This window comes from Aythya marila (assembly GCF_965140915.1).
Source record: "Aythya marila genome assembly, chromosome: 7".
Classification (NCBI taxonomy): Eukaryota; Metazoa; Chordata; class Aves; order Anseriformes; family Anatidae; genus Aythya; species Aythya marila.
The window spans coordinates 5,489,816-5,778,173 of record NC_139048.1 but is presented as its reverse complement, the minus strand read 5'-3'; the positions used below and the strand labels follow the sequence as shown (position 1 = coordinate 5,778,173).

The window sequence follows — 288,358 nt, the reverse complement described above, 5'->3', positions numbered from 1 at the left end:
TAAAGCTTGTGTGTATTTGTGTGTGTGCATCTGTGGACATACAGAGCATGTAGAAGCATTTCAGTAGCTACACATTGGTTGCCTGAGATTCTGAAACTTCTCCTCTGCAATATAAATATCTGTCTTAATGGCTTATTATTGAGGAAGAGAAAAAAGAGTGTGTATGTTAGGATTGTAACTGAGCATGGCTTGTGTGTCACAGTCCAGCCTGATCCTGAGAGCGTGGTCCTGAGCACTGACGGGGGACGCTATGACGTGTACCTGTATGACAGAATGAGGAAAGCTGTCTACTGGGACGAAGAGCCTTCTGAAGTGAGACGGTGCATGTGGTTTTACAAGGGAGACAAGGACAGCCGCTTTATTCCTTACACTGAGGATTTTAGTGATAAGCTAGAGGTTAGTATGACTTTTACATAAACTTCAAGAAGAACTTGGAAGTACTTTTTGTGTTTGTGACCTTAGAATTACCTCCTTTTGTTTCATTACAATGATTTCCCAAATGTGCTTTCTGGAACATAAGTAAGCAAATTTCAGAAAGTGGAGTGGCTAAAAAAATGCATTTCTCATGCGCAGGTCTTGCAGTGCTCTTGCTGAAAATCAACTTACGTAGTGCTTCACCTGTGACACTTTTGAATAAATAAACCGATGTAAATTATGACCTTAATGTTACAGATAATACACAGGGCCAAAAAATAATCTGTCTGAGAAGGCATGCTGATTTCATGTCACTTGTTTTCTGTTGCAGGCAGAATATAAAAGGGCTGTAACTACAAATCAATGGCACCGTCGACTTGAATTTCCAAATGGGGAGACAATTGTTATGCATAATCCCAAGGTAATAGGTTCTGGCAATTGGTTCTCACAGGATTCATCAGGGGTGAATGCACACATGGATGAGAGCGTAAAGTGAATGCGGTGTTAGTCTTGCTTGGAATTTACTTATTTATTGTTTTGGATTATGCGTGTATTAAAGATGATAATGCTTATAGAAACTGAACTCCTGCTTGCTTCAGTTTTCTGTCACATGATTAAAATAAAGTGCTTGCTGAAATCTAGAAAGAAAAAGGGTGTAGATTAGTTGAAATACTTACTAAGCATAACTGGCAGCAAACAGGAGGCAATTTAAATTACTTTAACCTCAAACAGTCTGTACCAAATGGAAAGTAATTAAAACAAAGAGTTTTCATGTGGAGAAGGGCATTAATCTAACTGTAAGGAAACTAGTTTGCATATCTAAGTCATGAGGAGTCTTCCACTGCAGCTATTTTTAGGCCATGAGAAAGTAGAATAGGAGTTAGACTTGATGATCCTTGTGGGTCCCTTCCAACTCGGGATATTCTGTAATTCTAGAATAACTTTAAAACTTTTTTTTTTTAATACTATAAATGCTCTGCTGATAGTCTCTTGTGATTAAACTGCGGACTTCAGCCTTATTTACTAGTGTTGTTAACTGTTGCCTTATCACAGATGCAGTAATAAATGAAACTGAATATAATAAAAAATCAGGGGTGCTCCTACATTAACCACGTGTTAATGTAGGTTTAGAAATTTCATCCAGTAATAACCCTGGAGAATAAGCATTTAAACCACATAGTGTCAGACTGTACAGGGTCAGCATAAGTCTTATGAACAGTGATGCTACTGAATTCATCATTTTGTAGTGTTCCCAGGTTATTTCAAGTGTTTTCCTTCCCTGAAAAGCACTGCTCACTTTTTCACCTTGAGATAGAATAACTGTAAATAGTGGTCAGCGTCTTCACAAAAAAATAGTCATCTGCTAAGGAGAAGTGGACACTGGAGTCCAGGAAAGAGGAGCTTGAATGCTGCTTGCCTGAGGAATTAAAATTGTTCAGAATCACTGAGCAGGCCAGCATCTTCAGGTAGTGGTTACTTTAAGTCATATGGTTGCTTTTCAAAATAATGAAAATTATCTGCTTTATTTTGGAGTCTAGTTTAGAGGAAGCTGTATGGAATAGTCCATAGGGTTTTGTAAGACTTCTTTTCATGTGTGCTAACTGAAGAAATCATTTGAGCTTCATATGCAAGCTAAGCAATCAAACAGAAATCATGTTAAACCACACAACACTTTTAGACTACCAACCCAAATCACATGTGTTTTTTGTATTTATAATTGGAAAATGTGTTCTTTTTCAGGTCATAGTTCAGTTCCAGCCTTCTGCCACGCCAGATGAATGGGGCACCTCTCAAGATGGTCAGGCGAGACCAAGGGTAGTAAAACGGGGAACTGATGATGACCACGATGACATTCCTGATGGTATGTGCTTAGTGTGGGGGGGGTCAGCAGCTTCAGCTGTTGGTTCAGTTCAGAAGCTGGACAGGAGTGGGTGGAGCAGCAATGCACTGTTTGTGCCTGGAGCCTAGAAGTTAAGGTTGCTCCTTCATCTGAGCTGCTTGCATGAGGTTATTTGGTGGTGTTTTTTTGATCAAAGCAGTCTTGTGGGCTGCATGGTTTCCTGACCCTATGCTGTGCAATAGGTGTTATGGAGCAAGTGAGGTAGCTTGATTCTAAACTTCACTGCTGCAGTAAATATTGGCATTCTGAATTTTTCCTTTTCTCTTTCTCCAGGAGAAATGGCCCAGATTGACCATCTAGTATTTATGGTTCATGGCATAGGTCCTGTATGTGATTTGAGATTTAGAAGCATTGTTGAATGTGGTAAGTTTTTCCTTGTTTAATTGGCAATTTTATTCTTAACTGTTGAAAAGTAGATCTCTTACACATATAAACAGGTCTTCAAAAATATAAATATGACGAGTTTTTTACTGTTAAGTTCAATTTCTGGTAATTTTTTTCCCCAGTTATTTTCCAAAAGTAGAATTTGTTTTGTCAGACTTACAGCTTTAATTGTTGCTATGAGTTCTTCAGTGTTAGACTTGCAGAGTGGTGTTTCTTTGTTGTTGTTTTTTTTTTTTTTTTTTTTTTTTCCAATATACTCCAGGATGGTTGAATGAATTAAGATGGCTACGTCTGGTCATGAAGTAAAAATGTGTTTTTTGTGATGTTAAATAGAAGCTTACTAAAAGACAAAAAACCTATATTTCTTATAGCTATAGAAGTAATATTTGCAAAAACTTTTCCGCTTTGTAATTTCCTTCATTTGTATTTTGATTGTTTGTTGAAACTGAGGAGGGGGGGGAGAAGAGAATACCTGTAATTGTGTGTTACTTGAGTGCTGCTACCACTGGATTTTCATGACTTTGCTTCTCTACAGTTGATGATTTTAGGACTGTTTCTCTGAAGTTGTTACAGACTCACTTCAAGAAATCTTTAGAGGAACGTAAAGTGAGCAGGGTGGAATTCCTCCCAGTTCACTGGCATAGCTCTCTGCATGGAGATGCAACGGGTGTAGACAGGTGAGTACGTTGTTTATTGTCTCAGAGAAGTTAATACACTTATTAGGCTAGATGAATAAGTGTATGACTGGGTCACAAAAAGAATCACAAATTGTTTTGTAATTGACACTTTGATGTGGAGTATAGGGAAAGCCGGGAAGATGTGGAGTATTTCTAATTCAATATAAACATGAATTCCAACTTGGAAATCATCATGCCTTTCACCCCATTAAGGCCTCTCTTCCCATCTCATGCTTACTTTCCTCTTTAATTTTTGAGTTCTTTTCCACTTCTCTTACCAATCTTTTCCCAAAACTTCCTTGTGACAGCAACATTTGAAGAGAGATTATTTCAGGCATCCATTCAGCCTGGAGGGTGGGGGAGAAAAAGGGAGCCACATCTTTCTCAAATACGTCCTATCAGCAGAGTGCACTGATGTATGAATATGCAATCAGGCCAGAAAGCTATATGCTTTTAAAGATGTCTGTAAAGAACATATCTGTGGTATTTTGGCTGCAGCTTTAGAAATTGTTGTTTCAAAAGCTAGCAAAGTACTTACCTGCATTTCTTTAAATGTGTTCATCCTTCTAACGCTTCTGTGTTACTACCAGGAACATTAAGAAAATCACTTTGCCGAGCATTGGGCGGCTGCGCCACTTTACCAACGAGACACTCCTCGACATCCTGTTTTACAACAGCCCCACCTACTGTCAGACGATTGTGGATAAAGTAGGGATGGAAATGAACCGTTTGTATGCACTTTTCATGAGTCGCAACCCAGACTTCAAAGGGGGAGTCTCTGTGGCTGGACACAGCTTAGGTAATTATTTAGAAAACTCTTTTAGGATAAAAGCAGCATTCCTACAGTAAGGAAAATGGAACCTTTGTTAAGCTGTGACTGTCTTCCAGAATACTGCTAACTAAAAATTAAGCACCACTCAATAGCTATGTTTATAAAGCTTTGTGAGAAGTTCATACTTCCTGGATACAAGTACATTGGTCCCTGCATTAGTTCACTTCATGAAGACTTAATGTCTAATTTGTGTTTAAAAATTGATGGGTTATCTGGTGTCGTGTTAGGTGGGTAACCTCCTTAGTAAAGTAAAGCTATTTATAAGGGTTTGGGCTGGGACTTTTCTTCCAGTTTGGTAATCTAGGATGGTTAAGGAAAGGTAGTTTATACTGCATAAAACTATTACACATGAGCAGATTGTTTGCTTTTTGCTGAGAATGGTCATGTTCCTGTGTGCGTGGATTGATACTGCATTGATCTCTTGTGATCAGTCTATGCATTGCTGTTACCGCTGCATATAAACCCTGCTTTGTACTTAGGGACAGAAAAATCTGTAATTTTTCTTAAAGGAACTTTAATTCCTGTTTCCAGGTTCCTTGATTTTATTTGACATATTGTCTAACCAGAAGGACTTGGCTTCATCAGTAAATACTGGGGCTTTCTCTGGTGTTAATGGGACTGTGAAGGATGTGGCTATTCATGATAAGCAGGTAACTTGCATGCTAGTCTTTCAAGTCAAATAGATCTGATACTTTCTTACGTTGTTAGGCTTTATTAGCTGGAATACTGTTGCAGGTTCTGATAGTGCATTTTGACATGTTAACACTAACGTGCCATTTTGTAAACGTTGTCAAGTATCACTACAAGCTGTTTGCATCTCTCTGAAGTTCCAAGTAGAGCAGTCATGGGATTTGGTCATGAGCATCAGCTTTGACCCTTATGGACATGTAACTGGGTTTTCGCAGTATGAGAACAGTAGGGGAGGCTTGTAAGAAGGAAATTTTATCTGTTGTCAAGCCTGATGCAGTAACCAGTTGTTTGATCATTAAAAATAAATAAATATGTTTGAGCGTTGGAAAGCTCAAGAAACCTTTTGCCTCTCTTAGTAATTTTTAAATATATATTTTGGTGGTCTATTAGTAGTAGAAAATCTGTACCCTTCTCTACTAAAAATGAGCGTAAGTAACAAAGCTTATTTTATAATAACCTTTTTAAGATAAAGTAATTAAATTTGCATTTGTTTGCTGCATATTGGCTTTTCACTGTCCAGTGATGTGACTCTCTTTCTGTGTTGTCCCTTTAAGATGGCTGAAGATACCAGTTCCTTGGGCTCCTCAATTACTACTTCTGGTGATGACCTCTGTGAGCCTGAAATAGATGACGATGTTCCTACTTTGCAGAAGACTCTGGAAATGCTTAGTTTATCAGACTATGCAAGCACATTTGAAAAGGAGCGAATTGACATGGAGTCTCTGGTACAGTACTGTTCGGTTGACTTCTGGGGATTGACAGGGTGCAGATGTAGTGGTATTTGGTGTTTTTGTTTGCTTTTTTGTTTAGTGTACCATCAGGAATGAAAATAGCTGCAAAGGAAAGATAATTAGTGCCTGACATGAAAACTAAATGTTACGTGACTTGGGTTTGTTTGTTTTTCAGTTATTTTATGTCACTGTGTATCGTGGGGTTTTATTTTTTTGTAATTTCTGTAGCTTTATAAAATAAATTTGTTTGATAATGAGGAATATATATTACTAGAAAAGTTATAAAGTATACCTTGTGTGTGTGTATATGTGTGTATATATGTAATTTTTTTTTTTTAAGCTGATGTGCACAATTGATGACCTGAAGGAAATGGGGATACCTCTTGGACCAAGAAAGAAAATAGCCAATTTTGTAAAAGACAGAGCAGCCAAGCAGGTAAATATATTTTTCATGAGTGAAATAAGGAGTTGTTAAGCAAAGGTAACTGACTTTCTCGCTGTGGAGTAGCTTCTCTTCTTTAACACGCTTTTTAGCATCATGAAAATATGAGAAGGCTTTTGATAACTGTGGGGGAAAAAGTGTTTTTTTTTTTTTTTCTCCTGACTGTAAAACCTGTCTCAAAAGGAACAAAAGAAAGCAGCAGCAGAAAAGAAAGCAGTACTGGCTGCCACCCTCCAAACTCAGGAAGCTTCCCAGAAGGCAAAAGAGACAGTTACTTCTATTTCCCCTTCGGAGTCGGGTCAGCAGCACTCAAAGAGGAGGCTCCCATTTGGTGCATCTGTTTCTTCTGTGAACATTGACTATGAGTATTTTGAAGTTGGAACTGGCCAGGTGAGACTACATAAATTGAAATGATTAATCTGAAACAATCTTATTTATTTATCATATATTCTTCTTATTCATTTAAACATGTTGATGACTTTGTGCTACTTAACTCTTGTACAATGATCAAGGGATGTTTATGTAGAACCTTACCCCCTGGTGGGAGGGAGAGCTGGGACCATTGGTTAGATTACTGAAAAACAAAACTACAACAAGAATGTCAGTACAATTGTTATTATTTTTTTTAAAAAAACTTTCAGCAACAAATGAGCTATAAAAAGAATTCTGTTCCAAAATCAAAAGTCTGTGAATGCCATGACACTGAAGGGCTCTGTGGCTGTATATTTAACATAGTAGCCTAAATCGGTCTATATGTGATGTTATATTTGTTTTACCTCAAAGTTAACTCAGCTATCAAGCCTCGAATGCTTCCTGTTCAAATAAACTTAAAAAAAAAATTCTTAATGTTTATATATTTTGTAGTTAAAGATTTAAAAGAAAAGCATTGTGATACTATAGCGTACTATTGTATTAGTATGGGAGTGCAGCTGAAACCTCTTGGAGGTACTGTGAGCATGTGGTTGATTTAATACACATTTTGTTTTTCCTTCTTAGCTAAGCATGATATTAACTAGCTCACAGTGCTGAGAAATTATTTGTCTAACTTCTGTCTGGCAGGTTTCGGTAGTTTACAATGCGTTGGACTTCGAACCGGATATTTTCTTTGCTCTTGGTTCTCCTATTGGCGTGTTCCTTACTGTGCGAGGACTGGAAAAGATTGATGAAAACTACAGGCTTCCGACCTGCAAGGGTTTCTTCAATATTTATCATCCAGTGAGTAAGAGATTTGACTTTAGCTGATGCAGACAACAATACAGAATACTAAGTTAAAACAGCATTATACCTCCTTTCCCCCACGTACATTTCTCAAAAGACTTATCTGGAACATACATTCCAGATATTTGTGATCTTTACAGCAAAAGTGAAATAGTGTTGGCTTATAAGTTCCATACCTGTATATATCCTGATGATATTTGTCCTGTTCATTTTGGAGTTTAAACAATATTTTTTTCATTAACTTACAAAATCTTCAAGAAGAGATTGAAACTGTTTGTGTTTGAGCCATTTACAGGACTTTTCTTAATTTCTAGATTGATTCTGGGATATGTTTAAAAAAAAATAAACCTGTAAATGCATTACATTTGTCCTCTTCTGTCCTGTCCTGTTTAGGAATTAAACAGTGGTAGAATAAGTTGGTTAGAATAAATTCTAAGGTAACTAAATGTCAATCTGTTTCTTAACAGCTGGATCCAGTAGCTTACAGGTTAGAACCAATGATCATTGAAGACTTGGATTTAAAACCAGTTCTTATTCCACATCATAAAGGCAGAAAAAGGCTTCATCTAGGTAAAAAGAAAACTTAATATGACTCTCACTGCTAACTTACTCATTTGATGCATTAGAATATTGCGAAATTTCAAGAGACTGGTGGGTGTTCCTCGATACGTGTCTCCATGATCACTTGTTCTGTTCCCCTTAATTTCTGAGAAAATGAGAATCAGAAACTAAATTTACTATGGTTTTTACCTTGTTCCAAGTATTGGAAATGTTGATGAAAAAGGCAGTTCCATAGCTTGGTGGGCAGAGATTGGGTTTTTGTTGCTTGTGAGTACGCGTCAGATCAAGGTGATTTAAATTTTGCATACTTACATAAGGAGAGTCAATTTTGGTGTTTATTTGGCTGTCACTGCTGCAGAAGTTCAGAGCCATTGTGAGTGCCACCAGTACTGAATGGCACCTAAGCTGCTGCTGACACGTTTACTGAGCTGTAACAGAATTACAAGCTAGACTTGCTTGGGAGTGTTTCTCAAAATTCACAACTACAGCAAGAGTCATTGGCATCACTTCTGTTCTGCTCTGCTGGAGCTTGGGACTGGTTCCTCCGTACTTCAGTGCAGGATGTCAGCAGGGATTGTGGGTGGTTGCGTTGAGGGATTGGCTGGGGTAGGTAGTGTTACAGACCCTTCAGAACCTGCCTATGGACTGTTGCCTGTGACGGTGTTAACTCAGTGACCCATACAGTGAGAAATTAATTATGCATTAATTATATTTCATCTAATCTTTTTCAATGGAGTAGAGATGCAAGAAACTCACGTTCACAACGCAGCATGCGTGTTTCTCCTAATAATTGGGAAGTTTGTAGAATGGAGTTTAATCATTCTGGTTTTAGTTTAAGACTTTAAATCCTTCTACTGTGGTGTTTTTTTCAGAGTTGAAAGACTCTCTGTCTCGTATGGGATCTGATCTGAAACAGGGTTTTATCAGTTCTTTGAAGAGTGCCTGGCAGACCCTTAATGAATTTGCACGTGCTCATACATCTTCGACTCAGCTACAAGCAGAACTGGAGAAAGTAGCTAACCAAATTAAAGAGGAAGAAGAAAAGCAGGTGGTAGAAGGTATGTGGGCACATCTCTGGTTTTATAATTTATTGTTCTCAAATTAATAGAAACTTTTGTATCTTAGCTCTTGTTTGATACTGATTTTCCTGACTCCATTAAGGAAGCCTATGTGTTTTTGGAGTATTAATATTAAATGTAAGATCCTTTTCCTTTTTCCCTTTTAAAAAAGGAAATATTGCCAGCTTTTATTGAAGAGCTTCAGTTTGTTTAACCTTTCAACTTTCCAGTAAAAAAGTTTTGATGTGGCAGTTTTCTAGATTAATTGTTTTCTTTCCTCCCAGGGCAATTTAATACAAATAAATATTTGTTTCTGGGATTTATTCTCTTTAGTAATCTTCTGCTGAGTTGTGGGATGAGTTGAGAAGCATTAAGTACATTCTCTAACAAGAGAAAAAATGGCATTGAGGAAAATCTGCATGGGTCAGATATAAATGCTGTCCCTGGTTATAACAAAAGCAGGCTTCCTGGTTGTGAATTATCCATCAATGTTTAATAATGCTGGCTTTGTCTGTACTTACAAAGGAAAACCTTCTGGTTGAAGTTGAGGATAGTGATTGACTCTGTGCTAGTGGGTTGTAAATATATATATTTATATAAAATTTCAAAATATTTGTTTGTGGAGTGACTGGATCAGTCTGTGTACAAATAGTGACGTTTATTTTTTAAATGGTTTAGCTATTCCTTTATGTGGTTCCTTTATGTGGGTTTTCTTCAAACAAATGCTTTAAACTGTCATGAAAGAAATAAGCTTATTGTTCCAGTAGATTTCTGAATTATGGAGTGACGTGCTAGTCAGTTAAATTTGTCCTATTGCAAGCACTTGGAAACTATAATAGGGAAAATGAGTGATATTTCTTGATTATAATGAAGCAGGCTGTGGTTGAAAATAGTTGAAATCTTAAAATCTGTAATTGTAGCTGAAAAGATCACTGAAAGTCCAGAACCTCCAAAAGATGAGGATTTTTCAGTGAAGGTTGGAATGCTGAATGGAGGACGTCGCATTGACTATGTTCTGCAAGAAAAACCAATAGAAAGCTTCAATGAATACCTTTTCGCTTTACAGAGTCATTTGTGCTACTGGTAAGAGGAAATGTGTGATTCTATAAATACTGCTTCTCTGATGTAATTGTCTGTGTTTAAATGTCAGAAATTATGCCCTAATGCTTTGAGTACATTTTGACAAAAATAGCTGTGTTTTTATACCAGATACGTTTTCAGACTTGTTCCAGGTGTGAGTGTATGCACGTGATTTAGGAAAGCTGACTTTTCTGCGTCTTTCTAGTATTTGAAATGTTTGAAAAGATGGCTGTCCAGTTGGACATGAGGTCCTCATTATATGATTGAGACATTCAAGTAAGAAGGCAAACTGGCTGTCCAGGAACCTTGGTGTCAAGATGTCCCACCTAGATGTCACCAGATTAGCTAGTTTCATTTCAAATAAAATCACGTGTTAGCACAAAGAAAAAAATCTGTAGTTCTGTTTGCAATCAAGACGTTTGCATACAGGTCTGTTGAACTTTAAACTTCAAAATATATAGCTTTAGCGACAATCATTTTCAAAACAAGGAGAGCTTGGTGAACATTTTGCCAACTGAAAGTGTGGTTGGGTGCAGGGACAGGCTCCTCAGGACACTGGTCGTGGCACTGATCCTGTTGGAGTTCAAGGAGTCTTTGGACAATGTGCTCAGATACAGGGCCTGATTTTTGGGGGGTCCTGTGTGGAGCCAGGAGTTGGACTCAATCACAGAATCACAGAATTTCTAGGTTGGAAGAGACCTCAAGATCATCGAGTCCAACCTCTGACCTAACGCTAACAGTCCCCACTAAACCATATCCCTAAGCTCTACATCTAAATGTCTTTTGAAGACTTCCAGGGATGGTGACTCCACCACTTCCCTGGGCAGCCTGTTCCAATGCCTCACAACCCTTTCAGTAAAGAAGTTCTTCCTAACATCTAACCTCAATGATCCTTGGAGATCCATTCCAGCTCAGGATATTCTGTGATTCTATGAACTCTAGTTTTTCAAAGAAAACTATTTGTGAAGGAATTGTATTAGGCTACAATGCTTTACAAAACTTTACCTCTTCATGTTGAAGTGTAATTGATGCTCTGCTATCAGAGATTAACAAAAGAAAGGAAGAAAAAGGCATGGTGGATCTTCCTGCAAATTTGGATGGTTATCATTTGACTCTTGTATACAGTACTCACTCATACACAGAACAACTTATGGAATAAGAAGCAGATTCTGGTGTCATGTAATACACTGCAATACATCATTGCCTTATCTGGATTTGGATTTACTTATTTTTAAGTGAATAAATTTCAAATGGAGAAAGTTGTAATTCCTTTTATAGGAATAGCAGTTACTATTGACCTGCTGTGTTTGCCATTGGGCAGTCAGTTGTCTTTTTTTTTTTTTTTTTTTTAATTGGTATGTTGTCTTACGTATTCTATTACTGCCATAAAATTAAGCACGCGTGAACATACACAAGATGGGGAACGGTAGAACAAAGGGTATGCAAGCAGTATTTGGCAATGTGACAACGCACCTTTACACATAATAAGCTTGGATATCAGTTGCTGACCTACGCAAAATGATACTGGTGAAGGGGGACTGACTTTTTTTTGTCTTTAAGTAAACAAAACACTTCTATCTTTCAGTCTTTCTGAGTTGAGCAGGTGCTGTACAAGCGGTGCTCTTAATTTTTATTTATTATTATTACTTTAAGGTATTTATTTCCAATAGCTAATAATTTTTAGAGGTAGGCATTATTTCAGAGGGTAAAATACAGAATTTGAAGGCATTACCTGCAGGGGCTTATTAAGGTCAGTATCAAGGCTGCAGTGCTGTTGAGCACTGTGCAGAGCTCCCCGAGCAGTCGGTGACCCAGTGGTGGCAGTGCTGTCTCACAGGTGGAGTTGAAGGAATTGGAGCTTTATTCCACCAGGTGGCAGACAATCAATTCCAGGTTTTAAAAACTGGCTCCCCATTTTCTTGTTTTCCCCTTTAACTCATGACCCAAATTTGTGATTTTTTTTTTTATTTTGTTTTGAGGAGGGTGATGCTGATTTGCTCACTTGTTTTCATGCTTGTTTCATGCTCACTTGTTTTCATGGTTGTTTAATAGCAGAGACAATCAAGAAATGTGGCTGCCATATCCAGATTCATCTATGGAAAATGTCTGTAGACCCCTAGCTTGCATGTTGAATTCTGTATTTTTTCTCTGTGAATGATGTTCTTCACATTTGGAGGATCGCAGTTACGACGATCTAAATTTTCTTTGCTGTCTCCCTACATAATTGCTTTTAAAAGCAATGAGATGTTATTCATAGAATCATAGAATGGCTTGGGTTGGAAGTGACCCTGAAGATCATCTAGTTCTAAGCCCCTCTGCCATTTTTGATGCCAAAATTTATTATTTGATATTTTTATTATTTGATGATAATGTTGTTATTATCTAACAACTCCTGCAGCTTTGGAACTTTCTTTCTTAAATGGGGAAGTTTTAACAGAAGTAAAACAACTTGGAAATATGGCACTTGAATTACATTAATCTTTAAATGAATTGAGAATTTATTTTTTTTTATGGTACTAGGGAGGAGAAGATGGCTGTGGATATTTACTACAGCCTTGGTTATGTTTATTTAATATATCTTATTTACAAGAAGGTGTCAGCCAGTTAGGAGAGAAATAGTAGGATTTTGCTGATAGAAAGCTACATTTTGACACTGGAGTGATAGATGCAGTGGAGTAAGAAAAATAGGGAAGTTTTGACAAGCTGATGGAATATATTCAGGAGCCCATGGCAGACAAACAGTGATATGATATTTGAGACAAGTGAGTGTATAGAGAGGGGAATTTCAAGTTCCAGCCTAATAAGTGTTAGGGAGGATAAGGTGGGGGAAAATGTTTTGATAAAAGGTAAACACATAGACTAGGGATAACAGCAGAGATGATATAAAACAGAGGAAGAATTGTGGTTCAAAAAGGGAGTTGGTAGAGCTAAGGCCATGTCCCAAAAGAGAGGGTCAAGGGCGATAGTTAATTCAGTTTAGAGAGCTGGGGAGCTGGGGTGGGATGAAGTATGCTTTACAAGACAGAATATGGGCTGTACCAAATTAACCTTTTTTTTTTTTTTTTTTTTTTTTTTTTTTTAATATTTCATAGGGCATCTGAAGACACTGCCTTGCTGTTCCTCAAAGAAATATACAGGACTATGAATATCAATCCTGAGCAGCCACAACATTGATGTATGGGTACGTGAATTCGTAAGTTTGTTCTGATATGACTTAAATTCTTACATCAAAGTCAACGGCAGCTAAGATCTGTTTACTTTCCCCTTTTCCTCTGAAATTTAAATTATGAAGCAGGTAACTGCAAAGTGTGTGATTTTGATTTGGAAAAAAAAACAATTTCTATTTTTAAACTCAGGGGAAGTCTTAGAGTACTCCCTTCCCTTCCCAAAAGGTATTTGATACAGTTCTTGGTATGATGTGATAGTTGCCAGTACAACTCTAAAATGTGGTCTGTTTCTTCCTTAGTCTAGTTGTTCAGTAAATGATTGAGAATAGGAAAACTTGGTGATAGTGGATATGATGAAATTTCACTTACAGTGCAGTAGATTGAAGAGCACTAAGAGTGTTCCAGTGTTGCAATATGCAATTGTAATATCGGTTGACCAACTGCTAACATGTATGCCAGGGAAAAAGTCACTTCTCACCTAAGAAGCTGTTAAAATTGATACTGATAAACTAATGAATGAGACCTTTACTGATATCCTTTTATGCTTATATAGCTAAGAATTTCAGCAGAACAAATGAAATGTGGTAGCGTGGAATTTGCTTCACTTTGAAATAAAATTAAATGCACCGTATAATTGAGCATCTTAAATGTGAAATATACTTGCAGGTAATTTTATTTTAAGCTGCATGTTTCCTAGCTAAGGATCTGTGCTGTACCACTTTGCATCACTGGATGTGGTAGAGAAGACTGTATTCTCTTTTGAAAGGCAAGGGGCAAGAAATATGCACTGTGATGCCTTTTTGGAATTGTACAACAAGATAGTTTCTGATGTATTTCTCCATTTTTCAGAAGAATTGATGGTGTCAAGGTACATAAATACCTGACGTGAAGAGAAATACTTTTCAGAGGAATAACTAGATAACTTTACTATGTCGTGTTAGTAGTCTTCTAGTCTTCAGAATGCTTCTGATAGTCAGGTGATGGCATCTTTTTTTTAATGAAGTGTTGTAGCTGATCAAGTGCATTATTTTTATTTAGTGTGCCTAAATAGTAGGAAGAAGATGCTAGCAGCACACTTTTGACAATAGTGCATCAGTTATCATAATGGCTTTTGCAGAATCTCAAGTCATAGCTGTGCAATTCTTCTTTGCTTTTGTTTCTTTATGACAGCTTAGGGTGAAATTATACGGAACTCGCTGATACAGAAATAATGTTCTATCTCAATTGGGGGGCATGGGACGTAGTAATTCATCACTACAAAACCAGAAGTGGATTTGTTGCTTAGCTTCAGCAGACACTGGGATAATTGTATTTTCGAGAACTCCACAGTTTAGCAGGATGTCACGCGACAAAGCACAGTCAAGGATGTCTGTGCAGCTGTAATACCATTAGGAATCACTCGGAACATTTCTTAGCCCTTGGTTGAATGCTAGCCTCAAATGTTGTACAATCAGATCCCAGACATTTAAATGGGAGGGCATCTAGGGCCCCTGGGATGCATGTAATGAAAAATAGTATCTTGGGAAGGCTGTGTGCTACAAGACGCCTGTTTGTGAGGCATCTCACAAAAGGCCTTGTGAGCCTTTTTTACAGAAGGAGAAACGTCTCCGCATCCATTGTATAAAATATTCCTGTGTAAGTATTCTGCAGTAGGAAAAAAGGAAAATTGCAATCAGGAAAATTGCAACCTGTGCAATCAGGTGGGGGTTGGCCTCCTTCACGTGAAGGATGAATTTTGTAAGCAAAAAGAGGAGGTAGGGGACCAGATCTCATGTACAGCATCTGTCGCACAGTATATTTGTGTAGTCTTCTGTCCTGGGATGTTTTTTTTTCTTGAAATCAGTTGGTATCTCTTGACTCTTAATTAAGTCAAGTCAGTAGTGTTTTCTATCTCAGCTAAAATTATGTATGAGAAGAAGCAGTTGCACTGGCAGTTGGTGAGTAGTCACCAGTATTTATTTGCTTCTACTCACTGATAAAATAGTCCTAGAGGTATTTTACCTGTTTGTGGGGTGAGGTGGGGTGGAATACAGCAGCATATTAAAGCTTTGAAGTATAAACTAAGTACTTTTATCTCTGAATACAGCAGGATAACTTAGAACCATAAGTTAAAGAATCTAGTAGCTTATTGAAATGAACAGTGAGTGATATTCTATGAGCAGCTGTAAGCTCTTTCTCTTTATAATTTTAATTGCCTGTTTGCGTACACAAAAAGACAACTTCAGGAAATTTTTGTGTTTAAAAACTGATCAAAAAGGATGATGGATTTTTTGATCTTCTAAACTTCTCTTGAAATTGAATGTTGGCATATTTTATTTTATTAGTACTACTACAGAAATTCAAAATTTGGTATTTTCACATTCCTCTTATGTACATGTTCTATTTTCTCTGCACAGCCATACCTGTTGGTCTGACAGATCTGCTGAAAAACATTTCGAAGAATGTCTAGTATTTTCATAGTCAGAGGTGACAGGATAAGCACCAGACTCTTTTCCTGGAGTCCAGAAGTCGCTCGGATTCTGCCTTCCCGTGTCACTTCAAGCAAACTTCTGAAAAGATCAGCGCCGTCATAGGAGAGACGGATGAAATGACACGATTTTGATCTTATCAGTTTAATTGTACAGTTGCCAAATATAAAGTGATCATTGAAGAGGTTCTTTGGCATGCAAATCATTACTTCTCTCCTTCCTTCTATCTCAGCTGGCTGTCAAACGTGCTTTGTCTATCAAGGCAGCATGTCCTTATTAAAAAGGACTAGTTGAGAAACAGCAATAATCTGCTTTTCTTGACACGTTTGTTGGTCCACCTTTTAATAATGAAATGTGAACTGTAGTTATAACCATCTTTAACACAGATGACACAAAGCTGTTCCTATTTACTGAAAACTAGCAACCAGAATCATTTTCTTACTATTGTAAGTGTTACGGAGATTTTATAAAGACCTTTTTAAGCCTCTGTTTTGAGTTTTATTATTTTTAAAGTAGAAATGAATCTTTGATTTTGAAAATGTTAGAAGTTTGTTACAGGTAGTTCAGTGTTCACACTTCCTGAAATGAACAATTTAAAATAACATTTTGGTCTAGCAATTAATGTAATTTTAGTGAAACTAGGCTGCAGCTGTGAGAAATAAAATACTTACCTTGACCTTGCGGAGTTTAATATCTCAAAATAGTAAATGTAAATACAGGAATCTGAAGCTTGCAGGTGCTAGATAACAATCTAGGTTGAGAGCATCAGTCCAGGCTTATTTGTCATGTAATGAAGTTGAGATGAGTTGGGTAGCGTGAAATCCTTTGAATTTGTGTCTCTGAATACTGAGCTTCTGTAGCTTTCTTCTAGCTTCAACTTACGTGCAAATTGTGGCTTTTCATAATATTAATGACTTAACCTTACTACTGACTACTTGCTTCTGTTATTGCAGTAAATGCATTTTGAAATGCAGTATTTTTTTCATAGTATATGTAAAATACACATTCTTGTGTATATATTTTGGTTATTATAATTAAAAATACCTTACCTCCCATGGCTCTTTACAGCAAAGTTTTGTATTTCATCACAGAGTAGGCTGGAAGGGACCTGTGGAGAGGTTCCTTAGACCAACTCCCCTGCTCAAAGCAGGGTCAGCTTAAATCAAGGCTAGGGGCCTTGTTCAAAGATTGCGATTCATCACCTCTCTGGGCCCTATTCTTATGTTTACTGCTATTGCTGTTTTTTTTCTAATATATAATTGTGATTTTCCAGGTGGAGCTTGTGTGTTGCCTTTTGTGTTTTCATTGTGCATCTCTAAGAAGTCTGTCTGTCTTCTATCTATCCTCACATGAGATAGTTGAGGACGAAAATGTGATTTTCCTGTTTGGCTTCTCAAGCCTTTCCTTGACATCTCCTTTCATGCAGTGTGCTGTGGCCCTATAGTCATCTTGGTGTTCTCACTGGACTTGCTTTAGTTTGTCAAAGTCTGTCTTGCTCTGTGAAGCAAGTTTGTCAAAGAAAGCTTTTTTTTTTTTTTTATTTAATAACATGTTTGTGTCTTTGTAGACCTTTAAAGACCAAGTTTTGTGAGCCTCACAATTTGCTTTGTTGGATAGAATTGAAATAATATATTAAAAAAAATGCAACAAACCCTCCAGTAAACAAAACAGTGGCCTCATTTTCATCTTAGGTATCATGAGGATGGATTTTTCAACTCTGTGTAACACTAAACAATCTGATGAATTACATAACTCTGAAATATGGGCTTACATAGCTCTGAAAGTGCCTTACTCACTCCCTTATATTACTCTGAAGCTGATGGGCTGTGATACAGTAAAATTTTAATAAATGTGTGAGAACTGTTCCAAAGGACCCTGGCTGGTGAGGAGCATGCTTTGCAATGGAAGAACGCACAGGGGCAAGTTGCAAGTGAGTGAGGAGCAGCTAGAGCAGAGAAACATTTTTGGGAAGGTAGCATTAGAATTGGTTCTAGTTTTGTAAATAGAAATTTGACTGCAACTGCAGGAGCTAGCAGTTCTTGAATCTAAAAGCAGATGCCTATGTAACCAATGATAATGTAAAACAATGAAAAACATTTCCAATTTCTTTTTTCTTTTTCGAAAGGGTGATTTTAAATCTACTACAGATGCATCTATTCCTTCATCAGCAGAAGTCCTGTGAGTGTGCTGTACCAACTTACTAGGCAGACCCTACACAGCACATATTTTTCTAAATACAAGTTGTAGGTCTTGTAATCCATAACTGTGTAGGCACCACTAATTAAGCTTATTAGCTATGTAATCTATCTACAAAAAATTCAAAGTTTCTTTGCTACACTTTAATCAGTTCTGAGGTGATCCCAGGGCTAATATTTTTTTTTTTCTTAAACAATTAATTCTCATAACATTATAACAGAGAATGCATGCGGAACAAAAGGTTATGGATGACTTGCCCAAAGCCACGGAAGTGAAGGGCACACTATACAGTGTAAAGAATAAATTGGGGTGAAAAAAGATATAAAGGGAAAGCTATTCAGTTTCCAGTGAAAGGTCCCATCTTGTTGGTCCTCCGTGCATATGCTTGTGCAGGCTCTGATACAGTCAAGTTCTCCATTGAGGTCTTACATGGAGAATTAATTTTCACGGGAAAATGTTTATAAATGAATGCTAAGGTAAAAATGGGAGCCTCTCCAAGAAATCCAACACAACTCCAAAAAACTCCAAAACATTCCCAGTTGAATGAAACAAGATCTTTCACTGAAAACAAGTTCCTTAGGAAAAGCCTTGTGGCCAGCTCAAGCAAAGAGCTCGCTCCTGCCCCTCAGCACCTCTTGCCTCTGCTGGCACTGAACGTTTCTTTCCTTTGGAAACCTCTCCTAGCACATCTCTGTAAAAGAACGACAGGCAAATAACTTCTGCTTGTGCCATGTGACGTTTTGCGTGGTGTTGAAGTTTCTCAGTAGCTGCTGCTAGTGTTGTCCTGATCCTTTTTTCCCGTGAATGTTATATTAATATTTATAACTGTGTCTGCAGTATGACAAACGTGTTACAAATTCTGTCTAAAATGATGCTTTCATAATAATGTTCTCTTTGATTCCTCCCCATATGTTACTTTTTTTTTTTTCTTGTTACGAATAATAAAATCTAGCCTTTTGTTTTTCCTTACTAACAATCAGCAGTTAGTGCCAGTGACAAGGTGTTAGTCTGGGGAGACTGGGTGTTCAAATGTAACAGGAATGAGCATTCAAGAGCAGTCCTCTGCAGTGCTGCATTTCTCAGACCAAGCAAATTAACCTCAGACTTTATTTATTTTTTATCATCACTTTGAATTAGGATAAGCTTACCAAATGCTAAATAAAGAATAAGAATATCAAATGAATTCATTTTTAATACTGAGAAATACTGTTTCAAATGTCTTCCAATTTCAATACTCAAAAGACTGCTTGCCATATTTACATTTAAGTGAAAATGTGTAAGTCATTTACAGAATACTTTGACTGAATGAGAGGAGTCTGGTGGTTGTCTTCAGGCTTTTGTAACAGCAACTGCTGGCTTAAAACATGAGCTTGGCTCTAGATTTGTACCTGATTTTTCTAACTGTAAATGAGGATTAGCTTCCTAATGGCTAATGGATCTACTACAGTGTACATAAGATTGCAAGGAGACCTGTTGGGGCTCTACACTTCCATAGTTTGTGATTTTTTTATTTGCCTCAGACTCCAATTACTAGCACTCTCTTCTAAGGTACCAACAAAGAAGGACTAGCACTTTCCTGTGGTGATGGGGAGGAGGAGAGGGAAAGCAGTGGGTACCACAGAGCTCACAGAATCACAGAATTGTCTAGGTTGGAAGAGAACTCAAGATCACCCAGTCCAGCCTCTGCCCTAATACTAACCAGTCCTCCACTAAACCATATCACTGAGCTCTACATCTAAATGTCTTTTAACGCACCTAACTTGGTGTCATCTGCAAACTTACTGAGGGTGCACTCGATCCCCTGGTTGTTGTGATCGCTGCTGGTTTTTGTGATCTGGTGGATCAAAACTGGGAGCTGTCTTCAACCCTTCCCACAGTGTTATGTCCAGCACGTCTGAAGTTACTCCTTTTACTCCAGTACTCCCAGTCTTGCATCTTACGTACTCCTTTCAGAGTTTGTTCTGAACTTTAAAGCAGCCTCGGTTCAGAAAAGCATGACCTGGGTTCAGAAATGCATGACCATTTCCTTGGTTGCAAATCCCAAAGAACAAATATTTGTTTTATTTCTGAAAAATTTCAATGAGCGGAGCAGAGCTGATCACTAGCACAATCCTTGCTTGCGGCATCGCTTTTTGTCGAAGCTGCCTGGAGTGCGTGAGAGCCCCGTAAAACGCACCTTGAAGATAAAGAGCTGCTCTCACCACCGTGCATGAGGAATGGTGCTTTTAGCTTGATGACTTTCAAAATCGAGGACTCTCGAAGCTTCCTTTATGTATGAAGGCTATAAAAGAAGAAGGATCTTTTATACGTCAATAAACCAGCTTCAGATCCATACAAATTCAGGTGATCAGAAGTGAAGTGTGTCTATTTAAGGCATGGTAATGGAGAACAAAGGTCTGAGAAGAGAAAAAGCAGTTGACCTTGTACGTCTCTTCCTGCCACAGAAATCTTCAGATAACTTTTAATGTAAGCTTGTTAAAATGGCCTCATAAAAGCAACCAAACCATAATTATGCTCCAGACTGCTCTGAGTGTGTGAGTAGGGAAAGGGTTGATTCAGAAACTGCTCCTGAGCTTATCCAGAAGGAGCTTGCTTGACCGTAGGCAGAAGTCACATTTTCCTATGCCAAGGCTCGTTCTGGGTACTGTGAAGCATTTAGTTATTCATCTGTTTGTAGCTCCTGGGCTTCATGATTTTCTCTGCCCACATTCGGGTATGATCGTCCTTTCCCCAGTTTTTCCATCTGTACAAAGGGCAAAGAAAATACAGTGATGAATTTCTGAGCAGTAAGCCTGAGCCCTAGCGGCCTTCGGGGAGGCTCTCTCAGGCAAAGTGGGATGGAAGCTGTGGAAGGGAACTGAGGGAGAAGCAGCTCGCTCGTTTCTGCCAATACAATGTAGGCAGCCTCAGGGAAAGGGGAGCGCAGCCATTTCACGACAAACACTTTCTTTCTTTTTTCCCCCTCAGCTTCTCTGCGGAAGCTCCATGTGGAGAAAATAACGACGGTGCTGCCGAGTGAAAAATTAGAGTTGCAGCCATAGAGTAGAAGCAAATAACCTAAAAAGATCCTTCATGGAGGTGGCACTATTTCTGCAGAACGTTTTGGCTAAGTGATTTGTTAAAAGACCATTTTTTCAGTATTGGGCCCTGTCAATAAACAAGATTAGATTTGTTTTTCAGACCGTCCTTTATACAAATTTATGTGCTTTGAGGCACTGGAAGATCCTTTGCTAATGGGATCATGGCACAAGTTTCACTATTGATTGAAATGTAATGACATCTCCTGCTGAATGATTTGTGAAATTCCCTAAAGAGATAACCCACTTAGAAAACGGCGATGCCTGACAAAACCAAAAACCAGAGCTCCGAACAGAAACTACTAACTAAACTGAGACAGCGACTCTATAAACTAACAGATATAAATGCATATATACATATATAAATCTTCATTACATACACATGTGTGTGCATGTGTGACCTCTATATAATACTATTATATGAGAAAATTATATATATATATTTTTTACCAAGCTACAACCTTAAAACCTCCTTAGCCCACGGTCCACAAGTTTGGTACTGAGAATGAAGGACAGAGCAGCACTAGGTCCTGCAGACATCAAGCAATCACAGAATGTTTTTTCTTTCTTCTTGTCTTCCTAATAAATATGTCAAGATGTGGAAAAAAAGATTAAATTAAATTACTTTGAACCACGTATTTAATGAGCTTTGGTATGTTGGAAGATTATATGCACAAAAGACCTAGTCCGGTGGGACTTCATGGTGCTTAGATGATAAGCACAGATGCACAGGTAAACCACTCATGAAAAATATATGAATCTAACGTCCACAGTAAAATTCTAAGACATATTTTATCTACATCATTACAGCTGACCTAATTACCTATATATGTATATATATATATATATTTGTTGTTGTTGTTGTTATTAAACTCTTCCAGGATAGTGTCTCATTGCTTCTCCTCTCGCTTCATCCAATGAAGGAGGATTAGAAAGGAAGCAGTGAACCTGCTGCTCTCACACAGCCTCAGTAAACAGGGATATTTTATTCCTGACTGAAAATATGGCTTCCTGGAGCAACCATTACCTTATGTAGGGAAACTGAACTGCTCCAGTTATCAGACCTGTCCCCTCTCCCCTTAGGTGCTCCCATGCCTCTTCTCCTGAGAACCCAGGTCAGGGACACAGGGGCTTTCAGAGCCACGTGTGCTTATTTCAGTTTTGCAACAGCACTTTTATTTTTTTATTTTTTTGAAAGTTTGTTTCTCTTCAATTCAAATTTAAACAATTAAAAAACAGTTGTATGTAAGAGTTGAAGTCAGTGAATAGCTATGGACAAAACCAGAGGACATCCTACCAAAAGCAAACTCTTACTCCTCTTTTGATGAAGACGCAACAGGGCAGATCTGGTGCAAGAGTTTAAAAACAAAACAAAACAAAACAAAAACAACTGATGCAAGAGTTTAAAAAAAATCAAACCAAACAAAACAACCAACACTTCCAACACAATATCTAACAACATCTAGTCAAGTATTTGACCAGTAATTGTGCCAAATGGACTGCTTATCAAATATCACTTCCATAGTTTAATCAGGTTTACTGAAATATCTGGGAGGTTTGAGCTAGACAGTATCCCGTTATGTATCTGTTATATATGCCAGCATATGTCCTTAGCAAAACAACAGGTATCATCAGCACACCATTAAAATCCTTCAGACTGCATTCAGACTGCATACGCACATGTGTGCTGAACACACATTGTGCCTAATTTGCTAATAAATCTATCTCTTTAGGTACTTTTATATATATATATATATATATATGCATTGACCTTTCCTTGGTTTTCAGCAGGAGGTTTATAGTTAAAGTACAAGATAATTAATGGCAGAGCTAATCATATCAGATGTTGGACTGGAAGCACTGAGGATAAGCAATTACAGCTCAGCTAACTACAAGTTAAAATAATTTGTAGGCTAACACCACTGCAGGAATTGTGCTTGGTCAACAGTGAAGCTCCAAAAGTAGTTAGTAAGGACAAATGTGTTTCACAAAGGCATTTAATGAGCCTATATAAATATATATTTAATGAACCTATATTCAGTTCAATAAGTCTATATATACATATGAAAAATGAATTATATATATACGATATAATAACAGAATACTGTTATCGTATATGTATATAGAATATCAGCCAGAGCCCCAAGAAGAACCTTGAAAGATCCTATACTTTCACCTGCCAGGATGTCAGAATTATAAGGTTCACCCAATTCATTTAAAATTGAAGCTGACTGGAAAAACAAACAAACAAACAAACAAATAAATAAAAGGAAAGTTCATACAACTTTAACCTCTGAAAATTGTTAAGAAAATAAATACATAGAATAGATTTGGGGGTAAAAATTCCAAACCCTTTACAGAAAACCAGTCCCTGTATGAACCAGGACCATCCTCCTGTGGTTGAGAAGCTCTTGGATGGATGGATGTTGGTGGATGGACCTTTGGGCCTCACTTTGAGGACACTTATGGTGGAAAAGCTGGGGTGCCAGCTCACAGCACTATGTTGTCCCCATACCCACAGCGCCCTGAAAGGTGACAACAGCTTCAGAAGGGTTCCTCTGTGATGATCCCATCCCCACAGATATTTCTGCCATCACTAAATGCAGTATCTCCTCAGGCTGCCAAAAGCAAAAGCCTGAGATTATATGCTTTGCTCTCTGCCCCGCTTTCTGCTGAGGGCCCAACAATTCCTTATGCTCTGGGCTTCTTATGCTTTTAACCTACCAATGCAAAATTCAAGAAGCCTGTCCTGCCTGGAGCAGAACTGCAGCATCTTGTCTGAATTCATTTCTTCTTGGTTGCAGAGTCAGGCATTTTGACTGCAATATGGACTCAGCTCTGCCCACACACAGTGTGCCTGCAGAAAAATTAAATAATATTTTCTTTTTATTGCTATTCATTCCTGGTGTCTGCCTATATAGCACAGACTCTCCAGTGCATTCTTGCAGCACTTTGCTAATTGAAGCAATGTTTTGCAACATTTTGTTTACACTGCCCACATTTATCTCATTTATTATAATAGAAATTTCCCTGGGAGAGAGGCCTATGCAGCAGAATGTCTACTGTAAGTGATCAAGGATCTGGATGGAAAAAACAGGAGTCCAGAGATGAGAGTTGGTGGCAATAAAATATACCATACTAAATTCAAATTCTGGGGCAGCAACATGCAAGTCATTAATCATATGAGGAAAGATTTCCTGTCAGCAAACAGTGAAGGAAAAAGCTTCACTGTCTGGCTTAAACTAGATTTGATCTTTACAAATCTACAATTTACAGACCAAATTAGGCCTTTGAATTGAAAACATTATTTATAACTTAACATATGGATGTGGAAACAGAAAAAACACCAGAAGCAGAGACAGATGGCTTGCCATCTTTGAGAGCAGTTCCCTTAGGAGTATAGCAGGTTTCAGATGCAATGAATATACACCAATCACTGAGATTTGTTAGGGAGCTCCCCAACACCTTGCCTCCAGAGCTATGCAGACAAGGTAGATGTGTTTGAGGTCTGTGTGAAGCACACAGCTCTCTGGATCAATGTATTTTGAGGCACCTAAGGGAGTGATTGAAAAAAACCATTGGAATACAGAGGGGAAAAAATGTCTGGTCTAAATGTCTTTTAAACCATATCAGTCATTCATGCAGCTTTTAGGGCAAACAAGAACAGTACAGTCTCTTTCATCCCTCATGCAACATTTGATGGTACACAACCACATTTGGCTCAAAAATATGCTTCCAGTATTTTGACAAGGGCTTTCTGGTGGAAAAGAGTGTTCCCATCCAAGTTTCCCCATTACCTGGTGATAAACTCCAGGTGCCAGTGGCAACCTGGAACACAAAGATAATAAATTTCTCATTTCTTAACCTTGTGTGCACTTTCAAACAATGAAATCCAGACCCAATCTTTGACTTTTCCATGCTGAGTCTCAAAAAGAAAGCTCCTTCAGAAGGAAAAGAGCAGAAGAATTTCTTAAAATTGTCTCTAGTAAGAGAATTTCAATGCAGATTATGTCAGCCTTCGCCTCCAGCACAGCAAGGAATTAAAGACTTGAGGCTAAGCTTTCTGCTGAACTCCAGCTGTAACGGTGGAGCTCGAACAATGCCTGCCAGCAATAAAAGCAAACCTCGTGTTTTTCTTGGCAAGGCCCTCGCTTGCATTTTACCCAAAGCTGTAACATGCTAATATTAACCCTGAATCCATTACCTCTAAGCAACGAGTTTCCAGATTCAATTAGTGTGTCATTATTAATGTACACAAGAGACTGATTCTAAATAGCATTCTTAATAAAAGATAATGACAATGCTTTTCTCTCAAGCAGGGATTGTGTTCATGAGATACCCTTCCCTTCAAAAAAAGAGACCTTGATGCCTCGAGTGCTGTGAGTGCAGAATATGGTGCAGAATGCAAAAATATGAAATAGCTTAAACATAGCTGTGCGTTGAGCTATGCCCTCAAGCACAGACAGGGCACTGCCTTTCCCTCCTTCTTGGCAGAAAAGCAGTACTTGCTGCCTAGTTAGTAGTGGAGGAGATGGGCGTGCAGTGGGCACCAACATGATGTGAAGGTGGCGTGGGTAGGCCTGTGAGGAAGTGACTTGTGTAACCAGCATTATTTGGGGTGCTTGTTGCTCTGTTTGATCTCTACTGTTGGCTTCTGACGATTTCAGATCACTCACAAAACTCCAGGTGTATAGCCAGTGTTTTTTGGTGGCCATTTCCCTCACTCTGTGGAGCTGTTGGCAGGCTCTGGGGCTGGTCACAGCCTGCTGTAGCTCGCAGGCAGGCGCATACCTTGCGGAGGCACCCAGGGCCCTGGCCTGCTGGCTCACAGTGCTGTGGGCTGGAGTTGTGGGAAAACACAGCACAGAGAGAAATAAAATGGCTTTAAAGAATCTCTTTTCCTTCATGACCTTGAGCCCTTACCCCTGCAGAACCCCATGCTTAGGAGACAGTTTAAATTACAGTGGCCTTCTGCAGCCTGGTGGCTGTGTGGTTCCAGCCCCACCTGCTGCCTCCACAGCCCTGCCCGCATGTCTCCAACCTCCACATGGCTAGGAAGGCATCCATGCCTGCAAGACTGGGCAGAGGGTGGTTTGATGCCTCTGGTGCTCCCCTCCACAAGGGCTGAGCAGGTTTTGAGGCTTCTGATGACCCTGTAATATAATGTACTGGGATATTGACCATAAATACGCAGCGCAGAATCTGGCTTAATTCTGTCTTCCCACAACACTGACAACGCCGTTGAGGAGTTCATCCTGCTTTGGCAGGACTTCAGGTCTGACCTGCCATGCTTTGTAGAGCAAGTTCTGCTTAAAACTTCCTGCCCCTCTGTCCATGTCCATCCCCTCTTGGAACAGAAGTTTTGGATGTCCAAAAGTTCTGCCTGTATGTGAGAATAACTGTGCAAGACCAGTCCCTCCTTATAGGACCCAAGACATAAAGATGAACTGCTGTGTTTATTAATATTAAATAATCTAAAAAAGAAATAAAGGAGGTGAAATAAAATAATAACGCCTGTAACAAATGCTCTTGTTTTAGGAAGAGAGCTAAAGAATGATAGAAAATTTCCCAATGGGGCTATCCTGCTCTCATCATACCCATTTTCACTGACAGCAATTTTTTTTTTTCTTTGTGTGTGTGTGTGTGTTCCTGTCGAGGAGCACAGAAATAAGAGAAGCAAAGACAAGAGCCATGCAGAAATTCAATCCATACATCCTTCTTGTCATCCATTTGCAATCAAGCTCTGTCATACTTCTTGAGGAGATGTGAGGGCCATTTAATCCCTTGGAAGGGAAAGGTGATGAGCCAGAAAATGAATGAATTATCAGCAAGTGCAGGCAATCCATGGGAGAACATTGCACGCAGTGTTGACCTTGTAGTAAAATCATTAATTTGTGTGTGAGACGTGAAACCAAAAACTGACATTTTTTCTCTTTTAGCTTTAACTCTATAAAGAAGGAACTATAAGAAGAAAGTCAAGTAGCGTACCTGAAAACAACTCACTGCAGTCCCTCCTCTGAGCACACAGAATAATATTGCCCATGATTTATAGTCGATTCATATTTTCTGTCACTGAAATGTTCACAGGGTTGGATCTTAAAGCTCTTTCCCTTGAGCCAGGTTGCAGCCTCTAGAAGGGAGGTGACTACTGTCCTCCTGCACTTAGAATCAAAGAATCACAGAATAGCCTGAGCTGGAAAAGACCAACTCCTGGCTCCAAACTGGACCACCTAAAATACAATCATATTTCTTGAACTCTGTCAGGCTTGGTGCTGTGACCATTTCCTTAGTGAGCCTGTTCCAGCACCCACCACTGACAGCTTGGTCTGGTGACTACTTGAGGGATGTGAAAGATGAGAAAAAAGGACATGATAAAGTTGTCTTAGACCATTTGCAGGTATCCCGCAGATATCTTGTTGTTCAGAGGCCTACTGGGAGTTTACACAGCCTTGGGCTTGGACTTAGGTTGAATTTCCATGTCCTTTCACAGGCTTGTGCTGGCTGCTAGAATATTATGCTTGGAAGGACTGTGTTAGTTATTCTGTTATATCTGCCACTAAAACCTAATTTCAAAGGTTTTCCCTCTTCAACACTTCAGTTGCCTCTATTAATGTTGTCAGATAATTTAGTTTTTTTTTTTGGAGGGGAAGGTAGAACACATTTTTACAGGCTCAAATATTGATTAAAGTCTTTTACTGTTTTTTTTTTTTTTTTTTTTTTTTTTTTTTCCATTTTGTTGAAATGAAATGAATTAAACATTTGCCTACAAACCTCTTTCAGCACTTCACGTTACAAAACCCCGTTAAAACATGACATCTCAGAAAATGAAGTGACTACAGACATTTTTGACATTTTTATTGCCCAAGACATCTATTGTATGCACGGTAAATTACTGAAAAATAAATGAGATTTAAAAAATTCTCTCAGATTTAATAACATGTAGTATTTTCAGCAGCACAGGCAGGATTTTGTTTTAATGAGATTTTTGTTTTGTCAATTTAAAAAATAAATAAATCAATAAATATAGGCAGGACAGCTGCCACAAAATAAGATGCCAAGAAAAACAAAACTGTTTGAAATGAGAGCCGTTATCCTTTTTCTTAATTCCTACACTTAACAGCATTTAATTCCTAGAACTATACTGGTCGTGATTACAATTTACATCTAATCATAAAATCATTCCCTTTGGTAACTCTGTCTTTTGGCATGCTGTGTAACTAACATTATTCATGGAAATCCTCACTCAGTTATGTGCCCATCAATCACTACATTTTTTTTTGTATGTGTGTGTGTGTGTTTTTTTTGACAGAAATCTAATATTGCATGACAGCTCCATTTATATCTGATGCAGAACATGAAATTGTGACTTTTCTATTATCTCATAAGACTTAGATGTAGTAGTTACAATGTATTCTTGCAGAAAGTATAAAATTAAATCTAAAACATTTATATGAAATAAATGCAATTAGTCTAATTAAGATAGCAAGCTCAATGTGCACTATAATTGAACTTCATTCAAAATACCTCATTAAAACATATCTAAAGAATTAGAATAAAATCCTCAAATCATCTTGAAAAAATTGTTACCCAAATACATTTACACTGATGAGTAACGTACAGCTTCTACTATTACTAGTCAGCTCAGCATCATATTTTCTCTCCAGCACAGCTGAATCATAAAACTATAAACTCTTCTATACAAAGTGGTTGTGACAGAACTGACAATCTAAACCATTTAAACCCAATCTATGTATACAAGGAAGAATTAAGTAATTTTACACTGCCATCAAGTTCCTTTATAAATGAAGCTCTGAAAAGAAATTTAGCCAAAATATATTTTTCAGTCATTATGGTTAAAAAGGAGCAAGAATTCCACTTTCAGACAAGAACTTAGTGCATCAGGGACACTATTTAAGCTCAGATGGGGCACATCACCTCCTGCCTGGACAATCCTACAAGAGTGCTGCTCTTCAGCTCGGCCACAACCCCTGTTGGGCCATGGAGCTCCTTGATCCAGTCATGGATCCCACTCATGGGCTTGCTGTCTATTTTGGCCCCTGCCCTGTCTTGTCTTGATGGACTTTCCTAGCAAGCACTAGACATGATCCTGACCTGATCCCTGCTGCACCTGGGATGTGCCTTATCACCATGATACTGCCTAGTAGGACCTCTAGGTTGGACCATCGCTGGGTCTGCTTTGCTTAGGTTCTGTGGGTAGGCAATGGCCAGTGATGCCTTTGCCCTGCCAACCCTGGGATCCCCCTGGCTCCCTGTCCTTTAGGGAACAGCCAGCCCTCACCATGCACTGACAGTACCCTGGTGTGGTGCTACATTCACAGGCCTGCTTTGCTTCTGATGGATGTGTAGAACGCTTTGGATACGTCATGGAATCATAGAATCATCGAATGGCTTGGGATGGAAGGGATCTTAAAGATCATCTAGTTCCAACCCTGTGAAATGACTCTAATACGACATCTTAAAACTGAAGGGGAGATGAGAATGCTGTCACCTGCTAAAGAGCATTAGGCCAGTTGGAGTCAAAGCCAGATTGAAGTAAGAGGTACAGTGTTAACAAGTTATATTTGAACACTGGAATGATATTTTAAGTATTGGTGGAGATTTTCCTCTGAGGGCAACCTAAAAGTCAATGTCAGGTGTCATTTGTGAAGGAAAGGCTTAGTTAAAACCAGAGGAATCCTACAGCCTACACCAAAGTGATGATAATCCTTCTGGCTTTACAGCCCATGGCTCTATGAATCCCAAGGACAATCTGAACTCAAATATCCATCATGCACTTCCATCAATCACCATATGCCAGGCTGCTTTCACTGGTCATAAGAATTGCATTTATTCCACTAACAGCCATCCTGATTTCAGTGGTCTCTTTGTAGTAAAATGGATCAATCCACATGGGGAGTGCTTTGCCTGGCGGCTGCCCAGATGGCAATTCCAATCTGTCCCAGAAATGTCTCTTTGGTTCCCCAAAGTCAGCTGTGTTTCATTCTCTTCCTTGCAAGAAAACACACACACAAAAACTCCCTACTCCAGTGCATAATCCATGCTTGGTTTGGGCGTTGTAATAATTTCTGCTTCCAACATGTTACTACTCAAGGTCTTAAATTTGTCACAGAATGTGCAGATGTTTTGAAGCTCTGTTTTTAGTCTGAATAATTTTTGTTGTTGGTGGTGGTCTTTTTGGTTTAGGTGTCTGTTACATGGTTGACTGCAAGGTTGTACACTGGCTGTATGCCAACTGCTTCTTTATGCTACCACAGCCTATACCTGGGGAAGTCAGTGGCAAGATTATCAATGAGATTAGTGTGAATAAAATGTAAGGTTTCCTCATTCAGGAACAATTTTAGGCAGCTCAGTTATCCCGCTGCAGTTATTCTGAGGTGTTAAGAATTTAGGTTAATTTTTCAGTATTAAGAAGGCATTATTTAGTCCCAGAACATGAAAAAATATGAAGCTGCCCCCAAACTGAGACAATATGATATAAGAAGAGATTAAGATGAAATGGTTATAGCAAAATATCCTGGATAATTATGCTGATGTACATTTGTGTCATTAAAATTTGGGGGGGAGGTATTTGGGGAGCTAGTGAATTGCTATAATGAATGTTTGTCACACTCACAGCAATCACATGCCACCCACGATGGCTCATTTTAGTTTACTCTCTGAAATTCTCTCTAAACTCATCATATACTACATGTTCTGCTGCTGACATTTAAACCAGAGCAGCATACTAATGAATCCAGGAGTGGGGAGAAGTTTTCAGTAGTGGATTTGCAGCTGCAGTGGACTTTGCAAGGGAAGCAAGACTGAATTAATAGCCTGCTGCTTTGCCAGTCTGGATTCATAGGTGACTTTGGCAATTTGCATAGTGGCATCAAGAGTTTGGGATTCAGCTTGAAAATTACGGAGTAATGGCTCACTCCCAAAATAATTTTGATTTGTTTACTTCTACTGCTCACTTTACTGCAATTGCATGGGTTATTCATAGAATCATAAAATATCCTGAGTTGGAAAGGAATCACAAAGATCACTGAGGTCTCCTGGGTCCCCAAAGAACCACCCAAAAATCAGACCCTGTGTCTGAGAGAGTTTTACAAATGTTTCTTGAACTCTGGCAGGCTCAGTGCAGTGACCACTGCCCTGGGGAGCCTGTCCCAGTGCCCGACCACCCTCTAGGTGAAAAACCTTTTCCTGATATTCAGCCTGAACCGTCCCTATCACCACTTCAAGCCATTTCCTCGGGTCCTAATTATACAAATAACATAATTAAAACCGATAGGGATGACTTCTCATCTGGAATCGGTCTTTAGCTTATGGCTCTGAAGTCAATACAGCACCATTACTATGTGCCAGCTTCTTAGTCCTCAGTTAGCTCCATCTTCAAGTCACTGTGATTTATTTATAGGCAATTTGTGTGCAAGTCCATAAACTGTCCCACATGTACATGTATGTGCTGATTTGGTTCTGCATTTTCTTCTTACACTGTCACAAAGGCAGCGTTTGTTGTTTGCAGTACCTACCAAAAGCAGATACAGTATATGAAGCATTTGCTCCTTTAGAAAGACTACATTTAAGAACAAAAGGAAAATAAAGGCAAGAGTCTGTCTCATGATTCTTCTGCAGTCAGTTTGCTGTTCAGTTCTGTCAGCAAGTGATACCACTTGATACAAGTGTCAAATGGCAAAACGCTTTCCCATTACTGTTTAGCCCAAAGAGTGTTTCATTCAGAGTAAAAAAATCTGTCCTGGATGGCTAGTTACATTTGCATTTTTGGGTCTAGGCTTCAAGTTGTGATGGAGTACTTCAAAGGGACCCAGTGTCTTTTGTTAGCATCACTAAAATTCCTTTCAGGCTGATTTTAGTATCGATGTGCTAAATACTTATGGGTTTATTGTATGTCTTTGGTCTCAGCCTGGTGTAACTCAGTGGGAATCGCTGCATTCCTCTTGAATTATGCTGGAATGAATGAAGGGAGTCACACTCTCTTTTTGTTCTAAATAGATAACAAATAAATACAATTTTAGCAAACCTTCAGCTATGTATTCTATCCTCTGAATGTACTTCTTCAGGAAAAGAAAATTGATGGAGAGTTACTGTGAGGCTTTGTTTAAACTAAGAACTATGCCATGTACAGAGATTAGAGACCCATCAGTTGCTATTTTTAAAAAAAAATTATTTGAACATTGTTTTCCTTCTACTAGCTAATGATAACAGATAGGCTGCCACTAGCAATCCTACCACCTATTGAGCTTCATTTCTCATACTCTGCCACCGACAGCACGAACAGATCTAAACAACTACAGCAAGCAATTGAAGAAAGAAAAAAGGAAACAAGAAAGCCTGTGTCCAGCCCCGCTGTGACCAAAACAAGGACAGACACTGCTCAGGAACACTGGGGAGCTCTCTGCCTAGTTTAACCATGGAGCAGGCATACTCAGACAATAAATGACCTTGGAATACAACAGCAAATCTGAATGTTTCTAAGCAGAATACAGGGTATATGCTTCAATGTTCAGCTGCTTGATGACGTCTCTTCATTTTAAACATCATTATTTGAAAACTAGATATTATAAAATCAGAAAGTACACTTCATTAAATCATCAGCTTTTACTAGGCACTGAACTTGGCTTAGCATGGTACCTGTAATAGGCTCTATCCTGAGACTGGAAATGCCCATCTGCCCTTGTATATTTAGCTATTAAAAGGAGTAATTATGAATACCAGAAGGCAGCTAATACAATTGTCTTATCTTTAAAAGCAAAGCACATAGCTGTCCACAGAAAATCCTGGTCAGTGTTTTAATAAGAAAATGATTAAAAGCCAAGGATATAAATACATATAAATCTCTTTCCTGCATCCATATATAAAATATGTCTCTTAAGTGTTGCAATCTACACAGCTTACAGAAAAAGGACAAAAATCGATACAAGGAGCAAACAAACATCGATATGTATCACTATAGCAAAAGTGTTTAGACGTTCAATTTCTAAATGCTGACTGTAATGAATTTATCTTGAAAAAGATAGTATTTTCTGCTCTGTTTCCCCTCTAAAGTTTTATTTACTTATTTATTTAAAAACAAAACAAAACATTTTTTTTGTACAGTTATATCAGTGCATAGTTCCAAAGCAAATCACAGTTATATTTCCAAGTAATTAGGATTTTTTTTTTTTCCCCCCAGGGAAATCGGTCAAAAGTCCAACCTCTATTGTTATTCAAATCACACACAAAGAACTGCTTAAAAGAACTTTAGTTTTGCTTGCTGTCACTGCTATGGTATGATGTGTTTTCTCTACCAAGACAACTGACCAATAAAAATAAAGGCCATGCATTTCTTTGCAATTTGGAAATAATGACATTTATAATTCCTAATTCGACTCTTAAATCTCCCAGTGAGATATCGTGATGGTGTTCCCCACAGATTTTGGTCTTTCATCCTATTCATTTACCTTTTTCTATCACGCTGCTTCTACTGCCAGCTTAGGGCTCAGGTGGCCCTTAGCTCAGGAGAAGGAATCTCCAGAGGGCTGTGGAGGAGTAGGGGAATAAGAGTAATTCCCACAACTAAAAGAAGCATCCCCCACATCTCTGAACATACCGCTTTGTCTTCCCTCAAATCTGCCCATGGGAACATCTTTTCCAGAGCTGCTCTTTCCGTGCTTTCATTAATAGTGACTTGGGACATCAAGGCCATGACTGCGAGGAATGTGTGTACATTGTGCACCTCACTTCAAAGGGTAAGCATGCACAAATTGTGCAATTTGCAGACATAAATGAATCATAGGATAAAAATCTAACAATGGTAAGGAGAAAGGTACTCTTCAGCATTTGCTGTGAGATTTTTGATTCTTGGTCTTTGAATCTTTTCAGTGTCAGGCCACATTCAGTTCACACTAGTATGGAGAAAAGTAATTTGGTACTGAGGAGAACTTCTTTAAGATCTGTAGGATACTGACAGAAAAAGGGAGGCTGTTATTAGGTACTACTTAATTTAGAATTTAAAAAAATAAATCAGCCAAGGGAACACAAATAGTGATTAAACTTAATCAGAACTTGCCTGCTAAATTATTAGATAATACAAGGATTAAACCTACAGGATCATTAATAGAGTTTACCAATATATATATAACTAATAGGAGAATTGGTGCAACTGCTCAATTTGAAGAAAGGTATTGAACCAGTTGTTTCTTCTGAGGTTTCTTGAGTGACACGGATGAAGCATAGAAGACATTAAAGGATCCTTTCCACTGATGTAAGTGAAGATAGATTAAGCACATCCCTGATGTGAAGTAGGGCATGGGCTAAATGGCATCTTGAGTCCTCTTATTGACTTTTTGTTTGTTTTGTATGATTTAGAAGATACCACCCTTCCTTGCCTACACTGGTTTTTATTGCATTCTTCTATTATGGGAAACATCACTATCATCTCACTTTTTCCTGGCTACTAGACTAACGAAACAAGAAAAGAGAAACTTGCATACTGGTGACAGAAGAGTAGAAGACCCTGCAAGTTTCAGCCTTCTTCAGTTATTGGCCTTTCATGGTTGATGATGGCACAGAATTAGGTGCAGCCTGTGTAAAGTCTTCTTGATTACAGTTTCTTCTTTTACCATGGTTGTTTTTTCATGATGTCCCATCCTCCTCCCCCTTAGTGGGAGACTGTGAATACTGCTTTATGATTTTATGGCATAAGGCTCCCTTTACAGCAATAGCAGCTTTAAATTGCCTGGTTGGGTAAGATAGAAAAATGGTAGTGCCAATTCTTGGTTTTGTGTAACAGCAATTTCTTTGAATTCAAATAGTTTCTAAAAGCTGATGTTATCTTCTTCAGCATCCTTAGAGCTTGAAAGGTCACTACTACTATCAAAAGCATTTTCTTCGACTCACTTTATCTTCCACTGAGCTAGGGTTGGCCTCTTCTGCTGGGTTAGAAAATCCACACTAGAAGTTGCTTGGTATTTACTGGATGGATAAACTTAAAATATTAAAGCTTATTCCTCTGTCTAACTTTGAAAAGGCTCTTCCATATTCTTATGATATTTTTCTTCATAAATAACTAGGAGTGAGTATTTCTAGCTCTCCAGAAATTATTTGACACTTACTGTCAAACTCCACTAACTCTGTGTCAGGTTCTTACTTAGAAGCCATTCAGTTCTATCATACCAGCTTCAAATTCACTTTTGTGACCTTCTGAACATGAAAGGCAGTCAGACATTTCTCTCAACTACTCAAGACTTCAAGGTTTTAATTGCTTTTGTGCTGTGCCTGTCGCTAAACTCAGCTGGCATTAGCTCCATTATGATTGTTCTTAAGACTTTTGGGTTCACAGAAATGTGTAAGTAAGAAATCTTTTTGATAGAAAAGGAATAAAAAAGCACAATTTAAAGTTATAAAACACAGGGCTTTCAAGGGACCATTTTTACCCTGTTAAAGTCAATGACAATGCATCCTGTGGGCTTGATGAATGCCAGACCAGGTTGTTGGCTCCTAGGCACTCTCTAAGCTAGCTAGCCATGGTAAGCAAAAGCTAATCAGCTATAAATAAAATTATATTGTTTCACATTTATTACTTGGCAGACATACTTCCAAGATAAGTACGGTTGTGTTCTGAAAAGTCACTCTAGGAGTGGCAATATGAAATGGTGTATTTATTTATCACTTTACTCTCTTCACAGATGAATCTGTTCAGTTCATAAACAAAAAATAATGTCTTGTGCCTTAGTACTTTGGATGCAAATGGCATACTTGCAATGAAAGTTAAGCCATGTTCTTTACTGCTTATGATTCATCACCACTGAACATGATCAAGCCCAGACAGATCATAGTTGAGGCAAAAACCACAAATGAAAGGTACTTGTTGTAACCCTGATTTAAAGGTATACATGTAGCAGAGGTTTGGAATGCAGAAACTAAGTTGGAGGGGAGAGGAGGAATAGTCCTTTTAATTCTGACATTGCATGCATTTCACATTTAAGGTGGTTACCCAGCTGACATCTCCTAATCACACATGCTGGCTGCAGAACACAAATGCTGCCAAAGCAGCCATGCAGTGTGGCTCACTGTACCTCACCTGCTGGTCTCCTAACGAAGACCGAGAGCTTCTGGCCATGATCCTGAAGCTGCTGCATGCACAGACAGCCTCACAGCCTGACTCATTCAGCTTGTGACCTGAAGCAGCATGCTAAAGCGTGGGTAACAGGTCACAAAACGTAACCAGACACAAGGCATTGTCACCAAGCAAATGTATCCGTAGTACATCCTGCAGCGATTAGTTGTTATGTCAATAACATTTTATTTAATCAATAATTTTTATTTAATCAATCAAAACAAAAAATTATCAGTGATTGATCTGTAGGTTGGACAGGAGTCGGTGTTTATACAACAGATGTTTCAGTAGCTCTGCTCTCTTGACTGGCTGGGACAGTTAACAAAGCGATGTCAATGACACAAACAAACAAATCACTCACCCAAACAAACAAAACAAATAAAATAAAAATTAATGGTTAATTTCAACCAGACTGTGTAGCCAGAATCCACAAAAAGTTTATAGAAGTACTCTAAATGCTGAATGCCCATTCTGTAACCTGTACCTGTGTTGCTCCCCCATGCTCCTGTGATCACCCTGCTTTTGCGGTAGCATGCAAATGCACCAAAAAATGGGGAACACAGTGAAAAGTGAAAAAAAAAACAGATTAATTACTGTGAAGTAAGTTGCATTTAAATACACTGTTGCATTTCTTTGGATCCAAGAAAGTTCTTTAAAAAAATTAGGCCAAATTTGAGGTTGTTCACCCTCCATTTTTATGAACTTAACAGCTGGAAAAGTGTTGTAATATAGACAAAAACACAACAAATATTTGAAATTACTGTAATTATTCATCACCCATAAACACATCTGAGGTCTTTAAAACACTTTTTTTTTTTTTTTTTTTTTTTCTTACTAGCATCTGTCCTTGCCTTTTCCCTAAGCGAAACAGTTCCCATGTTACTACAGCTTTCAGAGTCACTTCAGGGCTGCTGTAATTACATAATGAAATAATTCATTTAGAAAATTTAAGGGCCCTGTCCTTTGCCATCTCTACATAGTGATGTGGTAAATTCAAGGGTAGAACCCATTATCTGAATTTACAAATAAATACACATTGGGCACATCTCCCCAAGCACTGCAGGAAGCCCCATCCTGCCCAGTGGATCCAAACACCCTCAAAGACTGATAGATGCTCAATAACCATGTGTGTTGGAACTCCCTTTATTGCTCCTGTGTGCAAAATATTCCTCCAAATTCTTCCTTAAAGACTCTGCTGAATTGATGTTTGCTGCTCAGGTGATGTTTGTTAGCACTCAGCTGTGTTCTGTGGAGCAAGATTTAAGTTAAAGCAGTTATAACACTCACAGGGCTTACAGCCCAGCTGTGCATGCTAAAATTAATGAATAGCATTTAGAGTACTTTGCAAAAGGAGGTCTAAATTATATTTTATGTATACATCTGGGCAAATAAGAAAAACAAGCCAGGTGAAGAAAGCCCCTAAACTCTTATGAAAGATGAATTAGAAGGTGACAGCATCCGTAATAGCTGCCCAGGAACATAGCCCTAACAAATATGACATGATTTGAAATCAATTTCTTTTATTGATGGCTAACACATGCTAACTCAAATCATCTGCTGTTTGCCTTAGGGTAATTGCACGTACTCCACATTAACACCAATTAGCTGACCAAAGGGCTGGATGCAGCTCAATTTGCTGATCACCTTGGGAGACAGAACTGGGAGTCAAATGAGATGCCACTCAGGACATGGAGTGTCCCATCCATGTGCAATGTGTCTGGTGATCCTATGCAGAACACTAGGGACTTTTCTCCATGTCCTGGATGTGTGCATGCTGCTCTGCTTCAACATCCTGCAAAGCAATAGGTGTAGGGAGGGCAGGAGCTGGGAATGAGGAAGCAAATGGCTGGTTTATGAGAAACTGGGCAAGGTTACTGAGAGACTGGTTACAACTGCCTATGTGTCCATTTTGCAAATGAATGCTACACAGCATAAATCAGATCACATGAAACCTCTAGTTGGCTGCAGAAGCATGATAGCTCTGGCATGCATCTATTTTTGGGCACAAATCTGATTTTTTCTTCAAGTTCTGTCATATCCCAATCTTAGTCACACCGTGAAATATTACACTCTCAATCGGCTCTCATTTTGCTCTAAGCAGATATACTTTGTAATTTACTTTTTTCTTCTTCGAGAAAAGAGAAAGGAGAGCAAGGCAAGGGTACTGAACAGGAGCAGAGTGCTCAGGGGGAGCAGAGGAGTACTGAGAGGCATCATCTGCTCACTGGCAGCACTGCAATGAAAGAGTGTGTGAGGAAAACCAACTCTTCAGTCATATTTCCTAATCTGGAGGGACAGGTGGGTGTGGAAAGTAATGACAGTCTGTAATAGCCTTGGCTAGCCATCTGGTAGGATTTTTATTTGCTCTGTAAAATATAGGGAGTTTAATATTGAGTTTAGAAAAAAATAAAATAGTGCTGTCTGAAAATTCAGTCAGGAAAATAGACTTCCAGGAGGACAGAGAATTTATTCCTTCCCAGAAGCACCTGATGCATTATATGTGTGTACTTATATATATGTGCGTATATACATACACATTATGTATCTAATTTTGCTTAGAAAATTAAAAAAAATCCCAACAATAAGTTTATTAGTTGTGTTGGGTTTTAATGGGCTAATGAGAGTCACAGAATAATAGGAAATTTTTGAAATGTATCATTTTTACACACTGAATAATTTAAAAGACATATGGGGAGGAATTTAAATGCTGTCTTTAATCAACAGCTTTAGAAGAACCCTTGAGAAGTTGCAAAGCCAAACATTTGAGGTTTCAGCAATGGTTTGGTAGCACAAGGATGGCAGCTCTCAGCCAGACAAAGTTGACCCTCGCAAAACTCCAAGCATCATCATTGTACTTTGAAAGTGAAACTGCAGAAGGGCTCATCCTGTCAGCACTGCTTATCCATTCAGGTTATATCCATTATTAACCTGCAGCTTATGTCTTTTTAGCTCAAAGCTAGAATTAACATGTCCAAGGAGTCTTCGTGGAATTGCTTTCATTTGGAACTAAACCACCCAGCACATTATGATCCTCCAGTTTGTTGTGCTGAACAACACACCATGCCTCGCCAGCTCTCTCATATTTCATGATGCAATTTTAGCTTTCAGCCAGGATTTAAAAACCATTTCTGATGCATCAGAGTGAGGATAGATCAGCAAGAAATACAATTGCTCTGGTTAGAGTAGCTATAGGTGATTTCTGCTTGTCAGGAAGTGTTGGGACAAGGATGCTCAGTGGGGTCAGTGCACCCCACAGAGTGGGGCCAGGTTCCTCAGCTCTGGAGTGGCTCCTGAGAAGTTGGCCATTGCCAGTCAGCAGCAATGGACATCTGAAATGGAGAGCTTCACTAAAACTGGCTCTGAGATACCTGGGACTGTGTACACGGTTGTACTCACCTCTTTCAAGTCAGTTCCAGATTAGGAACAATGTCTTCTGGAGATCATTAGACACAGACTGAGGTGTTACCAGGATGTAGCAACACTTAGAGGATGTGTCTTGGTTTGAAATGGCCAATGTAGGGACAAACAGACATCCTGTAGGCTGCGTTACTTCTGATGCTGTTATAAAGTGATGGGCAGCTGCATGATGATTGAGTAAACTTCTGCTGTTTCAGCTTTGCTGAGATGTCTATGGCTCAAAATATATATATATATATGTTTATTATTATTATTATTTCTTTCCTGGTGGTAGTTGTCACTTAATTGCTTTTTCTTACTAATAAGAAGAGTCTTGCCACCTGATATTTTAACTGCTGCCTAATAGCATAGAAAGCTGCTGGCATATTTCTTGATTTCTCTTGATTTCTTGTTATGGAAACTATTCTATCTTCAGTAGTGCTGGCAGCTTTAATAACAGAAGTTCGGGAGAAGTTATTTCTATACTTGGTTCAAGTTAATAGCATAATTGGTCCTGTAATTGCAGACAGTACTAAGACTGGTTTTATTTTTATAGAATTACAGCTGGAAGTTTAAGGATAGCTTTTGCTTCCAAAAAAGTTTTTATTTTCATTATACAAATGATATAAAACAAATGATAAAACTGAAAATTAAATTTTTAGAGAGTAATGCCTTGGAAGGAAGATGCTACATATAGCAAACTTTAGCCACATAAACCAGTCTTAATTTAAAACTTGAGCAAAACCTCTCTGATAGCATTTACATCCCCAAAGATTGTGTGCTTAGGTTTCATAGCTATTTAGTATTTACAGGACTGTGAATAAACACTGCGAAGCTAGCATCAAACTGTAGAAATTTTATTCTTTGAAGGAACAAATCCTCATCTGAAGGACAGGCATATCACACTTTCCACATGCACTGCAGAACTTTTTGACGTAATGGCTAAAGTAAAATATGAACTTAAGCTCAACAAGAATCCCGGATCTTGACTACATTAGAGTCAAGCTACTTGCTTGAGGTACAGACTGCTTCAAGAAATATGAGGTACTTGTGTTAAATGACTTATTTTTTTTTTAAGCATGGGGAAAAAGTTTGAGGCTGATATCAAGCAGAATGAGAAAGGATTGAGCATCCTACCATAATTTCTACTTTTCAGGTACTTCTCACATATTAAACACACCAATTTCAATTGCAGCTTTAAGCTATTCAAAACACAGAAATAATTTCCCCAAGGCTAGAAAGTACATTGCCAACATATATTACATGAAAAAGTCTCTGAACCAATGAAGAGTAAAATGCACCAGTGGAGAGAAGAGAGGAGAGAAAAAAAATAATGAAAAAAAGGTGTCTTTAGTAGCTTATTTATTTATTACAAGCTTCTCTGCTCTGACTACTTGGACAATTCCTTTGCATAATTGTTCCACAAAGATTTCAGCAGGTGGAGTCATAGGTAAGCTTGGAGCACTAATTGCAAATTCATGCACAAGGGTTTTTGTCCGTTCTGTCAATTCAGATATCTTTTATGACTGTCCCCTGGAAGGCTGTTACACCACAAAGATTACCTAACAGACCGACACAACTCCTGGTTGCCATATGCCGTACTGCTCGTGGAGGTCAGTGCGTGCAGTCCTGTTGGGAGCAGAGGTGCAGCCAGAGCTGCTGCCAGCCTGGCCCTCGCTGGCAGTGCTGCTTGTGGATGCCAAACCTCCCTGCAGGAAGCACCTGTACTGCTTAATTCAAGGCTCTCGCAGCTCAATGTAAATATTTGTCAATGTATTTTCTGATGATATATGGAGATTTTAAGCATAAATTTGCAAGTCATTTCAGAAACTCAAGCAATATTTTGTTTCCAGTTGTAATATTTTGAAAACATCCCATGCTGCCTACAATTTTCCTTTATCCACCAAGGAACCTGTTGGACCCTCTTTGAGTAAATGTCAGCAGCTGACTGTTCTAAACACTGAATAATCACTCATGAATTCAATATTTATATTAAAGCATTTCTCAGTGTGTTCAGACCACAATAAGCACCCAGTTCCTTAATCAGAGACTATTTTCAAGACATTTATTGATCATTTAAAAGATGAATACTGATGCTGGTCCTTATTCTTTGTTCTAGTAACTACACTAGAGTTCAACTGTTTGCTCATTAACATGTCAATAACAGGAAGACATTAAATAAAAACCTATTTCCTTTATTGATGTGTTCTTTTAGGTTATGATATTTACGGCACAGGACATAATAAACTTTAAGGTACCTTGTTGGTGTTAGACATTATATAGAAATTTAGTTTTTATTTGTTCATTTCACAGTCTATCATTTGCATGTTAGCTTGCTATTGTATTATCTCTCTCCCTCCTGAAAAATTACAGATATGTTTGGTGATACTTTTCAGTAATAATTTGCAGAACTCTCCTCTCCCCACAATTTGTTACAGAAAATGGGCTTGTTTTTATCGAATTCTCAGTACATTTCGTTTCTTTTTAAAAACATTTCCTTATGTACTCAACTGATGTTCCTTTATGTCTGCATGCTGGGAACATCTATATTTCAGCTCACTTTGATGATCCTCCCTATATTTAATTCCTGTGCTTTTCATATTCAGTGCACTAATTGGCTTTTCACAGTCTGACTTTTCAACTCTGCATGATAGATCTTATTGCATTAATACCATTTTTACCCTTGTTTCCTTTCCCACAGTTCAGCTTAGTATTTTTTCCTTTCTATTAGTTCTCTGCTGTCTTCTTCCTGTCAGCAATGTGTATACGTATAGATCAAACTGCTTCAAATTAATGTCTCACCCAACACTTTTTCCAGTCTTTGAAGGCTTATTTAAAGACTAATTGGCCAAACCTTTTAGCTTCTTTAAGTTTTCTACCTAGGCTCCTCTGCAGCTGTGCAGATTTACAACACTGCTCTGAACGAAGCTGTGGGCTAAAATGGGAATTTGGACAGCAGGCGTGGAGTCATCCATCACTTGTCCTGTGACAATTGTTGGTACTTGCTTGCATAGATCACCTGTCACAAGAGAAATGGTCTGCATCTGAAATAAGTCAGCTGCTGGACTACAAGTAGGTTACTTAGAGTTTTGGACATGGTCCTCCATCAGGAAGAGATTTTGTCCCTTCAGTGGTGTTGGCTTTTCAGTGTGGGCATCTGAGCTCTAGGTCTCGTTGAGCCTGCTCTGTGCAAGGAAGACCCCTCATCTGGGTATTCACTGGCTAATGACCGTCTTCTGACCCATATTTACTGAGCAAATTCTCCTGAAGTCCAAAGAAAACATTTAACAGCAGGTAACTGGTGCTAAAAAGATAAAATAAATACTATTGATGTATGTATATATAAACAAGAGCCTATCCTCTCATAACAATAGGAAAAAAAAAAAAGCAAAAGCAGCTATATTTCACGCAATATTTACTTCTCCCATCTTGTCTCTTACTATCTTCTTGCTCTTAGACCTCTTCTTTATTGAAAAATATTTCCCAAAGCCTTTATCAAGGAAGTAATACCTCTTATACCTCTAGTAATACTCTAAAGGGATGAGTAAAAACTCTTCTATCCTTTGTACATCTGAGTCTCATATAGGTAGTTCTCACTTGGCAAACAGGCAGATACAGTAGGTAAAAGAGGACATGCATGTCAAATGAAATTCTTCTGGGATAGCTAGCTGCAGTCTTAACTATAAAATTGTTCCCAGTCAATGGTTACTGATGGCATAAGCCATGCAGAACATCTGTCACCAGCTCAGCAGGGAAACTTGCTTCTCGGTTGCTTCTTGACACAGCTGAAGGGGCAGCCTGGTCATGAGGAGCCTCTTGCTGCAGAAAGCATCCTTCCTGTTGTCCCACCATGACCCTGTAGGACTGTGCTGTGCAGACTGCCTAAACCTCAAAGCTCACATTTCATTTCTAAACAAATGTTTAAGAGCCTAACGCTGGTTTTATTTCTTCCTCTTTATTTTGAACCAATGTTCAAAAAACAATCAGGATAAACTTTTAGGAAAGAAAATCTGTAAACACAGTGAAGAATAAATTCAGTAAAGCAAAGACTCAGAGTTTGTCTCAGAAGATAAACAGAAGAAAAGAAAGAAATAAAAAAAGAAAGAAAGAAACAAGATTTATTAACATTACTTTAACAGGCTAAAAAAGCTGTAAAGAGTCTGTAAGTTATCAGAGCTAGACCACATTTATCCAAGCCTTTTATCAGAATTAAGGTAGATATCTACTAAAGAACAATGCAATATATAAGTTCAGGGAGGCCAGAAGAGACTGTGGAAAATGGAAACAAACAGGTTCATCCAGGGGAGTCTTAGAATATTAAAACCTAGGAAGTTGCAATGTTTTCCCTCACATCTTGAAATTGCTCCGACATTTGGTGATGGCTGACAGCAAAGTAGGGAATCATTAGAGATGGTGAAGGGGAAAGAAAAGAGGGATAGGAAATCTGCTTGTACACAGGTCAATGTTTCTTACCTGGCAATTTAGAGAAGATAATTCTGTTGCAGTACAGCCATGAAATCACTTTAGTCATGCACTATGGCAAAACAATCTATGTGCTCATAGAATAAAAGAGCAGCGAAAGTGACAAATAAGTCCAAAATCTTACAGCTAAACTGTTACATATTTCATCTCTTGATATAAATACCTACTTCAGCAGATTTTCTTTTTCCTCAGTGTGCTGAAACAATTTCAAATACAAGTGATAGAGCCTGGATTTTACCAGGGAAGGAGGGGCAGCATGTATCTGTTTCCTTATAAATACATGTAAGTTGGTTAAATACACAGACTGACTTAATTAGGAGATAAAATAGAGAAATTGAAAGCTTCGCTGCCTATTATGTATATTGAGTAAACTCATCAGTAGTGCTAGATATAGAATTGGGATTGGTAGATCCAGTTCTACTCCGTGTTGGTGCAGCCTCACCTCCAGTACTGTGTGCAGTTTTGGGCACCACAATATAAGAAAGACAGAAAACTATTGGAGAGTGTCCAAAGGAGGGCTGTGAAGATGGTGAAGGGCCTAGAGTCCAAGATGTGTGAGTATCAGCTGAGGTCCCTGGGTTTGTCCAGCCCAGAGCAGAGCAGGCTGAGGGGAGACCTCATGGTGGCCTGCAGCTCCCTCACGAGGGGAGGGAGGGAGCTGAGCTCTGCTCTCTGGGGACAGCAACAGGACCCGAGGGAACAGCATGAAGCTGGGACAGGGGAGGGTCAGGCTGGGGGTGAGGAAAAGGTTCTGCACCCAGAGGTGGTCAGGTACTGGGACAGGCTCCCCAGGGCAGTGGTCACAGCAACGCCCTCAGCATAGGATCTGATTTTTGGGTGGGCCTGTGTAGAGCCAGGAGATGGACTTGATGATCCTTGGGGTTCCCTTCTAACTCAGGATATGCTAAGGTTCTAGTGACTAGTGGCCAATTGAGCTGAAAACTGATTGGGAAAAAATAAAGCAACAGGCACCTAAATCACCCTAAGAAACAAAATAGCACAAGTTCTGGCCATGGCATGGTAGATCAGCCCTTTCTCTACACTGCTGATCTTTCTCATTCAGTACCATCTTGGGGGGGTTTCTCCCCACTTGCAGTTCAGAAGACAAAAATGGACAAGACAGGAGGAAGAAAAATAATTCTGGAAACCAGAGTGGGTTGTTTTTATACCTCATTTGAAAATCTTAGAAATGTGAAGAAAGAGTAAAAAGCATTTTGCTTTTGCTGTTCTTTGAAGCATCTTGCTTAACATGCTGTCACACCTTCTCTAAAACTATCCACAGATCTTCCTCTCCAAAACCTGCATTGTCTCCACTCCCCAGCTCCAAGTACCACTCAGGGCAATCCTGTTGGTCACAGGCACCCACACCAGCTAGGGGCTTATGGTCCCAATAGAGTCAGGCATGGATTTACAGGTGGATTTGCTGGGGTTTGCAGCTTGGACTCAGCATGCAGCAAGTCCTGGTTCATGCTGTCTGTGCCAGGCACAGAAAATGCCTTCAGTGGGGAAGTTTTTTTATTCTAGCTGCCAGTCCTAGAAACAGGGCTTGCAGATGATGGGGGGGAAGGTAGAAACCACTTGTGTTGTCCCTCCTTTCTTTCTGTGTGAGTAATTAAAGATCAACATTGCTTAAATTGCACAGCAGCACGTCCAAAGGTCTGCACAACTGAGCAGCGCAGTGGAGCTGCTCATTTAACTCTGGCTGGCTCCAGATGGTGCAGGCTCCAGCCTGTGATTTCGCCAGGGCTAATGGGATTAAAGAGCAAAAAACTTTCTTCACTGAAGTAAACAGAAATGACAGGCTGAATAATACATAGCTTTAAGGTTCCATTTTAGATGGTTGAGCTGACAGAAATTGTATCCTCTTTGTCTGAAGTCAGAGTCTTTCCCTTTAAATTAAAATGACTTCTGATTAATGCAATCAAAGCAAAAGCAAAAAATGATTTGTGGTCACATAATCACTTAAAAATGTCTAACATAAGTGTAACTGTTTGCATAAAATAGGCAAAATATAATATGTTCACTAAAAGAATTTTCTTGTAATATAACCATCAGTATGCGAGTACATCAGTATGCGAGTACAAAAAGTTGCATTTTCCACAGCAACTTCTATTAGTTTAAATGCAATATGACATATGAAACAATTTCAGGAATGTTTTTCCCCTACATTTATTTGGTTTGCCTTTATGTATTCATGACAGCGCTGTACACAATTGTTATTGTAGTTTGTTGGAAACCTTTACACCTTGCATTCGTTGGTACTTTATCCAGCACTGAAAGCAAAATGGTCTGAATGACAAATCTAGGCATCTAGAAAGTGTTGGGAAACTTTCTTTAATTCTTCTCAGCACTCTGCCATTGCCAAGAAAATGCTCTACTCAACCGTTCTTTGTCTGAAAGCATTACAGTTTTACAAAGGTAAATCATGGAAATGTCTATGTGTCAAATCAAATAATTGAAACCAGAACTGTGGACATAAGCTGTTTGAATTTTCTTTTCAATAACAAGAAAAAAAAAAAAGAGGGCATTTTTAAAAGATGAAGTCTAGAAAATGCCTGTGTTTTCCTTTTGCAGTCCCTTTCTGCCCCCAGCCCACTGTTAGCTCTGGACTTTCCATCTGAACCTGAACCCTTGCCCCACATTATGCCTTATGGCCAGGCACTTCTGTCTTTCCCCAGGCTAAAAAATGGCCAGGGAAGAAGTCCTTTTGCAGACCTTAGTTTCCTTTCTAATTTTTACCCAATAAATCTTAATTACACGACTGAAGACTTCTAACTTCATAAAATTCTAAAAAAAATGCACTTTATCAAGTCCTTTGCTAGGGAGAGAGAACATTTAGGGGAAAGAGACTAAAGTGTGAAACCATTTGGCAAATCTTTTTGTAGTGATGTAATTTTTGCTTCTAACCTGAAGGGGACTAGATCCATCTCAGAATACATAGATTTTCTAATCATAATAAAACCATTTTTTTTTTTTTTTTTTTTTTTTTTAAATCTTGAGATCATTTGCATCATTCTCTGTTTGACTTGTGTGGGGAGAGGACACTCAAATTGTGTTCCACCAGCTCAAAATACCCAATAGGAAATGTCTAGATGTCTCAAATGAGACTAGACCTGCTCAGCCCCTGCTGAACTGGGGCTGAGAGGTCCCCAGCCTCGTGCCCGTTCACCCTGATGTGCCCGTTCACCTTGATGTGCCCGTTCACCCTGGAGAGCACTGGGTGGACATGGCTGAAGTCCTTTTTTGAGCTCCTAAATCAGGGTCAGCAAAGATCCCAGCTATCGCAGGTTTACAGTTAGAGGTGAAGGCAGAGCAAAAATCCATGACAGTAATTTCCCACAGTAACCACACACATTCTACTGCTGAGATCTGATTTTTTTTAAAGCCAATGACCTACCTTTCTTGGTCACTAAAACTGTGGCTTTAAAAAATCTGTGGGGAAAACAGCCAAGGGTAAAGTTTGGCAGAAGCTGTATGAAGATGGTGGTGGTTTAGTTGTGACATGAGGGTACATGAACATTGTCTCCAAAAGTTGCTCTGTTCATAAATAAAAATGACAAGTGGCAAGCAAGATGACAAAGCAGAGTAGCAGATGTATGGCACACGTGAAGGATCCAATACTCAGCCAGGTTTTATCTACACCTATGCTTAGCCTAGGAAAAAAGCTTAACCTTAGAGGTATGGGTGGGAAGTCAGAAGTTGATATATTTTTCCCTTCCTATGTATTTAATTTCATTTAACTCCTAGTATTTGTTGATCTGCATTTATACACTTGGAATAACATTTTATAACTTATAAAACGTTTTCTTCTAATGGTAGGTTAATGAATGTCAGATCCACTGATATGTGCAGAGATCACAATATTGCAGTGTTGCAGCGGTGATAGTATCAGTGCATCTTTCAAACTCACATACACAGAAAGTTCTTACAAACTTCTGAATGGCAAAGCTGCTATGTTGATTTGTTTTTAATGTGTTTCTCTAAATAATTTTGTGCAGAAAAAAATAATATCTGAGAATATCACATGTAGCTATTTAAAAATTTGTCTTCTGTTGAACAAACTTGCCAGAAGTTGTTATTTAAAGCTTTTCATTGAAAAGTTTGGCTTAAAAAGAAATTTTCTATTTCAAGAAGTACAAGATGGGACCCACTTAGATTCTGTGAAATGAAAAGGCAAAGCCCACTGTAACACTTCAGCTTTTTTCTTCCTTTTACTGTTATTTTTTTTGGTAACTGTAGAAGTGCTTAAAAAGTTATAATGACTGTTGTTGTAACTCCAAATGTCATTTGCTGCAGGGTAGACTCTGCCCTCGCTTACATCTTGGTAAGTGTGCTGTAGGCTTTCAGTGAAATTGTTTCTAATGATTTCGATTCCTAGAGATTGACACTTTGAAAGGCTAACTGCTGATAGCATGACAAAAGAAATTGAAACCCAAATACTACCTTTGTCATGTGTTTTTATTCATGAAAGCATTGTGTCATTGTATACCTGTTTTATTTTCTAACAGACCAGTTTGTGTGCATGTCAAAACCAAATTAAAGTAGCAGTGTGTCTGCCATACCAAATACATTAATTCTTTTGAAACTGCTTTTCCCATGATTATTTTTTTTTGAGGAAATGGGTACTTTTGAAGGCAACAGCATGTGTTAGCAACAGCATTATAAATATTTGTTACTTTAAGCAAGAGTTGCTCCTATTTGCTGGTAAAAATAGAGAACAGCTTTAGAATTTCATGAAGTTACTGCTATTGCTGCCTCAATGTAGTGTAGCCACCCTTCAATTTGTGGTATCGGGGTCTAGCAGTTTCTTTCCCAGTCTAAAAAGTAGTATTTTTTGAGAGAGAACATAAAAGATATAGTAAATTTAATAAAATTATTTCAAGCATAGGTATTCAGTAAATATAAAGGAGAAGGCATCCAACATAAAAAGACCTTTTAATTCAGAAAGCAAAAGCCAAATTACAATAATACAAATAATAAGCAAATTAATAGACAGAAGGCATTCCCTTTCCAAGTTGAGAATATGGTTTAGTTCATATGCCTCAGTGGCATAATTGGGTCTTTGAGGACCTGAGAGGGGAGCAGCTAAATTGCTGGCAAGGTGAAAACTAGAAATCAGTAATTGTCCCTGATTTCCAGCAGCTGACTGAAAGGTCTTTTAGGAAGCCACAGAGATATCTGGCTGCCTGGAGGGGGGCAGGAAGGTCTTGGTGCCTGGTTTGAAAGAGGTTAGTGTTATTATTATTATTATTATTTTTTATATCTATCTATATATTTAAGGGGGGAACAAATCAATATTTTAAGTATGGCTTGGAAGTGGGGGTGGTGTTTGCTCCCTGCCTGCATGGATGTGACCAGGCTGCAGACATCTGTGCCCATGTTCTTGGCTGGGCTGCTCATTGCGTGTTTGGCTGCTGTTGGCCAGGCTCAGGAACCTGCTGCAGCCATGTGGCTTGGTAGTGCAGGGATTGGGCTGGGTAGCTCTAGTTCAGCTTCAGGGAAAGTAAATTCCACCTCAGCCAGACATGGTACGACTGCGCAATATGTTCTGTATGGCTATTTTGCAGTTGAATTCCCTACTGTCTTAGGGAAAAGGGACAAAACTGTGCAATTGCAAGCATTGGACTGCTGCTGGATTCTTCCTGCAGGGCAAGGAGAGGTGGGGAGGAATCTGCATTTGCAATATGAATAGTTCAACCCTCTGCAGGTCTTTCTCTTTCACTTTATCCACTGTCTCTGCTCCTCTCTCTCGCCCACTGAATAGATTTGTTCTAGAAAATGTCAGTTCCCCATTAGGTTCCCTTTGTGAGGGCTATGAGAAGTAACACATAAAAATATAGGTAAAAAAAGTAATTGTCTGTCTATGGTTAGGGTGTATGAACCAGGACGAGTGGCTGGTTCCCAGTTCAGCCCGCTGACTGGTACAGCACTGCGTGCCCTGATGCCATGGTGTCACAGCAAAGGTGGGGGTTGCTCTGTGAGGACAACTGCTGCAGGGATCTGGTGCACCAATTGTGTGCTTCCCACAAAGCCATCAGCCCTTCCTTCATTGCCACTTGTCCTGTGAAGCTGTGAAATCCTCGGGAGGAGAGCCTGGGTTCCTGCCTCTGAGGAAGGTGTGCAGGTGTCCCATGGTGGGTTCCTGCAGTGGGCTAATGGGTGCCACCTGCCTGGCTCCTGTCAGCAGTGCAAACGTGCTGAGGGCTGCTATCTCTTTTCCCTGCCATCTCTGTGCCCTCCCACCTGGGTCACAAGTTGGCGGATGAAATATTTATTGGGTGTCTGGGGAGCAGTGCTGTCTGTGAGAAATATTACCTGCGTCCCTGCGGCTGGCGGGGCTTGAAAGAAAATATTTATCTGAACTGCTCCTTGTTTTCTGTCCTTTTCTTGGTCTTCATTATGCATTATATTAGAACAAATAAGCATGGAGTGGAGCAGTGATGAATTTCCTTAATTGTGAGGCTCTCTTTATGCTGAGACCTCTCATCTTTAGCTCTGCTAGCGCTTTGCATGCATTACGTTTGACAACAATCAATGTTATCGCTGTCTTTTATCTACTTATAAATTGTAAAAAGGGAAAACAAGGCACAGAGATGTAAGGGTGAGATGCTGCTGTCACAAGGAGGTGTGTTACCTGGGTTAGGTAGTGCGTGCCTGCCACACGGGTAAGGATTATTTCATTCTTGGCTCTTGGTCTAGCAAACACCACTGCCTTTTAGTGAGCTGTTCATGCTCAGACTTGGCTTCTTGATTTGCTGTGCTAATAGTTTTAAAGCACATTGCTTAGCTCAGTGCAGCTTTCTATAATACTCAGCACTGCTGGGCAGAGAGAAAATACAGATGTTATCTGCACGTAGTGTATAAAAATAAGATAGCTTTATAATATCTGATGGCAGGGAGGGAGAAGAGGGGAGTAATACAACTCCCTTGCAGAGGAGGTCTCTTCTGTAAAAGCTTTAGAATAGCTGTTTGCTCTGTTTTCTGCTAGGTGCAGCTGGATGTGGTTGGGTAAAAGGCAGGGAGGTTGTGCTCCAGACATTCACGTACAACAAACAGTCAGATCAATATCAATCTCTGCAGCCTGGTGCTGTTAAAAAGGATCACAAGTGCATGTTGTTCCACTGCATTTGTGCCCACAGTAGAAATTAAAGTGAGTTGAACGATGCTGTAGCTCCTGGGATGCTGCGATAGAGAAACAGAGGGCAGCTGAGACAGCAGGCTAGGGAAGGTGCAAATGGGAATGATTTGGCTCTGTTGTTGGCCACAATGAGCTAACTCAATTCAGGATGAAAAAAGGATAAAGAGGGAGAAGTGTCTTTAATGCTGATGACACTAATACAGTGCTAATATCATTGGGGTGTGCATTGTCTGCTCTCTAATGATATACTCCTGATTGTGGTAGAAGTGAGGCAGATTTCAGAGCTGTACATCAGCAGTTGGGAAGGAAGGCTCTTGTGGTCTCAGTGGGAGGCCTTAGCAAAATGGCACTGCATCTGTGCCGTGGAGAACAAGTAGGTTTGGTTAGCAGTGCTGGTACAACTGGAGTAATACCTAGAAAAGGTGTCTTTTTTTTTTTTTTTTTTTTTAATTAGATTTTCAATTGAAGAGATGTTTGCATCTCTTCTTATACTAATCATAAAACAGTTTGGGTTGGAAAGGACCCTAAAGACTACCTCCTTCCACCCCCCTGCCATGGCAGGGACACCTCCCACCAGCCCAGGCTGCCCAAAGCCCCATCCAGCCTGGCCTTGGGCACCTCCAGGGATGGCAGAGCCACAGCTTCTTGGGGCAGCTTGTGCCAGTGTGTCTTTGCCCTCATAGTAAAGAATTTCCAATATCTAATCTAAGCCTACCCTCCTGTAGTTCAAACTATTCCCCCTTGTCCTTTCACTGCACTCAATGACAATTTTTGGAAGCATGGACGGTGAATGATGCAGACAAATTAAAACCTTTTTGAGGAGCTGCAAGAGGACAGGTACTCTTTAGTAGTGTACAGGCACTGATATGAGGGTATTGGAAGATAGAGAATGCAGTTCCCAGGTTTTTAAATTGATGCTCTGAGATTATCTGAGATTATTTTGGAGCTTTATACTGTCTTTTTCCATTTTTCCTCCCTCATGTTCTATTTTTCCCCAATACACTAGTATCTCATTGGAAAAGATATAAAAATCAGTTTGTTTATCCCTTTTCTGGGCAGGTTAAAGATATTGTTGCTACAAAAATTTGGAAGCGATGAGTTGAAATGGGAAGAAAAACTGTTCTCAGATGAACCTTTGTATTATGGTGACATCCTTTCTACCTGAAGTACCCCTGCAGTGTGTTTCACAGGGAGACAGCGGTGACAGTGAGACTGGTGGATCTCAACTTCAGTGACAGGAGAGAGACAGGCATTTGGTGACAGGAGAGAGTTGTCAGATGGATATGGCCTGGGAAATCTGCAGCTAAGAGTTTGCTTCCTTTATTTTAGGAACAAATGTTGATGCCATCTCTATAAAGAAGCAGGGTGACTGGCCTGGAAGAGGAAGGAAAGGCTGTTCTGGGCTGGAGGGGAAGTTGGTGGTGGATGGGGCTGGCCCCCTCTTTTCTGGGGGGGGGGGGAAGGCCAGAAAGGGGCCCCTGCTGCTCCAACCCATGTCAGAAAGCAGCTGTAACCCTGCTGTGGTGGAGGGTCTGTCTCTTGCACATTTTTGCTGCCGCTGTTCCCCAGCCTCTGCTGCCTCCCTTCAGAAGCAGGACAGAGAGGTGAGCAATGGAGTCATGCTTTGAAAAGGAAAATAAAGCCCTGGCATGGTGTCTCTAACAGTGTTTAATGCTGGTTGAGCCTTGTTGTAGTCCGTGTGGGTTTGTAGAGCTCAGTGAGGTCAGCTGTGAATATCCAACTTCTCTGCAGCTGCTAAACCAGGGGGATATTCCACAGGTGCTGAGTGCCTTGTAAAACGGGGCTCGGTTGTTCTGTGCTTGCTCTCTTCATCTGTGTCAATGCCCTGGACTTGCATGAGTGCTCACAAATGCTCCTGTGGGTAAGTCTGGTCCAACAGCACAGCGTGGTCTGCATTTAGATGCATGCGAGTAGAAGATAGCTTTGTGTTGGAAGGGCCTGTGCTTGGCCAGCTGGCTGGGTGTTTGGGCAGTGGTGTCTTGGGCAAGTTTCAAACCCATGGGAAATAGCTTGGTTTGATGGTTAAAATTTTTTTAGATTAGAAATATCTTTGCAGTGTGAGATGTGGGTAGCTGTTTGCACAGCATGTAGCTGGACAGGTTCATAGATGTTCAGCAGGTTACTGGTAAGGAGCCGAGGACAGCCTCCAGCACTGAAAATAAGATTTTGGAAGTTGCTGAATGTATGAAAAAAGTGATAAGTTTAAATAGTTTTCTACTTTATATTCATATAAAGATAGCAGTTCTATCATTTGATGGACTGCATGTGTATATGGGTATAGTGAATTGAAGAATAAATCTTATTTCCTCAGGCCTGTTTTTGATTCTGTGTAGTGCCTTGTTTCAAATTCAAGCACACAGTCACTCTGCTGTCCAATAATATCACAATGCAAAAGCAGGTCCTGGACATCTCTTCATGGAACTCTGCCTTTATATCATTTTTCCCTTTAAGATTAGCTACAGTCTTTGTTTTACTAGGCATAGCTCAGTGCTTAAGACCAATCATGAAGGATCCATCTACACCATTTTTGACCCACAGTGTTTGTTTTTGTCATACTAAATCTTCCACACCGAATTCTTTAAAATGTTCTATTTCCCCAAGAAATGTCTTGACTATAGGTGCAAAGCTCTGTAGCATGAAGAATTTACTCCAGCCCACAGATCTGGTATTTCTTACAGCTTTGATGCTGTCCTTGGCAGCAGGTCTGTTTGTATTCTAGCACTGATTACTTGTGATGTAGCTAATGAACTCCCTGAACTTCAACAGGCAACCTTATGCTGCAGAAGTCTTGCATTGGTCATAGGCTAATAAAGTTAGGGCAGTAGCATTAACTCTTTGATTCGATGCACTTCATGTTTTATTCATGTTTTAAAGTATTTTTTTTTTGCCATTGTTCTAAATTCACCTTCTGGTTTTTAAGAAAACTTTCTAGCTCATGGAAAAACAACTCTGAAAGAATGAATCTCCTTGGGGTGTGTAGTATTTTGCTGTTTAAATTTACAGCTTTAGAGTATGTCCTTGGTAAGACAAAACTCACACATCTAATGTTATTTCTAGAGTTACTAGAAATCTTGCCTCTGATTCAGTCCTGTGTGAGACTAATTTTCAGGGATGTTGTTAAGGTCATATTCTGGTCTTGCAGAAATGCTTTAACAGTGAGCCATTTTATTATATGCTTTTAGCTACTCTGTGTGACATATGGGTCACTGGTTTGATGTGTTTTTTTTTTTTTTTAGGTATATTTCAGTGTTAAATTCAAATAAAATTAGCCTAGCTAGCACTTAGATCTCAGCACATTACATCAGAAAGTTGTAGACCGACTAAGAAGACTATAAATAACCTAAATGGGCCAAATAATCCCAAATTGTAAATAAGAGTTGAGGTGAAATATGTTCACTTCGAAGTACTTCTTCAGGCAGTGCTGTAAAGGGTTGGGAAAAACTTCTGCAGTTCATTTAATTAAATTTGGAAACAAACAAACAAAGGCTGCAAACATCCTTCTCATGCGATTGGATATTGTGCCTTTGCAAGGTAATGTGTATGTGGCTTCAGGGAGAATTCAGCTCCAGAATTCTGAGTGGTTCCAAATATTTCACTGCAGTCTCCAATACAGAAGAGCAGAGCTAATTATTTCACTTACAGCTGTTCTTTCTCCCCAAGAGAGGCAATGTAAGATAAATTGCAGAATTAATAGATTGTTTTAATTCTTGCCTGTATCCACTCTTCAGTGACTTCTTTAAAATGCTCTTGAAATCTGTTTAGTCATGTTTACTTGGTGTTTCTGGCTTCCTAGTGAAGGATAAAAGACAACTTGTTCTAAAATTCCAACTGTATTGCTATAAAAAAAAAATAAATCTGGTAAGAACTGTTCTTGATATATGCTGTAATCAGTAAGTTTCATTTATTAAAGTGAAATAAAGATGTAACAATGAAATACGTAACCTAAATTCTGTAGGAAATGTGGGGTGATTTGTGTGCAGGCATCTAGCTTTTACTGGATCTGCCCTGGGTGGTCCTGGATTTTATGGCAGACAATAGATACCTAATTGTCCACAATTAATTGTATTTTAGGATTGGACTGCTGCTGGTGAATGGCCTCCTGGATGCCTGAGAATCACTTGCAAAGAATAATATCCTTCATGGGAGCACCAGCTATCCAAATAGATATATTTACTGGTTACGACCTTGGTTCAGGCAGGATTTGTTGGCTGATGTTGGGGTTTGAATGGAATTCAAAATAATTACTCATGTTTATGGATAAATTGTTCAATTATATTACAGAGTGTGATAAGTTTAGTGGATTTTAGTTGGTACCTGGGAAACAGTGATGCAAGGAGATATTTATGCAAATAAGACTAGCATCTGTAGTCACATTTGTTGTGGGAGGTGGATGGGTAGGTGGCGAATAAACCTAGGAAGGCTATTAATGCTTCAAATCGCCAGTTGAAATTAAAACAAAAAACTAGCCCATAATGGCACATCCATGCTATGGTGTAATTATTTTTAAATATGAGCTTGAATTGGATTTAATCAGAGAAAGGATAAACAAAACCCCAAACAATGGAAAACCCACCTCTGTTTCTAGTTTACAAATTGTTCAAACCACAATCCTGTAGACATTTGGGACTATTAGTAGTTCTCTGCAATGTCTCTGTGCTTTGTTTGGTTTACTGGTAATTATAATGTTAAAAATTCAGCTACAGGGGCTTCAAAGGATTATGCCCCTTCGTGACTGCTTCATCCTTCTGGAATTGTGAATAACTGAAGCTTGAGTCTCCTTCAGGATGGTGTATCATATATATCTATACACCTTATAAAGTATGATGGTATGGCAGTTGTGTCATCTGGATGACCTTGCTTTGTGCTGAAATCTGATTTGGAACTACTCAGTAATGAGTCAAACTATCATCGACTTTCTCTCTATCACATGCACTGATCAAAAGGGTTTTTTAGGTAACAAACCTGACATTTTTCTATATTAGTATACTGGATATAGTTATGTATTGCTTTGTTTTTAATCTTTCGAATTGTGATTAAGTGGATGAATGACAGGCTTCTGAACATGAGACAAATCTACTTTCTCTTAAATTAATTACCATGAGACTGTATAAACATTGAAAACAAATTTAATAAAGGAGGCTCTCCAGATGGTTGAAGGTAGACTTGCACATTCAGACCATTCCTCATTATAATTGCAACACCATGCGCAGATTCTTACTGACGCTTTGGGGAATTTACAGATGAGATGCACTACAATCTGCTAGGAGGCATAATATTCACAGGGTTTTATTGTCACAGAAAAAGCATAATGACTATTGAAGGAAACTAATTGCTGACAGTTTTTAGCTGGCTTTGGTGCACAATGCATTTGTTCTGCCCTGTAGATCCTTGTTTCAAAAAATATTTGAAGTATACACAGAAATAGCAACATGGCATTCATGTAGCTTTCTTTAAATGACTCCAAGCTTCCTTTGTCCGTCCAGGTGCTCGGTTGGTGATACACTTTCAGAGGTTCAGAGCTGCAGTTTCAATGCAGCTCTGGCCAGATTTCCTGGATGGAACAGCTTAGGTCCCAAATAAAACAAACCGATGAGAAATGGCTTAATGTGCATTCCTCTCTGCAGCAATAGATCATGCTGGTCCCCTTTCTCTGCAGGAGGAGCTCTGCGCTGCTGCTGTCATCTGTGAGCAAAGGAAGAGCTGTAGCTCAGGACTCTCCCACTGAAACACTTGCAAAAGAGAAGGGGTTTCTCCAAACGTGCTTCTGATCTCTGGCCGCTGTAGCGTGGCTTAATTTGTGGTATCTTTCTTGATTCTTCTTTTGTCCTTGTTTCCCTACTGGGAAAAATTTAGTAGGCATGCTTTATTAACTTGTCAATGTGACTTTCAACACTTCTCCACTTCTAGCTGACTTAAATACAACCAAACTGCAATGGATTTCCCTGTGTTGAAAAGAAAATGATGGGCTCTTGTACCAGACTGATTCCCAGCATTCAAGGTTCTGTAAGAGCTGAAGGCATCTACAAACAGAGGTGTGCAGGGTAGATACTGCCAGTACTATTAGTAGTGTATTTTTTTTATGCCTATAAATTGCTTACTGAAACTTAGACTGGTGTGCAGTAGCTTCTCCAAGAAGCCAAGGGATTCTGTAAATTCAGTAAGGTGCTTTTGGAAGTGTACTTCAAAGGCATGCATTGTGTTTTAATCTGTTTACCTGTGCAGTCATCTTTGGGGAATTTGCAGATGAGATGCACTACAATCTGCAGTCAATAGTATTGCCTGCCAAGCCATCTGCCAGACTTCCAGCCATGGCCTTGGAGGAGCATTGCGGTGACCAGCACAGTGTGCCTCATGAATAGGGGTCAGCTAATGTGCTGTGGTAATTGAAAGGTCTTCAGTCTTTAAAGAGTTGTGAAGGGTCACTGAACGTTTAAAAGAGAACTTAGCAGGCAGACAAGGAGAAGAGATGTTCGTAGTAGTAATTTGATTTTGCTTGCTGTTTTTTGTTAGTGAAAGGTGGGCACGTTTCTGGTCTTTGCTCACGGTTTTTTGATTGCATTGGTTTGGGTACTGAAGGAAGTCACAGCTGCCACTGGAAATGGCTTCATCAGTGTGGAAGAAGACTGTGAGTACATAATTCTTTTATGCAGCAGATGCAGTTGTGCATGAAGTGGTTGGAATGGAGCCTGGGCAGCACAGTCTGGGATTTGCAGAGCCCTGTACGGACTCAGGGAAGCAAGAACATCGGTCCGTCTGAGTTGGGAAGGGATGGGAGTGTTCAAAGGTGGGAGATGGCAAAGGAGGTTAGGGAATTGTCCAGTTCAGTGAGCTAAAATCCTGATGACGTATCTTTGTATAGCTGCTCCACTAAGCAATCTACAGCAAAAACTGTAGGAATGTGAAGTCTGGACTGTAGAGAAATTTTCTTTGCAATATCAGTGTAGAGGCTGGAAAATGTATCAGGGGAGCACTTCCAACACAAGTTTCTCAAAATGAGTGCAGATTACAGGAATAAAACTATTTGGTCCCCTCTTGGCACCTGCTATAATCTATCAGAGCTCTGGGAAATTCAGATGTGTAAGCAACTCCTGAAACAAAAACAAAATCAGTATTCCTTTTGGTCCCTATTTTAAAATCATTTGTGTCTAGTTGTGGGGAAAAATACAACAAAAGGTCTGAAGAGTGCATGTTTATCTACTGCCTTATTTAAGCATCTCAAATCTATGAGATGAGAGCATTTTAGTGCTGAAAATTGATTTCTGGACAAAAGAGGGATCAAAGAGGTAGAAATCGGAACTTGAGCCATGTTTTCTTCAGCAGCCAGACTTCAGATGGCTGCATGGAGGGAAGGCTTAGCAGCAGGTTGAGCTGTGGCTTGATGATATGATAATCCTGGCTTTTGAGTCAGTGATGGACAATCAAAAATGCTGTGACTGCATGACAAAGCAGATCAGAGAGAACTCTCTGTGAAGGGTGAAATATTGTTTAAATAAATGTTTATGGATTAACTTTGTAGCAGGAAGGTCTTATGCCATGTCAGAAGTTTTGTCAGTGGGCATAAAACCAACAGAAAATATCATAACATTCATACTGTGCACTGTAGTTAATCAGAAATGCAATAAATTATGTGCTTGTTTTTGTCGAATTGGTGACTTGGTAGTGCACTGGCCGTGGTATTTATCAGTATGGAGAAGTGTCCTAAATTCAAATCCTTAGCAATCATGCTAAAGAATCTCTTCTTCCTACAAAATACCATGAAGACATCATCATAAAAGTGCTTGATTTTTTTTTTTTGCTTTGTTTTGTCTTGAAGATGTTTGTCTGGACCTAAAATGAAGGTCATTTTGTAACTAAGTATAGCTTGGAAAATCAAGTGACTTCTTCTCTATTAATGGACACGTAGCATTTTCAGAGAGGTTGCATATGACCCTTGTGAAAATTTTTTGTGTACTGTGTATACGCTCTTTTACATATGATTATCTGAGAAAGATTTGGTGTACTATATTATAATAGAATTTTATAACTCTAGTCTAAACATCTTTACAGAGCAATAAACTTTGAAAACAAGGCTTTAGTTGACTTTAGATTTGTTTAAACTTGAATATTATACCATCATCTATACTTTAGGCCAGTTATTTTATTAGTGGTGTACAGTATGTTTGCACATACTCTTTTTAATTGCTATTATTACAATAACTGGAAAAGATAGGTTGCAGAACTAAGATCAAGTATGAGTAATATTCATCAGAAGCGCATAAAATACTTCTTAAATGAGTGTTATGGTTAGAGTGTAAATCCTTGGAGAAAGTGTTGGGGTATGGATTTCCAATACTCAGTTGTTTGATAGTAGAGATAAGAAATTGATCTCCCCATAAATTTATAAGATTTATCAGACTTCAAGACAGTGAGAAAGTTCTGATTAGATTACTTTTACAACAGTTTGTGCTAGTGTTACAGAGCTTCCTTTTGGAAGGCTCCCAGTTTATTTAAAAACTAAGACGTGAAGATGGTGTGCCTAGGTTCATAGGTTGTGATCATTACATCTGGCTTTCAAAAAGGAACAATTTTCTTGAGTGATCTTCAGTTATTCCAGTGGTTCAGGGTTGAAGTTGATTTTTTTTTAAATTATCTAATCTTAATCTTATACCAGACATCAGTGCAAACAAAATACAAAAATCTCTCATTATGGCTCTGCTCATAAGTATATCCGCTAGTCTTCCGTATCTAGGGATCTGCTGTTTCACAGGATTGAACCACAGCACAGCCTTCTTTTGTGATGATAATATTAATGTTGTATTCTCAATGCAACAAGCTTTCAGGATAAATTGCTGCCTTTTTGTTGCAGAAAAATCAGTTGTAGAATGAAACTGGACGCTGACTGGAAAGTTTCTTTGCCTTGCATTAATTAAAAAAATATGGCTTGATTAGATGAATATGGTAAAAGTAGGGAGATGTGTCTAGTCTTTGACCTGTTGATTCATCATCCTGTGTTATGGTGTAAGCATAAGAGAAGATGTATAGTCCTTGCTTAATAATGGTGGAAAAAGAAAAAACTATGGGAAGGTTAGCAATTCTAAAGGTACTTGTTTGCCTCTTGCATCCTGTAAGCAAAATTCTCTAATTTATCAGACTCCAGTAAAAACTCTTTCAAAGAAGCTTTCTTCTTTAGCTCTTGCAGCTGAGGACAGTTTTCTCATCCCTTTTCCTGAAGAAAGACCTTATTTTAATCTAACATCATAAATTATTTTTGCTCATTTTTTTATTTTATTTTGCCTACATCATGTTCTTGTTATTTCATATAACTGTTAATCAGAGACCGATCTCTGGTAAATCTGCATGCATTTCATTTCCTATGCCCAATTTACAAGCTTTTTCCTACAAAAAATCTGGAAAAATAAAGCATTTGTTGTCTGGCAAACTTAAAACACACCAACATAGTAGCTGCAGGATTGAAAGGATTTGTACAGAGAGTGCTTTTCTGGCAGACCCTCTGGGTCACAAAGTCTATTCTGCTTGGAGCACCCTGACTAATTACAGCAGCATTACAGGGATTGAGAGGATGTTTCTCAAAGAAGTCTGCATACCAAAAGACTTAGAGCTTAGTTCAATGCCAACTCTACTTCTCTGCAACTTCCCCCCAGGTCTAAGCACCTTCTACTTCAAAAATTAAAGCCCAGCTCTTAATATAACCGTCAAGTAGACAGGACAGAGCATTAGTCCATAGTTACCTAATATTAAACTTGTATTTATTGAACTGGTAGTGCCCCTCAAATTTATATTAGTATTAACAGAGCTTTTTGTTTTCCCCTTCCTCCTCCTCAGTTCACACATCTGTTGCTGGGTCTTGCCCTTCTGGTGATGTTGATAGCTTATAGGAAAATATTGACTGCTCTTAAGAATTTCTGAACTGGCAAATATTGAGCTAATAAAAGCTTGAAGCTGTAAGATGGAGTCCTTGCTACAAAATGAGGAATTGCTCAAAGCCCTTGTCATCTTATACAATTAAAAGCCCATCCATTTTGGAGAAGGGGAGGGAGATCTATGACTCATGATTACTTAATTGGGGTATGAAGGAACAAGCACAATGTCACCAATCAGTATTCCACTGTGGGCTTTGAACCCCCCTTTTAGTGCATTTTTCTAGAACTTTGAGTTTTTCCTGCTATGGCTTTAAAAGAATAGCATGGTGTGCATGTGCCTGTGCATCTGTCTGCTCCTCATTGTATTTTCTTGTTCAAGACAGAATTGTTATGTGAAATTGTTATATGAAGCCCCAATTGCTATTTGTTAAGTGAAGTAAACAGGTTACAGTATGTCTGGTTACAGCATTAAAAATACATGAGCGCTACTAGAAACCAAAGAGATGTCCCAGCAGGGTAAAAGTGAAAGATGGCTTGTCAGAACAATGAGCTACAGAGCTTTTTTCATATTGAAATGATTAGATTTTATTCCCACTCTTTATGTTGTGTTACTGCTTATACACACAGTCCAGAAACATGCCCATTTCTTTGGTGCACATGGTTTTGTATGGCCTGTCAAGGTCTGGTATTGAAGTGCAGTGGTTTCCAATCTGAGGAGGTGGCACTGTCACTTAAATTTGACATAACATCCTTTCTGTGGTGCATGTCCTCCAGTGTATCTCTGAAATTTTGGTGTGATTTGAGAGATCACGGGAAGTATATGCTATCAGCACTAATGCTTAATGATTCATGAGCCAACCCTTCACAAACATTAAGCACATGAGAAGTCTCATTAACAGACCAGTTACAGTCTATGCTTAACATTTCTCTTAACGATCCTAATTAAAGTAATCTGGAAACATATTTTTCTCAGGGTATAATTTAGCCCTTCCTCTTTCTTCAGTGCTGGATTTCATGCTAGGTACCCAAAAGATTATGCTTTTAGTATGTGGACAGAAAGAGGGAATACCAGTTATCTGAGCTAAAATGGTGTTTGTTTTTACAGAGAGGCTGGCTTCTCTGCTATCTCCCCCACTAAATTAGAGCTGGCAAGAATGTGAAGAGGCTCTTGGGGGGCCAGAATAGTTCTTGGAAGAAATGTTGTCTTGTCTTCCAAAGCAAATCTTTTCAAAGGGTTTTGAACTTAAAAATACTTTCCCACTATGGCAAAAGCTGTAAATAGTGTAGACTTGGTATCCTTCTGGATTTCCTCCTGTTTTAATCTCTCCAGGTAAGAGAGGTGTGTTTCTCATCTCAGTGAGACATCAACAATGCCTTGAGGTGAGACAATGATGAGGTTTGCAAATCATTGTTAATTATTCAGGTTTTGCTCTTTGCTGGTGTGTCCACCTGCTGGAGCAATACTAACCTTAATTTGTTTTTCAGTCTTTTGCTATGGGCACATATGAATTGATGTCAATAACCAAATATCTTGGTGGGAAGCATAACTGCTTGACTTTGGAAACACGCAGAACTATGTGAGACATTTCTGCTCTCGCTGCTGTTGCTTTGGGAACCAGGGAGCCTAATGAGATGCACATACCGTGTCAGCTACATGGTTTCTTGGGGAGCTTCCAACAAACCATTTGGTTACTTTCTACCCTCTAGTTTATCAATGTCTCTTTACATTGAACGTTGTTGTTCAAGCCAGGCTGTTTTGGGACGCAGCACTACATGTTAAATCTGGCACCATGTGGAGTGGGGGTAGAAAATGCTGTTTTTCTTATTTAGAAAATCCTTATATTTAAATCCAGTTCAGGAAACTTATTTTTTTAATGTATGTGTGAGCCAAGGTATGAGTGAAGATCTCTCTGAAACACTGTGCCTTCTATCAGTCCAGCAGTGTTCAACCATCACTTATGTTTGTTCAGACAAAAGTGATTGACTTTTTGGCTGTCTCTGCTCCTAATCAAAAAGGTGCTGCCTTTTGCACCCACTGTGGAAAACTTATGCAGTCTGGCTTATTGCACTCCTAGTTACCAAACAAATTCTAGCAGCTCGACAGGAGAAACAGTCTGTCTCCTGACAAAGGATTTACACCCCTGTCCTCTGTAGGTGACCACAAACCTTAATCTGCACAATCTGAGCTGTGTGGATTCAGGATGTGCAGGAAAATAAGTTGCATATTTGCATAATGTGGACTGATTTTTTTATATTGTGCAAGCCAAGATGTGGGTAAAAATATATATTTTTTTAACTGAAGCAGAGTTTAAAAAAATATCTGATAGTGTGTAACTTCCTAATCAAGAACTTAAGCAAACTTAGCATTCAAAAAGTTGTGTTAAAGTATACTTAGTTGGAAAATGCTTTAATGCTACTGTTCAACTTTTAAGGCAGATTTCAAGTCTTAGGACTAAAAAAAAATCAAAGGAGCATCCATTAGTGTCTTGTTGTAGAACTGTACACCGATTCCTGGGCACTGTATCTTCAGTTTAGGCTTTTTTGGCTTATGGTTGACTTGAGTGATATTTCAAAACACATGTGCAAAACATTTTTTTTTTTAATCCAAGAAAAAGACTGATTAAGCTGCTTCCAACTACTCCACACAGTATTGATATCCTGTGCCGTTGTGCCTTATCTGGTGTATTGCTGGTAGATGAAATATGATAGGATCATCTACCCATGGTACTTTGTGGGATGTAACATTTTAATCAAAAGAATTACAAGGTGCTTCAGAGCGCAATACTGAGAGTTGGGAGGGTCAGCTAATTACATATATTTCTTCCTCACCTATGATCTAACCCTTTGTAAGGTTAATATCTCTATTTGTATATTGATGGCTTCCTTTGGATTGGTGCCTCTTTATTAAGAGACAACCATCTATTGACATTCCAGCAAGTGTGGAGACTGCATTTTATTAATATTGCCTCTGTGTAATGATGAGCTGTGTCCAGCTTGGTCGTTGAGGGATGTGGTCTATATTGCAGAGTAGTGAAACAATTCTAGGCTTATTCTATTTCCTTTTCTTGAACAATAGGGATAAAAATATGGTTCAGTCTACCCATGGCCTTCAAATCATGCTTTCTACTATGACTTAACCAACCACCAGTCCCATTTTCTAGCCAGCTTATGTTGTGTGGTGTGTTATTTATTTTAAATGAAGACCCTGACTTATCTGTGTATTTGTCTTCCAAAGGCAAACAACTAACTGTCATACATAATTGGTATAAAACTTGAGTAGATAGTCTTAATCTCCTGAATATGTTGCATTCAGTAAGCACAGGAAAACTTACATGAGGCTTACTGATGTTGCTCTAGATCAAGAAGCAAGCTACAAAGGAAGTACTTGTAATACTTCTTTTTTTTTTTTTTTTTTTTTTACTTGTAAGCCTAGTGACATTGTCACTTATGGATTTATAGCAGTCACAATTTTATGTATTTTTGAAATGTAGAAATATAGTATTTTGTTGCAAAGGTTATATTGGAGTAATGAGTTGAAACTTGCTTGATTTCAACTAACGTATCTCCAAGCAGCTAAAGGAAAATAATGTACTTCTGTCAAGCCACTAACAGAAAGCTGTGGTAAAAAGTTGCCCTTGCATAAGTCTTGTTTTTATAGAGTTATTACAATTAGTTTGTGCTTTTCAAAGTGTCAGCCAAGAGTCAGTACGCTTCAGGGAAATAAGTCCGAGTTTATTACTTCAGTTCAGAGTGATGGCCTGCCTCAGCGAACTGCAGCATGCTAAATTGTTTGTGATGAGATGAAAACACAAATTTTATTACTTCTGAAGGTCACACCATATTATATGTATCACAAATATACATAAACAGCCATAAAATGCAAATTTGTTTACTCCATTAAGCAGAATTTCCTATAATATAATTTTAGTTGTTTTTTTTTTTAGCTTGGCTTCTGCTGAAAGCAGGCCTGTAAAATGTTTTACTCAAATGACCCTGTTGCTGTCTATGCTGGATATACAATATCAACTTTTTTAATCAAAGAGCTTGGGCTTACACTACTTCCTTCCTAGTTAGCATATTGATTTCTATCAGGTAAAATAAAACATAGTTAATCTTTTTTTTTCTTCTTCCCATAGTAAGGGATAAAAGCATTTTTTTTAATAACAGTGCAGGCATTTTCAATTCTTAAATCTTTATTTTTCCAGGGTTGGTGGCTAAATCTTAAGCTGTTGCAAGAGCATGACAAGAGGTGCTATTGGTATTATGAAATTAATGATGCAGATCTGCATGTGACAAACGGGGGAAAAATGATCAAAGAACTTGTACTGTGTGATCTGTATTTTAATGGAAAAGCATGAACTGAGATGTGCTCATGGGCTAGAAGGACCCAGTCTAGATCTTTTTAAAGATGTTTTTCTTTTCAACTGCTGACTTAGTTGCTGGAGAGTTTAGAGACTTCCTGTAACACCAAGTTCTTTTTACTTAAAAACAACAACAAAATACCCAACCCCCCAAACAACTGAAAGCCTACCTGTTTTTCTATACCATAAATCTAGTCCAGCAAGTTTTTTTTTTTTTTTTTTTTTTCCCAGCAAGTTTTTCTATTGTTTGAAGAAAGAAAAAAAAGTCTAAAAGTATGGGATGTGAAGTACTTTGAGGGGGAGTGGAAAGGAGTAAGTATAATTAATGGCTCTGAGTCTTTTGTCTGTAGGCATCTGATATGCTTTATGAACATTTTCTCTCTTAGTGATTTCTAGGTGCCTGAATTCACATGGCATGGCAGTCAATTTTTTTTATGGTTAGATATTTCAATTTTGAATAGTCTTGGCCTGGAGGACTATTCATGAAGCTCTCAGAGGCTTTTCTGAACTATATGGCTGTCTTTTGTTAAGCTTTGCAAGCTATTCACTTGATTAAATTAGAATGCAATACATCACTTACAATCTGCTTTCAAACAGTTCTATTTTAAATTTTAGTATCTTGCACTTCGGTTTGTTTTAGCTTTTTAAAAGTAAAAATAATTGGAACTCTTAAAATCAAAAGTATTAAAAAAAAAAACAAAACAAAACCTCCAAATATACCTTATTTGCTCCAACAAGATTTTTTTTTTTGTCTAAAGCATAATTTATGACTTAATTTAAACTCCAATTTTCAGACTAAAAAAAATCTTTTATCTCCTATGAATAGAAGAAGGGTTCTGAGTTTCCATGTAGGTTTTATATTTGAGGAGAAATAGTGAAATTTGGGTGCTTAGAATAATTTGTTGCTCTATATCTGTTCCTAAACAAATGTGTAGGCAACCCTATGCATGAGTTGATGAATGTTGGTTTAGAAAAAGACAGGGTGGCTCTTCTTAGAGGAAGAGCTGTCCGTAATGCTCCTCTGGGATCTCATTTTGGTGTGTGGGGGGGGGGATGAAGGCATCTCAACTCTCTTGGTTTATGGATTGCATGACATAATGGGGAATATAAGCTAATGGTTGTGTGGCACTTAATTAAATACTGTGGTATGAATTCTATAAAAATATCTGTTAAGACTTCTTTTAATGGAATTTTGGAGGTAACTTCTTACTCTAAAACAGCTATTTTAAAGTCAGGATTCTAATCTAAGTAATAGCTACTGATGATGGAGAACAGTAGACCTTTGGGCATTTAATTTATCCTATCCTATCCAGAGATAAGGTGGTATGAATCCTCTTCTAGTTCTCTGGGTTAGAGTGTGTATGTGTGTCAGAAACGGCATAAATTGCTGTCTCCAGACACAAAACCAAGAGCAAGAGATCTTCAGCCTTAAAGTAAGCAGCTGCAGCTTGTTGACTCCAGTGCAATTTCCTCCTGTACACATCATTCAAATTTGATATGCAAGTATGTTATAACACTAAATATGTAGTGACTAGCATCATAATGTTCTCCTGGTTTCTACTGCAGCTGTGATTGCATTACTGAATCTACCTCTCTGATGGCTGTCAGGGGGAGCAGCCTGCCTGCTGTGATTGATGGCAGCTTTTCCCATCGCTGAGTCCTCCTGATTTCATACCTTAGGCATGTCTACATCAAATTTTATTATGAGATATTCTTGCTTTGTTGTTTCATTATGCAGCTACTGCAAGAGGGAAGAACTAGAAGCATAAACATGTTTGTAATAAAGTAATATGTAGATTTCCAGACTTATGTTCTGAAATGCTCACTGTCTGAGACAAAAATACAATGCTTCAAGCAGAAAAAAAGCAGTTGGGGAGTTATAAGTTATGGCCTTGGAGAACCCAGCTGAGATCTCTGCCAGTACAAATAGGCAGTAAGAAAAATATCTGCCCCAAAGGAGTTTAGATTTATAGACAAGGCAGGCAAACTGCACTTAGGAAGTGTGTGTGTGTGTGTGGAGGGCAGGGACACAAAAATATCTGAGGGGTCAGGATGTGCCAGTGGCAAAGGCAGCCACAGGAACATGGTGGCACCGAGCCCTTGTGCTGGTGCTGGGAAGCCAAGAGCATCTGTGGCCTACTTGGTGGAGCTGTTGGCGATGACCTGGTCTGCATCCAGACAGGCAGTGCCCTTATGGTCCCCAAACCTCTGATTCTCAAAGGCAGAGAGCTTTTGTTGTGGGAAGTGGACGGCTTGAAACATTGGGATGTGAGCTGCCATGCATTTGTCTCTGGTACAATTCAGTCAGCGAACACGGATGTTGTAGCACCTTAAAACTGGTGTTTTGGCAGACGGTGGGTGATGAAGAGCATTGTCACACTGTGCTGCCTTCTTACACCTTGAGCCTCATGTAAAGGGAAGCTCTTACTGCTTACCATGGTGCTTCTACCTGCCTCCCTGTGTGCGAGCACCTTGCAGGCACCACCACACACCAGCCGCTCAAGGCCTCATGTGCTTAATCTTGAGCTGAGCTTGCCCCATTTCTCACCAGCCCCATGTGGGTGGCTGTGTATGATCAGAAATGCCAGCAGAGGATGGTTGTGTAATGGTGAACAAAGTGGAGTTGTGGAAACAAGGTAAAAATGAAATGCAGCCTGGGATTTCTAAGGAGATTTAGAGGATAGACGTGGCCAACTGGCTGTGAAATCCAACTGGTATTTAGAGCTTCAACTCCTTAAAGCTCTTTTGAGAGTCATAATCTAAAGGAAAGAAGAGGGAAATTTCAGAAACCAAGTGGTAAGAGCTGGTTTCACAGATGGCCCAACACACAGGGTGTGAGTCTGCCCCTGTCAGAGCCGCCTGGCCTCTCGCCACAGGCTGTAGGAGGGCTGGGGCACAGCCAGAGGTTGCATATCCCGGCCAGAGTTAAGCAGCAAACCAGGAATGCTGTCAGTGTCATGCTGTGCCTGCTACCTTGCATTTTGACTTCTGTCATGTGCCCAGCTCAGAGCTATCTATCAGCTGTATGAAGCCTGCTGATATAAATAACACCTGGAGCACGCTCAGCATGAATTCTGAGGCCTGGGGGATGTGAGGAGGGCAAGGCAGTGCCACTGCAGACTTGCAGAAGAGAAAGTTGTGAAAAGAGCAGTGGAAACCTGTAAGAGACTGAGCCTTGCAATGAAGGGGGGCCTTCAAAAGGACTGGTTTGGCTTTCCATGGCTTTGGGAGTATTGAATTCATCAGTGGCTTTTTTTTTTTTTTTATCTTACACAATACAAGTCCAATAATGCCTCTATCTATTTTGCTTTCTATGCTATGGGAAATAGAATGTAGATATTGTAGATATATTTGGCATGGATATGTTGGTCCCAGCTTCCTTTTTGTCAGTAAACTGCATCCTTGTTAAAGGAGAGTGATGAGTGAAATTTCAGTTGACCTCACATTGCATTATAAATAACAACCTAAGCTCCTCTACTCTTTTTTTATAAGTTTCTGAATGTTCTTCCATGGAAGTTTAAATAGTATCACATATTTATGGTGATTTTTCAGACTACGTGGATTAAGTCAGAGAAGAAATGATATAATGGTACAAAGAAATAAGCTATAAAGCACTGATTTGGTAATAATACAGAAGGAATATATTCTGGTACCTATAAAACTGCATCAAACTTGCTAACTACAATTAAACTGACTCTTGTGCAGTGAATAATAAAGGTATTGCTAACCTGAGCCAGAACAGTAATTTTTGTTGAAGCTCAATAAAAACTTTTTTTTTTTTTTTTTGGTGTGTTCCTTATTTTTGTGGTATTCTTATTTTGTAGCTTTCATACTTTGTATTTTTTTCACAACCAGAATCTCTTGATTATGCTATTAAGAGCATAATAATTTGAATTTACCTGCATCCTTTATGATGATGGCTGACCAACTGGACCACCAGGAATAGCTAAAATCGGACCACTTCCTTTATCTCGTAATAAGCAGCTTGTACAAAACAATATGGAAAATCCTCATGATAAAATAGTACATTCTCATTTAGGGAAACTTGTAAAGCCATATATATTAAGTCTATTAATCACATACCTTTGAGCATTGAGTCCTGCTCAGAGTATGGTTACTGAAAAATCTGTTATCCTGAAAGATGATCTTATCCTGCAAAGGACCACAGCCTTTCAGCTAAGGCCAAATGATGATCTTTAGCTATGGATTGCCTGCATTGTTTTATGAAGAGTGAATGAATTTGTGCAAACACTGCTGTGCTCCCCAAAAAATGCTAGTTGTTACTCCGTGCTTCCAGGACATAATCGCAGATATGAGCTCATCCTGCCAGGAGTATGTCTGGTGGGTGGACAGACTGTCTCTACACTTTGCTACTGTATGAAGCCAACCTGCAGTTATTATGACAACTCTCCAGATTTAAGGATGTTATGATCAAGGTCTTTATTTTTTCCTTGTACTCTTATACTTGTCCTCTGCTTTCCAGCCCTTAGGAATCATAATCTAAGCCTTTCTTAAAAACCACAAAACTGAAAAAAAAGTGAGGGCTTGTATACAGCAACCTGGTTTAAACGATTGGAACTCAAAAATAATTTGTTCCTTATTCTTGTGTTACAGTTATCATATGCCATTCAGAAATAGGCCCTTAATGATCTACTGTGTCTCAACACTCCTAACACTGAATGGGAAAGGAACAGGAACATTAGTCTGGAGCTGCTGTACATCTATAACTGAACACATCCTCAAACTAGATGACCTCATATGCTTGCAGGTTTTATTTCTGGAGCTGAATTCACAGTTCAGTTGCTTACTGCTCAAAGAGAAAAATAATCTAGCTTTTATTTATTTAAAGGAATCCTGGCTTGATGACCAAGATGCGTGTGTATTCGATCCCAAATGATGTTATTTAAGCAGTGAGGTGTGACTGCCAAAATAATAGTGTTCATCTAAATAAAATAGGAAAAAAAAGTGATTTTTTTGAGATAAAATATCCATACTAATTTATGTAGTTTCAATTTATTTGAGTTAGTCTCTCTTCCATTGCCAATCAGCAAAGCATGCAAATAATATCATTGCATGAAATTAGCCCTAACCAAGAAGAACAGTGCACAGTCTGTTATATAAATAGACTGATTCCTTCCTTCCTATTTTTTCAGCTCCCTTTAATACTTCACAGAATTTTATTTTAAACACACAGGGCTTATTCACTTGTTTGTGTTGGATAAGTGAATTCGGTGCTTGTGGAAGATGCCAGATGGGCTGCATGGGAGCCAGGAAGTCTCTGTCTCTCCACCAAGCAACAGCAGCGTGTGCTTCCCAAACTGAGCTGCCAAAGTGCCTTAGCTTCTTACCTATGGCTCAGGTCTAATTTTGACATCCCTTCTTCGATCCACATCTTTGACATTGAGAAAGCTTTAATGCCCTGAATACTCTGTTCTTGATTTGTGGATCATGTTACTGCTCAGCATGTGTGCTTAGATACTCCTCAGCTTCAGCCATCCTTTGAGATGAATGTACTCTGCCCTCCAGAAAACATACATGACTGCTTGGGCTGCTAAAAATGAACAAACAAAAAACCCCACAACACCACCACCACCAAAAAAATCCCAATGAACAACAACAGATGGAAAACACTTAATTCACTTACCTTTCAACCATGGTTAGTTCACAACTTCTGCCTGTTTTTTCTGTTAATGGTGCTTTTATTAGTAAGTAATAAGATTAGTCTCATAATTGCATCCTGTTTAAGCAGGTGCAGCTGGAAGGCAAAAATTCATATCAATTTAAAACTGATATTTCACCTTGACTTAAAAAAAAAAAAAAAACACACAAAAACAAGTCAAGTCAAAAACAAAAACAAACAAACAAACAAAAAAACACCACAAAAACAACACAACACCAAAAAAAACCAACTTTCTAACAAAAGAATATTCTGAATGACATGCAAACTAAAATAATGTTTCTTTGTAGATCATGCAGGGTCGTAGTCATACCTGATTTCACTTTAAGATGTGTGCTATTTTAACTTGTTTTCCACTTGTCATCAATTGAGAGAGCTTAATGAATGTAGGTAAGACAGAGCTACACTGCATCTTCTTGAAAAATATCTCCATAAATGTTTACAGTGATTGTTTTCTTGCATATTTTGTACAGTATTTCACGAAGCTTGGCAGAGTGGATTCACAGTTTTGTGCTGATTTGTTATATCCATCTTGGGAATGAAATGCCAACAGGTTTCTCAGGCTCTGCTTTGTGGTGATTTTTTTTTTTTTTTTTAAATACATTTGAAGGAAAAGATTAATTTGGATATTTAGGCAGGAAACAAAAGCTGCAAGGGAAACAAATTGGATGGCATGGGGAGACTGGAGAGGGGATTTATTTCAGATGGAACTGTGTTTGTAATTACATGTTTCACAGTGTAAGTCTTCCTGAACAGTCACAATTAGACATTAATCATTGCAGGTATTACAATCCTGACCAGGGTTAACTGCTAAGTATATTGGCATATACTGTGCTTGTAGTTAGGCTGGCGTGTAGCTTTCCCAGCCATATTACTGCTATTAGTGTAGCACCTAAACTGGGCAATGTATGATAGAGATGGAGCTGCTGGCAAGGTTTTGTTTGCAAGTCCTTTTCCCAAACTGGTCCATTCACCTTTATGTTTTAAGTACAACACAAGAAAATGATGCTAGCCTCAAGCGGGAGTGTTTAACAAAAAGCAGTAAAATCTTGCTTACTGATGGCTGAGGAAAGGGGAGGTGAGGAATTAGAGAATGAGCTTTTTGTTCTGTTGAAGTAGTTAAGAGTCAAGAGCGAAGATAAGATTTTGCAGTTTTTTCGTATTATTGGACATTAGTGGAAAGGTATGTTTAAAGCAGAGCAATTCTTAGTGCTGAAGAGACCAGCTTCTCCTACTTTAATACCCTTCAATGGAAAAAATAGAAATCCACAAGTTTTATCTTTCCTTTAAACGTTTTTCTCTTAAAGTGAAGAAAATTTCTTATCAGCCTTGAACAGGCAGCCTTGGTTTCACAGATAAGACCTTCTGAGTACTGTCAAAAAATATAAGACATGCAGATACACAGTGGACAACAGAACAGCATATCACAAGTTTAACAAGAACCAGCCTTCCTCCACGAATGGGTTATTAAAGATCAAATTCCATTGTGAACCTGGATCCACTGAGTAAGTGTGAAACGGGAAAATCTGTAGTATCAAGTTTCTCTCTTGTATCATGTCTCTTATATACCCTCAGTCATATTCATCATTTCAGCAGATGCTTTCCTTCAGGTTCAATTGCCATATGTGGAATTTGTTGATAGCATTTTATTTCTTTATTTGTGTCACTGCAAGGTAATATATCTCAGGCCTTTGTAGCTCTAGGAATGGATAATCTCTATCTGGTATGTTGTCTTCTGCAAACCTTTGTTCATCGAGTGCAGAAATCAGGCTGGATTCAGAAAGGGTTAATCACCTGCCGCCCACTGTGACTCTTTCAAGTTTAAATTTTTCTCTTGAATATACAAGCCCATGTGAAATTATAGAATCAAAGCATCACATTGTCTGTCCTCTGAACACAGAGCTTTAAAAAAGCTTTTACACCAAGGTGGCTCAGCCAGCAGAATTCAAGTGACAGTGACATCTTACTCGGATGGTTGGATCAATGTCTCCTCCTAATGAAGTTACTTCATTGCGGTTACAAATGCTGTGGAGGTGAGCCCTGAAAATCAATGTTTGTCTTAAGACAAGGTGCAGACAGTGTTAAACATTCTTCCCTCCCACTTTGGTGCTTCAGTTCCATGAGTTAATTATTATTTCAATCATGTAAGGTCCTGGATTAGCTACTGGTTACACAAAGCAGAAGGAAGGGAGGGAAAGACTCAGCCCTGAAATGCTGTTCCACTCCTGTCCCCAGTGCAGAAAACAGTTACAGGAGGTGGGGAGAATGAGGGTGAATAGTCAGGAAAGGAGTGATGAGCGTGTAGCAACATGTGTCCTGAGGAGACTTTTTCAGAATTTTTCTGACAAAGTCAAACTTTGTCCTCAAGTGCCTGTTTGAACTTGAAGTGTTTTGTTTGGAGGCAGTGATCTCAAATACAGCTTCACGTTCAAGGGAGAGCTTTGGTTTTTAAATAAAGACCCTTGAGAGATGCATAGTGTGTGAATCAACATCTTGTCCTGAGAATTGGGTGGGTTTTTGGCTTAACAGGCATTGTGAAAAGGAGAAAAAAGCATTTCAACTTGCTTTGTAATGAGACTTTAAAACATCAGACTTCTGAATAATTGCAAGCCTGCCTATGCTGCCTCACCTTGCCAACCTAAGGCTTATATCAACTTTGTAGTCTCTAGGTATTGAGAACTGTTCACGAACATGATGTACTGGAAAGGAAGATTTAAGGAAGGTTTCTGATATAGGTGATATGGCACATCACTCTTGTAAGGTTCCAAGTGTGCTTCAGCTGAACAAACCCAACAAGATGCTTGTAGTCAGGCAAAGCCATACTGTCCTGGGTGCCTGTTCCCTGTGAGGCAGGCTTTGGGCACTTTGTTTTTGGGCTGTGCATCTTACCAAAGAACTAACTAACGCTTGATGCAAGGCTAGCACTACCATGAGCAAAAGGATGCTGCTAAAAACAGGATCAGGGCTCAGGGCTTTGCAGAGGGAAGAGCACACAACCTGTCACGACCATGAAGCTGTGGACATCAATGTAACGTGGGCTCTGAGTTCTGAGCCCAAACTGGGAACAGAATTTTTGCTGGCATAGACTGTGTCTGGAGAGGGGATAAAGAAAAAAGTGCATTTTGCAAGGCAGCCCAAATGTGTGTAGAGACAGCAGGCAATCAACCTCTGGGTCAGTGCCCACAGGCTACAGCAGCTCCACTTGGGCCTGCCTGGAGGGAGTCTCTGTGTAGGTGTCTTCACAGTAATTATTTGGCACAGTGATGTGCGCGGAGCAGAGATGGTCCCTGAGATGCATGTTTGATCTTGCCTTATGTGTATCGCTTCTTTGCTGCCAACTCTGAGCCAAATGCAGTGGGAATAAAGCTCAGGGAGCCTTCTGGCAGGTGGAGGTGTAATTCTTCTATGATCTAGTTTACACCAATATTAATTTGGTCAGTGCAAATTCAGTGGATGTGCAGAGTGGTTTTTCCCTGCAATTAGTGCGTTAGATGCCACAGACCAGGGACTTGGGGAGTGGGGTCTTCTCTTTGGCATGGTGTATGCTGGGAGAGGCTGTGGTGTGAGGGGCAGCACAGTTATGGGGTCACACTGCTGTGTGGCACCTCTGGGGCTGTAGGTGAGGTCAGTGGTGAGTCTGTGGAGAAGCCCTTGTTGCTCTATTAGGAGGGAAGTGGATGCTTGTAATGATCTTTGCTCACAAGAGTGCTGTGAGGATTAACTGCTTTAATGTGCATGAAGTGCTTTGAAGATGAAAATGACTGTGTAAATCTAAGGTTGTTGATGACAATAATAGTTTGGATAGTTTTTCAGTCACCTGCTGTCTCTTTCAGATTTGAACAAAAACCTGAGCAAAGTTAGAGACTTCTTTGCTGGGGATAATGGGCTAATTTTGCTTTATTGTTCTGTCAGGCTTTACCCTTCAAAATAGCTGAGCTATAACACTTTACAAGAAGTACCACAACATGTAGAGCAATAGCACTTATTCACTCAGTTCCCAGGAGATGCCTCTAATAGCTTCTGAGGATAATGCTTCTGCAAAATGGGGTCCTCAGTACTGGGGAGCTCTCGGTTTCTTGCAATACTGGTGCTTCTGAATGCAATGTGTCTGTAAATGAAGGGTGGGAATGGAGTAGCAGAAACTTCTAGATTATTTTTTAATAAGCCATTAGTTAATTTAGCTGGGGGAGTGCCAGTTTAAAAAAAAAAAAAAAAAAAAATCCCTGTTACCTCTTAATTACTTTTGTCAGACCAGTATGTCCTTTCTTTATTCATGTTCTTGAGTCCTGCCATCTTTCCAAAATCTTAGACCTGTAAATCAAATTTAGGGCAGATGAGGCAGGATGTCAAAAACCATTGTTCATTGCAAAAGGAATTAAGGGGAAAGAAGCATGGGGAGAAGAAAACATGAACTGTTCTTAATCAGAGATGACAAGGCCAGACCATGAGCTGCCCACCAGTGGGTGTGGGAACTGAGTCGTGGGTGTCCCTGCCTGTCCTGAAGAACTGCTAGCAGCAGAGCAGAGTTTTGGATTGGAAAGAGAAGCACCTAGAGAAAGCAAATATGTGAGGAAAATGCATCTCCTACTGATTTCCTAAGGGAGAAAAGGACAGGATTATTGCAAGAAGTCTTTTGCATCATTTGAGAGTTTACTTGACTTGAAAGATGGAGCAAAGTTTAGTGCTGCTCTCTGAATAGGCTGTTAAACTCCCTGGGGGCCCTACTAGCTTCCACAAATGCTGTGGACTGCAAGAAAAGATTCAGCATTATTGGCTTTTTTTGTGTGTATATGTGTGTGCTGTGTTGGTTTTCTTTTTTTGACCTGGGATCAAAGCCTTTATTAAAATCCCCTGGGTGAAGTAATACCTCTATCCACATCATCCCTCTTAATATTATAGAGTTAGGAAAAACTGAAAGATTGAGTGCTTGATACTGTACTAATGAAGCAAGAATTCATTCTGGAAAAGACTGGAAAAGATCCAGTACAACTAAAAGTGATGCTTTTTTTTTTTTTTTTCCTGCTGGATAAAAAATCCCACTAAAAATCCCATCATTGTGGAAGATAGATTCCCCCAAATTTTATTCTACCACACCAGGTTTTTTCATGTTATAATGTGGTATAGCATCAGGACAAACGTAGTAGCTCTTATTTTCCAATACATAAACATGCAGCTCTTGCTATAAGTTGAATTAAGTGATGTGTGTTGAAGTCAGGATTTCAGGCCCTTTACCAAAAATATAAAGTGTGGGGGATACCTTAAAGATTTTCTTTTAAAACCATTCAGGTATTGTTAAACTGTTGTGTGTGTGTGGAGGGGTGTTTTTTGTTTGGCCTATGCTCAACAAAATTCCAGGCTTTCTAATAGGGCATGCTTGTTTGACAGTGACTAATGGTGAATCTAAATTTATTTCAATGTGTTGCACACAATAATGAAGTATTTGTCAGGATGATCTGTCATCTGCCTTATTTTCCATTCCTGGGATTCAGTTTTACCTTCTATTTTCCTTTTGCTTGTGTCCCTTGATGCCTTCACTGATCGCAGATGGATTTTCTGCTTGGGCCCTGGGTCTTAGCATCCTCCAGGCTTAGGGATATGTGACCTTTGAACTCTGTTGGATAGACACCAGCAAAAAATCAAACATTGCTGAGCTTGCTTGAGTCTGGGCTCTCTAAAAGTTTGCTCTGTAGACATGGCCAAGATCTGCTTTGCTCTTTGCTGCCCTTCTTTGTGGCCTTGGAAATGTCAAAATTTTGTGTCACCATCATGCTACTCTTAACAGCTTTCCCTTGCTTTGTGCCTTCTCTCAGCTTTCACTTGATATTATCTAACTACCCAACAGAGAAAGAAGGTGAGAGTGGTAGCATTCAGAATGCTTGTTCCAGGTAATTGCTGTGCAATAGTGTTTATGGAGCTTGAATGTCAAGCATTTTAATAGTTTAAGCTTGGCTGAGCAAGACTTAATTATTAATGAAGATGTTCCACAACTGTAAGCCCACCACGTGCATGAAGAGATGGCTGTTCTTATTCGCTACAGGCTCTGTTTAGTATTCCCATGTTCAAAGGCCAATGATAGCATACTGATCCCGCTATGCTTAGTGTAAAAACATAAAAGTAAAAATTAAAATCTAGCAAAACAAATATTCCCTGCCAAAGTCTAAATGGGATTACCATATGTCGTGTTTTCAGTTGCTGCACATAACCAAAATATGGGTATCTGTATTACTGCAAGTCTGAATTTGAGTTTTTGAAGTATTTTTTACTTCAGTATCAAAATTTAATTCATTACTTCTTGGAGATGCTCATGTCTGGCTTATTAGATGCATCTGAGTTGTTTTCTGCCAGGTCAGGGTTTATTCATGTGTATTACAGAACATATGGAAGAGGGCACCTCTGCCCAGGACATGCAGAGATGATGATCAGGTTCTGATTTGCTTATGGCTTGTCTTGTGACTGGGAAAGGGACCATGCTAGTAATATTCCATCTACAAAGCAAGCACATCCACCAAGAAAAGCTTTGCCAGGATCAATGAAAGAAAAATATTCCATGGATTAAATCAAGTAGGTGTACTTGCCACAAGACTTGCTATGGCTTGGATAGAAGTTCCTCAGTTGTTCCTGGTGTCAGTTTCAGGACAGCGTGTAAACAGATTTAATAACAAATGCATGCTAGTGTGGCTACTAAGAAGGAACCTCTTAATTTTTTTTTTTTTTGGTACATAAATATGAAAGTACAAGAACAAGATGCCGAAATATTAGTTACCTGTACGGACTATTTATTTGTAACATATTTATTAATGTTTGTAGTTGCTGCGAAGCCAGTTAAAAACATAAAAATGAAGTAAATTGCTGTCATAAAATGGGGTTCATGGCCAGCTGACAATATTGGTTGGCTTTCTTGGGGTATTTTCTTCATGCTTGTATTGCAAAATGGCTGGATTTTGATGACTGCATAAAGTGACAACGTGATTAAACAAGTTTTAAAAGGCATCCATGGTAGTATTAGGATGTGAAACTTTCTATGCAGAGAATGAATTATAACAATTCAGTTAAGTAGCTGAAGACTTAACCCCTGTGGCTTGCATTACATGTGTATTGCTAAAACCTTAAACAGTTCTTCCTTCAGAATAGTATTAGATGGTTTCTGTTTGGTCTGTAATTTCATCCTCTATTATCTACACATTACAAATCCAGGCAAACATCTTCATATTCCCAAGGCTTCATCGTTTTTTAGAGACCTTGTAAATATGCATATTTCATTGTTGTACTGTTTGAAACCTCTCTTCAGTTCCTCCTTTACCATGCCTACTGTAAAGTAACTTGATAATATTTCAGCTGTTGCTAAACAGAGGCAATTGCTTATTGTGCACATGGCTTCAGAAAACTCATGGTGAGATTAAAAAATGAAATACTTCTCATCCATTTTTATATCTTCTCATGGAATTTAGCTTTGAGACTGATAGACAGTGAAATAGAAATATGATCCTATTTAGCTATTGACTGCATTCCTAGACTTGCCCTAGTTTTATTTGTAAAAATTGTGATGTTTTTCTCCTGGTGGTAATGTTTATTATGGAAATAACAGGATTCTGAATTCACGCATTAAAAGTATAATTGCTGTGGTTTAGCTAATTTTTTTTTCTAACTTTAGTACTTCTGACTTCAAACTGTTTTATATTGAAACTTGGTTAAAAAAAATTAGGATTCAACTTTTATTTTAATCTTACTCTATCTAAAATAATGAGATTTTATGTCAGCAGCTGGACTTGGAATAGATACTTGTATTTTCTTTATTCCAGCAATAGTTTAGTCATCCGCATGCATTGCTGTTCTTACTGCTAATTACATGTGGGGAAACAGCTTTAGTGAGCTCTTTGTCAGTGTTTAGGAAACATGAACTTAAGTTTTTCTTTATCAGAAGGGTGGCTTAGCAAAGAGGTATGTTTATTGGTGATTGATCTCAAATGAGCTCCAGTATATACCCTCTGGATTAACATCATTTCACCAGTTCTTCTGAAATATTGCTGTTATTACCATGGATGTAGCACCAGCTGTCTCACCTGATGCTGAGCAGTAGCTGGAACAGCTTCAGAGGTTCGTGGTGGGAGAGGGGAGATGTGATGTTGTGTGGGTGTCCAGAGCAAATGTTGAAGATTCTTGGGTGGGCTTGTGTCTGCTCGGGGCCCTGCCTGGGGGGTGATTTGTGCTGCTGCCTGTGCTGTGGGAAGGATGTGAAAGGGGCAGGAAGGTGAGCTCTTTATTTTTCCAGGCTGCCAGAGCATAGTATGGCAAGGGGAGAACTTGACCCTTCATCATGTGTTATTGCACAGGTGCTAGAGTGCTTTTTCTGGAGCCGCTCTTTGGTATCTATGTGAGGAAAGAATCAAAGCTGATGATATTTAGGGTCAACTAACTATTTTTAAGGGGTGGGAGGAAGGTGGGAGACATGTCAGGTCCTCACACTATAGGCTGATGCACCTATGAAAGTGAGTTTAAATTTGAAATATTAACTTTTCCTTCAAATATAAAGATTAAGAATAATTCTAAATTCTGTTTATTATCTGTTCTAGTTTATCCAGTTTTTGTTTTTATAAGCAACTACTTTATGCAGTCATTATTTTTTTTGTCATTGTGGAACAAGGCATACAGCACACAATACATCATGTGCAATGAGTGGGAGGGAACTGATGAATGTACAGGCTGAGTTTGTTTTGTTTAAAGCTGTTACGTGTCTTGGCTCTTATGTGAAAATATTTTTCTTGGCTATTTGTGCTTTATTAGCTACAGAAGAAGTTGAAACTTATATCAAATGATTTATAACCTTTCACTTAACCCTCTAAAACATTATAAATAAGTCATTAGTATTAAATACTTTAAGCTCAATATAGGTGGGTAGCACTGAGCATTTCATGGGCTTTCTTGGATGACAGTGGTGTCTGCCCAGACCGGGGGACAGGGATATTTGGAGACCCAAGGCTACTGGAGCTGGGGAGGTGGGTGACAGAAGAGGTGGTTGCATGTTATTTTGTCGCTTTAAACTTGGGGTTAAATTTCTTTGTTTATTTTATTTTGTGGAGAGTATGGCTCTTCATATCATTTTTCATAGCTGTGCAGATCTAGTGTGCCTTAGGGCAGCAATTTTCTCTGCTTCAGAGAAGTCTTGGAGAACTTAAATGAGATGATAAATAAATATATTGGTTAGTCAGCCAAGATAAAGTGTAGGTCTTCTATTACATAATGTCTAGCTCCTTATTTTTATAAAAAATAAAGCAGAAGCATTTCAAATCATTTTAGGTTCTCTAGGGGAAGATGATGGGTTTTTAGAGGAAGGTGAATGCTTTGAGAGAAAATGCCCTTTTTTTACAGTTACCTAAATCATAATTTACAGTGGCAGCTATAAGTAACTTTCATGTATTTACTTTTAAGAGTTCTATAGATCAAACATTGTGATGAAAACATGACAACAATCATTAAGATTGGAGAGCTGCATCCTGAATTTCTCACATCCTGACAAGAGTCACAGAGCAGTTGAACCAATAGTCCTGCTGTATGTCAGAGCAAATACAGTAATGCAAAAGTTTGAAAACCAGCAAAAGTCCAGAGGTCTAGATGCTTAAAATGCTTAGCTGCCAAACAGTGGGAAAATAGGTTGGGTATGCAGTGGAATGGCATTAATCATCTCCACAGGTTTGTGGAAGAAAAAATAGAAGTGTTCAAGTGGGTTATTAGGCATGATGGCTGTGCATCTGCCACATGAGCCTATCCTTAGGGTACCAGAATAGGCACGTGGTACTCCAACTGGCTCGAAGCTTTAAGACCTGAGGATCGCTCCCTCAAACCCCTGAAGATAACTTATTTTTCTGCACGTGTAGTAATCTTTATTTGATTCCCTGATTCTCTCCCTTGGAACATGTCCAGCTTTTGCTGGAGCTGATGTGCAACTTTTAATACAAGTTCACGTAACATCGTGTACTTCTAATGTATACAAGTTCACATCACATTTGCTAGATGAAGCACAAGCTTTAAGAAGAACCACCTCTCTTAATTTAAGCCTGACAGCATAAATGTCCCTAATTCTAATACTTAAGGGGCTGTGTGCAAAGAAACCGTGTTTGGTCTTTGTGGAATTTCAGATTTTGCATCCTTTTACTGTAGCTCCCCCCAAGCATCTCTGCTGCAGGTTGGAGAGACCTAGCCTCTCTAGCTGTTTCTTGTAAAGAAGCCTTTCCATGCATTGACTGATCCTTTTCTCCTTCCTTTGAATCTTTTACAGATCTATTATATACGTGTATACCTCCCTTATAATAGGGATGTGCAGAAGGGTGCAGACATTTGAGATTAAGGTTCTTAAATCATGCATGTTCTCTTAGAAAGAAAACAACTTGTTTTGGTTTTACTCCTTTTTCTCGTGTTTGGAGGCTCCAGCTACGTGTGTGTATGTGTATATATATATATACATGTATATATAATGGTGGCAGGTGGTTGTCAGCCTTACATACACAGCTCGTGCAGTACTCTTGTAAGCTAACAACTGATTCCAAGGCAGGATATTAATTTGTCTTCACATGACAACATGGGCATGTTGTTGTTTCAGGGACTTTATTGTCACATCTCAGCAAGCTGTTTTATGGATGATTGCTCATTAGAAAATGCATTAAAGACATAACTGAAGGACACTTTGTAATCTTGTATTTACAAAAATAGAAACAAAGCGTTTCAGTGTTGGAACCTGAGGGTGTGTGTGAAAATATTTGCAAAAACAGGTGGCCTTTAAATGCAGAGTATTTTTAGCACTACTCAGTTAGGATGTGGGTAGGAGGCATGAGTATAAAGTGTAGTCTGCTTGGCCCTTAAAAACAATTGTCTTCAGTTCACTTGAACTTCTTGGGTTGTATTTTCATTAAAGAGAGTGGAGGGAAAAAAGTAAAATTCTTTCACAGAATTTATGAAAGAACTTTTTATTTCTAAAGTATGAGAAAGTGTGTTGATTCTGCCTTTTTTTTTTTTTTTTTTTTTTTTTTTGGCCTTGCTACTGAAAAAAGCCCCAGAGAGAAAAGGGGAAAATCTGACATCAAAACATCACTCTTTTTGATGAAGAATCAACTTTATTTATTTATTTATTTATTATTTAAAAAAAAAAAAAACAACAACCTAATCTTCAGTGCAGTGTTTTGATGAGCTTTTGTTTATCTTTAGCAAAGATCTTAAAATAATTGCAATCAGCCTCTGAACACCTAGGCTGACCAGGCACTGTGATCTCAGGAGGCACAAGGGGCTGAAAGATGTGATTTTAGGGGAGCACTTCAACTGTGTCTAATTCCTCACCACACTGGATGGCTCATTCAGCACGAGAAGGAACAGCAGTATATTTTCTGGCGTTTTCCATGCCATTCTCAGCAATTGTTCCTGAGATTCCTGATAGCACCCCCAGGGAGCCTGAGCAATGATTGAGCAGCAAGCTGCCCCAGGGCAGAGCAAGGCACTGTTGCAGGGCTGAAGCCGGCTTTCAGCTGGGCTGCGCTTGCTCTGCCACTAATCAGGTCCTTTCACAGCCACTCTGCTTGCTTATTTTGAAGTGTCAGGCAGGGCACTTGCTCCTGAATAGTACAATTTGTGCTTCCAAAATGAGATGTATTATTTCTTTCTGTCTCTTTTTTTTCTTTTTTCCCCACCTTCTCCCCCTTTACATCCTCCATGGCCTTTTAAACCAAGTGCCAGGCTAATGCAGGATTCTGGCATGAAACTCACTCCTTTTGGGGAGCTTTGTTCAAAGTTATTTTATCAGGACCACTGATTCTTCACAGTGGAAACTTTTTCACAAAAATGTGTTACTTTCATCCAGGCAAAAGTGTTGCAGGTCTAGACTGCTCATGTTTTTAAACATGTTCACATCAATAAATGTGCTTTGCTACACAAGCTCTCCCATTTCCCATGGAAGACTGATTTATAGCACCCCTCTTTTTCCACATCCTGGGGCAGTGCTGTGTCAGCTGCATTCTTACCAGTTCTGTGGTTGATCTGTGTTGTGGGCTCAGTTCTTGCAAGACAAAAAATAATATAAAATGAATAAAAAAGAAAATCCAAGAACCACCTGGAAAATCAGAAACTTTTGCAAAAAGTCTTGTTAGTGTTTTGACTTGGAAATGTGTATGTGAATACAAATTACACAAGCTATAAAGGCAGGATAAAAAAATCAAAAGTCATGGATAATGGTGCCTGTTGGGAATCACAGTTGGAATTGCTCCCATGGATATTTAGTGCTGTAAGCAAGTGATGGCTTGTAATGAAATGTGTTCACACTACACACGTATTTCCAAAAGTTCCATACAGTCAATATTTAACCATTACTTGAGTACTTCTCTTAACACAGATCTGGGAGGAGACTTTTCTTTAAATAGAGTAACAGATACATGGTGGTTCTTCAACAGTAAAAGCTGCCATTCTCTGCAATATATAGTCAGAGCAAGAAAGGGGAGTTCATGTTGCAGGCTAGCGTCCAGGTAGCGCTGACCTCAAGGTTCTAGCTAGTTAAATGTGTTTCTAATATGTTTAAGTTTCTTTGCTAATTAGCTTAGTAGATTGTGGGGGTAAGTACGCAGTTGCTGTGCCTCTAAAGCACATCTTACACAACACGGTCCTTCTGCTCTTGTGGTCTGAAGAACAGTCCTGTTTCCACACGTTTAATGACTGACCATCCAACAGGCACAAGAAAAATATGGAGTTCCTTTAAGATATCTTACCTTCAGCTTTAAGCTATCTGAGGCTGACTACTGTCAGCCTCTGTCCTGAAAGACAGAAATTTTGTAGCCAGACTTTAAATTGCGATGGTAAGCAAACACAGAGGATGAAGTCAGAGAGCTGGAATCACCTTGAATAATGGTGCTCCACAGAAATCACAGTTGGTGTTGCTCTTATGATAATAGAGTTGCATGCAGGAGTTGGGCTATAATGAAGTTTTGTGCTGTAGACCAGGGAATCTGATGTAATCAGATTGATGGAACAAAATCAGATATTCAAGGGAGAGGCAATTAATCCTTCATTTAAGGACACTCAAATCAGCAAGGCGTATAGTGTTAAGGATATAAATGAGTCTTTAATGTGGGCTTCACGATAGGTAACTCCTGCAGAGACATCTATCAACTGTATATAATGGTAATTTCTAACTCCCTGAGGAGTTAGAGACAACAGCTGACAATTTCTTAAGCTTTTGCTGCTAGTATTCACAGCAGGGTTAGCTTTCTACTCAAGGAGTAGGCCCAGCCCTTTGGAAGATTGGCATCATGCTGTTCTTCTCTTCTGAAGAAGGTAAAAGGTTGGCTCTGAGAAGAGATGTCTGCAACGCCTGTTTCTCATGTACCCTGCTTGGAGGTCCAATACAAGCTTCTGCACTCGATGCGGTCAGGGAACCAAGCTGAGGGGTGAGGCTGAGAACTTGTGAAAGCAAATCAGGCATCTTTACCTGGAATCACACCTAGGCACCCTGCCTTGAGGGAGAGCAGAGATGTCTGCACCATTAAGGTGAGGTGGTTGTTGCAAGTGTGTGGGCCAATAACAGGTCCTTGCCAGACTTCTGATCCTGAGTAAAATGGAATGTGCCCACCATAAGTTACTGGGCAGATAGGAGTGAAGATATGTGCAGCTCAAGCTACATGACCTTGGTTAGGAAGGTCTTTCAGTCTCTGTCTTCCTACGTCTCCAAAAGTAACAACTAATGTCTATGCATGGACTATTTAGACGGTCTTTCTGGAGAAGTTGTTTCCAGAAAAAAAAAATATAATGCCATGTGTTGAGCTTTTCCATTCTCCTTGCCATTCCCACAGAATTGCACTGGAGAGAGGTTGTTCAGTAGAACATCCTGACTTGGTCTTTAGTAATCTGCAGGCAAGCAGAGCACTGACCTAGGCTCCAGATCTGGCTTTGAGGCAGGGATGTGAGAAATTCCTATTACATCCCATCTTCATCTCTCCTCTGGGAAATTCCTAAAGGAGCTCTGGAGATTGATTGCTAAAAACTTAATTTGTATAGAAAGTGTTACTCTGTGGTACTGATTAGCATGAGAAGGATTTTATTAATCTTTTTTCATGCACTGTACATCCGGTAGTAAATTAAACCTTGAAGGTCATTAGTCATGGTGCCAAGGCTCTAATTGAACTTATCCATTTCCCCAAAAATGAAGTTGACAGCTGTCTCCCTTGTTCTCTGCCTGACCTTTTGCTCTTCCCAAGAGGCCAGGTGCCTGATGTGTGTGCATGTGGCCACAGCAGTGTGGGCAGTAGCACATCTGAGTAAACCCACTGAATGTGTAAACCTGAACGAATGTTTCCATAAATGAGGCTCCTGTGAGATCCTGGGACAGGCTGTTGCAGATTGCTGAAAGTAAGGTCACGGTGAATTGTGCTGAATCTATCTCATTTTGAAATGAATTAAGGAAAAAAGGCAATTTATTGCATCCTACCTGAATGATCTTCATCAGACAATGAATACAAAGTGAACTATTAAATATGTGAATTTTGTAATTAAAATACTTTTTACACATTAAGTTAATGTAACTAAAGATCATTAACTTTTTTTTTTCTTTCTTTGAATAATGAATGAATAAAGTATTAAAATATTTCTAGATGTAGCTGAAAAAATCCCCCAAACGTTCAGGTTACTTACCTTGCTTAGATATTGAGAAGGAAAGTAATATCCTTGTTCTTGTAAAAGATGTCTCTTCTCGTGCTTTCTTTACTATTAGAGCTGCAAAGGACAAGTCTTTGATATTAGAACACTTGAAATAATGAATAAACATAGTGATCATATATACTTGATCAAATTACCTCAATTTTAGTGCCTAAGCAGGAGACTGACCATTAAGGATGAAATTTTTCTCTGGTATTTAATATGAGAGAAAATGTGTTTTTTTTATTCACTTATAGATTCAATCTCTCTTTAGAAACAGATCTAACACCTGTAAAAAATTACACCAGTAATAGCAAGGATAGCGGATAGAAAACAGTATTTTTTTTCCCATGATTTTTAAGAAAAATATCATAGAAACAACATTATTTTCTGAAAAAAAAATACTGGTTTTGAGAAATGAGTTTTTGTCCTACGTTATTTGTCAAATCTTGAAACAAAAACTACTTTTTGAACATTTCAAATATTGAGGTCCTCTTTGTTGTTATTTACATGTTTTAAACTATATGAACTATATGAATATTTCTTCATGGAAATCCAGATAGAAGTTTGTGAGGAAGTACTTACAAGATTGCATGGGTGCACTGCATCTGTGGTGAACTCTGACAAATGCTGTAGACAAAGAAAAATGATATTTGAAAAAAGCTTTTACAATCTTTCATGAATAATAATGGAAACAGATCATCATGAAAAACATCTGTAATCTTCATAAATTATTTAACTCTGAAAAAGTATTAGTAATCTTAGTTGTACACTTATTTCTAAGATTAAAGATAAAATAAAATCTGTCAATCGTGAATATTTGGTGTAAGTAGGAATGGTGTTTTGTTTACTTAACCAAAAGAAGAGAATAGCTGATGAAGGGAAGCAGAACTACATGTGGTATAATTACAGATATTTTGAGACAGCCCTTTAAGAAGAAAATGCCTGATAGAGATGGTCTCTTGTAATAGGTTTCGCTGTTGAATGACTTTTTTTTTTTTCATCTGGAATGTTCTGTTTTTGCCATCTTAGTTTTGAGATTGGAATCTGTCATGTAGTTACAGACTTAACCAACCATTAAAAAGCCTGTTTAAGGAAAGAAAAAAGTCAATACCTGCTCTCAGCTATACATTTATAAAAACTAAAATCTATTACCCTTGCTTATTTCACTTTGTTGCTAGAACAAGGGACAGAATTCAGGAATTCTGCTGTCTGAGTGCAATGTGGACCATGAGATCAATGTCTGTAACATATCTAAATACCCTGCAAAAGTCAGCTAGTGTATTTGTGCGTATATGTGAAATCACCGTATTTTTTCTTTTGCCAGGTAAATTTTATTCTTGAAAAAAGCTGAAAAAGAACTAGAGTGTATATCAACCTCTTTTTCTTCTAGATTCAGACCCAGTCTGTTTTTTATTTTCTGTATTTATGTATTCATGATTGATAGATATAATCTATCTAATAAGTGTTTTGAAGAAAGGTATTTACTTCAGTGACAGACTAAGGTATGCTCGGTGACAAGAGCATTCACGTCATTAAAAAAAAAAAGTCAACAGAAGTGCTGCCCTATTTCTCGTATTTCTTGTTCTGCTCATTATAAGTATGGAGAGTAAATTATTCTGCCTTTCTTTTTAGTGTGATTTAACACACTCAGGAACTTTATATCTCTTTTGCTCTTTTCATCTCTAAGCAGTCCCAGATCCTGAATAATTTGTTTTCACTGCAAAGGAATATGCAATAACTGTATTGTATAATGATATACACAGAATGTTCTTCTGAAAGTATGTCTTAATGTGGGTATGACAGATTATATTAATAAGGAAGCATTTAATGGAACATGAGAAACTAAAAATCATATGCTAGGGCATAAACTGATGTATGTAATGACATGAAATAACAGTGGAAACAACAACAAAGAGATTGGAACTGGGATGTGTCTCTGCTTTCAGAACCTTTTGCCATCCAGCCATAAGAGGTGTTCTTGATGTCCAGGAAGGTCAAGGATAATTCCGAAGATGTCACAGTTTCCAAAGTGAGACCTATGGATTGATAGGATGTCAGAGAGATACATATTTGTATCTTAAGGGTTATGTTCATGAAGAAGATAAAGATATAATTCAGTGTTGAGTAATTTGTAAAGATGGAACATACTAACAATAAAACAATGGAACAAGAGAATCCTGTCACATAGGAAAGTGGAGATTAAAAAGCAATAGCTCTGCCAGGGGGAAAAACAAGCAGTGACTATTGGACTAATAACAGGAACACACGGGATTTGGAGAAAATAGTCTAGACTGTAGGAGGAAAACCTTGGAGGAAGAATGACTAAGGAACCTTCCTGTGAGACTGCCTGTGGTTTCTCTGTAATGAATAGGACCTCCATTTCAGTAACCATGCAATATTCTGCTTTTTCTACTGGGAAGGTATTTGCTTTTTGTGACAGCTTTTGGACTCTTAGAGTTGTATAGACAGGTAGGAGTTTGTATCCTGTTGGTTGAGGTGAAAATATAATTACCTCCCATTCTGAGTTACCAGTACACTATACTATAATTCACTAGTTTTGACTTAACAGAGAATTAAAATGGGCTGAGGTGAATGGTATGTGAGGCCAAAACGAAGACACCGGGCGGTGAGGCATGAAGTGATAATAAATGTTGCACCCAGCACAGCACCCTAGGGAAAAAAAAAAAAAGTTTCATGAGGATTTTGGACATCTTTCTGTCAACTTTTCTTTTTCAGCAAATTAAAAGTTGATTGCAAGAAAATAAGAAACTACACTTGCTTCTGAATGTTATTAAGAGAAGGCTTCAATTTCTTAAGGAAGAGAGAAACCAAGCATCAAAGTATAGCAGCATGACATTTCTTTTTATTTTTAATTCCTCATGTCAGATTTTCATTGGACACATCAGAGAAAGCAGCAGGCAAGCTGTTTGTGCTTTAAAGTTGGAGAAATAGAAACTGAGGATTTAGATAATTCAGCTTCAAGTAAATGTAAGATCAGCATAAAAGATGCTGTTTTGTGGGAGCCAGTAATATCAGATAATCGAGTGTAGAAGCCCCACATTTCTGTTTAACTGCTTTTCTTCACTAGATCTCTTGAGGCTGCCAGCAGCAATGACTTTGTAAACCAGAAAAGCACAATGGTAATTGAAAATTCACTTAAAAATGCATCTTTCAGAACAAAGCCAGGTATTCACGTCCCAGAAAAAGTAGTTACCCAAACCGAATGGATTATGTTAAAAAGAATGAGCTGGCAGCTGGGATTAATCAAAGTGAAAAGTGCTGAAGGAGCTTCACTGAATGTTTAAGAAATAGTGTCATATTAGAAAAAAAAGAAAAAAGAAAAACAAACCTACTACCACAAAAAAACAACCAAACAACTGGAAGTTAAAGCAAAAATTTAAAAGCTTCAAAATCTAAGGAAAATGAGAGAGAGTCATGTGGTAGGACCAATGCAGGAGCTGAGCACTGAAAGCAGCAATCACAAGCTTTTCACTTTGTAGCAGCTGCTCAGTGGAGGGTTCCTGGTACTGACCTCGGTGGGCGACAGGGGATGTGCAGCACAGGCCATGCAGACCCAGCTGCTGATGAGGATGTGGTCTCATCTCTTCTCAGTCCCATAAGTGTGGAATTACTTGTTGGATGCAGAAGTGGTAAAGGAAGAAACCTTCTGTTAACACATGAAGTAAAAACACTGCCACCACCAAAAAACAATCCCTCTCTCCACCTTCAAAAACCTCAGCCCCACACCTAACCTGTCTCTGCCTCTGCCATTCAGAAATTAGTGTAAATGTTTAAACCTTTGAATAATTATACCAAATTAAAAGTAAAAGAATGAATTTATGGTGATCCATGACAATAGTGAAGTTTTTCCATCAGTACTTCTTTGGTTGGAGTATAACTTTGAAGCTGAGTATTTTCATGTGAAGTCTCAAAACTTTACATGTTTTTCCTTGCGTTTAGCCTTTGAAAAATAGAAGTCACATCTGATCTGATCAGACTCTGCACTTCGACTGCTTTTGGCCTTACAGTGTTCCCATTGCACCTCTGGTAGTGAAATCCTGTGCGGGCTGAAAGAACAAATAAAGTCTGTTCAGAGGGAAAATTGCCCCAGCGGTACCGTTAACGCACACTTATGCAACATAAATATATGACATACAGGTTTTCTATTTTAAAATATTTATCTTTCCAGTCTTCTAGGGATCCAAGAGAAGCTTGCAAATATAAACTAGGGGAGAAGCAGATTTTGATGGCATTGTATGGTTATAAGCCTTTCATGTTTTAAAGTCTTAGGAAGGTGAGCAAATTCTCTTGATCCTTAAATAAACCAAATATTTGTTTTCTTTTAAAGAGTTAATTTTTGAAGTTTGATTCCTACTTTAATTTTCTAGGACCTGCCTTCAGCAATGTGTTAATGGGAGATGAATGCCTGCTGCTGTCCACAGTGCTTTAGAGCAGTAGCTCTAATATTGTGGACTGCTTTGTCCTAAGCATGTGGGGGAGTTCAGTTTTCCACCCTAGAAGTTTGGTGTGACATTCTAAGATTTTTCCATGTTTTGGGGGGCTCACTTGTGTGTCTGCTTGAGGGGCAAAGGGCTGGAGCATTAACATTGTGGGGCTAGAGCAGTTGATTCTGCAGTTCTGTTGTGCAGAATTGTTCTGCTTTCCTTCCTTCAGAAGTCTTGTTTGTTCCCAACATGATCTGTTACAAAGACCTCATGGTTCTTGGAAACACCTCCTCCTGGCCTTTGGAACTCCTCCTAATGGATGTGTATTCCCCTATATGATAGGATAACTCGTCCATTTAACTATGAGGTTGGTAAAGTTCCACACGGTGAATTCCCTTGACTTGCTCCCAGAGTCTGAATGCTAAGTAGCTCACCCATTTTCAGAGTAGATTTTTTTTTTTTTTTAATTAATTTACAAAGCAATTACAAATTCATGATCTGGGAATAAACTCACTTTCAGGAAACAACTAAAATGCAAACAGGTTTCATAAATAGCTAAAAGGCATAAGTATGTTAAATTTCTAATTTATATGACTAACCTTACAAACACACATTTTGTGAAGTCATAAATGAAAGTGGATATGTTAAACTGATCTGTCTCTGGAAAGGCTACATGAAGCAAATTGTTTCTGCAAACCAAAGGTTGCTTTGTTATATAGATTAGTAGCCTCAAGTCTTTGGTCATGCCACATTTACTACTATAAATCTATCAACTGCAGCCTAATTATACCTGGTGTATATGTGACATTGTGCCATGTTTTGTAGATGCTGATCTTTATTATGAACAGTTCAGAAGTAGATCAATCCCGAGAAACTTGGAACACTTCTTTTATGGATCTACTGCTGGTTGAGGTGTTACTCTGACTACTCAGCATGACAGGGTCATGTCACTTGTGGATCGGTTATGCTGTTTACTTTCCTCTCTGATTCCTATATGGAATCAGTATGTTTGTGAGCTCTTGCAGCAGAGGGCTGCAGGATTTGTTTCTTTAAGTCTTAACTGCAGCTGCTGCTCATAAGTTCCAGTGTGACTGACATGACACAAAGCAACCACTTTTATTTGTAGTATTTGCATATAATTTTAATAACGATTGTGTGCTACAGTGCTGCCACGTGTGCCAGGCTTGATCTGTGGTATAGTCATGTAAGCGGTTTCATGGTCCTTAATGGGATCACTTGTGTGACTAGAGAAAAGGATGATAATTGAGGGCTGTACTACAAATTCGCTTATTTTTAAAATTCTGATTTCACTGGAATTAAAGACAAAATACAACCCACGTGCACATAAGACCATTTTTTGGGGGGCTTAACATTTATAACAGCTTATTGCTGAAAATGTGTCATCATTAGTTAAGGCATAATCAGAGCAAAATACTGCCATTTTGTAGATGTGGCACAATTGGCTTTAGCAAGCGGGTGTGATGAAGGGATTTTGTTGTGCTTCAGTAAGTTAAATTCTTTTTTTCATTTAGGAAAACTAGCTGACAATTGGTCTTATGCATCTGGAATGCATTAAGCATAACTTGTTGCAGGAGGGATTAAGCTGTATGGCAAGCAGGTTTTGGCTATTGAGCTCTACAATCCACTGCTGCCACTGCTGTGGGTGATTAGGGAGCAGATCTGATTGGCATCATTAAATTCAGCTTTAAGAATCCAGTTTTAGTGTGCGGGTAGTGTGTTAATAAGGATTGGTACAGACTTTCCTGTGCTTGTTTTACTTGTGACCCCAGCTTGCAAAGGGGCATTTTGATGACAATCTGGATGCCATATGGCTTCAAATGTGCACTTGAGTACCGCTGTCAGTACAGACCTAACCTCAGTCAGTCCCTGTCCCCCTTCCATCAGTATAAAGCTTCTTGCAGGTGAATTTTAGTATGTTATGAATATTAATTTTCTTTGGGATGCTTCATGTGGGGTTGCAAAGGTCCTCTAGTGGCTTGATTGTTAGTATTTCTCAGTCACTAAGGATGTGGGAAATCTGTCCTTGGCTACAACCCTCAGCCAAGCTGTTTGCTCCCTTGAGAAATGTCAGCGTTCAATGCATATCATTGAAGAAGTAAAATTTTCTGTCTTTTTCTATAAACCCTGTGGCAAATGTTAAATGCATCTTTCTGGGAGATGAATGTCTGTAAGAACTGAAAGTGAAGCCTTTCTCATAACTCTTTGTGAAGATTCAGTGAGATTGGCTTTGTTTCCTTGCCAGTGATCCTCGTTCTAGCAATGTGTTCTAGAGATGGTGTGGAAGGCACAGTAGCTTTACATGTTGTCTGAAGAGAAATTACAGATGAAGCAAATATATAGTTTTAAATGAAAAGCGCATTGTACTGGTTTATATGTAATTCTGAGTCTTTTACATATTTATTTTCTGACCAAGAAGAAGACGGGAGAAGCACTGTTCAACACAAGCTTAGGCAGTACAGGCACCTGGGATTTTCTCTGGTTTCTCATTCTAATGTTCATTGAAACTAGAACACGGAAAAACATTGCTGACTTGAACTAGGGTGGGTAGCCTTTGGTGTAAGTTGTGTGGTTTTTCTTTTTCTTTGTCATTTGTATTGTGGAGAGATTTGATGGAGATCTAGAACATCCATTGTTTTTCTTTCCTTTTTCCTTTTCCTATAATGGCCATGGTGAAAGAAGTATAATGCTGTCTATTTATTTATTTATTTATTTTATTTTTTAAGTTAATAATGGGGAAGTAACATTGATATTATTGCTTGATTCAAAGCAGAACTTTATCTCTTGTCCCTCCTAGGAGATGACAGAAAAAAAAAAAAAAGATTTATGAAAAACTCCACTACTGGTATAGTCTACGTGGATGTGATGGTTGTGACCATACATCCTTAGTGCCAAATCAACTCAAATATATAAATAAATAACATTCTAATATATATATATATATTTTTTTTTAAAAAAAACCCACCAACTATTTAATATGCCATTGGATCAAACTCTTTCCTGGTTAAAACACTGCCACAGTATTAGAGTGTAATAATAATATAGAAAGTAATGATTTTTGCTTTAGATATTGCTTGACAGTTAATTATCACACAAACATAGTTTGGTTTCCTTAAACAGGCAATCACCTCGATAAATAGGTCTGATGAAGCAGCAGACTGCCTTTTTTTTTTTTTTTTTACTTTTAAATGTTCATTTTTTCAATAGATTTAGAACTTCTGTGTTATAAGGGCCCATCTTTGATCACCATATATTTAAATGTTTGACGTCCTGACTGTCAGCAACTTACACCTAAGATTTTAATAATATTCAGAAGAGTTGGATTAATTTTCACCATATTCATGCATAAATCCTATTGTAGTCACAGGAGCTGAGTCTGCATGTATTTCATGCAGAAGGTAAAATATTCATATAAGTGAAGCTAAGAAAATGAATCTGAATGCTGAGCAATTTCTAATTGTTTCATATAAAACGATTAGGATATTTTCCACAAACAAAAATGAATGGGGTTTGAAAGCACTTTGTTAAAAATAACCAAATGCTTCAAATTTGAGAAATCTCTGATGTTCAGAAGCCACATCTGGCATATAAGAATGAACATAAGAACATGTGAATGGGTTATTATCTATGAGACAAAGTTTAATGAATTAAAACTTGATTTTTCACATGAAGCAGACCAGTCAAAATGTGATGTATTTCATGTCAATTTACAGCTATAATTCTTTCTGTTGAAAACAAAGACAAGGAGGACTTTATCCTGTGACCTATAGTGCTTTTTCCCCTCTTTGTGCATCTGTGTCCCATCGGATAGGGTGTTTTTTGCCAGATTTTTTTTCTTTATTTTATTTTTTTTTCCAAGTGTCATGGGGCAATTGCACCTCTTCCCTCTCAGAATGTACTTGTCAGGCAGGGTGGCTGCAGAATAAGTGAGGTTACGTTGGTCTGTGCTCTTGATAGCTGTGGGGGTTTGTCCTGTAGCCATTCAACTCCCAGTGAAATACTGTGTGTGAGTATTTTTGGATTTCAGTATTATGATGATGTAATCCATAGTAATGCTTAACACTGTGATGGACAGATGTAGATGATTATTTAAAATGTTTCTATAATTGCATTACCCAATTCCATTTGCTTATAAGCATCTACTGCTCAGCATAACTAATAGGAATTTTATGGGAAATCAATTAAGACATGAAAGCATGTTCTCTACCTCTGATCATCTGGAAAGATAAGTATTCAGGAAAAGACATTAAGGTTCTGATATTTCAAACAATTGAGAAACATTTCAGGAAGTGGACATGAACTTTGTTTTTATAGAAAAGCTGCTTAAACAAGAAAAAACATTAAGTTAATGAAACTACAGATTAAATATCATGGAATGTTTTGGATAGCACACTTCAGAGTACAGGTGATCTCGTGGCATTCATAGAAAGGTGTTCATAGAAAGCTTTTCATTATTTAGATTAGTGCAATGGATGTTCTGTGATTACAATGAGCTGTTACGTAGTTTAGAAATTCAGGCTTCTAAATAAGGTTAGAAAATAAGGTTTACTTTTGTCAAATGACACAAATGCAATTTTTCTTCTACTGCTAAGCAGATTTTTTGAGTTTTTGGACAGAAATACAGGAGGATTTATTGTTATGAATTAGGAAATAGGGCCCCATAACAGTAGGGGCTTTGTATATAAATTGATGGTCATGGAAGTGAAAAGTTGACTATCTAAAGCCTGTGTTCTGTCAAGAAAACAGTTTAGTCAGGTAATGAGATCACCCTTGTGTTCAGTCCGAGTGAATTATGAGGTATAAAATTTAAGAACAAACTGATGGGATTGTGATTTTGAGAATCTCAGCAGCCAGTCTGAGTTTAGGCTTAAATGGATTAGAGGTTATTTTCAAATTCCTTAATTTCATTTCCATTGCGACAGTATTTTTTTCATCCCCAAGGAACAGTATACAAACCAGAACCACATGTCATAATATTTATTGTCTGTTTTAATTTTTAATATTAACAATTGTCTTTCAGTTACAATGTGCTAATGTGAGGTTTTCTTTCTTCATTTGATTATGCACTATTGGGTACATTGTCAAGGTTTGCCTTGGTGCCAACACACGAAGGACAATAAATAGAGAAATAAGAGATTTAATTGCAGTAGTTAACCTACCAATGCCCCAAGTTAGGCCTTTAATATTCCAGTACTGAATATAGTTAGTGGTAATGCCTGATGGGTTAGTATTGTATTATTTCTACCACCAAGTCAAATAGGAAAACAAGGTTTATACTGTAACTAGCAGTAATAAGAACAATAGTACAAAAAGCCCCATGCTCTTCAGTGAATGGTACTTTCTCATTGTTTGCAGTATCTTTAGTTTCCTTACAGTCCAGATGGTTTTACTTGCTTTATTTCCTTATATATTGCTATCTGAAAAAATGATTTCAGGTCCTCATTATTTTAAGGTCCAACTTTTAAGATCTTAAAATTGAGTAACTGAAAGTAAGCTAACAGCACTCTGATCAGTTCTGTAAATGCAGTTGTTCTGTAAGTTATCATTGCAACACTCTTGATACAACCTAGGAGAGATGTGCATCCCAAGTTTATCTTGTGCTACGTACTCTGAGTATACATGGGAACTGACAAACTCCAGATTTTCCAGTATCCAGAGAACACATGTATTTTCTGTAGAATTTGTTAGAAATTCATCAGGAGAGGCTGATATCTCTACTCCTTGTTTTACCATTGCAACAGAGTTTTGGATCCTACGGCCACTCTAAGATACATATATCAATAAGTACTACCAGTTTCAGTCCCGTCCTTGCACCCCAGAGAGGACTGTAGCCCCTCAGGGGGCCAAGTTGTACTGGAGTGGAATAAAGCTTTCTGAATCAGGCTTACTTCTACTAGCTTCATTATTTCTAATTCAGTGTTTTAAATGAGACTACTAAATGGGGACCAGATCCTCAGAGGTAACTCTCAGTGAAGTATTCTTAAAATATTCTATTTCTTCCTTGATCTAGGTGTGCAGGGTATTACTCTTAAAATCCTGGAATACACGACTGCATATGTAAGCTGCTATGCTACAAGTCCTGCTGCAGTTTGTAATGTTCCTTATCACTTCTCTGTTCTGCTAAATCCCTTTAGACATTTTTCTTAAGTTTTTAAGGCTTTGTCAAATATGATTAAATAATTAAGTCACTTATCTAGAGAGCCTTGTTTGCTCAGCTGCATTTTGTGGCATATATTAGTAAGAAAATGAGCATGCTCATTGATAATGATACCTTGCATATTTAATATGCAATATATGTGCAGTCTCATTGCTCTTGTAGAGTTGCATACTATTTATTCCTTATAAAGTCAAAAGAAATATTTCAGTTTAATTTCTATGCTTTGATTTAGTCCCCTATCAGGTTTCAAATCTGCTACTTGTGTTAAATGAGCATTCACACTTAACAACTGCTTAAGAGCTTCTCTAGCTGGTGATGCTGGACTTTCCTTTGAGACACTTGGATAACAGCAAAGTCATGGAATCAGAGTGCTTGAGGCTGGAAGACACCTGTGGATCATCTGTGAGCAGCAGGGTCAGCTAAAGCAAGTTGTGCAGGACCGTGTACAGTCAGGCTTTGGTTATGTCCATGGATGGAGGCTCTGCAACCACTCTGTGCGTGGGGGTTTATCTTCCAACAGATTTAAACAAACAAACAAACAACAAAAAAAATACCTTGAGCCACGTCTTCACCAGGCTATGCAGTCCAGCTCTCTCAGCCTCTCTACGTATTTGATTCCCTAATTCCTTAACAGCCACTGTGGCCCTTTGCTGGACTTGCTCAAGTACATCCATGTCTCTTCTACTGGGGAGCTCAGAACCTCACCCAGCACTCCAGGTGTCTCACCAGTCCTAGACTGAAGATCACCTCCTATGACCTGCTGGCTATATTCTGCCTAATGCAGCCCAAGCTGCTGTTGTTATTTGCTGCAAGGGCACGCTGCTGGCTCATGTTCAAGTTGTCCACTGGCTCCTTTGCAGAGCTGCCTTCCAGGCAGTCAGTCCCCAGTCTGTGTTGGTGCGTGGGGTTATTCCTCCTCAGGTGCAGGAGGCTATGATGGACAGAACAATACATGTGATTTAAGACACCAAAGTAAAATACTTTTTGTCTATAACAGGCTTTATTTCAGCTACTGTCTTCATCTCACTAGCCACGCTTTACCTTTTAGAAATAATGTCTAGATTTCACATATTTCCACATGGTACACTTTTTGTGTGCTTTTTGCCATCCTTCACTTTTTATTTCACACAGTAGCAGCTGGTATCATTTTCCCAGATCCCTAACTATGAAATATGATTGATTATTGCTTTCTTTGAGACATCTCTTCTTTAAAATATTATTGCTTTTATCCTCTTTACTCTTCTGCCCTTTAAAGTTTCCGGAGAGCTATCAATTTTTGTGTTTCTCCATTTCATGTTTACTGGCTGCTGTCACTTTTAATCTAGTGTTTGTGCTTAGGAGAACTCTCATCTTTTGTCACAAATGTTTCCTTTACCAAAAGGTCTAGTTATTTCCAATATTTGACCACTTTCTCATTGCTTTTTGTGACTGATTGTAAGAATTTTGTTCTGAAGTTGGGAGGAAAGTTGAGGTTTTAAATGTAATGAGGAGAAGCTATGCATTGGGTAGGATTTTATTTTGAAAAACATAGGAATAGCCTACTGTCAAAAAAGTGAGGAAGAAAGTCATGATACAATTGCATTTTTTCAGAGTTTTTTCATATTTTGAACATATCACTGCCTTATAATGCCTAGTAATGAATTCAGTGTTAGTAGTGCAGTGACTGGATGCAAACAGGACAGAAATTTCATGTTGGTTTACACATCAGAACTTGTCTTATCAGTGTATGAAAGCTTGAGGTGGGCGAGCAGCTCTTTGACTGTGAATCTCTTCCTGAAAGACAGTGACAATAAGAAAGGACAGATGGAGCAATGCACAGAGCTTTGCTCTCCCCCATAAATCCCTTCTTTTCCTACCCCTATACTACATGGAGTGAACAGGAATGTACTGCTGGTCAGGACTAGGAGGATTTTAGGAGTGCCCAGGAGCAGGAGGGAAACAGGCGAAGCATTAGGTCTTGGAAAGAAGTCTCTGAATCATACTGATTCCTAGAGCTATCTCGAAGTTGATAGACATTATATTTCATTAAATTCACGTCGAACATCTTTCTTGAGACTTTTCCATGTTAAATGTCAGGCATAAAAATAATGGGCTGCATACTAGCCGATCTTCACAGGTTTTCTCTTAAAACCTTGAGGAGTAGTGATTGCTGTTCAAAGGCTGTAGAACTTTACACATTCAGCAAGGCAGCTGGTCTGGGGAAGAAATCACTCCCCTAATTTCTAATATTTTGACCTCACTTAACCATGAGAAATGCAAGTCAGCAACTTTTGATAGATTTTAATTAATTACTGTAAGGTAATTAAGCAAAAAATCAAACATACACCATATGTCTGGTTTGCAAATCTGTGCACCTGCAGTGTGTAGGCAGGGGAAGGTGGGCAGCTCTTGTGGCAACTCAAAAGTATAAGTGAAAAATATTTCTTCTTTTGGAATAAGGAGAATGAGTGTTTTTCAAAAGTGTGTAAAAGTTGGTGGAAACCCACAACTCAATTTTCTGTTTCCTCTCTCCTGAGGGCAGGATAAAGATGGTAGAAAAGGGAGCAGACCTGTCTGTGTAAAGGAAATCAAGAAAGTCTGTGAAACTATGTGCATTTTGACAAACGTCAAGCAGTTGTTTTGCACCTTCATATTTTAAAATTAAAAAAATAACGTCAGTATTGACAATTTCCAGTAGGAAAATTTTATTTAACAAACAAAGCAATGTATTCTCAAACTCTATTTGTCAATCAAAAGCTGTCTTTGATGGTGAGACCAAGAAAATACCTTGGAAGTTCCGTGCAGTTTTGGCCAATGAACTCTTTTTTTTTTTTTTTTTTTCCCCTGCCATTTGAAGCACCACATCTTTCATAGTACAAGGATTTTTTCATTGGTTAATTATTTTAACAAAAATTTATTAAGGTCTTCCTGCTTTCCACAAAACAGTTCTGGTTGAGAGAAGATAAGGACTAGTGCTTTGTAACACCATGTCAGGTGCTGCATGTCACAGTAAAAAAAAAAAAAATAAAAAAAATAAAAAAAAATTAAAAATTGGGAACTGGTATTAATAACTGAAGAGCCATTTGCTTAAGAGTGGTTACACTGAGGGAGGGGGAATGTCGAAAACAATACTAAAAAATACGGCTTCAGGAAAATGTAGAGCACCTCCATTTACCTGGGATACTTTCTGTGGAGATGAATAGATATAGACTGCAGCAATATGAGGGTTAACTTACTGTGGGAATTGGGCTGAGGAAGCACTGTCCCATGTAGAGCTCTCCCTGGTAGAATGCTGAGCTGTAAATGGAGGATAATAATTATTGCTCATCTAGCTAAATTCTTGTGTTTACTGCATGTTTATAAGGCACCATGGAGATGAAAGCTATTATAAAAGTGCTGAGTTTGATGATTAATTGGAGAGCTCAGTGGTGTTCGTGGTGCATATCCTTTTTCAGGAATACAAAGGATGGGGGCTCAAAGTGATGTCTGTTGCTTTTACAATGAAGGTGATGAACCATTGTAGGGAAATAATTACTGTGTGTAAAGTGCTGAAAAAAGGCAAGTGTAAGTTGCTATTCCATCACATGCTTGGTGCTATTCTAGTTTATAAAGCAAAAGACACTGTCAATGTTAAGGAGTAGATCTTTCTCTCTCCAAAGAGGTTTAAATACCCTGATTTCAATTGTATTAGACTGAGCTACACCAACTGATATTCTTGTGTTATTTATGGAAAATTTCTGTTTATCTAGTATCGTGCAGGGTTCGATACTTGCTTACAGAAAAGAAAAAAAAAAAAAGATCTCATTTTTACATTTTTATGAAGAGGGAACATACAGTCTATATCCTGGCACTGGGGTTAATTTGTGAAAACCAAAGAGCAGTTATGAGGAGGAGGTTAATGAATGATATTTACTGCAGTACATTGGGCTTCTAAACAAGTAGACAGTATATACAGGTGAATAAACTTTGAGTATTTTGTAAAATGAAGCTATATAAGAACAGCTATGAAAATACTACATGTAATTGTGATAAATTAATGAATATCAATGCTTGAACAATATTTGAGCTACAAGATACTCATTAATATGAATGTGGTTCTAAGTTTAAAAGTTCGTTTTAAATGTAATAAAAGGAATAAAATTGTATTTTCCTTTCTATATTGAATTATAAAATGTTTCATGGTTCAGTAGGTGAAGAAAGAGGATCCTTAATTGGGCAGAAAAACATGTCTATGTCATGAAACATATTGTTTCTATTTCATTTTTAATTAGGATGGCACTGACCCTACATGTACCTAAAAAAGGTAGTCTATATCAAACTACGCTGATCTGTTTGCATATTTTTCTAAACCAAAATCAGTATTAAATTTGACATTTGGCATAAGAATTTCTAAGTCTTTTAAGAGTTAACTGTAAGCCACATAATTTCAAAAATGTTTAGAGAATTTTAGATTGAGTTATTGTTCTCTAAACATCTTGAAGTTGGAAGATGAGCTATTAGCATAAGATTTGACATTCTGATTGGGTAATGTCTTGCCGGTGAAGTGTATCCAGAAGGAAAATCAAACCAAAATACAGGCATGTGATACTGAACTTTACTCCTTAGGTGAATTTCATTGTAAGACTTCATTTTTAAAGTGACTGAAACTGTGTTCAATAAAGTCTCTAAGCATGTGAAAAAATATATAGAAGGGTTTTGCTGAAGTAGTGCCCATCTAAGTCATACCCAATGTCAGTGAAATATCACCAAATTCTAGTGGAGAATATAAGAAAAAATTGTTGTCACGTCATTACCATTGTTTTAAAAAGCAATTTGTGCTGCTATCACAGATTGCAAGTTTTTTATAATCATTTTTCCCTTCTGTATTTGGGAGAGCTAATTTATTTAACTGAGCACTCTCTGGGAGTGACATTGATAAATTGTAGTACAGAAAGAAGTGAAAATACTTTGTTCTCATTTTTAATTTTCAGTGCCTTTTGTCTTTTTGCATTTTTTTTATTTTCATAAATTATATAATAAATAGAAACAGTCACAAAACATTTAGACGGAAAATGAAATATATTTATTATTGTTTAGGCTTAATTCTAAATTTCAAACAAGATTTATGACATTTTGCTTCAATTTTGACTAAGAAAACACAGAACTATCCAATGCAGCTGTCAAACTGTTGCTGTGAATTAGAAAATTCTGAAATTCCTGATTTCAACTGAAATAGTAACAGCATATGAATAATTCTTTCAATGTCTTCTAGTGGTTTGACTTCCGGAATAGGGAATGTAAGAAGATGCATGAAATAAATCAAAACTTCTTGAATCTGGTTTTATACTAATCATCCCCACTGGGTGTCATGGTACCATTATACATTCCTGGATGAGGAGTCTATTGGGATACCATGGGTTTTACCAGGAGGTTAAGTTTTCTTCTCTCACTTAACTCATCCCCTGTTGCTGGAAGCTGGATCTTCCTTCTGGGGAACCTCAAGATGGAGATTGCAGTGGAAGACAGGGCAGGTTCCCAGTGACATCTTCAGGACTTCTGCTGCATCTCAGCCTCTTCCCCTGCTATGTAGATGCCCTGATCCTTCCCTGTGTGGGCACGCACGTGCCTGAGACATGGAGGACAGCTACTGGATGGAGAAATATGACTTGCCTCCTGCTCTTCTTCATCTCAGACCCTCCAAGGGAGGAGAGGGAGACATTGACTGAACACTGCCCAAGCCAGGGTAGAGGCTGAGATGTGAATGTAGAGGAAGAGGATGGCTAGACCAATACCATGCAGGACAGCATGGAGAAAGCAATTTTGTGGTACTGTTCTATTACTGGCATCTGGGAACTCTGATTGCATGACTGGTAAATCCAAATCCCTGTGAAAGAAATTTGGGAATATCAGAAAGCTTTGGCATCGCTTCTCTTTTAACTTGGATAAATGTTTGCATGGGATGTGGTTTCATCCAGGCTGACTTTTACCTGTCAGGAGATATTTATATAGATGAAATTGAAAAAAGAGTATTCAAAATCAGTTAATTTTTATGTAGCTGGGTGAATAGGATCAAGCAGGCCTATCTTTGACCAACCACATTGGAACAAGTGGTGTGATTCTGCTTAAATACTTTAAATATATAATGTTATATTAATATATGCATAGTAAGATATGTGCTTACCATATTAATACACATATGGATCTGTTTTCATAACAGGTTATGAATTTATATGTTTGTAACTGAAATATGAAGATAGCCTGTTGGCATTAGATAAACTATAAGATGCAAAGAGCTAAAATTAGTATAACCAAAATCTGTTTTCACATAAAATCTGTTTTGGGACTCGCTTGTTCCTTACAGTTGTAAGTTTGTACAAATGCAAATAAGATCAAGAGTTGCAAATGATTACTGTAATGTAACATCCTAATAGTCTGTACTCAGTACAATTATTTTGTTGACACATATATAAACTGAATTGAAAAAAAAAATAAACTGCCCAAGAGCTTTCAAATATAAGGATGATTGCTGAACTTGAGGTCAACTGAGCCTATATTTAGCACTGGAACATTTAGTAATGACAACTTCTTAAACTCTATTAATCTCAGTAAATAGGAATTAATTTTCTTTAAAGGTTTTTAGAAGCAGAGTGTACTTTTTCTTCAGCAGACAGCATTGAGCATGATTGCCAGATTACTTTTTGTTTTTTCCTAACACTAATTCCTGATATCAACTTATAATTCCAAAATTTGCTACTTTATCACCAGTAATGTACGTTTATCTATTTTTGAAAGCATTTTGAATTATTGCCTGTGGACTTGGTGATGATTTTGACAACAACTGAAAATGCATGTATATATTTCTAGGTTAGCTCTTCACAATATCTTCTGTGATGAAAGGTACAGATATAGCTTGAAAGAAACCTTGTCAGTTGGTCCTTATCAGCAGCTTTCTGCTGTCTCTGGAGAGCTGACCTTGGCTTGGCTGAGTTGCAGAGATATAGAAAAATCACTTAACTTCCAATTATTTACCAATGTCTGAATGGAATATTTTGTAAATATGCTTCCAATCCAGAAGGTTTTCACATTCATTTATAAATGTTCTTGCTTTCTCTTCAAATATACTCAAGAAGAAGAAAAATTCTCTCAAGGGATTAGTAGTACAGGGACCAACTGAATGGATGAGGTCTATAGGAATGCATACAGTCACAATATGAATATGTGATGTGGGGTGAAAAAACACTTCATTGATCTGACACAATGAGATTGTGTGACCCTATGTCATGATGCTCACTTTCAAAAGGAAGACTGTAGTCCCTGACAACCCTAATAAATTTAAACCTGTTCCACTAGTGACTAGATACTGTTATAGTCAGGGCTTTGGGCAAATGAGTGAATGAGTCTCAGCAGAATTTCATGTAGACATGAAGTGAAACATGCTTATTATGTTTTGAATTCCTACATTAAATCTTATTGGCTTTATCACTTAAATTCATGTTTGTTAGTAAAAAGTCTTTATGTCCTCCAGGGTTGGTTGGTTGGTTGTGTGTTTTTTTTGTTTGTTTGTTTGTTTGTTTTTCTACCTTTATTCCTTTGGCAGAACTACTGCTGAGTCTCAGATTTGTTTTTCAGTAGCATATCTCTATTTACTGAACTTCTATTTTGGAAGAAATCGCATTAGTATTATTTGTGTGTAAGCCAGAAGACTAACAATTGCTTTTTAAGCATGCTTTTAGCATATGCCTAAAATTGGCAAATTTGACTTTTTCCTTAAAATGACTGACAGATCTATGAAGAAGACAATTGCTAACTGAGGTTGTCCTACAAAGCCTTCCAAGGAAGCTTCCATGTTTGCAAATATTTTCAAATGAGCATATGCGTTAGTTCTGCCTCTTCGTATGGTCCCCTGGAACTGGAAGGCAATTTGTAGTCATATTGGTTGTAGTATTAATGGTACCTTCTGGGTGCTGTGGCATAACATGGAAAGAGAACTGCACCACAGGCAGTAACGAACCTTAGAAATCAGAAGATATGAAAAACAGTCTGCCTAAGGGAGTGTAAGCATTGTAAGTATTAGACATAAAACAAAACAAGTGGTCACAAAGGGGAATGAGGGTCAAGGTACCGTTGGGATGTGGACAAGCTGGGTCCTCTTTTTGACTTAGCCAAAAGTTTGGAAATGACGTCAGCTGAGGCACCTAAAGACAAACTTGGGTCTAAAATGCCTCGTGTTGTGTTAACCCTACTTGAATGTGCCTAGTTTCATTGTCTTCTTACCCCTAGTCTTTGTTACACATGTCTAAATGGCAATAATAACATTTCCAACACTTCCCCCCCATGCAACTTCTCTGTTTTGAGTGCCATTCTAAGTTCTTCACAGGTGTGACTCTTATAGCTTGGGCAAAGAGTGCCAGGGACTTTACGTGCAAGAGCACTATGACCGTGATTGGTGCTTCTAGATGTTACTACAGCTATATAGCATAATATAAAAACTACTGATACGTATGCAAGGATCCTTACTCCGAGGATTTTTCTGCAACGTGATAGTGTTCATAAAACTATTGCAATGTTACAGATGTTTACAGTAGGACAAAATTTTGAGAGTAGAGATGGTAACGTGAGAAAAGGGTGAAAGATTTCTTTTCAGCTGAAACACTTTTTCAAATTCATTTAAGCCTTCTTAAATCCCCTTTCTGTATATCTTATCCATACGTAATCCTATCTGCATGAATAACTGATTAAGAGAAATCAATGTTGTATTATACTATACTGTATATTACATACTTAATACTGTATATTATACTGTATATGTGAAGTCTTTAAAAGGAGAAAGTCATCTGGGATATCTTTTTCAATGTGACTGCAAGTGGCAGGGAAATGTGACCTTCAGAGATGTTAGCACCACACTCCTTTGTGCCAGCAAAATATTTTTGTACCATATAGCTTAATTTGTTTTCTTGACCTATGTAACAACAAGAAAAACACATTTTACTAGGGAAGGAGATAGTAATTTCCATTTCTGCTGAGTGCTCCACAATTATCATCTGACAAAGGCTAATAATTAAGAGAATATATAAAGAAGATTATTTTTTGGTCAAGTTTTTTTGAAGTTATATGCAATTTGGAGATCTGACATGCTAAACAATCCTTGATTTTTCTCTTTGAATAATCACCGTGGAAAGACTTAGAAACTCCACTGCATTTCATTACTGCAACAGGTCAAAGGGGAGATCATCCAGTTCTTTAGAAAGTGCCACAGTTTTGTCTAACAGCAACACAAAAATGACAACGTATGTATTAACTTGGTTTCATTGAATAGCCGTCTTCACATCTAGGCAAGTAGGTATCAAAGTCTGCAGTGAGGCACTGCAGACCTTTAAGAGCTCTACTGACAGCCATTTGAGACAAGTGAGATGTCAAAACACAATTTTAGAGAGGACTGTAGGTTTGTTTTTAAATATATACAGACACAGCAATTACTGATGTTGGTGTACTGTAGGCAAATAAAAACTGGTGTTTATGGTCACTTTTGATTAAGCATGACACGTAGATTAAAAGCACTGTCTTGTTCTTTACAGATTTGTATTCTGTACAGGTAGTGGGCATTCTGGTAGTGTTCTGTAATACATTGCTATGCATCTAAAATCTGCAGTCTAATTTGGAAGGACTGTCAAGCATAGCATTGCAAGTTAGGTATTGGGGACTTGGCTTGTGTAATTAACTAGTAGACCCCTGTAATGGAAGAAGGCTCACCAGAGATCGGCAGGGATGATATGCCCATGAAGCTTAGGGAATAATGTAGCGTGTGGTTGCCTACTGCTGTTGTGAAGAAAGCTGACCGTCTCAACACAAAAGGGGACTGGAGGGTGGCCTTGGCTTGAGATAAATAGAGACAGCCTTTGTTTATCTCCTTGCTGCCTTAACATCTGGTAAATCTCAGAGAAAAATCAGTACTCTTTCACAACAGAATTTAACCAGAAACTTAACACATGATTCTATCAAATATCTTCAAAGTTAAAAACAGAAACGTGTGGGCTCAGCTCGGTCATGTTCCAAAACTTAAGCGTGTCTTTCAGTTACTGACTATAGTAACTTTCAGCTACTTGAGGGTACAATTTAGTTTATACATTGGATTTGGCATTTATACATTTCCATCATATCAGACTAAGTTGATTATGTAAGAATCATAAAAAGAATTTCCATATACCTTGAGGGCAGTAGTATTAATAGCTGTTATTTCTTTCATTCTGAGTGATTTTAGAATTGTAATTCCACTGCTGCGCATGGTGTTGACATGAAAACAAATAAGCTAATATAGAGACTCATGAATTTGTTGTAATATATTCCCAATGCACTTCTCATGCATAATATTAGATTTAAATATAGGAGAACTTTCAGTTGAACAGAAGCATCCATTTTAAACATAAAAATTTTAGAGTAATTGTGTTATATTTTAAGTATGCTACAACTCTTGTCACAGAAGGAGTGAGTTAGAACATTTATTTTATATTGGAGGAAATGGAAAGGCTATTGGAAATCCTTGAGTCAATTATGAGTATAATTTCTTATTTTCTTGTATGCTTTTATTTTTTAAAATCTATTCAATAATTGGTGTACCTGTTTTGGTTTCTCTCTGTCATTACAGGCTGATAGAAAAGCCTTCATTATGACTTTATTCTGGAACACAATTGGATTTTGGTTTATTAGCTTTTGTATTCAGACTGCAAGGTGCTGTAGTCAAAGATGGAGAGAGGGAGAGTTTCTAGCCCCAGACAGGCCTGAGTTGGCCCCCACTGTTTGAAGCAGTTATTGTTGTCTTGAAGGTCATAATTGGTTTGGAAGAAGAGTGACCCCCTACCTCTTTGGGTAGATGACAGAAAGCAGAATGAAGGTGCTCAGCTCAGTGAAAACATTTGTAGAGGGGAACACATGGGATCTAGGGAAACTCTGATCTTCTGGGAATAATGCTAGCATTCTAGTTCAGGGAGTTCGCTTTCTAAAATGTCTGTTTTCCAGTGCTTGTCACTGCAGCATGAGAAATGGGGCGAAATATTCTGAGGGACAAACCCACATCTTTGGTACAAGGGAAGAATCACAGAGCAAATAACGTGTCTCCTGCCATTACTGTAGAATGAGTGTGCTCCAAATTATGGTGTGTGGAAATATGGTTTTATCGTTCATGTAGAACCATAGCAAAGAATTTTTTTTTTTTTTTTTTCTTCCCTGTGGGTAGTGTTAGTAGTAAGACAATGCCGCATTTCTTCTTTTTCTTGCTCTGGTTTTAGTTTTGCAGAAGAATGTGCGAGTCTGTGTGTTGTTCATGCAGACAGTTTCAGCATTCAACTCCATATTTCATGCAAATGTGAGTTTGTATCTTTGTTCTCAGTCTGTCCTAATAGTGATAAACATGTTACAGACCATAGGCAATTTCAGCAGCTGCAGTTAGTACTTTTCTTTGCATCCCTATGGATTAAAAACATAATAATAATTGATCAATTGAGACAGATTTTTTTTTATAATTTCTTTAAATCTTTCTCTGTATCTTACTGCTTACCAGAACCTAAGCATTTTCAGTGGTTAAAATAAAGGAACCACAACAATTCTCTCTTCATTTTCCCTTGCTACTCATGAGTCGAACATAAGTAGATTTTACATGGCTGAGTCTGTATACAAATGTATAAAAATTGGTTATTGCTACAAAGCAGCTGAAGAATACTGAAATGCTCTTGTAGAAGGGAGTTATGTGGAGGGGGAGCCCAAAGGTCTCTTCATGTCTCTCTCATCCAGACATATCACTGTATGCCTCCAAACCCTTCTCTTAATAATGAGTCAGTTTAGAAGCTTCTAATTTTTGGCCATGTGGTACAGCAAACAGCCTGATTGATGAAAGACCTGTGACCACTCTTTATTTCATCATGAAGCCCTGCTGTCTTGTGAAGGCTTTGTCTTTTTGTGGCGAAGCTTCTCCTGACTAATGAGGTTCTTGCTACTTCTGATGTCACTATTCTTTTTATTGAAGTCAAAGTATCTCCTGCAAATTAAATACTTTCCTAATTATTGTGCTGCATTTTTGCTTTATCTAAAAGTTTATTTTGTTGGTTGTTTTTCTTCCCACTCCCTGCCTAACTTGGTTTTCAGATCATTGGGCTGTTGATAAATGTGTAATATGAAACAAAGCAAAAACAAAACAAAAACCATTCAAATATTTTTAAGTTTGTGTCAGCTACCTACATGCTATAAGTAAAAGCTCCTGTATTTACATGGCAATCTGGGCCTTCATTTATGAGTTTAAGACCTGACTCAACAATTTGAGACCTGGAACCCAAAGAGAATTAAACTTTCATTCCCTCGGTCCTGGGGATTTCTGCCTGAGATCTGCTCTTGCTGAACCTTCTCTTCAAAGTTATCTTTCCTTCAGCTTCACAAGTCAATATAGTACACTTCAGGCTTGAACTTTTGAAAATGCTTCTTGATCACAAGGAACTCTGCAGTAAATATATTAAATGTATATGGGGTATCTAGCAATTGATGGACATTGTCCTATGAGCCTGGGGGTTCTTTTCCTTATCATTTGATGTTGGTGCAGAGCTCAAAATTGATTGCTCTTATTTTCAATGTTGTTCTTATTTTTTTTTTTTCTTTTTCTTTTGAACCTTCTAAATGCTTTTGGGATCTTACAGACTAAGAAAGATCTCCATTATTAGAAAACTTTAGTTTAATGATATGTAGCATGTGAGTCATTAGAAGCTAAAAACTGGGATGTGAAGATCAAGTGCTGATCTATTACAACTTGAATGTAGCCCCGTGGAGCAGAGTTGGCTTCAAAACGAGAATCAAGATATGTGTTTGGAAGCAAAACTGAGACATTTCAAAAGTATGAAGCTATCCTGTAGGTGAAAAACTTACCTGTAAAAGAAGGTAATTTCATCCAAAAGAACAACGTATCCATGACTACAATAAAGCCATCAACCCATTAGCTTTTATAGATGTATCCATCTGGCTGCTCATGGCTGTCACATCTGCAAGACGTGACCTTCCAGCAGGCAGGTAGGCCTGCTACTTTCAGAAATTTTGGAAAGTCCAATATTCAATGCTGTTTCCCGAAATATGCACTTTTTCTTTCTCCTAGACCCCAAGTGAAGTATCTACATTCTGTAACCTGGGAAAATCTCTGGGGTAGTAATGTGGGTACTCTCAAATGTGATAATTTTGTGAAGATCTAGGGGAGCAAAATATTTTAAAATGAATATAATGCAGCAAAGGTCTTTCAAGAGTTAAATCAAAATGGTAGATATGAGGGAAAATAATCTTAAATCTGAGGCAAGTAACTTCCTGTCTAAACCAAAAATCTAAACTATTTCCTTAGACTAATACCAGTTGAAGCACCTGAAGAGAGAGAACATGAAAGTCTAGCTCAAATTTTTATTTAGACTGCTAGGTAGGATATGTAGATGAATGCTCATATGTGGATTTGCAGATAAATTAGATTAAATACCATCTGATTTTATTTAAACTGAGCAGAAAATGGCTGTTTTGAATTTTTGTGACTGAACATACTTTCAAGAGAAGATGGATGCCTAAGAAAAAACAGTAAAAAAGAACAAACATCAAACCCAAAGACTTCTAAGCAAATTAAATATTTCAGTATGTTAGAACAAAGAGGAACACCCCGTTTTCCTCCCCCACTACTAAGCAGGCAGAGAGCACAGAAGGACACTACTTAAGCGAGGCAAATTATTGATTGGTCAAACTCTTGGGGAAAAAAATAAAACAAACAAAAAACCACCAAAATTTCAAACTCAGATGCTATATTGAAAGGATGTCTCATATATGACCTGAGACAAGTGAACCAAGAATATTGCCAAGGAATTTTCTCTACTGAGATACAAAGGTGAATGCACAACAGCATTTTAGGTACACACAGAAGTGCAGTCAATGACGTTTTATGGCCTGGTTTGTGGACCGTGTATTACTCTTTTGGCATTGGTGTAGTCGAAGAAATGAGCTGGGTACATTCCCTTTCATCTGTGCCTAAACAACTGAGGAGGTAAAGAGCAGAAGTCTTACTTATTTTTCCAGTAAAAGCTTGTCTTAGGTATGGGGAGGTAAAAAGTTTAATGTGTTACAGAGAACATGAACGCAGTTCCAGAGAATGGTCAACAAACCATCACCATGCTTTTTACAGTGTGATTCCCTGTGCAGGAAAATCATCAATAGTTCAAAGAAAGAACAACTAAATAAGTAAAGCCTGCAAAAAATTACAGAGTAATTTTGATTCACTGTTTCTAAGATTTCCTTAATGTGTTATGCTGGGATTATTTCTGTGCTTTTATTGCAGTACAGGCAATTACTGTCATTCTGCCCAGAGTTGTTATTGTAGCTCTTAATACATCACTTCAGTGGCTAAATTAACAAGTAGTGCTGTAATGGACATTTTATTTGAAAAATAATTTGAGCTCAGCCTAAGATTTAATGAACCATGTGTTAGAACTGTAAGTTTATTTTCCTATCCATTTTCCCATCCTACACATAGTAATGAAATTTTATTTCAAAAACTGAAATTTTCAGTAATTGTGTGATGCCATAAGTTAGAGTTCCAAAAATACTCTTATAATCTTCTGTGATTTTTAGAGCATAATTAATCTTTCAAACCACAAATGAATACTTCAGAATACTCACTTTTTTTTGGGTCTTTATTATACTCTTGTTAGCAGGGAATCTAAACCAGTATGGTCCTTCTGAAGCTCCTACAGGTCTTGTTCTTTAAAGAACATGAGCTAAATTGGAGGTTTCAGACATAAAGGAATTCGGGCTATCCCTATCTAATAAACTTAATCTCCCTGTGTTTCAGTTCTGCATCATTAAAGTAAGTTATTTTTTCTTCTTTCTGTGCTGTTTCTACATATGAGTTTCAGCCCTTTGGACCAAAGGCATGCTCTGTGTGTGTTATAAATAGAATAGCACGGCCATTATCTCAGTTTCAGTTTGAAGGCTCTACAGTAATTCCAACCAAAATAATATAAAAATGGTGGAAATATGCTGAGATACTTTGCCAAGTGCTGCCTTGAACCATGGCTCTTCAAAATGGTCAGTGCCACCTGTTTGCATCTACTTGTTTTCAGAATAAATTCATGTTTTGGACTCACTGCTCTGTGAATAGACCCCAGGGTCCAACTACAGCTGGAGAAAAGTTGGGTTATGTCCCTCAGTTACTCAGCATTCAGGGTGAGTTCTCCAGTGAGATTTTTTTTTTTTCTTTCTTTCTTATTTATTTATTGTTACTTAGTGTATTTCTTATTTGTAGTTTAGATAATGAAATACCTTAAGGTATTCTGCTGAGTGAATAGTGAGTAGACCTAAAAGATGTTAAAGTACTGTGACAGAAAATGATCCCCCTGGCTTCTCCAGTACCCTCTCTCAAACTTACATTGTTACTGCTCTTTGAGTGAACTGAACCATGTTCTCAAGCCTTTAGATGTTCAACTGAGATAATTTTGACCAGACTATATTATGCCAGACCTATCATAATGTAAAGCACGTTTTATCCATGTTTTGAGTTTCATATTCAGTAGACTTTTTTTCCTCGATTATATATATGTGTATATATATATATATATATATACACATTATTTATTTAAAGAACATTTATTTAAGATACTCTGGATTCTGAGGTGCTAATAGAATCAAAACACATAATGCGTAAGTCTTACATTTAATGTTAATGTGGATTTAGATGTTAATTGTGGATTAGTAATGTACCAAGGAAAAAGTTGATGAGTTTTTTAATACCTTTCTGAAATCATGCTGCTCCCACTTTAGTGAGGTAATTTTGCCAAATGCAAAGGTTTATTTTTAATATCCAACATTCAACTTTGAATATCTGGGGAAAAAATAATGGTAAGAACTAATTACAAAAAGAAACAAAAAAAATCCTGCTAAAAATTCCTGAAGGGAAATTTGGACCAAAGGGTTTAAGAACTAGGAATATGCAGTTTGACTCCTGTGTCCGTTGATGTTCAGAAGGCAGATTATTGTTTCAAATCTCTGTACATCAGAAGCTTTGATATCTGGTGCTCCTTTGATCTCTAGAAAGCTTCTAACTTGAGGATAACTCATGGAGTTGTCTACAAATCTTATGAGATAGACTCTCATGTTCTATCATTATTTAATGAGTACAGCCTTCATCCCTGTTCAGGGATCAGGACTCAGTTGTGCTAGATATTGTACAATGAATATAGAAGTTTCTGCTATGATACCATGCTTGATAAATTCTAAAATACTACAGGGATGAATATATATGGTTATGATTTATGATGGTTATGATTTATGTCTTACTCATAAAATTGTCAGTCTAAAACAGCTTGAGTTAAGTGCAAACACCTGTGTTCCTAATGAAGTTGCTGACATTAATATTCTAACGGCTGTAGTCTTAGATTGGCCCATATTGTTAGTATTATTTTTTATATTTGTTTACCAGGTTTATATTAGAAGTTATTCCTTTAATTTGGCAGCTTACTCTGAAAAATATAGAACTCCTTTTGGAATATGGCTCTCTAGGTTCTTCAAGGCTATGCTAAAGAAGAGATTTTAAATATCTTAAATATTTTAAATATTCAATTTGAGCTCAAACAAATATTAATCCATATAATTATTCAGCTGATAAAAACCCCAAGCAGTGATCTGTAGTTTGAATAAACCTACGTTCTGTAAAAATCATAATTATCCACAAATCGTTATCCAGATAGAATCCACCCCATTTTCACAAGATAGCATTCCAGAATCTGAAAGTATTTACTTTTTGTTTCCTACTTTGTTTTCAATTCAAACCTATAGGGAGAAGATAACAGGGTTTATACTATGGTCTTCTTGTTTTATGGCTTTTATGATGGGTTTTATGCTGTGGATCTTCTTAACTAGCCGTGTCATTAAAGTACTTGAGAGACTACAGACCTTCAAGAGAGATCGAAGTGTAACTTTTAGCTGCTTACAAGTCAGCCTTCTAAATATGAGGTGTGATCTTGTGGACCAAAACCACAACACCTATCAAAATGGAATTAAATTTAAATGTACTCAAGAATGACTCTTGCAATGTACTTCAGCCCACTCCTCTCCATCTGTAGCTGGTGGGAGTTGAGCATACTGAGAATTTTGCTGAGAACGCTTAACAGCTTGCAGATGTTTAAATTTGAATATCATTCTTAATTGGATATAAATAAAGTTATATTGGTTGGTTGTAAAATGTAATGTATTTGGAAGCAGTGTTGAGAGGGTTGTTTGGGACAAAAACATGGACTTTTTTTTCAGCCGCATTTGAGCTGCTGCTTTAGATGTAATTTCTGAATCTACACTTGCATTTGTTTGTTTTAAATAGACTGGGTGAAAAGACATCCTTACTTCTTTTTAAATAAATAAAATGTGTTTAAGAGATTACAGAAATAAGAGGTGTTCCTGAAACAGGAACAAGTTGGTTGGAAAGCCTGAGAGGTCCATGTGCCTGTAAAGGCAAAAGCCTGTAACATTAGCGGCAGCGTGGTAAGGCATGCATCCTCTTTGAACTCTTCTCTAGCTAAACAGGGAGGCAAAAAGCAGATGGATGAAGACAAGGGATGGGTGGATGCCTTTGCCTTCAGTATTTAGGCAGCACAAGAACAACTTGAGAGTACACTATCCCTCTGAGGCATCCTGCATTTCCTTCTTTTTCCCCAGAGAGTATAAATGTGGATTGTCCTTTTGCCAAATCCAGGAAGGCTTTTGGAAGCTGTTTTACTATTCATCTCCCCAAGCCTCCCACACTCGTGACATCGTTCTCCATATCCATATCCAGTAGAGAGAGTGCTTTTATTTCCTTATTTTCACAGTGACAGCAGTAACAGCTTGAGAGATGCTAAATCCAAACACTAGATCTGCAAGGGAAGGTTTACATAAATGACAGCTTGATTGCACATAGTAGCAATAGTAAATATATCACTAATGGGAAGACATCCTTTTAGTAATAATTTCGCTACACTGTTCTATAGAGTAAGCAAACTACTGTAAAGCTTTACCTGAAGTTAATGATTAGGAATATTGCTGAAGAATGATGAGTATTTTTAAGAAGAATGGATGTTTGCTGTAAACCAGACATCATTTTATAACTTACAAACATAAGCAGTCCCTTAAGTATCTGCCTTACAAATACAAGCATGGGTCAAGAGGAAGGAAATCAGTCTACAGCAAGTGCTACTTATGGCTATTTGCCCTTGACATAAAGCACTTGCCTCTGTTATAAACTATATTGTATTGCTTTCAAACAAAATGAGATATCAAGATGCCTTACTTGCCTGATGCTTGAAAGAAGTTTTCTTTCTTTCTTTTGTCTGGTAGTGTAGGTCTGCAAAGGCTTCGAATTATGGACTGTGCTAAAACTGTAAGCTTGTGATGTTGGCAGAAGAGGTGGTGTCAAGTCGTCTTTGATTAGCCAGTGATTATAGGTACTGTCCCTAGGTTGTCAGTGAATAAAAATTATTCTGACTTCATTAGACTGGGTATGACGTCTGTTATACTCAAACATCCTTTAAGGGGAAAGAAGGGACATCTAGTTTGTGTTTTATGAAAATGATTTTACTGTTTGGGTCAAATATCTCTAATACACCTAAAAGTCACCTCACTGTTCCATTACTGTGAGTTACTAGCAAATAAAAACCCAATGAAGAAAAAGTGCATTTGCAAATGCATTTGGGGAGAACTATAGAATGCTGATGTTTACAAATCACTCAGGGCCAGCCAGGGCAAATGTCTCAGAAAGAACAGCTCATTGTGCCACCCAAAATGTCCCTAATAGTACCTACAGCTTTATATTGAAGCATGATTGAGTCTACTTCTAAAATGCCTGCCACAGAGAACAAAGACTTCAATTTTGTAAAGAGATTTTGAAACAACTGCATTAGAATCAAAACCTAACTGAAGCTGGGGACATTACTTTAACATCATAGATGCTGTAAGTCCCAGCTCTGTTTTCAAGCTCCAGGGACCTGATTCAGCTGCATCATTCAGGCCTTGATAACCTGATAATATAAAGGTGCTAGATGACTTCTTAACAGCAATCAGTTACAGGGCAAAGAAAGGGCAAGAACCCTACTTGACCTACATAGTGAACTGAGGTGCCAAGGGTATAATGCACAAACCACTCTGGTGCAAAGGACGTCTGTAATACTGCAGCTCTTCCTTCCACTTACTCTGCTGACAGATGAGGGATTGCAGAAGCTCTAACATGCTCGGAAGCATGTGAAGGTCTTAGAAATATTTTGTTGAAAAATGATTTCCATTGCCCCAAGGTCTAAGCTTATAGTAGCTTCCAGTGATTACAAACCAACTCAATGGAAGCACTTTTAATTTGATTTACAAAATGTGGAGGCATGATTTCATGTCAGTGAAAGGAATCAGTGTATGGTTGTTTCAAATCATGACATTTTCAAAAATAATTCTATTTTCTCAATGTCAGATAATGTTATTTCACTGTCATCTCTTCACATAATCACCTAGCACTGTGTCAGTCATGCGGGCGTCAAGACCACTGTTCTCTATTGAGTGTGAGAGATGAAAATACATCTTAAAAACCTTTTTCTGCCATCATTTCTGAAAGTGGCAATGACCAATATATGTGGGCTGTATCTCATTGTGCATCCTCAGTTCAATGTCATTTTATTGAATGTCACAATGTCACCGTGTTCTCCTCCTTAGCACCTGCTCCTGTTTCAGGACTATATTTAATAGAAAGAAGCTGCTATTTTCTGTCTCTCTCTTTCTTTTTCCCAAAGAGGATTGTGTCTCTTTTGTCTGCAGAAAGACATCAAATGCAGAAGCCCTTTTGTTAATCATGAAGGACGTTAAAAACAGGGTTGTGGGGAGAAGGAAAAAAAAAAAAAAAAGCACTCACTCCCATTTGTGCTGATACTGGTCCCCTTCATATCTTCCAAATTTCCACCATTTCCATCACTTCCCTATCACTTCCAAATGTGTCACTATGGTATTGGCATTGCCAAGTACCATTTGGTTATATCACAGAAACTAAAGATCACATTTTCTGTCCGTTGTGGTAGCTCAAATTGCAATTAGCAATCAAAATCTCTATTTAATTACAGTTAATATTAAGGAATGATGTTTTCATCTAAACAAATTTCTGAGCCTTTTTATGTTTATAAGTATGTAAACAAGGATAGAAAAGAAGTGTTGCCAGCCTTTCTGCTCTGCATTCCTTATAATAGGATCATCAAGGCTTTAATTTCCCTCTATGTTCAGAAACATATTCTTTGCTATACATATTTAATATGATTCTTGTGTTCTCAGGTAGTGATTTCATCAACAGACCTGTCTGTCACAATATCGCATGAATTTGTTAAATTATCTTGTCTCAACAAAACTAAGCTCTAAAATTAAAATGATGTTGTGTTTTCTTCGGTATGAGACACTCCCAACCATACTAAAAATGCATAGGAAACACTGATGGACATACTGATGGATAACCACTTGCAGGAATAAAACTCCAGAGAGCAATACTTTGGACTGTTGATGCCTCAAAATGTTTTTGATTTCCTGCAGACTTGTACAAAATCATCTTGGATGAACAAGATGAAAAATGCCAAAAAAAGATTTTTAAAAGATTCAAAAGATTATATAATAATGTGTTGATAAATTCGTCATCAAATCGCCATAAAAAAAAATTTCAAATACATTACAAAGTTCATATTCTATGTTTTGAGTCTTTGCCATTTCAGTGGTATTTTTTTTAAACAAAACAAAGGTTAAAGCTCTTATTAAATTTGAATTCCCTAGAAGGACCTTAATGATAGTGCACTTTTGATACTGCAATATAAATAATAATCACTTTGATGAATTTCCAATTCTGCTCACTGAATATTGCAGAAACTTATTCCTGCTAACTTTTTTTTTGTTACATGCTGCTAACTTCTTATTGCTTTTTGTCCTAATCTGGTGTTATCTGGACACAAGGCACATCAGTCTTATTGTGTTTTCCAGAGATGTCCAAGGGCTATAACTACCCCTCCGCTTTTTGTTGTTGTTAAATAGGTATTTAGATGGCCTCAAGCATGTATATTTTTGATTTGTAGACAACCATAAAGATGATGAACATGATAGATATGTCACACTAAACTTACAAACTATTAAACAAGTCATTGCTTAGTGATAGATGAAAAAGGCTAAGGACTTGTCTTCATGTACATTCTGGGGCTGGAACTTCTTCTTCTTTCCTCCTTCCACCTGTACCAGGTGCAATCTCTTCTTCCCTCCTTCCACCTGTACCAGGTTCCAGTGGTAAGAGATCATTGAAGCAAAAATTCAATTGGAAAGCAACCAAAGAAATATTATAAAATCATTTTTTATCATGGCCTTAGGAGAAAGTCAGCAGATGAAAATTTCTTTTGGAGAATTGTTGGAAAAGAAGCAGGAATTGGAAGAAGTAGTTGGAATTACAAACAAAGAAAATTGGCTTGAGCCTTCTGTGCTCAGCAAAATAAATATATGTATTCATAGATTTTAAGGAAAGAGAAAGGGATTAGATAAATACCATTTGCTCTAACAAAATATTTTCCAAACAAAACCAACTTGCACAGATTGCTTAGAACTCAGCAAAGTACTTAAGATAAAATTTCTCCTGGTGTGAAATTCTTGGATCAATGGGGGAAAAAAAAAAAAAGCAAAAATTCAAAAGCTGATAAAGAAAAAACGTTTTATAAAAAATAGTATATTGGATTAATGTTTTAGATTGATGGTTATCTCCTGGTGATCTGGCCTTTCCAGCTTTGTTGTGTAAAATATAAATCTGAATTATTAACAGATGGTGTTAAAAATGAAAGGAGTTTTTAACATGTTGCATACTTCAATTCCCTATAGACATTTAAGTGCGGGTCAGGGGCCTTTTTGATATGACTATTACATGTGTTATTTTCATCTCTTCAGACAGGAGAAAATCTTCTCTAAATTATCTGTTTGCGAGAAGACTGCTCAATCCTTCACGCTAATTTATTTATCTGTTTACTTACCATGAATCTGTTTACTTACCGTCATTGTCTCTAAGCACATTCTTACTTTGCAGGGCAAAGAAGAGTACAAATGTATCGTTGAGGACTTTGTCTTTCACAGTCTATCTTTTTGTATGTTTAGTTTAAGAGCCACAGGCACCTCTCATTGTTTGGTCCCTTGTTTTCAAGGGACCAATTTTGTTCCTTGGAAACTCCAGCTTATATGCATTTTTCCTCATTTTAAAAATAAAGATTTTTATTTTTCAGAATATTGGTTATCAGGTCCTGACTTTATACTTTGTTCTGTACACAAGAAGCTATAATGTTTGTCCTAAAAAAAGGTCCTAATTTTTACTTTTAATTTACTGCAGTATGAGAAAGATAATATCCTTCAAAATTAGCGTAATCCATGTGAAAAATTTCATAAGGTGTTTCTTTTTTTTTTATTTTTGATGTGTAATAGGCTAATGATAACAAATAAAAATAGAGTAATAATGATAATAGGCAAATTAGATGGACTTGTATGCTGTCTGCAGTTGTGGTTACTTCCTTCTGTTGTATTATCCTCGGCTATAATGGATCTCTTCTATAAGCAGAGAGCAATAAGCACAATGTGATGATTACTGATGAATCTGTTAAAAAGATTTTAACAACAAAAAAGGATAAAGTAACAGTCATACTGAGGTCAGTGGGAAGATTAAAAGGGGATTTGGATTTTTTTCTAAATTAAAAACAATTGGGAAGTGTTGGACAGTAGTTACCAAGTGAGATAGCAGCACCATTTAAACAAAAGTTAGGGTATATAAGTGATTTTTTTTTGTGTTTGAGTCCTGTTGCTATTTAAAATTGGAAAAAATGTTTTCAGCAGAATTCAGTTATGCCTTGTTACATTTCCAAATACAAAAAAGATGTGTTTTTGATATAACATATGCCTGTACTGAATGTGGCTACTTGATTTCCTCAGGAAAAAAATGGTTTCGTTTTGTTTCTTTTTAAGGATCATCAGACCAATGAAAGTACCAGGAAGAATGAGTTCTGTAGCACACTGCTCCCTGAATAATCAGATTTCTTATTGTTACAGGGAATTTACGCTTTCCTGCCACTTGTGTGATTTCAGTTATTTTATAATGCAGTTTAATGGTGCTCATTCTTTCTTAGGAGGAAGAGATCAAAGCAAGGACAAGAGCAGACTTGCTTTGGACAAGTCAGCAAGTGGCACCTATGTCACTTTTTAATCAGATTTATCCTTATTTCTATTGGGGAAAAGGCTTTTGTATCTCAGAAACCCTTTTCCTGTTTGTTCTGCCTGTTTAGTCATGTAGGTGCTACTCAGAATAGCTTGGTGGTACTCCAGCAATGCTCTGGGAAACTTTATCTATCATTTCCATGCCTTATCTTTGTTGTTCTTTCTCTGATGGTTCTGGATGCTGGAAAGCAGATATTTGGCTTCTAGGACAGATCAGTAGGAATGTGTCTGCTGATTGATGTTATAGCGGTTTGCAGCTCCAAACTAAACGGATATCAGAGTTTGCAGCTACACAAATATCTGCATGGTATTAGATAAGGGAAAGACAGAACAAGTAGAAGGACAGATTCCTCTGAGACTGTGCTCATACCAGCTGCTCCGACAGAAGGGACAGATATTTCTGGTGATTCTTCTGGAGAGCGTGAGAGCAGAGTGCTGTGAACCCAGTGAAATCAATGTGATATTCCTATCGGCTTTAGTGTAGCTAAATTTTCCCCAAATTTTATGAACCCTCAACCTTTGATTCCACATCACAGCCAATGAGAAAAGAAGGTGACTGGGATGTCCTGCACAAGATTAAATGAGATATAATGAAACTGATCATAAGTGATGCTGACCATGTGTTGGATGGTTGGAGCTTTGGTTGTGTGTGTGGGAACCGTGGGTATATGTTATGTTATGAGGTTAAAACTTTGAAGTCTTCCTGTTGAGCTAGCTGTGATTTATCATTGAGAGTTGTTATGGAGTTTGGAGGCAAAGAAGTCACACTGGCCAAATTCACTGTCTGTCTGGGATATCTGGAGAAAAAAATGTAGCTATGATTGTTATGCCACAGTTCTACCATTGATTTCTCCTGTTAAAGAGTAGAAATGAATTGGCTGCCTTGAACCCTACTTTGCCTCCTGGGTCTGACAATTTTATGCACCCAGGTGGTGTTTGACATCAATCAGGGCTCCTTCTGGAGCAGATTTCTGCATCAGGAGGAAGTTCAAAAGCTGCTTTTGAAGGACATTTTCTCACTGATGTTCTTTGAAATTCTGAGGAATTAAAATGATGAAAGGCAGCTCTGGTCTGTGAAAGGAGGTAGATGATTGTTTCAAGTGCCCTTATTTTTGTGATCTGTAGATATTTAAGCTTGTGCTTTCACTAGGGATTGCTATAAGATGTATTTATTAGAAAATAGCAATATATTTTTTATATATGAAATGATGCTAATAAAAATGTTAAAAATAATAGCATTTTCTGATCCAAGTATATGTTCTTGATGATGGGTTGATAGTCTGTTATTAGAACTGACTTATTATCTACAGAAAGAAAAGTCCTAAATCATGGATTTGTTGAATCATCTTTCTTGGTTATAGCAAAAGCTGTTTACAGGCTATCTCTTATGACGAGGAAATGAAGTATAGTAGGATTTTTTCCTATTAACTGGTAATAAATATCAATATCTCATGTTTTCTGTGCAAAATGCCAGTTAAGCAAAGAACTCAAAGTGGCACAGTGAAGAAAAAGACATTTCCAAAATAAGTTCAAACTTTCTTTGGCTCAAGCTCTATTTTTTTTTTCCATATCCTACATTGGGGGAAAAAAAAAAAAAAAAAAAGAAGAAAGGAAAAAAGTCAAATCTTCAACATATTCCTCAAAACTTTCTGGAATTTCATCTGTACTTGCTCACTTGTTTGTCTCACTCCTCACGCTTTGGTGTTTTCCTCATAGTCGTACCTTCTGCATGCACATTAGTACACATGCTCTGTACTTTAAAACCTGCTGCTTATTTGTTTTTATGGACGTTTCTGGTAGCATCTATTTTTCCTAGTTAAAAAGTCTATTGCTAATCTTTCGTTTACCTCAAATGTCCTTCGCGGTATTATGCTGCACTGAATGTATAATATATATCTGATATCTTACAAAGCAAACTAAACTTAAGAAACCATGCTGTGTTTAAATGTGCCAGGTTTGCTATGTGTTTTAAATTAACTTTGAAGGTCCTTTAAAACAGCTGTGAGGGTTCTATTACTGCAAATTTCTTCCCTGTGTGATACAGCTACTCTGCAAATACAGCATCTTATAGTGTGGTCAGGTAAAATTCATCCTATGAATTTTCATAACCCTTTAGCTCTGGGCTTAGTGAGTGTGTTATCTCTTGAGTTGATCATGTATTTCTCAATGTTTTTTCCAAGTTGACTATCTGGCTAGCCAGTGCTCTGAAAGTTTTTTTCCTTAGCCTTGAGATATTTTGTGCCTATGTGCTTCCAGTCTCATTACTAGATGCACGTAATGTTTTCTGTAGGTGGCTGCAAGTTTATTGTTCTATCGATGCTCTTTCATCTCTCTAAATATGTTTGTTCTGGACCTCGCCTACAGAATGTGCAAATAGGTGTTTTACTGTGGAGTAAACATGTTGAGTCGTGGGTATGACTGGAACACATGATTTTTCTGAAATAAATATTCAGAGATAATAGCAATAAATCCATTGCCTAAGAGAAATCACTGTATCATTTTCGTTGTTATGATGATGGAGATCGCTGTGTAGAAAGGGACCTACACAGTATTCCAAATTTCTACTCTAAAATGAGCAGCCCAGCAGGGCCCCAGAGCATCCTGCAACTGCTCTTAGGCCTCATCCTGGCTCCCTCTGCAACCTCCAGAACAGTAAAGGTGTAAGAGGAGATGAGGAAAAAAAACAGGACAGGAGAAATGAAGGGTGGAAAAAGTCCTGTGAATAAGAAACAACTTGCACTCAGGTATTCTTTGCTGGTTAAATTGCTCTGAGACAGCTTACAATTTAGCACAATGCTGAGCAGCAATACAGCAGTAACCTAAGCTGTTCCATAGTTTCAGCACAGTTCTGTATATTGTTCTATACATACTGCTCAGAATAGTTAAGAAACAACCAATTCTTTTTCTTTCTTCCACTTCGGAGATACCACTGTATTTTAACTTGAAAAAATGCACCGAGAGATCTGCATGGCTCAACAGCTTCTCTCAGTTACCCTTCCCATTTCTGTCCACACATTTTCTCAAAGCCCTCACATTTTTCAAAGCATGTTTTCCCTAAAATGTCCTCAGATGGAAGTTATGTCTTATTCAAAGGAACTTCTTATTCTATTACATCCCTCCTTGAAAAACATGAGGCTGGTCACTTTTCCTGCATCCAATTCCCACCGAGCTCTCTTTGCATTTGGGGCTGTGATCCCATTTACACGTCCAACTGTGCCAAGATCCATGGCCTTCTCACTGTGATCTGCTGCAGACTCTGCCCCACTGGCACCATTTTATGATGGAGGATGTGTTGGAGCAGCCAGTGTGCTCCTCTGCCCAGTTCAACCCGCCTCACAGACTGATGCCTGTTTCTACCTCCTTCAGTGAATAGAGGATTGGCACTTGCTCCCATGGTTTAATCTTGTAGGTTACTTAGTCAACTGACAGCAATTATAAAGCAGTCACAGTAATAGAAGAAAGTGTTTTCACTCTCAAGAATTAAATGAAAAATAGATAGTGAACTATCTGTATCTGAGCTGGTAATATGAAGTTGGGAACACTGCTCGTGTAGGTTTGCAAAAAGTGATTCTGACATCAAACAGGATGAAAGGAATTTTTAATAAATCTTAACTTAGAAATATGATTTTAGTTTCAGAAATAATAAAACCTGAAATGTTTTGACTCTGACCAATACAAAACAAACAAAGAACTGGAAGGAGTAAATTTTCCTATTGGGATTTGGTAACATTTCATGGCAAAGAAGGATGTGACTCAATCTGCTCATAATTGCTGGAGCACACAACCTGCAAGTCTTGGCTTGCTGAAGTCTCACTCCAGGCACCCCTTCAGGCATGTACTACATAACAACCCAGTGTTGCTGCCTAAAGCTTTTTTTTTTTTTTACCTTATCTTAAAGCAGAGTTTTTCTTATCTCTGTTCTCTGTCTTCCCTTGTTGGCAATACAGCATTCTCACTGGAGTGCCACTGCGGTGTGCAAGAGAGGGAGGATGGAGGATGGAAGTATGAATTGTGGTCCATGGTATCTAATATACAAGGTAGTAAGGACTGCTTAAAAGGGAAAAGGAAAAGAATGAGATTATATATATATATATATATATATATATATATATATATATATTAAAAAACAGAAAACAAAAACAAAAAACAAACTTCTATCTAGTGTCAAGTAATAGAAGATTTGCCTTTTTGTTCTTAGCTGCAGGGAATGCCTCAGGAAGCAGAGCAGTCAAGCTTTAATTTACTTTCCCCTAGACACTCCATACGTTGTGGTGGAGGCAGGCTACCGAGCCTTGCAGTTGGCCTGTCTTCTAATCAGTCTTGTCTGAAGGAATTATGCTTTGCTGCTAACTACAATATGTTGCTGTTTTGCTATTATACTCATGAATAAATGACCAGGAAGAAGTTGAAAATAAGCTTTGTTTTCATCACATATAAGATCTACCTCCACCCCTCAAGCAGTACATGAATTAATTAAACTGTTGTCTTATAAGCAAGAAGATTACCCGTGGGCAATTTTACAGTGAGGAGGAAGGGGTAGGGCTAACAGGACTGTGCAAAGTGACAGCAAATGTCTGGATTCTACCCAATGAAAATACAAATACTTCTCTCCATGTCATCAGTGCAAAGTACTCAGCCTGCTGACCTGGAGCACGCCTACAACAAAGTATGCTTCTGTCCATCTCTGATGACCTTACTATCATGATTACTCAGCCAGTTTTCACTCACTGAAAGACCTCTGGATGCTGATCAGGGAAAACCGGAGCAGAAGCAGTCTTTTGAACTGGAGTTTTAATCCTGTTTTGCTACATAATACCTAAAACGGGATCTTTAGAAACTGTGTTTTCCAGAGTCCTCTGAATATGTCTTGGAAGGCATCAGAGATGTGGCTGTAAAGAACAGTGAGCTTTGAGGGAAGTGTTAGTTTGATGGTGGAGGGATTGAAGTTGCCTCAGTCACACAGTTGAACCCACACTTTGCAATTGCTCATTCTGGTGGTGGTTTGCCAAGATTTTACCTGGGTTAGAAGAGGTGAATATATTATATCCTTCACTTCTCTTTTCCCATCTTAGTTTCAAATTAGCTGACCTGTCTGGATTTTGTAACCTCTAGCTTCCAAATATTTAGCCTATATAAATGTGGCTAAAATATAAAGAAAATGAAGCAAATATTCTATATAAATATTTCTATATAAAGAAAATGAAGCAAAAGCTGTGTTGGCAGAAAACAATCTCAACGGTAAATCACCTTTGGGTCCTTGAACTCACAGAAAATTATATGAGGGATAATTAACAAGAATGGTCACTGCATTTCTTTTGTTAAAGCACTATTTGTTGGAGAGGCTGAGAATATTTTGTATTTAAACCATTCCCTGTGGTGGTTAGCCTGAAAGTAAAAGAAATGCAATTTATTGTGGAACATGGACTTGTGTGAATATGATCTGGGATCACACTGACAGTATCAGAGGCTGGCAAGCACGTCCTGTTCGCTTCCCATTTTGTAGTGTTTGTCACACTTCACGCTAGGTGTAACGTGCCCAGAGAGCCTGTTAGCTATCAGCCTGTCTTTAGCACTTGTTCTGATGCTGTGCTTGGAATATGCAATGACAGCTATCTATGTACTCTATCGTATTTATAGGACGTCTGTGGCACTGAATATTACCTGTAAATTGAAATATTGGGGAAAAGCGCACTGTGCAAAGAGTGAATTGTGAATGGATCATAAAATGCTAAAATCTTCCAGGGACAAGGCATGGTCATGCTATGGAGTATAGGTAGATAAAGTAGCTCCCACCTGGAAATCAACACTAACCTGGAAATGGAGAATATACATGAAAAGGCTTAGGGAAAGAATCAGTGGAATGGAGCCAAGAGCAAGAAAGCTGGGCTGACTAAAGAGCATTTTGGTGGTCTTGAAAGTGTTGGTTTTCATTTTGTGGATTCTGCATGGTGGCACGCAGGGCCTGACTTTGTGAGGGGGAAAAAAAACAACAGTTAGGGCTCTAAGTTCAGCTGAGAGAGCAGCTCTCCTTCATCAGTCTGTGCCAAGTGCCAGCATGTAGGAGTTGGTTTGCATTTTTTGTTATGAATAGTTTGCCTCAGTGGATGTTTTCTGTGGTTAATGACAATCATGTTTTCCTCATCTCGTATTCATTTACTGCTGAAAAGCTGTTGATGAATTTATACATTTAATGGATAGTAACAACTTTTCAAGGTCAGAAGATACTTAGGCAGTGAGGATTTTCAGTGTTTGAACACTGTTTCCTTTTTTTTTTTTTTTTTTTTTTTTTTTCATAATAAGATTAAAACGTTGACTGATTTTCATGCCTTTCCAGAGTACATGAGCAAAGTCAACTAATAAAGAGTATAAACAAGAGCAAATAGGAGAAATTTCGGATTGCAGCTCCTCAGCCGGAAGGGATCTCCATTCTTATCATATTGACTCAATGCTACTGCAGGGTCAAAGTCTAGTGTCTCTTCAGGAACTCATCAGGATCCAGCTTAATTTTTTTGTGTGTGTGTGTGTGCTAACTGCTTCTGTAGAAGAGACTTCTGGAATTACATCCTAGTCTAGTGATTAAAAGCTTTATCATATTCAGAACAAATTGTTCAGTTTACATTCATGGCCAGTGCATACGCATTCATTTTTTTTGAAAACAGCCATTTTTAAAATGCATTTTGCCAACCCTTTAATCTATATGGCTCATCACATGCAGCTCCTACTGTACTTAAAGACATTTTTTTATTATTTATAAATGTTTTTATTCCTGTCTTGCACACTTATGTACTGCTACCATAAACAACATATGTGCCTAATCTAGGTTTGTGGTACCTAACCACATAGTATTTCCTTCATAATGTCTTTTCATATTACTTCCATGATAAAGAATTCATCTTTTTATTTTATTTTATTTTTTTTCCCAGATAAATTAGATATTGTTTATTTTTTTTTTTGAGGGCTTGGCATTGCAAACCAAAGAAATTTAAAATGACTTTTAATATAAGTGACTTCTTGAAGTTCTTCATGGTAATAACATAACTTAGAATAAATTTAGGTATATGCCATATTCATTATGCACCATTAGTATAAAATAAGGGCAGGCATTAGCTGTAAAGGCTGAGATATTTTTATTTTCAAATTATACACTAAAGGTGATGATCCAACCTCCATAATGTGAAAGTATTCATTTTAATGAACCAAGAATAACATGAAAATGGAATCATTACACACACTTTTTGAAGGTAGAAAATCAATAATCTTGTGACAGCAACATTCAAAATAACACCACAGCAATTTGCCTATGCATTCTTTCCTGTTTTTTTTACTTTTCTGCATGGCCAATATGCTCACTAATTTCTCATCTTTGAAGCCTTGTCTCTTGGATTCATACAATAATCTCACACTTTGGGAGAAGAAGCAGGGGTGACAAAGTAGAGATTGCATTTTAAAGGCAGAGAGTCTTTTCAAGCACCAATAAGGTGGTTTTTTTTGTTGTTTTTTTTTTTTTTTTTTTTTTTTTCCTCCTGTGTTCTTGTAGCTGTTCCTACAAGCAAGCTTACCAATGCACTGCAGATCTGTCCTGTCATGCACAGAGTCCCGTGAGTGCCACTTTAATGATCCAGGTGTATACACATCATCCTCCAAGCAAGTCAGTTTATTTAATTTCCCTCTCTTCTGAAGAGCAGTTTCACCTCAGTGGTCCAGTTTCTGAAACAAGGCGTCTTGCCCAATATCCTATGTCTGTTGCTTGTAGCCTCTTGTAATTTGGTGTTACTATCAGACCTGATGAATATGATGAGTACAGTAATAATGTGTATTCTCTTAAATATTTATGAAGGTATTATATAGTTTTGTTCTCTAAAAAGCTCTTGAAGTATGCTTATCTTTTCAGCCTGAAAATTATGGCTGTTTTTCACCTGTGGGCTATTAACCTTGGTTGAAAATCATCCATATATTTAAACCAAATTTCTTACTCAAATGAACCTCACATTGTTTTATATTGCTGTTATTACTGTTCCCTGCATGAGAGGCTTTAATAAAACATACCTGCACTTGGCCTACTTCTTTCTTCCTTAAAAACAACTCCACTGAACTCACTAGTGTTGCTCCCGGTCTAAAAGAAGAAAGCAGAATTAGGCTGATATGTTTGCTGCATCCCTTCATGCACACGCTTCATTTTCAAAGCTACGAGCAAGGTTAAGTATATAAGGAAATGCTTATCAAAAATGAGTAGATGTGTGAAATTATCCATTTTATACATTTTTATACAAAGACAGGATTTTGTTTTTGTATCTGCACTGTTTTTTTAGCAGGCTTGGAGTCACTCTAGACCAGTGTTTTCTGCACTGTCCGGTTGCGTGTCCTTTGGAAAGCTTGGGTTCCAGTGAGAAATCCAGGGAATGCTGCAGATAGAAATCAATAACCAAGGCAGCACGTCAGGTCTGCAGAGCTGTGCTTTGTGCCTGGCTAAGTAAAAACATGTATGTCAACAGAGATTTCTTTTAACATCACTATTAACGCTCTCTGAAACTGAAAGTTAAGAACCAAGTAGATTTCTGATGCAATGGCAGCAATACAACTTAAACTTCTTAAGATTTGTGGAAGGGTGGCCTAAAATGGGAGTAAGTGCTTAGTTTAGCAAATGCTCTAAAACTTGGCTAAATTATCTCTGAAAGCTCGAAGGAAAAAAAAAAAAAAAAAAAAAAAGGTGCTAAAAGCTGACAAACATATTGGCATATTCATCAGACCTCAGATGAGTAAGTTTTAGCAGCAGGTATTGCTGCTCAGCCTGTCCATGCTCAGAATAAAAATGCTTCCTCCTCTTGATTGCTGAGGCGTGGTGTGCATCAGACGGGGAAATGGTGCTGAAAATGTCAGTGGACCACATAGGTAGTTCATTATGGAAGCGCTTAATCATTTATCTGCATTAGGGAGAAGAGGGTTAGATAACAGCTAATTCGGCAGTAGCCACTCAGCCTTATATAAGCTGCATGTGGACAGGCACAGCTTCTGCAGGCGAGAGAAATCACCAAGGAAATTCAGCTTTTGCTAGGGAGGTAGCTGGTGACTCACCTTTCTAAATCAGCAGAGGTGAGGGAAACTTTCTAAGAGGGATGAGGAACGGCTCAAGCTCTTCTTCTGTTTCATCAGGAATTTAGGGCTGAGCCCTCTGAAGCAGAAAGTATCGCCATTCTCTGCATGTTTACTGCATGAGAAGAATTTTTTGGGAGTTGAAGTGGATTTTCTTATATTTATATACATATGTATATTTTTATATATATTCTTTTTCTTTCTGTTTGAATGAGTTTATAGTCAAAAAGTTTGACAGTTTGTTTCACATGGCTTTCAAGTAGAAGTAGCTATCTTGCAGACATCCTTGTAAATGTCAGCTTTGAAAGTTACAGATGAAAAATGAAAATTGCCATGCTCAATTCCTTGGGGTAAAAAGCATAGACACTTTCTGCCTGCAGTACTCTGTCAGTTTAAGAAAGCAAAATATGGACTTGGAGTAATGAGAGCCATTGGTTTCTGAAATGTTTACAAAAGTTTCCTTATGAAAAATTTTCAGCATTTGATATGAAGGGTCAGTTGGGGCTGTCTCCTGTCCTTTGGTCGTTCCACTAATGAACTTTGTGGCAGAGACCCTTGGCGTGCAATGAAAGCTGGTGCCTGAGAATCTCTTTCCCTGACGTTCCTTTGCATCATTTGTTTTTTAGCAGAATATCGTGTAATTTGCTGCAGAACATAAGGACTGGGCCCTAAGTGTGTTGGATACCTGGTTCTGATTGATCTCTTGGGCAATCTGGTGACCAAGTAAAGGTCAAACCTGAGCCAGGGTTTGATTCCAAAAACCTCTTTGTGGCAGCACCAGCAAAGTACCACCAGCACAGGTGGAAATGCATGCTGATGATGGGTCATTACCAACCCTGGAAGACTTATGACTTTCCCAAGCAAGGAAAGCAAATTGCAGTGTTTAGGAGCTACTTGGTCAGGCTGCTTTGTCTTGCTGAATCTATACCTGAATCTTGATAATGCCCTAATGTGTTTTAGGGAAGTTTTACAGGCTGGTTTATCATTAATTTTCTAGCCTCTGGCAGAAATTATGATAAATGGAAAAGTAGTTGCAACAGAGCTTGCCCTTGTATTTAAATATAATTAATGTGTGGTATAATCTTTGTTAAATACGCGGTATTGGGAGACCTATTAGGCTTTGATTTATGAATTCGAATTTAGAAGATAATTGATGAGAGCAACAATCAGCTTATAGACCTGGGTGGTTCATTGCATTGAACACTGCTGTGTTCATTACACATCAGAGTAACACCATTTATTTGGGATGGGTGTTTTTTAACCAACTAAAAGAATAAAATATTTTAATAACCTCTAAAATGCCTTGAAACTGGAAATGTAGTGAGATTTATTTCTGAAGAAAGAAGTAGCCAATTTAAGTTCAAATTAGTTCAGTGTGTTGAGTAAGCACATAAATCTGTATAAAATCTGAGTGCAGATAGCACTTGGAAACTGATCCCAGGTGCCTAATTTGGGGCAGCTCTAGGTAAGCAAGAAGCAGTTAAAGTACATCAAAAAATCTCACTAAGCATCTTGATGAATTTGAGCCAAATATAGGATTTCATCATTGTCCCCCCATTTCCTTGCAGTGTTTTCTGTAGCAGAAATGGACTTTGCTGGAAATGGACTTTGCTGATTACTAGAGGACTTGTACTAATATTATTGTTAGCTCTTATTGGTGCTACCTGTAGTATCTTCTTTTTCTCTTAAATTATGCTAAGGTAAAATAAGGGACTGATTTTTTTTTATTAATTTTTTATTTTTATTTTTTGTTACAGAATAATAAAAGATCAATTTTTTGTTCTCTTGTTGGATGAAATCAGGTTTTAATAAAGATAAAAGTTGCTAAAAATACATGCTTGTCTGAAAGCAGACAACTATTACCACCTTGACCAGTAAATGTAAGGAAACCCTGGTCTCCTATGGAGTCATTGAAAAACACAACACATGCCTTTAAATAGGCATAGTTTTACTGGATTTAGTGGAGGTTTTCATTTTTTTTTTTTTTAATTTGAAATTAACCTTTAAATTTGGAAATAAATACAGGGCCTTTCATTATATCCTGCAATAGCAGCAATAAGTCAAAAGTAAAGGTAAGAAATGTCTGCTGTGCCTTAGCTGTAATGTATAAAATGAATATACGGAATCCATGAGTATATTAGCGTCAGAGGAAGCAAAGAGAGACTCCAAGGCAGGATGGTGTCTTTAGCAAATTGCTTTGAAAAATATGCTTTGGCTTTGAGGTATGAGTGTGTCATCCAGTATTAGCGAGTACGCCCTTCTGTAACTGCTGCAGGTCAAAAGCATGAATGCTGTGAAGACAGGAACCATACACTTCCACGGGGACACTGATCATGGCAGCTGCTACTACAAATGGTATGAAATGACATTGAATGTCAGAGATCACAGCTTTGTTGATCTGATTCCTGAGTTTGCACCTCATGCATTGCAGTCCTCTCCTGCTCCTGGGACCAGCAGCCTATGAGCAAACGGAGCCATACCCTTTTTCCACAAGTTCCTGACAAGAAACATCAGACTTGCAGATTCAGAGATATCAGGCTCCAACAGTACCTCACCAAAGACTTTTCTGGGCATAATTCTAGCTAAATAATGACCAGCAGTAATCACTCCCACGTCAGCGGCCCAAGAAGCTACCTAGCCTGAAGCAGCAGGACAGGACAGGATTTGAACCCAAGGATGCTTCCTGATAACCCTTCTGGTAGATGAGCTGTAGAAGTAGAACTGTCATTTATTATTCCTTTCATCTGTTTGAAGCTCTAGAGAGTGCAGGTCTGTAACTTTACTCTTGTGTCAGCAGGGGATGGAAGCGAGAAGCAAAAACAGAAAAGTGAAAGCAGCTTGGTGCTGTCTCTGGAGCCAGGGCAACCATGAGTGCTCCTTTGGGCTGCTTCTGGGGAAGGCTTCACTTTGCACAAGGCAACTCCATATGGTGAAGCAATAAAATCTGCTTCAGCTTGTTCTTTTTGTCTGTGCTGCTAATGCTTCTGTGCAACCAATTTCTTACCTTTCTCTCAGTGGAGATTCAATTTCTTCACTTCTCTGCTACTTGAAGTAAGACAAATCACCCAGTCCATCCCTGCTCCCCATTCACTGGCTAGGTTTGTAATTACTGCTTCCAGGTCTTTTGTCTGGCTGCTTTGGAAGGAAAATTCAAATCTTTCTGTTTGTCAATTCTCTGTTTCTTGTCATGCTCCTCATTTTGGGAAGAAAAGCTCCCAGTACAGAGATAGGAATCAGCTATCTCCATGGGAAATATATGGATGCAGTTTGTGTCCTGCTAAAGGTGTCATTTTCTGGGATTTTCCTATTCTTTTAAAATAAAGTATACAAATAAAGTTACATTTTCAACTTACAGTTCTGAAGGAAACTAAAGAATGTGTTAACTCTAAACCAAAGTGTAGTTTGGTTAAAATAAAAAAAAAATAAATTATGTAGGACTGTCCCAGGACCCCCATGTTTTTGTTTTTGGACTGCTTTATGCTTGCTTCTTGGGGAAATCCATACTTCTTCCTAATCCATGTGTTCCTGTATCAGAGCCCGATGGACATAACTGCTCTATTCTTGGCTTCTGTTCACCTGTCACCTCTCTGCTGAGCTACAAGGAGGGAGGGAAGCTCCGGCTGAGCATTTTGTCTCAGACTTGCTTGGATCAGCTGAAACAGAAACATCTTATTCCTGTAATCCTTGACACTCCTGAATACCAATGAGCTGGAAAGATCAAAGCAAGTTATAAGCGCTCACTTCTGGCACAACCATGTTGTGGATAAGGAGCGTGTCCGTAGAGCTGCATTGCCCTAAGAGCTGGCAGGGATCAGAGCATGACCCCAGAACTACCAACCTGGTCTCTGTTGCCCTTTTTGTGCTGCGATGTGAGTAATCAGCTCACATTTTACTGAGTGCAGATTTGCTTCCCTTGCTGTGACCTTGCTGCCCTATTTACAAGCCTGGAGCAAACTTGTCCATGCGAATGTGGGCTGAAGGCATGTTGAAGGTTTAATAACCTCACTGAAAGCCTCTCTCTTCATCTTCCAGTTCATTGACACAAGGGAAAAATAAAGGTGGTCTTTAACACCCTTATTTCTGTATGGACGCATGGCTGGGCTGCAACCTCTTCCACTCAAGATGAGCATCACAGAGGAAAACAGATGCTTGAACTATGAATATCTGAAGGAGGGATGGCATTTAAACGTATCAGTGGTCAGAGATGGTGCGTGATATTGTAGGCTTTTAGAAATTGGAACAACTTGTACAGCCAGAGCTAAGTACAAAGAGGCTAAGTTTCAAGACTTTAAAATTTTGCTGCAAGGACTGAATGCAGATCTAACAATGCCAGAGGAAAAAGATTTCACGGAGGAAAGCAGGAACTGCTTTTTAGCAGCTAGGCTGACGGGCAAGGACCAGGCTCCCTTGGGCAGTTTTGACATTGCTTGCGTGGTTACAGGTTCAGCTTGTGTCTGTCACTGCAGCGTGGGGACGAGGCCTGCCCTAATGGGAGTGATGAGGACAGGGTGAGAGTCTGTTGATCACCTGGTGGTTTAAGAAAATTGATGCCCAGGAAGGTTGTGGAGTCTCCTTCTATGGAGATATTCAAAACCCGCCTGGACGCCATCCTGTGCAATGTGTTCTAGGTGATCCTGCTCAGCAGGGGGGTTGGACCTGATGATTTTCAGAGGTCCCTGCCAACCTTGACCATTCTGTGAAAATGGAAGCTAGCCCACCATACTCCATTCAGCCCAGATTCAGTCTTTGCTATCCCGTATTTAGTCCTTAGACAATCTTGTGCTTATAAACTTCTTCCCTGCAAATAGGAAGTGCTTTCTCAGTTAGCATCTAAAAATTTCCAAATGTGATATGATCAAGCAGAGATAATCTGTAAATCAAAATGAATTTCATCATAAGTTTTTTTCCCCTCTAGATTAAGACAAATATTTGTACTTTTGCGTATAAGATTTTTTCTTGAAAAAAATAAATTCAATCTAAAATATGAAGTGATGAAAAAACATGTGAGAAGGATGCAGAGATGACCTTTTTCCTCTTATATTTGTGATCAAAAAACCATATCCTGTGTATCTGCTGAAAAAAAAAAACAAACAAACAAACAAAAAACACACGATGTATTGCAGCCACTTTCTTTCCATTGCAAAAGTTAAGGATATTCATTTCAAATGACGGATATATATATAAGATAAGAGTCAGGTAATTGATTTTAATTAAACTCTGTCTTAGAAAATTAATGAGCTGATTAGCTAATTTACGATGAATCGATCCTTTTCCAGATATCTTATGTCATCAATAACAAGGAAATTAGTTGATTTCAAATTATTAATACAATTTATTAAATGCATTTTTAAAAAGTAAAGTGTTTAAATCTTTATTTTCTTGTCTGTATAGTCCAAAATATACTCAAGTGAATGTCTGCTTTGCTGGCTTTAAAATTGTTTTTGAATGCCTGTTGGCAACATTTGTCCATAAGATAGAAATGTTATAAAAGATGCCTCATATGATGTCCCTGGTGGCACTGCTATCACATAGCTTAGAGAAAAGTTTGACCTAACAAGCTAATTTCTCAGTGCAATGCTCTGAAAGGTTTTAAAGGCTGAAAGGCTGTTTCCAACTCTCTCTTCAAGAAGAAGAAGAAAACTCACAACACACTATCTTGGACCATTTTCAGAATTATTTACAGATAGCTTTCTTTTAGATGATTTCTGTTTTCTTTCACAGGGTATTTGTTATTCATAACCGGGTGTTTCTGTTGCATCTCTTTTTTCAGCAGGATCTCTATTCTTACAGAGAAAAGTGAGAAGTACTTTATTTTCAGTAGATGTTGTTCTTGTAGTCCTTCTCTTTTAAAATAAGTTAACATTTGTTATTGGCTAAGAAATAATCAATTTGCATGAAAGGGACTAGGTCAAAATTCCCGAGGGAGAAATTTGAAACTGTTTAATACTTGAATATACAGAGCATTTTTAGTTATAACCTGCTGACATAAATGAGCATTTATGATTGTTTCAAGAAATGACAGAACAGGATTGTGATTTTCCAATGCTTAGTATTAGTGTGATGTATTTTTAGTTGATGGCATTCATTAAAGCTGCATTTTCCATGACTTTGTTGTTCATTGCTTATTGTATTTGATTTTCCTTTGGGAGAAAGGAGACTCAAATCTTTAATTGCCTGCTGATGGGGCAGCCCTGCGGTGAAAGTCTCTGCATTGTCATAGTCCTGACTGGGGGAGTAATCCTGCTCTTATGCAGAAGTTACTGCAAATGATAACAGATTTGTTGTTACTGATAGAGGATAATTCTACCAAATGTGATTTCATTTACTTCTGGATTTCACCTGTGCAAAGAAAATGTCCATGTGTTTAGGGAGTGCTGGAGTGTGAAGCTGAGGTTCTCTGGACAAATATCTAAAGAGGAATGCAGGTATCTAAAATCAGATTTAGGATGTCTCCTTGGCTGAGAGGCACCTTGTATAAATAAACTTAATGCTCTAACAGGGAGGTATTTGGCCTACCTTGATTTATCAGTGTTCAGTAGATAATGGTAAGGACTTCGAGAAGACACATCTCTCTATCCTAGAAAAGGCTTTGGACTTTAGTGGGCTGTAATGTTCTCTGAGGGTGTCCATCTCTGTTAGCTTGTAAGAGAAATACTCTAAACAGTAAGAGTGGACAGCATCTTTTACAGATGATTAAATTAGTGGAAATCCTATTTTATGAGGCTCAGCCCAGAGTTAGGAGCCTTCTGCTCAGTGATGTTTCTTTTTCCCAACAGGCTTGAGCATTTAGCAAAGCTACAGGTTCACAAGTATCCAAATGTAAGCAGGCAGGCACTGGTTATGCCACTCAGAGTTTTGTGGGAACCTCAGGTGATGATGTCTGGACAGTTGTAGCCTGGATCTAAGCAGTCTTAATGTAATGATACCATTGGACCTTTCATCAAACACTGATTTGTTTTTGAAACCCAGCTGTTGGGTAAGGAGAAGAATAAAAGAAAGATCACTGCTACTTGGGGTGCCTGACCTCCCTTGGAGCAGAGCTCATCAAACAAATGCTCATTTTCTTGGGGAGCATGCTAACCACCAGGCTACTGCTTGTAGCAACTTTCTTGTGCATTCCCTTTTCTATTGACCACCAAAAAATCCCAAAGCTCGACATTATAAGAAAAAAAAAAAAAAAAAAAGTAGCAGACAATTTATACAGAGGATCTGAGGCAATATAAGGCACTATAAGGAACTTTTTGAAAGATGAATCTGTAATCATTGTATTTCCTGTGCTCAGTCTGTACCATTGCCAGTAGCAATCTGAATTTTGTTAATCAGTAATAATTTCATGTTCCTCTGGGAATTTTGCCGGTGGTAATTTTCTTACTGGTATATGATCATCTAAAGACTGTACTTGTGTGTGGGGGAAAAAAAATCTTAAAAATTACACTGCTATGTAATCACACTTAATTTGATAATATCATTAATTAGTTTATTTTAAAGTAATGCTTTTCAAGAGGTTTTAGTTAACATACTATCATTTTAAAATAATTTTTCTCACCTTTGTTTTTCCTCATTCCTTTATGCTCACTCAGTTTCATGATCAGTGACTCATTTCTCATGTTCCATGAGTCCATAATCATCCCATGCAGCCCACCTTTTTTCTCACCTTGCTGTCTACTCTTTCAGAACTAATTTTACTTTCCTTCTTTTAGTGATTCCAAGTACGAGGTTCCAAAGATTTTTTTTTTTTTTTTTTTTTAAAAAAAGAAAAAAAGGTGCAGGGAGAGGCAAGCTAAAAAAATGATACAGGCAGTTGTAGAGAAAGGTTTGTGAAATCTTTCAAATTAGTGTTTTTCCTTTTAAAGGAAAAAATGATGCAGAGGACTAAGCATTGGGCAAAGATTCTTAAGGCAGACCTCGGCTTTGCTCTTAACACAAATGTAGTTTTGATCTAAGCTTACTGTAGTGCTGCCAGTTTGTTCACTTTTTTTTTTTTTTTCTCATGCTCTTATGAATTCCAGACCTCTAGGCTGAAAGAATTATCACCACGATGTATGGTGCCTAGACATCTGAATCCCTAACACAACTGCCATTTTTTGGCACTTGTAATAAGCAGTGAGTTGGAAGTAAATTTTCCCATCTCCCTGGAGTTCAAACATCAGCATCCTTTCTCCTCTTTCAGAAAGTAGCATCTGAAATGGGAAGTTTGATTTCTGAGGCTCTTCACTAGTGGTGGCTGTGCTGTGGCTCCTGAGGGAAAGCTGTACTCTGTGACACTTTTCCTCCAAATTCTGAAGAACAAATTATGGCTGTCAGCATTTGGGGACTTAGAAATTTTTGGCTTATGCCAGTATGACAGAAAAGCTGTTACCTATGCCTGATTTATTTCAGAGCTCAGTGAGGCCACAACTACCTGCCTGGACATTACAATTCCAGTCACAGCACAGGGCGCTGGATTAGATGCCAGGCATGTTTATTGAGGAAATGGGGAGATACCTTCACAAGCTACCTAAACGGAGCTTAAGCTAAGTTACAACACAAGGCATAAGAGAGAGTGCAAGGAAAATGGCTCTTATAGCCTTTGTGGTTTTATAGCCTCATTAATCTGAAAGTATTAAATTAAATGCAAATTGAAGATTAAATGGATTTCTCTGTGGCTATTTAGGCCCTGTTTAAGGTGAGTAATTTATATCGTATAAAGTTAAAGGGACACCAGCAAATCAGAAACTCTATCAAAGAGTAGGCAGAGAAGGTAAGCAATTCTTTCACGTAACCCTCTAGCATTTCAGGAAATGATCCTAAGAACAAGGAACAATACTCTTAAATCTTCCAAATACCATCACACCCACATCATGAATGCATCCAGACTGGAAGGAGCAGCAGCTTTTAGAAGTCTGATGTAAGGACAGCTCATGTGTCTGAGGTTCATCTCATCTTCTCTGTGTGTTCAGCCATAACTTCAATTTTTTTTTCTTTCCTTTCTTTTTTTTTTTTTTTTTTTTTTTTTTTTTTTTTTTTTTTTCTACATCTAGAAACTGTTTTTACATTAAATCTAAATTGTTCATCTCACTGAGTGGATCCACCAAAGGCCAGTAGTGTTTGTGCATTAACCCAGTTCTAAAAAGTGGACTAAATTGGTTGACGTTGTGTGTTTGCATTCAGACTTGTCTGTGGCTTCAAACAGGTGTAGTGTATTAGTTGCATGTGAAGTAAGTTGGAAGGAGTTAACTTCAAGAGCAAGTTGTAGGATCAAGAGAGAGAAAAACAAGTTGGGCAATTGAGTTGGAAGAAACATAAAGACCTGGTGAAGAAACACTAATGCATGTTTCAGCCTGAGTAAAGCACATTTTCTTGGGTTATAAATGTTTTCTTACAAGCTTCATTAAAGCTTACAAACCAAAATAGCTACATGCTATTCATTAAAGTGGACAAGGCCATAGCTAAATACTGAAGCAGTCAATGTTATGAAGTATGGGGAAGAGTTGATGATGCTTATAGGCAGGTAATGAGCAATCTAGAAAATATAAGAAAGTCTAAATAGCAGATTAAAGAGCTTTTCAAATGAAGGGTAATATTTTCTCTGTCTGGAAGAGTGATATTAACGCATTGCTTTTGCTAAGGCTCTAAGGGAAGTTAAAATCATGTGAATCTAAGTTTAATAACAAGCCTAACTACTAATTAGAACAACTGTGAAAAACTCAGTTGGGAGAGCAGAAGGAAAGAAAAATGTGGTTAGCTCATGAAACATAACAGCAAAGCTGAAATGCAAGGTGTCCCAGATGGAGCATTGTTTCTTTCCCTGTGCATTGCATCTGGTACTGCAGACACACATCAAGATTAAATGTAGTGAAATAAAGCCAGGCATTTGTCTGGCAGTCTCCATGATCTGATAACAAAAACTGATCAGGGATTAAATCCTTCTGACAACTGAACCACTTAATAACAGGTATGATATGAAGTAGAGCAATTGGACTAAAATAACAGTTTTTCTTTTGATGGACACAACAAAATGAAAAAGCAGTGAAAACCCCAGCATTATTAATTTGCAGGTACTTGTTATTCTTTTGCTTATTTATAAAATTTACCATAATTTCAGAATTAAGAATTGACCATTGCAAACGAAGCAGAGAAGGCAGGTATTTTCCAGGCAGCAGAGCTGGGATGGGCAGGTGGTATCTGTGAGTGTGAATTCTTTAAGATTTTTCTCAGGTCTCAAAGAAGGGCTAAGAACCCAACCGTTAATTATTGAGCACAGACTAATGTTTCCTTTGAACGAGCAACTTAACTCATCCAGGAAGTATCAACTGTCAGCATCTCAGCGAAGTTGCTACAAGAGTCCTTAAGGGTCATGTAGCTACTGTCTACATATCACGAAAACCAAAGAAAAAGAGTTTGTGCTTGTCAGCACTTCGAGTTTTTTTCTATGTTTTCTGAGTTGGCTGAGGTCTGAGTTGGAGGTAATTTAACTTGCTCGCACTTGCTGTTATTTCAGTGTCTCGCTTGTTCAGTTCAACATATTTTTAGTTAACAGGTATAAACCAAATTTCCTCCTAGATTAGCTGAAACTTGGCTCGACCTTGGTTAATGGTTTGCTGTTTCGTGGGAAGTGAAATATAATTTAATCATGAATTTTATAATGAAAATTGCCAAGAGGGTCCCATGAAATTAATTATTTATTAGTTTAAATGTTTTCTGTGCAAACGAGAGAGGTGATTTTAAAAATGTAGTCCCCCTGACCCGTGCATCAGATTAGAGTATCTGAGAGATCAACATAAGCAAAATCTTTTTTTGCCATCTTTTTCTTCAACAGACTAACGATGCCATGGTACCTTGCTGCAAGACTTCTGGGGTCTTACACTCACATCTGACAGTGGAAATGAAAACCTCTATTGCAGTTTCAATAGCATAGGTGGATAGTGGTAGTTAGATATTGAGAAAATTTTCTAAGACTAAGGCAAGTGAAATTCTGCAGTAGATTGTGTGGGGGAGTCATGGAGTTTCTGTTATCTGAGGTATCTAAGAAAAAGTTAGACAGATGTAGGCAAACACTATTGTCTTACTACTGTATTCCATTGGAGAAACAGAGCACATGCCTATGTTTAAGTGACTTGGCATTATACATAATTCACAATTCTGAAACAGTGAGCGTCAAAATCATTAACTGGCATAAATCTGGACTGTTTTCTGTCCCCAAAGTTTTGGACAAGCTTGTTCTTAAAAGTAATTTACCTGCATACTCATTGCAGCTATTTTCACATCCCTTGGTCTGTTTATGAATCTCATATTTCCCAGTGTATAGGTATGAAGAAAGATGAAAGGCAATACAAATTTTCTGTAAGTCGTGGATGTTAACCTGGAAAAAAAAACAAAGTGACATTGTGGAAATTGTGGGAAAAGCAGCATACTGTTGACAGAGAAACAAGAGTGAGAAGCAAAAACCAGCATCTTTCACATAATTTCATTTGACTTGCTGCATGACATTGGATAAACCATTATAAATCTTTTATTCTGTTCTTGTTCCCCCTTTTTGTTTCATTTGTTTACAGCTTTACCTGGGACCTTTTTTGTTCTTTGCCTGTACACTGTTTTGTACAGCACAGCCTGGAACTGCAACTCCCAAGTCTCAGTGCAAATGATAAATAATATCAATTGCAGTGAGAATGATGTCTTGCTGTGCAAGTACGTAGAGCCAAGGAAAAGGTATACCATTAGTTTGAAGAATTGTTTAAATTTAATAATATTAACTGTTAGATATCCCTTTCTAAAAAAAACCAACAATATTCTCCAAGCAATGCATTCCATCAGAGGAGCATTCACACAAACAATGCCTTGGTTTTTGCATATATGCCTTGGCAAACTACTTACTAAAGCCAAACTTCATAAGGGAAAATTATTGTTTTGCAAGTTTAATGTGTGACTAATTCTGCACTGAATAGAAGAATGCTGGGCAGCTTGTGGCACTGCAATTTTTGCTTCAATTTAGATCAAGTTGTCATCGGATAAATTGGAGAAAGGGAGAATCTGGCTGACTATCATTAGAGGTTTCTCACTAGAAAAGCCTATTAGTCCCTAAAAAGGAACCAGCAGATTAGAGGTACCTGGCTAGCAGCTGGGCAAATCAAGAAACAAATGTACTGTAAACAGTTTTTTACTGGAAGAGATGTGGCCAGAACATTTCCCATTCTCAGTGTGTGGTCTGTTCTTGTAAATATTTCTGTAAATAAAAGAGACATTTTAATCTATAATTTATATTCAACTAGAGCATATAAAATTATTTGTCTACTTTACAAGTACAGGAAAAATAATGTGCTGTTTTTCACTGCAGCTATTACATTATTGATATTTCTAGGGCAGATTGTGCCACCCAGCAAAATTTACTTATAACATACTCAAACTAACTCAATAACATCAAACAAAACCTCACAAATAAGCCAACATCAAACAGAACCTCACAAATAACCAGAAAAGCAATGTCTTTAAAGCTTCAGTCAATACCAGAACTGGGTCATTATCCAGTTCTTCCTATACATAGGCTTGTGGATGTGGCATTAGAGAGTTAGCAAATATTGCAGATATGGGAAGAATTGTATTTTATAACACAGAAGATGAGTGCAAAAACTTGAATACACTTTCTCAACATGTACCCATTGCAAAGTATTTACGATCCTGCCTTTCATTGTGTAGAAATTTTACAGCAGAAAATTAATTATTATTTTTTTTTTTTCTGGACCTGTAGCTGAATTCTGATCCCTCAAGTGGGTATCGATCTGAGTTTTTCTAAGTTTGTGATATTATCAATGACTAAATGTTTACAAATGTAATTAACTGTAATAATAACCCAATGTAATAATAAAATAATAATAGCCCTGGATCTTAGCTGATAGATCCATTGAGCTAAACTGATGATGAAATGAAGACTGCAATGTACAATTAAGCTTATGGGTTGCTCTGTGTACTAGAGGTTGGCATTTAGCAATGAGAGATTGCTGCCAACTTCTGCTGTGGGGAAAGTTCAATAGGTGCAGTTGGGTAATGATTTACTTCATTACTGTATATAGCAGCGTATTCATTAGTGGAATGCTAAGGACTGAAATTACAAATCTCAACTTTTTTTTTTTTTCTTGAAATTTGAAATGTCAGCTCCTTAAAATACGCTATTGGCCCATATTTTGCCAACCCTCTTGCCATTGGCAATGAAATATTGTGTTAATTAGCTAGATTTTCTATTAATTTATTTCTCTTTCTCAATTCTTAACTGTAATATTAAAGTAATAAAACCTGTTATATTTCAAGATATAGCTCTATTGGCCAGCAAATAAATACACAATAACACAAAAGCATCTAAAATAGTGCCATTGCTTAACAAGCATTAAATGATGTCAAATGAACTGCACAGTCAGATGGTGAGACATTCATGTGAAAAAGACTCTCAGAGCTGCATAAAGGTTCTTTTCTGATGTAAACAAAACAAAGCAAAACAAAAAAAAACCTACTTGCAAAGGAGGAAATACTTGATTTCCTAAGAAAGATGACTTTAAAACAAGTTGTGAAAAATCACATTGATTTTTTTTTTTTTTTTCCCCTGCATGGAAAATACAAGACCTAAAGGAAACGTTTGTGAATTTTGAGACATTTGTGAATTCTCTAGTGGTACAGAGCCCCCAGAACAAAGCAGCGAGCCAAATTCATTCTCTTGATATATGGAGAAATAACAAAGCACCTTTTATCTCTGTTCCTGGGTTTGATCTGCCGTATGGGAATCAATGGAAGCTTTTGTCATCTGTTTCACTAGGCAAAAGGAAGTGGTCAACATGGTAGATCATACACAAAGTTGTCGATTCATGGCTCCACCCTTTTTTTTCTGGGCATTGAACTGAGTCACTGCTTTACTGTTGTATTAAGATGCTGATCCAGCCTGGTGTCAGGGAGGGCAGTACCAAAGATTATATTTCTAGGAGAGTATATTTAAACATTGAGCATGCCAGCTGCATGCAAAAGCAAGGGGAAGACAACAAGCACTCTAGGTAATTAGAAATTGTGCAATGGAGAGAGGATGAGGTGATTAGCAGATGGCATTTTTCTTATTACTTCTTTCAGATTGTGGTGCTGAGGTCAGAGTTTTGAACTCTTGTTGAGTCCCCTTTGACTGTACAGCCAAGACTGAATGACAATCAGTGCAGTCCAGCCAAGAACCTTCCACAACAGGCACAATGGAAAAGACCAGGGAAAATAATGCTTTTCCGGTAGCACTCGTCTTGTTCTCAGTGTTAATCATCTTGCTAAGAGCTAGTAAATGTGACAAATATATTCTGCAGTAGTTTCCTCTAGTGTCCTGTGAGTGTAGGTAGCTCCTATATTTTTAATCATGTCACTTGGCATGCATGAAAAGGACAATAATTTAAACTGAATACTGGATTCTGAAAACTGAATTATTTATATGGTATGTTTTACATTCCTAAAATAAATTAACACAAAATATTTATTTTGAAAAAGAAACAAAACAAAATACTTTATTGAAGCAGTGACGTTATGTTGTGTGAAAATTGCCAGGATATTCTTAATCCAGTGAAGCTCATAACCCTTATTAGTGTCAGGGCAATTTCAAGATGATTGCTCTCTGACTTTTTCTGTCTTAGCTGTCTAAAAGTCTTTCTGCCAATATAGAAATTTGAAACAAACACCATTTTGTCTTGCTTTAATTTTTATTTATTTATTTATTTATTTTCACAATAATGCTTTCTCTGGTTAATCTCCCCCCAAGCATCAACCAAATTGGTAATGTATGTGACATGTTCCCATTTATTTTTAATAAATCCATAACCAGAGGCTGTGAAAGAAGAAAAGAGCATTACAGTTAACTAGCAGAATGTTTTGGTATTGTGTGGGTTTTTTCTTAGTCTATGCATTTGGGCCACACACAGACGTGTTATAGGCAAAAGAGATTAAGGCTAAAATGGGAATTATCAAATATCTAGCTGGGATAGGCCATGTAAAGGGTATGGAAATACATTGGAATATTTTTTAGAATAAATAGGAAACAAGGAGGAAGGAGCTCGACTGGTGTTTTGCAGAGAAGGGACACAGATGGTTCTTAGCAATTTGCCTCTGCAAAGGTTGATGACTCAGTAGTGATAGTGATAATGACACTGAGCATGTGGGCAAAGAGAAGACAGGTGATGGGAGTGAGGAAATCATCAGGAACTATCCTGGATAAAATGTCAAGAATTTACTGTAATTAGATTTGAAGTAGTGCCCCCAAAATCACAAACCGTGATAGTAAGGAAGATCTGTTTAGGAGTGCATAATGAAGCACAAAACTAAAAAATGCAATGTAAATATTTTTAAAGAATTTGAAGGGAAAGTGATTATGCCCTAACAAGCCCTTTGGTTTAAATTATGCAGAAGACAGACATTTGGAAACATAATCATAGAAGAAAGTAGCTTAAATGAAGATGTAAAATGGGAAAAAAGAAAAAAAAAAAAAAAAAAAGTCTATTTAACTCAATAAAGAGTAGATTGTCAGACTTTTTCTCATATTTTCCTTTGCTAGGGTCACTGACGATCTAAAAACAAACAAACAAACCTGCAATAAATTGAACTGTTCTCTGCTATAATGTTTGATGGAGTATCACTTGTGAAATTACGTGTTAATTTGGGTAGGATAGGATGTAGTATGAATATGATATAGTGATAAGTGAGTGGTTGTGAGTAACCAGCAACAGGCAGTGTTGAAAAGAAAATATCTGGGCTAAAGATAAGATGATTTGCTGATTTCCTCAATAAATGTTTTTAAGCTCCTGGCAAAAGAAATAGGGATGTTAATATATATAATGTGTATATATATATATATATATAAAATATATTAAGAAATAGGAATACATACTTTATTGTCCATTAATAGAAGATGAAAAAAACAGGCAAAAGAAAATGAGACCTGATGACTAGAAGCAACTGACAGAAAGAATAATACAAACACACAAAGATCATACAGGTTGAGTTGCAAACGAAGGTACAACTACCAGCAAAGATTAAGAATTCACTTTCTATGCATTTTAATACTAAAAAGATGACTAATGAAAATGTTGACTTAGCCAATGAAAATGAAAGCTATCAGTGTATGACACCAAAAAGGGCAGTATTTTAACACTTTCTGCATCAGTTAACTATAAACAATTGAGATAACTACTTTTGAAAGGTTCTGGAAGATAGGAGTGTTTCAGGAGAGTGGAAAGGCAAATACAGTTTCTATCTTTAAAAATGACTAAAGAGATGAAAAGTATGATAGATTGTAAGAAACTAAATTGCAAGAATATATGATAAACTTTAATTCTTATAAGGATCTGAAATAAAATCATACACTCTTTGTTAAATACCTGGTAGGTAATCATGTATTATAGACTGAATTTTCCAAGAACAAACTGTCAGCAAAACTGTTGTCTTTCTCTGGCAAGGTAACAGACATCATCATCGTTTGGGTTGGAAGGGACCTCAAAGACCATCTTGTTCCAAATTCCTGCCACGGGCAGGGACACCTCCCACCAGACCAGGCTACCCAAAACCCCATCCAGCCTGGACTTGAGCACTTCCAAGGACGGGGCATCCACAGCTTCTCTGGGCAACCTGTGCCAATGTCTCACCAGCCTCAATGTGAAGAATTTCTTCAAAATATCTAATCTAAATCTACTCTCTTTTAGTTTAAAACTGCTATCCCTTGTCCTCTAAAGGTATGGTGGTGTCAGTGCTGCTGAGTTAGAGACACATTTATTACTAATGACAGTCAAAATTGATCCTGTTTTGGTGCAGGGACATGGACTTAGTGACCTCTTAAGGTCTATGCCAACCACACGTTTCTATGATTGCATGACTGCGTTTAAAGATTTGTGCCAGATGAATGTTTTCCATTTACTATATTCTTTTGCCTTTCCACTTGTCAAAATGAAAAATAGCCCATTCTGGCACAGGACTGTTCCAGATGAAACTGTCAGCCAGAAAGCTCAATGCCATAAGAAAGACATTTTGCACATACCTCCTTTAGGAGATTAGTTGAGCAGCCAGAATATCAATTCCAAACCCTCAAAAAATATGAAAACTACTTATTGAAGAGAGTCACAACTTAATCAAAGTAAGATGTTTGTCTTATGCTCAGCATTTCCCTACTATTCTGTGGTCAGTAAAACCTGAATAAATAGGCTGGTATTATTTTACAAATGTGTGATATATCTTCAAAATGCACAAAGCTTTTTCTGTGTATGAAAATGGGGCTGGAGGTATCACAGAGAGACAATTGCAAAAGTGGGCTTTTTTTTGTTGTTGTTGTTGTTCTCTTTGTCATTATATAGGTATCAGAAATTTCAAGGACCAAGCAAAAATGCTTTATATTTCAGAAACAAGAATAAACCAATTACCAGAAAATATTTTGTTCTTCAAACTGATGAACCTAATATATCAGATTGAATTATTTTTTTGAAATGGGACTAGAAATGTAGTTTGGTCTATGCCACTTAGAAGGCAGTGTCTTAAAACAGCAAGGAGAAAATGTTCAGAGTTCCTTGATATCCTAAGTTTAACTAAGCCCCCAAATTTTAGATGATGTTATACTTCTGAGTGTCTATATTTTTTATGTTTCATGTGGCAGTATGCAACAATCAATCTACTCAAATCCAAGAAACATGTAATTCTAGAGTGAACATAACCCAGGTTTCTTTTGCTTTCTTACCATGCTGTAATCGAATTTGTGAGGCTAAAAAGATCCTCTAATCTCTCTGCCACTTTCTGGACAAATATATTAGTAATATATTTGTCAGGTAGAATATTTTTCTTTTGTAATTGGATTAGCAAAATTCATTCAGGGACAGAACAAACACATGAATTGACTCGAGGATGAATACGGTGACTTTCTTTTTAATTCTTGTTTCACAATTAACATACACCATTGTCTTTAAACAAATAATTTAGCTACTCCATTTCTGTTCCTTATTGGAAAAGCTTTATTCTTCTTTCGTTAGAAGTGAGAAGTACTTAAAAGTTTATTTATGAAACAGTCAAACAGATTAGAAAAGACACTGAACAATTTTATTAGTTAAATTTATCTTACTATTTAGTATTAGTCATAGATCGTCATTCTTTACTGTCTGACTTTCTATATGAACTGAATCCTAAATATAGATATGAGTTTTGAGGATAATATGTTTATTAAGCACCATATGCTTGGTTTAAAGTATTACTCATCATAGTAATTTTATTAATTTACATTCTATTATGTCTCATGATTTCATGTAAAATCCTTTATAGACAGGCACAGATTATTATCATGCAATAGTCTGTGACCTATTAGAGTTCTCTAATGTTATATAATGGGCATTATACAAGAATTAGAGACATTTAATATATATAGTTTTACATCAGGTCTGAAGTGAAGGCAGGCCAGGAAAGGAAAAATTAGTAATAAGGAAAACAACATCTAAGACAATAACTTTTGTTCATTTGGTATCACTTTCAAATTAATTGAAGGTTTGTTTGTAGGACCTTGTTACACCATAGTATTTTCAGTTTACTTTCACCATTATGCTAGGATCCTCAGACACTTACACAGGAACAAAAGTGGCAGTCTATTTAGAAAGAATACATTTTCAAATAATCAAAATACAACAGTATTATGGAGAAAGCTGAAAGATGTTTGCACTTCATAAGGAAATTTCTTCACTTCAGCAGCCAGAGAACAAATGTCCCTTTCCAGCATTTGAGAATGTATCTTCTTGGCAGTGATTATTAGCAGTAGGCAGTTGCACAGGGAACAATTTCTTGTGATGACACTGAAATCAGCTGATTGCATTTTCCTCATTACTTGCCTTAGAGAATTCTGTCAAGTGCATAGTCCACAAAATGGTTTATTTCAATTATTTTAAAACAGATCCCATAGTCTTCATTATAGTTTGTTAAAAACAGGAATAGCTACAAATATGGTTATAGTTTTCTGATCTTTCCCAGGTTGACCTAGATTTATTTTTTTTTTAATAGAAAGTTGAAAAAATGGAGCTTTCTAGTGTATCTGAGAATGAATGATATAGTGTTCAAAACTGGTGATGATGAGTAAAACACCTGTAGTCACACTTCTGTAAATATACAAAGAATGGTTGGTTAGAACCTCAGTGGGTCATAGAATTCAGAAGATAGCTTTCTGTTTTGATATTGCATTAAAGTGGGGCTTGTTTGATTTCATTTGGGGGTTGAAGTGCAGGTTGTTTTGTTTTACTGGTAGGCAAAATAACAGAACAATATATAGAATGGATAGATGAGGCAGAATTTTGTATAGGAATTCAATCTTTCCCCAACTGCTTTATTAGTAGGTGAGGATAACAAGCATATTGTGATTAATAACCAGAAAAGAATTTTCTGGAGATTAGGTGCTTCACAAATAATTCTAAATTGCTCCATGTAACAGGTTTCACGCTAATACTACTTTGATCCACATCACCAGGAGCCATAAACTAGCTTCAGTCCATTGCCTTTTGTGAAATAACCCTGATTTATACTAGCTGAGAATACTTTCCTTCCATTGTCAGAATTGTTGCTGCATAGTTTCATTGCACTAGCTGTGAAAAAAAACAAAAACAAGCAGCAGCACCAGAGGCTTATTTATAGTTGTGTTAAAGATGTAGCAGTGCAGTAGTGCAATACATTTTGGAATGAACTGAACTGCTGGAGCTTATATTCAGTTTACAGATGGGACAGCATTTTGGGGTGAGGAGGTTTAGCAAATGGAGATCCTGCTGCCACAAATTAATACAATAGTTCCTAGCATACTTCTGCTTTTCACTCTGGCTATTCAACAGGGCATGATTTTCCTGAGGGAATGAGGAAAACATACACAGAATAATAAGAAAACTGTTGTCTTCTTATTTCAGAGCTTCAGTGGACTGTTAGAAGGAAGTAGCAGCACTTGTTTGACCTTCAGTAGTACCACAGATTTTTTTTTTTCAAAATGGTTTTCATACATTGAGACTCATAGCCATATGTAATCTAGTAACTACCCATAGAAAGGGACATATGCTTCCAGACTTAATTTTGTGAACCATGCTAGATAAATCAATTTACCTTCTTGTAAAACTAGATCAGTTAGTCTCCTCTAGAACATCAAATTCAACTGTGTGTATAATGGCATGTAATGTGTAGTGACAGGACACGATGTACTGCAGTCAAGTAAAATGCAATTATCTGACTAAACCTGGCATGTGTTACTGCCCTGAACTGATGTGGTGAGCCACACGTGTTTCATTTACTTCATTCTTTAAAATTTTATAAAACTTCCCAAACCATTAAAAGCATTAATAAAAACAATAGCAGTGACTGAAAACTCAAAATCTTTACAAGGTGCATGCGAATCCTTAACAAGAGACCAAACTTCTTAGACATTGTAGGTAAAAATAATTCCCTCTATGCTAAGGCTTCCACCTGAATATGAACCAGCAATGTCTCCTGCTATTCTGTCTCCAGGAGACATTGAGGGATAGGTTCTACGTAAACCATTTTTTCACTGTTATAGAACTGCCTTAGGTAAAAATGATCTATAAATGCCACGCTGATTTTTTTTATTTTTTTTTTTCCCCAGTATAAACTCGTTTAAGGTATTTGAATTAACACATGCCAATAAATTAACTTTAATAGCCAAAGTGAATGAAAGGAGTTGTAGATAAAACGCAATCCCTGCCATCTTAAGATAACTGTCAATTATTAGTGATGTAAATGTAGTTAAACCAAATTTCAGAGACTAAGAAATTCTTGAGATCTGAGGTGAGATGATACTTCTCAGTTTTTCTTTAAACTCACAATTTATTGTGCACAAGTTAGTTGTATTTGACTCTCTATTTTGATATAGATGAATTCAAAATTGGGATAATTTCTGGACTGGATGTTCTTTGCCTGGTTTCTGTATATTATGTTGTGTGGCTCTTTCATAATTCTGCAGACTTGTCTTCACTCAGATATCTTCCAAAACAGCTCTTCAGGCATCGTTCCAGCATAGGTTATACTAAATAGGAAAAGGACACTTTAAATCTGAATTAGAGAGCCTAGCATGGTAATTATTCTTAACAAGCTATTTTGGTAAGCTTCCAAATTCAGAAAAATCCTAAGAGTTCAATTAAATATCTCCACTGAATACATTTATTGGAGTTACTCCATTAAAGTAATCATGGTTGTTACTCTTCAGGACTGTGTCTGTCTTATTTCTTATTTGTGAGTCAAACTGCACTCTGAATTAGACCAACCCTTCAATACAGAAAGCAAGGCTGCAATAATCCCATCCAGAAGTAGAATGAAATTTACCTAGTTTCAAAACTGGCAGTTTTGTGACCCACCAGGTAGAGGCTGTATGCAGAAACAAAACTGGGATACCTGTGAAGTATGGGGTACTGGCACAGAGCTGAGCTCCAGTGTCCTCACTGCTTTTGTCTTTTGCACCTGGATTTCTGCTTCTTGAGAATCCTCATTGACACGCCTTACCAAGCATTAGTTACCATGAAATCCTCATGAAAACAATGTTTGATGGACACTAATACAGAATCAGTGAAATCATAATGGAAAACTACTATGAAGTTGAGAAAGATTGTTATAATTTAGAGAAAAAAATGGCATTACATTGTCATCTTATATTTAGTCATACTCAGGCTTATAAAATTCACATTCACAGGAGAGATGGTAGAGGATATAAAAGATTTTTCTTAGTCTTAAGACACCTTATGGAACATTAAAATGTACCTAAATAGGCATTTAATTTTGGGTCATGACTGCATCTGTATCAATAGTGGATTCATCAGTTTGCAGATATTTTATTTTAAAAAGCAAGAAATAATTTTTCAAATGAACAGACACTTAAATTTTGACTATCTTAATTTCATCATTTTCTAAATTAGAACATGGCTTTAAGCTGAAATCAAAATATTTTGTTTAGAAGATACTGAAAAGTAGATGTTAGATTTTAAGGATTTGTTACTTTTTGAATGAATTATATACACAAAATGAAAGAAGTTCCTGAAACTTTTAGTTCCACTTTTAATTTTGCTAAGGCTACCTTTTAAACTAAAAAGTCATAAGTAAAATATTCAAAAACTGTCAGTCAATGCTGTCATGTCTTGGACTTTAATGTTTACTATGCCTATGGGCTTGATACTGAGAGGAAATCTTGACACAGCTGTGATCATCTCAGCAGATGTGACTTGGATTCTGACTGCAAGACAATGCCCTCTGTAACAGTGACAAGGATAATTGAGAAACAAGGCACTGTTTTTATTTCTAACTGTGTATTACAGCATATTTACATTACAGTCAGAAAAACATAGTGTATCCTCTATAAATTTGTGGATGATAGTAAAAGAAGAATAAATCACATTAAATGGTTGAGCTTTGATTTAGAGGGCTCTTGAGAATTGGTCTAATAAGAACCTTGGGACATTCAGTGAGTATTATTTTTCATCCAAGTTGGAGCAAGCCATTCCATCCCACCAGTATAGGATGGGAACAATCCTGCTGAAAAAGACATGGGGTTTATGACGGCTATTGAGCCAAGCATGTCCCAACAGTGTGCTCACTGTAAATAATAGAAAGTGCAGGTGTGGCTGGGCTAGGACAAACATGACAAGAGGACTGAGGGAAGTTGTTAGCCTTCACCATCTGACAATACATATACTGTGGCCAGATAAAGAAGGATTTCAGGAAACCACAGAAGGTGCTGCAGAGGTCAGGGGCCTAGAGCAAGTTTTTACGCTGAAGAAGAGACTTAGCAGCCTCCAGTTGTTTGAAGGGGAGTGCTGAAGGCACTGAAGATAAACTCTTCTGTGGCAGATGGTACAGCACAGGGCAGCAGCAGTAAATTGCAAATTGGGATGTTAAGGATGAACATAAATCTTTTTACTATTAGGGTGGTGTGATACCACAAGAAAATTTTCTAGAAAGGTTGTGGAATCTCCCATCCATGGTGTTTTTTAAGACGTGAGTAGAAAAAGACATGGTTGACATGATCTGCCCTTTGCAATACTCCCATTTCTAGTGAAAAGTCAGAGCAGATGATCTCCAGGGATCCATTCTAATTGATATTTCTGTGATCCTAAAAGTAATAATAATTACTGCTTAACTCAGTGCTTTTTCATTCCCTTGAAACCTCCTCCACAGAGGTGGTCTCTGCCAGTCGTTTCCTTATACTGGCTGCTCATGAGTTTTCTTTGCCTCCTCCACCTTGTCAGTTTAGTAAAATTGTCTTAGTGGCTGTATGTTAATTGGTAATGTACTGATTAACATTAGTATGCAGATATATAGCCATTTTTCAGAATTCATAATCCCACTGCTAACTATTTCTGTCATAGATGCTATTCAATTACATCCATCTAATTTATCCAGAAAAAGTGTCACTAAGGGCATTGAAGGATCTGCCTTGGGAAGAATCGCAAATTCTGCTCTCTAATAACACTGCAACTCAATTTGTAAAATGTTGCTATCCTAACAGGGGTAACCTACCTCCTGCATAGAAAATCGTGGGGTTGTGGGACCTGGTTGGCGTATCATGTGAGTATCATGTAAAGGTCTCTGCTGATTTCTTTTCAGGGCAAGGGAATCCCTTTGGAAGGGTTTCTTCGCTGAAATGGTTGACTGAAATATGTTTGCTAAATTTTGTTCCTTTTGCACTGTTAACAATAAAAAAGGGAGGAAGAACCATATTTTGTTTTGCTGTTGCAGGAACAACGCTTTGCAGTAACAGACCCTTTAAAACCCTTTTAAAATGGTGCAATACAAGAAGGCAGAGTAATCAGAAAATGTTTTTTTTTTTTTTTTTTTTTTTTTTAAAGCTGCTGGCAGAAAAGAAACAGGGCAAACCTGTCAACATTTCTCCATCTACTTCAGCTGAAGAAATAAACCACATTAGGTCTGGTGTCTAATGAGGAATTCCACTGGCTTTTCAGCAGAACCTGTGGGTAAATTGGGCAGCGAATTTCTGTAAATGTAGAATGAAAGAAGATGGCAAAATGGTTGCTGTTTTGCAATCTGGCAAAATAAGTTCCCTGTTGCATACAATAAGACAAATTAGTGTTTAATACTGTTTAATGAAACTATTAGCATTATGGAATATTAACCTAATTTATGATTTTTTAACATGTTTTCCCAATATGACTTCTTGTTTTAATTTAATTGATTTTGTCAATTTGAAAAGTTCATTTCAGGGACAGTGGATGAGAAAGTCTTAAAAAAAAATAATAAAAAAAATAAGGTGTCTCTGATAACTCAGTTTAGTTTGGTGCAAACAACAGAATTAATAATGTTTTAGATGGGTCTGGAAAATTACATTTGGTAACCCGTCTGACCCCATGAAGGAAAACGCATTATTGCCTTTACATTTTAAAAATGCATGGTCTGGAGCTGGTATGTTAAGAAATCAGAAATTATATAGCATATGTTAAAATGGAGTTTTAATGTTGTTAAACAATTAAATCTCAAATATTATATGGCTTTTAATGAATATCATAAATATTTTTAAGATAACATTAAAGCGTAGAGTCGCAAACGTGGAAAGAAAGCCTTTTGCTTTCTTTTGCCTTTTGCTTTGTTTGAAAGGATTGTGTTGTAATTTGGAGACTACCTCTCTATCTTTGGCAGGCAATTCTGTATCCTTTTTCCATAGTAAATCAGAGGTAATTACATTAATGTCAGTGAAATTATACCAATGTGAAAACAGCGAGTACAAAAATCTCTTATTGTTGTACCAGGTTTTTATTGGCTCTGCTTGGTCTGTGCTTTGGCACCAGAATGGCTGGTATAGATACAAGGACGCAATAGCAGCAGAGATATGGTTGTATGGGTGAGGTTAAATTGTCTCTTGCTCCTGGGCTGAAGGGTACTGGCATTTTCATATTTTTTAAGATGTGGTGCAATATTTAAGAGTTGCATACATATTTTCAGTGAGATCTACCTCATACCCAGAGATGTGCTATATTCTTAGAAGCCCTTGTTCTGATTAAAAAAGGCAGTAAAGTTAATGAAACTTTACTCATTGAAAACCGATACACCTCAGGCAAGGGATATGACACAAAGGTTTTAGCTCCAGTTATAGCTTTAAGCTGTGTTGAATGCTTCTTTTTGTGAAAAAGACTTACTGTAATAACCTCGCTGGCTGTGTTTGTGTAATAGACACATAGATTGGATAGCTGGGCTCTGTTTCCTCTCTCCTCTATGTCAAAACAATAAACCCAATTATATCAGACATTTACGAGTATTTATGAGTGCCCTGCTTTTAGAAAGCTGTAGAAGTTGCTGATTAAAGTGACTTATACTTGTAAACAACTTAATTTAGCCAAAGGCTCATTGCACACAAAGAAGTTTTGAAAAAGCCGTCCTTGTTCTGCTTGTATCCCTTTGCTGAAATCTTGGTCTTTCCATACAAGTTCTAATAAATTCCTTTTGAAGCTCATTCCAACTCTAGAACTGAGACTAGAAGATAGAAAACAATAGCAATTTATGTGCTTGTGTAAGAGACTTATCTCCAGCCATTGCTAACTTGATAGCCCATCTTTTTCCACTGCCTTAGAGCATTTGTTCTCCCTGAACAATTTCTTGGCATCACATAACAGCATTCCCATGTTAATGAGTTTTCATTGTATTTTGAAATATTATCAATAGTCACTCAAAACCTATCTTATTGTTTCTGTTTTTTATTTCCAATAGAAATAATAGATCTTTACTTTTTGTTGTATATCTGGGTTTCTTTGCTGTAACTGTTGGAGAACAAATGACATAAAAGGTAAGTCCTCCTTTCTCCCTGCCAGTCCATGACTTATTAGTAATTGCTTCCCAGATGAAAGTGAAATGCTTCTAGTAAGTGTTTGGAAACATGCAGCAGATGATCATAAGAAGCACACTTTCAGACAGCACTCCAGTGTTTTTCACAAATTACAAGTCCTTGTCTAGGCTTGTAACAAGTTGAAGATGGAGTTTTCTGAGAAATATATTTCCTTTTTGTTTCTTTAGACGTTGCTATAGCCTCCTGAGTTTCATCTTTGGAACTGATGAGATTGTAGAGATGCACAAAATATTCTTCTACTGGAAGAAGTAAACAGATTTTGCTAAAATATAAGAAAGGTTCCACTCTGTCTTACATGAGAGATCAATAACGGGACAATGATATTTGTTTAATCAAATATGTTTTAATTTCCTGCGGGGTTTATACAAGGAGAGAAGCACATCACAAAGTTTTAGACGCTTACAGCCAATGAAAACTGCAACTTTAACAAAATTTGTATGGGTTTCCCATGCTGTACTATAATTAAAACTCTACAAATGCTGAGGTTTAAATCAGAGTTGACTGATCATGTTTAATTTAAATGTCTTAATAGACATATATTTTGAAAGGAACATGGGTACATAAACTAATCCAGTTTTTCTTTATACAAAGAAGTCAAAATCTTTGAGACTTGCTCCAAAAAAAAACCAAACATATAAGCACACAGATTAATTCAGGCAACTAACAATTCCACTGAAGTCAGTGACATGAATTACTTATTTGTAGTTCTGTTTTTATTGAAAAGGTTGATGTATCAAGAGCTTAATCTTGCAGATTTTTTTTTTTTTTTTTTTATTTCACCAAAAGAAACACATTTTGATGGAAAATGAATATTTCCCTATCCTTTTATTCTTATGGGACACAACAACAATCATCCTTTTCCTTTTGCATCTGGCATAGTATATTCAAAGATCCCAGGCTGTGTGGGAATTAATTCCATCTAGAGTGAAGCATGATATTACTTACGCCACTGGGGATAATGAAATGGCTGGGTGTATTTAAATCATAGTAAATTAGGTCAATTTTTAACATTAATTTTTGATTTCATCTAATTTTGGATCCATCTAAGCAGATTTTGCTTATTTGTTTGCTCCCTAGAATAAAACAGTATGCAGGCTTTAACAAGTTTTTTTTTTTTTTTTTTTTTTTGAAGGCATACAATGAACATCAAGAAGTTCAAGAAGTTTTAGGGATAATTAGAAGACAGGAATAATCACAAAGTGTTTTGAATTGTGATTTTTTTTTTCCCATCTCCTCTCTTTTACCAAGTCAGCATTTTTGAGAAGGAAAAAAAAAAAAAAAGTGAAATTGCTTTAGTTTTATGGCTCTTGCCTAAGGTGGTTCATCTCCTAGGACGCAGTGAACGAAAAATGTGCTTTGTGAAGCTGTTGGTTTGTAAAGATTCTTTTAGTGCTTGATACTGAATCTAGTTTTCCATCACCCTTAGATTCAACCATTCCCCTTAAAAGATATCAGTTCACCAGATGGCCAGAACTGCTACTGAAAAAGGTAATCATTAGGCCTTTACATGGAACATACTTATTTATGAAACCTCATTAAGCTGAGCTGCGATACGCTGTTTCAATACCAACTTCATTCTATGGCTGATTTTCAAATTCCTGACCAAACAAGATTTTAAATGGACTTCTGGCATATTTTTTTGATAATCACTAACAAACAGCAACAGGAATGAGTCTCGTCTACATTGTGATTACGCTTATTAAATTTTGCCTCATGCCTCTTTTTGGATTGGACTCTGCTGAAAGGTCATGGGGCTTCAATCATGTGGAAATGTACCACAACTGAAGCACAGGCAGAAAAATAGGTAAAACATTATTATTAAATATATAGAAGTGGGAAAGTATGAAAACCAATTTACTTTTATAAGAGCTAAGCCATATCTTTGGCTCCAGGCCTCACAAATAACAAGGTAATAAATATTTATTAAAAGGGAACTTCCTACATCTGTGCTGCTCAGCTGGGCTCATTTCCTGTACTTCCAGGCAACTGCTGCTCTTAGCTTCTTCATGAAGACATCATAGAAATATCCATTTAAAAACACAGTGAAAAATCTACCTATTAAAATTTCTGTGTTTACAATGATTTCACAGCTGTTCCTAAACATGGAAGAGGAAATAACTGCAGTTAATTTCTGTTATTTATCAGCAAATGTTGACTATATTAATGAGATTAGTTAGTCATTTAAAGGTTAAACATTAATTGGATGCTATCTTACTTTAATGTATGTTAATGAATATTTTATATTATACATTAATATACATATAATTTTCTGCATGCTTTCTTGATGCTTCTGTTTAAAGTAATATTAACAGCGCAGTGGCACACATTTCAGGCAATAGTTCACAAATTAACTTCCATATAATCTACTATTAATGTCTTTTAATCAAGTGTTTTTGCATGGAGTCCATTTTGACACTGTCAGGGCACAAATCACAGAGTAGCAAGTGCTTTTACATTGAAAGAATTCCATAGCTTTAATCCACAATTTACTAAATCTTATCAACTCAATCTATTCCCAGCAACATATGGCACTCATTATTCGAGGTCTTCCATTGTATTTTTATTGTTATTATAATTTGAGAAATAGCTTAATTACTTTTTTGATGAACATATACAATATTATAGAGAATGTTAGCTGTTCTCAGAATATCAGCACATTCTTCCCTAGTGTACCCCAAAGCAAGGACAGCTGATTAATGTCTTTCACATTCAGTGTAGCAGTATGACAGAAGTGCCTCCAGTACTTGTCCTGGTAGTCACAACCTGATATTGTATGTCTTTGTTCCACACCTTGACCTTCCTAGTACCCAGTCAAACTTAGAGAGAAGCCCCCCATTTGTAGTGGTTATGAAGGAAGTGACAAATGTAATCTTTGGATAGTAAATTAAAACTATTTAAGGTAATTGGAAGACTGTTATTTCCTATTGGCCTTTCATATCCAGATGGAAGAGTTCTTAATTTTTCCAATTTCAAAATCTTTTAAACTCCAAACTGAGTGCAGTATTTGAAAAATTAGCATGCTGTTTCATCTTGAAGCTGTTCTGTCATACACATTTTTCATTGCTCTCTTTAACCAGCATATAAAACAATTGCAGCTACAGATGCTGGTAGACACAAGCCTATGCCTTTCCAAAATTACTTGAGTAATGTTGCCTATTTGATTTGGAATCTCTTTTCTATTTATTTTAATGGCAACTGAGCATCAACTAAAGGTATTTTGAAAACAATGCTTTAAAAAAATTTAACATCCATGTGCGTAACAAAAGCTACCAAAAATAAAATCCAGTGCATCTGGAGCCTTTGTTTGGATTTTTCGCATCACAGGTGATAACAATGAGGATATTCATGACGGTAATGGCTTTCCAAAGAGAGGAGTACCAAATGTGATGTGTGAAGTCAAGTGGAAGTCCTGATAAGGACCTCCAGCTGCCGGGTTCTCCCCTGCTCAGATATATAATGCTTGGGATTTATTTGTAGGCTTTACTGAGTCTTTTTGCAGATTCAAGAGAGTCTCGTGCTGAGACTTGTGATGAGCTGAGCATATGATTTATTGGCAAATATACCTGCACTGTGCCTTTGGCAGCTGGAAGATGACAGTCTTTCTCCTTCCATTGGTACTGGCTAGACAGCTGAAGATGTCAGCTGAAGACAATATTTTTGGAATTTGTCTTATTATTTGGTGTTTAATATGGTGCCTATCTGAACTAAAATAGTCCTCTTGGCTGAAATTACACTCCAGTGTTTGTTTTAAACTCTTCTGGAGGTGTTTGGAATAAAATGTTTTTTCTTCAGTGCTGATCCACATAAGTGTAATGTTTTATGGATGAGCTATCTGAGCAAGAACTACAGCAAGGCCTGATCCAGTTGCAAGGCAGAAATGTTACATATGCAGGCATGAATTTGGTATATAATGTGGTTCTGGCCAGCGAGTATGTTGCCCCAGGCACTGGTAGGAGGTAGTGGTCTTTAATCCTCTGATTTTAGGTAAACGCTTACCTGGACAAGGGTGTTTACGCTGCATTCACACTTGGATTTCACAGTCGCCTTTTTTTTTCGTACATTAAAAAAGTCATCAATACTAAATTCTGCTTTAATTAACATTTCAGTATTAAGCTAAATTTTATCTTTAACATAAATGTTTTTTTCTAGTAAGAAATTGCACATCTTTCTGCCTCATCTGAAAGTATATTTCAACTTTTTCAACTGCATGTTTTAATGATTATGATAAAATATTTCTGATTTATTAGAAAACTTGCGAAGCTGACAATATAATTCTATTTAAAGCAGCTTATATGTTAAATGGCATATATATGTAATTTATTTCCAGTAAAACCACTTCTCTTTTGAGCTGTAAATTAACTTTTCCACCTAAATAAAATCTTTTTGGAAATTTATTCAAAAGATTTGAGGTATAATGAACTCTTCCTGAATTCAAAACAAGATCCAAAAGATTAATCATAGGATGCCTCAGGGCACTGAGTTTTAAGTTTGCAGTGGGAGTGTTTTGTAGAAAAGCCAGGAAATCCACTGCATGTATTAATGTTCTCAAATGTCAGGTTCACTGAGAAGCTGTAGGTTTTTGGATGTTTCTAAATCAAACTGGTGGCTTGGGTTCTAAAAAAAAAAAAAAAATGTAAGTTTTATTCTGGTAACAGAATTTTCCCTCAAAATGAAAACCCATGCTTTTTGATCCATGTTGATCCTTATCTTAAACTAATGCTACAGTAGAATTCCTTTTGATTAGTTCAGACTGAATTAATAAGCAAGCAAAAAAACCCAGGGAGAGTAATGAGTCTTGTGATTTTCGTGGCTGTGAAAATAGCAAAACACTAAGACTAGAAACAGACACTTAGAAAAACTGTAATGCACAAAATGAAAAATGAAATCGGATGACTACATCATAGAAAAAAAAAAACAAAAACAACACAAAATGATGTTATTTTATGTTTTCTAGAATTTCTAATTGGTTTGCTGTTTTGCTTTATGTAATGTTTATTACAGCTATTTCATTTGGGATTAAAAGCAATATCACATCATGTTATCAAACTGTAAAGCTCTTGGCATTCAATTTTAATACAGTAACATCAGGATAAAATCATGAGTAGAGATTTTGCCAAGAAGAGAAGACTAAGCACGGTTCCCGGGAAAAAAAGAGATAAGGTATAGCTGTGGGCAAGAGGACTTGAGGGACTTAACAGGGCATTCACATTATTTCTATTTCTGCTGCTTCCCACCTGGTATTTTGCTCTTTGTTCTTAATAATGTATTCCTCTTAGTTAATTGCTTTCTGTGATGAATATAAATTCAATCACCTTTTAACAGAGCCTTGCTGATCCAAAGTGAGATATGTCTGTAAAAGAGCATAAAGAATGCACTGCTGAGTAAAAGCTGAATACATGTAGGCTAAGGTTACCTGAGAGAGAGACATATCATACCCTGATTAAACCATATAGTTTTCAGGCGTTCCTGCCCAGATGCTTCCTAAATTGGTTTTGCTCATGACCAGACCCCTTTTCAAAAGGTAGACACAGAGAAGAATGATAGAGAATGAACAGATATTTCCATAGATGGGAAATTTGTGCCAATTTAAAAAATAAAAATACTGTAGTTTCCTTCAGATTAGATCAAATACCAGAAAAATAGTTGATTTGTCAGCTAAAGGGGCACACTAGCTGTTCCAGTTACATTAGCAAATATACCTTGACTCTGCCTGTGTAATCAAGGCCATACAGTCCTTAAGATGGTTGCAATGGAGTTAAGCATTGTTATTAAGAATGGTTGAATCTGTATGGATTATACCCACTAGCAGGAATATCACAAAATTGAAAGAAACCAAATCCAGCCTGGGACCGATACACTATTGAATGCACTCCCTCACACCTCTTCCTAGCTGAAGTTACTGGACACACGCTGCTGTAGTCACCATGTTAAACTACTTTATCTGTTTTAGCAGTTTTCTAAAAATGTCAGGTAATGAGACAGTGACAAGATTCAAAACAGCCCCAGAGCTGAAGGCAACTGAGAGCTGTTTTAGACAGCAGAGTTAGAAACATAATTACAAGGGAGACTAATGAAGGGCACCTCCTCAATTTCCCTGTGGCCCTTGCTAAGAAATTAACTGAAGTTTGTAGCAAATAAGCATGACTGAACTGTTAGAAGTGTAGGGAACGGAAAGATTAAAATGTTATCCTCTAAACAATAAATATATAATTAACTGATTTTTTTCTTGCTATTACAGTGTCTTTTAAAAAGAGAAATTTAATGGATTGTGTAAGACCCAACAGTTAGAAATGGTACTGGAAAGAGTCAGTCAAGAATTTGTTTTGGAAGAGCAACTTCAAAATTGTGGAACATGTGGGGAAGTAGGTATCCTTGATATTTCAAGAGTAGTAATGCTGAAGTTGTTTCTAGAGCCACCATCTATCAGAAGAAAAAGGTGAGATGTCTTTATGGATAGGTAGGTGTTGCAATATAGCACCTCTCAAAAAACAAACAAACAAACAAAACAACAACAACAACAACAAAAAAAAAACAAACAAAAACACGTTGTCATTAGGCTTTGCATGAGATTTCAGCAGAACAGGTCCTCATAGATTTTGGGATGAATCTCATGTAAAAACTTGCCTCTGATTTCTGGGAGTCACAGGAAAAGAGAACTGTCAAGCCAAATGTAGCAGGTGGAATGGCAGTAATTTACTTTGCACAGCTGGGAGAACAACAGCAATACAAGACACAAAACACCACCAAAACTGGCCTGGTTGTATTGTGAAGAACAGGCTAAGAGCAAAGAAGATAATAGAAAAGCTCTGCCCATAAAGAATAAAAGAAGTATGTTTATTAAAGAAAATAATAGATTTTGATTTTTTGGAGAGTGAACAGATGACCCCAATTAATTATTTCAGCTTGCCACAGCTGTTTGGGATGATATCAAAGCACTTAACATCAGGGTGCAAACAGCTTCTGTCTTAATCAGGTTTTCTCTGCTATGCTGTTGACTAAAAAGAGCAGGACATGAACCAAAGTCAAGGAGTAGAGGTTTTACAGTTGTTAGCTAGCAAATCTTTCCTATATGTGTTTTGGTGGACTTAGCATTATTATCTGTAAGTTCTATGTTGGCTTGATGTTGCAAGATTCTCTTTGAGTTTAATCATTTTTTTTATATTTAATCACTGAAAAAAAAATCAGAAGTTTGAAATGCAGTCATTTTCCTACAGACAAAAGTTGAACAGCTGAGACAAACAGTTTACATCCTGAGTAATATTATTTTTTTTTTGTTCTTATAGGTAACTGATTGCCTATATCATGTTATTCTTTCTGATGTCTAACTAGATAACTGAAACCTTTTAAGTTATAAACAAGAAAATAGAAAGCAGTAAGTAGCTAATTTTTCTCTCTGCTTCTAAAACTTAAATTTGCAGAATACGTGTGTTTATAACAATGTTAATTCTCTATCCATCTTCTGTTAAAAATTGCAAAGAAGCATACAGATTTTTGAGCTGAAGAATAAATGTAAGTCTTGTGGACAGTTTTTAGTTCCTACAGCCTTGTTTGCCCTCAATCTCTTTCACTGTATTTGGAAAATAAGTTGATTTAGCAAAACAATGATTGTCAGCACTCAGGTTACCTTTATTTCAGTAAGAAAAAATAAATAAATCAGTGATTTGTGGAACCTTTCCAAATATATTTCCTATAGGGCCCTCTTTAAAAGAGCATGAATCTTTGGCAAACAACGTGTTGTTGCATTAATTAATGCTACAGACACTTATTCCACAAGATCACAGAGAATAAATATCCTAGTAGTAGCAGTTATATTTTTAACAAATTGTGTCCCTATTTATTTTATGGGAAGTCCCCAGACTTCAACTATTAAAGCCATTTTCCTCTTACATGCTTTACTTATTTTAATAGTCTTAGAATAAACGTAAAAGCTGTGCAGGAAACAGGTACAATGCACTTACAATGACATTGCTACAACTAAGTCTCTTTTCTTTTTCCTCATGGAAAAATATTTCTTTTTCTGAAACCCTACAGGTTTCTCTATCTACTGTCCTGTTCCTGTTTTGTAATATTTTTTCTGTCCTCAGTAACGAGTTTATGGATATTAACTCTCCCACATTTATCACAAGTTGCAGATGAAAAGCCCTTAAAGAAACTTGGGAATGTACATGAAGGTTACTTAGTACACAGTGATAGATGATTCTCCATAGATTCCATAGCTCACCTATTTTACCAATTTTACATTGTGATAAGCCTGCCCATTTTAAAAAGCTATTAATAATTTAACTTGCTCCATTACAGACAATATCTCTCTGAGGGATATGTCAGCTAGGAAAAATGATACACTTACGAACTTTCTGAAACAATCAAATTGATCAATTCTTGAGCTAGCTTTTCCTGTGAAGCTAATTCTGAGGTAATTTCTTTTCCTTCATTAAGTCTGCTGTCTGAAAGTAAGAGTAAGCAGAACTACATGAGGAAAGCAGAGTCAGCTGCATTTTTCAAATGGAGCCCAGACTCTCCATAGAATCCAATGGAATCCACATTGAGTGAGATGAATACGTGTTTGTGTTTACTTACTGAAAAACATGAAATTGGTTTAATACTTATGGAGTTCTTAGCATTGATTATCACGTTCTTCCAATGCTCCACAGAATGAAGTCTTTCATAATCAGAAGATCATGATAACCAGTGAAATTACCATTGTATTGATTTTACTTGTTCAGCTACAGAAGGATGTTAGTCTGTGATAAGAAAAGAGAAATTATAGTATTTCTATTGTGAAAAGGTCATTACACTAGGCATCAGCTTACAGCCTGTAGCTAAAGTTTAGCCAATGCTCCTTAACTATGTCATTAAGAATTTGTAAGTTAAAACTAAACATCTTATTGTCTACTAAGGAGCAAAGGCAGATGAAAGAAATTGCAGCAATATACACATATGAAAATAGTGAGTCTGCAATTAGAAACATCACCTCTGGAATGATTTCCAAATCTCATCACAAAGGATGTTCTTTTGGACAAGAAGGAAGGGTATGGACACAGAAATGGAAATCACTGAACAAGTCTGGGCACTAGAGAAAGATTATCTAGGCATAGTTTGAAAGGAACTAATTCTTCTCAAGGCAGCAGCTGCTATGATGTTCTGCATGGATATATCCAAATCACATTCTGCCAGTCCCTGGCAGTCAATACAACCTTTCAGGAAGGACTATTGTCTGCCAGTGTTAGGGAACATGTTTAAACTTACTTTAATGCATTTATTTGTAATTCCAAAACAAAACCAACCAACCAACCAAAAAAAACCAAACCAACCAACAACCAAATAAATAAAAATCCACATTCATTCCTGACCAGGTCTAAGGATGGAAAATAGGTATGATTTAAAGCTATTTTTGCAACTTGCTAGCTTGTCTGAATACATCATAAATCATGACAGCACCTTGATTTCTACTGAAGAACTTCTGTTCTACTGACATAACCCTGAATAAGCCATTGGGGAAGTAATAGTCCTTAAACTGACAGCAATCCGTGTACTGATTGCTTGAGTGCACAGCCTCTGCTGCAGCTCATTCACAATGCCCTTGGTGGTCTGCATGTGGAAAAGCAGTAATGTGCTTCAGGAGGTACTCTATAAGCAACAAACTCCTTATTGCAGGACAGAAACTTCAAATATTACGACATTTATGCACTCTTTTAAGGAAGTGTGCTTCTAGATCACTTTTCTCGGGTAAGTGCGTTTCTGTAGGGAAGCATAATCATCCTTTTTTCATCAAAGATGAATCCTCGGACTCAGTACACATTCAGTACTGGGAGATGGGAGATGAGATTGCTCACCCACTGCCATGACACTTCAATCTCAAGCTCTCTGCAGCACAAGAACAAACAGCACTTATGAGCCCTCTAAAGTATGATATTCAGATTTTTGCAAAATGAAGCAAGTAACATGAGGTATTTCTGTCACAGATCTTTTAGACTTGATTTGAATTCAAGCAAGGACTCGGGATAATGTCCTTGAATTTACAAGCTATTTCTTTGGTTCTTCTTGTTAGCCTAAATAAATGCTGTAGAATGGAAGCTGAAAGTTGAAATATCATTCAGTCCATATGCCTAATTTTTATACTGAAGATTTACGTGTGAGGTTAACTATATAATTATCCTTCTAAAGGATATTGCTGGGTTTCTGAATTAAGGCTGATGGCATAAATGAATAAGTAAAGGTCATCCTTCAATGCATTATTTCTTTTGATGATGGTCAATTTAATACACAAATACTTTGTATTTGGCATGAAATCTCTTTCATGAAAATCACATCCTACTGCCCATCTTTATAAATATTAATTCACAGAATGCATTTACTTCATGTAGCACCTGACAGCCTCTGTGGCAGAACTGACAAGTTAGTCAGTAAGAGAAAAAAAATTAAAGGCTGAAAAGTTTATTCCAAGGTATCAAATTGCGTCAAAATACATATTTATATATAGATTCCTACTGAGTTGCAGAGGATAAGGATCAAGTTGAAGATGCTAGAAGAGATGAGGGTGGAATGGTCAGCAGTATATTCAGATCTTTAAAATCACATTATAGGTGGGAATTCTTCAGAAAAGACTGAAAATAAAACTGTGTACAAACCAAATGAAACTAAAATCAAAACCAGACCACACAGACGCAGGCTATATACATTACCCTTTGCATATGTAGACCTGAAAATGCCTATGTTGGGAAGGGGCAGAGGTTTGTTTTCCTCTACGCACAAATATGATATACATGTATCACTGTCTGTCCGTTGGAGTCCAACATAAACTCGAGTTCCAGCCATTCAGTTAGTCCAAGTTGCAAACTAACCGGAGTAATTCAAATTAGCAATTTGTATTGAGAAACTCCTGGTATAGCTCTAAAGAAGGTAATGTACTCTATATCATAGAGACAGCAGAATCTCTGAATTGTCTGTCAGTTCTTGGATGCTTTGCCTTTATATACTATGAACATCAAACATGCAGATTTGATTTCAGTAATTGGGGAGCTGCCCATTCTGCTTAGTCACTAAAAAGTCCCAGATTCGTGCAACTTCTCAGAAGAATCTGTGACTTAGAAGAAAAAGGCTATAAAACATTCATCTTAATTTAGGGAGATCTATATCACTGTACTAGTCTGTGCTACAAGAAAATCTTTAGAGAGCTAGATCATTAATTTTAACAGAAGAGAAAACATATCAGAAAGTGCAGAGGTATTTCAAAATGGGAACAGGCAAATGTCAGGACAATTTTCAGAGGTCACATATTTCAAAGACCTGGCTAAACTTTAAACAATGCTGGGATATGTTGTTGCCTTTGTTAAAACATAATAACAAGTTTCCGTATGAAGACATCAAAAGGGTTTTAATTTACCTTTTGAAATATATATATATATATATATATTTTTTTTTTGGTGCTATATGTTTTATTATGTGGCAATACAGAAAGCAATGGCCAAATTTCTTGCAGGCTGTTTTTCATTTGGTTTCAATAAGAAAATACTTGTCCTGGTTTGGATGTTTAATGTATATATGTATATATATATATATATATATATTTACAGTCTGATAAATTGGCAAGGATTACAACAGAATAAATCTACATTCCAAACATGTATTAATTTACTTACATAATAACATTGGCTTTGAAATTATATTAATCTGAATAAAATTCTAGTTACTTTAATTGGATTAAGTTATATGGGGTTCTATTCTTATGTGCTATGGCAGCTCTGCATACAGAATACCGAATATTCTTCTGCAATTTAGCCAATCAGCTTTGGCTGTTGCATTCATTTTTCATTTGAATATTACTGTAAGGCAGCTTTTATTTTTCAGCATCAAAGTGAGGTGTGCATATTTAAGCTTTTATTCATAATGCTTAGTCTACATTAGCTGTTATTATAGAGAAAACTGCCTAGATTTGAAGAGCACTGAATTCTAGTAACTTAAAATAATTTCACGTTTATGGGGCCAAAACAGTGTAGTGACATTACTGAGGACTAAGTTTGGTAAATGAATTTGTATAATTTCATTCAAGCAACAGAACAGTGGACCAGCCTAGAACACCATGGAGTTGAATACTTTTTTTCTTTTCCTTTTTTTTTTTTTTTTAATTCACCATTACACCACAGAATATAAGTTAAAAATTCATCATTTTATAATATAGATATACTTAAGAGAAGACAAAACAGAAACAAGGTTAGTTGTCACTAAAAGTGGGGAGGAAGGGAATCATTTTGTGTTTACATTAACTAGACTACAAAGAAAAGTTCATTTTAATATTTTCTTTGCTATTAGAAAATTGATATTTCAAAGCTGCTTTCATAGTACAGAAATCTTAAGCATTCTGGAGCAACTAACATATTTTACTTTGTCTATACCAAAGTTAAAGCTGGAAGGTAAATATATTACTTTAAACATTATTTTTACTTTTTTTTCACTATATTTCAGGAAATTATTTTGGTCCTTACTTCTGTTTTGATCACTGAAAAGGGAATCTACACAATCATTATGCAAACAAAATCACCAAAATCAATCAAACGCTACTCATTTTCATAATATTTCTTAACTGTAATATAGATAAATAAAAATTGAAATGCTTTCTGAATTGGAATATACAGCTGTATGATCTATGGCTTGCTCAAATGTGAGGTGATTATAGGGCAGACTATTTTACCACTTTTTAAATGAAAGACGTAATAATTGTGTTAAAATCTTTCATTCTTTAGAAATTATTTAATTGAAATCTCCTGTGGATATGAAATTGTTTTTTATTATGCACGATACTTCAAAGCTTTACTATTAGGAATAAAGGACTCTTTGAGAATATTAGGATGCGTTTTCACAACTGGCCTCACCACCTCAAGGGGTTAACTTCACCTCCTCCAGCTGCAAGTTCCCTCCTCCTTCTTTAAGCAAGCATTAGTATTCAAGCAGTTTTGCAGTGAATCATTGGACTGAAAATGTAACCTCCAAAAACTAAATGGTTTTGTTTGAGTAGTGAATTTACCCAGTGACTGAATTTACCCTGTAGGCCACTTAATATTAGCAATAAATTAAGGCCAATTACGTGGAACCAGGATCAAGAGGAAGGATGGGGCGGTGCCTTTTGATAACAGAGCAGCCTTAGATTGGCTTTTCATTCCCTTCTGAGACAATTTTGGCACAGTCTTTGCATGCTGATTGCTTTAGAAATGTTGACTTGTGGTTCACATATATATGGTGGACACATTATCTGGTCTTCTTTGGACCATGTATGTGAAAGGAATTTAGAATTTCTAGACTTTTCAAAAGGTATGAATCCGTAAAGCCTGTATCTTCAGGCATCTAGTCTAATCCAAGTACCACTGAAATCTCATTTTTTCAGAAGTCTCATCTACCAGACATGGAGCAGGAAAATCTCTGCTGGAGCTCTCATAAGATTCTTCACTTTAAAACAGACAATATGAAAAGCCTCTGTTAACTCTGATTTTTTAATAAGTCCTTAAAAAAAAAAAATGTTTATATTTCTATTTCTGATGGAAACATAACTATTCTTTTCCTGTTTTTAGATTACCGCACTCCAGAAACACCTGTTGTATCTGGAAACAGCCTCTGTTAAGTGCTAACCTGAAGTATCTGAGGAGTTTCACACCCAAAAGGAAAAACACCCTCTGCCATCACAGTCCTCAACCAGGCTGCTGCTCTAAGGTCAGTCATATGTACTAGGATATTTGTGTATGGAATAATTTGCTTGTGGTCTGTTTTCCACCTTTTAGGCAAGTGCAGTTACATGACAAAATGTAGGACACATTTTTGAAAAGAGAGGTTATAATGTCATTTGAAGATGAGTCTGATAAAAATATGTATATATAGTATATATGGAACTTCTTCCTTTTTCTGCTGCTCAGGCACACTTTCTAAATTGATATTTTTTATCTGCTGGTAAAATATATAAAAAAATAAAAAATAAACAAACAAAAAACCAATAATTTAGTCTCTTACCAAAATTTCTTTTCTGGGATCTTTGCCAAAAGTTTAAGTCCAGAGCCATGGTAGTTTCTGAGAGGATTATTTCTCCATGAAGAGCCACAAAGACTGCATTGAGAAGCTGTCACATAGTCATGCTTCTAGTTCTGTATATGACAAATCCAAAAGCTGTTACTGTCAGCAAACGTACTATCGCTCAACCTTATCACTTCCTGACATCCTATGGATCCATCTTTCTAACTTCCTTTTATCTTCTTACTGTCCCCTGGTACCCATCACTACAATAGTATTTATTGCACACCACAAAATAATTCAGTCAGACTGTCATGGTTCTGTGGCTAATCTTCAATTTCTTTTTTTTTTTTTTTCAAATTTAAATGATACAATTGTAATGTTTTTCAAATCTTCTCTGTCTAAAACTTTAGGGATGTTGAAAACCCATCTCTGGTCCACCAGTAAAAATAATGCCTCCTCCTGTATTGCATTCTGTGGAGCTAAGAAGTATATATATAAAAAAAAAAAAAAGGATTTGGATTTGGATCCGAACGCATTTGGATTTTCAAAAATCCAAATTTAGTTGATTGTAATGTAGATTATATGAGTATAATTTTGCATGCAAAGAACAATGAGTCAAATTACAAAAGAAGTTTGAAAATGTTGAGACTTGCCTCAACATATATTATTTATTCTGTAGATATTAATACTTGTCTTCAATAATTCATGGCCTGTGTTCATTTTTGTAGGATTCCAATGTTTTCTGAAACCATCTCACTCCCTGGCATGGGAAGGATGATTGGAACAGCAGCTCACATTACAGATTTTCACAGCATTGCAGACCTGAGCTGCTAGCAGGGAAGCCAATGTATGAGAAACTGAGGAGTGTGTGTGTTAGGAAGAAACCATCTGGATCTCTTAGACAGCTCAGTATGTAATTCTGTTAATACTATAGAGTCTTTTAATGCCACTTTCTGTAATAATGTATCAGAGCTAAGAGATTGTGGTTAGTTATGGGTGTGCTATAGCTATTTTTCTTCAGAGCTCTATCCTTAATGGCATTTTTACACAACATTTTCTTGTCTTTTGCAAGCTAAACCGTTTTTGTTCTGTGCACACAGCCTATCAGGGCATGGTGCGGGTGGCTGTAGTGCAGTGGGTGCTGAAACTGGGTGAGGGGGCTGTAGCACAGCCTCAGCATCCAGCAGCTCCCATGGGCAGGGCTGGCTGTACTGCTGTGGGTGCTCATCCAGAGAGAAGGGGCAGCTCTGCCATGTGCCCCAAAACACTGGGAAAAGGGACGATGTGTTCAGGGCCCTCTCACACTTCACCAGAAAATTTTCTCCTTTATTGAAAGCTAAATGTTGAGCAGTGGGATTCAGGAATTAATATTTCAGTATCAAGATTTTTTTTTCTCTTGCTCTCATATAATATTTCTGTCCCTATGCACCCACTGCACCATACTGGACACAAAACACTCTAGGAGAGAGTCTAAATCTCCTGTTTGTAACCATGAATGCCTGCCATGTGAATATTAAAAAAAAAAAAAAAAAAAAAAAAAAAAGTAATTAAAAAAAAAAGAAATAAATCCAAGCTGCTACATTTAAAAATTCATTATTTTTAAACCAACGGCATCTTTTTTGAGTAGCTGTGAGAGAGGTGCTAAATTTTAATGTTATTCTTATGAAAGATGGATATGGTTAATTTTACCCATTCATCTTTTGTATTGTCAATTGCTGTGTTGGCTCATTTTACCCATTTACTTTGGTTCTGTCAGGACTAAGGGAAAACTTCTATTCCAGAAAAGCAGAATTGAAGGGAATTAGGTAACTTTTGTAGGCTTTGCCAGGTTGGAATGAAGAGCTTTTCAAGGACCATCAGCATATGAATAGGATTATCTTGGATGCACTGGTAGAAGATGAGTGACCAGACATATTTTTAGCCTTTGGCAGCCAAGGAGGATGGAACCTCTGAAAACAGAATGAGTGCAACCCAGAATGAAAGAAATAACATGTCAGGAAACTGGGCAAACATTGTGAACATTAGAGAGGGGAAGCTGAAACTTTTAGAGAAGGGGACAAGGAGATAGGCAGCGTCAAAAATGTTTTTACCTCTTATTTTTCTTCTGATTTAAGAATCCTAAGATAATGTTTTCCAAATGAGTAATAAATGCCAGGTTGTTTGCAAAAGTCCGTCTGGTGCCACAGCAAATCTGTGTTGTATTGATTTTGAAAGGAGTTACTAAATAGAAGCCTATGTTCGTTTGAAGCAAGCTGCAGGTCCTGGTGAGAAACGCATGCTGTGAACTTGGCAACCAGTTCTGAGAAACAGTGGTTGCCCAAGATCTAAAACTCCAATGGTGCCCCTGCCAGAGGAGAGATTGGCTGACGTCAAAAAGTGCAATCTTCAAAAAGATTTAGCCATCATTTAAAATCCTATTTCCTTTTACAGTGACTTTAAACACTACATTGACCTATAACTTGGGACCTAACCTTTGTACACTGGCTGGCATCTGCTGAAATCTGTGCTACAGCCAAAGTCTTTAGGCTTGACTGAGTTCTTTCTCAAGAGGTTGGAAATCAGCTTGAAATACCTCTTTGAAATGCAAGGTCACTCCTAGAGTCAAGTTCATGAGACTAGGTAGTTTATAATATCTTGTACATGTAAATAGATGATTGGAGTTTAAAGATCTTATGGCTTAGATGACTTCATTGAATAAATCCCATGAATATTTTAAAATATATTTCACGGTGGATGCATTTTTAAACATTACTAACAAATATTGTCAAACTAGCTTTAACGAAAACAAAGGTAAAACCACAGAAAATGAAAAAAATTATAAAGCCTTTTAGCCCTCATGAGAAATATTTTAATTAGCTTATTTTAACCTGCGTATATTTTTACATTCATAAGTAGCATCATACTCAGGCATATCATCCATAAAGCAATTTATCCCATCACAAATCTGTACCAAAAATGAACAGTATGACTTCCTCTCTTAAGATGCTGCTCTGTCTGCATTGACTATAAAGGAAGTTTAAATGTCTGTCTTAAATTACACAACATATGAGATGACAAATTGAGGTGATATGAATACCATGATGAATTCAGATTCTTTGATAAACATTCTGAGGCAGGTTTTTTTATGATCCCAATTTCTATGAAAGTCAACAGGATTTAAATGAAAAATGGTTTTTGGATCTGCCCTTTTTATACCTGAAATCAATATAATCAACCCTTCCCCATTTCTTCTCTGACTTACCAATAAAGATGTGAACTTCCTGGACCAAGACTGTTCCTTGTTATCCCTATGAATAACACATAAGACAACAACACTGATTTAATTTTATTCTCTAGGAGCTGTTTGTAATAGTATTGATGAATAGTACTAATAATAGAACATATTATGTATTTTTGTGTTGTTTTTAATGGCTTATTTCCTGCAGCCACAGTACAGAAGTGCAAAAGCATGAATAAAGACTTAACACTGATTTTACTGTGGGCTTGTGTAGCATTGAAATGAACAGGTATGTACAAATCTTGTTCTATAAAGTTTCAAAATATGCTAGGGTAAGAGTTCTTCTCCACAGAATTTCCTGGGTAATTCATCTAGTAAAATAGCATAAAAAGAACTAATTTTCTGTTATATTTTAGCTGACTTTTCCAAGAATATCACTAAAATGAGTGTTGGCTAGTGCAGAGGGGACAAAAAAATATTTTAGCAATAGCTAAAACATTTTAGGTGGGTCACTTTATTTACTGGTGCATTTTCGGGCATGTTAAAGGCTAGAAACAGGAGGGAGAAAATGCCTAACATAGCTTTTACTCTTTCTTCTCCCTGAGTCCCAGGAGCATGAAATGAAAGCATTTTTAATGTATTTTATTAAAAAATATATTCTTATTATTTGAAAAATTAAAGGTATTTTTAATAGTAAAAACATCTTAAGAACTGAACACTCATGGCCAAGATCTGAAGGGTCTTGGCAAGGAATTAAGTTATAAATATATGCAAGAAGCTTTATTCTAAAAACACTAACAGCCCTGAGCCAAAACGCACACGATAAATATTGAAACTGTGCTTACTAAAATGTAGCTTCTAAAATGGCAAGAAAAATGTATAGACTTGCAGCCAGACTAGGTATAAGGCAGCAGAGTAATATGGCTTTTTTGTCCTACTTTTTGTAGTAGTGACTTAGATTTTATATTTCATTGTCCATTAAGCATAAAGTACCAGAGGTAGATTTCATAAAAAGAAGTAATAATGATGTATTTGTCATCTGTAGATCTGTAATTGAAAAGTCCTGGGTGTTGCCTGCATCTTCCATGTGTACTTTCATTACAGAGTAAGTAAAAGATGCTATTTCCAATTTCTAAATTCTATACAGCCTGGTTTCAAACGTTGTGTTGGACTGCTGAGGGAAGTATTTAAGAGATTTGTGGATGTGGTGCTAAGGGACATGGCTTAACAATAGGACTTGGTAGGTCAGGTTGGTGGTTGGTCTTGATGGTCTTGAAGCTCTTTTCCAACCTAAACAATACTATGATTCTATGAATTCGAATTAGAACTCATTAGATCTATAATTTACAATTGCTGCATATTTCCTTCTGATGAAGTTCTTTATATATTGTAGAACAAAGTTTTGTGGGATTTTTGGGGGATTTCTAGGTGACCAAAAATCTCAGCCCTGTTCAGTGGGAGCCTGCTTCTTAATGATGTGAGTTGTCTCTTGAGAACTCATCCTCCAGAAGGTTCCTAACCAGTTTGGACTAGGATGATGTCATTAAGAGATCACAGAAGTTGACAAGAAATGAGATGTCATCTCAGAGCACAGTTACTGAATTTTATTTGGATGAAAATAAGCTGGAATATCCACCTTATCTGGAACTGAACTGAAACTCAGCTAATGTTCTCCTATCCCTTATGGGTATCGAGTTCTAGTGATACATACAGTCTGTGTATGTATCACACCAGTCTAGTGCCTACATACAGTCTGGAGCAATCCCCCAAACACACAACAGGCATGAAGTACTCAGCACGAACTGTTTCACTGTGCAACTTCACTGCTGTGCCATGCTGTTAACATGTATGCATATGCAACACAGCCTAGTAAGGACTAGAATATTGCCCTGTTTTCCAGACTTTCCCTTGTGCATTCCTTGTGAAAAAGCCTCCAGTAGAACAGCTACAGGATAAACACAGATGTTGCAGTAAGATTTTGCTCTGCTGGGATCCCCTTTGTTTACCACATAACTTGTTTTTCTTTTGCAGAGGCTCTACTGATATTATCACAGCTGATAGCACAGTACCTTATTCCTAAGATTCTCCAATTCTGCCCAATCCTGAAATGAATAGTTTGAGAGTTTCTGAGATTCTTTTTTTTTTTCCTCAATAAATGTTATAGAAAATGAGATATAAAATCATATCAGTATCTTATCAAATTCCCACCCTCTTTTCATTTTCAAAGTGATCCCTACATTTAGCTGTGCAGTCTTGCTGAGATAAAATGTGGGTTGTGCAACTCCTTCTCTCTGTGGGACATTATACTATTGCTTTGATGATAGGTTTCAGAGTTTCTATCACTACTCCGTGTCTCAAAATATATTTGTTGCAGGGGCAGCCTCCCATCTGGTGTGCTTTTGACAGGTAAAGTCAACTTACTACAGAAGCAAAGGTATAGGGATGATGAAAAAGGAAAGGAAAGCATAATGTTTACCTGTAATATTCCTTTCACAAGATGTGAAGTCGTTTGCTGCACAAGCAGCAAAACTGTCTTTGTTCTCTGCATGGATGCCAAGATGTGTTATCTTGGGAAGAAGTAGGTAGTTCATAAAGAAGTCACTGTTTCAGTAAAGCTGGCCAGACACCATGTTTCTGTGGAAAATAATTTATGTTTATTTTCTGAAAAGCAAAATGTTTCCATTGTTGGACCTTGCAGGAAAAATAATAAAATATATCTCCCAAAAATGAGATCCTTTCAGTGAAGAAATTAATTTAATCTAAAACCTGTATTTTCCCTTTTTGATGGAGGCTTTTCAACCTGCTGTTGTTTCAACTACTCTTTGAAACAAAGAGGAATTTAAAAACAAAACACTAATGTTTACTGCAATGATATTTTAAAGATCTAGAAATGGCAACTTGTGACACAAGCTCCAAGACTGCTTAATATATATAAATACCCTGGAAATACAGGGTTATGTTTGTTTATGCTGCACAGTTCATACCCCTAGGTGGAGAAGGTCACCCAGAACTCAGCATCACCTTGGAGTTTCTCAGCTCCCATTAAATGTAATTGACTTGCCCGAAGACTTGTGGGTTACTGGGGAGAGAACCCAGATCTTTGGGATTAATGGGAGAGAACAAAGAAATCATAATCACGGCTTTTAGTCATAACTATTGATAACACTGAAGGTCATTGTTACCGTAATCCTAATGGTTGCAATAAAAATACAAGCTTTTGAGAGCAGTAGGTATCGCAGTTTTTCCTATGGCAGCCAGTATGTCAAAAGTTATTTTACTAGCGATATGTCACAGTAAATATATTTAGAATCATGCAGTACATGAAATAATAGATAACTTTCCCATATGGTATGGCAAGATTTAATTCATTCCATAATTTGAGCTATTATTTTTATAATAAGTATATATGTAAAGTCCTACACATATATGATAAACTCTACAATATCAAGTATGTTACTAAATACTTATGCAATTCTTCTGATAATTAAAAGTACATCTTACAAGGCTAAGAACTCCAAAGGCCGTGGTTAGGAACTGGTAGCTTCACCTCATTTTAGACTGTGATAGCTTTGTGTGCCTTTGAAATTGCTATGCTCTTCAAAGTAAAAAAGAAGGGCTTTAAATATTTTTCCTTCTCTTTCAGCTTGGAGCTATGTTTCAAAATGAACTCAATTTTGAGTAAAGAGTGTTCTAAATTTTAAAATGTTAATATAAATACTGCATGACATCTGTGTAAAACAGGTGCCTGCTCTACACAGGACTGTATTTTTCTTTATGTCAGATCTCTTGAATAGCAAAAGTTTCAGACTGTTCTGAAACAGGCTTCATAAAAGAGAGTTGGACAACTCAAAATTGCAAAGCATAATGACAATAGACAATTATATCTCAGGAGCCGAACTTAAGCCATTTTTCTCTCACACCCTCTCATTTTTATCTACATTTATCATTATTATCTGCATAGAGCTACATTTTTTGTGAAGAAATACTTGTTTTTTAATCTTAGTTATTTTAATTCTTTATTCAAGGCATTTTACTTTTCAGAGAGTGAATCAGGTACCCAGATTGGCTGCTCATATGTTTTCTGAGCAGTGTTTGCTGTCTCTAGATACAAAGTGAATTCCTGTAATAGATTTATTGTGAAGGAGGAAGACTCACAGAGCTTTAGCCTCATTTGTCTACTCTCTTGACTGTAGTTTAGCATCTGACTCTGTGGAGAGCTTGAAAGAGAAGGAAAATTTAAAAGAAGCTGTGGCTCTGTGCCACAGTTAGGAAACATGGATTTCTCCACAGAAACTTGTGCTGTGGACTCTTTTCCATCATGTGTCTGATGCAAAACTGTATGCCTGTCTTGTGACCTACTACTGAAGGATAAAGGGAGGACTGAGATCCCCCCACAGAGACATTTAGCACAGGAAACCAGTGAACTCTTACTTTCTTTCACAAACCCTGCTCAGTGTGACTTTTGAAAGTGCTTTGGACACAAATTGAAACTGAGCTAATTTGGATTACCATTACAGCAGTGTCTACCTAGACAGGAGGCAACAGAGGCTCTGTTTTTCAAAGACAAAGTGCTCCAGCACAGCACTTTCCCCTCAAATTATCCCTGGTAGACCAAAGTTACAAATTTATCTTTCTGCCAGGTCTATGAAGCTCATACAGTTGCAGAAAACTGTTGTGCTCTCAGTCACTGAAAGGAAAATTATGAGCTAATATCCAGTGTTCACGACTTACAAGTACTTACAGATGAAAAAATGCACCTCATACCTATAAAATGATTGTGTTTGGTTTACTGTTTACAAAACCTTTCCATTACTATCTCTTCAGAGTTTACTGTAACCTGAGATTATTCTTTTTTTTTTTTTTTTTTTAATCAGTCTAGCCATGGAAACTTAAATTTAAATATGGTAAACATAGAATCTTTATGCCCTTCTCTAAGAGTAACTAATCAGTTTACCATTACACGTTTGTTGTTTCATAAAAACACGACAATAAGTAAGTGAGAACATTGCCAATATTTCAGAGACCACTGAAGATTCATCGGCATGCCCACAAACAGCTTGTCAAAATACAGCTAACCTTTTCTTACTATGAATAAATATCTATGCCTTTGCACCACAGCAAACATAGTATGAAATATTAACTTCATGGTATATCCAGGTGCTTCCTTTAAAACCAATTAAATAATAAACCTGAATAACATTTTCTGGTCTAGGATCTAAATCACCTAGTCCTGAAAGGAAAGATGTGAATTTTCAGCCCACACATGTGGACTGAAAATAGCACTGAAACAAATCACAACCTGAATTCTTTGGTCAAAAGTGGCCTCCTGCACTACACTGCTAAACTCTTAGTTTGTTATTGTAAATCTAAACAACCTTCTTTTCATTGCCTCTAGCCAGAATTAGAGACATAGCCTTTCAATGGCTCTTTACTGTTGCAGAGAATTACAAAGGAGGACAAGTCACATTCACTTCAGAAATAATGACAAATCAAGGTTATTTCTGTATTATAGTGATGTGAGAATGCTTTGATATTTTTCTACCACTATAAATCTAAACAACTCTCAATTCCAATTCTTGAACATGGAAAGGATCATTCTATTAACTATGATAACTCCAGCACTGAAACATCAGCTGGTTATTTATCCCCTTTCTCCATCAAGGCCTACACTGCAATCCAGTAAATGTATTTTTGATTAGCTGGAGCAATAAAATGGGGCTGGAAACAGGCATAACTCTTTGAGAAGAAAAAGAAACTAAAAATATTGGGTAGGAAGAAGAAGAAATAGGAAGAATCAGAAGAGACCTGGAAAACCATAATCAGAAAATCACGGAGGACATAAAAATAAGAGTAACTGAACTTACCATTTGACTCCAGTAATTCACTCATTTAATTTATCCCACCTGTGTGTAGGAAACATCCATGGAATGCCAGTATTCAAATTACCAGGTCCCAATTTCATGAATGTTGGGCAAAATGGATATCCATAATTTTGCAGGTACCAAAAAATGTATGTATTTACTGTACATTTTTCATTATTATTTTTACTACAGATAGCCTTCTATTTTGGTATATACAAATATATACAAATACTGAATATTGCATGTCCAGTTTTTAGAAAATACTCTGCTTTTTTTTTTTTTTTTTTTTTTTTTTTTTAACAACAGAAAATAAGACAATGTGAATTCTAGCTAGTAAGAAAATTGCAGGATTGGAAGACAAAGTGAGAAGACTAAGGATACTGAGAAAGGGACATTTTTTTAAGAATTTTGGTAATTAGAAAGGAGTTTGTGTTTGTGTATTATTTTTTTTTTTTCTGTATTCAGCACAAATTTAGCATAACTGATTAGTTATCACATTCACGCATTATCATTAACAACTCTGGTGACTAAAGAAGGGTGAATTATTCAAGTAAAAAACATAAATAGACACTTGAAAACATTTTCTTTTTCATATCTTTCCGTAAAAGTAGAATTCTCTCTCTCTTGTTCCTTCTCTCTTTTTTTTTTTTTTTCATACTACTCCTTTAAATAAAATAAAATAAAATAAAATCAATAGGAAGAGGAAAAAAATACCTATTTTAGAATAATCAGTGAAGTCAACCTAATGGAAGAGAAAAAGAGCTTTATCAAAGAGCTTACACAGGAATTTCCTGGTGTGCCTGGTTAAATGCATTTCTAAAGATAATATTATAAAGCATTTTAGATAATATGTATCTTTGCAACATTATCATTTGCCAGCCCAGTGTAAGAGCCTCTAAGCTAACTCTGGTAAGTGCCTACTGCATTCTGGTACCCCTCTTCCAGTGCATTTGAGTTGAATATTCCCTCTAGAACAAATTAGAGCACAAAACATGTCAAGCCTTCCTCTAAAAGCCTTGGGAACTTTAACAGAAAGCCTGTTATATTTGTGGGCTGAATTGCTAACAAAGATGCTCTGTGCTTTTTTGTTCAGAGACTAAACATTCAGAGTAATATTAGATTCCTTCTTAAAACACAGTAATAAGTAGTTAATCATCATCACTGCTGTCGTACAACACTAATTGTGATAAATACACAGAACTAATTTTAATAAATCTGGAATTCTGTGGGAATCCCACAGTTTCATTTCATTTGAGTTGATATCCTTTTCAAAACCTTGTAATTTATGGTTGAATCCACAATAGGATCCTTTTGTGGATACTTGCACAGCAGAAAGAGATCTTTTAACCAAGAATAGTTTTACAGTACAATATTTACATACAGCAATATTGGTACAGCATAATGTTAAACAGCTTTCTCTTTACCATCAAAGAGTATGAAAGCTCATTCTTTAAAACTAGTTGATTAAAATCTGTTGGCAGTTGTAGAAAGTAAAATATGTATGAAATGATTCAGCTATGGTTTACTCTATTATCGTAATTTATAAACAAATACATAAAAATTCATAATATGTTTTAAAAGGCAAATAAATATTTAATATTTGCTTGAGGCTTTCCCAGGAAACCTTGACCAGCAACAGAATTGCTAATTTCTACTTCTAAAAGGAGACAGAGTTGCTTGATTAAATGAAACCTAAATATTGACTGTGTACCTGGAGTGGCCAGCATCCACGCTGCCACAGCCTAGGATGGCACCAAGCCCAGTGGAGCTAGTTTAAATCATTTTACCTCATCAACTGTTCCCGTTTTCAACTTATGCATGGCCATCAATATCTGGTTCACCTAAAGAACTGCATTTAGATTTGCCAAATCATGCAGTTGCTGATGTCCAAAACTATAGGATTATTCAATAAACGGGGGGTACTTTCCCAGCTAGGCAACATTAGTGGCTTGTGATCAAACCAGCCTGGAACACAGGCTGCTTTATATTGTGAGCTGGGATTCAGCCACTGTTTAATTAATAAATAGTCTTCACTTTGAAGATCTGCAGCAAAATTAGTGGTAACACAGGCACACACACACAAACAACTCCTTAGCCTGCTCAAGCTGCAGAGCTGCTGATTTTTAAAATGTGGATAACACAGAGAACAAAGCAAAAGTAATAAAGAACTGAGGCCATCATAGTGCTCCTCAGGTAAAAATAAGCTCCAAGGTCTCTCAGACTCTCTTGCAGGAAACCATGAAATTATTAATTATTATTACATTTTCCAGGCATCTAAAAGGTAATACTCCTTGACACCTTGTCCCTCCTCTTCCTGTGTACTGGCAAAATATACCCTTCACTCTACGTTGTGATAAGAGTTAAACCACACATCATTTGACAGAAATTTGCATCATGCAAGACGGGCCAAAGAGCAGTGGCTGCTGAATATAAACAAGCAGATAAACTGTGATTTGATTAAGTAAATGTTGTGATGTGTGAAATCCAGGGTTCAAGCTGAGGAAATGTGGGACAAGATTTTTCCCCTCAGTCCCAAGCGATGTGTAGTGCTGAGTGCTCAGATCTAATTGCAGTTTGCCTTCAGTGGCATTCATGGAAATTGGTATTAAATTGGGATATTCCTGCCCTCCTTTGACCTGTGCGACGTGCCTGACAGAACAATGTCAGTGTGTCCCAGTCAGGGAAATGGGAGCATCTCTCTGCTTCTGCAGTTATTGATGGTGCAGTTCAGCATTCAACAAAGTAAGACATGAATGTGAGGAAAAAAGAAATTCCTCCTTTTGCTGCAATGTAAGCGAACGTACCAGATCTCATAAAATCACAAAATCTAAAGACGATGGAAGTCCCTGCTGACTAGTTATCTTAGTCCCTGGTTTAGAAATTGCTTTCACATTAGCTCACAGCTACAACTTAGAAACTGGTGTCATTGTCATCTAGCAGAAGATCCTGTTTGTCCTCCTACATATCATCAACATGATCAGTGGCTGAGGAACCCCACAGAATGGCAATAAGGCAATATTCCTGCCGGGAACCCCCTGACATGTTGATTTTGGAGCTCTCCAGTACCACTGCAGTGAGCACGCCGTGCTCTCCCAGGGCTGGGAATGCAGGTTCCTGTGCATCCGAGTGTGCCCGTACTGCCTCTGATTCCTAAGGCTGGGCAACAAATGGCTTGTTTAAAGGGCAATGCAGAGTCTGAAGCTGTGTTAATACACTCTCTCATCCCATTTTGCTTTTCCAGGGGCTATTTCCAATAGAATTAGGATAGAACAAAAGCCTGCTCTGAGCAGCTTCGATATTCTGGCTTCCTTGAAACAGAAAATCCAGATGAAATGGCCAGTAATTTCAAAAAATCCAAGGGAAATATGAACAAATTGAACTTTATTGTTACTGAGTACTAAGCCACCAGGGCATATTCAAAGTTTGGAGTGTTTGTTTTGCAACTTTTGTCCAACTCTAGAAGTGGCCATTTTATCCTGTTTTGCACTATTCATGCTATCCTTGTTCTTCCATTTCCCTCTTGCATTTAATTGTCCTGTTTCATTGTTGTTTTGAGTCAAGAGTCGTTTAACGTGACTGTTGCCAAGTTTCTACTAAGTTTACAAGCAAAAAAAAAAAAAAAAAAAAGAAAAAGAAAAAAGAACTACAACCATTTCACTGAAGTCAGTACAGCCATTCTTGGCATGAAGTATTACTTACCATTAAAAACAGCAGATTTAAGTCAGCAGCTTTAAGTCACAGCCTCTTATTAAATACAGCACAACAATACTATATATTGTAAATGTTATGGACTTCAATTTATCACAAGCTTGTTATGGGAACATTAATAATTTTACAACCATAATCCCGCAACAATATACACAGTAGAGTACTAAAGCTTCAGTGCTGCAAAGGTTGGTTGGCTTATAAATAATATATATCTATTTCATATATGCATGAGTTTAACTATCTAGTCTTATCAAATTTCACCAAGAGGTTGATTATTAGGTGCAATAGTGTGCAGACTGAAAATATGTCCCTGTCATAGGCAAGCACACTTTATAGGACAGATTTTGAATGAGCCAATGCTCCGCATTGGGTGGGATGCGCAGGATGAGGTGGCTGCTGGCAGGTTTTGCCCATGCCCTGCTCCAGGCAGCAGTAATGCATTTATTGCAGTGTAGTTCTGGACCACAAGATGGCTCCAAGCACATACATTCAAGCCTAATAAATTTCAGATTGTATACTTAACACAGTTCTGGTAAATGGCAAGTACTGAAACATGCTGATACTTTAATGTTTAGAAGAACGGTTTAATTAGGCACAATCATGAGCCAATTGTAGGCACTTGTACAGTAACTAAACAGAAACTTTAACAATTTGCTTTTATAAATGTTTAAATATGATATTCAGGGCAATTAAAATGTGCATGACTACATCATGCTGCCTGAAGTTGATAATTCCTCCGAGCTTTGTTCTCTGAAGTTACTTTGTCCGTGAGAACACCAGCTTAGGACCAAAATCAGCAGCAGTGTGCTTGGCAGGGAGACAAAGCCACTGGTACTGGGAACTTCCCAGCTGCCATATGCATCTGTGCAGACATGTACGGAATAACTACAACTTTTTTAAGAAGTCTTGATTCTCGTTTCCTTAACTAGTCTCTCCAGGACTTGGGAGTTTCTCTAAGGTTAAATTTACTACTGAGGGCTGTGGCTGTGCAGTGGAGGTGAAACTCTCCAAAAATCAGCAGTGGTACTGAGGTTCCTGGTCTCTCCTTGTGAGGTTGTTGTAGGCTTAGAACTAGAACAAAGCCTTCGTTGAACAATATCTTCATTGACATATACTGATTCCTTAACCCTTGGCATCCTAAGACATTTATTCTACTCTAAGCAAAGATTGCTGCCCTAGGAATAGATTTCATTGGTAAAAATTGAATTTTTATGTCTCAAACAAAATTAATTTACCAAAATTAACAGCCTAATTTGTAATAGACAAATGAGGTCTAATAGACAGTATCTCCATTTATCTGAATTAAACAGTATATCAGTTATCTGAATTAAACTATTTAAACTATTTGTGCTAGCAGTGTACTCCAAGAAGTCTGGCCTATTCAGTAAGCTAAAACTCTTTACTAACTCCATAAACTGGGAAAAGACATTTTAAAGGTTCAGTTCCTGGCTGCCACCTGCCTAGATGAGAGCTCTGCCTGTGCTTCAGTCTTGGCTGTCCCAAGTGTCAGTCATCACAAAGCAGTTACATCAGGGTGGCTTTGTGAGCATTCTTAGGGAATACGGATGTGTTGGGTGCAGAACAGGAAAGCTAAATGGGAGCTTTTCCCTGTGGTGACCTAGATAAAAATAAAATAAAATAATACTAACAGAAATAAAGTCAGTATAAGGAAAGACCTACAACACCCTTCAGTTTGCATGTTTGAAATAATATGTAAATTTTCTTAAAATCTAGATTAATTATTTATCATTTATTGCAGTTCATTGAGAAGCTACTCAGCTGTTGAGCCAGGCTAGATTTTAATGACTGTTTGGACTTTTTTTTTTCTCTCAATTTTCTAGTTGTCTGTACACTTATGAGATTAGAAACTGAAAATTTTTAAATCCATTTTGAATGGATTTGAACCCATGTCATTTTTATGTCAAATGACAATTCTAAATATAAATAACCCTCAAATGAAAGCTGGCTGCCAATCTGCACCTGGTTTTGCATCAAAACTATGAACATTTGACAAAATTGTCTATCTTCACTCAATATCACATAAACTATTCTTAAAACATACAAAATTATTTGACATATATGGGCTGGGGTGAGCGCCTTGCCTAGTTTAAAGGCTCATTCCAAATGCCTTACATGAGTTTATAAAGAATCAATGCTCTGTCTTCTCTGCACCAGGAATAATCTATACCACTTAGACATAGCAGTAAATTTAAGCTTTATAGGAAGTACTATCTAAAATCTGTTTAAGATATTTTTGTATACTGGAGGCACAATTCTGAAAGGAAAGACTTTTCCTGAAGGTACACTTTGCCAACTTCAACAGTTTTGGGGCTATTGTGAGGAAAAATAAAAGAAAGCTTTCTGCTGTCAGATGCTCCTTTTTATACACAAGGTACAACCAGTGATGTAATGGCTTCAGCAGTGAGACATTTATTCAGTAAAAAGCCTCAGTAAATTTATAGACAGAGCAAGAGTGTTTGGTCCATAGACAGCATAATTGTTTCAGGAATTCTAGACAAATTTCTTTGTACCTTATCTTTAAGTTAGGTTAGACTTTCCTTTCTGGGGAATGTTTTAGATTAAAGGAATCACAATCTCACTGGCAATAACTGTAAAAATACACGAAGTATGTCATAACATTTTCCCCTGTTAAATAACATGGCCTTGAAGTTTTTGTGAAGATTACCAATGTAGTACAAACCTGCCGCATAATCTTTCCCTGGGCAACCAGCTAAGGCATTCTGTAGATATGCTTTCTGCTACAGAAATTAACAAATAATAATAAGATAATAATAAAGGCCAGTTGTTTCTGGAGTGAGCTCCAGAATTAAGAAATGACTTATGCAGATTTAAGAGTTTCCCAGGAGGTACTCATACATATACATAGAGATTTTCTCAGAAATAAATTCTGTGTTTATACGTGTTCAAAATTTCTTGTTCTCTTCATTCCCTGTTTAGGTTAAGTAACAGAAAATAGTGGCTGACAGACAGAGGAGGTCTGTGGAATGACAAAATCTGGGAAACATGTTCAGGGGAAAAAGAGGAGAAAAAAAAAAAGTGACTCCTGTTCACTAATTGATGTGAACTGGTTTCACCAGTACAAATTAATGGAAAAGTTTCACATGGGCAATAAAGTCAGATTTGCCCCTTGTCATTTAATAATGACAGATTTTAGCATCCTGATCCAATGGTAAGATTCCTGTGAACTTCAGTGGGTTTGCATTGATATGATCCTCCAATCATGAAGCTTTTTAAGAATTTCTCAAACAAAAGCAAAGCCCTGTGACCATCAGCCCGTGAAAATCTATGGACTTAAAGTCCGTAACTTTAATATCCATAAAAAAAAATAAATAATAATAATAATAATAAAAAAAGCCTGACAATATTATTTCAAGCTTCTTTTATTTTGAGCTAAGATTCCGGAAAAGTTACAAGTTCTTAGGAAACAGACATAATGATGTCTGCACTTTCAATTGTTACTACCACTTCGTTTTTTGTTGTGTCCTTTTTGCTGCAAGTTTATTATTTTCCACAGATTTTTGGTAGGGTAAAGTTTACCTACTTTGGTGCAAAATCGGTCTTTTTTTTTAAACTCAGTTTACCAGGAGCTGCAAGGTTTTGCAGCCAGGCAGGTAAGAAGCACTCACGCATCCTGCTGCACTGACAAAGAACTGTAAGCTCCAGGAAAGCTGTATGAGCTCTGCAGCTGTTTCTGCCTGTGAACATCTCTTTGTGAATTAAAAGTAGGCTGCAGGTGGCTCTGCCTTTCCCATAAGTATACAGTTGAGGAAAGGATGCAAGCAGCTTTCTCCTTTCTGCTTCAAGCTAGAGTCAGTAGAAATAGGGACTCTAATCCCGGGGAGAGAAAACTGTTGAGAACTCTGGATACCCACCTGAAAGGCTGATAGCCACCTCCGTAGGAGTGGTATCAGTTCTCTCTCCTTCACAGTAACAACTAAGAAAATGAATTGCACCAAGTCCACCTGCTGTGCCCATGGTAGGGATGGGGTGATTAGCAGGCTGGGTTGTTTCCAGGGTCATTGTGGTTTGCTCTGCGAATCTGCTGCAGCACAGTGCCTCTGCACTGCTTCTGCTGCAGGGTTGTAGCTTAATGCCACGATGTAGCCTTAGATCTGTTCCCTGCCAATTATCCCTGTATCTCATATTTGGTTTATAAGTCAAAACAGGTTTTGTTTGGCAGCCAGCTGTAGGCTTAGTCTAGTTTCAAAAAATCAATCTGAAGTATTTATGCCTCGTAAATCACCATCAGCTAATACATACTGGAGAATCAGAACACTGCAAGTAGATAGCTGCAGTAAGACAAATTTTGTTTCATTTCTAATTTATAATCAGTATCATATATGAGCTCTGCTGATATGAGTTGAATGATTCCACCCTTACAGAAAGCTATGAGGAAAATCCCCTCTTCTGTAGCAGGAGAGTAATGAAGGTCCTGTAGCAAAACTAAAGGGGCAGGAGGATCCACAGGCTAAGGCAAGCAGAAAAATATATATACAGTTGCAGGACAAAAAAAGTAGAGGTGAAAAGATGTATGACTGTTTCCCCTTTGACCACTATATGTTTGGTGTATAGATGCACATTCAGGGAAAACACAGCTCACACATTTCTGTCACCTGCCTCCTCCACAGCTGGTGCAGAGCTGGTAATGGCCGTACAGGCTGCCAACGTATCTGATAGTCCCTGCAGCCCCTAGTTTACATGACTGGCTTGATTCACGCAAATCATGAGGCTGTTCCCATAAGTAAGGACTATTCATGAAAACAATGATTTTTCTTGTGCATACCTAGCAACAGTGTACGTACACATTCACCAGTCACTTGGGGCAGGAACTGGAGAAAGTACAAAAATTTGACAATAGGAAACAAACCAAAAGAGTGTTCTCAAAGGAAGGGAATGTGTCCATTGGCAACAACGTGGAGATTTCACAGCTTTGTTTCCTGAAACAGAATTATATATATATGTATCTCCAGAATGTAAACAGTCAACCAAGCTCTGTCTTGAAAATTAGTGAAAGGAGACACACATGGGAGGCAGATCTCACTTAAGTAGCAGTAACATTTTAAGTGCTTTTTCCAGTGGCAGCCACACACCTGTGTTTTCTGAGCTTCTGTCACTCTCCTGGCATCAAATGTAGCTGTATTGTTTAGATGATGCTAGCATGGAAGCTTCTTTGAGAAGTTCTTCCACAAACATGGTCCCTAAGAGTTTTCCTACATGGTAGTTAATTCAGAGATCAAAGCCTCTATCTGATATATAGTGGCTATAATAAGCAGACAGGTTTAATAAAGCCTCTCTAGCATTAACTCTCAAGCAATAATCATGCACTAAAGTGAGTTGGTTCCTCAATGCAGTACTGATGGGTGCTTTGTAACTATGTGCAATATTAATAGCTAGGAAGACTTTCCTGAAGGACATGTCTTCAAAGGCCACAGGAAAGCAGATAATTAAATACATTCAAATGTGAATTAGTTTGCTGCATTTAGTGGATTAAGCCTAAACTTCCCTTACAATAAAGGTGTTTGGGACTCAATCTCTTCCTGCACAGACGAAGTTAAACAAACCCTCTGCAAAAGTAGGCTAAGGCAATAGAAGGATTAGGTGGCTCGGAGCTTGTCATTGGGAGGAACGGAGGATGGATTGGAGGAGTCAGAGGAAAAAGTCGAGGCTGTGCTTGTTTTGCCACCTCTCTCCCACATCAGAAATCTGCAGTCCCACAGAGCCACCTCTTCTGCCTGATTACCGGGCGCACCTGGCTGCGTGAGGAGATGAGGAGGTCAGCTCACCTGCTGGGCAGAGCCTAGCGAGAGGAGCCGAGCACCTCCCTGGGCTATGTGCATTAACAATAAGTAGGCTTTAAAAACAACACTGATGCCTACACGCCTGGAAAGCCCGCTACATACGTACTGCAGAAAACATCCCCACGCTGCTAATCCTTCACGCAAAGATTACATAAACGTGCCAAGCTCGGTGCCGGCAGCTTAGAGCTTTTAGGAGCAGTCGCTACGACCTATACCTAGACCCGTTTCCCCCCCCTAATTTTTTGGGCTCCGTCTTTTCGGGAGCGCAGCCGTTCGCCTGCGACGCGCACCGAGACTCCTCAGCTGTGCTGCCCCCGGGGGGCTGCGCCTGAGGGGAGCCCCCCGGGCAGCACCGGCGGAGCTCCGAGACGTGTCTGGGGGGCACGGCAGCGAGACGAGGCCCCCTCCTCAGCCTGAGGCGGGGCGAGGAAATCCCCAGGATCCCCCCCCCGCTGCCCCCGCCCGGGGACACGCGGCGTTAGTCACCGGGACCCTCCCCCGGCTCGGCCCCGTCAGCGGGCGGCGGCGCCGCTCCTCGCTGCCCTCCGTGAGGCGGCCGGGGAGGATGGCAGGAGCCGGGCAGCTCCTGGCGGGGCTCCCTCGGGCCGCGGGGGCGAGCTGAAGCCCCCCGGTGCCCCCCGCCCCGAGCGGGGAATGAGAGGCGGCGGCGCGGGGCTGCCGGAGCCCGCCGGGACCCACCATGAGGGAGCTGGCGATCGAGATCGGCATACGGATCCTGCTCTTCGGGGTCTTCGTGTGAGTAACCCCCCTCCCCGGGCAGCGGGGACCTCCGCTATACCGCCGCAACTTTCCGTCCCGGCGGCAGGGCGAGGTGCCGGGGGGCTGAGGGGAGGGAGAAGCCCTCCGCAGCCCCTCAGCCACCGATGCTGAGCCCCCCAGGACGATCCCTACCCTCCCGGGACCCGGGGAGCGGAGCTGAGCCGCTGCCCCCCGGCTTGGGCTCTCTCCCCGGGGTGCGGGTGGCTGCGGGGAGCACCCCAGCCCTGGGAGTTTGCCGGCGACCTGCGGGAAGGTTTTTGAGAAGGATGTTGCTACTTTGTGGGAGAAGTGTGCAAAATATTAACAAAAATCTGCTGCCGTTGTCGTTTGGCCAGCTGTGGTTCTTGCTATAAGGCTGTAGGTGCACCTCAGCAGCTGGCTTGAGGAGGTGAGAAGAGCTGTGGGTACCCCGGGGCAGGCACCCCTGGCTGGGAACCCCCGGCTGGGAGCTGGGGAAGGACCAGGACCTTGGCCATGAAATGTGGGTTGGAGCTGGGTTTGAAAAGCGTGTGTGAACCATGTTATGTAGGAAGGAAAGTCGTGAAAAGCTGGTTGCTGAAAGACATGCAACTACCGCTGCATGAACACAGCTTTTGCCTTCCTTCGGAGAAAGCAGTTACATGGTATTTCAGTCCATGCTTCAGGCAGGCTTTTCGTTTCCCTTTCAGGGCTGTACCCACTTCTTTCTGGCAGTTTGAGCAACAATAATAAGTTTGATTCTTAAGTTTCCTTAACATTTGAAGATGAGTATCCTAAATCTTTGCGATCTCTCTAAAGCATCACAGAAACCAGATCAGATTCTACTGCTGTTTGTTTGCCTCCTTAGCAGCGGATTCTGTTGGTCGCAGATGCAGCAGTAGCAGGGCAGCTATTAAACCACGGTACTGACTTACAGCTGGTGATACTGGCACACTTTGATCTGATTCCTTTCTGAACCTCTCATGGTTAATGAATAACTCACCCAATTTACTGGTAGTGGAGCCTTTCCTCAACTCTCATTTCTCTCAAATATTGATGCAAATCAAAAGACTTGCAAGATGTTTAATAAGTGTCATCCTTTTCATTCTAGGATAGGCTTTGATACTTTCAAAAAGCTTTGAGGTACGTTTGATACCTTTCTATTCCATTGCGTCTTACTTTAAAAGTAGCCCTCTTCCTTTCAACCAAACTCTTACGTGGACTGCATGGGATTGCAGGGTGAGTGAAGACCTCAGGATCAGATGCTACATCAGGACCTTACCTTTTACACATGTAATTCATTACTTGCACCATCTAGTAAGAGAACTCCTAATAGAGCGTATTACCACATATGTAAATCATGCGCCACTGTAAGCAATCATTTCTTGCTTGTGTTTGTCTTCTGTCCTCATTTCTCCTCTCTGAATGATTTTGTAATTTTTACTACTCTTTATGCAGTTGTTCTAAAATTAACTGAGTGTGTGGCTGAAGAAAATGCTTTTGGTAGATAACGCTACATGGCAAATGCAAAATGGCTAGTGACTACACAAGTGATTTTCATGTTTTCACATGGCATAGCTCCTGTCTTGGAATTCTGGGGAATAACTTAGATATTGTAACAAGTCTTTAGGGGCATTCATTGACATCTGAAAGTGCTAAACACATTGTTCACATCAGGGTTGTCATGAATAACTGCATTTTATTTGTTGGTAATGATTGCAAGTCTATAAACTCTAGGTAAATGAAAAGAATGGCTTTTATAGTCAAATAATCTGAACATAAAATGACTTTTCTTTTTTCTATTGAAGTAGTCGTCACTATTTTTCTTATTTTTTTCCAAAGAGGTATTTATCTTTTGAAACTTACTTTTATTTGTTGTTTTCTGTGGTTTTCTAGACAGCCAGAGCTTGCATTTTTATGGAGTTTTGAGTTCACTGAAATTTCTTTTCAAGTATGAACAATTACTGATGAAGTTGGAAGCTCTGGGACTGGAACCCAGGCAACAGCAATGTAAGCTGTACTGCAGAAACTATTTCTAGGAATGAAAAGGCTGTACAATTCCTCCCTCCCTTGGAAAGAAATGCCACTAACATCAGTGAGTTGGGGCCAGGTCTGAGACACAATTTGTTGTCAGTGCTAACTGCAACATAGATGTTTGTCCACCAGGAATTGGACTGAAGGGAATTAGTTCATTCTGAGGTGTTGATAACTTGGGTCACTACCAACCTGTGCAGTGTTAGAAGTCTGACCTTGAAGGGAGTGGTTCCAGAGTTATACGCCAATCATTTGAACCATCTGTGCCTCCCAGATGTCTTTTCAGCTTCAACCTACTGATTAATATAACTCAGAGTAAAATGCGGGCATATTTTCTACCATAAAATACAAAAGGGGAAGGTGCATATTCCATGTTGTAGTTTTGCTTGGTGATAAATGTAATTTCATAAAAATGGAGGTGTGAAAACTTATGTTGATTACTGAAATTGAGTATAGTGCCAATCTGAATGCATTTTACAGCAACAACAGCCATGTTTTCAATACTTAAGACTGGCAACATTTTTATTTCCCCAGTAGCTATAATTATCAACTTTAGTCATTCCACTCGAAGGCAAAAAAAAAAGCCCTATACTTTTTATTTAAGTTCTCTTCCATCACAAGAATGTACACCATTACAAGTTATGCGCATTTTTGATGGTTGTGTGTTGGTTTAGATGAATTCAAGAGACTTTCAATAAAAATAACAGCAACAACTGACTCAGTTCTAGACGTTGTGTACTTAGCAATTGCTAAGTGTTCACTTGCCAATTAAAGACTGGTTTAAGCATTGAAATTAAGCAGCTCAAGCTTCTGTGCATTTACAGAGATCTGTGCTGAAGGGCATTTTATCCCTCAGGATTTACTACTATTGAAGGACAGATTAGTTAGGGGAGATCTATTTGAAGACCTACAGCTGTCTAAAATTCAGAAGCAAGATTAAAAAAAAAAAAAAAGGTTGCAGTAAAAAACATGCTTGATGCTCACTTTACGGGGAGGCTAAATGGCCGTTCTTTGACTACCTTCAGAAAAGTAGCTCTGAAGCCACAAATTACAACAATATTCCTATTCTGCCCTACAGCTTTTCCCAGTTCCCCAAGATTAACAAATTCATTTTTTTGTTCTTAAGCCTTGCACCTTTTCACTGGGCTGAACTGATGCTAATGTGCATAGATGTGTTTCTTCTTGCTAAGCAAAGAAATTCTCACTATATGTTTTGACTAGTTACTATATTATGCAATATCAAATATTTTTCAATTAAATTTCATCAGTTAAACTAAAACAAAACCATGAAATGTTACGTATTAAACCGTGGGAGTATACAAGTGGATTTTGGAAAGTGAGATTTTTTTTCATGTAAGGTGTCAGAAGTAGAAATGGTCTATTTAATACAACAACTGTGAGCGTGTACTGTGTTTATAGAAAAAATCAAACACTAGTTGAAGAATGATCAAAATAGGATCTTACTTCTGTTTTCTTCACTTCGTATTTATTCCTATGACTTTTTATAATGTTGAATTAATGCTAAAACATGTTAAACATAATCAGTCTTTCTGCTCCATGTGAATAGTGGCATTTGTCACTTACTGAATGCTTGATGAAAGTAAATTGTTTTGACTGACTTGTTTTCATTCAGTTAAGGTAACTGTAAAAAAGATCTGTGAGCCAGCCTGGTGTTTGACACAGGAACGATGTTGTTAAAGTGATGTTCATCTGTCCTAAAAAGAAGAAATACATTGAGTGGTAACTCTGAGTGAGTTGGTAATTGCCAGTAGGGCTGCCTTTGTTTCTTAGAAAAGTACATAGTGTTCAGTTTTAGTTGTCTTCTACAAGGAAAAGTTTTTCAAGAGTTTCAAGACCATAGCATTGTCTTAAAAGAAAGACAGAAGAATTTTTGTGCCTTGTGGTATGTTTAGTGCAATGACTTTTAGTGTCAACAGCATATTGCTGATGTTTCTTGAGCTGTCTAATTGATTAAAAAGACAGTCTTTCAAGGATTGCTTCATCAAACCTCCAGCTCTTCAGTGAGTGTGATGTGATTAAAATATAAATGTCATTCAGAGTAATTGGATATCTTCCCTACAGCACAGTCTCATTAATAGTCTCCCTTGGGGATAAATGTTTATGTGCAGACTGATACACACATATATTACATACATGGGTGTACAGTGGTAACTAACACTGATATATCTTGTGTGTGCATGCCCTGATCAGACTCTGATTTAAGTAAATGCAAGCTGATCCTGTATGTATTGGTTCTCTTATAAATTTAAAATCATAAGATTTTAATCAAGTTAATATGCATGAAGTGATTTAGGCTGGAAGTCACTTTCAAGTAGCTTTCTTTGTCATGGGTGGTGATCTTCTGGATACAGGTTGCCTTCACAAATTATACTATGTATTGTCTTGTTAACACAGACAGAAAATCAATTGGCTGAGGCAATTCCACAATGCTACAGTTCTGCTTTCCTATTTGGTCACAGTTTGCCTTTTCTCTGTCATATCCACTGAGTTTTGGAAGACAGACTGAGCAGGGACTGATGAGCAGTTGGAGAACTGTAGGTAATATACGGAAAATGGTACTGAGAAGAAAACACCAGGCTGAGACGTCAAGATATTTCCTTATGACGAGAAAAATTACACAAATCAGTCGGACGTTTCAAGTCTAGGATCTATAGCTGAACATGTCAAAGAGAAGTTAATATTTGGCCACATGAGCTTGTTAGGCTCTTTTCCCTGTTTTCTTGACCTTAGTAGCCCACAACTTTTGATTTTGTTTGGAACCTGATTTTTGGCTTTTGATCTTGGACTGAATACTGATTGGAGTCTTGGACTTAATTTCTCTGTACCCTAGTTTCTCATCTACAAAGGGAGAGTAATACCTCTTTTTCCCACGCGTGGTCCATTTAGATGATAAATTCTTTGTTCTAATGTACATGGACAGTAGCCAGACCCACTGAATATTGAATTTGCTTGGAGCTTTTTCAGGGTTAGTTTCACAAATAGTAATGTTAATAGGAAGTGAGAACACCAACAGGTTTGATTACTAGCCTGTTTAAAAGCAGTTACACTATTGCAAACCATAGTTGAGATCATGCTAAAATGAGGGAAAGATGTAGCTTAGCAGCCCAGGTTGAACTCTAGTTCACTGAATAGGGTTAAAGCACAGTTAAGGGAGAGGTCTGCCCTAAAAAAAGCCCTTGCCTCTCTGGTGTTTAGGATCTGAGAGCATATATCAAAGGTTGCACATTGAGCTCAATGGCAAGCAAAAGGCTTGTTCCAGTGCTCAGCAGTCTGCTATGCCTTTGAAGTGATGGAAGAATTAGAATGCCATGGAGCTTCTGTAACTCTCTGAAAGCAGCTGATACACCATGAAGTAACCTGATTTTTTTAACTCCTCTCAACTCTGTCTCCTTGAGAGGTTACTGTAAAAACAAAATGTCATAAATACCTAAAATACCTATTACCTTGTGTAATACGAAGCACACAACAAAATGATTGTGTGTCTGTCCTAATATCTATGACATATCACCAGGCTAACAGAGACACTTGGTGTTTGGTGTTCACTGAGCTGAAGCTTCTGTTTACATCGTTTTCTTCATACATTGAGACTAGGGTAGCGTTTTACTGACATTAATAAAAATTATTCAGGAAAAATGTGCACTTGTGTGTTTTTTTGTTGTTGTTGTTTTGTTTTGTGTGTGTAGATTTTTATCTGTGCAAAAGATATACAATGATCTGCAAAAGTCCCATTACTTTTGAATTGTACAACTAAGTCTGTTTCGTTTGACTTCCCTGAGTTCCAGGATTTAAATGGGATTTAATGGCAAGAATTTTAATTTTCCTATTAATAGGGTAGGATTCACAGTTATGTCCATTGCTAAACTCCCAGCTGAACCCATGCTAAAAAAGGATGCTTTTGTAAATGCTAAAGCATTTGCTCCAGATTTTTGAGGAGAAAATGGTGCCTGTCTCTCTTCACATTGAATCCTATTTGCTCACTGGCTTTGGCACTTTGCTCTCAGCCTTGATTGAGGACTTTTTATAGCAAGAATGTTACTAAGACTGACAGAGCTTCTGTAAGGGAAAGTTTTCTTTTAAAAAATGAATTTTATACTTTGAACTAAGCACAGTCAAGCTTTACTTTCTATGAAAGCCTTTGCCATAAGAAATAGAGTTGCACCGCAATCTTCTTGCTGAGAATGTGCTCGTGCCCAGCACCTGGCACAGTAAATCTAAATCTTCAGTCTCCCAATCTGTTGATGACTTTGAAAAGTGAGTGCTCAGAAGTAGTTAGCAGAATATTTGACACTGAAATTGGATTAAGGATTAGATTAATGTGTATCTTATCTTTTTTTTCTTTTTTCCTCCTGTATTTAGTACTCTGTTGATACAGAACGGGGGATGTTTGAGTGCAGCATCTATATTGGCAAGGAATGACAGACACAGAGAAAGCTAAAGACAAGATGTGCATCCTTTTTTAAAGTATAAGTTGCGATCAGCTAATGAACATGAGGAATTTACTACCTGATTAAAGAAAGCTTTGCATACGATCCAACTGGATTGTTCTCATAAGACAAAGTTCTTATCAGGTGTGGCACTTGAAATAAGCTTTTCATAATTGTTCATTTTTTAAGGGATTGTCCATTCATGTTTTACCTTTTCCTTGTGAATATTAAACTTGTGATCATTGGACCACAAGTCATTGCTATGCAGGAAACTCTGTGAATGACCTCTGTGATTTTGCAGAAAACCAGATTAAGAATGTTTCTTAGCTGTAAATCAGATTGGTACATTCCTTGTGTATTAGTTTATTTCTCTGCATTACAAAACATTTTTGTTTTTTACTATCCAAGTGGATAAATGCTTTCCCCATTAAAATGCTATGGAATTTTAGTTCAAATAACACATCTAAATGTACATAGCTGAAATGGTTATGTTTTTATTTTTTTTTGTTTTACCGGAGGCCTGGGTAACAGGATTTGCAAGTGGTGGTTTCATAGTAAGTAGCTGATTAAGATAACTCATGCAGGTGAATTTGAGAGAACCAGGGAGGACTGAGAAAAATGGTAGGAGGGTATAGAAAACAACTTTACTGAGATAAGATGGAAATGATTGAGCTGTTCAATCTAGAAATGGCAGTAATCTTCACATGCAAGTGGCTGCCGGAGAGATGTATAAAGAGAGCAAACTGCTCTTTGCACCCTTTGGGACTGTAGAGAGATGAATGGTTTTAAACTTTACTGAGGGAAACTTGGGCAGAGTGTGGGGAAGTACAACCTAATTGTAAGGACATCTGAGCACCGGAAAGGATTGCCTGAGGCTTATGTAGAATCTCCACCGCCAGAAATTTTTATATTTTATGCTAAAATATATCGGGAGCATTTTATCTCAAATTGAATCCACATTGCTGGGAGGAGATAGCCTTGGTGGCCTTGTAAGCTGACATGAAGTGACTTGGTGGGCTGAGACCTGTACAACCTGAGTCTGTCCCAGTGTGTGGGAAAAGCTGAAAGACATTACAGCAACGTTTCTTTAAGAGAAATTTGGCTCATGCTGAGAGGCAGAGAAGGAAACAGTGCTACTAATATAAAGTTACTTGGAGAATACTTTAGCAAAGCCTGAACAGAAGCTGCTGCTGATCCCTTATGGCTCGAGGGCATTGCAATGTCAGATACCTTATTCTGAATGTTCTGCATTGACAAGAATGTGAGGAAAATGAAATCTTAGATTAGGTGAGAAAATTATCTGCAATTGTGCATTTCAACATTTTACTGTATTTCTAGTGCGGTGTTTTACTGCTGTCCTTAGAATTTGTAACGGAGGTGTGACTGTCAGATTGGAAGTGTTTCAACTTTGAAAGACTCGTGGCACCCTGCCAAGCATTGTGAAACCTTACAAATTGAAAACAACAGAGGAGAACATCATTTGATATGAAGTGTTATATTTTCATTAGCTGCTAATTTTCCCTAATGGGAGAACAGATCCAATAGCCTGACGGTACTCTCACGGCCAACAGAGAAGCTATTAATAATTTCATTCATCTAGTGGCCAAGGTGCTTTACAGGAGTGTAACTCTTGCGATTGGACTTCAGTGATTACCACAAAACCCTAAAAGTGAAGCTCATATTCCCCATGAGTGTACAGTTTTTTAATTGTTATTAAAGTTAGTCTCCAGAACATGTAATTATTCATACAAATGTTTTTGGAGTGAGTGATTTTAATATAGTTGGATTTGATTGTGAATGTAGTTAGACAGGTCTTTTTTTTTTTTTTTTTTTTTTTTTTCCCCCAGAGAAAAATGAAGTCATCGCATAAAGCAACTTGGAAGGAAAAACTGGAACAAAATCATTTGTAAATTCATATTAAATTTAGTGAATAACTTGGCCCAGAAATTCTCTCTTTATTAATACTGAAGTGTTTTCTTTTAGAATCTGCATTTTTAAAACAATTTTTTATTAGTATTAAAATAACTTTAATAGGACTCCTCTCCCTCCCCCCTCCAATAAAATGTTTAATCTCAATTTGAGTTAGAAAGATATGTTCCAGCTTGACCAAAAATAAATGCTTACATTTGACATAAAGAAACTCTTGACTGAGTCTTCTGGATTGATCCATAGTATTTCTTCCCTCTCACTTCTTTACCAACTCCTAAGCTTTCGATCCAAAAAGCTCTCTGAGGATGTGTTTTGGCTCCTAGCTTCAGTAGTGGATTATTCGTTTGATGCTACTTCATCTTCACTTTACTTTGGTCTGTACCTCTTGATGTGGTTTATGCTTTTGAGGCATGACATGAAGACAGGTTTCACTTCCATATAGGTCAAGGTCATGTCCACCTATTGTATGTTTAAGGGGAAAAGTGGTGCTTAGGGACAGACACAAATCATAAAAATGCAGATGATAAACATACCCTAGACTAAAAATAAATCTATAGTCAGTAGGAGTGTGGTGTACAGGTATGAAAACAGAAGAAACCTTATTGGAATACTGAGCACTATTAAATGGCTATGACATTAGGATAATTCTCTGAGGAACTGTTGGGAGATGTTTGGCTGAAAACAGCCTGAGATAATAAAATTAATCATTAAAATGCATCAAAAGAAAAATTTTGACCATCTGCAGTGTATTTAGATTCATTATTCAGATACTTGCTTGTGTAGTTTGTCTATAATATGAATTCTGCTCTTCCATTATTTAGAACAGTGTGCCACACTGCAAGCTTTGAAACTTCCAATGGCTCTCAGTGTTTGTACTACTGAAGATTTCCCTTCTGTCTTCTCCCGTCTCCCCAAACACACACATAAACAAGGCTTTTGTGAAATATTTTACATCATAAGGTATACTTATTAATTTTTGCCTCTGTGATCTATTTTTCTTACTATAAATCATGTTTTTATCAACTAAGATGATAGATAAATTATGTAAGGAATATCCAGTTTTCACTTGTTTGGTAATTGTGTCACTGTGACTATTTGTGTTGCAGTACTTCTACTGTACTGCACTGCCTAAAGTATTGATAATAAGGAGCAGCTCATACATGCATGCCTTGTGCTTGATCTTCTTCGTGCTTCAAGTTGCTCCATGTGAGCAGGGATCACAAGAACTGAACTGTTTTTCCACTTCAGAAGCAGCTAAATGCCAAATCAAATGTGGTTTTGTTTTAAATCTGTTTATTTTATATTCTGCTGATCGGGAAGCAAAAGAGGCAAAGATCACTTTCCATAGTAGGTGAAAGAAAGTTTAGAAAATATAAAAACAGCCTAAATATGGTAATGTGACTAATTTTTGCAGTGCTTTTTTCTTGTTTCAGTATAACCACTCTTAAAGCTGCAACGCAGCATGACCAACTATTCCCAGTTTCTTTCTTTCACTTTGCTCATTTCCAAATATTTCACTTCTGTAAGGAGGAAATTATGGTGGAAAGGTTGTATCTAAGCCAGTTAAGCATATTAACTCCTGGGTAACCATTTTTTTTTTTTTTTTTTTTTTTTTTCCCCCTTGAATGGAAGTTTTTCAGATTCAGTCACTTCACAGTGGCAATAATGAAGCTCAGCAATACCTAAGGCTAAACACTTGGAATGCAAGTAGCACAGGAAAAAGGAGAATGTATAGACTCGAAGTTCCTGGATTTTTTCTTGGCACAACAACAACTGACTGGCTTCGTTTATTACTTGGGTTGGTCATACCTGTTCAGGTAATCCTTTCCATTTCCTCCTCATTTTAGTATGGCTGAAATAATGTCACAGGAAGGAAATGGTTTATCAAGAGATAGTTCAAATGTCAGGTCTTGAGAAAAACAGCAGATATATATAACTTAGGAACTAAAGAAATTCACATTAGATACCATTAGATACATAAACTCCAGGCCATTCTCTCTTCAGCATTGTGAAAGAATTGCTGGTTCACTATTTCATATTAAGTATTCTGAGAGCATTTACATATCGCATATATTATCTCATAAGCAGCAGAACTCCCATCATTTATTTCTTATAATTTCTTGATTTTGGACCAGCAGACTTGAGCCTAATCCCAGGCACAGATGATGAAGTCTGTGTAAATACAGCCTCAGACACCACATCAGAGAAGGGTCCAGTGGCTTGGTAATCATTCAGAAACACTATCTGGCACAGACTCTATTATCTTGTCAGGCATGTTGGTTTTGAAGACCACATCGTGGTGGGCTCTGTTGTCTCAATAAGAGTACAGCTTGCCTTGACTGGGGTGCCACAATAGCTGCAAAGGGGAGAGTGAAGAGGGTGACCATTCAACTTTGGCATCAGTAGCACCCGGATACATCTGTAAAATCAGTGCCTATATGAGGCAAATCTATGAAATGTGCTACACCAGTCAGGTTGAAGAAAAGTACTGGAAACTCTCATTCTCCTTCAGCACATCTGGGAAATATGACAGCCACAATAATATATATATTTTAAACTGCATCAGGATTTATTTTAAATCCCTTTTTAATCAAAATGATTTCTCATATCTGAAGGGCTAATGTGGCCATATGTGCTAATTAAATGTAAAATTGTAATTTCAAATTTAAGATATGCAGAAATCTTTTCCATCAGGTGATACTGACTCATCTGAAGCCAAACCTACTCGTGAGAACCAGTCCTCTAATTGCCAGTCACATTTAATAAAAAAAAAGATGTAATTTTTTTAACTTTTTTTTTTTTTCTTACATTTCCTTACCCTTTATTTTACTAAGTTAATATAGAGACAAAGATATTGGCTGTATGTCTTCCTTGTTATTCTTATTCCAACAATTCTGCTCTCATACGTTTCATAATTTAGTATTTTTGCTGATTTCCTTTAATTGTGGGCAAGGCTTGATGATTTTGTGTGTGTGTGTGTGTGTTTCAAATGGGGAAAAAAAAAATTCAGATGCCTGACTGGAGACAAAATTTTAATTTTTTAGAAATGTTAGGTTAACATTGTTCTTCATTCTGGATATCCATAAGAATATTAGGACTGCAAATTATTGTTTCACTGGGAGTATAAGTAATAAAGACAATTTCTCAGGGGTAGGAAATGATCACCTGATGACTAGACCAGGGCCACAAGAAGTTTACTAACCTTAATTGCATCTATTCTAATCAATGACTTAAGCTCATCTGTATAATATCTTTTGTACCTTATTTTAGCAGTTCCTTATGTTAGGTTACACTGGTTATATCAGCTCTTACCGTCTTCGGTATTTTGTGAGGACAGAGGAAGTCCTGGTTCATGTTTCAGGGAGAGTGAGCTCTAGAAATGCTGATGTTCATGTGTAGACATAAGGACGTGCAACGAGAAAAGGACTCAGTGTGAGTCAGGCATAGCTTAGTCTCTGCATGTTTTTCCACCATTGCCAAATTCTCAATAATTTTTAATTTGCACCTGCCTGCACTGCTTTCTCTTTATTTGTCCCAGAATTTAATTCCAGTGACAGCTTCTCGTTGCATTTAAAAAAAAAAAAAAAAATGCACCCGCAGCATTAAGATTGGGGAAGGCTGTATGTTTTCAGATTTGAATATCTAATCTTATCAAGAAGGGGTGGTATGAAACCTTTGTTTCTATTTTGTCAAAAAGTGCAGAAGTTTAAAATGCCATCACCTCGTAGTATTGCCAGAGCTGCATTGGGCACTGAATCAGAACTGAATCAAGTTTCTTGCAACATTTTCCTTACCATTCACTTTCCGTCAGTACTCCTCACAGTTTTTATGAGCCCTAGCCTACAAACAAAGGGTTACTGCATATACAGAGGCAACAGATTCTCTCATTTCTGTAGCAATAAAACTCAGAATTATTTTTGTATGACATTGCTGGTGCATATTAACTTTCCTCTACCCTGCAGGGCATTCAGACCCAATAAAGCTCCATATTAGGATTACAGATTGTTAATCAAAAGTGACAGGTGTCTAAACTGCATGGCCTTGTATTGAGAAGTATGTATCTTAGTTTTTTAGTTGGCTTTAGTGCAGTTACAATATAATGGTTTAAATAACAAGTTTCCATCAAAGATTATGAAGAACCAATAAAAACATTAATTTCTGTTCTCATGTACTTCCTGTGTAATCAATAATCACTGGAATATAACTTCTGTTGTACTATATACTATATACAACTCAACTTTTGATTTCCATGGAAATTTGAAGCTTCTGCTTTTCTGTTTACACGCTTGTCAGCCATGGCTACTGGGCATATGTGAATACCAGTCCAGGTAATGAGCAAAATATAGCACTAGGAGTCTTACTTTAAATGCCAGATATTCATACTTTTAGCTGGGATGGTTTTCCCCGCTTTGCATTGGAAAACAGTGGCAGACAACATCAAATCTGTTGATATCCAGTGTTGTGCCTTATCTATAGGGAAAGCTGCTTTTTCTATCAAAACTAGAGTTTATGCTCTCTTGAAGTCATGTTTTTAAATCATGTCTGCTTCTTCCGTGGTGGAATTGCAGTTCATCATTTACAATCAGGCCTTGGTCACGTATTTGTACCCCAATATGTAACTCCCTTCTTGATGTTTGAGGAACTGTGGATTTTCCCAAATAACTCTAAAAATTAAATGACTCAAATCTCTTTCCTTCTGCTAACCTCTGGGCTAACACAAAGCCATCTCATCACACTCATCCAAGTATGCAGCATTATTTCAGAAAATGAATTCCAACATTCATGTTGTTAGCCATATGATGGCGATGAACTATGGGTAGTGTTTCTTATCTCGCTATTCTTACCACTATCCTGTCACCTTCAATTCTGTTAATTTTGCACTCCATGCACAGACCATTTCAAGCTTTTCCTACTTTGTCTGTCTTTGCAATGGGTCTTTTATGGACTCCTCCAAAGTTTTATTTTTTCCTTAATATAGAGAAGAAATGAGTAGGTTTTCTTATGGCATGAGAATAAGTTATTCTCCAGTATTTGCAAATAACATGATGTGAATGCTATTCTAGTTATTGTTGTGTATCAGGTAAGAGTGGAAAGCAGTATTCTGTGCAACGTACCTAGCCAGAGTACTCTTTCTATTTAGCCTGGGTTGCTTGCTGGAAATCACTAAAGCAAACTTCCTTTCACAGTTGTTGTGCCCTATGCTGTGTTCTACTTCATGGCCTTTCTTATAAAACTTTGGGGCTACAAATCAGTTGTGTAAGAATGTCTCAGTGAATTGTGTTTTGTGTATGCCCCTGTAATTAGGCCAACTTGTACAGAGCCTTCCCAACTTCCATGAGTCTCACTGATGCTACTCATGACTATGAAGATTTAGTACTAGGACAACTGACTGCCCGATTTAACATGGCGGGTACATGATAAAAGCTTTTACTCCTGGGCTTGAGGCCTGTTTTGGGGAATATTCAAGGAGGAAAATATCCTAGAAAGAAAGTGCATGCTTGAATAGCACAGCCACAGCTAATCTGTTTTGGTGGGAGAGGAACTAATGAGTTTGCTCAGAGTCCTGCAGTAAGGGAATGATGATCAGAGCCAAACTTTATTTCTACAAGTGCTTGGTGGTGATTTATAAGAGCGGTTCACTAGCACCTGTGGCTTCGCTTCTATCTCTTTGTTACTTGCTCAAATGAAAAACTGCATACAAAACCATTTTAGGATCAGATCTGCTTGTCAACAGATTATACTTAGAAAAGAGGAGAATTGGTCACTAATTATCTGATACAAGAAACTGAGTACCACAATAACAAGTTCCTGTTCATTCTCTTCTGATGCTTTGTCATGCCATAAGGACTTTCCTTTCCTCTGGGAAATCCACTGCCTGCATCTGTGAAGAAAATAAATTCTTCAGAGGGCCAGGCAAGAGACAAAAAACAAACAAACAAACAACAACAAAAAACAAACAACCAAACCAAACCAAAACAAAAACATGTCATACATTCTTTAGATGATTCTCAAAACCGGGAAATGATCTTCTAATCTTCCAGTGGGCTTTGGATGCTTCCAATAGAGCAGATGCCGAGATCCCTGGGATTGTTTGGAACAAAGCCCTTGCATCTCCCATCCCATTTCATGTTGTTAATCTCTGGAAATGGAGCTGTTGGCTGGTGAGTCCGTGTAACTCTGGTACAGGCTTCTAAGGTGAATGCCGTCCATGATTTCACAGCTGTTAGCTTCTGAAAGGTACTGTTAGTACTTTGTGCTAATAATGTACAACAATACAGTTCAAAAGTTGAGCCCATCTATCCTATTCCGGTCCTGTTCTTGTTGCTAGATTTGAAACATAATTTCCTGCTTTAATTTGAAAGGTTTCTGTCTTACCAACTTTGCCAGTGCAGTAGTGCTTATTGCTTTACCTCTGATCTTAACGACTTGCAAATGTCATTTGGTTTTGACCACTTCCTGCTGAATGCCAGGGAATGGTGGCTACTGCAGGCAGCGTCTGAGGCATTAAGGTGAAATGTTAAACAGTGCTCTGCCAGTAGTTATAGGAGATAAGACCACAGTGGAAGCACATGCTCTGTGAGGGTATTTATGTGATGTTTAATTCATTACCAGTGAATAGCTTCATAATAAAACATTACTACATATTTTCATAAAACCACTGTGCAAATTTATCTCGATGTAATTTTATCCGTGATGTGGTACTTGCGTAGAACTTATTTTACAGGGCTACATGCTGTTAAATGGAAGTGAAATTAACATAACCTGGAAGTGTTTGTGCCCTTAGAAAAGCAGGTCATTTTTATTTAGTCTAATGTTTTATTCAGTAAACTGGGCTGTCCAAAACAACCTCAGGCAGTTGGGCACCCATTCCTCTCTGAGGTTTTTAATGTTATTAGGGCTCTGGTTTCCCTTGGGGTGCTTTGAAAGTGACAGCTAAAGGTTGCTGAAATTAAAGGAAGTCCTTTTATACCCTAAACATGTGCTATCAGGCTGGTGTGTTCAAAACATTGCTTATTACACTGTTAAAAATGTTGAGCAAATATAAAAACATGCAGAAAAAGTAAAGACAAAAACTAATAGTATATTTTCATCTACAAATCCAAACTAAGTTTACTAAGTTGCCCACCTGCTACCAAGGGGTATGATATGAATGAGTTCCTATTTTTAGCCATAACAGAAAATGTCTAGAAACAGGCTTGCTTTATCCAAAGACAACATCCATTTCTAATAACAACTAGTCATTTGAACAAGCTTGTGCTAGCTTATGAATAGTAATAGAAAGTACTTTCAGATAGAATGAAGGAGCATAAATCACTAAGTGTCAGGAAGCTTAGAAACCAGAATATCCTCAGTATTGTTTAATAGAGTACAAAGGGAATTGCCTTCAAGCTAGAGAAATCTTGTATCCAGTTGCCCACCAATGGTGCTTCAAATATAGAAAAGAATTGTTCTCATATGAATCTTGGCATAAAAATTTAATTAGCAGCTGAGCTCTTTCTGAGGATGGAAAAAAAACCAACAACATATAGTCACCTTCCTTAACTGTTTACTTTTTATTTCTGTGTTGCTCACAAAGACATGATCCTCCACCTTTTGTACCTACTTTTCTCTCCTTCAGTAGTGATTTTCAAATTTTTTTTTTTTACCTAGTGTCAACAATTTTGTGTTGTTTGCATTATGCTTCAGTATAATAATTGAGTACTTTTCTTGGAAGACATTTAGAACAAAAGTAAGAGGAAGAAATAGATACATAATGAAATTTAATAGGTGGTGGATAAAAAACTGCTGTTATTAAATAAGGTAATAATTGTTACTGTCATTGGTATTTTTGTTTACATTAATCTTTCTTTAGAAGATTGCAAAGATAGTGTATAACAACCAGAAAATCAGTCATCCATGGGAATCAGATACAATTTATGGTGTTTCTTACCGTTTCATTTCTTTAGGACATGTATTATTTTTCTTTTAAAGGAATTCAATCTTATGACTCAGTACATACTTTCAGTGCCATATCATGATTCCTGTGAGAATGATTAAATTGATTTTTTTGTTTCATTTCTCAGATTTTAACAAATATACTTTAACATGAGATTTGTTTCTTCCTTTCTTCAAGTTATGTAAGAAAAGGCAATGAAGAAAAAGCCCCAAACCTTTAATTCTCTTAGCATCTGCTCTTAATGTCAAATGTCATAATGTCAAAATAATTATGTCTCTGGTCTAATGTGTCACATTTGCCAAGTGTAGTGGTGCTTGTATATACTGTGATCACCTTGAAGCATAAGTGTTTGTGTATCATTTGTTCTTTGCAGTTTGAAAAAAAAAAAAAAATAATAATCCTTTGAGGCCTAGAAATGTCAAAGAACCGTGTCTCTGTTTCAAGGCATTCCTTGGCATATCCATCAGCTCCCGTGCTTTGAGATCTCCTTGATATCTGAAGGACTATGTCAGAAAAGATGTGACAGCCTGAAAGATGTAGTCATAGGATCATAGAATGGTTTGGGTTAGAAGGGACATTACAGACCATCTAGTTCCAACCGCCCTGCCATGGGCAGGGACACCTTCTGCTAGACCAGGTTGCTCAAAGCCCGGTCCAACCTGATCTTGAGCACTTCTTGGGATGGAGTGTCCGCAACTTCTCTGGGCAAGCCGTTCCATTGTCTCAGCTACCTCACAGTGAAGAATTTCTTTTTTATATCCTTACAAAATCTACCTCTTATTAGTTTAAAACCATTACCCCTTGTCCTAGTGCTACACACCCTGGTTAAGAAAGATAGGGAGACTCTTTTAGGTCCACTTTGAATACTGGAAGGCCACAACAAAGTTTCTCTAGAGCCTTCTCTTCTTTATGCTAAATACCTCATAAATAATAAATTGGATGGCTGGACTAGATGATCTTGTAGGTCCTTTCCAAACTTGTGTTTTTATGAATCTATGAACTCCAACTCTTTCAGCCTGTCTTCATAGGAGAGATGCTCTAACCCTCTGATTATTTTTGTGGCCTTTCTCTTGACCTGCTTCAGCAGGTCCATGCTGTGTGCTGTCTGTAGTACTCTAGGTGTGGTACTCCTGAAAGTGGAGTGGAGGAGGAAAATAGCCTCTCTTGATCTGGTCATGTTTCTTTGGATGCAGCTCAGGATATGATTGTGTTCCTTGGCTGAAAGTGCACATTGCTGGCTCATGTCAATTTTTTTTTTCATCCACCAATACTCCCATGTCCTTCTCCACAGGGCTGCTCTCAATCCATTTGTCACCCAGTATGTAATGATGTTTGGGATTGCCCTGGCACAGCTGCAGACCTTGCATTTGGCTTTGTTGAACTTCATGAGATTTGCATGGGTGCACCTCAAGCCTGTCAAGGTCCTTCTAAAGTGTCAACTGCATTGCAAGCTTGGTGTCATCTGCAAGCATGCTGAGGGTGCATTCAATCCCACTGTCTGTCACCAAGGAAGATGTTACAGAATCACAGAATCATCTAGGTTGGAAGAGACCTCCAAGATCACCTAGTCCAACCTCCAACTTCTATTAAAAAGCACTGGTCCCAGAACAGACCCCCAAGGGACATTGTTTGCCACTGGTCTACATATCTGGACATAAAGCCATTGATTGCAACTCTTTGGATGTAGCATCCAGACAATTTCATATCTACCAAATAGTCCATCTGTCAAATCCATGTCTCTACAATTTAGAAACAAAGTTGTTTGCATTGTCTAGAAATCAACTTTTATTTTTCTAGTTGAAGAGAAAAATATAATTTTCTCATATATGGAATATTTTATTTCCTGGAAATGGTCTCTTTTGATACATTTCACTCTTTTATGTCTCTCATGAGCCATTGATTTTAAGGAAAAAGGATAAAAGTTTTCATTTTGAAGACTCTGAAACAATGTGCTTTGACATTTCTGAAATTCACCTTGCACTTTCCTAGGAGAGCAGAGTCAGACTGTGGGTTTAAGGAAGATGAATATAAGAGTAAATAACCTTCTGGAAATAGTAGACTCCTTAAAGTTTTCAGAAGAATCTGGTTCTTCACGTAGGTCAGTAATGGAAACTTAACTATCACTACAAGTAACAACACTATGTTTGACTTGTTTGGTCCTGTTTTTGTTACTTTCCTTTAGGAAGAAGAGGTCATTTGGGCTCCTTGGGATAGAGTTTTACATCCCTTTCTAAGGGAAACCTGAGCGTGCTCAGGTGGTGTGAGTCAGTAGCAGTGTGGGCTGGGGGTGTGGGAAACTAAATAAAGCAGAGAGATCATAGACTACAGGGAGAAAACAAAGAGCAGCTGGTCACTCATCAGAGAGAAAGAAAAATTTCCTGGAGGTGCAGGGGACTGAATAAGGCTGGTTGCTAGATTCGAGGACTTGTACTTCACAGGGGGGAGTTACAGTTTCAGTTTTACTCAGCTTTACAAGTTGCTTTGGGCTTTTTCTGTTTACAAAGTTAATTGTAGTTGTTACTTCTATAAAACCTAGTTTTGAGGGTTGGAAGCCCTTGGCTTCAGGGAATTTACAGTAAGAAAAGCTTTGGCCAACTACTCCTGTGTGCTTTGACATTTTAGGTAAGACCAATCTGCAGAAAACTGGTCCCTATATCTTCTTTCAGCAGCTATTCTTTCAGACCCAGTAAATAGCCCTGAAGTGAGTTTTATAAAGTAAAGGCAAGGCTTTCCAGAAAGTCTGATATGACTTCAAAGCTAAGAAGGCTTAAAGGACAGAGAAGGATTTTGTGAAAGAGAGACAGTTTATGTAGTCTTCAAAAGCTTCTGGAACCTCTGACTAGAGTAAAAGATGACAATTCCTGCTCCTAATTTCAGTGCTGTACCAAAGATCCTTGCACAAATCATTTACTTCCTAAATAGTGATATAATCTCAGTGTTTTATTTTGATTATCCTCAATTCAAACCAATGAAACCATAACGTTGATTTTTTAAATTATTTTTATTTTTTAAATGATGATGATATCATTTAAATGAGATGACATAAGAATGAAAGTAAAATGGTCAGTTTTGATTGAATTTAGACCAAATTTCTCATTTATGGCAGAGCTACATTCTTCTTAAATTTTACCACCAAATTGAATATGTGAATCTGAAATAAGAACTTCTTATGTATTTCTAAGAGCCCATGCTGTTTTAGGAGGACGTGTCTTTTGGAGATGTTCTCTAAAATTACCTGTTCTTTCTATCTGCAGAAGGGATTGTCTGGGCTGCTTCTTTCTCCTTGTTTTGTGATCCTCAAATACAACTGTATTTCTGTATCTTGAAGTTTAAAGACATTTTGTATTTAATAACTGCTATATAATTTCTTCAGTGTAAAGCATCTGCTACATGTTATTTTTCTAATCCCACAATATTTTTTGCACACTTTCCCCACAAAAATATAGTAACAGTTTTTTTTACAAGTTTGTGGAATGTCTATAAAGATGTAGAGTATAAACTTTGAAAAAACATTTTACTAAGTGTATGTTAATGAAGGTCATAGTACTAAGAAGCACTGATGTAGGAAAGCAGCGTATTGAAAAGGTAATCAATGCATGCTACACCATAATTAGTTTGGAGGGAAATTTTAAAATAGCAGGACTTTGTGTGTGTGTCATCATTTAACCTTAAAAAACAAAACAAAAAACAACAACAATGACAAAAAAAAAAAAAAAGTCTTCAATTGTTCTTTTTCAGCTTTACAGAATTTTTGGATCCATTCCAGCGGGTTATCCAGCCAGAAGAGATCTGGCTGTATAAAAATCCTTTGGTGCAATCAGACAACATACCTACTCGTCTTATGTTTGTAAGTACTAAAGGTTTCATGGTTATTTGATAGCTGTAAACCAAGGTCACTTCCACTTGTTAAGCAGTAAGAAACCTTTCAGAAGTACAGGATGTTCCTTTAATTCTAGTGATAATTGTTTTCCAAACCAGGGATGTTTAAGCTGACAAAATGTAGTGAATTGTGAAGAGTTTCTAGAAAGCAGTAATACCGGGTTAACTGAATTTAGGAACATTGATTTTACAGTTTAAGATTTAAGCTAGTGTTAAGTAGAAGGATGCTCAATCAAGGAAGCTTTTCGAATTAGCTAATTAGGTGACCTTACTAAACCTTGCTATGCTCTTAGTGGGTTAAGTGCTTAAATTTTGAAATCCAATTTCTTTTAGGCATATTAGGCACAGAGATATTTGCCTCCAACTACTGTTTGGATCTTTCTTGTAGACAAAACCTTTGCTTTAGATTCTGCCAACAATCCTGAGGTCAGTGGGAGTGTATTAAATATATGCCAGAGCTGCTCTGCTGTTTCTGTTCTGGTTCTCCCCAGCATGGCACATGTTGACATGCAGACTGGCTGTCTGATTTGGACTCTCTGGTTACCAAAATTTGTGGTTTTGATAACCTTCACTAGTAATAATGATTTAAAATCAAATAATCTACAGATATAAAAGTGCAGTAAGATAAACCAGTAAATACATGCTAAGGAATTAGAGGGTATAGTTTGGGCTATTAAAACAAATGCATCAGTCTGCAAATGCTCAATCAGATGAACATTTTTTTTTTTTTTTTTTTTCAGGAGTGGGAATGACAGACTAGGTCAAATCCTTGTAGCCTTGTGTTGAAACATCTTTACCTATATTTTCAGTGAAGCCAGGTGTTTACTTTTCAGATGAAGAGTCTGAACTCAGAATAAGTGCAAATCAGCTATGTAATTTGTCACAGTTGTAGTCTTCTTTTGTTTTAAAACTTTCAGTTAGGGAAATGTGAAAATTACATGTGGAACAACTTGAGCATGCTTCCTGTTTACGAGGCAACAACATATTTGAGCCTTCTAAAAGAGAAGCTGAAGGCCTGGTTTTAAAATCACAAACCTATTTGTTTATATGGCACTGAGAGGAAGCTCTGTTATGTACTTTTTACAGGCTGGGTATTTTTTTATTTATTTTTTATTTTTTGAAATGGGAGACTCCTGTTTAAAACAATAACTACAACCAAAATGAAACATTAAATCATTGTGCTAAGAAAGGCTGAACATTACCTTGCTACATGGTTTGTCTGATCTGTGTTTATAACTGAACAGTTCAAGGACCAATAGTGAATCTTTGGAGGGGTTTGCTAAAGTGATTAAACTATTATTGAAACTGGTTGAGTGATCATTAGCCCTTCCTTGGTACTCTAGGAAGTGTCCACAGGGAAGAACAATTCTGGGATGCAAGCATTAACATTTAACATCTCCCTGTTATCCACTTCCCACTGAGCCAGCTCTTGGTCTATTTTATGGCAGCTGGAACTTCCAGGCAGCTCTGAGTCAGTAACTTCTGTATAATTCATGTTCTTTCTGGCTCATACCATGACATCCCAGTAACTCAAGGAACAGCTTCTTAAATTAAGAAACGTAGATCACTTCTAAATAGTTTGTTCTTATTTCCTTAATTAAAAAATAAATATAAAAAAAAAAAATCCAACCCTCACATTGATTTCAAGTTCTCATTGTGTAAGGATCTCATCTTGCTACTAGTGTTATTTTCCAATATTCAAATGTATGGCTATGGCTTGTCAGAAGGCAATCTCTTAGATTTTATTTATGAACTGCTGGATTTTTTATTTTTATTTTTTATTTTTTTTTTTAATATGCTGAGAGCTTTGAATTTAAGAGATGTTGTGAATACTCCAGACACAAGTTAGACAAGTTGACTTCTGCATTGTTAGCAAGCAAGCCATTAGGACTGAAAGACCTGAGCCTTGTTTTTTCTCTCTGGCAGTGGATATTCCTTGTCTAGGAAGGTGCAAGGTACTGTTAATTACTCTTGAATGCATGTATGTAAATGGGGATCCCTGCCCCAGAGTATCTTTAGCCAGAACAGAATGAAGTACTTCTACAGAAATTTAGGTATCTCACATTCTGATATCAGTGGAAGGTGAGAACTCCTGTGAAGGATTTTACCCCCCAGTGAAAGCTGCAGTGCAGGGTTGTGTTGGGATGGTGAGACTGCTTTCTGTCTTCCCCACTTTCCTGGGATACAGGGCTAGGAGCCTCTGCCTCATTCACCTCCATCCAGATTCTTGTTTTTTTTTTTTCTTCCTTCCCATCCTTTGGTGAGACAAGCTTTGCAGCTAGCTTGCAAAGCGCTGGCAAGCGGAAGGAAAGAACAGCAGAAGAAAATGCACAGTAAGGCTGAATGGAAAAGTAGGTCTGAGGCTAATGTGGTGGCCAGTGTGACAAATGCCGGTGCCAAGTGCTTTGGTATTGTGTGTCTCCAGACTGCTGTGCACTGCTCTTTTCTCCTTATTACATTGCGGTAATCCTAACAGGGAGAGGAAGACACTGGAACCCTCACATAGAGCTTACACCACAGCTCTGCATGCCATGTGGGGTAGGACTGAATGTAACTGTCAGTCCAGTTTGGCAAGAGTGGTGTGTGAAGGAGCAGGGCATGTAGGAGATTCCCTGTAGTAAGGGGAAAGAGGGATTTCTTCTGCCGCACCACTGCAGGAGGGCTCTGAACAAAAGCACAGTCTAACTCCAAGCCACTGAAAAATACTGTGAGGTTCTAAGCCGTACAGTATGGTAAATCACTGTTGTCCCACGTGAGAATCGTGTCACTTGTGGAAGTGGGTTTTCTCAAAACAGATTGAGTGCTTCTCTGTGGGATTTTTGTAACTTTAGCTTGTCTTTGTCTTGCTAGGATGAATAATGAATGAGATATATAGACTTCTGTCCTTATTTCACCAAAGTGAGGAAATATGTTGGAATATTTCACTGCTGGAAAAGAAAACATTACTGAGATATATCTGAGGAGAGTATTGCTCATTAGACTGCTGCCAAATCTGTTATGGAAATGAGCCATACAGAATCATTTTGCAAAATAAAGGAAAATGAGTCCTTTTAAGCCAGACTTTCTTTATAAGGGTGTTTTGCTGCAGAATAAAAAAAAACGAAAAAAGACACCTTCCAAGTAATGTGTGCAAGGAACAGCAAACAATGTACCACAAACATGAATATTTCTTAATCTCTTTCCAAAATCCATATGCTTGTAAAATATGAGGAAATCTGTAGTTTTACCAGATTTCTGAAGATTGATTGTGAAGTGTTTTGGGACAAGTTGCCACTTTAATTCTGTTCTTTACTGACATTTTCTGCTGTTCATGCTTGTTCAAAAGGTTTCTAACTCCATTAAACCACGTCTAGCAGCCTGTCAGCCTGGCTATATTTCTACATGTTCTTCAGCAATGGAATGCAGATGTTTTTCTCCTTGCCTGGTAGCAGTCCTTACTTTTTTGAATGAAACTAATAATTTTAGGTTTGCTTTAACCATTTTTATTTTTCTCTTTGTCTCTGAAAGCAGAAATTAAACTATTGCAGAGTAGGGAGAGAAATTAACATTTCTGAAGTAGTAACATAACCTAACTTAAAAATTCAAGTAGAAATGGTACCTTTTTTTTGTGCAAGATTTGTTAGTTTTCTTTCTAAATGTAAAAAAAGGGAAGGAGACTCCAGACTGCTCTAATCTGCATGGCTCATGGAGGTAGATAATCTTCTGCAGATGCAGGTGAGGGGAATCTGGTCCAAGATGCACTACAAAAATCATAGAGTTCATTTTCATGTTGTTTCATATGCAGCTTGAATCAACATGAAAAGCAGAAAATAAGGATTGGGATTAATCTGTTTTCTAAAAGGAAGAAAGGAGTCACATATCTTTGATCATAACATGTCTGTTCTGAATCAGTGTCTCTGGTTTTCATTTCAGTGGGGCTGGTTAAGGAGTAAGGCAGTGTTCAGCCTCAATAAAGACAGTGTAATCTTACTCAGAGTCTGGTGCCCCCCAGTGCCACATACAACTTCATTTTTGCCTTCATTAAAAATAGTCATTTTCATTCTTTCTTCAGGAGCTAGAATGCTTTTGAAATACCTCTCTTTGCTTTTGAACAGATGTGATTGTGAAGAGGTTTGTAAAAAGGAATTCCAGAACTAATTCCAGAAAGGAATTAGTTAACTTAGCCCATTTATGCTTGTTGCTAGTTCTGGGATATCTTGCCTACCAATTACCTTTTGAGTTGGACCTTCAACTGCAGAGGTAAAAGGGATGATGGAAGAGACATTTAGGAACAAAATCATACTTTCAGTGGGAAGCTATTATTGATAAACTGCTGGTTGTTATGTCTGGGAGAACAGTGTGTTTCTCTGTAGAAAGATGAATACCTGGGATACAAGAACAGTCTGCAATGTATCAACACTACTCTAAGCAGGATCCTTTTGGGATAACTGAAACATTTACAGTGAATCATCAACCATAGTCCAGTTGTTCTATGCTAATGGAGATGTTCATCAGACATGTGCGTTGGTGTGCAGGTTGCTTACAGGAGGGACACTGTTGTACAGTGCTTACAGTATAAGAATATGGTTGTGCTTAACAGGTGAGTTTACTTGACCTGCTTAGCTGTTGATTTTCTGGTTTTGAATAAAATCAAGCAGGTAGCTCCACTTCCAAACTCCTGTCTGTTAGTGAAAGAATCATGAAGTTGTGATCTTTTAAAGATCCCTCTAAAGCCACCTCAATGCGTTCAAGAATGACAGTTCAAAAAAATAATAATAAATTTAATATAGCATTCTGTGTTGTCAGGAAGATTGTGGTACATTGGATAGGGTCTTGCTAAGAGCACAGACTGGTTGGGCTTCCTTCTGGAGTAATGCTTTGTGTAAAAAAAAATATTCAAGATCTCCATGGATCAGAGTATGAAATTAGTGAATTTTGTCTATAAATTTAGAGAATGTATAGGCTGTTGCTTTTTTTCATTTATGAAGCTGACATTTTAAATGCAGCTCCAGGCAATTACAAATCAATTATAGCTCACAATTATATTACAGTTTTAATGTATTCATTGCCCTGTAGTTACAAAGACAAATCATCCCACTTTACTTGAGGTCAGGAGTTTGATAAAGATCACTCAGCCTTCCAGTTCAAATGGAGCTAACTGGAACTAATTATTAATCAGTTGGACTGAAAAGGAATTGATGCTCTAACACATGGTATTTGTTATCTCTTACAGGCAATTTCATTCCTTACACCACTAGCAGTCATTTTCGTGGTGAAAATAATTCGGCGGACAGACAAGACTGAAATTAAAGAGGCTTTCTTAGGTAATGTGTATTGTATTTCAAGATGGAAAATATGTGATAGTACTCAGAGATTGATTGCAGTTGTAGTGTAAGCCTTGAAGAAAACCTTGTCTCCATTACAGTATGTTTCAGTGCAGTGATGGTTGCAAGCAATCCTGCCAAAGTCTCTGATTTTATGCATGCTTCTAAATGTATAAATTCTGTGCCTTAGTTCTTCAGTCCTGCTAGCAAGGGTCAGAATTTGATCAGTAAAATCAAGACCAGACTGTCCAGATGTACCCTTTTTCTGTCACAGTTAATCTGCTGCTTACCTCTTATTTACAGTGCAGCTCTTCTAAATTCAGGGTTTGACAGGAGAGTCCTGTGAGACTCAGCTGCTTAGTTTAGAAAATTATTTCTCTCATTGTTTTCTCTGACCTTCTCCTGGAGCTTACTCTGTTCCCCATTGCAAAATCTGTGCTCATGGCTCAGCTTTTGCAATCACAAGCTGATGTTTTATCTTAAAATGCCAGTGTAGCTGGATGTGCACTTAATCCTGGACCACGAACTGCTATGTTTGTGTTATGGATGAGGTCTAATTGCAGTTGGAGGCAGCAGCTTCCAGCACTGGGAACTGAAGAAGCTTTTGTGGCAGTGTATTTGAAATATACCTAACTCTGGAATTCTGTGTTTTATTGGCTAATTTGCCCTTGAATTTATTGGAGCCTAGATCATAAGGTCAAACTAATACTCAACCTTGCCTTAGCTAGACTGGATATAAATGGCACAATGCATCTGCCTTTGAATATTTTTTAGACCAGGCTGGGTTCTTGTAGCACGTTCTTTCACCCGTAGCTCTTGCACAAGTGTGAGGAGATCCTAGTTTTTGATTTGTCTGCTGAGAGTAATTTGTAGTAAGTTCTGACATGTCTCATAGTGATATTTTATTGACAAGTCCATTCAGTAGAGATAACCCTGATTAATAAAAATGCATGCAGTCAGAGTATTATTTCTTGTTGTTTGAGAATTAAGCTTTGGATTAGTTTCTCCATCACTTGCTCTTACCTTTTTTTTTTTTTTTTTTTTTCTAAAGAGGCACCTTGCCTTCTTTATGATTCCGTCTATAATCCTCATGAGTAACTTGTTTTCTCGGGTCCACGTCAGCTTCCCTTCTGTTCTCCCTGATGCCCAGATTTTAAGGAAACCCCAACATTGATGTTCTGTTCTGCAGAGTATCTCTGTTCAACACATGCCATAAATACAGAACTTCTTGTGGCTTAATTGTGTTCAAGTATAAAGAACATTAATATAATCCAATATGTTAATGTGTCTATGTGTCTGGTGGTGTGAAGCTGGTGTTAAGATTCATTATGTGATAGAGCCTTGCTGTTTTGCACTGAGATCTGTCACATAATGTTCATAATGAATAATCAAGAAATCCCTCAAAAGGTAAACTTCTTTACGCGTCAAAGGTAGAAGAGATCAAAGGTTAAAAGAATGTGAAAATGCTTTGCCTTTCACATAGCAATTAATATAAGGAAGGTGATTCCATGCATCTAGGATAAGGAACAGTTAGTTTCCTGATGCTGGTGCACTTACACCTTTCTCTTGCCTCTTTCTTTGTACTGAGTGGGTTATGTGTCTTGTGGTGGGCAGTGTGATTTTTTTTTTTTTTTTCTAAAGTGAAAAAAGTGAGAGCAAATGCAATTCAGCTAACACTCACACTGACATTTGATACTTGGATTGCCACCATTAATAATACACAACAGTGGAAGAAGCATCGTTCAGTCAGACATGCCATAAACAATCAAGATAAAGCTCAATGAAAAGGGTAAACTTTACTTCATGTTTTGGAAAGCAGATATCTCTACGTATCCAATCCTTTTTTTTCGAAAAGGAGAATGTAATGCCATGACAATGCTGGTGATCTGCATTTGATTTTTAGGAAACTTTCATTTCAGTTAAGACGTGATCAATATAAGTAACTGAGAAAATACAGTTGAGAGGAAAAAGCGTGGGTATGAGTGGTCATTGTGAGCAGAGGTATAAAATGTGGAAGAGTGTTTTGAACAATATCACTGTCTCTAAAATTTACTTGTTCCTTTATTTTTACTGGCAGCTATTGTTAACATCTAAGAAAAATGTTATTTTTGATTGAGGACTTCCTATTTTTTTTTAACTTGAAGATAAATATATACTATAACACATATCTTTATGATCTATAATATCCTCAGGCAAAGATTTTATGGAGACCGGATGAGTGCTGCTGAAGTGCAGCATCTGAGGCAGCAGTCCAAAGAGAAAATAGCTCATGCAGCTGTCACAATCAAAAGTTCTATTACTGTAACTGTTCTGCTGGAAATCAGAGATTTGCCTGAAATCAGTTAGTTACTTGTGTGTTGTAACAGGGAGCTACAGTATGGACTGCAGCATCGGGTCAGCTTTATACTAAAAAGAGTGAACACTGGATCCAAGTGCCACTGAAAGCTAGGTAGAGATTTCCACAGGCTCTAGATGAGGTTGTTTGCAAAGTCCTGATATGTAAGTACAAATAAAGAAGATCAATACAATCATACCTAGCACGACAGTTCTTCTTTGTTACTCACGTTTTATTAGGAAAGTTGGTTAATTCTGGAAGGTAACATAGGAGGAAAATGTCAAGATTTTTAGTCAAAACATCCACATCCTGTTGAAAGAAATTAAAAACAAACAAACAAAACAAAAAACAAACAAACAAAAAAACAACACCATCCAGTTCTAATTTTAGTTAAAAGTCAGATTTTAGTCTTAATGTAGATTACTTAATTGGGTCACACACACAGACACACACACACACACATAAAATGTGTATAAACATAGGCCTATACAGAAATTCTTGACCCAAAGAGTGTACGATTTTCATTAAGTAAATTACAAACCTTCTAAACACAGAACTTGATTCTCTAATTATTGCTATTTGATGATTTATGCCTCTGCAAATGACATGATAGGAGATTCAGCCTTGAATTAAGGAAATAAGATTTCTGAAGAGTAAAAGCATAGCAAAGAACATTGTGTGATTTTTGGGGGCTCTATCCTCATTCTGGTTAATACAAAAATAGGTTAATAACAGTGGCTTACAAAGCTCATTCAGTTTTCAGTCCAATAAAGGTTTCAGTCTGTAAATCAAATGCTGTGATGTTACAATATATATCTTGGTATTTATGTTGTTGTTCATTCTGTTTTGTAGCTGTTTCTTTGGCTCTAGCTCTGAATGGAGTCTGCACAAATACTATTAAATTAATAGTGGGAAGGTAAGTCTTGTCATGTTATAAATGATGGCTATAACTTTTAAAGAAATGAAGACAGAGGTGGCAAATGCAATACATCTTAATAAAACGATAACCACTGCTCCAAAGAATATTGAATTAGCAGGGGTCCCTGTAAAACTGGCCTTTCCCTGGTGCAGTTGTTGCATAATTTCATTATGTGACATCCAGCTGTGTTAGGAATGTGTACCCTTGTGTTTTATTTTTTGTTGGTCTGGTTGGTGGATCCATAGAAATGAGGAGTTTGAAAGGAAAGGTGTGAGCTGAAATCAGTTCATTACATTGACAACACAGAAGAGTCACAGTATGTGGGAGTTTAGACACCAATGCCATTAGTCTGATAAAATAGAAATCAATTGAGTTTTAATATAACCTACTGCTTGCATTTTGTGTGAAGCATATTACTGAATATGGTATTTCCAGGTAACATCAAGATCCCTGGCAGAGCAAACCTTGGAGCTAAGCAATAAGTGGATTCCTAGGTAGGACAATTTTTAGAGAAGCATAAATTGGAATGAAGGGACCAGAAAAATATTAGCAAACAAAACTCTCTGGAAAACAATTTTTAGGTATTTTTGGCTCTTTTTCTTTATTAAAAAAAAAAATAAAAAATAATAATCACCTGAGAAGTATGTAATTGACTTGAATTTGTACACCATTTAATTGAGTCCAATTCTGCATTTGTTGTTCAGCTTCACCTGTTTTGTAGCATCGAGGAAGCAGTTTTTGTGCTTGTTTGTGATGGACTTTCTGCTACAGTACTGTTGCCCTGATAATAATGGTACTTGGCACTTTTGTTTTAAGAGTGCTTCTGAAATGTAATTAAGAACGTCTGCATCATCTTCTTCAGGCAGACGTGAGCTCATTTTGCCTGCACTCCAAGCCAGCTAGCTGCTCTGTCAGCTTGTCTCAGAACGTGGTCGTTTGCCTCGTTTCTCTTCAGGGTTTATTAGCTCAGGATCAGTATGAAACCAGCCAAACCTACACGCTATTCTTTAGCTAGAGCAGGGTCAAAAGCTCAGAGGTTTGTTAGTGCATTTAGAGAGGCAGCATCAAGGTTGGCAATATAATTTGGTGGTTGTTTTGGTACCAATCCCATAGCCTAAGCTGTCATCCTGTTCTCAATTGGATGTGTCAGCAAGACTTGTGCGACTTTGTGGGGTTGCTCCTACTTTGTTCTGTTGCTGGAAGTACTGTGAAGATGAATTGCTCTAGGTAGAAGTAGCCTTGCATATTCATTTTTGGAACAGAACTTCTGTGTCCTCTTTGGGATGAAACACACTGTGAGAAGAGACAGGCTACAACTCCCACTTGAATGCACTGGAAGCCTCCCTTACAGATCCTGCCTGAGAAAAAGAAAATATAAATAAAATATTGTTTTGATTTGATTATTCCAGGAAAATGAAGCAATTCTGCTCTTGTGTTAAAGCAGAAAGAAATAAACATACTCTGTATATAATAGGCAGTAAATGTAATAATCACTTTGAGGTTTATTTGTTACTACAGCATTTTATATTTTTAATGTCCATGGTGTTTTTTGTAGACCGCGTCCCGATTTCTTTTACCGCTGCTTTCCAGATGGAGTAATGAACTCTGAAATGCACTGCACAGGTGATCCAGATCTGGTGTCTGAAGGCAGGAAAAGCTTTCCAAGTATCCACTCTTCCTGTAAGTTTGTTCACATGCAGTACTACTTTTTTTGGGGGGAAAAAAAAAAAAAAGCTATGGTATGTTTTGGAATTACTCTTTTTTTGTTAGATGGTGAACCTGATTTTTGCTGCAGGGTCACTTCTGTCTTCAGTCAACCCTGCCAGAAATTTACTTCTGGAAATACAGTTGTGAGCCTGTGACCCTTCCTTATCTCAAGAACCACATGACTATGCTGAGAGCCATAGCAGAACTGTCAGTACAGTGAAGTACTATTCAGGGTTAAAGAAAACAGTGTGATTCTGAAGGGCTACCTGGTTCCTAATGCAAACCTCTTTGCGCAACTATTGTTTATATAGTAAATATTTATTTTGTTATATTCCACTGAAATATGAAATGTGGCAGGACATGTGGGACCAACATAGTTTTGAAGAGGTGTAGTTAATATCTTTCAAGTACTAGATCTGTTGAACCAAAGTTCAAGTCACAAAGACAGTTCAACTACTTTTATCTTAAAAATTTTAAACAACAAACAAAACACAAAAACAGCATTACTAAAGTGCTTTTCTTCATAGGAGGTTGTATGATTGGATGTGAAAGGAAGGAACGGACAGAGATCATGGTGTATTATTGTGGTGCTATTTGTCATAATGAATTGCGTACAAAGATGGATTCAGGAAGTCCCTGTACCTCTAGAAGCTATAATAATATGCCAGTATTATAATGATTTTTTCATTCCCTATTTTCTTACTCCCTTGACGATACCTTCCGCTACAGACAACAGTGGATGAGATGTTTGTTTGTGTGGGCGTTTATCCTGAGGGGTTTGTATCCGTGTTCATCTGTCTACTGCCACTGGGCTACTTTGCAAGGGTGCAGGCACCCTTGTAAAGTAAATGGTGGTAGCTCAGTTCCCAGCACAAGTAAGCAGAAAAGAGTGAGTAGAAAGTCCTGAATTCTCTGTCAACATGACAATACTGAAGTAGCAAGCAATGAGAGAAGAGTTTGGGGCATGGCTGTTGCAGTCCTTTGTTTCTCCATTTGGCTGTGGACTGGTCCCTACCCGAGGTCTGATGGTTTGTTTGATCAGCTGCTCCTAGCTAGTGCTGTATCCTAGCATACGTTTAGGTGATTTTTGAAACTCATATGCCTGATTTAATTAGTTATATTAACTCAGATGTTTACAAAGTTTCCTTTCTCTGTCTTGAGGAGCTTACTTCTACAGTGTTTTATGTCAGGAAGTCCAATAAAACTTATTGTGATGTGTAAAATAATTTGATTATTGTCAGTGTTTGTTTGTTTTTGCTTTTTGGCTGATATATGTTTGTTGTCTTGTGCTGTTCTGCTTCCAAGAAGTGCCAATTGCGTACAAGTAAGTCATACCTCTGGAATTTGTTCTCTTGATCTTCTTTCAAAGTAATAACTTCCCGTTGTCTAATTGTATAGAGTTATGCATTGGAAATGAGTTGGGTAATGAGATAAATGAAATTCTGGGCTGCTCTTTTTCTCTTTTCTTTGTTCAAGTCCCAGAACAAATAAAGGTGTAGTAAATGTTTGTTGTTATCTTATAACCTTTGTAGCCCTAAACAGTAAACCAACTGAGCTGTGACATTTTTTTTTTTTTTTTTTTTTTATGAGCTCTGATTCACATTAGAGGGACACTAACAGATGATATCCTATGCCATTTGGAACAAATGGCATTTATTGCTATTTTTAGACAGTCTTCAGATGCCGGTTGTCACACTTAGTTGCAATCCACTTGGCTAAGTATTTCTGTTCTGAATAACAACAAAGGCTTAAAGTAAGTATAAGTACACTGATGTACTGAGAATTTACAGGTTAGCCCATAATAGACATCAAGTGTTAGAGTTGCTCGCTTTACTGAAATGCAATAGTTTACTCTCTGGGGCTGCAAAGTGTAAGTTGGGAAGGACACCTGATGTGCTTTTGTTTTTGCTAAGACTGCAAACACTGTGTATGTAGCGTGCTCTGGTTAACTCTGGCCCACATCCCAGTTCTCTTACCAAGACTGCTTGTCACGCAGCAAAGCGCATTGTCTCTGTGCCAGTAAAGCAGCTCATAGAATGCGTACTGAGGTGTTATTTTTAACTGCCATTGGTTTTATAAGCACTGAGTTATGTTACTGCAGCTCACACAAAATTCAATGGGAGCAGTGGGTTTAGATCAAAATTATGAGAATAGCTTTCTCCTTCACTGACTAACACAATATTAGCATGTGGCTGAGTTGACTATATTCCCTAGTACAAAGTCTTTTATTACCATGTGATGAGAATGAAGAGATTATGTATATGGTGGTTTTTATCTGTTGGTAAGTGTATGCTTGAGTGAGGAAATTCTGCAGTTGCTTGAAGTACTTAACTGTTTGAAGCCTGATGTTATAATATCGAAGTCCCTGACAAGACCATGTGTTTTGAAGTCTTAAAATCCACGCATATTTTAGTCTTACTATAGAGAATTAAACAATCATAAGTTTATGTTCTTACAATGCCACCCTCTGCTTCTTCTGTGTAGTAGAATTATTTAGATAAAATAACACTTAAAAAAATAGTTACTAAGAATAATTTATGCTTGTGATAATTTATTTTCTTGCTGTTACTTCATCCCCTACTAGAATGAAGAGTAGAAAACATTATTATGGGAAACATGGCATTATAATTCCTTTCTGGATGTATGAAGCAATGAGGATGTTAAGGATATAATAATTTATGTTTAGAAATTATGCTATTATACATTTTCAGTCTTTTGTGTAATGTGTAAACTATACCTCCTTTGCTTCCAACTCCCTGTGAAAAATTATTTTCTTGTCTCAGTTTTAAAAATCTGTCCTTTCTGTCTTCTTAATATACTTTTCATTGTAAGCTTTTCTTCCATAAACTCAGTCCAAGATTTTTTTTTTCTTTGCTACTGTCTCTCTTCCTATGGCATGAGATTGCTACTAGATAAAATGAAAAAGTTCTGTTCTTCAGATTTCTGTCATCTCTGTTTGGTGTGGAATTTGTGAAGCAACAGCAAAAATGGTTTATTTTTGTTAGTGTTTTTGTTTGTTTGTTTTCTGGTTTTATGGCAGCAGAAATTTAAGTGGGGTGGATGACATAAACTCCAGCACCTCTCTTGGAATTAATAAACTGCAGTGGGCTACTTGTAACTGTATTTTCTACTTCACTTGAACACATGAAGAAAACGCATCATGAGTGAAAGCTTCCAAGCAGCTTGTAAAGCGAGTTTAGAGGCTTCAGTCGAGAGCCATTTTCATCTTCAAACCCGTTTTTCTTACAGCACTCCTTGGACAGGATGTCAATCAAAAGCTTTGTTATAGCAGGATCTAAAACCTCATCCATGCAAAATGAGGCGTTTAACAAGAAAGTCTGTTGTGTTGTGAATGTACCACCTTCCTGTAGTACAACAGGCTTGTTTAACAACAGTGACAGTGCTGGCACACCCAGATGGCCTGACCTGACCTTGTGTACTCAATAAAATTGTGGTGAACTACCTGTCTTCCACTGAGAGAGAACTTCTGCCCTGAAGGAGAGTTCATTCTACTTACTAGAGCACAGATGATTTTTTGGGGGAGATTAAATTCACATCTCCATCTCCCTGTGCCAAGCAGTGTGTAACACAAATAAGAAAATATGTGGAACAGAAACCGTTTGGTAAAGTGAAAGGGAGACTTCCAGCCATATGTGAACTATATAGCTGCCTGAAAAATTCAAGGCATTTTGTATAAAGTAGGAAAAAAGAGGTTGACCAACATGAAGACAGTGTTCTTGTTACTGCCTTCTCTGAAGAAGAACTCTACCTGTGGTAGCTGCAGAAAATATACTTTGAGTTGGCTTACCTCATTCAAGGCTGCTGTCTGCTAACTCTGTCCTTTTGCTGTCCTTTTCTGGAAAGACTACTGAAGTTAGGCAAATCCTTCTCTTGATAACTTCTTACAACTGCAACTTCAGCTTAGAATCTACACAAGCATGACCCCAGCATTCAAGGACTCTGTTGAAATTTACTGAGTGCATGTTTTACTGGATTAAAGAAGTCCCTAGGCCTTCAGGATTGTTTGGAACATATTTACCTCTTTTCCACTTGAACTGACGCTATGTTTGTTTGATGGAAAGATGTTTACGGGTAAGGAGAAAAAAATCCTGCCTGGGTCCAGTAGCTCAGAGGTGTTCCTGAGTTTCAGGTTTATACATGGCTATTCCAACCAAAATGCATCCAAAATATGTGTGTATTTTCCATACTTAGTATTTCCACAGCTCTATAATTTATTGGCTGTTTGAAGCTGCTACCTCTGAAGATACTGTGCAGCTTCTGTAAAAACCAGACTTCATTGAAATAATGTTGATGAAGATCATAAGCACAGCATTTCTTCCTACTGCCTGTATCCCTCCCATGTGTTATGTCTACAGTTGCCTTGCACAGGGCCTTCAGGTATCCTGCCTTGGAGGTACCTCTTGGTATCCTAACCTCCCAATGTAAGTGGAATAAGCATGTAAGTAACCCTTCAGAGTTTATTCTGGATATACTCTGCCAGCCTGTTTTCCAAATAATAAGCAAGACTATCTGAAACATGTCCCTGAGAACAGTGGGAGTTCCTGAGCATCTGAAGGCCAGTTACACCATCTAAATGTGGTTGCCGTAGTAAGGAGTGGAGGAAGAAGACCTCTCCTTGAAGATTCAAATAGCACCATAAGGAAACAGATAAAAAACAAACAAACAAAAACACAAACAGCAAAATGGATGAATGTAAAGAAAGTATGGTTTGTAAAACAGAGACCAAATTATGCTGAAATCAATATAAACCTTTTATTGCCTTGAATTAATAATAAGTGTAATTATCATCCAGCATGCCAACTGGTGAAAAATTCAATGTATGGGTAAAGAAAATGTAATTGAACATAATACATGAAAATCAATTTATAAGAGGAAAAATAATGTAAAGGAATACAGGACTGTTAATTAGATAAGCCACATGTGTAACTGGTAGCTGGAAAGAACAGAGTTTGTAGGCATACAGTGTGCTCATGGGATGGATAGAAATCTTTTTGTACCAGATTTCTTAACTGATATCATGACATCATTTTGATGTTCGTCTCAGGCTGATGATATCTTTCACCCCCCAAAATATGAACCTAGAGTCCTGAAGTGCTATTTGTTTCAAAATCAGTATCTAACTCTTAGTATTTGTTGTTGAAAAGTTACCACCATGTAGAAGCCTCTTGTGAAGTTTAATTATTGTTCTATGTGTGAGAGAGTGCAGAAAAAATGCATAGGAAATAAAGCCTTATAATACCAGGCTTAGATGTGGCAGAGCAATTCCAGGTAGACCAGACATTCATTGATTAAACATGGAATAAAAACAGAAGGTTTCTTTTCAATATCAGTACTTCATTACTTTGATTTGTATTTACTGGTTCCAGGAAGATTTCACAATGCCTCATTCTTCAGATATTCTTCAAACTGAACATTTGGTTGGTACTTATGTGGGCAGAGAGGTCTGAGTTTATTTTGGTGGGAAAAAAAAAAAAAAAAAGGAACAGAAAGCTAATAATTTTTGAGAATAATTTCACTAATCTGGTTTTGTATGTATTATTTCTTCATAGCTAACTCTCATGACCAGTTGTGTTAAGTAAATCCTAAATCAGTCTATTTTATGATTTTTATTGTTACCATGAGATCCTGTAGGAGACAGTTTTCTAATCCTGGTTTTAGTCTTATGTCATTGCTGTTATCAGGAAAATATCTTTGTTTCTTCAGCAAATGTGTTCAGTCTACAAAGTATCAGTCTTCCCTACATCAGGAAGACTGTCTGATTCTGCTTCTTGTGAGCAGAAGACAATATGTCAAGTACGAGTTTATTTAAGATGACAGAAATCCTGAGCATGTTCTCCATACAAGAGTTCACTTTTCTCAAAAGCACATAGGGTTCGCAATGGCAACTTACATTTGTTACTCAAGAAGGAGGGAAAAGAATGCCCTGGGAACTCCTAAAGAGTTCTGGGAGAAGCACACACAGTGACAACGCCAGATGTAGCCGTTCTCTCTATATTAGTGTCATATGCTTCAACTTTAAGAGATGCTGACAAGTCCAGGTTTCTGTCACAAACCATTCGAAAGCCAGTTATTTTCCTAAGCATAGGGAAATGTTTTAAAATATATGAAGTGATCATCATGCCCATTCTTCCAATGATTAGGATATTAAGCCTTTACCTTCTGGGAGTCACGGATATAAAGAATTTGACCAGGAAGCCAGCTACCCTGAAATCTTATGGAATTCAGTCTGGAAGCACACTTTGTCTTTCAGATCTACACATAGATTCAGAGACACTGAGAAGGAAAATCATTTTTGTATTTATAGTACATACTTTGTTGCTATGTGTAGATGATTGATGATACATAAATAAAAAAGACAAAACAACAACAAAAAATGTTGTTATTTAAACATCTTACATGGTAGGATTTTTCTATAACTTGAAATTAGGTTGGTTGTTACATGATTTGCGAGTTCACTGTAGGATAAATACCTCTCTCTGATCTAATCTTGAGCCATCTAATTGGATATTTCTCTTCTGAGCACGGTGCCTCATTTCAAATTGCTCTGAATTCATCACGTCAGTATGATTTTTCCCCTATTAAGCTGCAGCTGAATATTGCAGTTTATCATGCACTTCAGTAATTTGTTGTATGTATGTGTTTTTTTTTTTTTGTTTGTTTGTTTGTTTGCTTTGTTTTTGTTGTCGTGGTGACTTTCATTTCTGTACTTGTGTTTCTCACCAAGTACTCTAATGAGAAGTCCAGGAAATACTCTTTGGGCTACTGCACTGTGAAACTCCACAGGTATCACAAACATTGGAAAAACAACTGATAACTTGAAAGAATTATATGGTAGTGCTAAATAGGATGGTGATGATGAGGGAGGGATGCAAGTTGTGCTGGAACGGGAACTAAGTTACAGGCTCCCTTAGTTCTTATAAATATACTACGTGTGGGAATTGCTGCAAAGAGAGCTGGTTGCCAGTTAATACAAGCATCAAGATGATGCTTTAGGGGCTGCCAGAGTATCTTTGATATTATTTTTAAAGCCTCTTTATAGGTTTCTTTGTAGTTGCTTGATAGTTTCTTGGCAGTGAAGTAGAGTGATCATCAGCGCATGTTGCATATGCGGCAAGTTGCCAATGTAAAAGTAAGCTTAAATGCAGGGTTCTTATCAGATAGTATAGAATATGCTATGAAGTACAATTTTTTTTTATTTTTTATTTTTTTTAAGACAAATAGGTACTGTGTAACACAGATGCTATCACAATATACATTCTAGGCTGCTGAAAATCCTGTGAGGCTCTCTATAAATACAAAGCAAGGAACTGAATTTTAGGATGCATTTAAAATCTAGCAACTTCAGAAGCAGAGCAAATGAACCAAAGCAAATTTCCATTCCTTAGGTTTGAAATCTTTGAAAGGCTGGCCTGAGTATCCCATGGAGTTCTACATTTGCTGATTTATTTTAGCAAAAGCATGTGGTCACTTACAAATAGTTTAAATAGTGCTGTTAAAAAAATGTTATATAAGATCCCATGATGAGCCTCAAGAAAAAGCTAAAGGTTTTCAATGAACTAGTAGAGCTCTTGGACCAAATCAGAATACAGTGTAAGAATGTATGCTTATCTAATTTACTGGATATTTTTAGACTATTTGTATCATGACTCATAATTGATTAAAAAACATATTTTCTGCAAATAGATTTCTGTAGGTGGAGAAAGAGTTAAACATACTTTGTGTGCATGATGAAGGAAAACAGTAGGCACCTTAGAGATCTGAGAAGTTTAAATTGAGGGTTAATGAAAGAGATAAGAAAAATAGCTATCAAAGAAAGCATGTTTTAAAAGCACAAATGCATAGAAATCCATGTCTTGTTCCACTGTTTGTTCCATTTGCTGACTACAGTTATTTTCCCTAGGCTTTCAGCTGCAAAGATTTTGGTTTAAAATTGTGAATCCAGATCATGTTTCTAAATTGGTGATACTGAGTTTTTGATACAGAGTTCTGAATCAGAGAAAGACCTGATACATGGCATTTTAACTGAGTCTTTGACATGGATTTCACAGAATTGATCTGTATAAATGAAGATAGGCCACCACCAACAAGAAGAAACGGGCTGCAGAAGTATCATATGCTTTTGTTTATGTTAATATAGTTAAATGCATGAGTCTTGACCTGTTTCCAAAAACTGGGTCAACTTCCTGATTAGATCCAACCTTAAATGGTTGCTTATTTTCATATATTACTTTCCAGAGCAGTAAGTGAGCAAGCAGAGTTAATGTAGACACCTCTGGGCTGACAGTCAGAAATACCCCTGTTCTGCATCCAGCCACACGTCAGTCTTATGTTAGTGCATCTGGTTATGAATGTTGTGATCTGTGATGGCGGAGAAGGCTGAGGGGAGCATAGCACAGTCATCTCAGTGTGAATTTGCTGTCATAACCTGACTTCTCTTTCACATGTGTCGACTGTTTATTGGGTAGACATAAGAAAATATTTTTATGGGAGTGGTAAACTGCTACAAGAACATCCAGAGCCATGTCCTGGGTGTGTCCAGAGATCTATTTCATGGCTCAGCTCAACAAGTAATAGACCAGTCTGATGTTAATCCAGATTTTCAATAGTAGCAAAACCCATAGTGTTATATTTTGATATGCTTGCTGTGTACGTGATTTCAGAATGGTTTATCGCCCAAAGCTTTCTTAGAAAATAAGTGACAACTCAGCAATACAAAATTGCTTCGTATGTTGTCCAGTAATATAGGCTGTCTATATTAAAATAAAAATTCCTAGACAGTCACATCTAAACATGTATTAGAGTATGCTGACATAATCATAGTAATGAAGTCTTTCTACAAGCAACTATGGGTAAATATTAGTAAAACAACACATTTTATTTGGAAACACCAAAAATCTTGTGTGAATGAAATGCCAAACACTTGACCCTGTTTGCTTTCTTAGAGGAAGAGATTAATTACTCATGAAATAACTCTCTTTAGGCTCTTATTCTGCTCAAAAACATTTGCAAGCAGATTGCAGCTCTCAGAGTTTGACTTTAGTAAGTTACTATTTTTGAATGTGTTTCTGATTTGGTCAGAAGCAGTTAAGCTGCATTCTTCAGCTAAGAGATTGCTCTCATAGATTTGGGGAAGTTGTGTGAAACTGGTTTTGATTCCTCTGTGCTGAACAAAAAAGAGTGTTCTTGGTAAGAAGGCATTTTAAACTCCTTGGAGCCTGAACATTTTTTTTGTGTGCTTCGTTATCAGTACTCAGTTGAAGATCAAACCCACGATTATCATGGATGCCACATATGCAGCTTGAAATTGATGTGTCTGAATAATTGATGTGAATGAATAATGACTTTCCAGCCTGGTTTGTACCATCTGATAGCTGAATTCACAGAATCATTAGATTGAAGGCACCTCTGAAAATTGTCTAGTGTCAACACTTCCTTGTGTTGAACATCATAAGATTTATGTCAGCCATTGTTATCAGAAAGATGGTGATTGAGCCATTGGACTTCAAATCAACTACCTGAAAAATAAATTTTATAACAGCTTAAAATTGATTAAATATTACAGGAGACATGGAGATAATTAAAATTTCATGGTAATAAATTCAATTAAAAATATTTTATATATAAAAATGTTGTATCAACAGCAAAATAAGTAAAATAATTATGTGATTTTATTCTTTTAGGTAGATATCTAACTCTAATTAAAAAGTTGAATTTTGGCTAAATCGTGCTATTTATTTTTATTTTTACATAGAAATCTTTATTAATTCCAGAAGTTTCTTTTTGCAAGGAGAAAAAAACAATAACAACAACAAAAAAAAAACACACACAAAACTTGAAGAAATTATTTTGTAGTAGCATCTCAATTTGATGTGAACTGCTTGAAACTTGAATGTTAACATTGCTGTACAAGAGCTCTTTTTCTTTTTAAAATTTTTTTTCCTTGTATTATATAGGCTGAAAAAGAGTTGTAGTGAGTACTGTCGAATACAGCTGAAGAAATTAGAGAATTTCATCAGAAACCTGTGGTGAAACATGTAATCAGTGTATACAGTTGTAGGGACAATAACAGCAACTGTTATGTCATATATTTTTGAATTGCTTCCTTGATGAATGAAAGGCTCTTGATATGCTTGAGAGAATTTTAAAGTGAAAAACAAAATTATTTTCTGTCTCTTTCAGACTAAAGTATGCACTTACCTCACAGTCTTCATAGACAGGATGGCAAATAACATACAGACACTCAACTTCCGTGTATCAGTTGACCCCATTTTTCTATAAGATTCTATAAGAAATTCATGTTTTTAAAGGAAATAGTTCCTGTCACTGCACATTTTTAACTTGTTCTTTTCATACAAAAATGACCTAGGTAGTAAACACGTCACTAGTGAGGTAATAATCATTCCCAATGACTAGATTTGTAAGAGTTTCATGTTTCAAATTGTAACGCTACAGGAAACTGATTTTTCAGTTTCCTTATTCAGGGTAAGCCTTTGCAGGTATAAACTCCTCACAAATTAAGGTGAACGTCCATTTCCAACGTAGGGGGTAATCTTGCTGATCAAAATCAATGCCAGAACTGAATTAGCTGGAGACGTCTATTAATAGTTATCGCTTCTGCAGAAAATAAATGATCAGCAAACAAAGTTAACGGGAGCAGTGACCAAAGAATTAGGATACCTACTGTGCGCTTCAATATAGCTACTGCCTTTAAGAAAATTTTTCATGTAGAGCATATAGCACAGTACACAATCTGTTTATATTAGAAGTAGGACATGTACATTATAAGAGTACTGAACATGAGGTCATCTGTGCTTATTTGTTGGAAGAAAGAACAGTTACTCTAAGAAAGGAAGTACAAACAATAATAGGAAAAAAAATGGTTATCCTTTTCTTCTGGTGTAATAAATGAGATTACATCTTCGGGCCAGTCCTGCATAGTAATTTCCTACTTTAAGTAGCCAAATTTCATTATGAATGACAGCAGTAATTGCTCAGTTTGTTGTAATAAGCCCAGGAATATATATGGAAAATTCTGCAGAGATCTTCCAGCCCTATGTGTGACTAAAGAGAGAGAGAAATCCCAGCTACCTTTTTCACAGCATTTCCATTTCTTCCTTTGTGAGCAAGGTCAGCCTCCACATTCTGCAGGTAGTGGGAACAGTCTTTCCTTCCAACTCTGACGCATTTCCAAGAAACAGAGTTCTTGTGTTCAAGGCACTGCCCTTAAGATTCCTCACAGAATGAAAGGGACAGAAAGCTGCTGTTACTGCTGGCGTTTGCATTTGACAACTGTCATTGAAGACATGTGGCAGTAAAGGGAATGGCCACGTACATTGCACCCTCATTCCTTACAGGGTACCCCATCTTGTTCAGGAATGACAATACAGCAACTTCAGAGACAGTGCTCAGGATAGAGTTTTCTAATCCAGAATGTGGGACATGCAAGTTTCAGCTCCTCCCTTTTTCTAGGAAGAAACAACGTTTAATTTCTGCAAGCTATCAAGAGTATTTGTTGAATTATTCCTGGTAGTTTATCAAAAAGCTATAATGCATACTATTGCAGTAAACAAGGTAGCTATTTACCTGCTTGTTTTCTTTATGAAGAAAGACAGCCATGCAGTCTGAAGATATACAAAATCTTAAGGTGAAAGGGCCTGTCCTTATCTTTCTATCAATTTCTCTGAAAACAGTAGGCTTGCTTCCAATCTGTATAAATTTGCTTCTCACCATCACACAGCATTTTTCGTTAAAAATGACTGAAAGAACTGAAGCATGAGATGTTAGATCTCTCTGCTAGCTAGCAAAATTCACCAGACCTTCTTGAAGAAATGTTGGTTGTAGAGTAATTCTTCACAGTAACATGTTATTTAGCAATACCAAGGCCTGCATGAAAAATCAAAAACTTGAAGCTAAATTAAACCATAAGCCTGTTGCTTTCTTGATCTCAGGACAGTGATTTACTGACTCGCAGTCCACTATAATTTGTGATTCACATAGGGTACCAAACAATGCATATAATACAGGGAATTTAGTAATAGATTGAGACTTCAAAGAAGAGTAAACAAATAATAAATAAATAAGGAATCATCTTGCGTCATGTGTCATTTATGTGTCATTAATGAGTTAATATGATTCTTCTTCAAGTGCTGGAGAGCCAAAGATAAAGAAATAAGCTGATAGTATAAATCTAGTAATTTGACTTGGATAAACCAGTTTTCCCAGAAGCTGTTGCTGTTGCTTGCTTGCTTTAGCTGTGCAATTCCCTTTCATCTGTGTAGGGGAAAAGCTTAACTGTTTTGGTCTAATTCTCCTATTTCTTTTGCCTAACATTAACTCCAGTAAAATGAGTAAAGTTAAGGTATATGCTTGATTTCATAGCCTGAAGAAATCTTGGTTATGGTATTGTCGACTTTTGCCATATGCAAAGCTAAGGCATTGTTCTTCTGACCAGCTTTTTCAGTTAAAAGGACCTTGAGTTGCACTGAAGATCTGAAGATCAATTTTTGTCTGTGAACTGCAGCTCTTCTCTGGAACAAAACAGGTCAGAAAGCTCAAGAATAATTTGAAAACGGATGGCTATCAACTCAGACCTGAAGACAGAGGAGACTGGCACACAGATTTCAGACCATCTTTAAGAAAAAAAACAGTGCAAAACCTTCCTCTAAGAGAAAAGGAAAACAGAAGTCTCTCCCTAACGCTGGCAAAAACAGAGATTTCTTGAAGTTGCCATTGCATCATGGTACTGACATTTCTACTTCATATTTTCTACTCTACAAAAGCTAGCAGTGCTCTGTCTCCAAATGACACTGGTTGACTTTTAAAACCCTTTTGAGCAGCAAGAGCGATAGAGCTGAATAACAGAAACATGTTATACAAATTGACCTGAGTCAATCCAAAATTATTGCAGTAAAATAAGAGTCTCAACTACAATTCCATTGTAAGCAAAAGGAAAATAAATTAATAAAACCCTCAAAATTGAAATGAGAATTAAAATGCTAGGCACCCTTCTTTAGAGGTGTCTGACTGATTTATCAGAATGTAGAAATCTTGATAATAAAGATTTCTGGAAATGTTAATTTAAGTCTGATGAAAACAGTGGAATATTATATGTCTCTTGAGATAAATGCTTTGAAATAAACGCAGGAAATCATGAATGTTATTTATGCCATAAAGAACAGTGCCTCTATAAAAAGCCTCATTTGGATTTTGCTATTACTGTCAGTTCTACATAGAAAGTACCAGCTATTACAGCTAAGTAAGTAGATAGGTAATACTTTTTCCTTCCTTGTACAGAGGACTGAGCAAATAATGAAGTCACTGTTTTATCTAACAAAACGTACATATAAAGTGTTTATGCAAAATGTTTAAAAGCTAATACTGCTTTGTTGCAGTCAACTGATTTCCTGTGTTTCTCCTGTAATTTTCTCTAGAGAGTTTTAGTTTTCACTTGTTTCAGTCAGAACTAAGACGGTTTTTAGTATTCTCTCTTACTGGTGTTTCTGCATTCTTTTTGAACAAGCAAAAACTTTTGGAAAACAATCATGTTGGAAGTTCCTGATCATGTTGAAAGACCTCATGGATTAAGTTGCCAGTAAATAATAGCATAGGATGTCTTTTTAAAGGATCTCTTGTGTGGAGATGTGGGGAGAGGGAAAAATCCTTTTGTAGTTGTGATGAGAGAATTAAAGTGAAATCAGAATGGCTGATCAGATGTTGTTGATAGCAAAGCATTTCTACAGACACCTGGAACTACAAGTAATTTGAATTAGTGGGAGGTGTTCAATAATGCAAGAAGTTTTCTATCATATTATTTATTTTATTCTTCATTGTATTATCCTGTCTTCTCTGTCTTCCTTGCTTTGGCTGGCCTGCTTAAAATCACTAAGTTTCTGAGAATGAACACAGCAAGATCCTGTCTTGAAAAATGGAGCCTGAATGGAAAAAGAGTATCACAAAATTCCTATTGGAATAGGGTCAGTAATGGGTTAAATATAGCTAAATGGGTTAAATAAGGTTAAACATGAGGTGCAGGAGCACAACTGGGATGTATTCATTCAAGAGCTTGCCCTTGATTCAATTACCAAGGAATTTATATGCCATACCTTGGAAATGTCTATTTATCTCTATCAAGTTTAGTTTATAATAACTCGTTCATGTAACAGTGCCTTCATTTGTTTGTATGTCCCATTCCTCATGGCTAACCTCTGCTTATTTGTGCAGAAAGAGTTCTCAAGATTACTCCTAAGTGATTTTTGTGTCCAGTGAACCCCTTGGTTTGGGAGAGAGAAATCTCTTGCTTTTTTCCCTTCTCTAAAACTGTTGCAAAGTCTCTCATAGTCAGGCTAGGAGCAATTTTAGTGTGAGTTTATCATCTTAGATGGGCAAAGACTGCTATAATAATTAAAAAAAAACAAACAAAAACAAAAACAAACAAAAAAAAACCTCGATGACTTGCTTATTATTTCATGTTTCCTTTATCTTTTCAATTATCTATTCCACATGTATTAATATTTGTCATTGTATAGTGCTTAGTGTTGTATTACCCATGAGGAGTTTCCTTCTTTAATATCACGAAGATTACACGGTTGATGCCTGCATCAGACTTCCTTGATGAAGCACTAAGTATGTGTAGTAGTCGTGATACTTTGTCACTAAAATGAAAAAAAAAAAAAAGGGGGGGGTGGAGACTGGAAAAATATGGCTTTGGAGTGAAGAGCCAGGTCCTCCTACCCTTTATCTCTAAGTAACCGATATTAGTCAGTTGTAGAAAATAAGATATTTTTACATTTTAAAAATCGTTCATTTGTCTGAGAGATTAAAATGATTTATGTACTTCAGAATGAAGAAATTATTGAATTTCAATAGAATTGTTTGCTATTCTATGATAATTTATGTCAAATATTACTGCAGTACATGTAATTATAGTTGGGTATCTAAATTTGAACTGTTAATTATCTTTAGCTAGAAATTTCATGGAGGACAATCATATTTCCTTTAGTTAAGGGTGAACATTTAAAGTAACAGATGAGCTGCAAGCCACGGGTTTTTGGCAGTAATTGCTGCAACTCCCCTATTTTCAAGATAAATCTCTTAATTAACAACGGTATAGCAACGTCTCTTTGAAATATTTCATCCACTTAAAGAAGAATCCAGGGAAATAAGGAATGAATGTCTTAGATATGCAAGAAAAAATGTCTCCTGTAGGGTTTATTGGCTTCTTAGTTCAAACTCTAAGCATACTCAGGAATGTTTGTGTTTTAAGGTTTTTACCTCTTCTCTGACATATTTACCTCTCAGCACTCAATAACAAAGGCTGTTTGAATTCATGAGGGGCTTGTGAGATGAACTCTGTAAAGCTTAGTTCTCCAGCCCTACTAATAAATCAACTCCTGCTAGTCTATTTGAGATTCAGATTATGTTATATCTCAAACATACTTCCAGAAGACTGTCTATTTTTCTTGAATAAAAACAAACAAACAAACACTTTTATAATCCAGTAAACTCCCTGATGCTCCCTACTGTGCTGCTTTGTGTCTTTGGCAGAAACACTCCAATCCTTTTCTATAAAAAGTTTCTGTCCATCAAAGTACTCTTCAAAATGTGTTTGACTCTATTTCATATGCTAATCTGTATGTCCCTGAGAGATTGATAAAAATGCCTGGCATAATAAATGGGATGATAAGTAGTTGAGCAGGATGCGATCCCTTTACAAGGACACTATTGATGGTTTATGTGTGGCAAAGTAGGAGGCAAGAAGTTACCCCAGTTCAGTGTGTGAGATCTGGTATATTCTGGTGTTGAGCTGTAAAGAAGAAAGTGTCCTTGACAATTTATTATGTACTTAGTTGCCTCATAAACCCCTGGTGACAATAATTTGTGCTAGATTTGGATAGTTGGTGATCTAAAGCTTGTGTCTAGGTACTGCTCAAGTGTAGCAGATAGAGAAAATTATCTTCTAGATTTGATAATTTTCAAGGTAGTAGCTCTTTAATTAGTACTGACTTGTTTGAACTAATCTGGCAACTCTTACCTCAGTTTTAACATTTTTTATTTTTACTTTTTTGCTTGAAGAAGTTAGAGGTAAAGTTTCCAACCCTTTATTTCATAAGGGAATTTTCAGGACTTTATTTCATAAGGGAATGCAGTTCTGATCTAACAAAGCTATTCAGTCAACACATGGTACTCCTTATGCCTGGAAGGAGAAAAATGCATTATCCAGGGGTCACACTAGAGCAGTGTCACATGCCAAATGTCATTCTGTCTAGGTTTAAATCTGATACAAATTCATTAGTGGGTCATAGTTTCACCAAACATGATTGAGACACAGAGATCTTGGCAGTGAGTAAAGAGTAAAAACCGTGCCTTTCGGTGCTGTCTTCTGGTATGACACAGCTGTATGATCAGGGCTGCATTTACAAGGTGGTTTGTTGCAGTTTACATTAATGCTAAGGCTGCTTTGGTTAGTGCCTAAGTGTTGACCACTTTCTTTTCAAAGTAAATCCAGAATCTGAGACATTTTAGGCTTTGTTTTACTGTGTTGTCAGAGAAAGCAGATTTGTTCAATGTTTCTGTCGACAGAATTGGCAAAACAGGCCATGCAACAGGTCCACCTTTAGGACTTTTTGGCATCGTTAACTGAACAATTCAGAACAACTTTGCCATTTTTTCACAGCAGTAATGTACACCCTGAGACCACTTTAGATATTTCAGGTGTAATGAAGTATCTTGAAAAGCACATGTAAATAAACTGTCAGGGGAAAGAAAGAAAAAAACAGGTTCATAAGAATTTGTTGTGAGTGTCCTACAACAGCAACCTAATGACCCTAGTGACTAGTACTCTAGTTACTTGCCTCTCAGATAGTATAGGTCTATCTTTCTTGTAATATGTCTCTGTCTCCAATATCTTCTTTTTGTTTCCCAGGTCCTTGAATACATTTGTATTGTGTGATATGCTTTTCATGTTGCTTCTGCTGAACTGTGTTTCTTTGTTATTTGTAAAAATAAATTAATAAAGCTAAGCCACAGGAAAGGTGATTGACTATCCCAGTTGGAAAAAAAAAATATATATATATATATTGCAAATGATAATAAACTCAAAATGTTCTCTGGGAATTGTACTCCTATAAAATCCTCTTTGAATTGAATTTCAGCATTAAAATTTATGCAGTCATTTGGTATCATACGTTTTCCTTCAGGAAAGATAAATATTTCAGTCTTTGAGCAGTGTGAAACTGAAAACATTCACCAGTTACCCCAGCTAAAATTGCAGTAGGCTGCTGTGCAATTCCAGTGATGAATAGCATGTGTTTGCATTTGAAAAATATACAGTAATCATTGCAAGTATAAGGCATTACAGACACAGAGATGGATCATTTTCTCTGATTGTTGTTACATAGGCCATTTGTAAGAGTTGTTCTACAGTTTCATAATTTGTTGCCACTTAAATGAGTTGAAGATTTTTATATATTTTTTTCAGTTCAGAAACTGCTTAGTGTAAGGAAGGCATGTATTGTGTGCTTAGCAAAGCATCCATTAGTGGTGAAGGTGAAGATCCTCCTGAGGTACTTTAATTTCCAGAAAACACCCACAAAGGCAATTACATTTTTAATGAATAATTTATTTAGGGGGCTTTAGATCAGGTTCTTGTTCACCGTTTCTCACTTTATGCATTTTAACTCAGTAATTGGTTTGGTCCATACAGATGGCTTTTAAAACCCAGCTAGATCCCTCCTCTGGAGAGAATAAGATATTGGAACGGGGTCTGCTGTGTCCCTAGATGTTATAATTTTCTTTATTTCTTCTCTGAACTATTTTTTTTCTAAAAGAAAGTGAAAGAAACAATCTGAAAGGCTGATTCTAACAAGGTTTTATATATTCCAATAAAGATAATGCTGAGAAGAAGCTTCAAGGGCCATTAAGGTGGCTTCCAGTTGCAATTCCAGACAGCCCACCTACACAAAATGAGTAAAAGGTGCTCTTTAAGTTGGTACTTCCTAAACTATTAGGACATAAAGGTCAAAGCAACATTATGTTGTCTTCATACAGGAGGCTACAGCCAGTCAGTTGGATCTAAAAACCTGTTCAATTGCTTGTTTTCACCCTTCCACTGGTTACTGATAAACTGCTCATCACATCTGCAGGGGTTGGACCCGGTACCTTAGACACTGCCATCACCCACTTTGCACCAAGCTTTGCATGGTGCAAAATTTGGCATGCTTTGATCCAGTTGCAAAATAAAGGCTTAGATCATGAGCTCCTTGGGCAGAAGGCATACCAGGATCTGGTATGCCTTTTTTTTTGTTTGTTTGTTTTTTGTTTTGTTTTGTTTTGTGAAGTATCTGCATGTATCATTGCCAAGTTTTGTCTTTGACTGATCAAATCCCTTCTGTTTCCTGAGCTCCCACCTTGTCTCTTTGCATCTGTATCCTTAGTTGCAAAGTTTTTTGGGACTGTGTTCTCTCTCTGATAATGAAAGACAGAATATAGAATATTTGCACAGTATGTTCACAAAATCTACAGTGTTTCACCAAGCCCTGGGAGATCATGTGGCTTGTCTCAGAGGAGAGGTTTCCCTGTGTACAACTTGTAATGTCAGGACTTTGATTTGTGTTAACTACACTGATTGAGCAAAAAGGCTCATTTTTGAATCATTCCTTCCTCCTCTTTGAACACTGAAAATTAATTAGATATTTCTATCTGGAATTTTTATTATATCTGCCTTAAGTTAACAGTATTTTAAACTTAGACTGATTTTCTCATTTTCATTTGTGTCAATGTCCCCAAAAAGTGCTGGGCTTTTATTTTATTTAGCTCCATGCTTTATTTATATAAACAAATTGTTGTTTTCTTGTGATTTAGGAAGAAGCAAACTTGGTAAGAGTATTTCTATAGATGAGGAACATTGCTTTGCTGATTCTTTGGAATCTGTTCTATGCAGAAGTATAACTTTAATTATATTATAACATTAGGCAATTTGAAAAGACATATCTAATATAGTAGGACATGTGATGTGTGTATACTTGTGTTTGCATTTTCTCTGTGATACAGTGAGCTATGGAGTCTAGAATGTGAAGGAAAAAAAAAATCAAAGGATGCTCAAATACATTCTACTGATTGACCATTTCTTCAGTGTAAATATCACCTACAATCCAGGGATTATTGAAGACTGAATTGTTTTTCTTAATGTTATTGAATGACCACATCTTCAAAATGTAGTTATCACCCAAATAAGCAACATACATGAAGTGCATAGGATTTGAGTTGTTTCAGAATAATTAGTTACCTTTGCATTGGATGCTGCCACCTCCCAGAGCATTTAGCTTTTCATTCCATGTTCTCTGCTGCTATCTCCACACACACAGATAGGGTCAAGCAGCTCTTCTGGATGTGCACACTGCAGGGTGAGGAAAACCAATCTCACAATATTGCAATGTAAAGCTGCTCTACAGATTGTTAGTTTCATAGCTACAAGCTAGAGCATCATTATGTTACATTTCCATCTTTTGTTAGAGATAAGTTCCCCTCTAGGACCGTATGTGAGTTTCTTTTCTTCCTGACCTTCAGTTTAGAGGAATATATCGACCATCTGAGCTGCCTCAGTTTCTAGTGTAAATACATACTGCTGACCTTCTCTATTCATTCATGAGCACCTCCTTCTGGAAATGCTGTGGATTCTGAAAATAGAATGAAAAAAAAATGATGGGGAAATGTATTTATATATTTATTTTAAATATCACGAGGTTTGCTCTAAAGCTCATTTAACTAAACCTGCTGCTGCTGTCCACCATGCATTTGATTAAAGGATCCCTTTATTGTAGGCCTTTGCTATCAGGATAATACAGCTGCAGTTGTGGAGGTTGTAATTTAGACTGGATGGGATGGAACAGACCTAAAGAAAGAAGGCAAAGTTCCTGAATTGAAACATTGATTTCTTTTTATATTCTTTGAAGCTGAACACTTCCTGAACTTTGTCCAGAGATGTAAATTGGTTTTACTCTATACTTTTCTCTACACTTTTGCTTTTAGTATGTTATAGCCATTGTGTTGAACACCCATATATTTTTTTTATGGAATATATCTAGTTACATCCAAGATCACAAATGGGATATTTATAATTAAACATGAATAAATGAATAAATAACATCCACAGAGTCTTAAGCAAGTCCAGAAATCATGAAAATATTAAGATGTGCAAAGCTACTTGGCTAAGAGTATTCCTGTATGCTGTTTCACCTCCTGAAAATATTCATTGCAGCAAACTACATGCTTGTAATGTAGATTATTGTGGAGAATGGTTTCCTGTCAGCAATTCCATCTGCGGCAGATATTTTATATGATATGTGCACTTTTCCTGTTCAATTTCAGAATAATTCATGTCAATGCGATTGTAGTTATGTTTGTGTTTTAAAAAATTAATTTGTCTTATACCAAAGAGGAATCTTGCTTTACTACAAGAGCTACATTAGAACAAATTCTTAAAGTGCTGATCTCTCCAGTCAGTTTTCTGGCAGTCCTACAGTGATGAATCTTTCACAAGCAATTAAATATCAAGGAAGATCTCAGCTTAAAACCCTACTTCAAAAACAAATGAAGAAGTTATCTTCAAAGACAAAAAAGTTCTCTTTTACGTCTTTTGTTAACTAGGGACTAAATTAGGTCATTGAAAGATAATGCACTGCATTTTTATTTTACTGGATGCTGCTGTGTTATAATATTCATTTTACTGCTTTTGCAGGTCAGCTTTGCCTTGCTTGAATCATGAATATGAAAGCTCAGTTTAGAAAGTAAGGTTTAGATCAAAATATACATGTATAACGCAGAAGGACTTGTGAGTCTAGGTGCATAAAGAAAAGCTTTCTCTCCATTCCCCATAATATGCAAATATTGATTCAGTCATGATGAAGTCTGGTTTTCTGTATATCAGAGGCATTAATGTACAGGTGTATTTCAGGTGCTGTTTTTCTCCTTGTGCTCTGTGCAAAGCTCATAAATCTTTCTTACAAGGTTTTGTTCTGATAGGAGACGTTGTCCAGGCTGAAACACAAATTCTGTTTGTTGTTTGCTTGTTTTTGTTCCGTTCTGTTTTGTCTTGTTATTCCCTTTCTTTTCTGCATTGGAATAGCCTGTTAAATTCTAGTAATTCTGAATACAAATATGTGTGTACTGGACACCTACACTATGGATTGTGCAATATATATCCATACCATGAAGGTTTCTTAGTATTAAAAGATAACACTCAACAGTTTAAATAGTAGATTTGGAAAAGTCAATACTATATTTAGCTGCTTCATTAAGCCCTCTACTTTATGAACTGTTGTAGGTTGTATGATTTTTAAACCACAAAAACTTTTACGTTCTTTCCTGGAAATAGAATCAAAGAATGGAGTCACAGAATGGTCTGGGTTGGAAGAAACTTTAAAGACCATCTCATTCCACCCCTTCTGCTATGGCAGGGACACCTCCCAGTAGTCCACATTGCCCAAAGCCCCATCCAGCCTGGCTTTGAACACCTTCAGGGATGGGGCAGCCACAGCTTCTCTGGGCAACAGATCCCAGTGCCTCACCACCCTCAGTGTGAATAATTTCTTCTTTTATTTTATTTTTTTTTTTAAACTAATTTAAATCTACCCTGATTGAAAGAGTGGCTAGGAAACAAAATATTTGGTGTATTGGTTTGATGACTAATTAACATTCTGTCTTGCTCTGCCATATCCAGTCCAGAGAAGTGACTTATTTGTGTGTTTGAAGATGAAATGCAAATCTTCAGTAATTGCATTCAAACAGCTGTATAGCATAAACTTATGAAACCACTCTATTGTGCTGCCAGCTAAGATAGTACATCTCGTAGATTGATCAGCAAAATGCAGGGTGATTACTTTATTACATTTAGCATTTGTGAACATGAGGACAAGGCCATTTGAACAGCCTGAGCAGGAGATTAGAAAAAAGATGCACGTCTGATTCAGCCCTGAGGGCAATTTTACTGTTCCATTCACCAGCAGCAGAAACACAGAATTTTGTACTATGGAAGTGACCTGTTACCTCTCACAGAGGTTGCTAGGTATTACAAAGGTAAAAAGTATAAAGGTTAGTCAGAAAAAGGATTTCAAGTGCTTGGATATATATTTATATTTTTGCTATTTGTGCTTTAAATCCTTATGTTCTATTTTGATTTCTGCAGTCAGCAGCAAAACCGTGTGATCTTTGTGGATGTTTGTTGTATTTCCCAGAGCTACCTGTTCAGCAGCAGTACTAACTTTCCTTCAGTAATATAACATATTATAGAGTCTAAAAACAAACAAACAAACAAACAAACAAAAAAAAACCACACACACATTTAAAGGAAAAATAAAAAAGCCACCCAGCATCTCATCTGGAAGGTGAACAGCTGCAAGAGGAAAAAAGTTCAGTACAAAAACTTGGTATATGGGTTCTGTAATTGCTGTCAGTTCAACATGTTCTGAAGAAACAGGTTAATGGAACCTAAAATATCATTTAAATGTAATACAATTGCAGTACAAACTGACTGAATCCTTTTCTGCTTTGAACCTGAGGTTTTTAGAATAGATCTCAAATCAGGAAAGACATGCTGAAGGTTAAGCGTGAAAAGGCTTTTGTGACTCAAGCTAAAAATTCGTCTAAATGTTTAATTTAATGCGCAAAGAAAATCAGTGATTCTTTCTGCAGCCAATTTCTCTCCTGGGAGAAAAATGTGAATTTCTAAAGGAAAAAAAAAATCAATTGCTATTGGAAAGGTGAACATCTATAGGTACCACGGTATTTGTAGACATATCAGGTTGTGGGAATGTTGAGTACATATGAGAAGGAAATGGATTTACTTTGCACTGTTTACTTGCCTGATTGCTTGCATTGCTAATGCCACTGCTCTGGAGAACGTATGCACATCATGGATCTGCACATCACAATAGGAGATTTTTTTTCCCATTCAGCTTGCAAAGTAGTGATTTTTTTTTTTTTTTTTTTTTTAAATAAAGATTTGTACAATGATTTTTTAATTAAAAAAAAAAATGCAAAAATACCTCTGCCTAGGGTATGTGATATATTATTTTAAAATAGTAAATTATAACAGTATAATTTATATAGTTACATGTGATCACCATGCAAGTTATGAAACTCCCTCAGTTTTTGCAGACAGGCCTTCTCAACTTCTCAGCTTGCCTCCTAACATCACCCTGTAAAGCCCAAGACTTCTCTTCAGTAGAAGGATGCTGCTGCCAGATCTTAAGGGATAGTACAGTGTAGAACAATAATGACAAAGTACTATAATGCCAAATACTAAAATACTACAATTATTTGTTTTTTCTTTCAGTTGCATTTTCAGGCCTTGGCTTTACCACCTTTTACTTAGCTGGAAAGTTGCATTGCTTCACAGAAAATGGCCGGGGGAAGAGCTGGCGGCTTTGTGCAGCTATTCTGCCTCTCTACTGTGCCATGATGATTGCTCTGTCACGTATGTGTGATTACAAACACCATTGGCAAGGTGAGCCATAGAGATATCTTTTTCTATATATATATATATATATTTTTTTTTTAATTAGCTTTTTATTTTTTGTAGTGCTTTTTTTTTTTTTTTTTTTTTTTTCCCACTGAAATCACAAGTTACAATGTGATGGAATGCTATAGCAGACTTTCGTGGCACTGATGCTCCTGGCTTCCCATTTTTTGGTTCCTCTATGTAGTTTCAATTTAGTACAGTGTACCTCTGTCCCAACAAGCACTCTTATCTCATACAGCTGGCTCCATACCAGAGCAAGACTCATCCTGTTACATGCTTTTTCTCACTCTTTTTTGTGTGTGTGTTCATGCAGCTTGTTGTTCTCCTATAGCAGCTTAATCACCATCTACTAGCCTAAACATCTTCTTCAAGGAGTCTCCTGTCTTCCTGCAGAGGCCTTGCCTTGCAGCAGGGCTCAGCACACGCAGGGGCACTGAGAGCCCCCAAAACAAAGCTGCTGAACGGGAGGTGCTTGCCTTGCCCGGCGGCAGAGTTACAGATCTGCTGCTCTGTGGGAGACCTGGTTGGCTTGAGTCTCTTTTAGAGAGAGAAGGGTGCAAATGAACATGAGTGGCAACATACAGCTTAATCAAGTTTTGGATGTGTTTACAGTGTGTACTATTACTTGCCAAGAGTAAGAATCATTTATTTACTGAAACATGTGCTCTGGGGAAGATTATTGTGGTGTATTTTAAATATGATGGAAGGAAACTACACAGCCCCAGAGGGTTTTGACTGTGTCCATTTACAGCTGCTCAGATTTTTATCTCTGAAGTTCAAAGGGATGGGTCTGAAGACTCAGATAACTCTTCCCAAGCTAGAACCATGCTGGCAGACATTATCTTGCAGGTGACCCATGCCGTTAGCTGAGAGAACTGTGATCTCAAGGGAGAGACTCATTCACTCTGCAGTATGCAGTGCCAGAGTTCAGGCCTTGTCTTTTATGTTCAGCAGAGTCAGCCAATTGTGTTAAATTATTTATGGTGGCTTTATAATAGAGTCTTAACTATGCTGTGGGGAATGAACAAGGACCATCAATATAATGTCCAGGACAGCATACTGTAGGTGAAAGGTGGAGTAGAGTAATTTTTACATTAAAAAACCATATAGTGGGCTGAGAACATTAACATTATTGGTATTTTATGAAGTCCCTTCAGTTTGCCTAGGAAATGTAGTATTCAGGAGCTTAGTGTTGATATTGGTGAACATTAGGATATTTCATTATGAATCCTGAATATATTGGCTGCTTTTAAGTCCCTAGATCACTATATAAGTTTATAGCTCTGAGAATATTAGTGTGCTCATGAAATAAGTGGAACGCTTGTATGAAAAAAAAAAAAAAAAAAAAAAAAAAAAAAGTAAAGATAAATACCAAGGCTGAAAGAATATACTTTTTTTCTTTAAAAAAAGTGTTGCTGCAACCACTTAGCAACTAGTATAAGAAGTGTTTGTAATGTTTTGGGTGTGGATAATATAGCAGTATAATATAGCAAGAAATTTTTTTTTTTTTTTTTTTTTGTGGTGTTTGGCTTCAAATTGTTCATGAAAATACACAGTTCACAGATTCTGGGTTAAACACTTGCAGGTCAATCTAACGTTTTAGATTTCTGTTTACAGTTTTCAGTACCGGCTGTCCTTTCTGTGGTAACATGCTTCTGGTTTTGTTGCTTTCTTTGTCTAGATGCTTTCGTTGGAGGGATCATTGGCCTCATTTTTGCTTATATTTGCTACAGACAACACTACCCTCCTTTGGGTAATACAGCTTGTCATAAATCTTATGTCAGCCTGCTAGACCAGAACTCTATGAAGAAAGAAGAGAGACCTACAGCAGATAATGCTACTGGCCTGCCTCTAGAGGGAATAACTGAAGGTCCAGTATGACTTTGAGAAATGCAGAATGAACTTTTAGCCTTCTCACATTTTCTCCAAGCTGGTCTCTTAACACGGTGTTTCCTACTGTACACATGATCTGTACTTTTTCTTTAATTTCTTTCCTTTTTATAAAGAAAAATTGAATATTTTATTTTTAATGCCATAGTATCATTATACACTTAAATTTAAATTTTCAGTTCATGTTGACTGCTGAATTGTCTGTTTTCAGTCTACTGCAAACAGGTAGATTATCTGGGGGAAGGGAAAAGAACATTAAAAACAATTCCATGTGGAGATTGGTCAGGAGAATAATTTTAAGATGTAGTTGAGGATACGGTAGATCTGGAAACAGATTTTTTAAAGTTCTGAGTATCTCCTAGAAAGTTCTGGTCGTCTTCAGCACTCATTGACTTTGATGAGTGGTGAGTACACACAGCACTTTTCATCAGATGTTCAGCGTCTGTTGTAGCCAGACATTTCTTTGTGTAATTTAATAAGTTAGGGCATCATCCTTCTGTTTATCTTGTTGCCTTCTAACATAATAAACTCCACATGCTGGAAGAACTTTGTATTAAGTTTTGGCAAGGTCATTCTGAGCTACTAATGATCAAGCAGCCAAAAGGTGCGAGTGATTACAAGAGCCAAGCATTGTTACATTAGTAGTTCTTCAGAATGATGCTGCCATTCAAGAAATTCCACACTCTTAAAATTATCAGCTTGTGATAAAATGTATGTTTGTAGAATGGATCAAAAACTTGGTATTATATCATTTGACATTTTTGAGAGCTCTTGCAGTAAATACTATCAAAACAAAATGAGAGTAAAGAACACAGTCAACAAGCTGAAGTATTTAAAACTAATTGTTAAAAATCCTAAAAGTTTGAAGATAAAGAAACATCTTTTTTTGTGAATCTCAATGTACCATGCTCATTCTTGTGTGGTGACTCACTGTAGCATTGGTGATCTGAAGAAATGCAAAGATTTTCATTTGTGACTTTGGTGCACCACTATGAATGCTTATGGGGGTTTCCAGCTCTGTAGTATATCCAGAGGAATGCTGGAAATGATGTTCCAGTCAAACCATTCCATATTCTCAGCTCTTCATGTTCTTGTGCATGGTGTTTGCAAAGGTTGGCTTGGTACCTGAATTGAAACTCACCTCAATCAAAATGGTGTTGGTACAGAGATTACTAAGTGTATGACCAAACAACTTTAGTTAATTTATTATTGTTAGGATCCAGTTCTGTTACATATGCACTATGCAGTATACATCACATTCCTGTGAAATGATGTAACTTTGGATGGCAGAATGTCAGATTCCAGAATCTCTTTTCTTAGGTATCCTGTGAAAATACAGGTAGATGTTCTAGACCGCGTCTCGGCAGTTGAATGTTCCTTAGCAGGGGCTGCTGGTTAAAGCAAGATAGTATTGACCAACAACTACTTTTATGGTGCTTTAGACTGGAGGAGACTGCTGCCATAATTATAATTTATGTGTTCCTGTTGGAATATGTGTTGGCCTTGTAGGCATTTTGTGATTCAAACAGCTCAATGTCTTTATGTAACGCTTGTCATTTACTTTTGTCAAAGGTAAGCTTTGTAGATTTTTTTGAGAAGAGCTATTTCCTGATTGGCAACACTTGAATTTTTATAGAAAACACATAAATTAGAGTCCCTTTTAAAAAACTGTAATAATTGTGTACTTGAGAATGCAACCATACTATGTATAGACATATGATATTTGGAAATAACTGTAAATAGGAAATGATGTTAAGGAACAGATTGTAATAGGCATGAACCCAGTAGGGTTCAGTAGATATTAGGCCTGATTTACTTGTAAAACTGATGCCAGTTTGACTGTGTCAGTTACAGGCAGGATTTTTTACTGACAGTTATAGTATTCTGAGCTCTAGAATAGAGACAGCCAAACATCTTGCTGTGTATATGTGCTAGGTCATGATCCTAGCATATGTGAAAGAAAATTGTGCTGGCATAACATTTGCATTGGATTTGACAGAACACTTCTCTAGTGTAATTGAGGTCTTATTGTAGAAATCCACACAGTTCAGTGGAGGTTTATCTTTCTATGAAGTTTTTAAACCATCCTATGGAATTCTATAACAGAGATACCATTTTCTATTACTTCATATCTGAGGGTTAAAATAAAGCCCTAGAGTAAGGGTGTCATCTTTACATTGTATAGGGCTTTGCCATTAGCTTTTTCTTTCAGCAGGAACCCTAGTCTTCCAGGTTATATGCAAATGTTAAAAAATAATAAAATCTTAAATCAAAATCAGAAGTTTAATACCAGTGCATAGTGCATTTTGCATGTTTTTATATAGATCTGGCTTATTCTCAAAAGTGAGTGGGGCCTCCTAACTGTGCTGTTCACATTCCCAGTATTTTAATGGCTTTTGATACAACTAAGTGATTTACTTTGGGATTGGGAATGCTTATACAGCCCTGAAATGAACAGGGACTGTTAAAAGATTTGGAATATGAGATGCAATACAGCATAAATACTTATGTTGCAAGAGTAATTGGAGAACTTTGCAAAGCAGTAAAGAATAACATTTTTAATGGGAATAATTAAATTAAAAGTCATAAAACAGGCAATGTAAAAGCTTTGATTAAAATGTAATTAAAAATATCAAAGACATAATTAAGTAAAACTTATGGAGGGATCTGTAGATGCTGTAATTACCAGTGCAAAGTCAGTGTAGGGAAGGCATTTTTTGTGGATCAATGCATTTTAATCTCATGCTTTCTCAATGTGAAGGAAATGTAATGTTGTAATGCACCAATAAAACAACACATGAATGTGGGTTTGTACATCTGTGTGTTATCATTTTTTATCGTTAGTTTAATTAATAAACCACAGAGAGTATTGCAAAAACCATGCCCTAATGTAACTGAATTACTTATGAAAAACAGCAGTTCCAAAAGTGATTACTGTTACTAGTAAAACCTCATTTAACCAAAATAAGCTACCCACCTTTCATCCAGGAAAATGCAGTATAAATTTGTGAGCCTGAAATTTTAAAATATTCAATCAGCTAAACTGCAACAGATCCCTTTTATCTGTCAAGTTCTATATCTCAAAAGATACTCAGAATGCCATATTTAATGAAGTGCGATTAGACTAAAAAAAAGATAACAAGATCTAATAGAACACAACAGAAATATCCTGAAACCAAGAGAAACACAAGATTGCAAACCAGTCAGCAAAATGTCCCTGTAGTGAATGCATATCTCAAGCAATGTGTTAGGACTAGAGCTGGAGCATTTCTGCTGTTTCATTCTCAGATTTTCTTTGTGCAGTTTAGCCTGATTTCACTCTTGCTTCCTTCCTCATGAATGCAGCATGTTCTTTGTACTTAATATGAAAAGAAAACCTCATTTTTCTTCCATGGCTAAAAAACAATTTATGATGGATATAAAAAAATATACAATATTTTTATTTCTGGTATATGGTAGTAAAATTATGTTAATTTCAGTGGAACTGTTGTTTTTCACCAGTCACATCACATCCAGTAAGTGGAGTAAAGCCTTCACACAGTTCCTGCTCAAACTCTTACATTTTTAGGACTGTAAGTAGTGAAATATTGCCACAATTTGACTGCAATTTTGTTTTCTTGTGATAACATACATCTCTTCTGAGTTAGAAAACTGTTGGATTGCTCTGACCTGACCCAAGGGGAAAAGTCTTGAATGCAGCAGCATCAGGGTAATGGGAGTGAAAAGGTCAGACACTTGTTTCTGTCGCTTTTGATGTTCAGAATGTGGAAATAGCTGCAAGCATTAGGCAACAGTGATTATCATTTTTGTATTGTCTACCCCACCAGTGTTACTGCTTTACAGTAGTCCTGTGCCTGATGGGACAAGTACAGTATGGCACCTCTATTAAAGAGTTACTCTGTGCTTATATTAACACAAGCAGAAATTAAATGAAATTCTGTTCTTCATGACACCAGGGCAAACGCTCCAATATCGCATGGGATTACTCCACAATACCAGTCTTACCAATGCAGATTGTGGACTTCACTCACTGTAGGCTGGTTCTTGCTTCAATTTAGTTTCAGATGAAGTCAAAAATCTACAGTCACTTAGCACACCTTTTGCATATGCCTGGCACATCCCATCATTGGTTTATTGCTACAGGACTTTTGATGAAACTTGCAGATATAGCCAAGAAATTGCCTTTCAGGCCAGATTTGGATCTTGATTAAACCCAGATAACCATATGAAAGGCACCTGAGCTGCAATAGGTGTATGCAGAAATTATAGAAGTAAAGATCTGTTAATTATTATTTTGTTGCTAGCTTCAAAATCTTTCCAAAAGGAAAACCAAAGGGCATCAGTGGGTAGCATGCATCATGCAATCTGTGCAGCAAGGTATGAATGGAGCATGAAATAGAAAACCCTCGCTCAGTGCTTTGACTCAATAAAAACAACACAGCGATGCATAGGACCCGTTCACATGTATTGCAGAACGGCAAACATCAAATGTGATTCAGCCAGCTATGTAGATCTTAAATCTTGGACTGAGTTTCTGTTAGCAGAGCAAAAAAAGCCCTCAATTTCACTGGCAGCTTTACAGCTGTCATCCATTATGCTAGAAACCTACTAAAATTTAACTCTTGATAATGAAGATTCAATTCACGTGGTCTGAAACAAGCTTATTTCCAGGAATAGATGGGGCTGAGCACAAGGAATCTTTGTTTTCATTCTAACACTTTTATATGGTTGGCTTTTCTTTTGGTCTCCTGTTCATAGGCATAACTCTGCTGTTTAACAACCCTAAGCCCTGTGAGCTCCTTTAGATCCCTTCTTCTTGTTCTCTTTGTCTCCAGAGCAGCCACTTTGTTGGTGAAGGGAATGGGAAGAGAAATGTTTGCTGATATCCACAAATACCTTCTCTTGGATCCTGCCTGTCTCCCACCATTACCCTCCTCTATCCTTTATATGTTAATTAGAGGATCTAAATATGTTCTTTTCTGTTGTTATTTCTGTCCTGTTCCTGTTTGGAAACTGCCTTTTTCTAATGTCAAAGCTTTAGTCAGCTTACTAAACAGAACAGGACCCCCCTCCGGAGCCCTGATTTTATTTATAGACTGCAATGTTTTGGCCTAACATTTGCAACTCTGTTACTTCCATGCTCAGGGAAAGCAGTGGGCTGTTGCTTTGGGATCAACTGTCTGGGTTAACTTTCACTCTTTGATTTAAATGAAATAAATAGGCTGACACTAAGGGATCTGCACACATAGATTGAAGGCAGTGAAATAACTCGCAGGACCACGAGCACTGCAACACAAGGGAGTGCGCCCTGCCCTGTCCCTCCTGCCCCTCTGGGTTAACCAGTGCAGTCCACCAGGCATGCGGAGTGGAAACTTTTGTCCAAGATGCATGAAACCCCTTCCAGAGATGCTCTGTGAGTGGAACAAAGTCCCTCTTCCTCCCCAGTCCCTGCTGTGGCCACCGTAAGCAAGCCTATGTGAGGAAATGGTTAGACATAAATTAATAATGGGAACCCACTGAAACAAAATAGTTTGGGAAGTAAGAATTAAATGTATATTTATAATAGCATCCCCCTTAATCCCTTACATAGACACTTGTTCCAGGGAGGCAGCTTTTGTATTTGGGGTTAACAGAAGCAATACTTTCTATAAGTTTTTGAATATAATTAATGTATTTATGTATTCTAAACAACATTTACACAGAAGCAACTTGTAAGGGACTAGATATCATTATAGAATTGCCTGATAGACTCAAAACAAGCTGCAGTGGGAGACTTCAGGTTACCACTGCTTGATATGCAAAACCTCTCCCTCTTAAGGTGCAGGACACTTTTAAGAAGTGGCTTTTACAGTTCTTGCAATCAGCAAGTGCAGTAAGTAATGAGAAGCGTTCCCAGTGCACTTTCACTTTTCCAAATGCACAAACCCACAGCTGGAGCAGAAGCAGATTCCTGTTCTTCACCGTTACGATGTTATCAGTTGAACAAATGCACATTTGATATACTAGATGCTTTGAGTGACTGGTGAGTGCACTTTTAAGAGTGCAATTCAGGGACATCAATTCAGAAGAATTCTCACTTCTCCCACGATGCCCTCAGAAGGCAGTCTAACAACGCAGCTATACTCCCAGCTTCCACTTCAAGAACCTATCTAGATACTAAAAGCTTCTAGTCTGTCATCAAACACCCTCCGTCTAGCACAGGTACCAGTTTATCATCCACTTAAGGTAGCAAAAATCCTGATGTGACTACTTCAAGAAGAGACACAGCTTGCCTAATAAGGCTGCTCTTCTTCAGACCACTGCCTAATGAAATTACATTGTTAGTATTGTTCAGTAAAGTACAAAAACTCTGTAAAATAATTTGTTCCAATTCCACTTGTTCCATGTTCCCACCACTGTTATGTTATTGCAGTCACAAGTCTATTTCTATCCTTCAACTTTGTAGCTTGTGGTCACTGCAGCAGAGTGGAAACAAACTGTGAAATAAAGAAGTTATCTGCTGCCATGGGAACCATTTGAGAACCATAGCTGAGGCCAGCTTTGCCACTATTCCTGTTAGCATTTCTATCTCAGAGTGACTTTCTGACACCATTTGCAGGGTTAAGAGTGAAGAGATCCTAATTAAGATATAAGCCCATTACTTAATTCCTGGAAGAGGTCTCAACAAGGGAACATTTGGTTTATTAGTCCAAACAGCTTTGCCTCACTGGAGTCACATTATTGTCACAATTCTCCTTGAACTCTGTATTCAATTTTTTGCGTAAGGGTCACTTGGAAAAAAGGACCCCCACTTTATTAGGGTGATGTGTACAAATTATATATTGTAATAACTATCTCTGTTACCAGACAGACTGAATATACAATGCTATTATATTAGTCTGAATTCTGTGCACATCATTTCTTAACAACATTACAGAGCATTTGTGTATACACAACTGCATTTCATCTTTGTTTCCAGTCCAACCAATTGAAGCCAGGATAAAAGATTCAATTCTACTTCATCTTGAAGTCAATATATCACTGAAAAAGAAAAAAAAAAAAAAAAAGAAAAAGAAAAGAAAAAAAAAATACCCGGCCAAAGTCACAGTGTCATTCTTCAACCTAAGAGGTGTAAGTCTGTCAGTAAGTCTGTCAGTTGAGCGAATATGCTGGAATTCATATCTGCAGCATTGTTCAACAAAGAAAAAGCAGCTTAAAACATCCTCTGAATCAGTGAATGTGAAAAAGACTGGAGCTGGCCTCTTTAAACAGATAATTGCATGAAACAAAGGGCTAGACATCATATTTTTGTGATGGTTTGTTTGGAAAAGAGCAATTCCATTTTACAGGGATGTAATGGTTTAGAAAATAGTTTTAACTCCATAAATTAATAAAACTGAGAGTTTTAACAATATTTTAAGGGAAACAATCTGCACTACCTACATACACTTCAGTGTACAGAGCCCTCTGCCAGCATGTGGAGATAATTTCCACCCTTGCTCTTTTGAGGCTTCCAGCTCACTGATGCCAGGCAAATACCCACTGTAAGGGATTTATTTTCAAGTAGGTGATTTGTACCTTCCTAATATGACCATAAATTCTCTACTGGGCTGAGAAACCTCCCCCAGAATTTCAATGCAACTGTTTTGGTTTTGTGACTTGTTCACATGGGAAATGATTCCATTTTAATTTTTGTCTAGTTTAATTTTAGCATCAGGGAGAGTTCCCTCTTTTAATCTAAAGGGAAACTCCTGTGCAACTCCAGAATAGCACAGCTGATCTGAGTATTCAGCTCAGGGCAACTGAGAACAAGCACAGGCACAGACAAAAGCAGCCCACTGCATCAGTGATATGAGAGCTAGCAAGTTTGGGGAGAGGGTGTAAGAAGAAGTGTTATAGGAGTGTATAGCAAGTAAATGGATTTATGTTTTTCAGGAAGAGTGAAACCCAGCCTCTGTTCTGTTTGGAAATTCCTAAGGTAAGTGGAAATTAGCTCTGAGATGAAAATGTGCTAAGCTGAAGTAGGAAGGCAGTGAGATTGCAGAGCTGCTTGTTCCTATGAATTTAGGGGGCACCACTGTTAATCTTGTTTTTTACTAGCTCTTGGTTTGGGGAGCGTTTCTGCAGTAGAGGGAGTTGATCTCCTGGTGAGCTTCAGCTTTCTTTTATTTTTTTTTACTTTTTATTTTTTTTCCTCCCTAATGCTTAATAGACTGTGAAGCTCTCGGGTTTCTATTCTTAATCTTTTTCCTATCTGCTGTTAAATAAAGGTTGGCTTCTAGCTTGAAGTGCAATGGCTTATAACAAATTAAGACTGCTAACGTGTTCCAGCATTCTTTTTCTGGAAAGATAGTTCTGAAAAAGTCAATTTTCTGAATCCGTATGTTCTTAATGTTTATGATAGCTTCTAAGGAGTCATATAGAACTGTTGAGCAAGTAAGTGTATATTTCCCCCAATATATTGTCCTCACTAATAATAAGAGGAAAAACTTGTGCTACCCAACATCTTTCTTAAAAACTGTAGCCATGACATGATGGTTTAGGGAGTTACTGTTTAATGGTACTGGTATTAGCTAGAGAATAAGCGCTTATAATGCAGTAAATGTGTCTGTGACAAAGGTATTTACAAATTAAATCATAGGAAGTCTGTTTCATTATGTTGTGGTGATCTAGTAAATAACGAGAGTCACTACTGTAATTAACACTAATGTTCAGAAATGTATGCAATGTATAATACCCTCAGAGCCTTGTGAAGTAAATAATACATTCAGGCCTAGAAGCTTGCTTTTCCTCTGCTAAATCTTCACTGGTAGAGCTGCTGACATTCATGTATGTGCATCAAGGTTGTGAAGAATTTGTTTAAACACCAGAACTAACAGGTGCAAATGATCTAAACCAATCCTGTGACCTGAATTTCAATGGGTTTGCTAGGGGAGAGAGGGACAAAAATATATCTTGTTGTCAGTTGAACTCCACTAAAAGCTTTCCTGTCACCTCCCCATCACACTGAATTTTCACTTAGTTTCAGATGAGGGCAAAGAGGTATAACTTACTCTCCCCAAATGTGTTAAAGGAATAAGGGTTAGGTTCAAAGGGGAAGCTAATCATAAAATGCTCAGGCAACTAAAGATCCACGGAGTCTCCTGGGCCTTCTCTTGGTGTAGTGTCACAGCTGATAGTTGGTGGGCCAGTGATGTGCTTTCATCAAACACACCACATTGTCAGGCTAAACTGTGTGTTTGCTTCAGGCCATTTCCAAATGCTTAGGTTAGTGCTCCCAGTAACCCTTGTGGGCTCCTGCTAGGACAGAGCAAGACCAGCTATAAGCTGGGTTTTCAGTTGTGGGTTTTTACATCGGTGCTCAATATTTTCTTTTTGCTGTGGCTGCTTGCTGTTATCAAACAGTAGTTCCTGAAGACAATTATTTAAGATCTCTTTGCAAAGCACTTGTTCCTGCTACTTCAGTTAAATGGCAGTTTTGTGTCTGCTTTCAGCAGGACCAGGCACACAGCTGAGCAGCTCAGATGTTCATAGGAGCTGGAAGTGGCTCAAAAATGTGCTTGGAGACAAGCTTCATTGAACAGTTGGCCCTTAAAAGAGGCTTGGTGGCTATGGGCTTTCTCTGCTGTCAGCACACCACTTCATGCTCAGGCTGCTCTAGATCTCAAACCTCCAACTGCCTGTGAAACCAGTCTCTGAGATGAACAGACATCTGCCTATGCACTTCAAGGAAAATATTTATTTTTATTTATTTATTTTTACTAAAACAAATGTCACTTCTCATCATGAAGAAATAGCGTTGCCTTTGATCACTGCTGAAATCAATGGGAGCCAAATATAGTTGAGGAATAATAGCATTATACTGTACATTATTTTCTATGAAATTGTCCGTGATAAAGTGTGCTTGCAGGCATGCTTACACTCTTAAACAGGTCATAAACTCAAATTAGCTCATTCTATGATATAGACCTCCCTGAAGCCTTAAAGTAGGTCAGTCAAACTGTTTCATTTCTGCAGATCTTAATATCAATTATTCACACTGGTACTCGAGCTCTGATACAATCTCTTGCTCTTTCCTGCTACATAGCAAATGCAGATAGTGGGGTTGAGAGTCGTCTGGGATATTCATAGGCTGAATCACTTTTAATCACCTGTAAAGGCTATTTTGTTATTCCTGATAACACCAGTGAAAGACATGAAAGGCCTTGGGGATAAAAGTATCTCATCTTCCCTTTCGCTCTTCTGCCTGTAAACTCCACTAGGCAGAAGCTGTTTTCCTCTCTCTTTGTTCGGTGCTTGTTACAGTGAAGGCCTGTGCTACAAAAGCAAGTTGCCGTCCTGGTGCTCAGAGGTCCCCCGTGGCTCTGCTGTACCTGAGCCTCAACTCTTTGCCTGCAGTAGTGCAATTGCACACGGGTCACACCAGGAAGCTTTCTGGAGTCACAGTAACAGATACCAGAAAATTCATTAGAAATTCAATGTTACAAGCTATTGACTTGTAGGTTTTGTTCAGTGAAATGTAAAACCAATCTGATCATGGAAGGACTTTTTTTTTTTTTTTTGACAACGGTTCTTTTTAGAGGCAACATTTATCAGCAGAAGTTTCTTCACTCCTCATTTGACAGAAGTAGTTTCTAATGTTTAGGGCTGTTTATCATTCGCACAAAAGCAGTGTTTTAAGTGTCTTAAGAGGAATTGAATTTAAGATTTTTTTTGTATTTATTATTTCTTTGTGGATAAATGAGCCACTAGAAAATGCCTTCCTCCTCTGCATGGTATATTCCTAGGGAAAATGTACGTGTCATATTGGATGCATGGCAATATTCTTTGGAAAAGAATAGTTGCATCAATACCATCAAAGTGAATTGCTACTGAATTCTTTTTACACTAAGCATAATAGCACATGGTTATTCTACAACAAAATCCTGGAAGACCACTAGTCTACTCTGACTCTCCTCTCCTCCAGAGGTACTGCTCTGATGTCCAGGCTTTCTTGCTAGAACCCCACTGACCCCATTGTGTGTTGTCCCATATGCATATACCTTCCCACCTGTTGAATGTAATTCTTGCTATATGATCACCTCTTCTGTGAATGCGTAGTCCTGCTACCTTTTTCCTGGAGCTTCAGCATGTAGTAGATCCTGCTAGTACAGACAACTATTAACTCAAAATAATAAAAATTAATCTAAGTCTATGGCTGCTGTCCCTTGTCAAACTTCCCTCTGTTGTGGGAAAAGGTGTTTAGAAGTGTGTTCATGTAGTTTATAATAGTCTGGAGTTTCTCAAGTCATGAAGTATTAATGTCTAATTCTACTTAGAATCATCCATATAATCCTTATTGAGTGTTAGGTATTAAATAGGAGTTTTATTCTAGGTACTTAATATCAAGTAGGCTAATAGTTAATTATACATATGACTTTTTTTTCTTCCTCAGTTATTATGGTGTTGTGCTAACAAAAAGCCTGTTTGGAACTTGGACAATAAGTGTGGGGTTTTGTGTCACGTTTTGTGGATTGTTTTATTGATGGGCTGGGTATTGTGCCCCCACAGCTTCATTAGACACCTGGGAGCTTCTCACTGACAGATGGCTGTGTGCCGTGATGCTCTCATTACCTAAATTTGTCTGACTTCAGGGTCACTTCCTAATTAATTGAAATAGGACCGTGGCAGAGGGCTGAGCTAGAGGAGCAGCCTGCAGCTGACTAAGATGCTCTAACCTGAGTTTTGCTTGTCTGCAGACAGAAAGCAGAGACTGCCTTTCTTTTTGACTATCCTATTTTTATTGCCAAGCAGAAGAGGGATACTCAGGCAATCTTCCAAGATAGAAGTTTGATCTCTCTGAAAACTTGACTGTGGGATGAAAATGCTTAAATCTTGCTTGCATCTGCCATGCAGAGCATAACAATTACTCAGGGCATGTGGCACCAAAGCAGCCTTTCCCCAGAACCACAGGTGAACTGTCATCCACTGCTGATTCACCTGCTCAGGATCTTCCTGCACCTGTCTGTAAAATGTGGATGAGGCTCTTTTCTGGTAGGTAGATGTTTGCATGGTGCTCCAGATATGTCTCTTTATGTTTTGGGGTAGAACCCATCTCCTGGAGCAGATGGAGGTTAATGGCATTGACTTCATAGGGCAAAAATAAATCGTTTTGAATACGGATAGAAATGCAGTAGAAGTGTTTTGCCTCACCTTTTCGGTTTGTTCCAATTTTCTTACTCCTGTGACTGTCATGTGGAAGGCAGATTGTGGGTTTGTTTTTTTTTCTAAATTCCAGTGACATGCCTCACTCGTCATGTGGACACTTTACAGCCATCTGCTCATTTCTGCTATAACCATGGCTTCCCTCCATATAATAGGGAGGACAGAAGAATGAAAATGATAGATACTGGGCACTATATATCTGTAGATGGGTCTACAGAATAGATGACCCTTTTCAGGAGAAAAAGGAGAAGAGATTCACAGGCATGAGTTGCCTACATGCTATACAAGAAGTATCTGGAGACACTTTCAGTTCTTTGACACTAAGCAGTTGCTGATGATGTACAGTATTTCTGTAAGATCCACATTAATTTCAGGAATTGTTCTTTACAATTTAGCAAGTCAATAAACTTGCATTTGTCATTGACATAGGCTGTTTTTTTTTTTTTTTTTTTTTTTTTTAAGTAAGACTATATTAAATTGTCCCATCTAGCATTGCAAATTACCTGTAAAATCCAGAGGAATGTGGCTTTGTGCAAAAAATAAAACATGGCAAGAAAAAGTGACCGATAAAAGAGGTTACCACTGCTATCTTGGCTGGGGTGGCATCCCTTGGGCTGGTGTCCATGTAGTACACCTTCATTAAACAGCTGAAGGACAGCAGGGACACAATAGGCTACCACCATTCTTGAACAAAGCCCTTTCCTGTACAGGGAAGCCTGAGATGATGTATCATCAGCATGATGTGGGGCTGAGAAAGGGATAGTGTCCCTGGGATAGTGCCTGGGCATTCAGGAAGGTGTCCCTCTTCCCATGGCAGAGCTTCTATGGCTTTCTTTGTGCAGTAGTGATCAGAGACTTGCTTTACCCTGACATAAGCAGGAAAGATTGCAGTGATATTTTTCTCTGCCTCTGGCCTCAATTCAAAGTAATTCATTAATTTTATCCTCTTCTGGAGAACATCTTTAGTTTTTCAGGCTTCATGCCTCCTAGTACAAAAGTGTCCCCAAACCGTTATTGATTACATTTGAGATCTTCTCTTTTGTGTATGTTCCAGAGCAAGAACATCTGGAAAGTTGCAGATATTGACACTAATAAATTATCCTGCAGACTCTTTCAAACCCTCAAACCACAAAGTCTGAATTTGGGTCACTAATTTGCAAATGAATGTCTATCCTTGGTTAGATAGATGACTACAGAGCTAATGACTCTCTGGCACCCAGCTGCATAGCATTTAGGACACAGTTAATCTGGCTTCTCTTTGTGTCTCTAGCTGCTGGGCGATGCTGAAATCGGAGCGGTGTGTAAAGTACACTGGTGTTATAAAATCTGACTGCAGCAAGAGGTCAGAGCCTGGGCCAATCGAAAGTTTGGTAAAGTCTGGCATAGAGAGAGTGCAAAACCAGGGAAAAAGGGGGCTACAGTATTGCTCTTCAATTTGCGGACTCTGTCACATTCTTGGGTGTCAAGGAAATTGCATGCTTTTCCTAGTATTCTTTCTTGAAGTTCAGTAAGGAGAATAATGATGTTCAGCTTAATCTTTCATTGCAACAATTAAAATTCAGCTCTGGTATAGCCACACCCCAAAAGATTTAAGAGTAGGATTTCAAACCTCTCAAGTTAGCTTTAATAATAATGCTTTGCTGATCTAATGGATATGTGCATATTTTAACAAGATTTTCACTTTACCAAAATCAACATCATTCTTTGAACAATAAATGTGGCAGCAAATCTTGTAGCTTGCTTATATAAGTTCTAATAATCAATGAAAGCCTTACTGATGTTATAATGTCATTCAGATGTCAGTGGAGAAGGAAAGCTTTGCAAAATTGAAGAGCTCCAAAGAATATGCTGCATAGTGGAGCAGATGCTGACTTCCTTGGCTTGCAAGGTTTCTGCCTCTCAATCAGCAAATAGCATCAGATGAGTTCTGGCAGGAGCTCTAAAATTTGGCTTCTTAAATGGTACTTCCATTCCTCTTGAGTTTTCACCAACAGTTTATGTATGAATGGCTTTTATTTCCTTCACATAATTTGTCATGAATTATCCATTTTAAATGATATACTTCATTTTAAATCCACCAAGGGATAAGTCTGGAAGTACCCAGGAAAGAATGTGGATCAATTACATGGAAATTTGGCTAAATAACCTACATTTATCTTTACTAATGAATTTTAATCACTCATGGCATACTAATCATTATAATAGTTCAGCTTTTACATTCCAGATCAAGTTAAGCAGCAACTTAGCTGCAATTCAGTGCTGAAGCAGGGAGCTGGCAGGAAAATCCCTCCCACCAGGGACAGCGCACATCCAGCACACCACACATCAATGCTTACCTTTGTATGGAGGGATAGTCTTATGTGGCTGCAGGTTGAACAAAATGAGGTCATGGACAATACTTAGCCCCTGGCTGGATGTCCTAAAGTGTTCTGCTCTTACTGAAGGCAGGGAATCTAAAGTAAAAATCAAATCTCAGAACAAGAGCAGGTGGTAGAAAGTCTCAGACAGATACAATCAATGTGGAAATTAGAAAAGTTATATCTTAGCAAAGAGAGAGATGCCTAATCCTTTCCAATTGTTAATTATAGGTAGTAGTAATACTTAACTACCATACATCATGGCTGCATGTCTTTCTAGTAGATGTGCTCTAATTAAATTTGAGACTATTGGGAAGTCAGACTAAAGAAAAATCACTTTTTTTTCCTACTTTAAAATCCATTAATCTACATAAGTTGATTAAATCTTCAAAGCCAGAGATTGCTTTGTGGTTGCAATGTGGACTGTGGCTGTGACAGCTGGAAAGATCCAAAGAAGTTTCAGAGAAATTCCTCAGGTTGGAATTTACTCTTCAATGGTTGACAGGGAAATTTAGGTCAGGTCTTTAGGACTTAATAGACAAAACAGGGATTCCAAATACATAACAGTTTTATTTTGGCAATTTAATTTTTTTTTGTTTGTTTGTTCATTTGTTTTCACAGAATGGCCTGGATTGAAAAGGACCTTAAAGATCATCCAGTTTCAACCCCCCTGCTCTGGGAAGGGTTGCCAACCACTAGATCAGGCTGCCCAGAGCTGTGTCCAGCCTGGCCTTGAATGCCTCCAGGGATGGGTCAGCCACAACCCCTCTGGGCAACCCATTCCAGTACCTCACCACCCTCTGAGTGAAAAACTTTCTCCTAATTTCTAGCCTAAATCTCCCTTGATTTATTGGTTGAAAACCATTCCCCCTTGTCCTATCACTACCAACACACATAAACAGACATTCCCCCTCCTGTTTGTATGCTCTCTTCAAACACTGGAAGGCTGCAATGTGGTCTCCCTGGAGCCTTCTCCAGTGTGATTGTGAAACTGAATAAAATATTAGTGCTTTTTTGGGTTTCCTTTAAAACACTTCATGTGCTTCATGCAGGTGTGTGATTCCTCAACCCCCTGGAACAGAATTTCATTATTTAAATCCATCTTCCTGAACTAAGTCAAGACTATTAAACCAGCAAATACTGCAATAGTAGATATCATCAGGAACAAGTTGTCTCCTGCCTAGATTTGCTATTAGCTGTAGCACACAGGTGCAGGGCAGAGGCCTATTTGCATCTTCACTTATGTCCTCTTTCCCTTCAGTTTTTGAGGATTTGGCTGTCATACTGCTACTTTTTCTATTTCCTGCTCAAGATATTTTTGTTGATTTGCTTTGCTTCTGCTGACTGTGTTATTAGGGAATCACCAAAGGACAAACAGGTTTCCATGTTAAAAGTGATTCCAGTGCTGGGATAAGGTGAATGAGGAGCTTTGCATAAGATACCTGCAGTTTCTAACTCTTGTTTGTCAAGAAATTCCTTACAGTAACTTTTTTTTTTTTTTTTTTTTTCTTTTTTACCCCTGAAGACTGACTGACTTTTCTCTTAATTGCTAATAGAAAGGTAAGGGCTTAGATGAATCCCTGTTAAACGATCCTTATGTGCCCATCATTCCTCAGAACTCTATTCCAGCAAGAAATAATTTGGTCCTCCTGTTAGAATCCTTTTTCTTCCTGTCTAATACCAATTTGAGGCTGCTAATGGTCTCAGAAAATTCATAAACTGCAGTAATAGTGTGCCTGGCCTTTCTGACTGCATCTAGCTGCACGAATGTGTTTGTATTACCTGATGGTTGAATGGAGTTTAATAGATAACATTATCATGCTGGTCAATAAACAAATGGGCAGAAAAGTTTACTGGAGATCATGTGTTTGAGGAGAGTCAACAGAGTAATTATCTACCAGCTCTCCAAAAATGTCTTATTGATTGTGATTGTCAAAGCATCAGCTCAAATATAAGGAATTGTACAGCACTGAGCTGACAAATATCCACTCAGGCAATGCAGCCCTGCAACAAATGGCTGTGGCTATTGGCTTGGGTTATGGTTAACCAAAGTCTAGCCAAGGGGGCCTGCAGCCCCTCGCTGCTCTGTGTGCACAGTTCACAATAAATTCAGTAGCTGTATCTTTCTGAAGCAGATGGTGAAAGATAAACTGAGGAAAGAAAGCATCTACCCCCAAAGAAAAGTAATCTTTTTTTCAGCAGTCTGTATGAACAATGTTTGGATTGCATTAAGATAATATTAGCATTGCGAAGCCCTCACTGCCTGTCAAGCATAGTATGTGTGCCTTATCTCATTACAATCTAAAGTAATTTAAGAAAATGTGGAATTCAGCATGCTTCAGAGTGATAAACCTGAATGGGGTGGGCCTAAGGCTTACTCGCCCTAGCCTGCTGGCTTTTAGGCTATGAAGCTCTCTGTGTACCAGATTCCCTCCAGTTTGTGCTCTCCCTCTGGAGGCATAATGTCTCCAAGGGTACGAAAATGACTTTGGCACCAGGGATAGAGCCTGGGGAAGTTTCTGAGCAAAAAGCAGACACCAGCCAACATTTCATTTCACTCAGACAAAGTCCTGAGACTGCTTCGGCTCTAGGGTCGTGCATGGTTGATGAAGAATGAGTTGGGCACAAAGCCCTGTGGGAGGTGTGGGATTTATTGGTTGGTCATCTGACTGTTGAATGCTCAAGAGGGTCCTTAAAAGCCAAGTTCACTTTATGTTTTCAGTGTCACTACAGCTCAATAAACATTTTCCACGGAGCAGACCAATAAAGCAATGACCCATGTGAAAACAGGGGCTCTCAGTACTAAGATTTAAATGTAGCCCCAAGAAGGAGGGATGCTTAATTCTTCCAGAGAAACAAGACATACAAAAGGTTATTAGCTTACTGGGAACTTTATAAAAGGAGCTAAACACAGCTGAACATGGAATTAAAGTTTTATATAAATGCACTGGATAATCAGTTTCATACTGGCTTAATTAGAGTAAATCCTTTACCCTTGCCAATAATGGTAATTATAAAGATGTTTATTCTTTAATAAATACACTTGAAGGAGAAGTGGTTCAATATTCCTCAAGTCCAACTAGAATAAAATGAGGAAATAATTACATAGGGAAACTGGTCTTGGGGAGAGCCCTGAACCAACAGAGCACAGTTCATACAAGTGGTACCAAGTGGGATATTATGACTTGCCCAGCAAGTCAAAGAATATCTCAAGCTAGTACACTTAGCTCCAAATAGACAACTTTAAATATGTTCTTGTAGAATACTAACATTGAGAAAGGGAAATGTTAAAATAGCCAGTTTCCTAATGGAATTTCAAGAAATGCCCCTGAGGATCTTGTGAGTGTAAAAGCAGGTCCTTGGACCTTGCCTGCATGTGCTGACTGGGTGACATTGTTCCTAGTGAATTGTTTGTACTCTGACTGTCAAATCATTCTCAGTTAGCTCTTTTGGACTTGCAAACATGGACAAAGCAAGCAGATGAGACTTCAATATTCTTAAAGTAATGGATTTTACAGAGTTCAAGAAATTAGTTTTTCATGTCTCCAGGTTTTAGTGTCTAGTGGTAATATGTTCAGTTCATACCTCGCTTGCTTTCTTGGAAATAGATATGAAAGTGTTTTGTTCTTTCTCATCACTATCTAAGGAAGAGGTAGTTCTTGTATAGTTATACCCAAAGGCTGGATTTTGAACAAAAATATTGTTAGGAAGGAAACTATTTTCAAAAATGTTTGTGCTCATTGCGTTTCCATCCAGCCCACAGAAGCTGTTGCAGGTCCCCTGTTTGGGATTACCAGTAGTTTTGGTATCTGGTCAGGGGAGATCTGTGACTGTAGGTGGTGGGAAAAGGGAGAACTTCACCAGGTCCAGCGTGAGCTTGCTTGTTAATACTACTTTTTTGAAATCTGAAAAAATGGAGCTCTGGGTAGTTATTACACCAAGGTCTTGGAGAAGGCTGAGGGCTGTTGTGGCTGGCTACTATATTGCTGGTAACAGATTCATTTCTGGCATCCTAGCAGTGCTGATGGAACATCCTGGGCTGGGTGCTTCTGCTAGGGTTACAATGTCAGCAACAAAAGCTATTCCCGTGCTTCCCAAACATTTATCTCATAAAACTGAAAGCCTCAGGCATATCTGAATGCTAGTACTTCTTTCCAAAAATATGGATATACTCTTTCCATATGATTGGAAAAGAGTACGTTTCTATCTCACCAGTAAATCACACAGTGACTTATTGGCAGTTTTGTATCACAGAAACTTAATGAAATGAAAGGGAAAATGGAAAGCATTCAGATAATAGTATAATTTTTCTGAAAATGCTTCCTTATATATTAACATTATCTTGCTCTTTAGACTAAAGAAAAAGCTATTAAACAAGTTTACCGAGTAGGAAGTTAGCCAGTGAATGAATAAGACATTTTCCGAATACTCTTTTGATGCTTTATGAATATGACATATGAGAGTAGTGCTTCATTGCCCTATGTGTTGTCAGCTAGCGAAGGTGCTGGAAGTTTTAGAAAAGCTGGGTCTAAGCTACTAATCTAAATGGAGTCTAAAGCTCCATTTGCTCATAAAATTCATAAAGTGAAGACCACTTGAAGGAATGGCAAATGTAACTAGAAAAAAAAAACCCTTCTTATCTTTCTGAAATTGCTAGAAAGAGTTTCCACAGGCAGAAACACTCAGCAAATTCACAGGCAGTTACATGCTCCAGGCTGGGATTCCTCAGATCATTTGCAGCCATCACTTGCAATTTGTCATACTAATTCCACTAGCTCAGCACAAAACCTTAAAATTTATCACAGAACTAATGCTATCATTCATCTCATGATCTCTCCAATCACTGCTGCCACCAAGCTAATTGTTCTGTAAGAAGCCAATGATGAAAAATTACAATCTGCAGAGAAGGGACAAGTGAATACCGAAACTTTGAGAGCATCACTTCAGTTTGGATCAATATCATAGAATTTAATTGTTTATATGGAACATTTTGAGTCTGAACAGCTGGAAGAGAATAGAAACAAATGATATTCAATCTCTGGTTTTGGCATAAACCTTTACAGACAAAAGCGTGGAGATGCAGACCTAAATCAGCCTGTCATACATGTAGCTGCATTTGTTTCCTAACTTAGATGGCTTCAGTGGCTTTTCATAAATCCAGTTCTTCTGGGATATTTTCCAGTGTTTTCTGAAATATAGATGTGTTCAACCCTACAAATCAGATTCAGAATGGATTTAATTTTTCTTACTCTTTTTGGTAGCTCTTTGACTGTGTTTAATGCTACTTAATGTTAGATTACTCAGCTCTAAAGCTTCTAAAGATTCTCTTGTGTATATAATAAACTTATCACTGTTCCCTTAATCTCCAAATTTTGGGTATTATCTAAAACTACTGCTAACAGTTTTGTAATTACAATCTAGTTTAGTGACCTGACAAAAGTAAGTAGGCATCTTTATGTAAGTAAGAATTCAATTTCATTCTCAGTGTGCTTTGTTGGCTGCCTTCCTATATATTCTCTTTCCAGGTGGCAAGCAATGTAGTCTTTGAGAGCACAAAGTTGGAATTTTGTTAATGAATTACCAGTTCTGTTTTGTCACCAGCCATGCTGTACAGAGACTAATTCAGCTGTCTGCCTGCACATCCGTCTGATTCCCTCTTACCTGGCAATCCACCTCTGCGAAGAACAAACACAAATGTCTTTTCACAAGTTCTGTTGACTTTGGCAATTAATTAAATTGAACAATCTCATTTTGATATTAGCAAAATACTCCTAGGTTTTTGAGAGCTTCCAACTCTACATGGGTTATCTCAAGTTGCTCTACAATATGTGCCAGCCAATAAAGTTTGCCAAAGAAGTTTCAATCAAAATGTCTTTTGAACAAAAAAATTTGTTTCCTTAAAAAAAAAAAAAAAAAAAAAAAAAAAACAACAAAACAGTTTATTAAAATATTCAGGGCAAAAGCTAGAGTACTAAACAACATATCTTATATGTTGCTTAACTGCTATCAATATAGCAGTTCTAATATGTCCTGACTTACCACCTGTTCTGAACATCATATGATGATGGAGACTTGCACCGTGTCTCTCTCTTCCTCTCATCAACTGTCTGTGATGACTAATAAATGAACATTTTGATAAATGGCAATAGAAGATTTTTCTGTCTACTGAATGAGTTGTATTTCTGCCTTCTATACTACCCAAACATTAAGTAAAAATCTTAATGGTCAAAACTTTAAGCCTTTTTTGCTCTGTATTAGTTTACAGTGATTTCTCAGGAACAGAAATAATCAGAAAAGAAACTTCAGTTTCTTGTTAAAACTAAAATTATTATTTTTTTTTATTTTTATTTTTTAGAGAGAGAAAACAGTGAAATTATTTCCCTAAAGCTTTAAGATTTTTTCATAATATTCTGTTCTGTGCTCTTGACGCTGTATGCATTTAAAAGAAAAGTGTTTCTAGGCACACTTTTTTCCTTATGGGTAAAACGTACCAGAACTCATATTTAATGTAAGTGATTTTTCTGATATGCACAGTAAATGTTGAAAGTGAAGGCTTACATGGACTGATGAGAGGGAAAATTACTGCTTTAACTCAAGCTGCTTAGACTAAAAATATTCACTTAGGATAAAATTAAAAGTAAATGGAAGGAAAATTGGGTAATCGTGATCTCAGAATACTGCAGCATGTGTATGGATTGAATAAAAAGTTTGGCAAACTCTGGAAGACACTGAGGTTACTCGGTAAACTTTTACTGTTAGTAATCAACAGTGGTAATGTTCAGCCTGCACAGTACAGAAAAAGGAGTAGAACCATTCTCAGAAGTTATGGCTAAAATACATAATTGTTATGGAATTGTTATTTATGCAGGGCCTGATTTAGCTTATGAGGTTCCCTGTTTTTCTTTAAATGTTTTGTTTAGATATTTTCTATCCCAAAGAGTAACTCTCAGAGCAGCTGGAGACACTCCATATAGATTATTTTAAAAGATAAAGTACTTTATGAATGAGAAAGGATAGAAAACCACTGTCAGGCATTAAAAACAGAACAAGATGAATTGTTAATGTTATCAAGATCTGGGTGTACTTATGTTATTATTGCCTTCAAGGCTATACCTCCTGGTAGGTGACTAGACAGGAGGAGACTATAGGGGAGACCTGGAGTATATTTTGTCCCTTTCCCTTATCCTAAGTTCAAATGTCATTGTCATAGCATCATAGAATGGTTTGGGTTGGAAGGGATCTTAAGGACCAGCTAGTTTCAAGCCCCTGCTATGGGCCAGGTCACCTACTAGATGATACCCCGGTGCTTTCATTTTGTTTTTTACCCTTTACTTTTCTCTGGAATGCTGCTCTGCAATCTTCACCCCTTCAGCAGAATCTGATGACTGTGTTGAGCCCTGGACTTCAAGAAGTTGCTTATAGAGGTTGCTTCTCTAGGCTGCCATAGCTGTCCACTAATACACTTCCTTCTGTTTTGGCCCTGCCATCAAAACCTCAGTGTTTTTCCTTTCATTAGCATCTGTCTTCTCTTTAAACGTTAAAGCTAAAACCTTTGATAAACCTCTGTTTACTCTTGCAAAAACTTGCTACAGCAGTTTGCTCTGAGACAATCTTTTTACTACAAAAGCGGTAGTTAGTCTCTTTATGCTGCTTTTTTTAGTAAAAGTACTTCTGGTATCCATGGACACTTTAAGAAGTTGAACCATGTCTTGGCTGGATTTCCATATAAAATTTTCATCCTGTGTAAAATGAAGGGCATATAAACATATGTCATGACAAAAAGGTATGGTGAAGGCTAACCAAACAGGTCATTATTGAGTAACAGTCCTCAAGGTGCTCAAGAAACCTGTTTCTGTAAAGGTCAAGGTTACAGGGTTTAAGATTGAAGATCGAGTGACAAGTTTCACATTAGTCTAATATATCCTGCCCCTTTGAAGAAGATGTATAATTGACACACATAGATGGCACATTTATGGTGTCAGAAATTTTTCTGCATGATAGTTAGTTAATTTGAAGCAATACTCCCTCAATCTCCCTAGAGCCACAGATAACTGTATTAAATCTGCCTTTTATTTTAAATACTATAAAATTTAGTATCCCTTATCCATGAATTATAACCTGGTCTCTGGGTTAACCTTGATTTGATTAAGTGGTCTTGTGGTTGCTGAAGTCAAAAAGTAAACTGGATGCACAAGAAAATAGATCACTGACACTACATGAGCCATATGTTCAAGAAAAGATAATGCAAAAGAAGCAATTTACTCCCTGAAGCTCACTTACTACTCTTTGGTGATTGAATAAAAAGTGCAGCCACCAGGTGTGTTTAGCCATCTCAAATATGTTCATGAAGCCTTTTTTTTTCAGGAGTCAGCTTCCATCAGATAAGTTCTTGTAATTAATTACTGTTTTGACTGAAATTACAAAGAAAGTACAGTGCTTCAAAGGTAAACCTGATTTTCATTGCAGTGTGTCACGTAAGGTATGGTTGTACCCTGAAATTTAAAAGCATCCAATTAAGGGTGAATTTCTGTTGCTATTGGAGGAGATGGTGAGATATCTTTTTGATTAAAAATGTCATTGAAATGGATTATCATAAAAATAAAGAGGCCCCTGGTGGAGCAGGCTGTCCTGCTGCAGCCCATGGGTCCCACATGGAGCAGATCTCCACGCTGTACCTCATGGAGGAGCCCCTGGTGGAGCAGTTGGATGTGGCCTGGAGGAGGCTGCGGCCCATGGAGAGCCCCCACAGGAGCAGGCCCTGAGCCGGAGCTGCAGCCCGTGGAGAGGAGCCCATGCAGGAGCAGAGGGCCTGGGGAGAGCTGCTGCACATGGGGGACCTGCATTGGAGCAGCTCTTGAAGAGCTGCTGTCTGTGGGAAGCCCACACAGGTTCCGTTTGGGAAGGATGGTGTTCTGTGGGAGGGACACTGCTCTGGAGCATGGGCAGAAAGTGGCCCTGAAGGAGCGGTGGAGATGAAGCATCAAGGACTGTCTGCAGCCCTAATTGACTGTTCTCTGCACTGCTCGGGGAGGACATAGAAGAGGGTGGATGAGCAGAAAGTGGTTTTACTTTGTTTCTCACTGCTCTAGCTTGTTAGTAATAAGTAATAAAATACATTAATTTCCCTTATGCTGAGTCTATTTTGCCTGTGACAATAATTATCTCCTTGTTCTTACATCAGCTCTTGAGCCCTTTTCTGTTCTATTTTCTCCCCCCTTTCCTTTGAGGAGAGGGAGGGAGAGTGGTTGGGGTGGAGCTCAACTGCCCAGCTGGGTAAAACCGCCACAGGAGGACAGGACACTTGCTTGTGACAGTGGGAGCACCAAATAAAATAGAATGTACTCTTTCATTACACACCTGGCGCAGAGATCAATGTCTACATTCTCAACTGGAAGGCCATAACCTGAGGCAGTGAGCTATAATGATGGCAGAGTTGTGGTATTGCTTCTACGCTCAGTTAACATACTGAAAACTGGATTTGTTAGGTTAGAGCAGAACTGTCATGTTCTCAGCATGGAGGATGCTGAAAACATTGTTCCAGGGTGGCCGTCTGGCTGCTCAGCCAGCCTCTGAAACATGGGATGGGATGTGCTGCATTGCTCAGTTTGATTGGTTTGATTTGTATCACTGCTTCTGGAAAATGTGTTAGGCCTTTGTACTTGTCAATTTTAATCATTCTTGCTTTATAGCATCCAATTCCATGACAGCATGGATTTTAGTTCATGCAAAGGCATGGTAGCCTTGAGTTATTTCATTCTCTCTGTTTGGCAAGTGAACTGTTACACTTTTGCTTGGATAACAGGATAATGAGCCAAAGACCACAGGAAAGCCTATTGATCCTAATTCAATTTTTAAAAGAATATAATTAGAAATCTAGTTGAGTTTCTCTGCATCTTGGATGACTGTGTCCGTTGATTTACACAGGACAATTATTTCTTCAAGGAAGGTTTGTGTGATGGTGTGCAGATATGTCTTATATTAAACCTCTTGGGTACCTCATCTCAGAATGAACTCAGGACTGAACAATGCAATTAAGAGTAATAAATGTTTTTCTTTCTGTAATTTTTGTGAAACATATACAAGGAAGAGATGATTTCCATACATGATCTTAAAAGGAAGGGAAAATGATTGGAAGAGATTCTACAGGAATTCACTGGAGTCTAGCTTAACTAAGGAAAAAAGAATCGGGGCTGCTGGCTGTGGGACATGATGGCAAACAACTGCTGCTGCTGGAATGGAGGGGCAAATTCTAGAAGCTGTTTGTCAGAAGTGCACTCATAAGTGGTTTCCTGTACTACCTTCGTCCTTTCTAGCAACAGAATGTTGGTTTCTGGAGCTTTAGTGAGATCCTAGTCACGATGATATATAACTCCTAGAAGCCTTGGAAAGTCGTATAATTTAGCACTGTAATTCTAATTTTCGTTTCTAGCTTACTCTCACATTTTAAGGTAAACTTTTTTCCTTTAAGTAAACTAACTAAGTTACCCTCAATTGTTACTTGTTTGTTTTATAAATCACTTAGAACTCCACTGATGCAAAACATTGCATTAGAGCTAGGTATTATCATTATTCATGAAAGCAATATTCTGGGCTCAGACACAATATATTACACAGTAACGATACAGCTTAGAGGTAACCCTATTGCTTTATTTGTGAACCACCAGTTATTGCACTTCCCATATCCTGCTTAAAGATGGTAAAAATTTTTATTGCATGATTAAAGCCAAGTGAGCCAAACTGTTCTTACCAAACTCCATGGAGCTGGATTTATAAAAGGAGCAGAAATTCTTTCTGAAATAGTTATCCTGCATGAAGTCTCTTTTTAGACCTGAATCAGGCCCACATTTTATGGATATCTTTTTTTGTTGTTTAACAAGAACTGTATTCTCTGGGAAGATGGTGCTGAAGTTTAGGGATATGTATGCAGAATTAAAGTTGGGTCTTCAGCTTAGGAAACATGGTTAATGCTTCACTGAAAACTAAACAGCAAGGAAGAAATGCACAGAAACATTTGAAAACAGGCAGATCTTCATTTTGAGACAGGTAGGGCTTCAGAATAAAGAACACTAAGCTCTGTCTGTGTCAACAGATGCATTGGAGATACTCTTTCATTTGTATAGCACTTTGTATAGCATTATATGTTTATATAGCATTTGCATAGCAGGACCATAAAAAATTCTGTGAAAACTGACCCATGAAAATATAATCCTAAAGAGCTGGGTAGATTCTTGAGGGACAACTGATGAAGTAGGAGACTGGAGCTGCAAAATATTAAGCTGTTTGTTAGTAAGGAAGAAGACTCTCTAGGTAGGCTGGAGGGGAGTTATGTTCAATGCGTATTTCATTTAGAAAGCTGATTTAAAAACAAAAAAAATGAACTAGGTAGCTGGTCAAAAAACTTACTCTGGATTAATTATTTTTTTTTCAGTGAATTTCTTATTTTATTACAATAGTATTTGGATCAGTATTTTGAGGAAAAAATCTGTCATGGAAATCTAGACTTTTCATGGCACAAATGTTGTAAGCCTGTCTAAAACTGGAGAGAGGAGTGCTTTAAGTTGTTGCCACAGGGCCTTAGAATAATTGATTTGTTGATTTAATGTCTCTCTTTCTTTTTTTTTCCTTCCCAAATACTATAGTCTGGATCTTCTTGTAGTTCACTCATCCCCTTGCTATCTGTATGTCAGATGTACCCAGTGAGCACTCCCCACAATTGTATGCCTGGCTCCAGCGCACTGCGACCCATTCTGGGAGATGAACTCTGGTGAGGAAGGTCCTGGGCAAGGCAGAAAACACAAGAGCCCTGGAGTGAGCTGCATGGAGATTTAGACCTCTCTTTAACCTTGAAGTGCTTCTTCATTCCTCTTCTTTGTCTGTAAATGTGTTCAACCATTTGTTTCCTGGGATTGTAAAAATCTTCAAAGCATTGCTTGCTTTTAACTAAGAACCAGGCTGAGCTTTCCTGCATTTTAATCCAATAATAAATAATCTCTTATTGGCTGCCTTGAATGACACACTGCTGTATTCTCTTAATTGATTTTTGAGAAAAAAGATATGTAAAATTTTGCTGGGTTTACAGAGGACACTAGATTGTTATTTATATCATAATACCTGAGGAATGGAAGGAAAAATGTAAAATGATGCAAACTAAGTGGGGAAAATGCATGAGTTTTCACAAAACAATCTTAACAAATTTGATTTGTTTTTCCATTGTATTATCTCCTAAGCAACAAAAGATATTTCCTACAGCCCCCTCTTCAGTAATGACTAATAAAGTAGCTAATAACTTGGTCTGTCTAAACAAAGTGCAAATTTTTCCAATGAACTTGATGGTTTTTTAGGCTAACTTTATGTAAAAAGGGATTAATTTAAGTAGAAGGTGTTGTGTTTTTTTTTTTTTTTTTCTCCTCTTGATGCAGCACTAATTTGCTCTTTCGTACTGTGACCCATTATATCAGCCATGGATGCATTAATGGCTCCTTCAAGCACCTTCAAAAATGTCTCAAATATTTTATTTTTTCTATTTATCTGTAAATGTCTGCAAGCTGCTTTTCTGCGAAACCATAATATGAGTTCAGCCAAGTGACCTGATGCTCTGTTTTCTTGTGGAAAACGAAGCAGCTAACATAGTCAACAGAGTAGACAAGATTGTTACAACTAAATCATTTTCTTATGGTAGTTTGGGAGATAAGACACAGGTCTGAGTCCAGGAGTCAAGGGAAGTCATGGAAGAATTTTCCTCTCCTTCTACCTGTTACCTGAAGAGAGAGATAAAGGAGAGGGAAATTATCCCAGCTGTTTGGCAAAGGGAAGAAATGAGTCAGCAAAGAGCATCTGCTCCTGTGCCTCAGGACCCAAAGTAAGCTGGAGGTAGACAAATGAGGACAGAGGGTTCAATTTTTCCCTCCTTTACTCTCCCCTGTGACTTGTATTCCACTAGCCTGAGTCATTTGATAGGTTCCTGAATCTTCCCATGTACAATTCAGGAGGCAGAAATAAGTAAGTGAGGTTGGGGGAAAAAAAGATAAAATATGATGGGCACAGGAGAGAAAGTGCAGTCTGCATCTGTAATGCTCTGCATGACATGTCATTTTTGGGACAGCCTGGAGGAGGAAAATCTGATAGTGATGTAGCTGAGAAAGGTTCTTGGAGGGGTTTAACCTAAGGCTTTGAAAAGCCATTCTTTTAACGGTGGAAATGTATTGCAGATTTATAATCCAACTGATCCAAGTTATACACTTGCAAGAGAATGCTTTCCAGACCAGACTAAAGGAAACTCCTACAGCTTCCTATCTGAAAACTTTAACTTTTTATTCATAGAGTGTTGGGGGAAGAAGTAGTGTCATAACATTGGTTGTCACCATCTCTGGTGAGAGTAGCACTCCTCACATCCTGAGTTTCCTACTTCAGGTGCACATGAGGCTGAGATTTAGGTGAATCCCTGCTCACAGTGTTAGCACTACGGTCCCTGGTACCTACATTTTGATGGGGCACTGTGAATTGAAGTCAAGGCATCTAATTTAGGACCACAGGTTTTTCTCTAAAAAATTGTGGTAGTTGGTGATGTAAAGCCTGCAATCCCCCTGGGAAGTTAAGCTTTGAAGTTTCTGCATATTGCAGTGTGGGCAAGTATGAGCTTTGCTCTACCTGAGCTACCAGCAGCCACAAGTTGTGGTACAAAGCTGCATTTCTGCCTGAGCTAACATCACCTGCTAGCCTGAGTTTACTGCCTTGTTAACTCACACAGGTTTCCATAGGTTGTGAGTGCAGATGAGAAAGTTCATATCTACCTGAAAATAAACCACATGGATATATCCTGTATCTCAATTCTCCACTTACAAGTTGTTTAATATCATGAGCCTGGTTGTAGGAGCACTGTGAAGAAATAAGTAATGAAATATTGGGAGAGGCTCACATACCATGTTAATGAGGTCAGTTATACACTGTCTTCTTCACAGAAAAAAAGTGTGTGGTTTTTTTTTTTGTATATCTTTTGGTTATGATTTTTTTTTTGTTAGCTTTTTTAATTTACTCAATGCTTCAAAACAAGACTGTTGTAAAAGTAGCCAAGTTTAATCTCTAAAATGTACAGGTAACTCATAATTTATTATTCAATAAAAATAAAAAAATATGTATTTAAGAAAAAATATTTATTTCCTCCGCAAGGCCTCAGAATGCCTGATAGTTGGTAGCAACTTAAAGAAGAGGTAGTTTTCTTCCTAGCTGGTAAATCCACAGCACAAAGGAGCTTTACACAGTTTTAATCATTGATGGAACCTCCAGGCTCAACCACTGAGCTCAGCCAGAGACAAGTGTGAAAGCCACATGCAAAGCCTTGAGCGTATTTGGGAAAATGACTCTTACTGCTGCTACTGCATTGTATTAGTAATAACCCTCATCAGCAGTGATTATACTGTAGCCAGAACTGCAGGACAACCTCTGATGCAAAAAGTATATGCTTAGACTGACTCAGTTAATTTGTCAAGTTACTGCGGCTTTCATCATATGAAATGCATTAACTGTGTAGGTGGGAGATTTTGTAGCCTGTGACAAGTGTCTGGGCTCATCCTGCTGCTGCTTTTGGACAATTGTCACAGTTCACCAGGCATATGGGACTTGTTAAATATCAGCAACTTGGTTACGTATGCCCAAGACCTCGAAACAAATTTGGTGCCATGTGAATTAAATTCCTGCGGGTGTCTGATTGTTGGGGTTCTGTTTAACTATATCTTACACAATAATAAAAGTGGTTTGAATTAGAACAGAATGATTCTGACTTTACTGCTGACAGTGCCAAGATGGATGCTTCTCATTGAACTTCTTTCTTACAGTCCTTCGAAATAATGGATTCTGCTTCCTTTTGCATGCATTCACCACCCATTAGAGGATGGGGATATTAGTTTATGAGCACTTTCTAAATTATTAAAAATACATATGTTGGGCTACCCAGTGCTATAAAACTTAGATTAATGAGTTACTGTGCAGCTCATGAGAACTTCTGTAGGCTGTAAGAAAAAGTATCACTTTCTGCATTTTTGATTGGTTTCTTTTGTTCTTAAGTGTCTATTAAAGTGAGAAGAAGGCAACCACATTATACTGGCATGCATGCAGAATGCAACATGCAGTATTAATAAGATAAAGGCCATTCCCTATCCAGGCTTTCTTTACTCAGCATTAGAGAAGTCTCTTTAAGCTCTCTGTATGCTTATGCAAAACAAACCCTCCATTGTTAAGGTGAAATGTAAATTAGAAGCATAAAAGACAACTTTAACTGATTGTTGGAGGCACAAGCAAAATTGTTTTCTCAAGAAGAATTGTAAGACTCTTTTCCTTTCCTCCTCTTGTCACAGAAGAAGGAAAGATAAATCGCTGCAATTCTCACAGTGAAATATCTCTGTTTCAGATCCACAAACACAGACATATTCATGAGAAGAATACAGAACTAGCATCGTAGATATTAGAAACCAATGAAAACGGGGATGGAAAAATGCTGTGGCTTATCATCTTGTTTTGATATATTTGAGTATGATCTATTTTAAAACTCAGACAAAGACTCTAAGCAAAATATTAAATCATTTTTTTTCATTAGTTTATTGAATAGGTATTTCAAGATAAGTTTAAAAAAAAATTAAAATGAGTTTAGTAGATCTTTAATTGTAAATGGGCTGATTGTATCTGGTCAGTAGGCCAAAAAAAATATCTTGTGTGCACTTGCTAAATTTTCTTTCTAAAGGAAAGCAATATAAAGAGAAATCAAAACTTCAGTATTTTGTAAACAACAATGTTCCTCTAGGCTGTCAGGAGGCTTGAGACCTAGTGCCTGACTTTTGCAAACTATTTTGGTTGACCTGAAAATGCAGAATTATAAGAAAATAAAAACTTGACCCAAAATACTTGGGTGAAGTCTGATAACCACTGAGGGTGTGACTCTGCAGGGTGCCTGACATCTCCCATGCCTGCTTAAGAAACAACTTAATGACTCTGCTGTTATTTTCTTGTTCTAACTTTCTCCCCTCAGTTTATATCATGTTTTGTCTGTTCTTTAGAAATAAAATGTTTGTTCTAATTTTCCCAGGAATTATTCTTGTTAGAATGTCAAAGATTAACTGCTGACTGTCTTTCCTGAAGATTTCTGAGTGCACCAGTAAATATTAAGCATCTGTTGGGTAAATACAATCTGTCTAGTAAATGTTTGCCTTTACATTTCTGAACATTACAAAGTGGTATTGCCAAATTATTTAGACAGGACAAATAACTTTGCTTCAGGCATTTACTGAGGAAAAATAATCAGATCCAAACCCTCCAAGTTACTTTTAAATTTCATGTACTCACAAGGATTTTCATATCAGAGCATATCCTTTATGGTGATTTGTACATCTCCACTCAAGCTTTCCCATTGTACAGGTTTGGCATTAGTTAAATGCTCTGGGTTATACTACTGAGGATGGAGGGAAGCAGATTTTGTTTGCTATCAATATTCTCTGCACTGGAATGTATGATGGAGAGGGGGTAAATTACATGCTCTCTGATACTAGTCTGTAAAGGCAGAAAATACATAATGAGCAAAAGCGGGTGGAGTATTCCCTATTGTAAGCCTTGGGACACTGGAATTTAGAGAGAGATCGTTCAGAAACATCTCCCTTTCTCAGGGGTTGTGTTGTTGCCCCAGATGAGATGGCCAAGACTACAGAGAGACCTTCCTGATCTGCATCCTCACCCCCTTACAATAAGTCAAGCTCCAGGGAAGCTGGATTCTGTACGTTAGCAGAAGATACAGTTGAGCTCAGACTTGGCATCCCAAGTAGTTATTGGCCAACAGGTACAGTGTGCATATACATTGATCCTGAGCAGCTTATAAATAAAACTTGAAAAATAAGTGACAGAGTAGATGGCAGGGAAACCTGTTCAAAGAGTGCCTAAATAGCCCTCCCAATACCCCTGCATAGCTCAAGGAACATGGCAGAGAGAACTTATAGCTAGGAGCTTTGTTAATGTGCTGCAGATAGCGTATGAGGCTATGGTTCCTACATTGTTTATATTTCTTCCTAATACTACACACTTAATTGTTCTATTCTTGAGAGTAATGAAGCTGGAACATAGGATGTTTGACTCAGAATTTTAGTAAGTTTAAGGATATTCTCTCACTTAGGTGTGTTTCCAGCTTTTGCAAATTCAGAGAAAAGCAAAAAGTTGTGATATACATGGATTGAAATTCAAGATCCTAACAAGTACAAACATCCTTGTGATGGGGTCTAAAGAACCTGTACTTTGTGCTTTGATTGGCGTGTGAGGGCTCCTGTGCCTTTGTAATGGCTCAGCACCCAATATCCACTTCCAAATCGATATATGCTATATATGCTATAACTGTGCATCAGGAACCACACCTAATACTCACCAAAAAAAAAAAAAAGGGTGCTGCATCCTTATCATTCTGCAAATTTTAGTAAACTTAATATTGACAAATATAGATGTCTAAAATGACTAAATCATTGATAAGAGATTGATTTGGAGGGAAAATGCTTCCATTTTACTTATTTTACTCTTATTGATAATGGTGAGAAAATCTGAGGAAGATATTGGCATCAGTAGGGCTGCCCATAGTTATACTTTTGAACAGAAAATTGCTTTTTTTGTAGTGGTGGATGAGAGGATGTATCAGTAAATAAAACCTGGTCCTGAAAATTAGTACCTGTCAGATGTATAGACCTTTCTAACTTTTTTCAACCTTGCCTGGTCTTTTAGTCTCACTAGGAACATTTTATTCAGCTGTAATTTTAACTTCTTTCCTTTTCAGTATTTCTGAGAGAAGCTGTTTAAAATATATCTCTGGAGGTTCTTTCCCTTGTGACATTGTTCCATTTTGTTCTTCACAGAAATCAGGTTATATATTTCCTAATTAGATTTTGGTAACTTTTCCCTTTTTTCTTGAATGTAAAATTTTGAAAGGTTAGACTTTTGCTAAAAGCCTGTTTTGAAAAACCATCCCTTTGAAGCCTTATAGAACTTAATATCCTGATTTGTTATCTTTCTGGCTTCTTCATCCTCTTCACCATGGTGATAAATCCATCAGGGTACAATATAAAAATGTAAAAATTTTCCACACATACCACTGTTTAAATAAATTAACTGAAAAGCCAACATTCTAGAATTGTTTTTCTTCACTATGTTGTAATTTTTGAGCTCTTTAGAAAGGCATACATGGAAAATCTAGGTCTAAGCACTTTGCTGGATACGCACAAAGAAAATTTTGGGAATAGATATACAGAACTAATCTAATTTATATATTTCTCTTAGGATGCTTTTAGAAGCTAGGTATATTATTAGGCTGCAATAATAATATAGAACATAAAAATGACAATGAGTGGAAATGTAGCTATAAGCAAATCATCAGTATCATGATGAATGACAATGTTAGCTAGAACCATGTTAGGAAGTGCTAACAATTGTTTTGCAAATAGATAAAAATTAATGTTGTTCTTCTCAACTTTTCTAGAGTTAATGTTTTTTGTCCTTGTTTTGTTGGATGTATTTGAAAGTAAATAAAGCATTAGGCATAAAATTGGATGGGTGATAAATGTTTCAGTTTCAACAGCAGAAGGTTTTATTGCACCAGAGCCTTAAGCATGGGTTTATAAGACCATCACTTTTATAATAATGAATGACTTACAAGCAACAAACTTCTGGGAGAAGTTCAGTTAGGCCCTATCTAATCAGAAAGCAAAGAGAGGCAGCTGTTCAGGCACAGGCAGGATTATGGGAATACAAGCAGAAATGTCTGTAGCCTATGTTTCCATTTGGAGGTGTAACGTCTGTGCCTGACTGTTCCAGATCTCTCTTCTGAATTCCCTACCTACTTTTTGGTAGTAAATTTATACTAATCTGAAATTCACTTGATGGTAGGGAAAAAATATTTTGCATATATGAAACTCTCAAAGAAGCTCAAAGCCTGGTGCTAAATAATTTCAAATCACTCCTTAAAATATTAGAAGCCTAAAACTCTGCAGTTGTTGAAATGTAGCAATACTAAAGCTTAAACTAGCAGTTGGACTACCAGAAAGAACTTCAAAGTACTGAGAGGTCAATATGTTTAAGAATTTTACTGACTCTGCCAGCATCTCAAATTGCCAGTGAAACATCAGAGTCACTGGGGTGTATCCGCGTATTGGCTTCTGGCAACAGTGCTTCTTTTTAAAGCTTTTGATCAGGAAGGTTGTGTTTCTGCATATTCCCTACCTTATGGTTATATAAATCAGGAAATGAGTATGAGAGTAGAGTCTCATTTACACCAAAAACCTCAGTTACAGTTCTTTCTTGGTAGCATTCATGTGGACTTGTCCATGTTCATGAGGATGATCAGAGATCTGGAGCACCTCTCCTCTGAAGCCAGACAGAGAGTTGGAGTGGTTCAGCCTGGAGAGGGGAAAGTTCCAGGGAGATCTCATTGCAGACTTCCAATAATTAAAAAAGGGCAACAGAAAAGTTGACAAGGGACTCCCTTTGTTAGGGAGTGTAATGCTGGATAATGGCTTTAAACTAAAAGAGGACATATTTAGATTAGGCATCAAGAAATTATTTACACTGAGGGTGGTGAGGCCCTGGCACAGGCTGCCCAGAGAAGCTGTGGATGCCCCATCCCTGGTAGTGACAAGGCCAGGCTGGATGGGGCTTTGGGTAGCCTGGTCTAGTGGGAGGTGTCCCTGCCATGGCAGGGGATTGGAACTGGGTGGTCTTTAAGGTCCCTTCCAACCCAAACCATTCTATGAAACTACATGAATGATCAAACAAATTGTTCTGCCTTAGATAAGAGTGGTGTATTAGTCATGGGCAAGAATAGTACTGGGGATTTATTTATTTGCCAAAATTAACCCTTAGTGAATAATCCAGAGCTAATGGCAGAGAGGAAGGAGGAACATAAACCCTTTTTTTTTTTTTTTTTTCTTTTCAGTTTTTGTCTGATTTGCCTGTTATTTTTCACAGAGGAAGTCTGCTTGCCTTCTCCATCATAGTGCAATTCAGTGAGTGATGTTATTACCTGGAACTGGCCAGCTTGCTTAAAGCAGGTTTTAAGGGAAAAGTCTAGATTTTCTGGTAGGGAACTTTTCTGGGAGAAGGTAATACTACTTATTTCAAAGGCACTCTGAAAATCTGGCATGCCTAGTGAAGTAATTATTCATAACATTGAAGAAGGCAAAAGTCCACAAAAAGTACACTGCTGTAATGTAAAATAATGGCTAAATGTCTGAATATTTTTATTCATTAGTATTAACGACTTTTTGTATCTTTTTATTATTGTATTTCTGCAAATACTCTACTTCATGAATTTTACTTATAAAAACACACTGGATTAAATGTTAATGTTACAGTTTTCCAAAAGAACAAGGTTAAATGACCCCTTTCTCTGTAAGATTCAGAAGCCTTAATATGATGTAAGCCTTACTATGATATAAAGTAAGAAAAAGATTCAGGTGTGCTTAGCAATACTTATTTGATGTACTACCTTTTTATGATGTGTCTTATGACCTCCACTACTTCTTCACATTTTTACTCCTCACCTTAAGATGGGATTTTCAAAAGTGATACCCATTTGAGCTCAACTACCTTATGTCCCTCCCCCTGTTATGGGTAGCAGTAGAGGTAAGTAAGCAATAGTGCTTTCAAAATTTCCTTCTAATTCTACTTACAGAAAAATCCTTCTTTTCATCTGGTGGAAGTGAGTTCCAGCTATATCACTCAAATCATGTTCTCTGAATCCAGGGCAAGGTCTAGATCATTCCTGTATTATTTGCAGCTCTGCTTTCTCACAGCAGTCCTTCCATCTCAGATGCTTTCATCAATTCTTGGACAGAACAGACATCTCTGTCATGGGCAGAAAGGATTTTGGTAGAAGTTTTCTCTTTAAGTAACTTGTGACATTAAATAATGTGCAAATCTATAGAAGCATAAAATGTGTTGTTTAATGCATGCAGCACTTCAGTTCTAAAAAAAAAAAAAAAATAATAAATAAAAAATCAGTGTGAATGTTTATGGGAATTTTATTCCCAATGCCTGATTATCTTCATTTATCCCACTATAGCCACCTCCTTTAGTTTTGGTGCTACAATTACGGACCTGTAATATGGAATCATGGAAAAATTTAGGTTGAAATGGACATCCAGAGCACATCTGGATCAGTCCTGTCTGCTCAGGACAGAGCTAGCTGTGAAGGTCCGCTTTCAGTGTTTTATCTGGTAGCTCAGATCCTCATCCAGGCAAGCTTTGTTTTTCAAAGGTTGAAGATTTCTCAGCCTCTCTGGGCTCCATTCCAAAGCTAAAGCACTCACACTGAAGTGTCTTTTTTTTTTTCTCAATGCCTGAAGCAATTTCAGTTGCTTCAACATGTGTCATTTACTGCAGTCATTTTAGTGTAAACTCTGAGTATGGCCCATCTTTGCTTCCTTCTAATCATACGATTAGAAGCCATAGACAACAATTAAATACTCTTTCTCACCCACCATGTTGTCCATCCCATCGTAGTTATCCAGATCATCATTGTGACCTCTGCTGGACTCTCCTCCTCCTACGGAGGATCCCAAGGCTGCACACTTCTCCAGTTCTATGCTCACAAGTGTTGAACAGTGGGTAAAAACAAACAAACAAACAAAAAAAAAACCAACACACAGTCTGGTATGCTTTAACCCCTGCACAAACATGTTGTTGACTGACTTTCAGCTTGTCCTTCAGGAATGCCGGGTCCTTTTGCGCAAAGCTGCTTTCCAGTCAGCCAACCACTAGCCTGCCTTGTCATATGGGGTTATTCTGTCCCAGGTGCAGAACTTGCCTTTGCCTTTGCTGAAGTTCAGTAGGTTTCTGTCAGTCCATATCTTCAGCCGTTCCCCCTAATAGTTGTCCCACAGATTTCCTCTCAGCCCATGCTGCTCCATTTCCCTTGAAGCTTTGGTCTCCATCACTAAGTGAACCTAATTTTTAGGGCACGCCTGTTTTGTTTAGCAACCATGTTGGCAAAGATGATCTTGCCCCTCTCTCTCAGACAGGTCTTCCATTCTCTGTCTAGTTACTGACAATCGGATAGCCCTTATTGACTTCCTCCTCTTCCTAGGAAATACATGGACATCATTTGCCATTTTGCTGCTCCATCTGCAGTGGTGATACCTGGAACAAGCCCAGGACTCAATTTCTCTGTTCTGTGTAGGCTGACTTCTCTTTCTATATTCTTGACTTGGTGACTACAGTCACTTGTATAGATGCATATATCAGTCAAAGATTCTTATTAGACTTTGCACAATTTTAAGTAGTGCATTTTATTATTATTATTATTTTTTCCCCTAGAGCACAGTTATTCTTTGTGGACTGGTAGAGTACTAAAATGTAATTAATGATGAGTGCTTATCAACAAAATATTTGTTGTTAAAGTTCAGAATCTGCACATCTCTCTTAGTTGGTTGTTTTCCCTCATGACTCTTCCCTTGTGTTCTAATAAACTATTTGTATTTACCATGAACAACTGGTCTCAGAAAAAAACTAAGGACCTTAGTTTGAAAAGTATTACCTAGGGTGGTTTTTGCGTTGTTGTGGTTGATGTTGTTTGTTTCAGTTAGAATTTTTCAAGTATTTATAATAAAAGGACAGAGAATTTTTATCAAAGCAAATATTACCTAGAAAAGTAATTGCTCTTTGAATGCAGGTAGCTGAGGTTAAATATCATAAAGAAACAGCCGCATCTTGAAAATTTGAAATTTTAGCTAAACTACTGTTTCTAAGGTAAAGATGGATTTTTCATTGTTTGGATTCTGTAAGATCTAAAAAAAACTCTGAATGTTGCTTTACCTGATGTGCAAAAGTCACACTACCTTTTTTTTTTTAATTATTATTATTTTCTTATTTATGCAAGCTGTTGCCTAGGCATGCTTTAAGCCAAAGAATGCACAAAATTTTTTTTTTATTATCTTTTTCATTTATGAACGTAGTCTGCTGATAATTAAAAAACATTTTTAGAGGCTAGTCTGAAAACAAGCTGAACATGTCTATAAACTGAAGTCAGTAAGCAAGTAAAATGTCTTTATGTCTACATTTATACATCAAATCCAATCCCAATGTTTCCAAAGTACTTAAGAAAATATCTAAGTGTAAGGATTTTGTATGTGCATACTGTGTAACAGTTACTGCTGCTCTTGATAAAATATAACCATCTCTGGCATTGAGGGTTTATCTGTTTAACAGAGCATAAAACACCTTGCATCATTTTAGGATAGAAAAGTAAAGGAGAATGTCAGTTCATCTGGGAAACTTAAGGAGAAGGTAGGAAGAAGAGAAGTCAGTAACTGAGCAGAAATCAAGAGCATAAATGCATATTTTTGCAAAGGAAGTTCCATGGTTCCAAGGGGTCTGCCATTTTCTATTGTTTTTAATCTTTTTCAAAACAAGAGCATCCCTAGCAACATACATCCTCAAATCTAATGTCACTGTATGATATTTTATTTAGCAAGAACTCAAAAGGATGAACTGGCAACAACTGAAGTTAAAAATCTGTTGTGGTATTTGCTGCATAATATGGCATTCCTTATGAGTTTCCTGTATTGATCTCTTATCGCAAGAAATGTGAGGATAACAAACAACATAAATAATTTCAGATGTTCATGCCCTGTCACTAATGACCCATATCAAATACATTAGCTTCTGGCAAAGGTAGCTCTTTCTCCTAACCCAGCAGATGACTGGATAGCCATTCCAACAGTCCTGATGAATTAGTTTTAGAAAAGAATGGAAATTTCAGAATGTTTTGCTTTTCAAGTTTATTTTAGTCTCTGTTTAGTTCGTCTGTTTTTGATTCATTTTTTTTCCCCCTATGTATGAAAAACTTAATCCCCTTGATGCTGCCTCCCTTTTCATCTTCAGACATATTTTGAAACAGCTAGAGCAAAGTTTAGCTTCCTAGGTTTAAATGGATTTATATGGGATCATTCCTTGAAAATGAGATGTGGATTTGCAGATGAGCCGTGGTTGCTCCCCCGAGGTGTGTATGTCATGATATAATTCCTAAGTAACTGGTATTCGTATGAGTCTCACTTCTAAATATCCACCTTAGATATAAAGCAGCATGATATTCTTAAAAAATAGGCGTGATTTCCCTAATGAGATATGCTCAGAGTCTGTGATCACCTCTGAAAATTTGGGTCCTAGTTTAATCAATTTACCCACTAATGTAAGATGTCAGGATGTACTACTACCAATGTTATTTCAAAAAAATAAATATAAATGAAGCAGTAAATCTCTTGGTTTAAAATCCTTCAGATATATCTTTTTTTTTTTTTTAATGACAAACTAATTCAATAACTAAGAGTTTTAGCTGTAGATATGAGAAATGACACAATCACACACAAAAGTGATGTAAAATTATTTACCATTTAGCTTCTCAATATTTATGGAAAACCCACAGGAGAATAATTTTTATAATTTCTTAAGACTGCAATCTTGATAATTGCATTTGTGTTTAGGATTAGAAATATTATTCATCTGATGGTGATTGCAATATGAAACAAATGGTGATATTCCCCAGGCTACTGCTGCTGTTGTAGAACAGACTGTACTTTCCTTCAGCAGTTGCTCTTTCTGTTCACACAAGTGGCATCATTTTGCAAACATCATGTCCTAGCAGGTGTTAGACACCACAGACAAGACCATGCCAGATTCAGATAGGTTACAGGACCGTGGTCCTATCAAAGTTGGGGGGAAGTCAATAGGTGTCTGGGTCATTTTACATTGGTCTTCAAATATGGTGCTTCTGCAGCAATGACTGGAGCTACCAGGGATTTCAGTTCCAGTCCACTTGGCAACACTGAATCTCCTCTGAAATATTTTGACTTTGGCCCCTAAAATGGGAACCATGTTGATTTCATTTTTGTTCTTATTTATTTTTAAAACAGTTTTAATCTAAATGCTGCTGGCCCAGATCTTTCTTCATGAGGCTGGATTGACTACTATGCAAGCCTTTCCTGGCAGAAATTTGACTATCATGTTCCTGGAAACCATCAGTGACAAAGATGCCACAGCCATCTCTGGTAATCTGTTCCCATATTCCACTACTACTATAGCCTTCCTTTTACCCTACCTTTTGAACTTAATCACCCCACATTATAGACCTACTACTTGTGTTATGTGGTGCTTGTGGAGAATCATCTCTTCTTTCAATAACGTTTTATATATTTGAAAATCTCTCATGTTTATCCTCTTTTCTCTGAACTTCAAGAAAGAAAGAAAAAAGTAATTTCAATTTGACAGTCAGTAAGCAATATGATACAATCACAGAGACTTTGGAGGACAATTAACCAGAATTGGGAACATGAGTATCTCTGACTTTTACAGATGATCTTGACAGGTTTGAATTGTCATGTGGAACTCTTGAATTGTTTTCTTCAGAAATCTTAAGCACATCCTAAATCTGATATTCAGTGGTATAAAATATGTTTTAGAAACCATAAAATCATTCTGTGATATTTTTGGAGTGTTTTCTTAGCACAAGTACATTGCCCCAGTCCACACTGTTGGCATCTTTGTTTCTGTTTTTGCCAGCTCACCATACCAGATTTATAATACCATAGGTATTTAATGAAAGAGTATAATGGCAAAGGAAGGAGGCTGCACAACCCACGTGAGTCAGGGGGAATACACATACATACTTTCTTCATTAGTGTGTCCAAACTGTTGATCTGGAATGACTATTCTGGCAATGATAAAAATATGCAGACTTTTTTTACTAGGCACTGAGAGCACTGATTCATTTTACATAGGTCTTCAAACAGATGTCAAAGAGTTTAGGTCACTAAAGCTGTATCTAGCAGTGATCTATGACACTGTATGAATACCAATTACTTCAGCTGTCAGGTTCAGAGAGAAGGATCGGCAAGAGAGTGCTACATGGCTGGCTGAGAAGTCTTGGGGGGAAAGGAGGGCGGAAAGTAAAAAGTGAAGGATACTAAAACATTAGAGCCCCGGGCTGAAAACACCACAGAGGGTGGTGCTGTTGTAGCTTGGGAGAGCATGGTGCTCCTGAGGATGAACAGAAAGGTGTCACCCATCAGGGACAGATGCTGGGGTGTCTTGGTTGTGAGTCCAGTCATGATGGTGATGCAGAAAAGCAAGCAGGCAAAGCTTTTTGTCACCTCCATAAGTGAGGTGTAGGTGTAGGCTGCTCAGTGGAGGCAGAGGGAGAGGTCCATGTCCTTCTTTCCCATGCACAGAGTTGCTCCTTCCTGTAGAGCTTGTTTTCTCAGCCATTTTACTTAAAATCTGGTAATTCTGCATGTAGCTCCATAGCTCTAAATAAGAACCAGTCTGTGACTCTAAGTATTTACCATGTTAAAAAATAATTAGGCTATGTGATTAATGCTCCTTGATTTTTCTTGTTCCTTGTCAGTGTCTTTTAAACAATTATCATAGTAATAAAGAATCAATGATATGTCAGTGACTAAAATAGTGTTTGAAGAAATGAGGGCAATGTACTAATCAGATCTTCATTACATTGACACTGAAAAGTTATGACCAGATATAGGCCTTGAGCACTTGACTTTTTGTTCTTCCAGTTTGCTTTCTTTAGAAATTTAAGAAAATGTTTTTGCCATTAGATAATATTGCTTGAATCATTTTCAGCTCTATATTTTATGACAGATTTATTAGTAAGAGTCAAAAGCTGCCCTAAGATTTTGTGAAATGAGGTGCTAGCTAACTTCTAAGTTTGTTTTATCAGACTAATAATACTGTACAGATGTTCCTCTTGGATGAGGAATGGTATAAAAGTTTGGGACAACAGAATACATATAAGATAGAAAGCTGATAATTCTAGCAGCTGTTAATCCTACTCCAAGAAGAACCTACATGCTTTTTTTTAATTCTAGGTTATTCTGAAATCATGGACAAAAGTCATGCACTGCTATTCAAATAATGTGGTTTTTTATTTTTTTATATTTTTTTAAGTTTATATTTAATTTGAAATTGTCTACATATAATTTTTGTAAAATACCCTTGAACAGCATCAGTGGCATGGGCTGATAAGGCAAATGAGTAGGAATGTGAAAGGTGCTATATGGAACACTGTAGGAAACTAGACATGGTGTTCTGATGAGTGATTTTGTATTATCTGGATCCCTCCTATTTATTTTTTTTTCTTTTTATTACGTAATGGATCAGCAAGCAATTATTCTTATAACCTCAGTTATTCCTTTCTCAGGAATGTTTTTGGCAACATTGATCTTGCTTTCTTGGCATATACTAACTGCCATACCTAATGAGCATATCCATGTGCCATGACTTATATGTAGAGAAAAAGCCATCATCATCAAAGGGTAATTCTCTACCCAATGTATGCAGGAGTTTGTAGTGCAGAAAGAAGTGCACGGATAGAAGCAGAGACTCCTGTTGTGATCTTGAAATGTGGCTGCCGTTCTGTCTGACACATCATTTAAAAGTAGATAGAAGGTGATCCTACAGGGTCATCTAATTTATCTTCCTATCTTCTTCTATCTAAATTACCAAACCAATTTTTGATTCATCTCCTTTGAGCAACACCCAACAATACAGATTCTGTCTTCATTTAGCTTGCCCTTTATATTTCCGTCCCCCACCATCCCAGGTGTTGCATTTTATACCTCACCTTTGGCATAACAGGGAATTGAAGGCTGAAAGAGGTCCTTTAGGTCACCTCTGCCCATCTCCATGCATATCATACATTGCAAATTACAGCGCCAGTTTACTCGACAGCTATGCAACAAATCTGGGTCTGAAAAGACAAAACCATATCTGATCCCATTACAAATCTGAGGGGAACAATAATGTTCTCATTGGCAGTAGGATGTTAATGTAATACATTAAAATGCAACCCAACTTTCATTTTTCTTTAGAGAACATAACCTTTTAAATATGCTAATGTGCTACTGTAGCAATATATAGAAAATCTATATTCTTTAAATATAACAATCTATGTTTAAAATGTGGCCTGTAAACTGGCATGTTGCCCAGGAGAGCAGCTTATAAGTGCTCTTGCAATGACTTGAGTTCACATAGCAAGCAAGTCTTTTTGTGTATTTTCAGGAAATATCCCTGGTGTATACAGGCTGCGCCGGTAAATCATTGCTGATGAATCACAGTTCCCTCACTCCATTCCTTGCCTCTCTCGCTGAACTCTTTCTTGATGTTTCAGTATTTACTTCATCAGTGGACTTGGTAGAATGCAGTGTCTATTGCTTTCTTGAACCTATTAAGCAGAAGTGCTTAACAGCAGTGATAATTTACAAGACAGAAGGGAAGACAGGCAATGGTGACAAGACTTTCTCAGCGAGTGCAATATTAAAACAAGCAAAGGTTTCACCCAGAGGGGAAAAAAAAAAAAAAAAAAAAAAAAGTACCACAGCTCCAAATCGGTGCAAACTTGTGTGTCATTTCAGGTCATTTTCTTTATTTATTTTTTTTATTATTTTCAGGAGAATCATATGCAGTATTTAACTTAACTTGGAGAGCTTGGGCTTGTCCAGGACTGTGTCTGGACAGTTTTCAAGTATCTCCAAGTACGGAGACTCCACACTCATGAGAGGCACAACTTACATGTGTATGGGGTACACTCTGGATGTATTCTGGAATAGTCCATGCCTCATGAGTCAATTTCCTATTTCTTTACCCATGGTACAGGGTTAAAATTAATTTTGGCCCATTCTGCTTTATCTTCTCAAATTAAAATCTGTGGATACTTTTGGATGGTGTGATGTTGGTTTTGGATATGCTCACTGACCAAAACTAACTCTGCACCATCTGAACAGTTAAGAGCACATCAGGTGGTATAACTGCACCCCCTATTATTACACAGGTTGCAAAGGTACGTTTTGGATCCCGTGGAATTTTGGTAGTTGACCCATATTGGGATCCAATCTGAATATCTAATTTGTTACTTCCATTTTGCTGTTCAGTCTATGTTCTCTTACACAGAAAAACAATTATTTCTAGAAGGACTACTAAAAAATGCTTTTTACTGAAAAAAAAAAAACACAACACAAGCATTCCCATTGTCTCAGGCTCGCATATTAAAACTCCTTTGATGTCTTTTATGAAGGAAATTATTAACAACAGTGATGATGTTTTATTTTCAAACTATCACTCTTACACCTAGAAGCATAGGACAAATTGAACAAGTCTTGCAATGTTTTAACAATATTTGTGATGCTTTTTAAAACAACATTGAGCATCTCAAAGAAGATTGTTCTTGCTGAGGCTTTCTGTGGTCCACACTTCTGATCAATCCCACAGCCACATTTGATCCTGAAAAATCAATCTCACTTGTTAGAGTTAAAAACATTCTCTTTGATTTCCTGTCAGCAAGTCGCATCTACCCATGAAACCTTTACCTCCTTGTTCCAGTTTGTACTGTTTCCCCTCAAATGAGTCACAATTATCCCCGAATTTTGTCTACTGTGACCAGAGCTTCTGCATTCCTTCATCCTAACCAGTTTCCTCCTTGATCAGTCCCTTGGTATGGTACAGTTGTGTCACTGCATGCTCAGTGATGCTGGTGCCTCCTCCAGGTTGGTAAGGCTGAGAGAGATACTTCATCCAGCCTACAGCATTTTGACTAGCAAGAAAAGCCACTGGGAACCTGTAACTTCTCTTCTTCATACTAGAGCAAAGCATGTCCTGGATTTCCTGCTCTGGTAGGCTGCTAAAACCATGGTTTTGGTGAGGACTTTAACTCAAGTCCACAATAGAGGGGTAGAAAACGGTTTTGCAAGAGGGCTGACTGAGCTAAAAAGATCATTTGTTAATGATCTCTGAACACTCAAAGAATTTGCTAGAACTTCCTGAAGCTATTTCATTTGTGGAATAAAGACATCCTTTCTCTGACATCTAAATAAAGTGCAAGGCAAACTCATCTGCATGCGGAGGTTTGTTCACTTGTGAATCCCCTAAAGTCCTTCTCTAATAAAACCCAGTCATGTGGCTGTTTGCAGATACCAGCAAACAAAACACATCACAAGAGACCAAGATTTGGAATTTTGCAACACAATCACGCATAATTTTTCCTCAATTGATTGAGGCAGCTGATTAGTATTGAATAAAACCATTCCCCGATTTGTAATTATACTCTGCTTACATTATTATCTATTTATGCTGTTGGCCATGCCCTATTGTAATTGTTCACCCCATGGCTAGATGTG

The 288,358-nt window shown here is 37.5% G+C and overlaps 2 protein-coding genes across 16 annotated transcripts in view; both read left to right on the top strand.

Moving 5' to 3' along the window:
* The window catches only part of SEC23IP (SEC23 interacting protein), a 22,729-nt gene extending 5,487 nt beyond the window's left edge, over window positions 1–17,242 (top strand). Inside the window, exons 4-19 of the mRNA XM_082764714.1 lie at window positions 203–396; window positions 746–835; window positions 2,155–2,275; window positions 2,588–2,677; window positions 3,234–3,375; window positions 3,966–4,174; window positions 4,739–4,857; window positions 5,452–5,622; window positions 5,969–6,064; window positions 6,254–6,460; window positions 7,130–7,285; window positions 7,756–7,858; window positions 8,722–8,907; window positions 9,828–9,990; window positions 13,080–13,168; window positions 15,551–17,242. Of these exons, the coding sequence (XP_082620840.1) occupies window positions 203–396; window positions 746–835; window positions 2,155–2,275; window positions 2,588–2,677; window positions 3,234–3,375; window positions 3,966–4,174; window positions 4,739–4,857; window positions 5,452–5,622; window positions 5,969–6,064; window positions 6,254–6,460; window positions 7,130–7,285; window positions 7,756–7,858; window positions 8,722–8,907; window positions 9,828–9,990; window positions 13,080–13,161 (2,129 nt within the window). The 3' untranslated portion in view covers window positions 13,162–13,168; window positions 15,551–17,242. The remainder of the gene's footprint in view (window positions 1–202; window positions 397–745; window positions 836–2,154; window positions 2,276–2,587; window positions 2,678–3,233; window positions 3,376–3,965; window positions 4,175–4,738; window positions 4,858–5,451; window positions 5,623–5,968; window positions 6,065–6,253; window positions 6,461–7,129; window positions 7,286–7,755; window positions 7,859–8,721; window positions 8,908–9,827; window positions 9,991–13,079; window positions 13,169–15,550) is intronic.
* A 55,145-nt stretch (window positions 17,243–72,387) lies between these two features.
* Window positions 72,388–258,817, top strand: PLPP4 (phospholipid phosphatase 4). Of its 15 annotated transcripts, XM_082764698.1 has the most exons (16): window positions 72,392–72,456; window positions 152,031–152,089; window positions 152,371–152,492; window positions 154,241–154,316; window positions 167,939–168,077; window positions 169,100–169,280; window positions 171,797–171,877; window positions 172,634–172,693; window positions 207,797–207,905; window positions 213,150–213,240; window positions 216,428–216,491; window positions 218,050–218,174; window positions 241,552–241,722; window positions 243,419–243,607; window positions 251,546–251,584; window positions 258,789–258,817. In XM_082764698.1, the coding sequence occupies exons 7-15, from the start codon at window positions 171,870–171,872 to the stop codon at window positions 251,548–251,550; spliced, it is 822 nt and encodes a 273-aa protein (XP_082620824.1). In that variant the 5' UTR covers window positions 72,392–72,456; window positions 152,031–152,089; window positions 152,371–152,492; window positions 154,241–154,316; window positions 167,939–168,077; window positions 169,100–169,280; window positions 171,797–171,869; the 3' UTR covers window positions 251,551–251,584; window positions 258,789–258,817. The 15 variants fall into 15 exon arrangements, with proteins under 15 accessions (XP_082620836.1, XP_082620835.1, XP_082620824.1 ...); XM_082764697.1 differs by lacking the exons at window positions 251,546–251,584; window positions 258,789–258,817 and having other exon boundaries at window positions 243,419–246,429; XM_082764704.1 differs by lacking the exons at window positions 251,546–251,584; window positions 258,789–258,817 and having other exon boundaries at window positions 152,371–152,496; window positions 243,419–246,429.
* The last annotated feature ends 29,541 nt before the right edge of the window (window positions 258,818–288,358 follow it).

Bases quoted from the DNA above. Each gene is read 5' to 3' on its own strand.
- PLPP4 (XM_082764709.1), top strand. The intron at 213,241-216,427 runs GTAATGTGTATT...TCTGTTTTGTAG, and splicing joins AATTAAAGAGGCTTTCTTAG to CTGTTTCTTTGGCTCTAGCT. The intron at 218,175-241,551 runs GTAAGTTTGTTC...TTTTTCTTTCAG, and splicing joins TCCAAGTATCCACTCTTCCT to TTGCATTTTCAGGCCTTGGC.